Source organism: Triplophysa rosa, linkage group LG4, assembly GCF_024868665.1.
Source record: "Triplophysa rosa linkage group LG4, Trosa_1v2, whole genome shotgun sequence".
Lineage (NCBI taxonomy): Eukaryota > Metazoa > Chordata > Actinopteri > Cypriniformes > Nemacheilidae > Triplophysa > Triplophysa rosa.
Window position 1 is genome coordinate 10,912,135 of NC_079893.1, and position 288,358 is coordinate 11,200,492.

The 288,358-nt window shown below is 38.1% G+C and overlaps 11 protein-coding genes and 1 long non-coding RNA gene across 26 annotated transcripts in view; 3 read left to right on the top strand and 9 right to left on the bottom strand.

Annotated features, from left to right (window-relative positions):
- The window catches only part of rapgef2a (Rap guanine nucleotide exchange factor 2a), a 50,999-nt gene extending 39,782 nt beyond the window's left edge, over positions 1-11,217 (bottom strand). For 3 of the 5 annotated variants that reach the window (XM_057331071.1, XM_057331068.1, XM_057331070.1), the window contains exon 1: positions 10,554-11,216. In XM_057331071.1, the coding sequence (XP_057187054.1) occupies positions 10,554-10,640 (87 nt within the window). In that variant the 5' untranslated portion in view covers positions 10,641-11,216. Of the gene's footprint in view, positions 1-10,553 lie in introns of all 5 variants that reach the window. The other 2 variants (XM_057331069.1, XM_057331067.1) reach the window with 1 other exon arrangement.
- Positions 11,218-32,792: 21,575 nt separating this feature from the next.
- On the bottom strand, positions 32,793-54,120 carry npy1r (neuropeptide Y receptor Y1). Of its 2 annotated transcripts, none has more exons than XM_057330594.1 (3): positions 54,065-54,120; positions 49,145-49,968; positions 32,793-35,774 (listed from the first exon to the last, which is right to left on the bottom strand). In XM_057330594.1, the coding sequence occupies exons 2-3, from the start codon at positions 49,844-49,846 to the stop codon at positions 35,358-35,360; spliced, it is 1,119 nt and encodes a 372-aa protein (XP_057186577.1). In that variant the 5' UTR covers positions 49,847-49,968; positions 54,065-54,120; the 3' UTR covers positions 32,793-35,357. The 2 variants fall into 2 exon arrangements, with proteins under 2 accessions (XP_057186577.1, XP_057186578.1); XM_057330595.1 differs by lacking the exon at positions 54,065-54,120 and adding an exon at positions 50,350-50,660.
- Positions 54,121-61,122: 7,002 nt separating this feature from the next.
- med28 (mediator complex subunit 28) lies at positions 61,123-62,829 on the top strand. The gene is made up of 4 exons (XM_057331483.1): positions 61,123-61,310; positions 61,540-61,606; positions 61,836-61,948; positions 62,057-62,829. Exons 1-4 carry the CDS (start codon positions 61,149-61,151, stop codon positions 62,252-62,254), a joined length of 540 nt encoding a protein of 179 aa, XP_057187466.1. The 5' UTR covers positions 61,123-61,148; the 3' UTR covers positions 62,255-62,829.
- Positions 62,830-63,162: 333 nt separating this feature from the next.
- On the bottom strand, positions 63,163-67,366 carry tmem144a (transmembrane protein 144a). Its single transcript, XM_057331482.1, has 12 exons — positions 66,289-67,366; positions 66,017-66,175; positions 65,668-65,790; positions 65,390-65,489; positions 65,181-65,261; positions 65,009-65,087; positions 64,844-64,920; positions 64,564-64,682; positions 64,333-64,452; positions 64,119-64,216; positions 63,873-63,926; positions 63,163-63,763 (listed from the first exon to the last, which is right to left on the bottom strand). Exons 1-12 carry the CDS (start codon positions 66,365-66,367, stop codon positions 63,680-63,682), a joined length of 1,173 nt encoding a protein of 390 aa, XP_057187465.1. The 5' UTR covers positions 66,368-67,366; the 3' UTR covers positions 63,163-63,679.
- Positions 67,367-98,171: 30,805 nt separating this feature from the next.
- On the bottom strand, positions 98,172-130,618 carry gria2a (glutamate receptor, ionotropic, AMPA 2a). Of its 6 annotated transcripts, XM_057330814.1 has the most exons (17): positions 130,504-130,618; positions 130,291-130,403; positions 129,955-130,095; positions 116,618-116,857; positions 114,356-114,552; positions 114,137-114,190; positions 113,868-114,026; positions 113,520-113,687; positions 113,306-113,410; positions 108,285-108,392; positions 107,954-108,160; positions 107,478-107,845; positions 106,703-106,901; positions 106,047-106,294; positions 103,747-103,861; positions 102,064-102,198; positions 98,172-100,222 (listed from the first exon to the last, which is right to left on the bottom strand). In XM_057330814.1, exons 2-17 carry the CDS (start codon positions 130,361-130,363, stop codon positions 100,058-100,060), a joined length of 2,682 nt encoding a protein of 893 aa, XP_057186797.1. In that variant the 5' UTR covers positions 130,364-130,403; positions 130,504-130,618; the 3' UTR covers positions 98,172-100,057. The 6 variants fall into 6 exon arrangements, 5 of the variants coding, with proteins under 5 accessions (XP_057186797.1, XP_057186796.1, XP_057186801.1 ...); XM_057330813.1 differs by lacking the exon at positions 103,747-103,861 and adding an exon at positions 103,203-103,317 and having other exon boundaries at positions 130,291-130,614; XM_057330818.1 differs by having other exon boundaries at positions 98,172-100,216; positions 101,983-102,198; positions 130,291-130,611.
- A 2,293-nt stretch (positions 130,619-132,911) lies between these two features.
- glrba (glycine receptor, beta a) lies at positions 132,912-154,241 on the bottom strand. Its single transcript, XM_057332177.1, has 11 exons — positions 153,729-154,241; positions 152,092-152,217; positions 151,472-151,578; positions 146,832-146,899; positions 146,525-146,751; positions 144,874-144,956; positions 144,349-144,489; positions 139,317-139,469; positions 136,287-136,435; positions 134,380-134,535; positions 132,912-133,833 (listed from the first exon to the last, which is right to left on the bottom strand). The coding sequence occupies exons 2-11, from the start codon at positions 152,205-152,207 to the stop codon at positions 133,537-133,539; spliced, it is 1,497 nt and encodes a 498-aa protein (XP_057188160.1). The 5' UTR covers positions 152,208-152,217; positions 153,729-154,241; the 3' UTR covers positions 132,912-133,536.
- A 1,046-nt stretch (positions 154,242-155,287) lies between these two features.
- On the bottom strand, positions 155,288-175,867 carry wdr19 (WD repeat domain 19). 3 transcript variants are annotated; one of them, XM_057332367.1, is made up of 37 exons: positions 175,747-175,867; positions 175,322-175,413; positions 175,162-175,227; positions 174,858-174,983; positions 174,639-174,754; positions 174,411-174,526; positions 174,205-174,285; positions 173,821-173,933; positions 173,280-173,453; positions 172,510-172,580; positions 172,223-172,395; positions 172,000-172,114; positions 171,797-171,903; positions 171,578-171,700; positions 170,537-170,686; positions 170,273-170,420; positions 169,971-170,178; positions 169,495-169,651; positions 169,208-169,318; positions 169,008-169,117; positions 168,815-168,872; positions 168,566-168,712; positions 168,389-168,471; positions 168,186-168,269; positions 167,872-168,018; positions 166,357-166,481; positions 165,001-165,110; positions 164,705-164,773; positions 164,439-164,516; positions 163,414-163,510; positions 162,068-162,192; positions 161,638-161,719; positions 160,959-161,109; positions 157,367-157,490; positions 157,058-157,134; positions 156,753-156,899; positions 155,288-155,507 (listed from the first exon to the last, which is right to left on the bottom strand). In XM_057332367.1, the coding sequence occupies exons 1-36, from the start codon at positions 175,750-175,752 to the stop codon at positions 156,785-156,787; spliced, it is 4,035 nt and encodes a 1,344-aa protein (XP_057188350.1). In that variant the 5' UTR covers positions 175,753-175,867; the 3' UTR covers positions 155,288-155,507; positions 156,753-156,784. The 3 variants fall into 3 exon arrangements, with proteins under 3 accessions (XP_057188350.1, XP_057188351.1, XP_057188352.1); XM_057332368.1 differs by lacking the exons at positions 175,162-175,227; positions 175,322-175,413; positions 175,747-175,867 and having other exon boundaries at positions 174,850-174,965; XM_057332369.1 differs by lacking the exons at positions 175,162-175,227; positions 175,322-175,413; positions 175,747-175,867 and having other exon boundaries at positions 174,846-174,941.
- A 2,330-nt stretch (positions 175,868-178,197) lies between these two features.
- Positions 178,198-194,476, bottom strand: kdm4c (lysine (K)-specific demethylase 4C). Of its 2 annotated transcripts, XM_057332355.1 has the most exons (22): positions 194,347-194,476; positions 193,434-193,612; positions 192,632-192,807; positions 192,120-192,234; positions 191,737-191,930; positions 191,570-191,619; positions 190,529-190,632; positions 190,295-190,432; positions 190,024-190,217; positions 189,724-189,887; positions 185,718-187,417; positions 184,631-184,742; positions 184,006-184,187; positions 183,695-183,914; positions 181,617-181,693; positions 181,468-181,523; positions 181,197-181,305; positions 180,807-180,995; positions 179,890-180,060; positions 179,151-179,270; positions 178,961-179,053; positions 178,198-178,832 (listed from the first exon to the last, which is right to left on the bottom strand). In XM_057332355.1, exons 2-22 carry the CDS (start codon positions 193,575-193,577, stop codon positions 178,668-178,670), a joined length of 4,473 nt encoding a protein of 1,490 aa, XP_057188338.1. In that variant the 5' UTR covers positions 193,578-193,612; positions 194,347-194,476; the 3' UTR covers positions 178,198-178,667. The 2 variants fall into 2 exon arrangements, with proteins under 2 accessions (XP_057188338.1, XP_057188339.1); XM_057332356.1 differs by lacking the exon at positions 179,890-180,060.
- Positions 194,477-195,440: 964 nt separating this feature from the next.
- Positions 195,441-222,055, top strand: LOC130553469 (FERM and PDZ domain-containing protein 1). The gene is made up of 17 exons (XM_057332441.1): positions 195,441-195,583; positions 200,761-201,253; positions 206,098-206,202; positions 206,325-206,488; positions 208,529-208,631; positions 208,808-208,853; positions 208,987-209,091; positions 210,280-210,375; positions 214,534-214,659; positions 214,761-214,880; positions 215,040-215,176; positions 215,318-215,441; positions 215,689-215,781; positions 216,000-216,182; positions 216,280-216,424; positions 216,689-217,753; positions 217,895-222,055. The coding sequence occupies exons 3-17, from the start codon at positions 206,102-206,104 to the stop codon at positions 220,570-220,572; spliced, it is 5,286 nt and encodes a 1,761-aa protein (XP_057188424.1). The 5' UTR covers positions 195,441-195,583; positions 200,761-201,253; positions 206,098-206,101; the 3' UTR covers positions 220,573-222,055.
- On the bottom strand, positions 217,646-222,205 carry LOC130553470 (uncharacterized). Its single transcript, XR_008962862.1, has 3 exons — positions 222,066-222,205; positions 217,877-217,971; positions 217,646-217,738 (listed from the first exon to the last, which is right to left on the bottom strand). It is a non-coding gene; the product is annotated as an uncharacterized LOC130553470 (long non-coding RNA).
- Positions 222,206-222,537: 332 nt separating this feature from the next.
- On the top strand, positions 222,538-235,026 carry melk (maternal embryonic leucine zipper kinase). Its single transcript, XM_057332184.1, has 18 exons — positions 222,538-222,691; positions 225,018-225,099; positions 225,237-225,322; positions 225,414-225,530; positions 225,611-225,754; positions 225,849-225,917; positions 226,146-226,238; positions 226,337-226,435; positions 226,749-226,817; positions 226,898-226,996; positions 227,202-227,288; positions 231,102-231,230; positions 231,678-231,830; positions 232,531-232,798; positions 233,148-233,253; positions 234,020-234,179; positions 234,347-234,450; positions 234,551-235,026. Exons 2-18 carry the CDS (start codon positions 225,036-225,038, stop codon positions 234,732-234,734), a joined length of 2,031 nt encoding a protein of 676 aa, XP_057188167.1. The 5' UTR covers positions 222,538-222,691; positions 225,018-225,035; the 3' UTR covers positions 234,735-235,026.
- Positions 235,027-248,112: 13,086 nt separating this feature from the next.
- Positions 248,113-287,614, bottom strand: pax5 (paired box 5). 2 transcript variants are annotated; one of them, XM_057332662.1, is made up of 11 exons: positions 286,375-287,614; positions 282,523-282,688; positions 280,082-280,279; positions 278,917-278,981; positions 277,055-277,180; positions 270,373-270,473; positions 263,031-263,160; positions 258,936-259,037; positions 255,231-255,317; positions 254,592-254,678; positions 248,113-252,337 (listed from the first exon to the last, which is right to left on the bottom strand). In XM_057332662.1, exons 1-11 carry the CDS (start codon positions 286,415-286,417, stop codon positions 252,255-252,257), a joined length of 1,188 nt encoding a protein of 395 aa, XP_057188645.1. In that variant the 5' UTR covers positions 286,418-287,614; the 3' UTR covers positions 248,113-252,254. The 2 variants fall into 2 exon arrangements, with proteins under 2 accessions (XP_057188645.1, XP_057188644.1); XM_057332661.1 differs by having other exon boundaries at positions 270,298-270,473.
- Between the last annotated feature and the right edge of the window lie 744 nt (positions 287,615-288,358).

Consider the following 288,358-nt stretch of genomic DNA (forward strand, 5'->3'; position numbering starts at 1 on the left):
AATACTCTCTTTCAGCTTCACCATTGACCTATATGATGTCACCAAAGTTCTGGGAAAAGGTTAAATGGATCACAGCTGGGAGAGTTTGGCCCCGAGAACAAATACAAAACCACTCCAACATTTCTAGTAATGCTCCAAGTTTCTCCAGGGTGTCACTTAGAAGTGAGTATTTAAAAGATCTGAGCAAAAAACATAATACAATAATTTGCTCCGCTTGCTGTGGCAACTAACACATAGATTTTTATTCAATGCTTAGATCTGTATTGAGACATGAAACTTGTAAAATATGAAGACCTGTTCATGGTATTTGGAGCAAAACATTACTGTGAGATAGGGCTGCAGCTATCGATTATTTTAGTAATCGAGTTTTCTACTGATTTTCCATCGATTAATCGGGTATTCGGATAATAAGCACTTTTTCTTTATTAAAGAGCAATACTAAATATACAAGTGAAAATAAGACAGGTTTCTTAAAATGAACAACTTATTTGTTTCCTTTTTAGAAAAATTTACATATTTATTGCTGAAATTGCATACATTAAAGAGTAAGTAGCATATGATTTTTAAGGTCCTACTTTGGTTTATGGAGTGTCCAACAACAAGTTTATGTACATAAAAGGTGTAAAAACACTATTATATCGTAATAATAGGCAGTTATTCTTACCATACTTCTTGTCTGACTCTCAAATGATTCGTTCCGCGATTCATCCGTCTAGTCCCCTCCTATCCGCTAGCCTAGTGTCATGTGATTGGTCAGATGGTGTAGTCTGTTGTGATTGGTCAAACGCGTTCATCATGTGTCGCAAATGGAACGCCTACCATCATTACTGGATTACGGTTTACAGGTGGTTGGAGTCATAAAAATTATTTCATAAAACATTCTATTAGTAGTTCATAAACGTTGAAAGTATTTGGAAAATTAATTGATCCTTCTGCAGATGCCAGTAAGAAAAAGGACATTTACAATTCTCTTGTAACAGTATTATACTTGGACTAGTTGACACGGCATACAGTGTACGGTGTTCGTATCTTCAGATGTTATTACAATACAGATAGTACTCGACTCAGTTTTTGAAATAAATACTTTGAGAGTTAATAGATTGAACAATTAAATTAGCCTAGTTAATAGCAAGATAAACAAACTGTAATACCCCAGAAATAACGTACATGCTAATGATAGCGTTATATGCATTAGCTAAACACAGACATAAGGTAACAAATATTTCTTGAAGTTAAGACAAAAATAAATATTCACACTTACAGGTTGTGATTCGGTGGAGCTAACAGGTCCAAATAAGGTTGGTATTGCCCCCTCTTTCAAGGATAGTCGTTTCACATATCCTGCAGTGAACGCGCCAAGATTATTGAAGCAATCTTCGGTGAAATGACGCGCGCACAGTAAAACCCTGGGCTTATACTCCTTTGGTATCGTTTGAAAAATTAATTGTAACCATTGTTCCCTCAGAAGTTCTTCCTTTGGTAGTTGAAATAAGACGGACTTAGTTTCACAAGTAGAACACAGGTTCTAGACATGATACACACGCATCACGAACGAGCGACAGTGTTTTGGGGGAGGAGACTAGTGAAGTTTTCGCGGCAGTCCCAGCAAACGTAGGCGGGGACTATGTGTAGTGACGTAGATACGCGGCGGTTAGAGACTCGGACTAGCTCATGTCTTGTTTGCATGATTCAGAGTCGACTCCCATTTTTACAAGCCAATAACTTTGTTATTTATTCACCTTCGGACTTACAACTTGGCAGACAGCTTACTTTCAAACACGGTAACATAACACACTGCATGAAATGTAATTTTCATGATCTCATGCTACTTACTCTTTAATTCAATTCAAATCAATTCAATTATTATTTTATTTAACCGGCTTATAGCCGCCTTTTCACAATGTGCCTCCACCTTGGTTCCAAAAGCAGCCTTTACAGGACGCAACATAAGAAAACACCACAGACAAGGTACAACACCCAGGCACAGTCCCTGCATGGTGTTTTATAGACCAAGCCCAGATCCTCCCTCTTATACATACCAATAATATCTAACAAATAACATTCAAAATAAATGCAGTCTCTCTTCCGTGTGAGCAAGCCAACCACTGCCACTGGCTCTGCTGTGCGGACCAACCCCATTATGAGTTGAACCCAAACTCCAATGATGAAAATGAAAAACCTTGGGAGAACAGGCTCAGCGGAGAAACAGTCAGCAGAAACCCTCACCGGGAGAAACCAGGCTCAGCCGGGAGGGCCAGATCTCCTCTGACGTGTCATAGCTGCACTCAGTGACCCCGACCAAAGCCACCGAGCAACGTCCACGAAGAACAGGGAGAGCCCACGAGCCGCGACCCAGGAAGCCCCACCCGCCGAAACCGTGCAGGTCCAACCCGGTCCCATTCCGCGATCAACAACAGACAACAGAGGAACAACCAGGGAAAAGTAGTAATGGCATAATTAACTTTATTCCTCTGTTGTCCGACATCGACCACAAAACAAGACCAACCAGACCAGACCCACACAGTCCCAACAAATGAAACGCCCCGAACCACAACCAACAAGCCCCCCCACTCCCTACAACACCCACCCAGCTTAATATCTGTGAAAACTAAACCCATTTAGTACATTCCATTGCCATATTACATTCAAAATGCAATATAGGCCTAATACAAATGTATAAATAAGAAACATTAATAAAAATAGAAAGAATAATTTCAAAGGTAAACAACTAACTTCAGCTTATGCATTTAGTTTATCTAAATTAGTTTTAGTTTCTTTTTTTACTATTAAATAGTAATATATTTGTCCACCTAAAAATACAGAGTTAACCGGACTTTTATTTTGGAAACGTCATTGGAAGACGCTTATTTTTTAGTATGTTAGCTTCACTCAGTAAAATGTTCTGAAATAAACTCTCAGAGCAACTCTGGAGGTGAAGTTCATGTCCTCATTCAGCGCAGACGCAGACAAATGTATGAGCATCACGTGTGTAGCACATTAAACTGTGCAGTTCCTTCACGCAGACACGCAGAACAGACAGATGGCATGTGTAAATAACATGATTTGGCATCCACTAATCCGAATCTAGTTTTATGGACTCAATGCAGCTGGAAAACAAGTTTCACTCGCAAAATAGACAAAAACGAAGTAAAATAGCAGTTCACCATTTCAATAAGCTATCACTTATTTATCAGCATGAGAAATACGTGTGAGCGTGTGAACAGACTCAAATGCGTGTGTCTCACAGTGAATGCGTGAGACTTGAGAGCCCTGTCACATGTATAGAGTTTAGCGGGCTGTGCGTTAGTAATAACGATCCGTGGGGAAACACAGTGCTCCGCGTGTACTGTACTTAAATGGATTAAACGAGGCTTCGAGGCAACAAAAATTGCCTCGATGATTTTTTGTATTCGAATTACTCGAGTTACTCGAGGAATCGTTTGAGCCCTACTGTGAGATGTCAGTGTTTCCCACAGGATTTTGAGAGACTGTGGCGCTGATGACGTTACACACTAATTAGCATATTTGTGACATCATCACTTGCGTTTGGTCCAGTGTTGGCACTTGAAATGTTTCGCTTCTACTCTCTGATCTATCACATTATGTTGTATTTTAAAGCAACTGAATGCTATTTTCACCTATTATCTGTTCTGTTGTCAGATATAAAACAAGTATAAAATATTGACTGAACACAGCCCAATAACACCTCATGTTTCATCCAACCAACTGTTACTTTTACTGCTGCTAAAATCCTGATTTATAAACGCGACATCATCTGACAAAATCACCATACATTTACACTGAAGAGCGGATATATGAGGTGATTTTGGCTATATAACTTGTTTGTCGTTACAGCTGTTGCTCTTCTCATCAATGTGTTGTTGTGTTATGAGCGCTTTTTTATTGTGATCGCTTTATTGTATATCGCGTATAGCTTAGACAATTCGGCGCAAATTCAGAAATATGGGAGAATACACTGTTGCTGTTACACAGAGTTACAACTACAGAACCATAGTACAGAACATGTGCGTTCATCGCACCGAGAGCTCGCACACAGACCCACACCAAGCACATAGAGAAAGGGTGTGCGGGAAACTCTGCTAACCTTTCGTTTAGTCATATAAACTTCATCAGCACTCTTGTAAGCATGAGTCAATAACATCTGTGACTGTTGACGTTTAGACGGAAAGGCAAGTACACGGAAGAACGCATATTGAAAACACCGCCACATTTTGTTTTGTCTGCTATGATAAAACCAAGCATCATTGGGCTAATAAATATATTGACGTTGTTCTAAAGTCATAGGCCGCACAAACAAACTCAACACATTTTTCTGTTGTGTCATCTATTAGTGACAGTTGACTTGTGGTTAATGTCAGGGAAGTTTGGTCTGTACCCTTCAGATCTGAAGTAATGTTAGGCTGCTGTATAGCGATCCACCTACTGCTCTTTTACTGCATAGCCCGCTACCACCAACCATGCGCTTTAAAATAGTTTTATTTTAGTTTATTTCTTGTGCAATAGATGAACAACAGTTTATTTTTATTTTAAAACTAGAGGCTATTTTGTGGGAGTCCCGCCATTCTCCCGCAGCCCGCACACATGAGTGTCTTAAGCCAGAAATATACTTGACTTTCCACGTCCGTCTTGAGCACAAACCCGTCCGCACAGCTTCTTGAGCAGCATTCACTAGCTCTTAATTTATTTTATCATCATGGATTAAGCGCGGACGTCCGAGTTCGACACATGCGCAATACAAATGAGTATGTGTGCTCTACCAGACCATCAGAGGACAGCGCTCAGTCGCGTCATTCACAGACCCACTGCAAATTAATGATAGAGGAAGTCAGTCGCCATTGCAAACAATCCGAGCAAACAGCAAGACAACAAGAACAACAACCAAACAGTATGGAAAAGGATATGCTTCTCACCTAACTGTTCTTGGTTTCAGCATGTTGGTTTTGTATCATTCTTCTTCGCCAACGGCACACTGCACACTTTCTGTGTGTGTATTGACCCCTAGTGGACTAGTGCACTTTTCTTGTGCATGCGTTGTTGTACGCGTCACCTCTCAAAACATGCGCTGCACGCAGATGGGGTGTGGGGACGACCGCGGACCATCCTGATGAAGAAAATTACACCGTGCGGACGGCCGGACCATACTTGCAGCTTTACTGCCCACACCCTTCTAATCTTGTAGCAAAACATTCCCTAGCTCTTATTTTATTTATTAATTACATCATCGACTAGTCGACGCGACCTTTATCACATAATACAGGGTTTTTCCTGGCTCAAAATGAGGCGGAGGTGGTGCCACACACGCACACGTACACGCAGCATTTCTTGTGAAGACTCAACATAATTTTGGCGAGAGCCTGAGGCGGCACGACATTTGACAGAGGCAGCCGCCTCCAATTTCTCTATGCAGGAAAAACCCTGTAATAGTTGACTTAAAAAATCTGAGCTCGTTCAACCCCTATTTTGAAAGAATGTGAATCAGTCAATATTTACTTCCACAATGTTAACCACATTAAACACACTATGAACAATGTTTTCATGATAAAATAAATTTCTAATTGTTACTATAATCAATGCTGCTTCTGATGTTGCAAAGTATTTCAGATATGTGTGAAGCTAAATGTAAAGCTTGTAAAGTATGTAGGCATGAGGAACATGTTACATGAATGCTCCAATTCTCATAAAACTTGCTGCTATAATCTGTTCTCAAAACCTGCAGAGCCTTCTTAAAGAGGCTAAATCTCATAATGGAGAAAAGTGATTCAAACAGATGGTTCTTTTTTAGATGTGATGCATCTTTCCATACATGAGCTAGCTTAAAAGATTTACCAAACCCTAACGGAACAGAAGTCATCGTTTAGATGAAACATGGCACTTTTATGGCTAACAGAGGAAAAAAATGACAAGATCTGTGTGGGTGGCATAATGTCAGATTTGTGTGCATGGCACAATTTAGGTGAATGGAAGAAAAATTGCCAGTGCAGTATGCGGGGGTAACTTTACTTGCAATTTTAACGGAAAAGCTTACCCAAAAATGTCACTATTTACTTACTGAATGCTGCAAGTTATTTATTTCATGAAATAGAAAAGAAGATACTTAAAAGAATGCATGGGCTTTTCCTTTTCATACCATGATTTTCATATGACTTTAAATAAAAGACAAAAAAATATTTTAGGATTTGTGCCAACAAATCCCACAAATCTTAGTTTTCACAATTGGTTTTCACATGAGAACTAACACAAATTAGGGATGCACCGAAACGAAAATTCTTGGCCGAAGCCGAACATGATGTGAAACACTTAGCCGAAGGCCGAATAATACCGAACATGGTTTTTTGCATTTCTTCTATTTATTAAGCTATTTTTTTCACTATTGCACAAACTGAATAGTCAAAATGTGCTTTTTATAATTTGTCTTGCTTTTCAATAAAATACAATACAACTTAATATAAAATTGAGCAAAACAAAGTAAATTCAAACAAAAAATTGAGCCCTCTCCCTTCATGAATAGCCTATATTAATTAGGCCTATAACTGACTGCTAAAAGAATGTAATGCAAGTTACTCTGTACCCCTACAACAAAAAAGTTCATTAAAAAGTGTCATTCCACATTAGGCCTATGAGATAAAACTCTTGGATTATTATAGGCTACATTGCAAAATGATTTGAGAAAAAAAAAACATCCAATGCAAGCAATTCTGACTGATGCTGACTGACAACCATTTCAGTTCACGTCTCTCCTCCAAACTCCGCCCACAAAAGCTTACTGTTCTCTCAGAAGGTTCACAGAACATACTTTGACAAGTTGTTTAGTACAGGGAACTGTGTGCACATGACCACTGTATGATGTCAAAGGATGTCGCGAGCGGCGGGGCTACTGTCAGACAGCCCGCTTCCGTCTGAAGTAAAGTTACCGACCGGTAAAGACGCTTTCATTCGGAAATTACTTCCGTGCGGCAAGTCTCGTGCTGTGTCTTTCTCTGACACTTTAAAATGCTCCACACACATGCACGCACTGCCAAAATGTTTGGCAGTAATAAAGCTTCACGTTTCTTTACCCAAGTGTGTTGTTATCATTTTGTCACATGTACCTGGCTGCCCCTCTCTATATTTACTCATTATCTCCTCAAAGATTCTTTACACAAGTGACTGTGCTCATTACTTCTCATTAAAGCCTATTAATTCTCTCTCGCTCTCTCTCTCTTTTGGTTTTTGCTATATTCTGCCGAACATTTCCGGTGGCCGAACATTCGGTGCATCCCTCACACAAATGAAAAAATTCGGTTGGATTTTATTTCTCACACAAAGCACCCGTATGACTTGACCGTACTGACCTGTGCACAAGTCACATGGCCCAAGTCAAATTTGGTCATTAGTTATTATAGTAAAAAAAGAAAGTACATTCATTAAGATTTGTGTTCAACAAGATAAAACGCATCGGAAAATAAGGGCGAAATCTCTTCCTTAAAGGCTCTAAAGTGCTTTTCTAAATCTAGTACATGTTCAAAAATCACTATCACTATATAAAAAGAGTGTCTGATTTTAAAAACTAATTTAAAGGGATAATATAAATGGATACACAAAAATATACATTTTGTCATCGTTTATTCTCCCTCATATATCGCATAACATTTTGAGAAAGGTCTCAGGGGTGTCTATAAAATGGAAGTCAAAGGGGGCCATTGTTTTTTGGTTGCCAGTGTACTTAAAAATCTAATTTTGTGTTCCACAGAAGAAAGTCATTCAGGTTTGGAACGATATAAAGGTGAATAAAAGATGAAAGTATTTTAATTTATTGGTGAACTATCCCTTTAAGACTGAGGTTTGTTTGGCATTGAGACTTTTAACATCCAGTTGTTTTGCTTTTTTTTGTGTTGGTCATCTTTGTTCTGTTTTCTTCTTTCGTTCTTTTCCTACTCTTACCTCAGTACATCTCATTCCTCTGCTCTTTCCTGTTGCCCTCAGCAGCAACCACACCAAGGCGAGGGTTAAAACATTGGAATTAGCACCGTACACCTCTAAAGCCACTGTTGGCCGCACACTTGTTTCAGTTTATACGCACACACAGAGACTGAGGCCATACCAATCATAAATGACTTGGGGAAAAAAAGACAACTGTTTACATAACTGAGGAGAGAAGAGTCTCTATTGAGAGCAAAGCTTGCATATCCTGCAGTTTACACAAATGAATACTCTGCAAACAGCACCGAAACGCTTCCTTGTGCGGGCACGAGACTCATGAGAATGTTATGCACTGACACAAAACAGAAGGTTCGCTGTGGCTTTCTGGTGCTATTGTGGGCAGCTGGCAGATTAACCATGTATGTGTGTGAATTTATAAGTGTGCGAGACTGATAGATTGCAGGAAGAGAGAAAAAAACATGAGATAGAACAAGAAACTTGGTGATTGCGCGAACATATTTCTGCATGCCTGAAAATATACAAGATTGCAAAACCTTAATCTGCACCACAGTTTCACAAAGCCCCTAACCTTACCCGGATTACTTCGCCATCAGCAACTTTGCTTGTTCGCATGATGTCATCTGTGCTGATGATTAGGGCTGTGCAAAAATATCTTTTTTTTAAATCATGTCATATACATACGGCCAAAAGTAAGTGGATGCGAGCATGGTGAAAAATATAAGAACGCTTCGAGCTCTCAGAGCTGATGTGTGGGTGTGCTTTGGTTTTCAAAATAAGTAATGGAGTAATGAGTTATGAGTTATATAAAATAATGCTGTTTGTAGGCTTCGCAAGTCATGACACAAGTCACTTGGCTACTGCAGTGCATTAGACAAAAAGTTTATTAAGAAAAGTAACAATGACATTTATTGTGCTTTCACGGATGTGACACCGTTTTACACCATTTACAGCACGGATGAACCAGGGGTTTTATACTGCCCATGTTCATTGTTTTAACTGTAATGCACCACAACAGCCAAGTGACTTGCGTGACCCACCTTAGTCCCCTGTGCTACCCACTTGAGGGTCTCAAATCCACAGTTTGAGAACCCAAACCTCTGATCTAAAGGTCCATGCATCGCACATCATGGCCACTCTGCAGAGGTAAGGGATGTTTTTACACTTATCCTTACAGAAAACCCCCAGTGGTGCACAGCATGTTGTATTTCTAGCTTTACTTTTTACATTTTCTATTTAAAGTATTGCAATATATCGCAAATGTGTATGGTATCGTATCGAAATACATAGTAATATATTGTATCGTGACCCATCTATCGTGATATGTATCGTGATATGAGAACATCTGTGATGAGGTTAAGCAAGTTATTGGAGAATTTACATTTTGGGTGAACTATTCCTTAACCCCCAGTTTTCACAGAAACAGTGGCAAATAAATACACATAAAAAGGGTTTATGGTCCTGAGAGGATCTGGGGTACGTAATGAAGGGAAATTCTCTCACAAAAATGAAAAATACAGCTTCAATCTGTAAAGAAATTAAGCTTTGTAAACAAGACAACTTCCTTCATTTACTCCACCCTGTGCCAAAAACCACTGGCATACATTCAACCATTGTGTAGCAATCCCTCTCAAGTTTACATCTGTGCTGGCTTGTTCATAAGTGTCTCTAAACTCACTTTGGCCTGATCAAAATCCTAAACGTAATGAATCTTAGCTGTGTACCTGAACAAATCACAAAATATGAATCCTTTAAAGCCGTGCTTTAAATCTTCATGGCAGCACACACGGGCCCAGAACTGGAGGACATGTACCCTAAACAACATTCCTCACATTCTTTTGATTCATTAAATTCCCAGTCTCGAAATTCACAACCCCGCATTCCCACACATACATATACATAACCAACTCAAGCATAGTTTTACTGCGGCCACAAGTAGGAGGATTGTGAGCAGACATTTAAACTAGCGCATTGCTAATAATGAAGTTGTAGCATGAGTTTTAAAAAAATCTTTATTTCTGTTGGTTTAAATAAGAATGATCTAGTCTGGACTGAACATACAATAGGAAATACTCCCTTCCGATAGATGAGAAATACGTGCCTGTAATACCACAGAAACAAGGTCCGGCCAACTCCGATGAGTGTGTCTATATTAAGCAACAATTTAAAAACAACTTACACACAGTGCTTTGGAAAATACAGAGAGTGGATGTGGAACAAATCATTACACATTGTTGGCAAATACTGAGGACCACACCGCAATACCCCAAGAATGAGAATAACTAGAGCTTGTGGCGCCGTTAAACAAGCGGACTGATGAAACAATGTACCCCAACCCCTCAGCCCTTACTGGGACGAACGTCATTTCATTTAGATGCTGTAAATAATTCTGATTAAACGGTTGTACTATTTAATGGTTATACTAGACATGTTCATACAAACTATAAGCTAAGCTACCTCCCTTAACTGAGTATTTGCACGGTGGGACGTTTTAAATTGTCCCACCATTACCTAACCCAATTCATTATAGAACTGTTTAACAGCACACATTCTCAAACACATTGTATCTCATAATTTAGAGTATGTTATACCGCAACGGCAGCCTCTTAACTTACCTCCTGTTGCGTCCTGTCGGCAGGATTCTTCATGATCGCGTGCCGAAAACTATTGTCCACATAAGACGCCATTCTGTCGGCGTGCATTCACGTGTAACAAAATATCTCTTTTATTAAATCCCGTTCATTTCCCTTTAACGCTTCTGGCTCCTTCTTTCAGGCCGAGTCGTCATTTCCAAACTCCATGGTTCCCCAAAAACCGAAGTGACTCGATGTGGCCCACTTTTAGAGCCGCGGACTGGAGTTGTGCGCAATCTTGGGGTAACGGGAACGAACGTCCCAACGCCGTCAGATACTTAGCACGTTAAAAAAGTTTAACACTAGTAATAATCACTTTTTAGAACGAAAAGGAAGCCGATGGGGCAAGTGAATCGCGTAACATCAATAAAACAACCACGAACAAGTCCAGAAACGTCTATGCATTGTCCTGTGTCCGGATAGAGGTTCACGGATATGTAGGCGTAACGTTATACTCCGTTGTTGTTTCACGATCGCTGCTCATGGCCCGCGTCCGGCGGGTGTCTTTAACCGTTATTTTGATCAAATGCGACACTAAATGTACGATCTCCAAAGACGCATAGTTTAATAAAGTGACGTGCGTCCATAGCGACTGTACGACGGACGGGCGGGGTAAAAATGAACCGATGACAACGCCGTGATTCAAGAGTTTGTCAAGCAAGGGATTAAACGATTGGCCTCTAGCGCCCCATGTGGACATTAAATTCATCCAAACTTGAAATTAGATTAACTGTGTCCTTGAAAACGAGTAGATAGGCTCAATGGACAAACTGTAATGTCTTGATTGATCTGTAATTTTTGTAAGAGATTATGCAAGTCACCATTTTAAATATTAAAATATTTGATATACTGATATTGTTTTTAACATTAATTTCTTAAACAGTTTGTTTAACATCCCCGTACTTATATTTGGGTTGTTTTAGTTTCGATGGTTTATTCAGGATTATAAATTAAATTTCTAACAATAAACATCAATAATATTAAGCATTCAATTTAATGACATCATATGTAAACTTTAGGTTTTTTTTAAATAAAATCTTATTTTGGAAAGTGTTTAGGCCATTTGATGTTGATGTGCGTTTTTACGTAACTGCGTAAATTTGACCAATACCCAAAGTGACCGCCAGGTCGCGCTAGATTATTACATATTGAGTGATCTCTGTGTGGTGTTTGCGTGTTCTCCGGGTCAGCGTGGGTTTCCAGGTACTATTGTGGACCAGCCAGCTATCCCCACGAAGAAAAGTGATTAATAAACACACTAAATGATGTTTATTTGGAAAAAGTAAAAGTGCAGAAAGGTCTCTCTCAATTTCAATTTCAATTCAATTCAATTTAAGGGTGCTCTATTGGCATGGCAAAATGTACATTCGTATTGCCAAAGCATTTGCAGCAGGGCTGCGTACAAATAGTGCAAATATGTAACAAACGAAAAAAAAGATAATTATAGTAATAAAATAAAATAAAGTGTTTATGTATGTAGTGCAACTTAAAGTGGTTTATAATATATGTAAATATATAAAAACAGAAATAGAGTATAGTTTAAACAAAGATTTACAAAAGCAAAATATACATTTAAGTAGCAGAATAAAGGGATATAATAATATAATGTTATGAACATATATTGGAAACATCAGGTCAGGGCAGATTGATTGTTTTCTCTTGTGTTGTGACAGGCAGACACATATTGTGCAGCTAACACACAGCAGTCCTTGTGTTCTCCTAACAGATACGCCAGTTTCTCATCGTTTGACAGACTTTCAAACGTCTGGTGTACTTGATTTTTCCATAAAACTTTGTCCGTATGTCCGTGTATTTTGTGAATTCTGTTAGGAAGTGGAGTTCCGTCTCAATGTTGTTGAGATCACAGTGTGGACACAGTCTCTGGTCCTGTGGCAGCCATGTTTGTCTGTGTCTGCCCGTCTCTACAGTGAGTTTATGTCCACTGAATCTGTATCTTGTCAACGTGGCTCTTAGTTTTTTATCTGTCACTGTGTACAGATAGTCTGCAGTACTGTATTCTCTTTTAAGGGCCAAATAACATTGCATTTTACTTTGTTGTTTTGGGTTTCACTCATGAGTGATATAGTTTTGGGTTTCCCAATGAGTGATATAGTTTTGTTTCATTTGTGTTGTAATTTGGTTGAGTCTGATTTTGTCAGTATTGTTGTGGTTGAGAGCATCATTAGAAGCTCTGGACCAGCTGACAGAGAGGATTCATTTCTTTGCTCATCTCGTGGTGTTTCAGGGCTTTAGAATGATATGAGTGAGGGTCACTGTGTTTTACATGTTTCCAGAATTTGATTGCCCTTTTTTCTATCTTTATGATCAGTGGATATTTGCCTAATTCTGCCCTGCATGCATTGTTTGTTGTGTGCCGGTGCATTTGTAAGATATTTTTTACAGAATTCTGTATGCAGGCTCTCAATTGGATGTTTTTCCCATTTAGTAAAATCTTGATTTGGATTTGTCAGTGGACCCCACACTTCACTGCCATAGAGAGCAATTGGTTCAATTACTGATTTTAATATTTTCAGTCAAATTCTAATTGGGTTTTCTAGGACATTGACGTTTGATGGCATAGAAGGCACTGCGTGCTTTATCTCTCAGTTCATTCACTGCAGGATTAAAGTTTCCTGTGAATGTGATTTTTAAACCCAGGTAATTGTAGTGTGATGTGTGTGTTATGGGGTTTGTGCCTAATGTAAATGTGTGTTGTGATAGTTGGGATCTGGATCTTTTCTGAAAGGTGATCATTTTAATTTCACTGAGGTTAACTGTCAGGGCCCAGATCTGACAGTATTGTTCTAGCAGGTCCAGGTTCTGTTGTAAGCCGTGTTGAGTGGGAGACAACAGAACCAGATCATCTGCATACAGAAGACATTTGATTTGTGAGTCGTGTAGAGTGAGACCAGGGGCTTCTGATCGCTCTAGGATGGTTGCCAGTTCATATAATCTGTAAATATTAAACAATGTTGGGCTTAAACCACATCCCTGTCTCACTCCACGCTCCTGATAAAGATATCTAGTACGTTTTGTGCTGATTTTTATGCCGCATTTACTCTCGGTGTACATTGATTTAATAAGTGAAGTGAAAGTGACAATCCTATTAGTCAGATATGGTGACCCATACCCGAATTGTGACCTCTGCATTTAACCCATCCAGAGAGTAGTGAATACACGCACAAGCAAGTGGTGAACACACGTACACCTGGAGCAGTGGGCAGCTATCACTGCAGCGCAGTGTAGGGGTTGGTGCCTTGCTCAAGGGCACCTCAGTCGTTACCCTGGGAATCGAATCTGGGCCCTGGGAATCGAACCCTGGGATTCGAACTGGCAACCTTCTGGTCACAAGTCCGACTCTCTAACCATTAGGCCACGACTGCCCTCTAGGTTTTACCACCTATGCCACTTTCAATACGTTTGTAAAAAGTCCTTGGTGCCAAATTGAGTCAAAAGCTTTTTTAAAGTCTATAAAGCATGCATATATTTTACCTTTATCTTGGGTGATGTGTTTTTCAATTAGAGTATGTAGCGTGTAGATATGGTCGGTTGTGCGGTAGTTTGGTAAAAATCCTATCTGACTTCTGCTCAGGACATCATGTGTGGTGATGAATTCTAAGAGTCGAGCATTTATTAAACTACAGAATAGTTTTCCCTGGTTACTACTCACACAAATGCCTCTATAGTTGTTTGGGTCAAATTTATCTCCGTTTTTAAAGATAGTTGTTATCAAGCCTTGATTCCAGATGTCAGGGAAGTGATCTACACTACACCTGCCTTTTGGAATTGACTGTTTGTATGTTTTATCATTTCATTTAAAATCCCCTCAGGTCCAGATGCTTTTTTTGATTTAAGGTTTTTGATTTTGCCTTCAAGTTCTTTTTCAGTTATTGGGAAATCTAATGGGTTTTTCTTGATTGCTAATTCTAGTTTTTCTAATTGTTTGATTGTTTGATTTTGCTCACGGTTTGTGTCTGTCTGTACTTTATTAAACAATGTTTGGAAATGACTTTCCCATATTTCTCCATGTTGAATGGCCAATTCTTCATGATCAGTTTTTTTCAGATTGTTCCAATTATCCCAGAATTGATTTGTATTGACTGACTTCTCGATTATTGTCAGCTGTTTTTGGGTGTAAAGGGCTTTTTTGGTTCTGAGTGTATGTTTGTATTGTTTTAATGTTTCACAGTAAAGAAGTCGAATCTCTGCATTATTTGGATCTCTGTGTTTCTGGTTTGACAATGTTCTCAGTCTTTTGCGAAAGGTTTGACAGTCATGATTGAACCAGTTTTTGTCATTTTTGGATATCAGATTTTTCCCCGTTTTTGTTTTTAATTTTGATTGTTTTGCTGATTTTTCAAATATGAAATTTATATATTTTACAGCAAGATTGACACCCCCTTTAGTGTGATCATAGGTGTTATTTAGAAAGTTATCTAACAGCGTTTGTATTTTTTGACTGCTAAGTGCTTTCTGATATTCTTCTACGCTGTTTTCTCTCTCTCTCTCTCTCTCTCTCCTCTCTCTCTCTCTCTCTCTCTCTCTCTCTCTCTCTCTCTCTCTCTCTCTCTCTCTCTCTCTCTCTCTCTCTCTCTCTCTCTCTCTCTCTCGCTCTCTCTATCTCTCTCTCTCTGTGTGTGTGTGTGTGTGTGAGAAAGATGTTTTTCTTTTAAGCAATCATCATTCTATTGAATGCTCGGAATGATGATGAAGGATCCATACAACTGTTACTGTCAATATTTGCATAATTAGGAAAGGATGAAGGAAAGGATGAGGACTGATTCATTAAAAGGTTTAAAGAAAGGACAGATACATGTTGGCAGAGAGTTGATGGTAATCCCAATTTCATCCTGCTCAAACGCACATGTATAATGGACATACATTTCAACAAACAGCTGTGAACCTAAAACAATGTGTAACTTTTTGAGTGTTTTAATTTTAAAACACTTTATAGCCTATCAGTTTTCACAGAATTTTGCTTGAAATATCTATCTATCAAACCCACTTTGATTTCAATACGAATCCTTAGAGGTTTGGTAACACCCAACCTTCAGATCCACCCATACCATATCTTCGCAAGACACTACTAACACACACGCACGGACGCACGCATGCACTCACGCACACACACACATGCACGCACGCACACACACACACACACAAAACATATATGTGAACACCCAGACATCACACCCATGTGATTGTTAAACATGTCATTTCAAAACAAATAATCCGTCTGTCCTGCTAATATTTGTACATGTTGGAACATGGCTTTGGGAGTTATTGAAGTTTTTTCATACACAAGAGCATCAGTGAGGTCAGACTTTGTTGTCAGGTGATGGTTTCTGACTCACAGCTGATGTTTCAATTCAGAAGTGTTCAGTGTGGTTCACGGCTAGGCTTGGTACAGGCCTGTTCCACTCCTCAGTAAGCCATTCTTTATTTTTATTAAACCATTTTTACTTCTGCATTCCCTTTGCACGCAATAGTGTGAAGCTGGAACCAAAAGGGCTGTCTGCAATAAAGTCGGAAGCATGCAGTCTTTTGGAATATCATTATATTCTAACACAAGATTATGATTTGTGACTGGGGTTTGTCATTGATGCTGTCACATACGGGCCTATATTTAGATACTGCTGACAGGATCCTGACACCCCTGTCTTTGTCCTGTTTTTGTACAAAGACTATCGTCTGGCCAAGTGTTGTCCTGTCGGTTGGGTCTGTCTTGTCTCTGTGTAGAGAAAAACTAGATGAAAGACCCACGCTCTTCTGTCAGTGTCGCGTGACCTGTTTTTCTGTTTGAGCACTTTTGTTTTTTGTGTCATGTTATCGTCTGTCTGTTCTATCTTGTGTTTGAACCAGTAGCGGTCTTTGCTATATGTTGCACCCGTTTCACTTGAAACAGGCCTCACAACAGGAGGGGCTCCACTTGCGCTCGAAAAAGAGCCCCGCCCCTCCCATCACGTTGAGCGCACACACCAGGGTTGGAGGGGCTTGAGGGAAAAGTTTCATCAAAATCATATTAAAAGTCCTAAAAAGTCAGTTATTTTATGCAGCAACAAGTAATTACCTCTGTGTCGTTTTTTGCCTAATACATTTTCCACAAAAAGCCAGCAGCTGAACGGTTGCACGTCTTTGAGCAACAGATAGCACTGTTTCCTTATTGATTGAAACAAGTGGGTTGAATTCGTCTGTTTGAACGAATCGGATTCATTAATTGAAAAAAACCTGGCGACACCTACTGTCGGTTTTAGTGTCATACTTCTTTTCTATTAAAACAATAATGTATGCGTTATTTAAGGATCCAAAATTTACGAAGTGTTATTGTGGAAATGGGTCATCACAAAGATTCATTGATAGCTGCATGTTAACGAACCTCACGACAAGGAAAATAGTTCTGTATAAACAAATTTAATGAATGGTGGGTAGACTCCTTTTATAAACACATGTTAAGAGTTAAATCTTAAATAAAATATCATAAAATATTTTAAATAAATATATGAATATATCCAATTTAATTACATATGTCTTTCATCACAAGTGAGTGTTGGGGGGCCTCCAAACTGCAAAGGCCGCCTCTGGTTTGAACCCAGCCACCTCATTTGCTGATAATCTGTTAAAGTGATGAAAATTCTGTCATCATTTGCTCACCCTCATGTAATTTCATACCTGTATAAATTACTTTGTTTTGATGAACACAGAGAAAGATAATTGGAAGAATGTTAGCAATTTTCAATTCTGTGACATCATTGACTGCCATAGTAGGAAAAATTAAATGGTAGTAAAAGGTGCCCCAGAACTGTTTGTATTCCTAAATTCTTCAAAATATCTCAATTTGTGTTCAACAGAACAAAAAAATATACAATATTTTTTTAATGTAGTGGATGATGTCACAAAACTGAAAATTGCTAAAATTCTTACAAATATATTTCTTTGTGTTTAACAGAACAAAGAAATGTATATAGGTTTGAAACAACTGAGTAAATGATGACAGAATTTTCATTTTTGAGTGAACTGTCCCTTTAAGTTCCCCCATCTGTCTGCCCTCTTGATTTTTGCTTCTGTGCATCCCTGTGAGCCCGGTTTTGTGCCAGATAATCGTGATGTGTTTACCTTGTCGGTCTCGGTCCTGTGGATCTGAATTAGTTTGTCATGTGGACAGCAATGTTCCAATCTCCAGCCAAGCCAGCTTGTTATTCACCTGTTCAGGGACTTTTGACCATTTATGGACATCAGACCCATTATCTATGTTTTTTGCCGTAATAAACATTTAGGTTCATTGCAGTTGTCTTTTCCTCCTCCTCATTCTCTCTGTCTCTCTCTTTCTCTCTCTCTAATAAATATTAGGAGGTGTCCCCATATTTTGTAAAGTATTGTATTCTACATAAGTGTACATTCAAATTGTTTAAAAATATATACATTTACTCTTATATTTGTAAACCTGGCCTGCCCTCTGAATGATTCTAATCATTGTCTTTCAATCTCAAGAGCCGCTGAACTGGTTGTATATGGAAATAAGGAGCCGAGTCTGTAATTCAGGCAACACTTCAAAGGCGTGTGTGAAAAACACTCTCCTCATTTGTGTCTTCCTCAGAGAACCTTATTATTCATGCAACATGCTGCTGCTGGTTTCTGCTGCCTGTCTCCTTCAGACGTTTCATTGTAAACTATCACATTTGGCTTCTTAAAATAATATCTGTTTATAACCTTATTTTCCATCAAAGGGCAAACAGAGGTCTCATTTTTTTCTGAAGTTGTTCCAAAGATATAAAGAAGTCCATTTGTATCCACACAAAGGAGAATCAGCGGACCATATAAGGGTTGCCAGATGTTGATCTTCAGAAACAGGATCTTTTTTAATCTTGCAACACAGCCTCATCCATATGGCCTAGGTATATTATTTTGTCCATAATATATTTAAATAAAATGAACACATGACTAATTTGACTAAAATGTATTCAAATAAATTACACTGAATTGAGGAAAATAAGGTAAATTACTATACAATTTTATATCTTATACAATAATTTATAGATGATAATTTATAGTTATTGCCAGTTGATGCTTTACTATATTCCCTTCTGACAACAAAGGAACCATTTGTAATCATACGGGTAGTCGAAAAACACACAGGAGGGTTCGGTTCATATTTACAGTCTGTGAACGTACTCTAGCAGATATTTGTCTTGTTGTCAGCATTGGGTTTAAAACATGATTCATTTTTCAACCATTTAAGTCCATCTTTGTGCATGAGAATGACACATTTATAAGTCCAGGAATTTCGTTTATAGTTCCTTTAAGATAATGATGCCAGGAACAACACACTTTATCATATCCACTGACATCCAGTCCTCCTCCACACTAATACACCCACTCTCACACACACACCGACGCCATCTAGATGAGACATATCAATCTGGGAGACACTTCCTGTTCATGGCCCACAAGATGACGAATCAGATGCCCTTTCCAGATCAACTTATATAGCTACATGTAGTCAATAAACAAACATTTGATCTCTATATTTCTCTCACGCCGTCTGTTTTCTTAGTAATTGATATGAAATGTATTCTGTTTATTTATTTATTTACAAATAAGGTTTAAGAGTAAGTGGAGCGTAAATGCACACAGTAAAAATGCAGGGTTGTTTTCAATCCAGTGTTGGGTCAAAAGTGGACAAACCCAACAGTTGTGTTGTAAATGATGCTGGGTTGTTTAATATACATTTTTCTGGGGTTAATTTAACCCAACATTTGGTTTTTTTATTCCTTTTTTGACCCAACGATGAGTTGACAGTAACCCAATAGAGCAGCTGTAGCTGCACCACCAGAGAAATATGCTAAGGCTAAGGCTAATTTTTTTAAATTATATTTCCTTTTGACAAAATTGTATATAATTTAATACAAAATAATAAGAATGTGATTCCCCCTTTTTTAAAATTTATTCCAACGGGGGGTTTTAACGGGGCAGATCACTTTTCTGTCTTCATTTACTCACCCCCAAGTTATTCCAAATCTGTATAAATTTCTTTGGGTCACACTTCAGTATAGGGGCAATTCTCGCTGTTAACAAACCATTAACTACGACTTTTCCCCCAATAAACTCTTAATTTGGTGCTTATTAATAGTTAGTAAGGTAGTTGTTAGGTTTTGGTATTGGGTAGGATTAGGCAGGTAGAGTATGGTTATGCAGAATATGTGCTTTATAAGTACTAATAAACAGCCAATATGCCAATAATAGGCATGCTAATAACAACTAGTTAGTAGTGAGAATCGCCCCCTATACTGAAGTGTTACCTTTCTTTGTTCTAATTAACACAGAGAAAGATACTTAAATGCTTGCAACCAAATAGTTCTTGGCTGTACCATTGACTTCCATAGTAGGAAAATGGCTATACATTTCTTTGCTCTGTTGAACACAAAATAAGATATTTTGAAGAATGTAGGAACGCCAACTGGGGCACTTTTGACTACAATTTTAACATAATTGTTCCTACTATGGAAGTCAATAGCCAAGAACTGTTTGGTTACAAGCATTCATCCAAATATCTTTCTCTGCATTCATCCAAGCACAGTTATATAGATTTAGAACAACTCGAGGGTGAGTAAATGGTCAGAATGTTTATTTTTGGGTGAACTGTCCCTTTAAATCTATTGTTGAATATTTCTAGAAGTACATACGCTTTAATAAAGCATAACTAGTGACAAACATTTTGGTGTGGTTGGTCAGTGGATTGGTTAAAATGGGTGTAATAACTTATATGAGCACAATAAATACAATAAATCACACAATACATTATAAAATTATGTATGATTATATCTATAACTCTTACTAAATATCAACCCCCGGGAGATAAAAATGTTTGTCATTGAAGGAACATCCACATCTGCTTTAAGAAAGGAAGCGAGTCATTTAGAGATATCAGAATTCATCACAACACACAGAGTTCACTTGAAGTTCATTTTCTGATTTAAAACATTAAGCTGTTTTCCCTGTGGGTGCATTAGAGAAATCTCTGCCAATGACCAACATCAGTCCAACGTAATATATGCCGACATACCATCCGCGGCACATGTTATGACAATACAATCTCAATCTTCTTATGACCCCTTTTATTTCTAAGGAATGGAGGCTGTTTATTAGTGCTTTTTATGTGTTTGTGCATGTATGCAAACCTTCTCTGCATTTTATGCTGTTCCACAGTGTTTTCTGTTAAAAATAACATCATATGTCAAATCCTGTGGAAAGCTTTAATGATGAAACCCATTCTCTTCCACTATGAAAGATGTATGAATGAATGGCTATGGAGAGGAAAAGGAATCATTCTCTCATTCATTGCCAAACGCAGACAGAGGAACAGTATCGGAAACACCAGAGGATCATTAGAGCAAGTGCTTCGACGCAATGTAATTAGTGTGTCAGCGCTGCCATGAGTTCTCCGCTCTCCCCTTCCTTCTGACAGATCAATTGCTTTTGCCCTTTTGTACAATGAAAAACAATCTTTATCTCATCCGCATGTTTTTATCATGTTGTGTGGAGGATGAATAAAGGTTCTTGGGTACTGCTGGTCCTTTCAGCTATTAGCGAAAACCTTTTCTTATAACAAGGATTTGGATTTAAATGGGCTTCTTACATTATAATTCTGAGGGATAGATAGTGATTTTCTAAGACCAGGAACCTAATTTTTCCACTTGTTTTGAATTTGTAGTGGCCCAGAATTATTCAAGAAAGTGTTTGTGCTCATTACCTGTCAGTTCATGTCATTACCTGGCATAGGTCATTCCCACTATGGAGCACATTTTCATCAGAAATGTTTCTCTTTGGATAAGATATTAAGTTCACAGTTTTGAAACATGGAATACATGTAAGTTTTGTTTTGCATAATATCATATCTATTTTGAACTTTGAATTAAAAATATCATCAGTTTCTTTATTTTTGATCTTTCCTTCAAACAAAATGTTTACAACAAAACACACTTTATCTTATTTCCACCTTGTTTGTTTGCTTAGCATCTTCATTTCCTAGCTATTGTGTGAAATCTAATTAAAATAATAAACTGCACAAGTTTGATTTATCATATAAAAGAAAATACTTATTATATTAATAATATTAGAACACTTTTTATTTTTAATGTTACAAACTCTGCACGTAACAGGAATGTTCCATATACTGTACATGTCAGTTATTTATGGTGGACACCCACACAAATAAAGACACTGGTTTACTTTATACCATAGATATAAATAACTAGATGCCGCATTAGAATTTGTTTCTACGGGCCGCTATATTCGTAAGTCGTCCGTCATATTGGAAAGGTGCGAGCCGGTCTGTTTTGCCAAGTCTGCGGCTTTCCTGTGGAATTAGGTTACTTTGTAACTGTTGCTCCTGTTTGTTTTATCCACAGGTTAGGGGTGGAACGATTTTGTCAATCTTAAGATGATTTTATTTATTCATTTTAAGTTCTGTCAATTGGAGTAGGAATGTTAGGCTCATGATGAAAGATTTTGTTTCACAGATCTGGCAACCCTGCCAAGCCGGTGTTATAAAAAATTTGGCCCTGTGTGCAAGGCCGGACTTACCATTGGCCTTGACTGGGCACCAGCCCAGGGGCCCCGCTCTTCAGGGGGCCCGCCTGCTCTCGTTCATTTGATTTGTTTAGTTATATGCCAGTCGTTTTATTTTTCATTTAAACTTTGTGCATTGGCCTACCAAGGTTTATGTAAGGAATGATGTCGTTTAATTGGCTAAACATTCCGTCAGCCATGTTGGTGTTTCCTGGTTGGTTATTTGTGGATTCCATCATGTTCACCTCAGTTGAAACCTGTCTGCTCATTAAGACGCTGGTTCTAATGGCTGACAAGCGCAATCGCAGTGCCGCGCTTAAAGAAAACCAAAAACTGAGAGACAAGAACGCAAAAGAACAGCATTTAGAAAATAATGATTCTTTACACCTATGGCACCACACCTTGATCTTTAGGCAGAGAATCCAGAGCATACCTGTCAACACTCCCGTTTTTCACACCCATCTCCCGCCAGGCCGCCACCCTCCGGTTTTATTTCAGTTATTTCTCCTTTGAAACTCGCGGACCGACGGGAGCCGGAACGTGTTCACTGGGTGGCTCTGTGGCTTGAGCTGCTGCCCATTTGCCCTCACAGGCTGGCACCTGTTGGTAGACGAAGTAGAGTAGAGAGGATTCACATCCCCGCGAAAAACTTTCTCTACACCGCTATATGATTCCATTCCGCGTTATCCATTTGACGCTCGCTCCTCACAGTAGTGGTGGGCGATACTGTAAAATTTAGTATCGATTCGATACCAAGTAAATGCAGGGCCAGTATTGCCGATATCGATACCGATGCCAATACATTTTACTTTTAGAAGCATTCACTTGAACTTACATTTACTTTCCTGTGGATGAAATGTCATGATTTATCAGATAAATGCATCATTAATATGCTAAATCTGAATACATTTTCATGACCACTAAAATATTTTGTGAGTTGTGCTTTTAATGTGCCTGTAGGCTAATTAATCATGTAGATGTTAAAACACTGGACATAATTTAAACCAAATAAATATATGTATTTAGTTATTTATTCCTGTAATCTAATTTGCAAACATGAACTTTGCACCAAATTATTACTGGAAAATAGTAACAATATCAGATTAACAGAACAGAAAACCGATATAACAAAACTATTTATCGTTACCCCAGTACTACTTCTCTAGCTTTAAAAAAAAACAAAGTGCACAAAATTATTACTGAAGAACATAGATTTTAAAACTGCTTTTCCGTTTTTGTTCAGTGTTATGTTTAGACACAATAAAAGAACAAATTAACACGTTTCCCTTTCATTACACTTTTTTAAGTGAATTTATAAACAAAGTGCACACAATTGTTTGAGAAACAAAGTAAATAAAGTGCTTAAATAATAAAGTACTTTCAATCTTTGGCTTTTTACCACCAAAGGCCCACTGCCATACATCGCGGTTTGCAGTGTTTTTATTCACCAAGGTGATAAAACTCCACACGATGCTCTTCTTCTTTTCCCTGGCTGCAGCAGCGTCTGCGTGCTTGCGCTTAAAGCTGCTGAGTCACGTGATAGCGGACTACAAAACACAGCAGGACAGGGAGGAGCAACGTGTGCAAAACTAGGTGTAGGGGAAATAGTTTTTCTTCATTATACAATTATTAGCTAAATAAATAAAATCAGTAGTAAAACACATTAGTATCAACGTTTTTAAGTTAGGATCGATCCTTTTGGATACAACCTCAGCATCGAAAGTATCGATACTTCAGGATCGATCCGCCCACCCCTACCTCACAGTCTGTGTCCGCTCACTGAACACGACAGATCGGTTCATCGACAGGTGGATGCAGTAGAGTCTACTAGCTGTTGTTGTTGTTACACTTTCTATGCTTTTACAAAAAACGTGTTATGAAAAGTGTTGTGTTCTGCAGACATCTCTGAATAAAAACTGGTAATATAGAGTTTATTTCTAATATTTCCCGTTCTGTGACCATAAGCGGTTCTTGTAAATAATATGCAAACACTGTTAAATCCATCCATGTAAATAAAAAATGAAAACATTTTGCTAACTAATAAACAAAGTTAAAACAACCGAACTACGGGACGCGTGAAGGGACAAACTGCTCGTGCTTTTTCAAACTGCGTTTAGATATTTCATTTCTGACGTTGAGATATCTGGCAAAATGTAAATGCTAAATTGTGACTCTGGACAACAAAACCAGTCTTATGAGTCAATTTTTCGAAATTGAGATTTTTACATAATCTGATATCTGAATAATCAAGCTTTCTACTGATGTATGAGTTGTCAGGATCGGACAATATCTGGCTGAGATACAACGGTTTAAAACTGGAATCTGAGGATGCAAAAAAAATCTAAATATTGAGAATATTGCCTTTGAAGTTGTTAATCAGAGGCACTGTAACAGGCCATCCACTCAAGTGTCATTGTTGGTCATTGGAGAAAAAAACATTTACTAATGCTAACAAACATATGATTTTAAATAGTACGGGGGCCCCGAAAACAACTCATGCCCAGGGGCCCCCATCCTCCTAAATTCGGCCCTGCCTATGTGAATTGTGTCTGCTTAGGACCCAATTTAGTACATTTACATTTATTCATTTGGCAGAAGCTTTTATCCAAAGTAGGAGATAAACATTTTGTCAACATGCTAAACAGTACCGTTATTTTACAAGGCCATGCTACTAGGAGGATTAAAGCTGGAGTAAGCAAAGGAGAGAAAGAACAAAAAGGTTTTTTTTACAGATAGACATACAGAGTTATTGGTTAGTCAAATAAATGCGGAACAGACATTTGTAATGACTAATGCAATTACACATTACATTTTGCATGGCACCTATCTTTTTTTTGCAGCAGTTTATTTTTGCTACAGAAGAATTAATATTGCCATTTAAAGGGCATTGAAGGTACTTCTTGTGAATTTTGCCCTTATTTATTAATGTGAATACGAGTGCATTATCAGGTAGTTGACAATCGCTGGCTTTGACTTTTTAATTTTACCTAATATTATTTCATTTATCCGTTACATTGAAGAGACCTTTTTGAAGGATGTTGGCTTACTTATGAGCACTTGAGCTTAAATGAGACTTGGGTGTTTGTAATAGATGTAGGTTATGGTGTCGACCATGATTTGTTGCCATTTTGAGGTGTTCAGTCTTATTATGATTTAAGAAAATAAATGCGATTGCTCACCTCACATATCAACTGTTTCCTGTTTTTCACTGACATGTCTCTTAAGTGTTGAGGACTAGTGCTGCTTTGAGCCTACATTCAGTATGAGTAAAATACTCAAGTACTGTTAAAATCAGATACTCTAAGACTTTTACTGAAGTCGTTTTGGAATTGGTGACTTGTAACTTGTAATGGAGTAATTTTCGCTGCAAGGTAGCTGTACTTTTACTTAAGTATGGTTTTCAGGTGCTCTTTACACCTCTGGATGGAACAACCAGGCGTCGCTCATTTTCAGACCGAAGATGACGGGAGGGGATGTAGACCTGGAGCACTGAGTTAAGGTAGATGGGCGAATTTGCCATTATCGTTCTGAAGGTTAGTGTCAGAGATTTGAACTTGATGCGGGCGGCAACTGGCAGCCAGTGAAGTGATCAGAAATCAGAAGGGGTGTTAAATGGGTTCTTGGGTAAGCTGATTGAAAACTAGATGTGCAGCTGCATTCTCGATCATTTGCATGGGCTTGACTGCATTGGTTGGAAGGCCGGCCAGTAGAGAATTGCAGCAGTCCAGTCTTGATATGACCAGAGCTTGGACAAGCAGCTGAGAGGCATGCTCCGACAGGAACAGCCTGATTTTCCTGATGTTGTAGAGCACATACCTGCAAGTTCAAGAGGTTGCTGCCATGTGGGAGGTGAATTTCAGCTGGTCGTCGAACATCACCCCCAGGTTTCTCGCAGACTTGGTGGGTGTTATAGTTGAGGATCCGAACTGAACAGTAAGGTGGTGTTCAATCGATGGCTGTGCCGGTATAACCAGGAGTACTGTCTTGGAGAGGTTGAGTTGTAGGTGATGCTCTTTCATCCAAGAAGAGATGTCCAGAAGGCAGGCAGAGACACGGGCAAAGATGGGGGGGGTCATCTGGCTGAAAAGAGAAATAAAGCTGCGTGTCATCTGCATAAAAATGGTATGAATTATTGCCTTAATTATTGGATCCAGGGAGGTGGTGTATATAGAAAAGAGGAGAGGAGCAAGAACTGATCCCTGTGGAACTCCAATTGTCAGCTGGTGAGATCTGGATGTCTTGCCTCTCCAGGATACCTTAAAGGATCTGCCTGTGAGATAAGAGTCAAACCAGTTGAGTGCAGTTCCAGAGATGCCCAGTTTGGAGAGAGTGGACAGCAGGATCTGGTGGTTCACAGTGTCAAATGCAGCAGAGACATCAAGCAGAATATGGACAGATTACAAGGATTTAGCCCTTGCCTGCCGTAGGTTTTCAACGACAGACTGGAGAGCGGTCTCCGTAGAATGTCCTTTCTTGAAGCCAGATTGCTGACTGTCTAGAAGGTCATGCTGTGAGAGATAGGCAGAGAGTTGGTTAAATACTACCCTTTCGAGGGCCTTAGAAAGGAAAGGCAGGAGTGAGACTGGTCTGTAGTTGCTGATCACTGAGGGGTCGAGTGTTGGTTTCTTGAGTAAAGGTGTTACCAGGGCTTATTTAAATGAGGTGGGGACAGTACCAGTGGTGATGGAGGTGTTTATGATGTGTGCGAGTTGAGGCAGTAGAGACGGAAAGATAGCCTGTACGAGGTGGCAAGGGATCGGGTCGAGGGGACATGTAGTAGGCCGGGTAGAAAGGAGAATTTTGAAGACATCAGTCACCGAGAGGGGAGAGAAAGAAGGGAGTTGAGAATAGCAAGGGGTAAGAGAGAGATCAGGGATGCATTGAGTAGAGAATTGCCTGCTGACGGTCTCCACTTTATCAGTGAAGAAGTTGGCAAAGTCATCAGCAGTCAATGAGGTATTGGTGGGAGGTGGAGGGGGACAGAGAAGAGAGGAGAAAGTTGAGAAAAGTTGACGTGGGTTAGATGCAGTTTGGATTTTGTTTTAAAAGTACTTGGTTTTGGCTGTGGATATGTCAGTAGCGAAGGAGTTAAGAAGATGTTGACACTTTGAGAGATCAGCAGGGTCTTTAGACTTGCGCCACTTCCTCTCGGCATCCCTTAGCTTGGTCCAATGGTTGCGAAGAGTCTCAGAAAGCCAGGGGAAAGAGGGTGTAGCACGTGGAGGCCTAGAGGTAAGAGGGCGGACACTGTCAAGACAGGATGTTAAAGTTGTACAGAGCTTATCAGTAGCTTCCTCAGCGTTGAGAGATGAGTAAAGGGTTGTGGTGGGTAGAGAGGAAGACACCATGGACGAAAAGCAGGTGGGAGAGAGGGAACGAAGATTACGACGGAAAGAAACAGGGTTGGGGGGAGTGAGATTACAGGGAGTGTTACAGTGAACTTTATAAAGAAATGGTCAGAGACAAGCAGGGGAGTAACTAGAATATTATGTGTTCCCTGTGAAGGTCAAATGAGGAGAGGAGAGCTAAGAAGTCGGCTGCTTGTGGTTTGTCTAGGTGGATGTTGAATTGATGAGCATTACCAGTGGAGTGCCGTCTTCAGGGATAGAGGACAGCAGCGTGTCAAGCTCTTCTAAGAAGTTTCCCAGTTGACCTGGAGGGCGATAGATGACAACACAATGGATAATTTTTGATGGATAAGTGATGGTGATTGCACGGTATTCAAATGAGGAGTTGCTGCAAGGAAAAGAAAGAGGAGTGAATTTCCAGGTGTTGGAAACAAGCAAACCTGTTCCCCTCCTCGCCCAGATGGACGAGGAGTGTGGGTGAAGTTGAAGTTGAAGTTGTTGGAGAGGGCCGATGGAGTAGCAGTGTTCTCTATACAGATCCATGTTTCAGTCAATGCCAGAACATTGAGATTGGACTGACTGGCGAAGGCCGGGATGAAGTCTGCCTTGTTGACTGATGACTGGCAGTTCCAGAGCCCTACAGCCAGACAAGCAGACTGTGGAGGGCTAGTGCAGAGTGACCGCAGATGGTGCTGAGGTCTCCGCTGTGTACGTTTGTGAGTGCGTTTACGGTGGACAGTCTGAATGTTCTGGAAACACATGTGAGTAGCAAAACAATAGAAAGCAGGAAAGTAAGGGAACGAAAAATGAAATTAAAGCTTAACGTGGGGTGCCCTGCCGGTGTCTTTGCTCGGTGGAGTCGCGCAGGTAGAGTCGCAGGTCTTTACCTCGTCTGTCTTCACATGAGGAGGGCTTAAAAGCAGTGCAGGAAGTTCAATAGTCCTTTGTTAACAAACAGCTACTAGTCCAGTTCAAGCATATACAGCAAGTTCACTACAGCTACAGCTAGCTAGGCAGACAAAATGCTTCTAGGTAGTTGTAATGCCTGATCACAAAGTTGTTATCTCAATATGTTGTTGTATGGCTAACCGAAGCTGCGTTAGCTTCAAGCGAGCTAAATACGCTGGGTAAAATAAAAGCATTAAAATGGCATGTCAAAATTTAAGATTACGAAAAACATATGAGCATACAGTATAAGCTTGATGTAACATACACGCCAGTATTTCTGGGTCAACATCTGCTTAACAAACAAAAAACATCACTTTTGATATGGTTGTATTATAGTAAATAACTAACACAGTAAGGACGAGATTTGTTTGATTTCACTACCCATAGCCTCATTTATGTACTATTATATGAAGCATTTAGTGAAAAAGACAATAAGGGTCATTTTAACAAAGTAGCGACACAAATCGTAATGTAATTTTTAAAGAATTGCAATCAGGCACCAAAAAGAGTACCCATTAGAGGTCTCTCTTAGGCAACAGAATCACACGGGGTGCTAAAGGGGACCGATTTTGAGAGAGGATTGGATTTGTCATGACATAGGTTCGTTAACACGCAAAAAGAGCAAGCTGACTGTGTTGTTGTGTAAACTCAAACATTATTTTGCTATAGAGAATGTGAAGCTGACGTCACGCCCTATGTTGCATGTTGCAGTGGCACCGCCATCTTGGGAGGGTAATACTCCACTGCTATTATTGTTTTGATTTGTACCGATACTTGTTTTGTTTGTTATATGGTGAAATCGACAAGACCGACCTACCATATTTATAATTTCCTAATCAAACAAGAAAAACAAAACACTGCATTGAACGCACTAGCAGCCATCCTCCCAAGATGGCGCAACATTCAACGCGGCGTGACGTTGATTAACAAGCTCTAACACATGGCAACAACGAAAGGGTATCCAATTTTTCGGGAATTAAAATTCACAGCCATGGCTGCGCAGTTGTGGCATTCTAACAAACTGTAATTGACTTCAGTGCACCATTCCAAGATGGCAGACGCGTCTACGTGCCTGCAGCGCTTGAATGGGGTATCTAGTTATTTATATCTATGCTTTATACCCTCTCATTGCAACTAGCAGCACAGGCATGAGGGCAGTTTTTCAGATGTAATGGAAATAAATGGAAGTAAATGTATTTAATAAATATATTAGGTAATGTAATTGCCTGAAAGATAATAATAAGGTATCAGTTAATATTTTGGATGGGAATTACAAACTATGTATCCACCAGTAAGTCAGTTTTATCTGTCCAATAACTGTTAGAGAACAGAAAAGAGAGTGAGAAAGAGAGGAAGTAAAAGTGTGTGTCTAATGTCATCTAAGTTTGTTTTGACAAGGTTAATACAAGCTGCCATCAGAATATTAACAGTTCCCTAAACCACATAATGTATTTGACATGCAATACGTTTACACACACACTTTTTGCCAAAATCTTACTTTTCATCACTTAATCATTAGACAAACACAAACATTTATTGGCATAAGCAGTGTCTACCATAACAAATGTGTGAAATTATTTTTAGATTCTTTCTCATGACGAAACTCATCTGTTGTATGTTTTCTTGCAGGCCCCTGTTGCTAAGCTACACATTTTACTCATGCTCCACTTTTTTATGAGCGTTTTAAAACTCATTGGAATTGTGACTCTGTAAACTGTCGTATCTTGTCAAGTTTGGCATTAGAATGCAAAGCCCGCTTTATGACATCTTCTGTGTCTATTGATTTCCACAGACTGTTGTCACTGCTCTTTGTTGTTAGTGTAGCTCATGGCGGCTGTCAGGAGAGTTTAGCTGCATGATGAGTCGGGAGGTGACCGTCATCCCTCTGGTCAAAGACTTCATCCATCACAATCACATTCATCACACGTTGTCCTTATCCTTCACGCTTTCTGCCATACAGTTCTGTTCAATTTATATAGATAACTAATGACAAATAATTACATGTTCACATTTTAGTCTGATACTTTAGTTCCAACATTGGTTTTGTATCTTGGTCACAAAAATCTATAAAACTTTTTGTGTGATTTTGGAGAAATACAGTTCGGTACTGCGTAGGAAAGCACGACGAAGGAGTATAATCCAAAATACAACGTTTCATAAAGACTCCAGAGGTAGCCTAAGCACTACACACACAACGTTAACACAAGAAGAATACCAGACAGAGAACAGACGAGAACACAGGGTTTAAATACACACGGTAAACAAAGGGAACTAATGAGCTAATCGGGTCGACAGGTGAACACAATGATCAATGAACGATACTCTAGGTCAAACTGAAACAGAACTCAAAACACAATGAATACACAGACAGAAATGTTACAACAGTCTGTTTCATGTCAGATTTAAATGTGACAACTTGCCCCATATATTCAATTCAAATGTATCTCTGGTGCTTTTTATACTTTTGCAAGCAGCTTTACAGCAAATATACTTTAATACCGTAAGCAGGGATTGTAAATTATGAAATATATAGTATTGGTATTATTGCATTTTTTTTCCTGTGAAAATAATTGTCTGTAATATCAGTTTCTAAATACAAAAATGACTGAATTCATGATAAACTATCAAAGCTCGGATATTCACAATAATGTTCACAATAAGGTTGAATGTGTTAACATTACTTAACACATTAGCTAACATAAACTAACAAATGTTTATTCTATATTTTTTGTAGCCAAGACTTTTAGGTATGTCGTGCACATTTTTACAGTGAATTCTGCAATTATTTTTACTCTTATTAACATGGATATTGTTCCGTAAATAAAGAACGGTTATCAATCACTCAGGCTTTTAACGGTGTGTTTGTGTTAAACAGCCCTCAAGTGCTGTGTATTTGCATTCTCTTCTCTCCAATGAAACAGCTTAGAGAATCTGATAACCTGGCAAAGTTGATGTAAATACAACAGCTATTTTTAACATTACATCTTTTACAAAGAAAGGTTGTGTCATCAGAGGTCAGGCCATAACAATCGCAGAGTAAGAGAGAATACAAGATTGCACTAAAGGAAACTGATGGTTTGAAGGTCTTTATTAGACTTGTATCTTCGAACATAACAAAAAGACACAATGTCAAAAGATGAACAATCGCTATAGATATCACAGATAGGAACAATATTTACATTAGACCATATCACTAGGATGTCCAAACTGACAGTAAAATGTACCATTAACGTAGAAAAGCATATATAAACATATATAATTTCTTTCCAAACATTCAACCATTACAAGTACATGGATAAAAGGCTGTTTGAATATTCAGAATGAGAACAGCTCGTTCTGAAAAGACATATTTTATTACTTTTCTTCTGTGTTTTCCCAGCACACTATTCCCTCTTGAATTTCATCTCTGTTCACAAGAGTCAACATTCATGCACTTCCAAATAAATACATATATCTTTTGCATGTCTTTACGGTGTTGTTTTTGTTACCACATTTTTGTCTCTTATCGGGAGCTCTCACTCTTAAAGTCAACATGTTGTCATTTTGTTCGTATTGAACTCTAGAAACAAAACGGTTTAGCAGTTTGCAATGTCAAAAAAATCATGCAAAATAACAAAAATATTCTGGAAAATAAAATTAAACATATTAAGCACACACAGTTATGTACATCACTCACTGTACACAATTCCTAGGCACATTAGATGCTTCTAACTGTTTATTTATATCTTATGCTTAAATGTATAGTATGAAAGTTCAATAGATTTCCAAACATTCTTTGCTGTAATATGTGCTGTAATGATCAAATCAAATTAATTTATGAAGGGATCCTACAAAACACAGGCAAAAAGCATCTATTCATGCCATTGTTTAAAAAAAAACAGCATTTTTTTCAAGAAATCCTGATTCATTTTCACAGTACTGTGGTTTGTTCCATGTTTGGAAATGTTGTTTGAGTCATAAAGATGTTCTTTAAACAAAACATGAAGTGGTCTCGCTCTACCACACATTGCTTCGAAATCTGGGTCTGTTTCATACTGCATTGTATCAAACTTATAGCTTTCTTTTATTAGAGTAGGTGTAAATTGATGTTAGCAAAATCCTAACAATAACACATTGCAATCTTCAGAGCAAACAGACCTGTTTACACTTGGTGTACCATCAATGAAACATTATTTAAACAAATTCCATTTTTTCTTATGAGACCTACTGTATGTCGTGCAAACTATTACAACATGAAATTAACCTTGAAAAAATTTAGCTTGTCTTAACACATAAAAATATCTGTACCCCACCCTAAACTCTTTTGACCTTTGCACATACTGTAATTAAAATCAAACAGTATCATTGTGAATAATTGGAATAAAAATAAATAATTTACATCCATTGTTTTCGGACAAACCTGTTACCACATGATTTTCAAATAACATTACATTCTTTAAAACGGTGACACCCCGAGTAACATCAATTAACCCTTTTTTAATTAAGACTTCAGTTCTTCAGAATGGTGAGAGGACAAGTAAAAATCATAATTCCATTTTCTTTCACAAATGGTACTGTTGACTGTTCTTATCAAACTCAACTGGTTAATCCTGATACGGAAGTAAATGATCAAACAACTAACATTTAACAACTAACATAGCTCTGGCTCTAATATTATTTCTAGAAATAATCCAAGTAAAACTGTTTAGAAATTTTGGTATCAAAATCTTTTGGTTTTAATAATGTGTTAAATTCCACAGTAGAATATGTCACGGACGTTGAGTGCAAGGACAGAGGACCCAAGTGCAGACAGCGGGTAAGGGGTTAACAGAAGGCTTTAATACAAACACAAAACATGAAACAAAAACCCACAAGGGGGTAAAACAACAAAACAGCAAGGGTAGGAACCAGAAGGGACCACAGGAACATAAACTAACTACACTAAACTAGACAAGACAAGACAATTACCACACTAGACATGACTAAAATAACTAAACTAGACTTACATGGTAATACAGGACAAGGCACAAGACCAGTGTAACAACACAGATGATCCAGCACAAGACAGAGGACACAAGGGCATTAAGTAGGAGAACAAATCAAGAGGGAACAGGTGAAGGGCATGAAACAATAAACGAGCAATAACGAGGAGATGAGAGGGCGGGAACAGAGACAAGACCGGAGAGGGTGTATGGCAGGCCATAAGGGCCAAAATTACCCCTCTCCACATGAAACATGGGGTTCTGTCATGATCCTGCCACTAGACCACGAGAAACATAACATGATGTGGCAGAATCATGACAAGAATAGGTCAGATCTTTATAATATTGTAAAAAGTTAATCAATAAACAAACAAACAATTTGTTCTCAATAAAACATTCTCAATTCTCTGGCTGCACCATTGATTTAAATCAGAATCCTCCCATTTTTGTGTTGAGACAAAATAAAGTGCTACTACAGTTTCATTTCAGTCTAAGACTTCAGTGACCACAGTGACCATAAAACAAACCGTAAAGGCAGTACACTACATCAGCAAAACCATTGTTAAAACCATGAATGAAAAAATAAAAAATACATTGATAGTTTGTCAATAAGCAATAGTACCTTACAGCTGTCTTTATAACAAACTATATTCAAGTTCAGACTAATGGGCATGTCAAATTAGCAACACCAATGCATTCGTTGTTTTGGTTACTTACATTCTTTATACATTAGTAATTCAGACATGAGTAAAACTATTCACACATTCTACTTGTTGTCTGTGTCTAATATGGAGTGGGTGACATGTATTCAAACGCACAAAAGCTGCCTTATGATCATTTGTCCTCATTCTGATGTGTCTGTATACATCTTCAATTGTGTTATGAAGGAGAGCAGTGTCACATCAAACAGTCGCCCAGGGTCATAAAACATCAAACCTTTCCTATCTAAGCTTGCCACGACTCCTGAGCTAGCTTCTTGTTCTCTGTGGATCACAACCCTTTTCTGAACTTTCCCTGTTCTTCACTGGTGGAGTGATCTTTCACCTGAAATGAAGGATTCCTTGCTATTTCAAATAAACATCCAAGCGCATCTCCTGTGCATATTTCTGTGATATTACGAAGAAAATAACTTCTGTCCTCACTTTCATATAGCTCAGCCTTACTCTGAGTAGTTTTTATGCAGCAATTCAATATTCATTTGTGAATTGCTTTTTATAAAAGTGTCTTCTAAATAAATGAAACTGTAAACTCAGGTGCAGCACAGAACTGTGTTACAAACCACAAAACCTCAACAAAAATGAAATCCTAAAATAAATGCTTTCAAAATAAAACAAGCTTCAATTTTCTCAAATTCAAGATCTCATTCATTCATTCCATTTTTTCCAAGTGTAAAAAAAATCAATTCAGTTTGGTTTCAACAACTCAACACAAAAAAACAAATCCAATTCAGAACATGAAAATGGTCTGGCTTAGATTCTCTCCTACTGAAAAACACATCTGATGCTTGTATTTAAATCCATGTTTGAATTTGTGAACTTTTGGGCTTTGAATTTACCTCCTTCATTTCTTTACTTTTTACTCATCATCAAATTGAACTAACAGTGAATACAGCTGTGCTCAAAACTCAAGCATCCCTCACTGACGTATGACGTTGGATGTTTGCAAGAAATGTACTCCGCATTCTCTCCTGACCTTCTATGTACAATTTTATGATACAGTACTGTAATAAAAAACTAGCCATTTCTTGGTGGTTGCACATAATTTACTCAACTTGTGTCCATGACCTTGGTGAACACACGTCGTAAAAAAGGACTTGAACAATGGTGACAGCGATTGTTATGTTTGGAATGCAGCCAAGAAACAAACAATCATTCTTACTGTAAACGCACACTTCTCTTTATGAAATAAATCTGAAAAATTTCCCAAGCGCATTTCCCAGAACCACTGTGTCAGTTTTAAACCTACTAGAACTCCAGGCTACTCATTTTCAGTGACATCCTGGACACATCCGTATGTATAGTGGACATGGCAACCATGTCATATTCGTTCTCCTGTGCTGACCCCATCTTGCAGATTCGGAAGGCCCGTAGATCACGCTGGAAGTTGCGGTTCAGGAAGCCGTAGAACACCGGGTTTATGCAGACCGAGCACATTGCGGTCAAGTGACACAGCGAGAACATCAGATTGTGCGTGCAGTTCATAGCAATTTCATGGTTCCAGTCAATAATGGCATTGAAGACATACAACGGGAGCCAGCAAACAGCAAATACCACGACGATGGAAAATAGCATGATGTTTATCCGCTTATTCTCGATGCTGCGGTATTTGTTTTCACGCATTCTGTCCATCATGTTATTCCGCCGCTGCAGGCGACTGTAGATCTGTGAGAGCAATACAAGATAGAAACAGATAAACAAAGAAACATTTTTCATTATTATTCTTATTATTAGGGAGGTCACAGTGACTACGTTTACATGCACCCTCATAATGCGATTACAATAGGATTTTGGCAATACTGCGATACACTTTACCTCATGTTAACGTATTCATTCGATCTAAATAATGTGATTAAGCTCATAATCGCAGTAAGCATAATCGAAGTAAGATATGTGGTGTATGCCGGTTTTAATCGCAATATGAAATGAATGTAAACACCTTAATCGCATTTGTGATGCTCTGACCAAGGTGCGCATGCGCTTCCGTCACACATCTTAAGCGCAAATTGATTAAACATGACAGTCTGAAGTTTTACCGTCAACATAACTCGCTGTCAGCACTCTCTGATCCTTTTATTCGTTCAGAAACAGCGCAAACGCGATGACAATTTCCATCATATTTCTATATTCATCATGGCGCTGAATAACAATTTACTTTTACATTTAGCCATTTAGCAGATAACTATAAAAAAGTAACCATAAAATACGCCCACATAGTGGTGTTTTGCATTTGCCACTAATCAGTGTTGTAATGTAACGAAGTACAAATACTTCGTTACTGTACTTAAGTAGAATTTTCACATATCTGTACTTTTCTTCTTTATTTATATTTCTGACAACTTTCATTTTTACTCCACTACATTTCCTAAATAAAATGTGTAGTTTTACTCCGATACATTTCTCCTAACCATCTTCATTACTCGTTACTACAAATTAAAGAATTTTCAGAAGAAATTTGAGTTGGTGACGTAATGACTGTTTGTTGTCATGTCAACCGCCAAGCATGAAGAAGAAGAAGTCCTGCTTGTCCGGGCATGTCACATTATTGATGCCATCATGGAAGCACCTGCTGCAGGCTCTGCTGCTAACGTTACCACTCCGGTAGCAGATGATGAGCATCTCGACTTGGCGAACTTGGTGAACTCCGTGATGGTGATGAAGATAACGTTACACACCCGTGGCTGTATTTGCAAGAAATATTTTCGTACATTGGAGTGAAAAATTCTTCCTACCGGATTAAATGCGGGTTTCCATCACTCTGATTTTATTCGCATGGAAAACGCCAAATTTCGAATTAAAAACCCTTAATTTGCAAAAAGGTTTTTACGCTCGCTTGAGGTGGTTTTTCATTTTTGCGAAAAAGGGTTAATGCGAATAATGGGAGATGGAAATGCATTTGCTGAATAAATTCCCCCAAAAAGTGACGTAATTGCACTATGAGACGGCCGGTGTAACCTGACTAACCAGAGTATACTGATCTTGTGACACAGCATCAGAAATGTTGTGATGGTCATTCTTAAACGCTTGAGCAAAGTCATCAAGTATTTCTGTAATTGCCTCTTAGAACTGTCACAACTGTGTTTCCCGAACAGCAGGCATCCACAAAAGCACCGCATTTATTGAGTTTCCTAATCGTCTGCTTGCGCAAGTATTATTATATATGAAAACTAGTATATTCAGTGGCTTCTCTTACTGATATTTAGTGCCAGTTTATTAGGTTGACTAGTTGGATGGAAATGGTGCTTATTCTCAAATGTTTTATGCGATATTCCAATTTTGTGCATAATCTAAATTCGCAATTTTGGATGGAAACCAGGTTTTCCTACCGAGAGTCACTGAAATATTGGCATTAAAAAACTCCCCGTCCAACCTGAAGAAGCACATCGAGGTAGGTTAAATTATGGCTTCATTGAATGAAAATTAATGTCAACATTATTTAACATGAATTAGTTATCATAAGCCTGTTCAGATATCTGGCTAACGTGATGGCCAGGCTAACGTGTGCTAGTTAACTTTTCTGATTAGCCAATGTGCAGATATTTAACAACACCAATTATCTTCCCTCCGAATAAATTCAACACATAATACTGAAATGGTTAATAATGGTTTCTGGTATAGCCTAAGTGGCGGCCAAATATTTCCTAGGTAAATTAGCGTTACACCGGTGGAGGGATTTTTTTTAGACCACATTAGGCTAATTAATGGCAGGTTACAGAGGAGCGTTCAGGATTACCCACGCCTTCAAAAGCACCATGCATTTTGTTGAATTTGAGATTTGCTTTGATTTAATTACCTCAAAATTCTAACCGTTCACTTTTTTTAAACTACCTTTACTTTTACTTTTAATACTTAAGTACATTTTATAGCAGACAATTACTTTTGATACTTGTAGTTTAGCTCATCCATTCAGACGAACGTCCTCAGCCCTTGTGTCATGCACTTTTAAGACCATTAATAGTCCAGTGTACTGTATATACAGCCATTGGCAACATATCTTATAAAAAACCAATAGAAAATGAGTCAAGAGCTTCTTTGCGACAGATTAGTTGATTATTGATTAAGGCAACTTGACGATTTTTAAAATACAATTTTGCTCACAAATTAGACCTACGATTTTTATTATATAATTAAATTAGATCTGTAGTCTACAATCCACCCACTCAACCAACAACGAATAAATAAACAACCCTGTGACACACTCTCCGGAGCTCAGAAATTATAACTGACCTGAGGGCAAACCTGTCACGCCTGGCGTGAAAGAACCCAAGTGCAGGCAGCAGGATTAAAGGGGTTAACGGAGAACATATTTATTGACAAAAACAAAAAACAAAAACCCACGATGGGGAAAAAGACTGGAACGTATTAAAATATAAACATGAAACAAAAGACTTCCCGCGATGGAACAAAACAAGAAAAGAAAATAACTAGACTATTAAATCAAAAGATAAAGACAAGACTAAACTATGACATGACATCCAAACAAGGCACAACTTCAACACGGTAAATAACTATAACAAGACAGGGTAGCATGAAAACCGGACACGTACTTGAATGTGGTGATAGCTATAAAACACACACACCAGAGACAACGAACGAGCACAGGACAATGAAACATGAGGGCATTTATAGGGGAGACAAACAAAGGATAACGACACAGGGCATGTGAGGGTAATCAGACACGGCCGGGAAACAATACGGGAAACGAGAGGGGCGGGGCCAATGACGAGACACTGGAGAGAACGCATATTATTGTCAAAAGGACAACAATATGTTTCTCTCCACACATAACCAAAGACTTTGTCATGGCTCTGCCTCAGGACCAGGAAATCCAAGACTAAAAGAAGCAGAACCATGACAAAACCATCATTAAAAACACACTGGAAGAAAGGTTCCCTGACATTTCACATGATCTGTGTGTGCGTATGTTTGCAGGGTCTGTGTCTTTTTCATCATGAGTCAACACAAACTGACAAACTGAACACAAATGGCAGCATCTTTTAAGAGCCACAAACACAGCGCTGCGTGATTTATGCACAATACAGACTGGTGTTTGTTACAATATCACAACGGTCATGGAATGTTAATGTGCTTCAATATGCATATTAAGCATGCATGTTCGAGAGTCTAAAAATCAAAGCAAAGAAAATGGTTCTTGATTTCTTTGATGAGACTCTTAAAGCAACCAGAAGAGATGGAAAAGCACAATGATGGAAAGTTATGCTATTGATTTTGTTTTTGAACAAAAACAGATACTACTTACAAATATAAGGCATCTTTTAAACTTAAGTTGAATTTTTACGGTGTAGAAATTCCTTTTAAAAAGTCGACCATCCCTGCAAGTTTTATTATAGTTTTTATTATTCACCACCTTCCAACTAATAGAGGGACATTTTATGTCAAGTTTTATATCATATCACTTTGACGTAGTCTATTTACATCTAACAGAATATAGTATTGTTGTTGTAAACCCTATTTTAAAAGTTAAATGTTTAAAAATGTTATAGAAACTTATGAAACATTGTCTTAAATAAATGCATGAAGACTTTTAACAAACTAATAAAAGAATAATACAACACAATACATTATTAAACCATAATAAATCAAACAGATGTAAAAATGACCAGCAGTACTGTATAATAGTCTTATCAATCAGTCTGTTATCAAATAACTGAAGTTAACATTAAAGAATTGAGAAGAATACAGTCATGTAAATAAATAAATAGACCAATTAACTGTTTATAAAGTCTTAATGTTTGATGAAAATAATATGGTATTGCATAATATATAATTAAATAAAGCCAATAAATGTTCAAAAGCCCCACAAAATGAATCGTGCAGAGCCCTGTTCAAATTCAAATTTTTTCTCTACAAGTCAATTTTTTAATATTTGAATTCTTCTAGATGTTTTCTAGAATACTGTTGTATATAGTATAATGTTGTTCTTATACTATACTATACCCTCACTATGACAATAAACTAATAGTAACTTATACAGATTATGCTACAAGTGTACTACTGTGCTTTTTTATGTGTGGGTCATAATTTGTTCAAATTAACCAGACTTTTATTTTGGCGGGCCGCTGCAAAGACCTTTGAGTTTCAGTGCAAGTAGCTTTTCTCAAAGGAAACAGTGAAATGCGTGTGAAATAAACTCTGAGAGCAGCTTGGAGATGTTCATGTGTTTACGTCTTTATAGTTAGAATGTGGATTTCATTAAAATCTCATGTATGCAATTCATGTATTAAAATTATTTACAAAACAGGTGGCTTTATAGTATAACTGTTGGATTTTGTGAGGCCCCTGGGCAGTGGGGGCCCCTAGAATTGTTACCACCTTTCACCCCACTAGCTACGGCCCTGACCGTATGTATATTCTCAGTGCAACCTCCGCCCACCACATCTGAAGCTTAACAAGATAAATGAATTCATCATTCATATCAGTATTTTGCAAACAAACTCTCTCCAGACTTTTCTCTGCCCCCTTTTCTCTCCTCAATTTTTGATCTTTTCTCATAATTTGCTCTCTTCTCCTAATTTCTGCTTTCCTCTCCTTATCTTTGCTTTCTCCTTTTATTTGATGAATGGCATGAGATGGCACACAGTCCTATGACCTGAAATAACTGCATGACACAAAACTCACAGGCAGAAAGACAAAGAGAGAGAGAGAGAGAGAGAGAGAGAGAGAGAGAGAGAGAGAGAGAGAGAGAGAGAGAGAGAGAGAGAGAGAGAGAGAGAGAGACTAAGATGTACGTGTTTGTCTGTTGATCATTATTTACTTCAGCTCACACTTGAAAGCCGGTCTCACCCAAAATCCAATAATGAAAACATGGTACGGTTTGTGATTTGTGTGTATCTAAATTGTTTTCTTCAAAGCTTGTCTTTGGAAACATGGTTTGTTTAATTTGTTGATTAAATGTGATTCTGGTCCGATTTTGCAAATAGTGGAGCATACAAAAGTTATTATGACACATAAAGAGAGAGATTGATCTAATGCATTCTGACAGCTTCTGCCCTGACTGGACATTCAGAATCTCTGTTGACGTCATATTCTGTATCGGACCGAGGGATGGCTGGATGACAGCAGCATCTAAAGATCTGACTAAATAGGCTCAGAGATGACGTATTTTTGTATGCAAAACCCGGAAGCAAGTTAGTATTTTAGGACTTAAGGTTCCATCGCTCCAATGTCTATGGGTTTCTTGAATGGGTTTTTGGTAAATCGCCCGAAATATGGTCTGTGGTAAACAAAACCTCTAAATATTTTCAAGTTTTATTCTATGACATAAAACACCAATTATAACCCACTTGGGATTTTTGAAAGCCTTATTGTGTCTTAAAAACAGCAGCTGCTAACAAGTTGCTAAAAGTGACTACTTCCTTTGGCAGGGACGTTAGACGTCATCACGCACATAAAGCATATATCTTGATAGACAAAAAATGTGAACATCATAAACCTTTGCTAATCACAGAGCTTATTTTTGCAATCTTCCAAAAGTCTATGGGAAAAATGCATTTACTCCTGGATTAGCCTACAAAAATACGTCATCTCTGAACCACTCATGCTTTTTGGCAGTGCTACAATGACCTGAAATGGAAGGCTAAAAGAGGTAAAATCCCAATCATTTTCTCCATTGATTTTTATTTAGTGATGGTGTAGATGACAAATTATGAGCTTTGTAGAAGCTCAAGGTCATTACTTTAAGTACATATTTATTAGTCACATTTCTGGTAAAGAACTGTGCTGCTCATGAACCCACCAATCTGAGAGCTTCCTGTTACTCTGAATATGGAAATAGCAACAGGGGTCAAAAGCAACTGCCGACCTCAATGAAGTATTGTGAGTGATGTAATTGAGTTGGACTCCATCAAGGAGGTCTATAATGCCTGAAGAAACCTATTAGCATTCCCATTCGTCTTAATCGCAGTTGCTCCCCTGCAAGTACACAATCTGAAATCTGCCGTCTTTACTCATGGGCACTCAGTTGGGTTTTTAAAATCCCATCATTTGAACCATAAATACCAAAATCTGGGTTATTTTCAAACAAGAGTTGTGTCAAAAAGTGACAAACCCAGCCATTGGGTTAAAATAACTCAGAAAATGGTTTATATTTGACCCAACAATGGGTTAAAACAACCCAGCATTGTCATGTATTATATCACTTTGAAGTCTGGAAATGTGATAGAAAATTCTGACTGGCCGATGGCACCACAAGAACACACACAATTCCCAAACTTTTCACTAGCTACAATCCTGAGCTCTGACATCTCACAGCCAAACCCTGAACTTTTGGTCTCCATTGGCGGTGTTGCAATATACAAGAATTGTCAAGTATTGATAATGAACAATTCCCTACACTTGTATTTTATATAGCATATAGCATGATTCATTGGCCAAAAATAGAAAATAAATGAATTTAACTGATATTTATAATTTTTTTATTTCAATAGATACTGCAATTCTATCTTTATTGTGAATTCTATTTGGCATGATAACAATGTAGTACAATTCTGATATTTTGACAGCCCCAGTGTCCATACAGTCTTAAACTAACTGCATGTAGTTTGCAACAACAGGGATTCCGTAATCAACTCATTTTTTGGGATACTAATATGGAATAAGTATGGAAAAATACTAAGCATATAATTCAATACATTAGATAATACATTTACATATGTTGAAAACAAGTGCCTATATTTTTCAACATATAAAAAGCAGCAATTCTTTATGCTTATTTAATATTTGGTATTATTGCAATATATTAACAGAATGCGTTATTCTGTATATATCAAATATATAGGAAATTATTTTATATATTGACCTTAGGGAAATATATTTTCTTTGTGTCAGGGATGCTTCAAATGAAAGTTTCATATGTTTGTCACGGATGTTGCAGGAAGAACCCAAGCGCAGGCAGGCGGTGAAGGGGTTAACACAAGACTTTATTTTACTAACAAAAAACAGAACCAAAAACACCCACAATGGGGAAAAACTAAACTAAGAAAATATATATANAAAGGCATCTTGCTGAGCCAATTTATATAACGTCCAATTGTGTCTTTGTTTGTCCTGTTGATTATGGTCACAGCGTGAGGTCATCACCGCGCCCACTGTCAGGATGTGGCAGGAAGAACCCAAGCGCAGGCAGGCGGTGAAGGGGTTAACACAAGACTTTATTTTACTAACAAAAAACAGAACCAAAAACACTCACAATGGGGAAAAACTAAACTAAGAAAATATATATAGATAAAACAAAAACTTCCCACGAGGGGGCACGACAAAACAAGGTCAAAAATGATAAGAATAACATAATAACAAAATACAAACACTAGACGGGGAACAGGATCAGGAACAAGACACGAGACTGGGTAAGCAACATACGTACGAGGCACAAGGCATACATGGAACGAACACAGTACAATCCACGAACACAAGACACAGAAACAAGAGGGTATTTAAAGGGAAGACAAACGAGGGATAACGACACGGGGCAGGTGTGGGTAATCAAACACTTAGGGAAGGATAACGAGGAAACGAGATGGCGGGAACAGAGACGAGACACTGGAAAAACACATGAGAGGTAAAAACATAAACATCTCATGGCCTTCCCACATAAAACCCAAGAACTCTGCCCCGATCCCACCACACGACTAGAATTTCATAAACAAGACGGTGGGACCGTGACAATGTTGTCATAAATTTAAGCTGTTAGTTGTGGTTCATGATTCATAACTCTTAGCTGAAGAATGCCTCTGAGGAAAAATGTTTTTGGAACCAAGGCTGCTGATAAAGTGCATGAAGGGGTGAAAACCATGACGGGTGAAGGAGGGAAGTGAGATGTATATGGATCTGTGTGTGGGTGATGTTCCAGTTTGTGACTGATCGTGGTTAATTACGTGTAAAAGTGACAAGCATCCTCGACAGAACTCGGTCATTTCACTTGAAAGCGCTCCGCAGCACTTGCCAACAATGAGCTATCGTCACAGTGACGACAGAATGCTCATTCTGTCACCCCACAGGCTCATTTCAATTTTTACAGCTCTATTAGCATAATAATCTCCATATTACATCCATTAATGTGAAGCTTGAGCTTGTCACATGAATCTTCCTCTTCACTTAAACCTTTCTTTTTCTTCTTCCAATCCTTTGTGTCGTTGCCTTTTTCTTTGTTTCTTTATTACTACTGCTACTAGTACCCTTTGCAGAGTATGACTCATTCACCTAATATTCGAGGCCTTTGAATGTTTAAATCTCATTTGCTATAGTTATGGGAGCGATACCATCGGGTAACATGTTATTCAAAGATAGAAAACACTCTCCACTTAGATTTGCTTCTTTTCCTGAGCCAACAGAAACTTTAATAGGTAAAATATGCTTTTCTGAAAAAAAGGTTAAAAATGATAAATCAGATCCCTTTTTCTTGAAAAAAATTATATCTGCATCTCCTGTAGTTTATTACTGGAGTAATTTATTTAAAACCTTAAATTGGAAAAATATTTGGTCGTTACAACAAAAATATTTTCTCACTAACAAAGTAAAGCAAGTGTCATTAAGCTAACTAACAAATTTTACCATGTTAAACATTTCATGAAAAAAATGATATAGATACAAGATGCTCATTTTGTAAATTTGGAACAGAAACTGTCTTTCCTTTATTTTGGTCCTGTCATTACACAGAACAATTTTGAAAAGATATTAACACATTTATCAGTGAGAATATTCAGAAAGGTGTATCCATATCTTTTAAGGAGATTATTTTAGGTTATTATAATTCGGATTACTATGGACAATGTTTGTTTTATTGTAAATTTAAAAAAATATTTGTAAATTTTACATACATAAATTGTTTTCCAACAATAAACCAATGTTTCTGGTCTTCCTAAATGATTTAAAGATATATATGGATACCCTCAATAAATAAGATAACAACTAAAACTATTTCAGCTTGTAATCACTTTATTTTGTGTACTGTAACTAATGTATAACTTAATTTCTTACCCTCATGTTTGTATTTTTCCTTTTCTTTTTTCTCTTTTTATTTTAATATTATTATATCCATTTCCTATATTTGGTATTTAGATTTTTGATGATATTGAAATTGTTGACACTTTACGCATTATATGTAAACATATCATGCTAATTTACACATTTTATGTCAACATATTATCTTTGTATTTTGCTATTGACATTCAAATAAAAAAAGAATGTTTAAATCTCTCTCTGCTGGTCATGTTCAGTCAGAACGCACAGAGTTATGTCCAAACCTACTGGGTTCTAGGCAATAAAAACACAGCAGTAATCCGTGACAATACAGAAGCCCGAAAGAGACATTCCTGAATGTATATGAATGCACATGGATGTATATGTGGGTAATGTAGTGCACATTGTGGGGAATGTGGAATGCAATCTGAGACTAATGAGTGTGTGTGCCCTTCACACACACATGCATACGCACGCACGTATTTTAAGAGAGAAAAGCTACATATTCGTTGAATGCGTGAATGTTTTTTATTTAATTTTACGAATTTGGGTTCAAACATTGTTGAAAACATCTGGGATAGTATAAGTTCAAAAAGTTAACAAAATATGTAACACTGTGCTAGCATATTTTGAATATTTTAAGGCAAAAATTTTACATATTGTGCTTTTAGGGACCTGTTCACATACCAAGAGCAATTAATTCAACCATAAAGTGAAAAAAATTGAATAGTGCAAACAGTCAAACTTGTATAAGTTATTAATAGAAAAGATAGATATTAATATGAAGAACATAAAACACGACTTGGAAAAAGACACGATATTTGTGATGGTTGTTTGAAAAATGTATGTGAATGCTCTTACAATAAACTGAATGTTATTGCCTATTGGTTATGAACACTAATATAGCTGTAATAGCAGAGTATAATAGATATTGTTCTTGGTGTGAAGGGGCTCTAAGTGCCTTGTTACTAGAAACGATAACACTTTAGTGGCAGACCGCAAGGGAATTTTCCTGGAATGAAAGAGCTGCCTATATGCAGATGCCAGATTGAACAAATCAAAATGCAGAGATGAAACTGAAGAACAATTTAGACATTTATGTATCCTAGCAAGTACCTTGGAAAATCTTGATTACATGTAAGTATACCTCGATTATGTAAATATAAGGAAAATTATAAGAAAATTATATAAATAACATTTATAAATAAGTCCCACTACAGATTTGCCTGACTAAATGTCAACCTGCAAAGCTTTACATGAAATCTCATTCGCCTCTAACCTTTTTGATTAGACATGAACTACCCAAGGACAGAAAAGGGCATGTAAATCGAGATGAATATAGTATTCTTTCACAAGGAAGGAATATCAGATTGTGATGCACCAGGCAGGATTCTGTGGGAGGGATAATTTCTGTTCAGACAACCCTATGAATATGGAAAAATGTGGGTTCTCTCCAGCCCACAGGGTGTTTTTATCTACAATCCTCATTTTGAGTTATTGCCATATATACTGTATATACAGTATATATATATATTGTGAAAAACACTTTCACGCATAGAGGTTACTAAACTGGACCTGGGCTTTCAAAAAGCCATTATTGCGTATGCATGAGTTTTAATGGCATAGTTGAAAATCAACCACCATAAGGGGCACTAGTGCATAATCCACTCAAGTGGAGAATAAAAAGTGACAAATATGTATAAAAAGTTCAAATCTTGCTTTTCAAGTTCGAAGAGCAATAGAAACACGTGTGCTGTGTCCCAATTTGTATACTGTACATACTATGCTCTAAAAGTATGTACTGTTTTTGTTATGGAAAAGTATGTGCATTTGTGTGACAAACTAACGCGAAACGGAATTGGTCGTTGTTGCCTATAGATGACATTAAAAGTCACACCTGAGTCTGCTCAGGTTATCATAATTAATGCATAAAAGGGTTAAGTGTAGAGATACACAGATACAACTTTTCTCCACCGATTTCGATAGCTGATTATTCAGACAGTTCTGATGTTATATTAACTAGCATTAACTAAATTCTGAAGATTAAATTGATATTTCTTAACATTCTGAATGTTATTAATATAATAACTATTAATATTGAACATCAAACTTGTGATGTTTCTTAACATTTTCTATACACAGAGCACATTGTCATCAGTGTTGGGTGTAACTAGTTAGTAAGTAATTAAATACTGTAATTTAATTACTTTTCCTTAGAAAAAGTAAAGTAGGGGATTACTCTTATTTTTTCTGTAATTTAATTACAGTTACTTCTGATGTAATTGAACTAAATGTGTAATGTCATGGCTCTGCTTCATTTAGTCATGTTTTTCTTGGTCCTGTAGCAGAGTCATGACAAAGCCTTTGGTTATGTGTGGAGAGAAACATATTATTGTCCTTTTGACAATAATATACGTTCTCTCCAGTGTCTGTCATTGGCCCCGCCCCTCTTGTTTCCTTGTTATCTTTCCCTGAGTGTTTTATTACCCACACCTGCCCTGTGTTAATTATCCCTCGTTTGTCTTGCCTATATATACCCTCTTGTTTCTTTGTCCTGTGCTTGTGGATTGTATCGAGTATGTGCTACATTTGTTGTTCTTACCTGTTATGGTGTCTTCGATTTCGTGCTCTATGTTCGCTGTGTTCCTGTTTTGCTGTGTATCCCTTGTCCTGTAGTAAGTGTTCAGTCAAGTTTGTTTCTAGTGTTGTTTATTTTTGTAGTTTAGTTTCAGTTAGTCTTCGTCCTGTTGGTTATCCAGTTTTGTACTGTTTTGCCCCACCGTGGGTTTTTGTTTTGTGGTTTTGATTATATTATATTATTAAACGTATTCTGTTAACCCCTTCACTGCTTGCCTGCATCTGGGTTCTTCCACTCCTGCCACATCCCTGACAGTGTAAATATATCCAATAGTGGAAATGACATGAAAATTATAAGTCTAAATTTTAAATGTATGCCTTAATGTATCCTTCTCACATTTGTATACTTTATTCTTATTAACTGACCAATTTATGAAGTTATTTTTTAGTTATTTGAATTAATTAAATAAACTGTTTCATGTCTATCCCTGAATCAATTCTAATCAAGGTTGATGTAGGATATAGAAAGTAATTAGTAATAAGTTATTAAATACTTTTTGGAGAGAGTAATTTGTAAAGTACTCTAATTACACTATTAAATATGTAATTAGTAACTAGTAATTAATTACTTTTTCAGAGTAATTTACCCAACACTGATTGTCATTGCATTTTCCTGTCCTCTTTTGATTGACAAGAATAGCGTATATAGACCCTGATCATCAGCTGTTTTTAAACTATCAGACGATAGCCGATAGTGTAAAAAATTGTCTTTACTGACCGATACCGATTATTGGTGCATCTCTAGTTAAGTTATCATAAATGTTTAAAAAACATACTGTAGGTGTAAATTTGAACAGAAATGTAATAGCAAAAACCTGTTAGCTGGTTAATTGTAAAAACCTTTGACAAATACAGAGAAATATTGTAATAGATTAGACATTTCATGTCATTTCATTGTAACATAATGTAACATGCACTTTATTTTTATTTTAAAAAAGTTACAAGTTATGAATTTCATTGTAAATATTTTACAGTGAAAACTTACATATATTTTAACAGCATTTTTAATGTTTTTGTTGCAAGTTAAAGATGTTTAGGTCTATACCATTTTTAACATTTGCACAATTTTAGTGGCATATTATGCTCTGACGGTCTTTATTTGAATTGAATTGTATTTGAATAGTAAATAATATACACAATTTTGCCATAACGCACACAGAAATATTCTGTCAACCACAGCTGTGTATAATGTATATGCATGCACCTACAATCATTTGCACAAATTGTGAGGCGTAATCACTTTTATACCGCATGCTTGAGCTTCCCAACAGACTAACATTAGCTTAACCACTGCATTTGGGGCAGTTTTATCTGTTTGCCCAGGTAAACTGGGAAAGTGTTTGTGAAACTTGTCTGAAAAAGTCATACTGTAATTTTTGCAATTACAAACCACCACTGTCAAACAATCACTCTCCTCTTACCTTCAAGTAACAGATGAAGATGAATGTGAGAGGAGTGATGTACTGCAGAACCAGCATGGCTGTGGTGTATGTGAGTTGAAATTCTCTAGATGGCCACTCCTCCACACACAGTACCTTTCCCCTGTACTGCTCCTGAAACACTGGCGGCAGCTGCTTCAATGGATCATCTGTCGCCTTGGTGAACATCAAAAAGGGCGTGGCAGTGAGCATGGCCAGGCCCCACGTGAGGCCGATGCCCAGGCAGGCGTGGTTCAGGCTGGGTCTCCATCCACGAGGGTGCAGAATGAGCTGGTGTCTCTCAATGGCGATCAGAACCAAAGTAAAGATGGACACTGAGATGGAGCAGCACTGGACCAGATTGTTAAGTTTACACATGACTGCCCCAAACACCCAGTGGTCCATGAAGGTGTAAATGAAGGTGAACGGTAGACACACCAGGGACATCAGCAGGTCCGAAACGGAGAGGTTTGCGATAAGGACGTTTGTTACATTGTGTAGTTCGCATCGCCGTGCGATGACAAGGATGAGAGCCAAGTTGCCCACAATGCCTAACAGTACCACAGCGCTGTAGGCAATCGCCATGACAACGAACAAAGAGTAGCTGTAGCATTCGTCGGCAGGGAGGGAGCAATTTGATTGGCCTGAAGTACAGTTTAAAGATGGGATTGGTGGAAGTGGCGGTTGCAGGGTGGAGTCTGACATTGTTTTACCTCCTCTCCTCTGGGATTGGTTGGTCTTGGTAGGGGGTGATGTAACTTCAGGTGATCACTGACTCCTTCCTGTCGATCTTTTCAGGATCATGTTGTCTTAAATTTGACAACACACTGTGGGCACATACAACAAATGTTAAATCAATTAAAAACATCAATACATTTCTTTCATAAATTAACCATTTTTACCAAAGTATAAACATAAGACGTAATTAAATAAATGCCATTTAATTCAAACAAAGTAAGACCTTTTCTATTGACCTCAGTTTTGTCGCATGGCTTTCATTTCGAAGACACAGTGTCATGAAACACTAGGGAAGAACCCAATTGCAGGCAGCGAGGGATGAAGGGGTTAACACAAGAGTTTATTTAAATGATAAAACACAAAACAAGAACCCACGTGGGGGTAAAACAGTAACAATGGATAAACAGAGACAAAGACTAACTAAACACTAGACTAACCAACAATTGACAAGAACTAAACTCAACACTTACTAAGATGACGAAACAGCAACAGCAGGAACAGGCAATAACAGCAACATTGGAGGCACACAAGGACAGAGGAACACTGAACACAAGCACAGAGCACAGGACAATGAAACATGAGGATTATTTAAAGGGGAACAAATCAAGAGGGAACAGGTGCGTTCAGGACATGAACTAATTAACAAGCAATAACGAGACGAAAGGGCGGGAACAGAGACGCGACACCGGAGAGAGGGAGTATATGGAAGGCCAAAACTGCTTCTCTCCACATAAAACAGGAGATCCTGCCGTGATTCTGCCACAAGATCAAGAAAACATGACAAGATGAGGCAGAATCACGACACATAGAGGACCTATTTGAAGGCAAGTCTCTCTAATACACAATTAATGATGCAATAATTATGCATCATCAAATGCGTTCATCAGGCAATCAAATTATAATTCAAATAAATAATGTTTTTCATCACTAAAGCTCTTTAATTAAGCCTGGGTATGTGCTTGTGCATCATGTGCATGGGATTGAGAAGTTAATTACGATTTTGGCAGTCTATTCATTTTATTTGCATATTCATAATGATGCCATCAAAATTCAGGCTGAGCTGCTGGCTAATAATATGAATAAAGCCATGGGTTGTAGGCTCACACACCAAATTGTTTTTCTAGTGGTAACTTTCCATTGACTTCTATTGTTTTGTTCTGTTTTTTCTTTATATATCCCTCAAAAGTAAGAAACTTTTTACATTTTAGGATTTTCTTTAACACTAGTGTTAGACCTGACCCACATATTCTCATGTACTATATTACATGTAAACACTATGGGGCAGTTTCCCAGATATGGGGCCGGTTGCATAAACTGCTAAGACTAGTCTTACGAGTTAGTCATCTAATTTTTTTCTTTAAGACTGGTCATAACTTCTTTAAGTCGGTTACATAAAAAGATAGATTGGGCTAACTGAAATATGAAAAGTAAGACTGATTAGTCCTAACTAATTGCCAGTCTGTGAGAATAGTTGTTAAGATGCAGTCTTAACTTAGTGGCTATGTTTATGCAACTGGCTCCAGGGCTTAAGCCATAGTCCCAGACTAACTTAAATGTTAGAGGTGTCTTAATCGAAAACAACTTGCACTGACACATCTTAAAATATATCAGTGTAATTGTTTTCTCTCAAGATGCCCACCAGTAATGTTTTTTTGGAAAGTATGTTTTTAAAAACGACTTAAATATCCTAATTTAACCAAGCCTAGTCCTGTTTTAAGATAACCCCTGTCCAGGAAACCACCCAGATATAGGAAATAATACTGAACTACAAAATACCTAAATCAACTGAATGACTTGAGCTGTGCTCTATATGTCAGGGTCTGAAGCAGGTTGTCAAGGTAACAGGGGTGAAAAAGCCTGTTTTTTTAGCTCTCTGATTCTAACATCTCTCTCTCATCCTCTTTCTCTTTCCCAGTAATCCCAGTAGACTGATGCTAAATGGCAGGCGTTTCGCCATCTCCGTTCAGAATATTCCCCTGATCTGTTCTTACAAAGTGACCTTAAGAGTAGTGGGCTACAAAGGGAATACGCAAGCTTTTGAGCCAGCTCCTTAAATGTCAAGATGGAGTAGGGGTCATTCATTTGTCTTTACATGCCTGACAAAGGGATGAAAATATATTCTGTCTAAATATACACAGACAGGATAAACAGAAATTTGTGTATGTCTACGTATCAGTGTGTCAAGGGCGTTAACAATAATTTTAAGGGTATGCTTAGGTAATTATTATTGATATACTGGTGGGCAACATATGGCAAATGCTACGACAAATATTGAGCTAAATACACCCTGCTGTTGAATGTTCCAGTGGTGCCTTGTATTAATTAATAAACTGAGTGAATAATAGTCTCTTATCTTATAATAAACAGTGCATATCTATCTTATGTTTAAATCTTTATTACTTTTGCTTCAATAGAAGAGAGCATTCACTGAATGGGAAGGATAAACTAAGTAGCCTGTTTGTTTTAGTAAATAATCTGTTAACAGTCTGCGGTTAACATAAAATGAACCAGGTCTTAATTGTGAAAATTAATAAATAAGTAGCACCAATAACAAACACCTTCTTTTAGGATTTCTATATTCAACTATACTTGCATCCATTGGTTTTTGTCCACATCCTGTTGGAAACTTAGTGACAGTCCAAACTGCATCAAACTTGATTGTACGGTAAGCTGTTTAATTAAAATATTGAATATTGTTGTTTTGCTTCTTAAAATACCCTGTTTCAAGGATCAATAATTGATAAACGTTTATAAAAAAACACCAAGACATTTCTTTAAAAAATGATCATGTTTTTTTTAACTGCAATAAAGCTATAAATAAATGACATCTATACAACCTTCCACAAAGAAAACCTAAGGATTTTACAGGCCTAAATGAGTCTGTAAAATCTGATAATGTGACACACTCTCTTATCACATCCTGTGGCTTACAGACAGACATGACCTGTCAAAATGATAAAATTGTCTTCAAATAGCAGAAAAGAATCATGGGAGCCATGGGAACCAAATTACAGCGAAAGGGAGAGAGGCAAAGTACAGAAAGAGAACCACTAAGATGAAGAAAGGGATGCAGAACATGTTTGACATATCAACTGAGAGAGAGATAGTGAGAGAAAATACAGAGGCTGGAAAAAATCTTACATAATATCTGAGCATGTCATTTCAGTTGTCATTGTAACATAGATAGTGAAACAGGGGCTTTTACTGATGTTAGCTTTGAGAAAGATGCAAATAAATACCTCAAATGGTGCAAATTTAGCAGGAAATGTGTTGCTTATATGTGGCTTATCCAAAATAACACAAGGCATAGACGTCTCCAGTCTGTAAATGCATTCTTCTATTGTGATCAGCTAAATCATTCTTTAAACATGAAAAGATGTGTTGCTCATCTTTGTTTCGCATGACAACAGACATCACTCTGAATGATGACATCATGAACTTTGATATTTTCTGCATCAGGGAATTTTTATGGAGCACCATAAAAGCCAAATTCTCAGTCACATAAGTCACAATAATATTTATATAGGGATGAAATACAATCTTGATAAGGCACAAAGAGATTGGTTCTCATCTAAATATCTCAATGTCCCCTTGCAACACCAACTTAAGTCTTGAACAGAATGAAACATCCAAGGATAAACGCTAAAGCCATTTGTGTATTCTTCCAATGAAAGCAATGCATTAAGTACATTTATTGTACTTTATGAACATTACAAAGTTGTTCATAAAACAGGTCAAAGTTCGACAGGTACTCCACCCTTTTCTTCTTTCCCTTGGCATTATTGCGAGATTGATTGCGTCTTTTATATAGGCTAATGCATGAAATTGTGATCCCCTTCATATGAAAGTTAACTATATGGTTTATCTATAGTAATTATTTTTGGTTTTATTCGTAGTAAAACCAGTAACCCCTAACCATTACCATTATATTTGGGAGTAAAAATATAGTTAAATCTAAATCATAGTTAATTTCCCAAAGGGACTATTTACAGTAGCACACCGCGCGTGCATTTTCACCCAATGCCAAAACGTTTGATTATGTTGAATGAAGAAGAATACCTTACTGTCTGCCTGTTCAATAAAACACTGAGTTTTAGTAGTATGGCAGGTAAATAATAGAAAATTATGAGTTACTGGAGAAACTTGACTTGTCTAAAATACAAAAAAATGTCAAAATTGTCTTACCTTAAGCGCGGACCGAGCCGAAGGCGCACGCGTCTCCATCAAGACTGAATGGGTGGATGTGTGTGCGCGAGCGCAAGTTTGCGTATGTGTGGTCAGCTTACGCGTTCTCTTGCACTCACACGTCTCCATCATTCTGAATGAGTGATGTAGACCACTACCACAGTGTGACACTTTTCTATTCACGCTCATCTGATAGCTGGCTCAACTGTGCATTTGCTCAAACGTTATACGCACGAGCTCATGGCTCTCCAAACATGAAAGATTTACATCATGACGCCGTGGGAAATTTATAAAATGACGCTTTACTAAATCTGTTGCAAACGGGTCACTTACAATCCATACATGTTCAGGAAACTCGACACTTAATTCACCTTTAAAGTGTTTTCGGTTAAAAGACGTTTTTACTGTTGTCTTTTTATGAAATGTAATCATTTCAGATTGGTAATGTGTTAAATTCTGGCCATTGGTTTAGTTGGTGTAGTTGACTTTTTTTGGAATCAGAAAACGAGTAAAAAAGCCTGTAGGGGGCAAATTCTGAAATCTGTAATATCAGTGCAGTAGCGCCACCTTGTGGAGTACTTTAGTAGTGCTACCTTTTGGGGAGAATGTGCCCATAAAGGTTGGGAAGTTATTTTAAGATACAAGTTCAAACAGTAAAATAACTACAAAAAGCCAATTACGAACCAGTTAACGTACAAAAATAACAAACCACTGTATTACAATTATTAACATGTCTTGCCAACAAAAAAATCACTATTAATAAAATATTGGCACATGACAACCCAATCAAATGTGAAAGTTTCCTTAATTTTTATGTTTTTTATGTTTTCATGACAAAATACGAAACAGAAGTTGTAAGTTACAAAATAATGGTGGTGTCCCGAACAGAGTCTATGAACAGTTTTTGGACACTCAATGGCAACAAGAGACATACTGGATAAATTTTTCTGTCAATTATGTATATTTTCAGTATTACTGGAGGGAGTTCTTGCTCTTTTAAATGTCACTGAACAATAACTGACAGTATGGTATTGTGTGTAATATTTTTATTTAAATTTTTTAAATGGTCTGCATTACTTCTGAATTATCTTTTCACAGTGTCTGATTATCTGACTACGTATGTTTTTTGATGCTATATTATCTGTTAAAGTTGAGTCATAAGCTTGATATATTAATAAATGGATAAAACAATTTATTTACTTTTACAGTAACTATTTCTTCAGCTTTTGAATTCAGTCAATGTGTGTCTACTGTGTGTAAAGCAAATAATAGCCTCTCTCAGCAAGATGTTATCTTTATCAGGGCAAAGACTGAGTATGAAGATATGTTAGATAAGTTGCTTGTAAACCATGCAACATTTTAAAAAACTATTCCATTCAAAAGTTAGGGTACTTCAAACATTTCAGTCAACATCTGAACTATATCACTGATACACAAACAGATCAGCTTTTTGAAGAGAGGGAACTATGAGATGTGCTGTTTTGACTCAACAAAAATAAACAAAAAGAGGAATTTGACGCGTATACAGCTTTACTAGCCTGATGTTGTTCCTACATCATGTGATTTACCAGTAAGAGAGAGAACCGCAGGACAAGAGCAGAAATAACAAAATATTCAACTGCGCACTGTGAGCAGAACATTACAAAAGCAGTAAGGAATCAGAGTACTATGAGTTTTTATCAAGCAGAACGTTGTTTTTATGTATTAAAACTCAGTGTTAGCCAGTGTGCCTAATGTATGTGAAATAAATTAGTTAAAAATGGTTGAAAAGTGAGATTTTCGACAGAGTTACAGTTTTACTGACATACAGGTAAAAGCTGTTCTTCTTTCAATATACATAAATGTCACATTTGTAGTGCATTGTTGCAGCTGTCTGGACTAGATTTAGTCTAAACTAAACCGCATTTCCCGACCTTTGGATATTTTAAGACTCCATGTTGTAAACACACAATTAGTGAAACTGTTTTTTTTTAGATTATCAGATAAAATGGAATGGAATTATTCAGCTCTGTTCAGAAGAAATTTTAAGTATATTAGGAGAGAAAACATTGGCTCTGAAGTGTCTGATTTTACTTTTACACAAATGTAAAACAGAGCTTATTGCTGCTGTATTGGTGGTCTTTTGCGAAAATATATTATCCTAGATATTTAATGTAACTATATTTAATTATTTTATAAATTGTTGAAAATATACAGAATAGTAAATTAGTAATATTACACTAACACAACATCTTGACTAATACAAAAGGAATTGCTGCTTGTCATATTTTGAAAAATATAAGGTTTTATATGGAAATGTATTATTTAATATATTGCATTATATATTTCAGCAATTTCCCATATTTTATTTTTTTGTTTTGTTTTGTGAGGGTGTAAATGATTCGATTGTAGGGATATAACAATACCAAAATCTCACTGTATGATAAGACCTCGGTATAAAGCCCACTGTCAGGAACGGTGAGGGAACAAGGACAGAGGACCCAAGTGCAGACAGCGGGTAAGGGGTAAACAAAAAGACTTTAATTACAAAAATACAAACATGAAACAAAAACCCACGAGGGGGCAAACCAACAAAACAGCGAGGGTAATGACAAGAGGTAAACAGGGACATAGACTAATCTACACTAAACTAGACAATTACAAAATACAAGACATGAACTACAACTAACTAGACTAGAAAACACAGAAATACAGACCGGGAGGGCGATGACGGACAGACAAGGCCAAATGAACCTACACAAGACAAGAAGACACAAGGGCATTAAATAAGGGAACAAATCAAGAGGGAACAGCTGACGGGCATGAAACAATAACGAGCAATAATGAGGAGACGAGAGGGCGGGAACAGCGACGAGACCGGAGAGGGTGTATGGAAGGCCTTAAGGGCCAAAATAATGAAACATGGGGTTCTGTCATGATCCTGCCACTAGACCACGAAAAACATGTCATGATGCGGCAGAATCATGACAGCCCACAGTACGATATTGCAATTTTTTATGCCAAATGATGACTTGAAATGTGCCATAAGCACCTTCTTTTCTTTATCCTCTAATCATAACTGTTGAGGAGTTATAGTATGAGATGGGTCAAATGACCTAAAAATCACTTTTATAAAATAAAATAATTGCATCAGATGGACCTTGACAACCGTAACATCTATTATTTATTCAAATTTTCTTTATGTTAGGCCCGGAAGACCAATTGTTTAATACAGTCATGTGACCATGACAATATTGAGACAATTTTGCGATTGTGATAACACGATATCAATAATATTGTTACATCCCTATTAGATTGAATTAAAAAATAGGTAGAAAATGCTCTTTTTTGTGCAGGTCATTCCCATTGTGGAGACTAACTGACATAAAACAGAGGGAGATCTGAGAGAGATATTCAATTATAAGATTATGTAAACTTTATCAGTGGATCAGCATCTGCTTTTACATGATAGCATTTAACATTACAAAACAATAAATTAATACTGTGTTATTTTTTAATGTTTAGTCAGTTGGTCTTACTTGATCACAACAATGTGTCTCTGACGAGATACTGACCAATGGATTTTTCACATCACTGCACAGAAGACATTTCTTAGATATTATGAGTGTGACACTAAATATGTGCTGGTAATTATCTGTCTGCAGTTTCAGACTCTTTTCTGCCCCACCTTTTATTTATCAAAAAATGTAACATTTGAATATGGACTTGTAAATGTTACTAAAAGGGAGGCAGAGGTTCTGAATGTTTGCTGTTGGGTTTTAGTCTGTGTCAGAAAGAATCTCCTGAACAGCTGTGTGTCCATGAAGAGTGACCAGTCAGTGCCTCTTCCAGATAATTTCATTGTAGGAGAATCTGCTGCTGATGTGAGGAACTGTGTAGGTTTATGAGAACTATCTTTATTTACTATTACTATTTATTATATGTATTAATACATCAGTATATTTAAAATAAATGTTCTTGTTGAATTGCAGTCAAAAATGAGATGGATCAGAATCATATAATGGAAAAAAGCTGGAATCCATTTTTAAGGTATGTGTGTAATATGACCTCGAACTCACAGTCATCTGTTTGAGCAGTATTGAGAAATTGAGTATAAACCTGTAAAACTGCTGCATCAGTAGTACATTTTTTGGAATATTTATTGTAGACGCTGCTCATGTTGTTCATATAATCATTTTTAGGCTGGGTATTATCTACAAATAAATTGTCTTTAATTTGTGTATTGATCATTTCATTCACTGTCTCTGTAATTGAATGGAGCTTTAGTTGAATATTTACTTTGATTTCAGGAAGCTGAACAAAAAATCATCTCTGTAATGAAGAATGAGTTAAACAGTTTTAAGAGACTGTTGATTCCAAATCTCCCTGAGACCGAGGAGGAGGATGATAAGAGTTACAGCAAAGTCAGAAAGCCAGTTCTGAAGATCACACTGCATATCCTGAAGATGAACCTGACAGACCTCGCAGGCACATTACAGAGCAATAAGACCCCTGGATCATGACATCATTAAACATATTGTAGTGAGCCTCACATTAGTCTCAGCCTCAGACGTCACGCCCACAGAGCGTTGGCTGAACATCTGATGCATTTGGCACACTTTTCTGAAAACACTTCAGCACGTTCGAAGTCTTCATCTGATTGGTTGAATTCTACAGGATTTCCGTGAGTCTTGCATGTCGTGTTCTTTAACGGTCCGCCTGGAAACAACATAAGGCCATCTGATCGATGTAGTAAGCTGTTGTGTTTACATCGGTTGCAATAAGAATTCATCACGATCGACTAAACGCTTCATTCTTAAAAGTATGCGAGGTTCATGGCATAAACTCATAAACGTTGTTGCTGTTAACTAGGGATGTGCACATCGATGCTGCAGTATCGATAAATCGATACTCAAAAGCTGCTATTTAGGTATCGATATTTTCTGAAAAGTATCGATTATCTTGTTAATTACATTAATAGTTTCAGCATAACTAAATGTTGTTAGCTCTGCGCATGCCGATCAATGACGCTATGTTATGAAAGTAGCTCTCGCGGCAGTTTGACGTCACACACGGATCGGTCTCCGGCTGCGCAGCGCGAGCGACGTGGTCACGTGATATTCAGGCACGTACACATACACAACACGCATGCATTACACACTTACGCATCAATTCCGAATTCTTAATCAGCAATTGAAGTGAAACACAAGTGAAAGTATGCACAGTTTATGTTGTTTGTAATTTTGTTAATTGTATTAAGATTTTTGTTAGTTAATCAATATATATATATTTTTAAACACTGTATGTAATAGTACAAAAAGAATGATAAAGCCTAAGAAAAATGGCCTGTTTAAAAATAAGAAGACAGTGAAAATATGCACATTTTTTGTTCATTTTATTAATATTTATGTTATTTAATCAATATTTTTGTAAGAAGGTTGTTTAAACATTTTATTTATTTGTTTAAATTAAACTTTTGTAATAAATTTGTTATTAGTAGCCAGTACAAGTATGTAATTTGTTTTTTTAATTGAAATTAGATTTTTATTTTTAAAAAGCATCAGTATCGGTAACATTTCAAGAAAAAGTATCGGTATCGTATCGAATAAAAAAAATGTGGTATCGCCCATCCCTACTGTTAACTTCTGACCCGTTCGTGATTGTACTGTACATCGATCTGTCACTGTGAAGACATTTTTTCCACGCCTCTAAACATGATGTGGTACAAATCGAAACGTGATTGGTTGCTTTACCTGTCAGTCATATGGCCTCTTGGGCAGGCCTTGCTCAAAGAAAGAGGCCAAAGTTCCCAGATCTTCAGTGTGAAGGTCTGGCTACGCAACACTAGCCTTACATGGGCCACCAATTAAAGGGATAGTTCCCCCAAATTAAATTTGCTGTTTATTTACCCAGTATGTTTTGTGCACAGTATGTTTAAACAAAGAGGGCTGCTGTTACACAGTGTCATCTATAAACGCTTATCAGTGGCGTTGCTAGGCCCTTTTAAGGTGGGCTTTAGCCACCCTAAATTTCAAGCTTAGCACCCCTATATTTTTTTGATTAATTATGTAATTTGTACAGGAAATCGAGATCGCTTTAGTCCTCTTTAAAACTCTTATTTGAAAATGACAACACGCTGCGTTATTTAGCATGTTCTTCAGTCCACAGCTGTGGCACAGAGTGACATTATAAATGCAGTTTACATACGTAATATGATGCAGGAGCCATACAAGACACTTTTCCATCTGCTGCCAAAAGTTTTGTCTGCATTCACCCCTCGTCACACTGTTATCTAGTTGGTTACCTACAGCAAAATGAAAGCACTTCACACCAACAACGGCATACTCCAGAAAACGATCATAATGATATTTTAGCGCACAGAAATGTGTAATATATATGGGTTCAAAGCAGGGCGTGACAAAAAAGTTTGATGATTCAAACCAAGAGACAAAGAAATCAAAAGCCAAGATACAGGGAACCCTTCACTACATTTAAACACAATACCAGACAGGAGTTCTTGCTCTTTTCAATGTCACTTAAAGGTCCAGTGTGTAATTTTTGGGATGATCTATTGATAGAAATGCAATATAATATACATAGTATGTCTTTAGAGGTGTATAGAGCTTACACAGGGAAGCGTTATGTTTTTATTACCTTAGAATGAGCTATTTCTATCTACATACACCGTGGGTCCCCTTGCATGTAATTCGCCATGTTCTGTCAGCCGTCGTAGTGTTTCGAAAGGGAGGGGTGGAGTGAGCGGTTGGTTGCAATTCGCAACCTTGCCGCTAGATTTCACTGACTGGACCTTTAACATTCAATCCTGTTCATATGAACCGTCACTTCTTATTAGGCAGGAAATATTTGTATTAATACATATGGATGTATTTGATCAACCACCTCATACGCTGGCTGCCAGCTGACGTTGAAAACCAAGAAGAAGAAGACTTATTTTATATTTTATCAACGGACTATTGGGGAAACGTAATTTGTGTATGTGAATTACAATACACAACTCATGCAGCAGGTGGCGGCACTTTGCATTTTTTGCAAAACTGTGTTTTGACGCATGCGCAGAATTGAAGTTGTTGTTGCGCGTGGAGAAATGGCGTCGTCCATGGGAGGAATGTTCCCTGGCCAGCAACCTCCTGGATCTCATCCACCTACTGTTCCTGGTGGTCCAGGTCAGCCAGGACTTCTCACAGGTCCTCCTGGAAACAGAGGAGCAAATAGCACGTTGGTAGATGAACTGGAAGCTTCGTTCGAGGTAGGAACATCAGACCGGTGCTGCTCACCCGCCAGAGAAACGTAACAAATTCTGCACTCATTGTGCAGTCTTCCATATTTATTTTACAGCATTTATTAACCACATTTTAATGCATGCTTTGTTTGCTTAGACGAGGGTTTCAGTGAGATTGTCAGTGTCTTTGTATCTGTCAGTCTGAATTACATTTCTGCAGCCTTTGAATTCTTTTTGATATTTTTAATTCTCCCAGGCGTGTTTTGCATCGCTTGTAAGTCAAGACTATGTGAATGGAACAGACCAGGAGGAAATTCGGACTGGTGAGGCTTGTATTTAATATCTTAATTTATATTAAAAGTATTATTGCTTTGTTCTATGGTAACGTTACTGTAGTGACATGAAACGGAACGATGAGCATATTCGTGTATGATGTTTATAAGGTATTTCATTTGTATATTATGGTATTTTTCTATTTACAAAGTTTGTTAATGCGATCATCTAAATCATACATTTATTTTAAGTGATTTGTATATGATTTGTATCTTTCAGGGGTCGATCAGTGCATACAAAAGTTTTTAGATGTGGCCAGACAGACTGAATGCTTCTTCCTTCAAAAGAGACTGCAGCTGTCTGTACAGAAACCAGAACAGGTGGAAAAAGAGGTAAAACCTTTCATATATAATATACTCTTGACTGGTTTAGTCACCTTGTTACGTCTAAAACATATACTCTCATATAAGCCATATGTGGGTTTTTTTTGTCTCTTTCAGGATGCATCAGAACTGAAGAATGAACTCCAAAGGAAAGAGATGCTGATTCAGAAACATCTAGCCAAAATCCACCATTGGCAGCAGGTGTTGGAGGATATAAATGTCCAGCACAAAAAACCCACAGAACTGCCTCAGGGACCCCTGGCCTTCCTGGAGCAGGCTTCAGCAAACCTCCCTGCTCCTATGAAACCAAACTGATTCCTGTGCAGAGATCTATCTTTCAATGCCCACATCATAAACTCTGCATGACAATTTGTACCATAAGCCCTTGTTGAATATTCTGTCAGTGATGCTTTCATTATGTTTTGTTTATGAGTGAAGTGATCTATTTTTCACTGGCCATGACTCCAGCAGAAAGCCCATAATGCATTAAGTTACAGTTTTGATCATACCAAGAATGTTAGACCTCTGATGTATAGAATGGAGTTGTTAAAAAAATTGATAACATGTTAATCTTAAATGGGCAGCAGCCAGCAGGAATGAGCTTGGTGTTTTGTATTTAGAGAATTAGTGGAGTAGTGGAATTGTTTACTTGGTGGAAGGAGGGGATTTTTTTAATGTTTATATTTCATAAACAACTTTTGTACAGTTAGGTTAGAATAAACACATTGTGATAATTATCAAAGTTTGTTCTCCAATTCTGTTGTTTCTTCCAGTATTTCTGCATCTCTTTCAGGTCTTTGGTGTAACTTGCACATATCATTAACACTTCTTCATTATATATTTTCAGAAAATAAACATCAAAACTATTACACATTTTTAACTATTTCTTAAAAAAATGAAATGAAAGGACTTTTTTTTTTCAATGATGATAAAAAACAACTCCATTAATAAACCTCTGAAGAACATGTCAGAGTCACGTTTAATTGAAAAAAACAAACAAAGAATATTTTAAAAGAAAAGGAACTACTTTACGACCATAAGATAGAAACCAACAGAACTGAAAAGGTATAAATAGCTAAATACTTAAAAAAATCGTATTAGAAATAAAATGAAAAATGAAATGAGAAAAAAAATGTATTATAAGTAAATGGCAATCAGAGAACAATGTAAGTGAAAGGAAAAAGTTCTTGCAGATGTTTTCATATGAATCACCCAAATCAGAGTTCAGTTTGAACATTTTACTTGAATCAAAAACATTCTTTGTGTTCACAGAATTGAAACAGAGGTATCTCTAGAAAAAGTTCTTGCTTAATAAAGTCCAAACACCCGTGATCTTTTTTATCCTTTGCCTTTAAATCCATCATTTATTAAAAACCCCAAATCAATATACAGTACAGTATGTGCAAAGAGTCAAATGAGGTCCATTATAGTGTAAACATGACAAAAGGTTGTCTATGAGTATATATTCATTCACAACATAAAAACTGATAGTATTGCACTTGAAACATTTCCCTGATACAAACAGTTAAGGCTTCTCAATTAATGTTTAAGTAATTGGTGTTACACAACCTACATTAAAGTGCTTACTAAAACTGCTACAACTCTGATGCACAGTATAAAAACTATTTAAGACAATAAAAGTGATTTTAAATGTACAAATAAGATGTAAAAAACTCCTGTTAAAAAATATTAGCCATAAATGCGTTGAGCATTCCATGTACTTCTGTTTAACGGACTTCATTAAACCTTTGAAAACGCAGTCAATAAAGCCCCAGATAAAACAAGACAAAATGCTAAGATGAGGACAATGTAATTTCGCAAACCCTAAGACAGAAAGAGAAAGACAGTTAGATTTGAGTAGCTAAAGGTAGACACAAGAAACACAATACAAGGAATATAAATTCACTGACACTTTATTCACAAGTGTGTTTACCTTAACTTCCCTGAAAACCACAACACCCCAGAGAGCAGCAATCACTCCAGGAACCTGTGATACACCAAACAAACACATTATTTAAAAATGTAACGAAAATGAACTCAACCCATGTTACTACTGAGGTCTTTGGATTTCAGATATATAGATATAATTCTGCTTTCAGCGTGTCGGGAACATAACAGTCCATAATAGTAAAGTTTCTTCAGAACAATGTTGTGATTGGTGGAAAGATCTGTCACTTACTGTGGTGATAATAGGGAAGCTCACTACAGGACTGAGATAGTGATTGGCCAGGAACCAGCAGCATGTGGCCACTCCCCACATCAAGCCTGACACAAACCCTGCAGGGAAAAAAATCATTTTAAACAAACCTTCAGGTATGAAGAAGTGTTGCAGAAATAACAGGAATTTGTAGTGCAAATTAAACTAAACTCTAGTGTTTTATTTAATGTCTTACCTGGCAGTACAGCTTTAGGAAACACTTGCGGTTTATTCTTTTTGATGGCACAGTAGAGGATGAAATACACAGTACTAGTGAGAAAGATCCCACTATACTGTGCAAAGACATAATCCAGATCTATACACACAAACACAATATAAACAAACAAAATAGGCTTAGGCCCCTTTATCACAAGGCCCGGGGTACCTCAGTTGTCAACGGTCTGTATTTTGATAAAAATGGAATTACCAAACTGGCTAGCTCCTCTGTATTGGCTGTCTGGATCAGCTGCATGATATTTAACATACAGAACTGGAATAAATGATGACCCGTACAGCAGTCCAGCTACGACAGCAAGCAGCGACCCACTGCAACACAACATTCTTGCATCAGGGCCATGCCTAAACCCAAGCCAATGAAAAATACCAAGTAACAGGAGTAGAGTGTTTTGCCAAAAAGTGGTCTGATTATTCTTTTGCAAATATAAACAATTTATAAAGACATTAGAATCTTCAATAGATAAACATACACAAGACGTTTGGTGCGTGGCCTTAATGCATCCACCCAGGATTCATCAGTCACGGCCACAGCTTCTGAGTTCACAGTCTTTAGGTCACATTGATAAAATTAGTTAATTTGATTTATAGATTTAATTTCAAGAATTTCACAATAATATTAATATTTGTCAACGTACGTGATCTATTAATAATGACGTTTCTTCAGATGTTGGTGATCGTTGAACATCACTCTTCACAAAAAAAAACACAATGGCACTGTAAAGACACACAAGGGTGTTTCAAGTAAAACAAGACTTAAAACATTTGAAATGTGTGGCTTACAAAAGTGAATATAAATGAGCATTTCACCTCATTAAACAAAGACCCGCCCCACAGTAGTTAAGTACTGGTTTGGAAACACTCTCAGCTTCAATACCAAACCAGCCAAACCTAAAATCATCATTAACAACAGTCAGCGTGTGGATGCACATTACTATAAACCTTAGTTTATGAATATGGATGCAATTTTTGAATACGGCTATTATTATTAAATCTTGATCTTTAGTGGACTCTCTTACCGTGAACTGGCCCAGCCCATAAGCAGATTAACAGAAGCCCATATAAGAAGGCCAAGACCAAGCCCGATAGTCTTTACAATAGGAACTACAGTTATATTACCTGGAGGTAAAGCACATTCACACAGATATGACACGACTTCACTTTTGTAAAGTACAGTAGCAAATGTCGGAATAAGTATTTTTGTTTAGTAGACACAAATTATTAACACCCAGGATTCAGAAATGGTTGTCAATATCAGATGCGAAATTATATTAGCATAACAGGTCATCAAACTTACCAGTAGCCCAGATGGCTCCTCCCAGCATAACAATAGGCCAAAATTTTGGACTGTTCAGAATGATGTTTACCACTAGGGATACGGTCCATATAGCAGCACATAGAATCCACTGGAAAAACATACCTGCATATACACATGAAAAAAGGGGTAAAAAAGGCATGAAAACATTGAGCCACCAACTAAAATTATACACGTTTTACCTATAAATTCTAATGTCTTTGGTCTCAGAAATATAATTTAATTGCCAGCAATTACTGCTGATGGCTGAATAAAGTTTGATCTAATTGAGAGTTGAGCCAACACAAGGGCAAATAGAAAATAAAATAGACATCATAAATTATTGACTAACCATCACCAGTGTCTATCTTTTTCACTGGCACGAAGTTGCTCCCGTAGAAGAGAGCGGACACTCCACAGGATACGAATCCATAGATCAGATCAGACGAGTTCGTGCTATTGGAAACTTGTAGGAGCTGCACAGACTCGTGAACACCATCTGCCAGCCACTCTGCAGTACCACAGGAACAAAACTGCACTTATTACAGCGATCTTACACATCACAGGTTATCTGAATCATTAAGTTATCAGTGTGTTTCATTTAACAGTGTGTATATCCATTACCTGTGTCCAGGTGCTGGGCTGCACCGGTGGAGAGCGCGCACAAAAGCGCAGCGATGAGCGCAGCCACGCGAGGATTCATTTTAAGGCAAAACGCAAGAGCATTCAAGCAATTAACTGTTTAAAACAGATTTTCAATATGAGAGGGATGGAATAAACTACTGCAAGCGAAAATCACTCAATGTTTAAGTGCGTGACTTCCGTGTCAGCTGACTGTGATCACATGATGATTGTAAAAGGGAAACTGGGGCACGTTCAAGCTCAAACCAGTGCACCAACGGGCTCTCACAAATCCTTGATGTTTTGAGTCAAATCTGTGGGCGTGGCTTGTTGGTTTTGACAAAATTTTAGCTTTTTTCGAGTCTTATGAAACCCTAACCATTTCTTAAACTTGCCAAAAAACATGGTTGCGTGATGACGTCAGACTCGAAACACATAATGGATTTAGTGAGAGCCTGCGCAACGTTTTGCTACGGTTTCCAGGTTGAACGACATGTTTCTTGGAAACGGTGTGTGCAACGGTTTGATAGGTTTTGACCATAGACGTATATAACCTAGACGCCTCATTGTCCGCTGGATCGTACGTCAACGCCACCGCCATATTGGTGAGGGTAAAAGCCGACTACAAAGACATACGAGTGAATGGTGGAGCTGCAGTTTTCTGGAGTTTTCGTTTTAATTTCTCAACTAATTTCAATACTTTTCTATTAACGTGGAGTAAATAAACGTTTTGGCGCCAGTTAAAGATGGTTATAGACATGTAAATGCATTTATTGTCATACGGAACTGTTAAAACTTGGGCTTTTCAAGCAATCATTTAGGCTTAATAATTTTGTACACATTGCTAATGGGACACAATCGTCTTTACTATATGACTAGATACTGCTATTTCATACTTATAATGCACGGCAGTGTTATTTGTTTTACTATATCACATACATCCTGTTTTACGGTTGTACGGTTTTACCGGGTTAATAAAAGAACATAATTTATCTTTAAAATGTCTAAAATTACTAGAGAAAAAGCCATTTCTACAGTGAAAAACATTAGTTTTATATACTACGCAAATTACACTATATTACTTTGGGTGTTTTGTTCGATGATTCAAATAAAACTCAGAAACAATCTACATGTCTGTGTTTTATTCTCGACTATGGCAACGTGGTTATTTATTCTGTTGCTTGTCTTTTCTATAACATATAACTGAACATGGTGCCATCTAGTGGATTCTCACGAATAACAGGCACAAATAATGGATTTCACATTTCCTTATGACAAGCATTAATTTTAAAGTGGGCTATAATCGAGACATGATGCAACTAGAGACATGATAAGGTTGTACTCTACGTGTATCGTAAACCATTGAAATATGTTAAGAAATGTAAACGTGATTGTGCTTTTAATGTCGAAAAAGCGCATCTCTCCCATTGGGTTCAGTGGGCTTTTAGTGCACTGTTGCCCTGACTAATATGGCGGCGCCGTTGACGTATCGCAGCAGCGGAGCAAAGCGGCCAGTGCGGCGTCTAGTTATTTATTATGTCTATGGGTTTTGACTAGAAGGGATACAGCTACCTCCACTGGGCATGCGCACTTCAATACCGCATCATTTTTGTCATGCTGAAAACAGTTGATTCATATTTTTGTATTATTGTAAGGTTAGGTTTAGGGTCGGGGTAGGTGTAGGCATTAGCTAATGTAATTTATTGTAATTATATGACGAGATTTTGCACCACTTCCGGCCGTAGATTTATCACTTCTAGCAACAACCGGTTTGATACGAGAGCGGTCTCTCGACATTGTGTAGGCACGCTATGTGATAATCCCTGGTTCGCTACCTTTCCTGAAGCCTTATTGAATCACGCCATGCCATTCAACTCGCACTGGCCAATGCTGCTCAAGATGGCAAAAAGGGGTGGGCCCTGCCGCCACTATATAATGCGCCATCATAGCGGCATTGCCAGAATCTTCTCCTTCACGAATCTAAACATATTTTGCGGAAGGCATGAAGTTTTGGAGGGTGATTGGCATACTAGACAAATAACAGTTTGATTATGCATTGCTAGTGTTCATAGGTAGGCCTTTGTTCATTGTTGTTTATCCATGATTTCAAATAAGAATCCTCCATTGGCTTTTTAGTGCCAACCATTGGCCCAAGTTACGCAAAGTAACTAACTGAGTTGAAATCATCTGCTGACAGCTTGGTCCCCCCAGTTAAAAAATCCCATCTGCACCCCTGGTCTACGAGGACATTATGGCCATGTTCTGGGTGTTTTTCTCCACTAAACTTGGTGTAGATCACGCCACAGTGTGCACACGTACATGAGCAGCCCCCAGTGCAGCGGCCTGCTATGTAACAAAGCATATTTCAGCCGCTTCTCACTCATTTGGCCTTTTCACACTTAAAATCGTTAACCCTGGGTTATTCTTAACCCCAGGTAAACAGAATCCTGGGTTATCTGTTTCACATTTCACACTGCTTATCATTTACCAGGGGTTAATAACCCTGGGTATTCATAACCTGATGTTTCACACTGTACATCACTACACCCTGGGTTAACATTCTTATTTGCATATTTGCGGTGTCAACGGTCATGATTGGATAAATACTTGCAGCATCAAACTGGCTGAATAAAAATAGTGCGTGGTCCCTTTAAATAACCGAATACCTCATTGTTCCGCATCCGGGGGAAAATGACGTTTTAAGCTGTTTTAAGCCAAAGCCGATGTTACTTACTCAAATAAATAAAAAAACTAAAAGGATTGTTTACACAGCGTAAAGAGTTTCTTTGACTGTGCACAACTTGTGAAATGAGGTAAGTGCTGTTCAGTTTTTGATTGGGTGTCCGTTGCTGAGCGTCTTGTCATATCATTCTACCCCCGCTTCATTTCACACTGCACACGTTGGCACCGCAATGCGGGGTTAACACTGCAAAAGCGGTGCTAACCCTGCTTCGGAGCAGGATTTCATAACCCCGGGTAAAATGCGGGGCATTTTTAACGTACCCTCCCCAGATATAGCCAGCTCCCAAACAGCCATGCTCATCAAAGGCATTCAGAGAACCCAACCCGCCCACCCAGAGGCAAGGCAATCCATAACTCTAGACATGTTGTCAAAATGCATTTCTACTCTCCGCAAAGGCTATCACTCTAAGCACATGGCACGCACACTTGACGCCATGTTCATCCTGGTGTTCTTCGGCTTTCTCAGATGCTCAGAAATCTCCACCACGTCCAATTTCAATCCCTCAGTTCACCCCACCATTTGTCAGTGATGGATTCGGAAACAATTTTAAATTTCATTAACTAAAGCAAGATGGATCAGGCCAGGAGAGGCCACTTCATCTACATCTTCAATCTCCAGTCCCCAATCCAACCCTACCAAACCCTCCTAGCCTACCTCTGTTTCAGAAGACCACAGGCCAAATCTTCTTCTGAACCCCTGTTCGTCGACGAACTGCCCTGCCACACACTTCTGGTTCCAAAAGCATCTCAAATCTGTTTTGTTGCAATCTGGTATATCCGCAGATCACATTTCCATCCATTCATTCCGCATTGGTGCAGGAACCAATGCTGCTCAAAAGGGCCTCTCACAGCCTCAGATCCAAGCACTCGGCCGCTGGTCATCAAAAGCTTTCAAAAATTACATAAGGTCAGACTGCTCCCTCATCAGAGAAGCCCACCGGATCCTAATCACTCAAATCATCTAGCATCAACCTTTCAACCACTGACCGGACTTCCCCTGTCCTCCATCAGCCAGGATGGCCACAATGACCGCCCCTGCAGGGGCCAGTGCCTCCTTCTCACGCTCTGCCGCAGCAGTCATCACTCCTCCAGAAGCCAGTTTCGCCACAGCGACCACCCCCACAGGGGCCTGTGCTTCCAACTCGTGCTCTGCCGCAGCAGACTCCACTTCTACAGAAGCCAGTATCACCACAGTACGAATGGCTACGACCTGGAGCTCTGTCCCGTGTCAGACATTCTAGCCCTTATGACTGTGGTAGCGGGAGTGCTACAGCATACTGTCTTTACTATGGCTGTTGCCGTGGGTATTGCTGCTTTTTATGCATGAACGTTCAGTAGGAAGCGCAATCTAGTATTCAGATCCGTGAGAGTAACAGAACGTCTGGGAACCTTCGCCCTCTGTCCTCTGCTCCGGCCTGAGATTTTATTTTGAGACTACTGGCTCTCCCCCGGTCGATCTGCTGCATGCGATCTGTTTGAGGATGCTTCTGTGTAAATACCTAGCTTTCTGTTTTGCGCATAGGGGATTTACAACGCTCTCCATGTATGATGTTGAGTGTGGGCTCGGTGATAGTATGCATACGTAGAACGCATGGTTATGTGCCCATCACTCTAAATGCCACTTCGTGCACAAATGGTATGCTCTCTGCATTTCACTCGAGCCCATGGCCTCGTCGGGTGCTGTGGCTCGGCATGCACGTATATATTTTGGGCTTGTGGGTTTGCGTGACTGCTCCACGCAACACCGACTATTTAGCTGCTTGCTTGTGTGACTTGCAGGCAGCACTTTGGGCGGCTTGTGCAGTGCTCTGCAGCAGCGTCTAGCTGTTTGATTATGCAGTGTGTTTCAGCTGGGTCGTCTAGGCAGTCAAGGGGGCAGTCCTCACCCCAACTATCACTTGCACAAGCCTGTGCTTTTTATGACTGCATGTTCGCTGTCACTGTTGCCGATCAGGTTATGACTCGCCTGTGCCTTATACAGTATGTGACAGTGTCCTTCGCCGTCACTGTCTTTACTGCTTGGGGATGCGAAAATGCTAGGATGGGCCTGTTTCCGAACGTGCAGTTGATTGGTCTGTCTTCGCCTATCAGCTGTGGGCTCTCTTAGCGGCTTCACTATTGGTTGGAATTGTATGCATTTTACCCATGCTTGGTGTGGTTTCTAGCACAGGTGCTGCGGGCTGATCTAGCCGCTCTCACAGCGGGATTGTGTACAGTCCCCATAGAATTACTACGCAATGTTGAGAGACCGCTCTCAAAAGGGAATGTCTCTGGTTACTGCAGTTACCTCGGTTCCCTGAGAGGCAGGAACGAGACATTGCGTAAGATGGCGTGTTCACTGCTCAGATCAGCTAGACTGTGCAGTCGCAATGACGCTATGATGGCGCATTATATAGAGACGGCAGGGCCCGCCCCATTTGCCATCTTGAGCAGCATTGCTAGTGTGAGTTGAATGGCACTGGCATGATTCAGTAAGGCTTCAGGAAAGGTAGAAATGGAGGGATTACCCCATAGCGTCGCTACTCAATGTCTCGTTCCCGCCTCTCATCTACTATGGATGGAGGTTTTTTTCTAAATAACATTCTTTAGCACAACATGCGGACAGGATTTGTGATTTTCAAAAGTGCTTTTAATAAAGAAAAAATATCTGAGAACCTAATGAATTACATATTCCTTTTACAGAACAACTCACAGATATCAAACATCAGTCAGTTTTAGACATTTTTGGAAATATTCACTGTAACTGTCACGGTTGTGGAGAGAGAAGAACATAAGCGCAGGCAGCAGCAGTGAAGGGGTTAACAAGAAACACTTTAATAATAAAAATATTAACAAACCAAAAACCCACGATGGGGAAAACGAGACGCGATAACAAAGGAAATAATATAACAAGCAAACAGGAACAAAAACTGACTACACTAAACTGACAAGACTAAATACAACACTTGACCAGACGACAATAAACTAACACAAAACTAGACTTACTTTGACTTTGGCAAATGTCCAAGGTAAGACACACCGTCAAGGAACATAAGTACAACGATCGAGCACAGGGCAAGGAAACATGAGGACTATTTAAAGGAGATGAAATCAAACAGGGACAGGTGCGGGGCATGAACTAATTAACAATCAATAACGAGGGATACAAGCGGGCGGGGACAAAGACGAGACCTGGAGAGAGCATGTGGAAGGCCAAGTGGGTCAAAATGCTTCTCTCCACATTAAACGGGATCCTGCCGTGATTCTGCCACAAGATCAAGAAAGACATGACAAGATGAGGCAGAATCATGACAGAAACAGTTCAAGGACAGATAATGTACGTTTCTTCAAATTAGAAGATATTGGAGCAATTGAAGATATTAGAAGACATGTTTTATAGTAAAATTATAGCATATCAATATGATGATGTAGTTGTTTATATTTTAAGCTTAATTGCAAGGCAAGTTTATTTATATACCAAATTTCATACACATTGATAATTAAGTGCTTTATTCTGGACGGCAAGAGCAGTGACTGTAACATCAAGATTTTCTTCATGTTTTGCCCCCTCGTGGGAAGTGTTTTGTTTTGAGTCTTTTATTATTTGCTGTTTGCCCCCATCGTGGGTTTTTGTTTAATAAAGCCCTTTTGTTCCCACTGCTGTCCTGCATATGGGTTCTCTGTCCAAATCCATGACACAATGGTTCAATCCCAGGGATTGCACATACTCAATGTAAGTCGCTTTGGATAAAAGTGTCTGCCATGCATAAATGTTGGTTTCTTTTCTCAAAGATGTCCATTGTCCATGTCCGCCATTACCCATAACCCAACCTTAAAACTACCCCAGTTATGTTTAAGTGCTGTTTCTCTTTTAAATAAAGAATGCAATAATACATTTATTCGTCAACTTTCCAAGTCTCAGAGCTCAATCACTCCAAGGGGAAATTTTTTTCTCCAATGGAGAAAGGTGTGGTTACTAATCTATTACTCTGCTCATTGGAATGCTTGATTCTGATTGGCTAGTCGCATTTTGCAGGTTCGTTATTCCCAGATAACAACCGCTCAAACCTAAATAACACACAGTAACCCAGATGCTGCAAATCATTTTGACAAGTACAGTAATATTTAATATTACACAAAAAAGAAATATAAATATGCCTTTTAGGAACATATATGACATTATATTTACAAATGATTGGACCAAATTGCCTGTTCGTGACATTGCCTTAAATAAGAATCTATCCTTGCAATGAATTTTGGCCAGGTACATTGATATAGCCGATACATGCACTTTTTGTAATAGTGAGAATGAAACCATTTGTCACTTACTTTTTCATGTAATGTGTTTTCAGTTTTCTGTAATGATCTGAGTTTACTGTTCTTCTAAAATTAACATTACATGTTGCATATGTATTAAAGATGTTATTTGTTATTTTGAAAACCAAAACAAGTCATTTGAATCTGTGGTAAACATGTATTTATTTAAATAACTTAAAAACAATAATACTAAAAAAGTACATGTTTTGCACTTTGTTTGAATGGGCTTGTTAAACTGTACAAAATTAGAAATGTTTTGTATGTTCAAGTTACTCAACAGATGTCATGTTGTGCATTGTTGTTATAATACAAAAGTAAAAAACAAACAAACAAAAAAGGTTTCTTTTTTTTGACTGCCCCTCAGTACATGCATGTGTATGCCCCTGTGAATGAGACAAGGTTCCGAAAGAAATGACTGATTCAGTCAGTGTGGAAAAACTTGACTAGTCTGCATAAAGCTAAGACCTGAACCCAGCTGATCACATTTGGTGTGATTTTAAAAGCAAATTTTGAGCAAAGAAGTTAAGAACTCATCACCAAACAACAATGACTACATGAGTAGTTTTAGATTGCATTTCTACAAATGGCATTGTAAGGAATTTTGTTTCTATCTCTGTTGCAGCAGTTTTGGAAGCACCTTTTTTCTGTTCCAAATTGCATTTAAAGTCACACCAAATGTGTGTTCAGGACTTTGCTTTATGCAGACCAGTCAAGTTCTTCCACACTGACTGACTGAATCAATCATTTCTTTCTGAACCATTTCTTTCATACACGGGGGCATTGTCATGGTGAAATAGATAATACCCCTTCCCAAACTATTGCTATTAAATTAGAAGCACACATTTCTGTAGAATATCATGATATGCTGCACATTAAGATTTTGTCCTCATGGAAATGGAAGACTAAAGTCTTCAAACCTGTTCATTAGATGGGGGGGTCCGAATACTTTTGGCAATATAGGGCCGGTTTCCCAGACAGGGATTATTTTAAACCAGGACTAGGCCTTTGTTAGATTAAGACATTTAAATTGTTTTTAAAGACATACTTTACAAAAAAATATTCCTGGTGTGCATCTTGAGACAAAACAATCGCACTGATATATTTTAAGATAGGCTATGTTAGTACAAATCGTTTTCGATCAAGACGCTTCTTACATTTAATTTAGTCTGGGACTAAATTTAAGCCCGGTCCGGGAAACCACCCCATAGTGTAGGCTATATGTGTAGCGGGATGTGGGGTTTTAACGGTATGTCGCGCTAGGTGGTGTGAATGGTCTGTCCTAGGTCGAGCCTACGTGACCGGCTGGTTGCCTATGATCGTGATTAGCGTGGCGTTAAGAGCACAACATATGCGCCAGTTTGAACGCATAGCTGTCCCGAGTCACTCTGGTCGTGAATGCTTGCTTGCATCCGTGGGAATTGTGTAGTGTGGGTCTTTGCTGTCGTGTTTCCAACTACCCAGGTACGAGTTCATTATTTGCTGTGGTGGGCCGTGTGCGTTAGTTATTTGTGACTCTTGTATTATGATTGTTTGCAGGGGGAGTGCAGAGTGGGATGTTCATATGAAACTGCTGTCTCCGAGTCCGTATGTTGGCTGAATGCGGTTGGAGAGACACAGCTATGGAGTTTAAATGCACCCAAAACTCACGCGCATGGAATCCGCGCGCGCACACGCTATGCAAACGCGCATAATGATAACCACGCGCGGAAAGCTGCTCCGCGAGGGCGCATTTAAACTCCGCGAGCGAGCAGAACAGTATCCGCAAGCGGAAAAGAATCCTCGCGCGGGCGCATTTCTGCTCCGCGAGCAAAAACTCAGTCCGCGAGCAGAGGCTTTGACGAGCGCGCGCGCGATTCTCTCTATGCTCTCGCAACTGCTCAACACTTGCTCGCTCCTTGAGTTGACTTCTGAGACTTTGGAGGCGGGACAATGGATGTTAAAAGTTACCAATCAAATGAGGTCTCCGCGCATTTGATTGGTAACTTTTAACATGCACTCACCTACATGCAGTCACCTACAGATTACATGTCTTACTACCGAATGATTAGTGTATTACCTTGCCTTAGCTATGTGTTAGTGTTTTAACAAGTGACATTTTGATTTCTTACATCTGTCAACAAAAATTATGCTATATAATATAGCAGTTAAACTTACATGCATGTATGACCTATTTAAAACATACTATAATAATATAATTAAATGTCTCCTGTAGTCATTAAATTTGAGTTATCTAATATCTGTTTACTGGCATAGCCCGTTTTAATATTTTCAAAACAAATAAAGCAAAACAAATAAATTATTTAAATTAAATTTTAGAGAGTACATCATATTGTAATTTATAATAACTTGTGCTTTGAGTTATACTGTTGTAGCCATTTATTAATTCTCATTTTATAACAATTTCATGAAAATTATTAACAATACAAAAGCAATTATGAATACACATACCAAACTATTTATTTCTAACTTCCTGTCAAGATGCCAAATATGTAAATCCAAAGCCAAGGGCATACATAACACTGTAACCCAAGTTTAAAAACGGAAAAAAGTATCCTGTTATGCCAAATTAAGACGTCTGTACAACGGGTAAGATACATGTCGGAGACTGTAGGTGATGCATGTTAAAAGTGACCAATCAAAGGATCGGAGAAGTCTGCCATTGTCCCGCCTCCAAAGTCTCAGAAGTCAACTCAACGAGCGAGCAAGTGTTGAGCAGTTGCGAGAGCATAGAGAGAATCGCGCGCGCGCTCGTCAAAGCCTCTGCTCCGGACTGAGTTTTTGCTCGCGGAGCAGAAATGCGCCCGCGCGAGGATTCTTTTCCGCTTGCGGATACTGTTCTGCTCGCTCGCGGAGTTTAAATGCGCCCTCGCGGAGCAGCTTTCCGCGCGTGGTTATCATTATGCGCGTTTGCATGCGCGTGCGCGCGCGGATTCCATGCGCGTGAGTTTGGGTCCATTTATTCCATACAAGCCTTTTAGAAACTCCCTATGGAGTTATACTGCGGACTATATTAAAAAGGAATTGCAAACTGCATTTGCAAATGCGTTTTCTATTTGTCGTGTCAAAATTGTGACATAATTCAAACGCAATTGCAAACCGTTTGCATTTGCATTTACCGAACGTACAATGTCTGCCAAATTTCAAAAGGAAAAGCAAAGTCTATTTGCAAATGAATTACCGTGTCTTACGAGTTACGACCCTGCCAAATTTAAATCGCAATAGCAATTCCCCATATGCATTTCACTTCCTCTGGCGTCGCGTATTAAGCCTGCCAAAACTCAAATGAAATCGCAAATCCCTTTGCATTTGCGTTTCCTCCGACTTGTACAGAAACCTGTCAATCAATGGCGGGGGTGGGCTTATTCAATGGGGCGTGTTTGTATCGGGAAGTGACATCCTTCACCGTCGACTGGAACTTAAGTAGATACATACATGTGATACAGCTAAACACATGAGGAGTGAAGTTACAACAGTGCAGTTTTCAGGTTTTTTGTTTGTAAATAACTCGCGCTGGAAGTCTGGGCTCAGAGCGGCATCACTTAGCATGTGAAACTTCAGTGCAGGATGGATAATCATCACCTTCTGCAACATTCCTCTACACATGTTTGTTTATGATATTCGTTTTCACAGTACTCCGAGGACATGACATTTCTTGACAACACTGTGACCGTATTTTGCATCATGATTAATACGTGTTGTAAACCATAACAAAACATGTTCACTTTGTATGAATAAACAGCATCCTGCATATCATTGTTGTTCATTATGCATACAGTATAACAAGTTAATAATAAATTACAAAAGTACGTGAACTCTACATCTCTTTATTTGTGTATCATAACATAGTGAGACAAAGACAAACTTGTGCTCCAGTGTTTTAGTGAGTTTGCTGGACACAGAAGTAGCTGTCATCTACAAATTACTGGATGGAGTTGTTGCTGTATTTAAAATTTAATTTCCGAACAGCCTTTTCAACAACGTGCAGTAAATGAGCCCATCAGCTGATGCACCAACCTGAGAAATTCATGTAATTATGATGAATCCACACGGCTTCAATATGACTTTTATTGGTAGCTCATTGAGATCACCAGACCACTGTTTGTGTTCATCTGTTTGTCGAGCCCGTTGAACTTCTTTAAATTATACTTGTTAAGTACCGCAATTGTGATTCATTGTAAAGATTTTCTCTATATGAAACTTTGCATCTGATCCTCATTTGTTCCATTATTGTTATTTTGGCTTTTAGCTGTAGCTGAAACCCTTTTAGCCACAACCAGTGTCACCTTAGCGTTGGACTGACTGACACCACTGCGACGGTGAATGACGTCACTTCCCGATACAAACACGCCCCATTGAATAAGCCCACCCCCGCCATTGATTGACAGGTTTCTGTACAAGTCGGAGGAAACGCAAATGCAAAGGGATTTGCGATTTCATTTGAGTTTTGGCAGGCTTAATACGCGACACCAGAGGAAGTGAAATTGCATATGGGGAATTGCTATTGCGATTTAAATTTGGCAGGGTCGTAACTCGTAAGACACGGGTAATTCATTTGCAAATAGACTTTGCTTTTCCTTTTGAAATTTGGCAGACATTGTACGTTCGTGTAAATGCAAATGTAAACGGTTTGCATTTGCGTTTGAATTATGTCACAATTTTGACACGACAAATAGAAAACGCATTTGCAAATGCAGTTTGCAATTCCTTTTTAATATAGTCCGCAATATAACTCCATATCCCACAGTGGTCTTTTTGGTGGCACGGACAGATCCGTACTATGCTGCTGTTTTGTCTTACGCATTTTGTTTACTTTGATTTAGTTTATTTTGTCTTGTTTTATTTTCGTTTTGTTGTTTAATTTTGTTTTGAAGTAACTGCACTGGCGCAAATATGTGCTTCGTGTATCTATCATTCGGCCTGAGTGGAGGACGTTCGAACAGGTGTTGTGCCTATTTTCGACCCCCGGGCTGGAGACTACCCCCCTTCGCGTGCACGCGGAGACTAACGTCGTGTCTCCTGTAGATGGCAGTCAAAAACCTTCACTCGGACGAAAACTTGCGCAATTTCCTGTAGATGGCAGTAAGAAATCATAAATGCGATTCCTGGTTCTCGAACCAAATCGTAAATGAGACTAGCAATGTTCGTGGCTTCTGTTTAGGTGACGCGTGTTAGGCTTTACTATGGCAAGCCGAATTAGCTTTTGCTCAACAACAATAGCTTTAAACAGGAATAGCTTTAGTATTTTGTAATTGAAAAATACTAAAGGGTTTATTTTTACCCACACGCCTGGATTCTACCCCCGTTTCTTCTGTGTGAATACACAAAGAGTCGCTCACATGGATCTGATGAACCTACACAAGTAATGCTGTATGTAAAATGTGACTTATTATTCTAGAAACATGGACAGCTTTAGTATTTTGGGGGGGTTATTATTTGAGCAGGTTCATTTTTACCCACACGCCTGGATTCTACCCCCCTGTTTCTTCTGTGTGAATGCACAAAGAGTCGCTCACATGGATCTGATGAACCTACACAAGTAATTCAGTATGTAAAATGTGAAACATTATTCAAGAAACATGGACAGCTTTAGCTAGCTTGTCAGACCCAAGCACACCCACCTCCATCATACTGTGTAACATTCTTATACTTTCTGTGAGCGGCCTCTACGGTAATATCAGTTTGTTTTGTTTTTCATGTGCCATCCTCGAGTTCCCAAGGACACCAGAGGTCATCAGTCCAAGCTCCGGTTCAGACCTGATGCTCTTCCCAGTTCACTGAGATGCTTGTGATGATGGGCAATCCACCTGCTGATAACTACAGCCACAACCTACAGTCATTCAGAACCAGACTAAAATTGGACAGTTTTTTTCTATTCCCACAACTTTTCACTTATCAGTTACTTATCAGCTACTTATATCCGTATAATCTTACAGTTTCCTGTAATAATTCTCTCTGTAATTGCAGCAGTGCTATTTTAATATGCCAGAGGAAAATTGGCTCTCCCGATTGAGTCTGGCCTCTCCCAAGATTTTTTCTCCATTCTTATACAGTACATATATACATTTAAAGTGGAGTTTTGGTTCCTTGCCACTGTCGCCGCTGACTTATTCACAGAGAGAATGCCGATTTTGCTTAATCTATAAATATAAACGACTTACATAAATGTTAACATGCTTTGACATATAAATTGTGTGTATATATATATATATAATTTAAAGTTATAATATATAATTTACAATAGCACACACACACATCGTCACACACACACATCCAGTTTTTATATCAGGTTCATGATTCACATTATGTCATTGCCTAAAACATAACCCTCACACAGAACATGATTAATAAAGATTACAAAATATGATTTATACTGTATTTACAGGTGCTGGTCATATAATTAGAATATCATCAAAAAGTTGATTTATTTCACTAATTCCATTCAAAAAGTGAAACTTGTATATTATATTCATTCATTACACACAGACTGATATATTTCAAATGTTTATTTCTTTTATTTTGATGATTATAACTGACAACTAATGAAAACCCCAAATTCAGTATCTCAGAAAATTAGAATATTGTGAAAAGGTTCAATATTGAAACACCTGGTCCACACTCTAATAGCTAATTAACTCAAAACACCTGCAAAGGCCTTTAAATGGTCTCTCGTCTAGTTCTGTAGGCTACACAATCATGGGGAAGACTGCTGACTTGACAGTTGTCCAAAAGACGACCATTGACACCTTGCACAAGGAGGGCAAGACACAAAAGGTCATTGCAAAAGAGGCTGGCTGTTCACAGAGCTCTGTGTCCAAGCACATTAATAGAGAGGCGAAGGGAAGGAAAAGATGTGGTAGAAAAAAGTGTACAAGCAATAGGGATAACCGCACCCTGGAGAGGATTGTGAAACAAAACCCATTCAAAAATGTGGGGAGATTCACAAAGATGGACTGCAGCTGGAGTCAGTGCTTCAAGAACCACTACGCACAGACGTATGCAAGACATGGGTTTCAGCTGTCGCATTCCTTGTGTCAAGCCATTCTTGAACAACAGACAGCGTCAGAAGCGTCTCGCCTGGGCTAAAGACAAAAGGACTGGACTGCTGCTGAGTGGTCCAAAGTTATGTTCTCTGATGAAAGTAAATTTTGCATTTCCTTTGGAAATCAGGGTCCCAGAGTCTGGAGGAAGAGAGGAGAGGCACAGAATCCACGTTGCTTGAGGTCCAGTGTAAAGTTTCCACAGTCAGTGATGGTTTGGGGTGCCATGTCATCTGCTGGTGTTGGTCCACTGTGTTTTCTGAGGTCCAAGGTCAACGCAGCCGTATACCAGGAAGTTTTAGAGCACTTCATGCTTCCTGCTGCTGACCAACTTTATGGAGATGCAGATTTCATTTTCCAACAGGACTTGGCACCTGCACACAGTGCCAAAGCTACCAGTACCTGGTTTAAGGACCATGGTATCCCTGTTCTTAATTGGCCAGCAAACTCGCCTGACCTTAACCCCATAGAAAATCTATGGGGTATTGTGAAGAGGAAGATGCGATATGCCAGACCCAACAATGCAGAAGAGCTGAAGGCCACTATCAGAGCAACCTGGCCTCTCATAACACCTGAGCAGTGCCACAGACTGATCGACTCCATGCCACGCCGCATTGCTGCAGTAATTCAGGCAAAAGGAGCCCCAACTAAGTATTGAGTGCTGTACATGCTCATACTTTTCATGTTCATACTTTTCAGTTGGCCAAGATTTCTAAAAATCCTTTCTTTGTATTGGTCTTAAGTAATATTCTAATTTTCTGAGATACTGAATTTGGGATTTTCATTAGTTGTCAGTTATAATCATCAAATTAAAAGAAATAAACATTTGAAATATATCAGTCTGTGTGTAATGAATGAATATAATATACAAGTTTCACATTTTGAATGGAATTAGTGAAATAAATCAACTTTTTGAAGATATTCTAATTATATGACCAGCACCTGTATATCTGCTCTGCCCAACATGACCTCAGACATCATTTGATTAAGCTTCAATCTTTCCGCAGGAGAACTGATAGTGTCTGAAAACCCAGCCACTCTTCCACTATGTAAGCAAAACTGCCACAGTTGACCCAAAGTTCTCCTTGGGGACACAATACAACTTAAACTTTACTTACCACCCAAATTTGTGTTCTCATACGATATACCTCATGTTCAAACCCACACATAAACACAGGTAGTCATTAGATTAGATTAGATTCAACTTTATTGTCATTACACATGTACTTTGTACAAGGCAACGAAATGTAGTTTTGGCTAACCAGAAGTGCAGGATATACAGCGGTTGCATAAGTGCAGGAAAAATCTGCATTATGTAAGTAGTTTACAGATGGGTATATGTACAATGAACATAATATACAGATGGCTATTACTATAGACAGAAATTTACAGATGGGTATATACAATAAGTTATAGTAGTAGTGCAACTATAGAGTAGTGCAAATAAATTATGGACAGAAGCTATCCAAGTAACAGTGCAATGGAAGAAGTTATTGCATATTTAGTTGAAGTACCGCAGTGCAAAGATGTATGTGTAAACAACTGTCGGCAGTGCAAATGAAGTGCAGATAACAAATCTTCTATTCACCTTTTTCTTTGTCTCCAAGGAGGGCACCATTACCACAAGTGACTTCCTGTTGGATGCGCTGCACTTCCGTTTAGTATTTGTTATTAGTTAGAGAACATTACTGTTAATAGTTAATAGTGACATTTCTTTTTGCTGTTAAAGGCTGTGCCAACAGCCACAGACTCAGAAAATGTTCAAAACTGTTGATGGTTGTGGCAAATAATTTGTCCAATGTTAACGTTGCGTAACTGTAAAGCTCTTAACTGTTGTACTTTCATGAGACAAAACAATATCAACATACTGTATGTGACTGCTGGCCAGCGTCCATGTCATCATACCTGTAAATGTTACTTTCCAACTTTGTAGGGTGAAGAACATAAAGTAGTTTTTTATTAATTATGCTGTTTAAAGTGAAACAAAAGTATTATATTGTCCGTTTAAGAGCTTTCAAGTAATGCCTGAACTTGAGTTCAAGCAGCGAACTGGAGGCATCATCCCCCTCGACACTGTAGACGGTTTCAAAGCAACAACATAAACATTACTGTGCATGTGCGCTTTTTTGTGGCCCAAACTTAACTTTAGGTAGACATCCACAAAGAATAGTCCCTGCAGATTATTTATGATAAGAAAATGAGATAAGTAAATTACATTAACTAGCAAGTTAAAAGTATGTCTACCGGAAGTTAAGTTTGGGCTACAAAAGCGTGCAACGTTTGTTTATTTTGTTGCTTTGAAATCATTTATAGATCAGTGATCCCTATACGCACACGCAAGGCATAAAGGGTCATTTCTGGCATTGTAAAAAAGGTGGATAGACAGAGATTCAGGTTTGCCAAGCCATGTGTTTTCACCTACATTTAATTGGCAGCCTCAAAACCAGAAGAAAAAAGCAAAGAGCAGATAGTGGGAGTTAAATTGTTTATTTAAATAATTATAAATGCGTATTATTACATTACAATATAGCATTGAGGGGGAACATACATCAATCAGTGTACATCACATTACAATAACATTATTAGGTTGAATTTCAGGGTGAAAATGTTCAATTGTGTGGTCTAAACAGCCAATAAAGTTTTTATGTGGGTCTGGAATTTCATCAAGGAAGAGCTGAAAAGTACACTGTTTTAAATATTCATCCAAGATTTCATTTAAAAATGTGCTGGATGCATTCTTTACAATTTGATCCCACCAATCTAAAAAAATCTCTTCAACATTCTTAAAAAAAGACTGTTGAACATAAGAATTTACATGAATATCGAACGCAGTTGCTAGCTTGTCCCTAAAATTTGCAATTTTTTTCCAACCTTTATCAATAAATTGATCAAAAGTTGCTGGAAATGTAAAATATTGAAACAATTCTTTTAGTTCTTGTAAAACCATATCTTTAAACATCTCTGGGATTTCTTGTATAAGATTTGAGTATTTAGACTTATATTCTTTATCACACAAATCCTTTTTTATTTCAAATTTTCTATCTTTTACTTCCATGATATGTTTATTAGATATGTCAAAAAACTCTTTGTGAAAATCCTTTAACATGTCAACCCTTTTTTGGTTTATAGTTTGGTTTATGTTTTTTTTTTTATTGGGAAATTATTTTGTTTAATAGGATTGTGTGGTAAAAGTTTCATAAAAGTGCCAGATATACCATAAAACCTAGAAAACCCAACATATGTTTTTATATTATAAGACTCCAATTTCACCCTTATAGCATACAAATTTATCATACAGGGGTTATGATCCTTTAATTCCCTGTTGTTTTTACATAAACATGGGCAATTTGTAGAATAAATCCAACACTCTGTATAATCTGAAGCATTAAATTGTTTGTTGAGTAGTATTTCAAGAATATAATCTTCACTATGTTTTTTAGGTCCTCCAGGAAAGGGTCCATATTGCTTAAAAGTTCCATCTTTATGCCTTAACCACATGAAAGCCTGTTGCTTTTTTGATTTTCCGCCTGCTATGGTTAAAAGTTCTAAAAATGTTTTATTATTTTCATATGAAAAATAGTAATTATGTTGGTTAACATTTTTTAAAATTACTTTACGTAAAATAACATTAATTTCCTCTATTCTATTATATTTATCTCTGTAGTAAATTCGTCCATTCACCATTCATCTTCACATCTGACTTGCATTTTGTAAGATATCTTTAAAAAGGAAAACAAATACTGTTAAGACTGAATTGGACTGAGTTGTAGTCCTTTCATTGATGTCCATCATAAATGTAAAATTAAGATTGAATGACTTCAATTTCACTATAAGTAAATCAATTCATATACTTTCAAATAGTTAACTCACCCGTTTTTTAAAACTACTTCATACACATTACATAGCTGCTTTTCAGGGCTCTTAGTATCAGTTTTATTCTGATTCTGTAGAAAAGGTTCAGATCTGTAATGATAAATGATATTATTATTTCCATTTGGTGTATATATACAGCCAAATATAAGAGAGAAACATACGTAACTGTCGATGTGCGTTACTGTTAAATGTCTAAATCTCTACCTACAGTGTATATAAAGTATACTTTGAAAAAGTTTGTGTATTTATTTATTTTAACAAACAAAATATAAATATAAAAGAATAAAACTGTCTAAGCAGGTGAGACAAGCGAGGGATACCTTAAGGGACTGTGCATCATGCATCATGGGGTCATTGCAAGTTTGTTTTTATTTACACAACAATTAGATTATGTCAATTAGATTTATGTTTTTACTTTGTAAGCGGATACATAAAAAATTTAAACCAGTTGAAAAATGGTTTTCATTATTTTTTTCATGTTCGTAATGAAAAGTCATTATTTGAGTCAACAAACAACTGAAAACATGAACTATTTAATGCAACAGTAATGTTGTTGTCCCATGGTTTCAAGACTGTAAAGTTATTTAATGTAACTTATGAACTGATAGTCTGTTTCATCGTGTTTCTAGTTTTGTGGCTACATGATGATACAGTGTTCATATTTACCACTAAGAAAAGCTTTTGCACAACCATATATTTTATATACCGAATATTTCAAGATATTCGTTTGAGTTACAAATAAAGGAAAAAACTATGAAGGTATTTCAGTAGCAAAACTTGAGAGCATGTAGATTTTAGTTTGGGATCTTGTAAAGTTAGTATTTGTATACCTGTACACTAAAATGTACAGCCCCAATGTGAAAACTTGTCAAATAAAAAACTGAAGTTGAATGTTGAGATTTGCACTCGTTTACAAAACTCACAAATCTGTCTAAAATAGTTGCAAAACTAACTTGTGCACTTGAATGCTCAGAGGCAAGAAAGAGCAGCGTTTGATGACGTCATGCGGCTGAGCCACACCGCCCCCTATTGGCGGGAAAAATCACTATGAAAGGATCTAGCAAATAATCTTTAAATGTTTGTTTATAGTTAAAGAAGTCTCTCTTCTGCTTTTCCTTAACCTGTTTTATGTAGGTGTGTAAATACATAATGAAATTGTTGTTTGCAAGAGACAGACTAAATTAATAAAACATTCTAAAGGTTTAATTGTGTCACCTTATGAATGTGTTTTGTTTGTGCGTTTAAAAAACATAAATGTCATTTGAATGTATTGGTACTGTTTTATGAGGTGTACTTTCTGTGAATGTAAAGAAAGGGGTATAATACTGTACATTCACCATGAGTTTAAAAAGAAAGATAGAGTACTTGACTTATAAGTGGACTTAATTATTTAAAAGGAGACTGTATGCAAGAGCGACTTCGTCACCCCTCCGGTACATTTATGTAACCGAGATAATAAAATCGCTAAAAGTTTTAATCTCTGTACAGTAACTATGCAGCAATGTTTTCATTTAGCACATTAATTTCTCACAACCCAATAATCTGTAACATGTCTTTATTGGATGTTATAATGCAAGTTGTTAGTTCCTTTTGAAGAAAATAATCTTACAGTCCATAAAATAATACCTGACAGAAAGTATAAAGTACACAATGAACGAGCTAAGTAAAGACAGAATTGCTACTGTACAGGAATACAACTTTTAGCGATTTTCTTTATTATCTGAATTACATTCATTTACCTGAGGGTGAGTAGGACGATGATGAGGAGGAGGACGCTTGGATCCACACCGCGCATGATTTACCAACTTCAAATACCAATTACTAATATACTAACTAAATAAGAAAGTAGTTTTAAGTAAAAACAATAAAGATAACAGCATGCAGATCGTTCTCTAAGATTCGTTGCACTGTACTGCACTGTACTGTCTTCAGTATCGACTTCCTCAGGGAGCTGTCAATCAAAAACTCACTAGCCAATCAGCGTAAAGCGGCCATAAGTCCTGCCTACACGTGAGATTTGTGCCAGAAAGGCGAACGAAAAATTGAGAAGCGTAAACGAAAACTCGGGAAGCGCAAATGAAAAATCTAGCAGGGAATTCAAAACTATTATTTGCAAAAACGAAACTTAGAAAATTGTTATGAAAAAATCAGTTTATTTGAAAATCATGTCACTTTCTTGCAATTGAGTTTATTGTTTTCATTATCAAAGTGTTTATTTTCTTTCTCATTGTATATTTTTGTTCATTTTTTAAAAGTTTGCGTTCGTTCTTATTGGCACAAAAGGAATCCCATACCGAGCGGGGCGGCATTTTTTCATGTAACACGGGGGGAGGCACGAGCAGTTAAAAAAAAGTGGTTTTCTATTATCTATCATTTCACTGTGTGGGGAATTGGCAAATTGGCACCCCTGCTTGCTGAGAAGGTGCCGTGCACAGAAGCTATGTGAAATGGCTAATAAAAATAGATAATACAAAACGATTATGTGGTCACGTGGATGTGGATGGTCAGGTGGATGTAGACACACACACATTCATGGGTAAAGAATCACTGTAACACAGTTAAGAGGCACGCTGTTTTATTAAGGTGATTTAGTTAAAAAGGACCAGACTGTCAGCGTGTGTATGTGTGTGATTAAATTGTGATTTTTTTTAAATAAAAAACTGCCAACAGTTTTCTATGAGGATAAGGTTTAGGGGTAGGACTTGATTGGTGAACAAAATAAGTACGTCGGAATGAGAAATATAGGAAATCGGGTCGTCAGTCCCGTCAGAGTTTCCATCACTCTGGTTTACGCTCGCTTGAGGTGGTTTTTCATTTTTGCGAAAAAGGGTTAATGCGAATAATGGGAGATGGAAATGCATTTGCCGAATAAATTCCTCCAAAAAGTCACGTAATTACACTATGAGACGGCGTAACCTGCCTAACCAGAGTATACTGATCTTGTGACACAGCATCAGAAATGTTGTTATGGTCATTCTTAAATGCCTGAGCAAGTCATCAAGTATTTCTGTAATTGCCTCTTAGAACTGTCACGACTGTGTTTCCCGAACAGCAGACATCCAAGCACCGCATCTATTGTGTTTCGTAATCGTCTGCTTGCGCAAGTATTATTCTATATGAAAATCTTTATATTCAGTGGCTTTTCTTACTTATATTTAGTGGCAGTTTATTAGGAAGTGACGGTTGACTAGTTGGATGGAAACGGTGCTTATTCGCAATTATTTTATGCGATATTCCCATTTTGCAGATGGAAACCCGGCTACTTTCAATGCCTCCAATAGTGATGGGTCGTTCTTGAACGATTCGTTCATTTTGAACGAATCTTTAATGTGACTCGGGAAGAACGAGTCACCTCGGGGAGTGATTTGTCCAGTCGCGCATGCGCATTGCGCAACATTTTATGGGTCCTGTGACAAAAGAACAAACGATTCAAACCCGAAGACTCGGGAGGTGAACTAATCAATTCTCTTACCCGCTCAGATTGCATTGGTAAAGCGTAGGGGGCTGTCACGTGATGAACGAACGACTCAAACCCGAAGACTCGGGAGATGAACTAATCAATTCTCTTTCCGGCTCTGACTGCATTGGTTTAGCTTACGAAGCTGTCACGTCATGAACGAACGAGTCAAACCCGAGGACTTGTCAGATAAGAGGTGTGGTCAGCTAATCATAGACTAAAGACCCAGGTAAACAATGAATTAATCTTTTCTGTTTCTTATAGCGTTATAGTTTTGTATTGATTGTGATGTGATCAACGTTTGCATAAGTAGTAGATGTGTTAGGAAAGTAACATGTAACATTTTAATTATATTTCGCTGAAATGAACGAAATGAACGATATGACTCGAAAAAAGATTTGTTCATTTTGCTTAACGAGACTCAAAGGTCCGAGTCAGTAAAATGATCCGAACTTCCCATCACTAGCCTCCAACCTGGCCGATTTCCGGATTGATGACACGTCGTGAAAACACTATTGGTTTAGTCTGGTTGTGTTGGGGGGATGGGAAATCTGTTGATTGTCGAGTGCCAAATAAACACAGAGATGGACAGGAAAAGGTCAAAGCCATCAGGTGCCCAATTTAGATAAAAAAGAAAAGAAGAAGAGGAGAAACGAGCAAAAGATAAAGGTATGCAACTAGTTCTCTGTGTATAATTATTATGGTATCCATGTCATGAATGAAGGGCTAATGTTAATTGGTGGGTATCACTCTTAAGTTTGTTAGCCTTTTTGCTATGATGCTTGCTATGCTTATACAACAATAATTCGTTTTTCAGAAAATTCAGAATTTTGTGTTTTGTATTTTTTTTAGGGGGGGGTTAGTGCTTTGTATTTTTTTTAGGGGGGGGGGGGCGCTCGAAGGGGGTCTCGCCCAGGGTGTAATTCAATGTAGAACTGCCACTGATCATTATCATCAGTGAACTTGCTTCAGCTAAGTTAGATTGTTAATTAGGTTGCTAATTTATACACCACCCTTATCAGATTCAAGATCTTTATTGTCATATGAACCTGAAATTCTATTTTGCAGATGGGGTAATAAAAGCAATAAAATATATAATAAAGGACAAACTAAGAACAAAGATAAAATAGAAAAGTTAATTTATAGTAAAAAAAGTTGCAGTAAGTAGTATTTGTAATATATAATATATGTAAAGGAAAATGTATTTATCAATTTAGAGTTTCACCTTAAATTAAATACTGTAAAAAAACTTTTTGTCCTGCCATTAGGGGGCGGTGTGGCTCAGCCGCGTGACGTCATCAAATTCCGCTCTTTCTCTCGCCTCTGAGCTTTCAAGTGCACAAGTTAGTTTTGCAACAGGTTTATCACGAAAGTAGTAGCAAAAGTCAAGGCGGGAAGATTTGAAACTGCAGTGACAGATTTGAGAGGTTGTTGACGCCTATTTGTGGTTGCAATTCAAATCTGAATCTATTAAAGCGTGTAGGCTAAATATGTGCTATACATTTGTATCTGCAAATGTATTTTGTAAATGCCAGTTTACACATTTGTGACTATTTTTCTGCAACTCCAAATTCAGAAGACAGATTTGTGAGTTTTGTAAACGAGTGCAAATCTCAACATTCTCATTATTTTACAAGTTTTCACATTGGGGCTGTGAGTGTATATTTTAGTGTACAGGTACAAATACTTACACTGTAAAAAATTATTCTATGTCGTAGTATATTTCATGAAATTAATTGAGTAAACTTTACTTAATACAATTGTGTTCTTGTTTTTTTAACCAAAATGTAATTTAAAATTATAGAAAAAATCTCGGAATTCTAAATGCAGAAATTATTGAGTGAATTCAACTTAATTTTATCATGTTAAACCCACTAAAACTTGTATGAAGGATCTTAACTTAATTATTTTGAGGTGGGACTACATGAATTGAGCACTGCAGTGAATTTAGAGTTCCCAGCATGCTACAGCAGGAAAATAATTTATGTGAAAAAGTGCTATTTTATGTGCTTTACAATAAAATGAAAGACTTAGTGTTTGTTGTTCATTTGTCTTTAAGATTTAGGATTGATTCTGTTTGTATTTTTGAGTTTCGTTGTTACCATCATTCAGAAGAGTGGTGCTTGTGCTTAGTTTATGGGAGAGCTCATGATATGCTTTTTTCACTCAGTGAACAGTAATGGTGCTTACTTGCACATCATATATGTCGTAAACAATAATTCAAAAATGCTCACCTGAAGTTAAAATAATCAAGAAGTTAACTCCAATGCTCAAATTAGTATTTCTTCTTGATTTTTTTAAGTTTATCATGTGACATGTTCTTAAATAATTTAGGAAATTTAACTTGATTTATTCATGGGATGTTGTGTTAAAAATATGCTTTAAAGTACTTAAAAATATTTTGTGTAATATTGTTACCTTAATTTTTTTAAGTAAATAGCATTGTCATTTTTTACAGTGTACTTCACAAGTTCCCAAATTAAAATCTACATGCTCTCAAGTTTTGCTAATGAAATACCTTCATAAAAACTGCCATAGCAATATACTGAATGTCGATCATCTATACTCACGGTAGTGGACCTCTGGGTGGTAGACCACTCTTCATGTCAGACTAAAATAAAAAAACAGTCTCTAATATACGTTTTAAACCTCAAGTGAAACAAACAAACAAAAATGTATTGGAAAAAAACTCACCATCTCAACAGGCCCTGCCGTGACCCGGAGGGCTGCTGTCCGACACAAGGTCCTTAATATGGTATAGCAATTGCAGGTAGAGTCTTTAATTGAGGATGACACTACAGAACAGCAGCCCTCCAGGTGATGTATGAATCCAAGTTCTTCTAATATAGAGTTATGATTCGGTACACAACAGTTCATTGAACACGCAGAAAAGCAATGGGGAATTAAAGCTCTTGGAAAAACTCTTAGCCTTTTATTAGTGCACTTCAGCTTTCTGGACCGCCTTAGACACGGGGTGTTGCTCAGATAAGGAATAATACAGTGTTATTAAAATAGGAGGAGTAACAAAGAAAGTTGTCAGAAAGTCTGACATTTCCTGCTTCAGGATGAGTCACCAACAGCTGTTTTTAAAAGTATGATCATTGAATTTAACAGGTTTTTGTCAAGTTTAACCTGTCTTTAACCATTGAGCACACACACAGAAACTCACATGTTCTGCATACTTCTTCAAATAGTTGCATCAGTTAAGAGTGTTTTGCTCTGGTATTGTGCAATAAAGTAATACTTTATCAATACAGACAATGATAATATATAACAGCCCCTTTGGCGATTTACACGTTTTAAAGAATAACATGCATGAAAAAAACTGTAAAAATTATTTTTAAAAAGCTTTGTTTAGTGTTTATACACCAAAACCTATTTAGGACTGCCAGCCTCCATTAATATACTGCACAGTAAAAAAATCAAATCCAGCACTTTTCAAATTCACCTGAAAGACCCATATAACCCTAACAAGTCATTGAAAGTCATTTCAAATGTTCATTTTATTTGTAGGAATTTTCCTTTGATTTTCATTGCTGAAACAAAGCAAATGTGTGTTTAAAACAGTGTGAGTCACAACATTTTTACTTTTTTTTATGTTTACATAAAATGTATTCTACATTTGCACTCATGCCATATTCATAAAAAGCTCACTTGCTTTTGTGATATTGAAATCAGATGGTATAATATGTAAAGCAGCATATCACTTTTTAAAATCATATCCTGAATTTGTTGAAACTTATAAAACATTTTCATTTATTTGTATTTATTTTGGCTTTGAGATAAAATCCCTAGTCTTTCTCAGTCCCCCAATCACCAAGACAAGACCAATCACAAATGGGGTCGAGACTAGAACAAGGACAAGACCTTGAAATATGGTCTCAAGGTCACAAAGTCACTGGAGAGAACTGTTATGCCATAGTTTTGTTTTCCCAAAAAGTGTAAACAACTGCATGAAAATTCTTTCATTTTGAACAACCATATCACCTTTACGGTTTAGACACCTATAAGTTTCAGTTTAGTTTAGGCATTTGCTTTCAATTTTTGAAAATAGGTGGAGTGGTTTTTAGCAATGCGAGTTCATACCTTAACTTTTGTACTGGGTAAGAAATTAAAAATCGATGCAATAATGTGATTCAATAATATAATAATTCAATAACAATTTTCAACAAGTAGATAAAATTATCTGGATGTGGGTACATTTGATTAAAAATGTTTGAGTTCATGTTAAGATCTATAATAATATTGAATTTGAATTGCAGACTTGATAAATCTGACCTCCATTTGTGACATTGTTGAGATTTCTTTTGACTCTGAAACTCTGAAACCTGTTTTTAAAACTTAAGTTACCCATGTAGCAAGTTATAGTTTTTACTCACATTGCTAAAAAAGGCTCCACCTTTTTGAGAAATTGAAACAAAGTATGCTCAAACTAAACTGAAACTTACCCAAGTACATTTGTGTGTTTTCTGAGATGCAGGAGATAAAACGTTAAATATATTCAAGTGCAAAAATATGTAAAATAGAATTCAATTTGATCCCTGTGAGCTTGAGAAGATGTGCATGCTGTGCGCAGACATTCTAAAAAAGCGCACAAAAAGTAGTCCTATGCGCTGATTGAGTCAGATACATTTTTATCCGACAAGATGTACGCAATTAAATACGATAGAAACACATTTACCGAATAAATTCCTCTTTGCGCATCCCCAAAATAATGTGCCTTTCCTCAATTGACGGCATAACTGGACTAACCAATGGTCCAGTCACGAGTAATGTTGTTCTAAAGTGCTTTAGCCAAAGTCTGACATGAAAGTGGTTCGGTAAACCTCCCATAACAGTCTCATACAGCGTTCCTAAAGAGCAGGCATTCACCTCCAAAAGCCGCGCGTTTATTGTGTTCCATCATTGAGCAGCAAATAATTCATAATATTTTGCCTATTTTTAAAATAAGACAACTTACAGTTTCAAGTTTGTTTTATTTCTAAAGCACATTTAAAAACAGCAACCAGGCTGACCAAAGTGCTGAACAGTATGGACAATAATATAAAAATAAATATATATATATGAAACCCTAAAACCATGGCATTCAAACGCAACAACTCATCACAATAAAACAAAACAGACAATGAATACAAGAGCAAACTTCATACTAAATCAAATGCCAAGTCGATATAGTACGCCTTTGAAGAAGATTTAAAAGCGTGGACAGACTGTGCTGATCTGATATCAGAGCCGGGGGCCAGCAATAGCAAATGCTCTTTCCCCCCTTTGCTTAAGCCGTGCTCTAGGGGTGGATAGAAGACCCTGAGCCCCAGACCTCAGGGATTGTGTTGGAATATAGGGATGGAGAAGCTCGGACAAATAACTCGGTGCCAGGTTGTGTAGTGATTTAAAAACATAAAGTAAAATTTTAAACTCAATCCTAAAATGGATAGGCAGCCAATGCAGTGATCTTAAGGTTGGAGTCACATGGTCTGACTTTCGTTTCCCTGCAATAGATTTTGCAGCTGCATTTTGCACCAATTGAAGGCGATGGATAGAAGATTTGGATGCCCCAAGGTAAAGGGAGTTACAATAATCCAGTCGGGATGTAATCAGTGCATAAACGGCAGTCTCAAGAGATTTAGTAGATAGAATAGGTTTAATCTTAGAAAGAAGACGCAATTGAAAAAAGCAAGAGCTGATCACTAATTTGCCTGTCAAGGTTAAGGCTATGATCCCAAAAAACACCTAAGTTCTTGATGCATGGTAGAGAAAACGGAGCTAAATAGTCCAGATCAATATTGTTGCCTCCACGATTTCCGAGCGGACCAAACCTCAGTTTTGGATTCATTTAAAAATAAAAAAAATTGGGACAATCAAACAATCAATCAAAAAGGGAGTTCCGTGTATCAGGATCATTGCGTTTTATGGGTAGATAAATTTGCGTATCATCCACATAACAATGAAATGATACGCCATGTTTTCTAAAAATGGAACCCAGGGGGAGTAAGTAAAGGGTGAAGAGAATGGGAGAAAGAATCGAACCCTGGGGCACTACACACGAGAGCTCGGCAGAAGGGGAAGAAAATTTTCCCAATTTTACTGAATAACTTCTATTTGAACGTCATGTGGAGAGTAAGACGGTTTCATGTGTTCTATGATTTCCCTGATTAAAGAAACAGTGTTGAAGACAGTCCAAGGTACCAAAAAACAACATACTTCAGATGGTGCGTTCAAACACTGTTTGCAGCTGCGATCTCAGGGTAACAATCTTTTCACAGAAAAACTTTGAAAAATCTTCACATAATGACTCTAAAGGATTCAAAATCACATTAACAGGAGGATTTAAGACAGAGTTAATAACAGAAAATAAGACTACAGTTAACTTATTCCTTTGCAGAAACCTAAATTTTCCTTAGTGATTTTGGGCGCCAGATTATAAAGAAGGATTGTTTTTGTTCTCTTTGACTCACTGGACGGAAACGGTGCTTAATAGCAAATGTCATATCAACGTAGGCCTATATGTAATTCTGTATGTGCGAATTCATGTTAAAAAAGTTTAGTCCTTGTGGATAATGTTACCAGCCTGACTGAAAATGTTAACCAAAAATGTTTTAATATTCATCTCTATTAAAGACAATGCAACCCGGTCTCACGAATTGCGTATAAATAACACGCTGTTGCATTATCGTGAAATACGGAGCCAAAGTTCGATTTTGCGTGCATATGATACGCCAATGTTTGCGTGCACCTCGCTGCGCAAACATTGGCGTATCATATGCACGCAGAATCGAACTTTTTGAAACGTAGGCTACATGAAGAGGAAACACTGAAATAATTAAAATAATACTGTTAGGTTTAGGGTTTGGGTTAGGGTAGAGGTTATAATATGCCCGCACGCTAACATTAGGTTTAGGGTTTGGGTTAGGGGACAGGTTAATAAGACAAATTGCCGGTTAATATGCACGCGCGTGGCGTATCATATGCACGCAGAAATAGGCGTATTTATGCACGCAAAATCGAACTTTGGCGTACGTATTTCACGATAATGCAACGCGCGTTATTTATACGCAACTAACGCGCAGTTTCCGCGTTACTAAACAGATTAATGTATCTTGCAGTCCAGGTTATTTCCATTAACGAAGATTTTGAACAAATATCATATGTAATATTTGTTAAACAATGTGAATGGCGCTCTGGCGAGACGGGTCGCAGCAGAGCGCTGCACAGAATCCACTGCGCTTGAGTGCGCGGACAATTTCTGTATAGAATAAGCAATGGCGTCATAACGTGATGACATACTGTAATTCCAAAGGTTGTGAAAAAGTGGCCCTGCTTTAACAAATGTAAACAGTTCAAAACAAAAGGCACATGTAACAGTACGCTGGATCCGTGTATTAGCTCTTAAGGTAGGATTAATGTATATTTAATTTAAAGTCGAGTTAATGCAGTGTTATTTTACATTTGATTATTTTATTCAATTTCTTTATGAAAACTGTTTCTAACAATTTCGTATACCATTAAAACGTAAAAAAAATATAAATTAACCACTCTAAGGGGCGATTCACATTTCGCGTCTTTTGCTCGGGCATATTCTTTAAGCGCTCTCAAATAGGGGCGACGCTCCCATTTTTCTAGGCGCGTCGGCGCCGCATCGAGATTAAAATATTTCAACTTTTCAGAATAAAACAAAAATAAAAATAGTAGCAGACTTATTGCAAGGTATTTTCAGTGCATTTAATCCATATATGATTTTTTTTATACCTTATTGTCTCAACGGCAATCGTGGCCCATGGTTGCTTAGCGACGCCAGACTCATACTCCTTGGTGCTTTGGAAAAAAAGGAGAAAGCAGTGCGGCTTGCGTTTTCCGCACGGTTTTAGACACGAAATGTGAATCGCCCCTAATACGCGATTCTGTGAATGGTTTGAAATTGAAAATTGATTGTAACAAAAAAGATAAACCTTAAAAGTTAAGTATAGCAAAAAATAATGCTTTAAAGTTTGAAAGTATTTTCTCATTATATCCAACAAGTAGCCCTCTGGATGATTTTATCTCTTCAGGTAGCCCTTGCTTAGAAAAAGGTTGGAGACCCCTGGTCTAAAGAGTAGGCCTACTCAAAGTTCTGGTGGGGAAAAGTCCTCCGCTTTCAGACAGCTATCAGAGCCGCTGTAGCTATTGGTCTCAGTAAGGAAATAACAATTATTTTAATGTCAATCTCCTGTTTATGCAACCCCCTCCCTCTTTCCACATCGTATCACAGTTGACCAAGCTTACTTTTGGAACCGTTTTCAAATTTTGAGGTGTGAGAAATCGCTGCTGAAGCAAAGGGGTTTCATGACACTTTAAAATAATTTTATACCATGCCTCATCATCATCACCCACTATCACACCCATTTCACATTATAATTCACAATGGTTCTCATATGAAACATTTTGACAATGTAAATTACAAAATTACACAGAACACAAGATAACAGTTCTAAAAAATAAACAAATAGTCCCTTGTGTTTTACTCTCCCCATTGTTGCAAAGTACAGGCCTACACTGTGACATTTTCTATGTAAGTCAAATACTCCATCTAATGGCTAAGGTGATTCATTACATCCACCAAAAACAATCCAGACAAATCTAAATGTTTGCTCTTAGCGCTCCACAGTTTGATCCCTTTTTTTGAGATGGTGATACTGCCTGTGAACGACTGATGAAAACAAATTGCATCCCCTCAACAGTAAAAAAGTGTACAATGTGAAATACTTTAAAATTGATGAACAGAAGTCTTTAGATATTTAACAAGCATCTGGTTCTGCAGGCCACAGACCATGGACCATGGTATTATTTCTGATGGTCAGAGGGAAACAGTCCAGAACTGAGGACTTTTTTGCAGTTGAACACAAAATAGGTATCTATCAGCTGAAATACAACAGACATGAATAGACACTAGTTGTTAATCCAAAAATATGTAGCATATGCTTTCTATGACTTGTGTTCTATATGCCATATTCATACAAATAATTAAAAAATAAATAATTTGGGAAGAGAAGAAAAATATAAAAAATTATGTCAAATTTAACCAGGCAACACTCTTAAAACACATGTAAATAAACATGCAAAAGAACCAACTGAAATACCTTGCTTTGAAGTGCTTTGTTCCATGCACTGCTCTAATTTCCTCAGGAAATGAAGGCGGGACATATTACAGCAACACTATAGAACCTTTGTTCACAGCTCCCCAATGTGGTTGATAAGGGCAATTGTCTGTTACCAGTGTCGTAAATAACGTCGCTGTATAAGCTTCCCCATGGGCAGCGCAATACACGTGAATTTGTTTACAAAGCTGATGGAACCAGCAAATGCAGAAATGTCATTTGGAAACCTTGTCACACTCTTCTGCAGGCAGGGGATGGGCGGGGCTGTGTGTACCGACCCGAACACAGAACTTAACGAGTGTGGTTGTAGCCGCTGAGGCTGCTCAGTTAGCAGCAATAGAAATCGACGGTTAAGAGTTGTTCTATCACTGAAATAATTTTAGAGACATTATTTTAAGGTTGAAAAACTACAAAGTGTTTCTTTAAGTGGCTCCTGCCCTTTAATAGCCAATTTAATAGAGGGGAGGCACACTAGTTTTTGATCAGTCAGAAAAAAATTGAGGAGAAGCTAAAGTGCAGAATGATATCATAAAATGTGTTAATCCATTTTGCTTATCTACATGTGAATTTTGTCAATATGTTGGATCACATTGGATCATTTATTCATTGTTTGTAAATACTGTTTAACAACAAACTAATAACATTTTTCACTAAGGTGCCAAAACGCATGTTAAATGTGTAACAATGAATGCCATCATTATTACAGCTGATAACTGAATGTTTTTTGCTAATTGATCTGATGCTGAGTGATAATTGGCTGAGTGATAAAGAGGACACTGCTATGTTTGGCTAGAGAAAAACACCAGAATTCCTATTGGATGAGGACGATGCTTATGAGGAACTAGGCACAGCAAGTGACAATTCAACTGCTGAGCAGCAGCTGCTGCATCAGTCTGTTTGCCTGGGAACTTTGCCTTAAAGATTTGCTTTTTGTCTCTACTGTGTCCTAAATTGAAGGCGTAGCATCACCTGAACATTGCAACACACATACACCCTCCTACCCCACTCCACCCAAAAAAATCACCCGTGCATCAGACAAATAGACACATAGTAAATGTACAGTAGCTTAGTTATGAGTATTTGAAAGCACAATGCTTGTGTTTCTAGTACAGAATGAACAGGGCAGTATCTGTTTGTCTTTGAGAGCTGTTTGAAGCACACAAACTCTTTTTATCATGAAGTTTAATCATAGCCCAGCCCAATATTAAAACAATAAATGGTTCTCCTGTAGCATTGCTGCAAAGATCCACTTAAACTGTAAAACCTTTCAAGATGAAGTTACAGCTGCAGCTCATGTGTATGAAAGTTGTGAGTTTGTATGTGCATATGCCATGAAAGAGAAAAACAATATTAGAGGATTCTCAGTCTCTATTTATTTCAAAAATTTCCAAAAAATAAAGCAATCGGTTCACATTCCATTTAGAAAAATGTCCTTCACCTCATCCCACGGCAGACTTTCCAACTGTACTGATGCTTGCGATGAGTCCGTTTATGCGAGAGTCAGCTTGGTAATACGCTCAAGTTTTGCACTGAAAACTTGAATATGTTCCCAAATGTACAATGTGAGGAATCCTCTTGTGTGCGTCTCTGTGTACTGGTGTTTCATCCAAGATTTAAGGTATACACATGAATGGATCCTATTTACATGTAGAATACATATACATATAAAACTAATGAACAATATTTCAGCTACACAGCATGGCATAGAAAAGGGTGATCGGCATATACTTTATCAATATATCTATCTGTAATAATCGTCTCCGTTTCTTAGTCTTTAGGTCATAACTGGACTACGTAAATAAAAGTCCTAGTTAACTAATATTAGTGATATACTCATCGCTTTTATAAAAACAAAGATAACTAAAGGTTGACATGCGTTTCACGGTTAAAACTGCATATTGTAGTGCACCTCATTTAAAGTACAATGTGTTTGATATTAAAAGAAAAAAAGAAGCAAAACAAATGAGATAAATAACAAACCCTTAAATATAGGGAGCTGTTATTCAGTCTTTACACTTCCCCATACAGACCCACAATATAAACAAACGCATCTAAAATGCCTCGACATATTTTGGCAGATATCAATATTTGGCATTTTCTGGTATTATACTGTATATATAATCATGTAAAGTCCATCTCAATCAATATTACACTTTCAATATACCATCTAAATTGTAAAATGCAGAAAGTTAAATATCTTTAACTTTTTTAAAATAAAGGATAGAATTATAAAACTACTACTTGCATTGTCCATTGGCAAGAAGAAAACAGGATCAAAACACAGTGATCCAAAAGAAGACCCAAACATCACATTTCAACAGACCAAACCAGTGAAAACAAAACAAAGCTACTTAAATCATTTCTTTTTTTCTTTTGATCAAGCATTTTAATAGTAACGTTAACATCAAATTAACGAAAGTATAATTATATACATCATTTATATTACATAGCTCATATAACAAGAAATAATTCTAGTCCAACATTTTTTTTATATATCGTCATGTTGAGTAAACAAAATCACATTTGATGCGGATGTTTCAAGTGTGCTTGAGTTCTTTAGAATCAGAGATTCCAAAAACACGTTGTTATGGTGTGGAGGTCCTCCCACAGGAATTATTTTCAATGTGTAACGTTGATCCTCTGTGCAGCATTGCGATCATCACTTACAATGTGAAGTCGGTGAAAACTGAAGCAATGAGTGTGTCTGCTTGTTTGTTATTGAGTGAAATTGGGTAATATTATGTGTTTGTATTACGTTGTAGTGTGCATGTCCCTTCAAAACCAGAACATAAAAATGCAAAAAAAAAAGTTTTAAAAAAGTAGGGGTAAAACATATACAACAAGAAACATGGAATGTGGATATCTGCGTCTGCATATGTACACACAGCGATGTGCCTGTGTACCTTTTTATATGTGTGCTCCTATCAGCATGTTAACGTGTATGCAAATGTTTGTTCTACGCATGAAAGTTGGTCAAAATATGAATGCACTGTGTCAATGCATAAATATTTCAACTGCACGTATAGATCTGTCATCCTGTGTGTAGATGGTATGTCAATGAGATACACTGTATATGAAGTATCATTATGTATATTTATATATACTGTATTGTGTATTGTGTCTGTGTGTGTAGATGTGTAAGAATATGTACACGTGTGGATGTGTATGAAAGTGGAGGTATAGCATGCTTGCTGTGTGTGTGTGTGTGTGTGTGTGTGTGTGTGTGTGTAAGGCACTCAGGACAGCTTGCTCACACTCAGAGGCATTGCCATGCCAGGTCTCAGGTACGGCACAGCGTGGACGGCTTTAGAGAAGTCTGGAGTCAGCACTCGTCCGTTCTCCCCTGTACTGCCCGTTATAGACAACCTGGCCTTACTGCGCATGGCATCTGTGAACTTCATCTGTTCCCAAACACACGCCCACACAAACAGAATATATAAAAAGACATTGATCCAAGTCCAGATGCACACATACACACAGGGAAAAAGAAAACACAGACACATTCATTAATGTTACACAGAGTGTCTTACCTGAAATACAGATGTATGTCTACTACATATAACACCTACTGTATATAAACTGTACGTTTCATGAACAGCAGATGGGGAGGAGAATGAGAATGCTAATGGGTGTCTCATCGAGTAAGATGGCGGCTCTTTATGTCAAAAGCAAGCGGTGAAGCCAATTCACAAACAAACACAAGCATCAACGATGTTAAGCAAACGGAAAATGCAGACGAGAGAATGATATCACTTCATCTGAATGAAATGAGGTAAAACAATTTTATTCTTCTAGGAACCATCCACCTTTTCTGTTTATTTTAGTTTCTGCCTATTTTTCATCCGTACATTGTACCTTCATCTTTTGTTCATTCTTTTGTCTTGTTGCTAATCTTCGATCCTGATAACACCAGGTATGTATATATGCAGTTTACCAAAACTGTGATGTCACAAACTGCTCAGTATTTTAAAGGTGTCATATCATAAAAGTATAAATTTCCTTAATCTTTTGAAATAAGTGTAATAGTGTAAATAATTTACTTACGTACAATAAGAACTAGGCCTGTGACGATATATATCGCGATTCACACTAATTATACCTGTCTATGTCGATTCTGAAATCGCAAAGGCTTCGATTCTGTTTTATGCACTGCTCTTCCGTGAACTACGGCTCTTTGATCAGTAGGAAGTACTGCTCGATCTAAAATCACTACAGCTGCGTTCGAAATGGCATACTTCCTTGCTATATAGTAGGCAAAAAGTAGTAGGTGAACGAATAGTATGTCAGATCCTTCAGTATTCATAAAACAGTAGGCGAGAAATATCCAGGTGGTGGAGAATTTCTTGTGAGATTCGGACGCAACATTAGTATACGCACGTCCGAATCTCACGAGAAATTCTCCACCACCCGGACGCCTACTCGAGAGCGCCCTCTGGCTTTCGGATGTGGCGTTGTTTAACCGTAATCCATTGAGAAACTGAACATAAAAATTACACGATATATCATCCCAACCCTAATAAGAACTCAAAAACAATTTTTTTTGCCCTAGTCCAGAAATACTATAACCTGAAACTAAACAGTGTTTTATAATTTTCCATCTGACATTATTTAAATGTTGCTCCTATTATTTTTTCACATAAACGATGTTTAGCAACTTGGTACAGAAGAAGAGAAAATCTACAATTTTAATATACTATATATCGACACATAGTATCTACTAAATTAAATTATGTAAATGTATAGCCGCGGGAAAAAATTAAGAGATCGTACATCTAGAAATGCTGATTTGAAATGAAAATTTTCCGCAGCAGTAGATATATACGTATAAACGTAGACCAGACAACTCCAAAACAGAATGAGATGGAACAGCACCAACTACAGTATATTGAACCAGACATCTGATGTTAGCAAATCATGGTTGATAAATTTTAACGAGAACAAAAAACTGTCAGAGAAAGGGTGGAAACATTCTGAAATGATATAATTATGGTCATCATAAAAAATATGCTATGACCCCTTTAAAATCAAATGCATGTCAGCATGAGGCCTAAGGAATCGTGGAGTGGCGATGATGCGTTTGGCTCACAATTAAAAAATGACAAAAACAAACATCTCTGCCATTCCTACCCCACTAGATCTTAACACTCTCCAGCCCATATACGTTGTACCCTTCCTTATAAGTAGCAAAATTCTGAGAATTCTGCGAGGAAGAGGAGGGATTTAGAGCCTGAGTCTTGGCAACCTTCATGCGCTTGGCCTCTGCGCGAGACTTGTAGCAGAACTCCACCAGAGCGACCAGCATGGCCAGCCCGAGACCGCCCACCAGTATGTAGAAGACCCCCGCAACATTACTCAGGCTGAGGGCGCTAGTCTTCTCCTGCAGGGGGTTGAAGGTAGAAGGTCAAAGGTAAGAGAGAAAGGGATGACAGAACTTCAAACTTCACATTATTATGTTTATTAGATAAATTACAAGTTTAAATGTAACTCTAATAATTGCAAATATCTAAAAAACATCACAAACAGTACTGAAAAGAGTAAAGCTAGATATGTGTGTACATGTAACTGTGTATCAGTAAATCACACACAATACACAGAGGGCTAAACAGATGCAACAGTTAGGACAGAGGTAAAATGCAGTGCAACATGTGCACGTAACAAAGAAAAAAAGACGCCACCTACAGAACTGTAATAAATGACAGCTTAAGAAAAAGTCAAATATACAAACAACATTTACAGCATTGGTGAGGGAGAAGGACAGACCGCATGGGAAAGAGAGGGAGAGAAAGCAGAAATAAGGGAGAGAGAAAGAGAGCATAAACGATTGGAAAATGAAATAAAAGGACAGGACAAGTTGTCAATAAGCACAAATACATATAGAAAGGGAGCACAAGGATATTCTAAGCCTACACAGGTAAGTGTATGTATGTTTGAGTATGAATGAACTGTGGATCAAATAAGCACTTGTGTGTGTACTGTATATACAGTATTATTATTATTTATTATGTTTGCTATATATGTCTTGCATGCATTACTGATATCACATTACTGCATACTATAGGCATCACTGATTGTATAAACAGGTCAGGTTCTGAATCATGCGAGGTTTATCTGTGTAGGGGACTTGCTTTCACACACGCACATGTCACCATGTGCTAAATTAATTTTTTCGCACACCCTCTCCCTTTCTCTCACAAACGTATTTCTCATTCACTCCCAGTCTGCTGATGCTTGGGTTTGGACCGCACGGGTTTCACACACACACACACGCACGCACGCACACACACGCACACGCACACACACACAAGCACATTCTATCCCTGTCAGTGTTTGGATCAGACACGCGCACACACATCCATGCAAACACTCCCTGCAGTGACTGACCTTACTTCCAGAGTCCTTGGCTCCACATTCTCCCTTATCGTACCACCATTTGTTTTTCAGCTTGTCTAAGATGCCTTGCTCACTGAGTTTCAATACTGCAAGGTTTACTGGCGTTCTTCGCGTATGGGAAATAACATAAATAACATTACCAATGTTATTTTATGTTATTGTCAGTAACATTTGCACTCGCAAGCAGCGCTGGTAATGTTTCAGCCCTGAGCGTGGTGGCGATCGGAGGTCTGCGCTCCATTTGGCAGACAGCAAACGCGGCTTTGCCGTGCCAGATGTGCACAGACTCATCGCCGCGAGCGGGAAGCAAACGCAGCGCGTGCCTACAAGCCTCGCACCTCTGGAAATGTTTTGTATGTGGTTTGGATAAATATCGGCAGAAGAAAGCTCTTGCAGTGCATTGTAAAAATGTTTTCTAATTGTCTATTTCGTTCATAGGTTATGTAGCTTTCGGCTGGGACGAATGCAAGTGCTTCCCACTCGTTCACATTTCTCATTTCATTTTTAACCCATAAGTCCCGAGCACGGGTCTGACCTTTGACTCCCCGCCTCCGCTGCCGCACTCTCCTTTGTCGTACCACCATTTGTTTTTCAATTTATCCAGAAGCCCCTGCTCGTTCAGTTTTAGCACTGCAAGGTTTACCGCGTTTCTTAAACAAACGATAAAACATATTTGTCAGACAGCATGGAGGGGCGGGGCTGCAATGGGCCACGCCCCCCACAAGTCGCATAGAATAAATGGAACATTGGAGAGACACAATCCATCAATCAATCAACCAATCAAAATAACAACCCGCTAAACTACGAGGTGGCCGAGCTTTAAGAGTTCTTTTTTAAACAAACTCTTGAGGCAGGAGGCTAGAACAGAGGAAGATCAGCAATAATATCAATGATTACACAATCGCAAGTACAGGTCTTCATATCAATTTAAGCATTGAAGCGGACATATCTGGTTAGAAGGTTCAAGAAAGACAGCATGCATTGTTCAAACAGTGCATCGTCTGCATTCATTGTCAAGTTACAAGGTTGTCAGCCTTGGAAACATTTGCTTCAACATTCTGTAATGCATATGGTGATCATTCAAACTCCAAGTGCCCAATCGCATGCATTGAGTAATTACTTATTATCATTAAACAGCTTTTTCATTACAACACAGTCTGGTTGCAAGAAAGCATCGCTTCAGTCATTTAAAACAGACATGCATTCAATAAAACAAATACTGATGGCAAACATGACAAATTTGTATATATGAGCTGTTTTATGAAAAGTGTAAAGTGCTCTTCGTTTTGCACTGCTACATTAAGCATTGTTTTAGATAGAAAAGCAAACAGATCTATTCACGAAGTAACAAAATTTAATGGTTTGCCATTATATGCCTTATTGAACACATGGCAGGTGACTATCAGCACATCAAACATGTGAAAAAAAGGCTTCAGATTCTCGAACTTGAATTAGAATTTTAGAAAAAGCCCATCTGAAACCTTCTCTTCAATTATTTACTGAGCTCAGTAAATAGAACAGCTAATTCCCGAAGAAGAAAAAACACATAAACTGACTCTTTCTATGATCTCAATTCTCTCATGTTAAGAATCTTTAAGAATGGTGGTCACTAGAGCTGGGTTATATCTAAAATATACCATATGTTTACAATGATGGCAAACAAAATTACAACTTAGCATCTTGGTTATTGCTTAGTTTTACAGTTTACAGACTAGTTCCTTGCACATTCACAGTCCCCGTGAACCAGTTGCGATCGTTTTTACTTCTGTATTCTGACGCATTTCCGAGCGAAACAGAATTTCAACTGAGAAAAATAGTGGGCGTGGCTTGCTTTTTATACAGAGAATTGATTGGATGTATAAAAACAGCCGTTGCATTTTGAAATATTACTGGTAGTAGACTGACGGTTGGAGGGGAGGAGTTAACGGATGCTCCGCCCAAGCCGTCTAACTTACGTCATTCGAGATGGATAGTCACTAGATGCATTTTCAGATTTTAACGGAAGATTATGAGGGCACATGGATTTTAAAAAGACAATCACCCTTACTGATAAGCTATTTACAATAAACGCTGCAGTATTTCAAGAAAAAATAGGAATTGTAATTTTTTATTTCACTGGGACTTTAAATGTTCTGTCATTTAATTTTTAATAGCATAAATGTCTTTAGAGTCATTTATAGTCATCCATAGACATTTTATTTGGTAAAAAGTGTATTAATATGCATTATGCTGCGTATTAATGATAATAAATAAATATCACTTGTGTTCATAGTGAAAAACTGCAAACCACTGACAAATCTAAAATCAAAAATCAAAAAACAGTTTTTTGGTGTATTTTTATCTTGCAGTAAACATTTTGAATGTACTTGGCTATAGTTTGGTTTAAAATATGATTACTGGTAAAAAAATAACTGGTTTTGCATCTTCACTCTTCAGAGCAAAAAATATATAGTTACAAGATTGAGAATTTAAAGATTTTGCTATATAGCCCAGCTCTAGTAGTAACTGACTTTCAGTTAAAGTCTTACTGGTATTTAAAGAATTTTGCAAACCAACTACATCTTCTATGCCATCTTTTTCACAGAGCATGGTTGCTAGGCAACCTGCTTGTCAGCTGTCAGCTAGGATTTCTAAAGACCTCACCATCTCTGCAGTTTCCTTGGTAACACCCTACACTGTTTTTTTTTGCCTGCGTTGCGTAGGTTACCGTTGTTCCCTACACTCGCTGCTGCTTTTACCTAGTTTACCTCATTTTAAAGAGGGACCCCCGGCCTACATCAGGGTAGGTGGGATACTATAACAACATGGGCCATATTGTTATACTACTCCACCCACCTTAAAGCAGATCCCTTGGGTGTAGCGATGCCGTAGCCTTTAGAGTCAAGGTTCCCTCCAACCTTCATGGTGTCACATGGCTTGCGCTGCTCGATGTACTCGTTCATGGTGGACTCCAGAAGGTAAGCGTATTTGCCTTTGGACTTTCGGACACGCAGGACGCCTTCCACCGTGTTTTTGACAAATACAGAAGGCTCCGCACTCTTCATGTACTGCCACATCTTGTCAAAGAGAGCAATCTTAGATCTCTGAGCGAAATGAAGACAGAGATAAAATTGGTTATAAAAACCCAGACTACAGCCCTTTTTTGTAATACAGTTCACAAAATTTAGACACAGACACAATTAGTGTGATTTATCATAATATCTTTATATCTTAGATATCTCTATTGTCAGGTTATAGGGGCATTTCCTGCTTTCTTTTTTTTGTTTCTTTTAAATGCTTACAGCACCTGTAACAAAAATGACACACTTCACTTTTGAAGCCCTTCAAGACACTAACACATTGTCCCAAACAAGTTTGTGGTACCACGTTTCCAGGAAATTTGTGGTGAATTAATTTATAAGTGTTTTCATGTTTCAAGCAATTTGTCTGTTAATGCAGAAAGCACAAATGCTGTGTGTCCATCTTTAGCCAAAATATTTTTAGTGACTTACCCTAAAGAACTCTTTGGTGGAGCCTGCATCCAGTGTCCCGTAAGCAATCTCAGTCTGTTTGGCCAGATCTTCCGCACTCTCAATAGGTGAAACCATCCTCTCCACAGTGAGGAAGGCAGCCAGGTTAGCCGTGTAAGAAGAGATGATGATGAGGGTGAAAAACCACCAAACACCACCAACTATACGGCCAGATAGAGACCTACACACAGCAGACACGTTCAACAACACACTCACTCCACTAACAAAACCAGTATCTTATGCTTAAAGAAAGGGAGAGAGAGAGAGAGAGAGAGAGAGGGAGAGAGAGAGAGAGGAAGAGCGGGAGAGAGAGAGACGCAGAGAGGAGAGAGAGAGAGAGAGAGAGAGAGAGAGAGAGAGAGAGAGAGAGCGAGGAAAGACCCCATTGGTGATGTATTAGAACCTTAAATTGGGGAATATGCAGCCGAAACACGGTACCACTCCAAGAGGGCAGAAAACGGCGACCTTGTGCACCTTACTGTTCCCAACCAGGTGAATACATGTTCACATAAGAAATGTTCAACTGAAGTTTAAATCACAACTTCCATCAAACATTCCTAACCCAGTGTTAGGCTCTCTCTTCTTTCCCACTGGACACAAAATACTGGGGAAAACTACATGGAAGTAGTCGAAGCAAGAACTGCAGGATTGTGAACATACAAACACCGGTAACGGTGGGAAAACTGTCAATGCACAAAGCCGAAAACACAACCCACACGCTAGCCAGCTAGCATTAGCATCCACCACGCGCACCAACCTTGGCGAAATATCGCATCCCTGCTGCATAAAAGCGCCCAGAGAAAACCACAGACTATTAAAGATGCCAAATTCGTTTGTTGATTCGCTAGGGCCCAGCTGCCCATCCTCAAACTCCTCAGTGTGCCACTCGTAAGGGCTGAAGCGGCTAACAAGGAAAAGCACAACGCTAACTCCAATGTAGGCGAATACAATGCACATCCAGATCTCGTAGGCCAACGGGTCCAGGAAAGAGAAGACGCCTGGTTTGGATTTCTGCGGTTTCTTGATCATAATGGATATGCCCAGACTCATGAAAGGTTTGGAGAAGTCGATCACCTCCTCTCGGACCAAAGTGATGGTTAAAGGAGCAACAGCGATGTCTGCTTTCTGTCAACAGTGAAAATTGAAATTAATAAATAACACACACACAACTTATATAATATTAGTAAGTGTGAGGGTTAGTCCTTTACAAATCCCTGCGAGAGTGTGTCTCACCCCATACACCAGCTCCCCAACCATGCCATTCCAGATCTTGGTCTCTGCATCACGTGCACCATATTTCCCATCTGCCACAATCCTCAGCTGGTACTTAAACCCACAATGCTTTGCAATCTCAGCGGCCAGGTCCACACAGTATCCCTCATAACGTTCATTGTCGGTGAATAACTCTGAATTTTTTTTCAACATTACGTACGGTGCCTCCTACAATAAGCAAGCATGCATAGTGCATGGAAATATATCCACATACAGTATTCACAAAAGTAAAATTACACAAAAGTTTTATCTTGATCTCGAATAGCACACATGATGATATAAAAAGTCTTACCAAGATTGTTGTCACAACAACAGTTTTATTCTCCATTCCCATGGTGTCGTTGGGGAAAAGGTCAGATTTTGTGACTGCCATTTTGTCCACCTCATTCCAGTAACCAATCTAGGAAAATGTCCACACTCGTGACATAGAAAATGTACTTTTGTAGAGTGGCATTGCATGCAAATGTCAAGTTTTTACCAAAGGTTTTCACCATACTCATAGGTCAGATGTCAACATTTGGTGGTTTAAATACACATGTAAAGTCTCTCTTACAGTTTTTTAAGAACATTTTTTGTGTTTTTAAAGCAGTTTTCCACAGTCAGGTAAGTGAATTGGCACATCCATAACCGTCATAAATGGGCACATGAAAATGTTCTATAAAGACCCATCTTTTCTCCAGTTGGTGGGTATTAGGGGTGTCTTCGACTAAGGATTTACATAGTCGAATCAGAATTGTCACGTCTTGCCTATAGTGGACTTCAGTGGTGGACAGTAACGAAGTAAATTTACCTGAGTACTGTACTTAAGTACACTTTTTTAATATCTGAACTTTACTTGAGTATTATTTTTTTCGGAGTACTTGTACTTTAACTTCACTACATTTGAAAGACAAATATCATACTTTTTACTCCACTACATTTATAAAAAGGTCCAAAAGTAGAAAATGGTTTCTAAGCAGCGGGGTTTCCTGCGTGCGCAATTTATCTGGCTTGCGAACTGCCACGACCTTTTACTGTTGCCAAGTATTTCAGTTTTCCTATGCTCGCGGTTTTCCGGCAAGCTTTGAATGGCCATTTGGCAGATTTTTTTTAACGCAAATCTGGCAACTCTGGGATCTTTCCCGCTAAACTAATGTAAACGACGGCGCAGCTACACCATTGATAGCGCTCTAAAAAGGCAAATAGAGGCACATGTTAAAGTGTGGCGTAATCATCTGTGGGTTACGATCAGTCAAAGATCGTAGAAACATTGTCATGAAAATGATCGGCATAACGGCTAAACGGTAAATAAGCATCACATACACCTTCAGCTACGCATGCGTGTTAACTTCTGATCTGCTGCTATATCATTTAAAGCGATTTGGAAAATGAATGATGTTTTACTAAAGTAACTATAGTTGAAGTATTCCTGTTGAAATAAAAACAATGGAACCCTGCCCAAAATGCAACATAAAATGTAGTGGATTTAATGGGAATTGTACTATGGATACTTGTTGTCTACTTGTATGTGATGGATTCTATTGATGGGATGGTAAATCCTATTGGAATAAAACCCCAAACACACTACAAAGAGGAATTTAATTTAAAAAATCTAATTCAAATTCAATTATTCATTGTTTTTTTCAGCAGGGATGGTATTTGCAGTAAAACCACAGTATCCACAAATTTACCATTTTCTATATATAGTAACCATACTCCAATTAATAATCTTTAGTAAAACCACAGCAACTAAAAATACCATAGTTTCATTATATTCATTATTATACTAGCTATAGTTTATGTTTGTAGTTAAATTATGGTAATAAATCCAACAAACACATGGCTTCTACACTTAACTATTTACAAGAATCTTACTACTTACTGGTAAGTTGCTGCTAAAACTGGTAAAGGGAATATACAAAATAAAAGAACACTGCTCATAAATACATATAGGCCTAGGGGGCTAATGAGGATAATTAGGCTAAATGATCATACAGGATTATATCTGTGCTAAACATATAAAGCTCTTAAAGGAGTCGCTCACTGCAAAATTTGCCCCCATTGACTTTCCATAGTAGGAATAAAAACGACTATGGAAAGTCAATGGGGGCAAATTTTGAAGTGAACTACTCCTTTAATACAACTGATACTGTGAGCTACTCTGTGTATTCAGTAGGTTGCTTCAGAGGCATAAGGTATACGACAATAAAACAATGCACAACTGACATAAAGGAAATTTACTTTTAATACTTGAGTACTTTTAAAAGCACGTACTTCTGTACTTTTACTTAAGTAAGAATCTGTCTTTACAACTTTTACTTGTAGTGGAGTAATATTTGACCAGTAGTATCCGTACTTTCACTCAAGTAAGGAAGTTGTGTACTTCGTCCACCTCTGGTGGACTTATAGTCGAATCACACGCTGCACGTGGGGACGACACCAGGTGGTTATACAGCGCAAAGTGCAGCGCAACACTGATGCACAAAGAAACAATCAAACATTCATTTACAGAATTTGTTTAGAACAGAATATACCTTCATAATAAATAAAAATAAAAAACGAAATAAGCCGGATTCAAGTCGCAATGTGCAAAATAAATGTGTTTAGGTAAAATGTCTGAAAATGCAGGGGAAGATATATTCAAAACACAAGCCACAAAAAGTAAAATTAATCGACATTTTCCTTAAACATCACGTAACAATGCTGTGTCATACTAGACCAGATCTCGCCTCAAAACAATTTTTAAAACTACTTGATAATAATGAATTATTTTTTACAAACTGGAATACAGCACGATCATTACCAATGAACTACCAATAAAGTTACTGAATGTAAGGTAGGAATGCAATAAAGCATCTTACCATTTAAACAGTCAAAAAGTCCCTTTCACCTTTTTTCCTGCGCACTCTTTCTCCGGCCTCCTGACACGCACACTTGCTTTCAGTGCAGAGAATGACAAGTTCAAAAAGTCTGTGCCGTGCTTCCTATCAGGGGCGTGTTTACCATTTTGGGGGCCCTAAGCAAAGTCAAGACCTGAGGCCCCCCACACATGCATACTAACATTTTTTCTTTGAATTGCACAACAGTAATATTGAGTATATGTCATTAGTGAGACATAAATAATCTGGATTTATTTTACTTTGAACCGCATAACAGCACACAAAATTATTTACAGTTTGGTAGAAGAATAAACATTCTTTGTTTTGGAATCTAATATTTGATATGCGCAGTTCAAATTTTGATAATTTCAAATGTAATATAATTTGAGTTATCAATAATAATTTAAACTAAATAGCATGAACACAAATCAAGTAAATATTATAGAAATTAATTTGATTAAAGAACCCTCAAGATTTCAGTGCTTGCTTTCTAGACTATGGTGAACTCACATTCCACTTATAAAAATTAAATTGCTGAAAATATTTAAGACTTTTTAAGACATATTTAAGTGTATCAAATATATTTTCCTCCATAAAAAACATAAGATAGATGCTGTGATCTAACTTACTAAAGACTGACTTAAACTAGGCAATTACAACAGTTTCATATAATCTCAACCAAAACACAAATCTACAAGTTATTGATGTGCTTTAGAAATGGGCAAATGTAAACAGATTCATTGCTAGATGGTATTTGAACTGATCATACAAGCAACCTGTCTGTTTCCAGGGAAACCAGAGTTCAAGGCATTGGTCTCAAATCATCTTTTTGTCTGTCATGATTCATTTGTCAATGAAACATATACCATGCAGTTTGCTTTTAACACTATATGGAGCCAGCATCTCATTATCATATAATTTTCGCAGATGCATCTAATAACAGCTAAATTTAATTCACAATATCAGTCAGCAGTGATTGTAAGATGCTTTAAAAATCACATGTTGACATTCCGCTGTGTCACTTTACTCCATTGCAGCCTAAACTTTTCTCCAGCATGACTTACTTACATTCACCAGCATGACTTACTTAATTCGCAGATGCATCTAATAACAGCTAAATTTAATTCACAATATCAGTCAGCAGTGATTGTAAGATGCTTTAAAAATCACATGTTGACATTCCGCTGTGTCACTTTACTCCATTGCAGCCTAAACTTTTCTCCAGCATGACTTACTTTATTTGAAGGACTTCACATAAAGAATGTTGTTTCGGACGATTGCACCTCTGGCTGAGCGTCAAAGCGTGGGTTACCCACGCCCTAGCTTTAAAAGTTTTGATTGGTTTATCAACCGAGACAGACCTGTCTGTTATTAGGTGCGTCCGGTCGCACACTTGCCGATCGCAATCATCAAATGACTTATCCGCTTGTGGCGACTAGGGGGCCCCCAAGCATGCGGGGCCCTACGCATTTGCCTGGTTTGCGTAGTGGTTAACACCGCTACTGCTTGCTATATGTGGTGATTTTGGGTATATTACTTCATTATTTTTTCATGCAGCGCAAAGTTCAGTCTAAGTAACGAACTATATGCATTTACAGACAAAGTGTTAATTCATATTTATTTCCCCAAACATTCAGTAAGTGACAAATGTTTGGAAACGGTGTATACATTCATTTGCGAGTCATCTGTGGGTGCGTGTGGAACGAGCTGCTTCTCTTTACCGGTCTCACAGCACAGAAGACACAGACAGACGCGATCCTGCGCTGGGTCATATAGCCAGACCTCGGGCTCATATGCGCCGGGGGTTTCGGTACCCATGTCCCATGAAGAAGAGGCATTTAAGTATGTAAAAATGTCCCATTTCTTTACATCATACATCATATTTTTAGCAGCGCAGTGTATGCCCGTCTGGTACGCCACTGCCCATATAACCAAAACTGCATGATCCCCATTGCATAACACCTCTGCGAAGATTCAACTATGAGATTGGTAGTCGAATCAGGCTCCTCCTATCGAAGCATCGAATCTTTGACTATTCACCCCTGTTGGGTATTAATGCTTCTAGTTTGTATAATTTAATTCAAAGAAATCGTACAAAGTATGTTGTCTCCCAAAAATGTGTGTCTTTTTTGTCATATCCATAACGCATACATTTTTCTCTCTTTTAAAACAGAAAACCTGCGCATAGACTGGCATTTTTCTGTTGTCTAGACTCTATCATCAGGGGTTTAGTCAAATATAAACAGGTGATTCAATATATTGGTGATAAATAGATTCTCTGAGAACTTATATTTTAAGTTTTGACTGAAAATGTCACATCCATAACGCTGGAATTGCCCAGAGAGACACATTGATGGAAAGTTCACTTAAACATGGTTGTTACTATAGGATTAAGAAACCAAAAGCATCATAAAGCAATTAATTTGATCAACTGGTCTGATCGTAAGTGTGTTACCTTCACAGGGCCACTATGTTTCAGCTCCATGACATTGACTGTGTAATTCACCCTCCTGCCGTACTGATCGAACTGAATATTTCCTGTCAATCCATCCACACGCACCTAAACAGATACAAGCGCACACATGCAACATGCCGAGACACAAATGTGAAATGCTTCAAAGTTATCACACATAGACAAAAGGTATTAATAACGTGTTGCCAGAGCAGACCTGTTTGAGAGCACGCTCTATCTCCACCCCCTGTGCCCACGGTACCGCAGGATTGGCCAGACAGTCTCCGTTGTTGCCACGGCGACTGATGTCAATTCTTTGTTTATGCAGAAAGCGGAAGGCCTCTGTCATTACTTGCACAGCATCATATGTGAGAGCGGAAGTGTACTGCAAGGTAAAAAAATATTAATGTACTTTATATTTCTTACGTAAGAATAAAGAGAAGAACAATTTTATTCTTATATAAACTGCTTTATATAATTATATATACTGTATGCATACATTGATATGTATGCATACTAGGCATATATAGCTGCATTTCTGTTGAAGATATTTGCTCTTTCTCACCCTGATTCTGTTGTCAGCTCCAGGATACTCCTTCTCCTCAAGCGCCTCCCAGCGCTGGTCAAATTTAGCAACAAGCGGGTCATCAAAATCCACAATTTGAAATCCAGATACATTCGCACCCCCGTACTGAATCTTGGACAAATCCCCATCCACAAAGCCCTGACATACACAAAAAAGCAGGTTAACATCTAACAAAATTAATTTTAATAATTGCCTAATGGCATAGGAAGCTGGTAAGTAGAAAATGACACAATTATTAAACAACTTACGAAATTGGCAATGATGTAATGATATCCTTTCACGTGTCGACCAATCGTAATGACCTAGGGCGACAGCGGGTAAAAAATGTGTTTCATTAAACCAATTTAATTAAAGTGGCACGTAATAAATGTCAAGGGTATACGCAGTGCGTAATTCTTTTAATACAATCCTGACCTCACAAGTGTGCCTACATATGTGTGCATGTGTCATTTCAGCATGCCATTTACCTGTTCCATAATGTCCTTGACTTTGTCCTGTTCACAGTCTAAAATCACTCTCCTCTCTTTCTTGTTCTCGAGGTCTTGAAAAAGGGAGCGATATGCCTCGTCTTTCCACTCATCTTTCAAGTTCCCAACATTTATGGCTGTTACCTGCCATTTCCTCTCTGCTGCTGTATCCAGAACTGCCTGCAGGGTAGAGAGACCTACAAAGAGAGAGAGTGAGGGAGAGAGGGCGAGAGAGAGAGAGAGAGAGAGAGAGAGAGAGAGAGAGAGAGAGAGAGAGAGAGAGAGAGAGAGAGAGAGAGAGAGAGAGAGAGAGAGAGAGCGAGACAGAGAGAGAGAGAGAGAGAGAGAGAGAGAGAGAGAGAGAGAGAGAGAGAGAGAGAGAGAGAGAGAGGATTTCATCACTCTCACCAGGATTTGAAAGTGTAAGCAATTTTCGCTTCTGTATGTGGTGTACTTTTTTATCAAAAAGTTGCCATGTGTCCTTATTTAAAAGTTTACACTAAAATGTAACATAGCTATTTGTTTTAGTTTTCTTTAGTCACAACATAATTCTCATCAACATTTATAGACTTGCTCATAATGTAGAATTTCTAAGCATACCTAGTTCAGTAAAATCTGTCAAATACTAGAGACGTGCTTAACTTTCCAAAAATTAATCACTTACAGAATCTTCAATGACAGCTCCAAAATGTAATTGTTACGCCATGTCAGCTTGCTTCACTGTGTCTTTTTAAATTAGATTCGGTCTCCATTACAGCTGCTTCTCTGTTTTAATGATTGCTCTACTTTAATCAACCACCTCTTCGAATTACACTCCGAGACCTTGATCTCCAGAGTTTTTATTGTACCAGAAAGACCCTTGGGGCACTTTTTCTCCTTCATTTATCATTTCTCTGTCTCTCTCTTCATTTCTGCATTCTCCTGGTCATTTGCTCTTTCATACTCTACTTCTCTTAAGCTCCCCACTCACATTCTCTCCCTCTCTCGGTTGATTTCATATCTAGGTCTTGGGGGAGAGATCTCTTTCTTTGCCTCAAACCATAGATGCACATGGTGCTAGACCCTCAATGGTGAAAGCGTTTGGTCAGTGTAGTCACAGAAATACAGCGAATGATAAAAGTATGGGTTAAGAATAGTTTGATAGACAATTCCTGTACAATGTCTCTGTCACCATGTTTTTGGACAGTTGACGTGATTGTGTTATCACCCAAAAATGAAAATTCTGTTCAGTTCCTACTATGGTAGTCAAAAGTGGCCACGCTTGGTTACAAGCAGTCTTCCAAATATCTTTCTCTGTGTTCATCAGAACAAAGACATTTATACAGATTTGGAACAACTCAAGGGTGAGTAAATTGATGTTTATTTTTGGGGTGACCTGTCCCTTTAATACGACAAAAAGGATATTAAGTATATCTGAAATGTCCCTTTAAAGAATGTGTTCGACTTTATAAATTATCAACTTTTTCTATACAGTATGTTCAATTAAATGCAATTCTGAGTGATATATGGAATATAGCATTTAATGTATGTCCCCAATGCTGAACTGCAAATAAGAGTGTCAATGAATAAATCAATATTTTGTAAAAAACTAATTAACGGCATGCCTTAAATATGAATTATAGACATAATATTGTAGCTTTTTTAAACTGTATCCTCCTAAGCTGTTTCCTCGAGCAAACGGTCAACAGAGTCTAATTTATAGACAGGCAATTTTTCAAACACCCCAACTAAATCTGTTTTGGGACACAGGCCAAGACATCCATGACAACCCTGAACATTATCTGTAATAATCTACAGTATGTATGTGCCTGTTATACTAATGTATTTCGAAGAAATCATAACTTGTTTAGCACTCAGTATAGCTTACTGTTAAGGTTATTTGACATAACATTGTTTAACACTAAATAGACAAAACACTATATTAAGCAAGGGGTGTTACACAGCAGAACCACTGAGGAGGTTAATACCATTGCCCATTTCTCCATGGCAAGTCAACGTTTAACAGGTATAAATAAAACATGCAGAGAGACAGAGAGAGATAGAGAGAGAGAGAGAGGTGACTGTGAATGTGCTTATCTACAAACACTCCCAACCCACATGCTTTTCCTCCAAAAGGCTTTTCACCACAAAGTAATAGGATTATTGATTGAATTCTCTAGTGTACAGTATGTGTGTAAGTGTGTGTCTGTGAGAGACGCCTTGCCTCAGAAAAAGAAGATAAAGAATGCGTACATTTATCAGAGAGAGAGAACGCGTGTTTACCTCTGTCGCTGTCGTACAGATAGGCAAACTTCTCCCACTTGTAATACTCCACAAGGCTGATGAGAGGACCTTTGATATCAGGTCTCATCTGGAGAACAAACTGGTTGAGCCCATCGGCTGGAAAACTGGGCGTGATGAAGGACACGTGCAGCGTCTCGCAGAATGACGTGATGGTGTTCACTGACTTCTTGTCGTAGAAGCCGAAAATAGCATACACTCCTCTGGAAAACTGGGAGCAAACTGAAAGAAAGACAAACTGAGATTAGTATTATTGGTAACACTTTACAATAAGGTTATATTTGCTAACTATAATAAATGCATTAACTAACAAGTTCTAACAGTGAGCTTTTTTCAGCATTCATTAATCCTTGTTAAGGTTATTTAATGTCAATACAATTATTCATGTTAGTTCATGGTACATTAAATGTAATTTTGACCTAATGAGTGGAGTATCTTAGGATCTAACATTTTTAGTGTAGTCAGTGGATCTAAGATTTTTGGCGTAGTCGGCAGGATGATTCCTGAGGAACTAACATAAGAAGAAATACACCTTGGATAGTTTCAGAAAAGTGTTTCGGTTTTAAACCTTGTTAGCCTATGATCAATTTAAATGGTTCCCACTACTCTTCCCAACTCAATTCAAAAGCGGTTTTACAATATTGTGCATGTGGTTCTAAATCAGTTTTAGAAAGAATATGACCTTAAAAAGCCGAGATGTTGAGTAGATGTGAAAGAAACCTTGGGAAACTCAGCTGGGAAAGCTTACCACCTCGGGCTGCCACATCATGTACGTACAGTACATAATAAGCTAATTTTGCTCAATGTAATACAGTCCAGTTGTGTTAATAAATATAAGACCCGACGCAGTCCTGTTCTCCACAGAAGGAAAGAAGATAATCCTAATGGGGCTTACAGTGCCATGGGAAGAGGGGTACGAGGAGGCATTTGAAAGAAATAAAGCTATACAGCTATATTGAACGCTATAAAGATCTGGTGCGGGACTGCAGGGACAAAGGCAGGCAGACATGGTTGTATCCAGTCGGTGTGGGATGCAGGGGTTCCAATCAGCCTGGAAGCTGATGACAGATATTGGACTGAGGGGGACTGAGAGAAAGAAGGCAGTGCGAAGACTGGGGAGGCAGCAAAGAGAGCTTCTTGCTGGATTTGGAGCAGGAGGGAGGGGTTGAGCTGGCAGCAAGGAGGAAGTGAGTAGTGGCTGGCCACCACTGCTGACCTGCCAACAGGAGAGTGTTATGGTTAGTGGTCAAAACACTTCAGGATCGTTGGTAACCATCTGATAACACAACCTCCTGGCTAAAGGCTCAAGTCATTGCAAAATGACAGAAGAAGAGGCATTTAAGTATGTATAATGTCACTATTAATCAAAATGTTGTGGTTTGCACTATGCTATTCACTTAGCAAAGGTGTATACTTTACAGTATTCAGGATGAAAGTATAGGATTTACATAAAATACAAGTCACCTAGGGTTGGGTCGATAGACGATGCCATCGTCTGACAGACATCACGATGTTGAGCCAGCATCATGATTCCAACAATTGTTTCACTTTTGTCATGTGACTCTCGCTGATGTGTTGAAAATCGCGTTGTAAACAAATATGAACAAGGCTAAAGGGGCATATAAGCTTGCGCTGTACAGATTAGGCGCGTCTGGCTTTATAACTGCGCAGCTCGCATTGTAAAAAGAAGACGTGCCTGAGTTTATGCCTGCAAAGCTCACGCTGTACAGATGACACAAGTCTGAATTTATAACTGCCCAGCTCACGCTGTATGAAGAAGACGTGTCTCTGCACAGCTTGTGCCTACACGCACCTCACTTCATAACGCCGCAGCTCGTTTAAAGAACAAAATGATGTCATCGTCCATCACAATGTTTCACTGTAGACATCGGCCGATGCCAATTTGGTCGTCCAACGACATCGCCCAACCCTAAAGTCAACCTATTCCATAAAGGTCCACTTATTTTAAGATTTCTGACCTCACCCTCCTTGACTGATACCATACTACAGAAAGTCTTTAACTCAATAAAAATATTACTATTACAATAAATGCAAATATAATTTAAGAGCTGTACATGATCGGCAAATGACAAAATGAAAGTGAAGTGAAAGTGACCTAATTGTCAGGTATGGTGACTCATACCCGAAATGTGACCTCTGCATTTAACCCATCCAGAGAGTAGTGAACACACGCACAGCAAGTCGTGAACACACGTACACCCGGAGCAGTGGGCAGCTATCACTGCAGCGCCCGGGGAGCAAGTAGTGGTAAGGTGCCTTGATCAAGGGCACCTCAGTCGCTACCCGCCGGCCCTGAGAATCCAACCGGCAACCTTCTGGTCACGAGTCCGACTCTCTAACCATTAGGCCACGACTGCCCCCTAGGTTTGATTTGATTGGTTCCAAAAAATTTGATTGGTTCCAAAGACTTTAGTATAAGCTTTGAACCACGCAAGCGTAAAGGTGTATGGACTATTTCCCACAACATATCCCCTTTTGTGTGCCACAAATTAGTAGCATGATATTAGCGAAAGGGCATGCTAACAAATATTAGCATAAACAACATGAGGGTTATTAAATCATGAAAACTTTTATTTTTAGGTGCACTCTTTCTTTTTGTTGCATGATATGGGCTTCACTATCAAAAGTGTTAAGATGGTCCCTTTCAATGGTATTATGACAGAAATTACATACAATTTAAATCTTCCTAGGTATGAAAAAGAACAGGGATAAAAAGTCTATATCTGTAGTTCTGTTGCATGACAGATGGTGCTGAGTTTAATCTGATCTGAGCAATTAAGAGAAAGAAATGCATTAAACACCAACACCACCCACTTCCGAATCCAGCCTGCCTTTTAAAGCACAATAAATCTATGCAAACTTGATATGCATACTTAAACCCTTGGTAACAGCCTACACAGTCTTCAGCTTATAAACAATCTACTATTTTGCCACTTACTGTAAATCATCCATAGTTCTTCCAATAAAACAGGAATCATTTGGAGAATTTAGTGATGCTGGGAGACATTTATAAGTAGACCTAAATCAACATTAAACCCTACAAGTTTTTATTTTGGATACAGTAAGCAAGATAAATTGATGTCTGCTCTCAAATAAATGTTTTTACAAAGCTTGCTAAAAAAAATAAACACAATAACAAGGGCCTTCTTGTTGATGATCCAGTTCAGACCTAGTCTGCATCAGTTAGATCAAACATGGCACATCCTGTCTTCGCGTCCTACAGTATATCTGACATGAATGAGATTTGAGATCTCAGTGTGGAGGAAGGTTTTTGTAGCTGTTTCTCTCACTAGTCTATAAACATTGTCTTATGTTTTTTCATTTTATGAGAAGATATTTCCATGCATACGTGATCACTGAAGTATGAAACATATTCAAAAAACCGTGTGGCCTCTATTCACACCTAGTGATCTTCAGAAAGTGTTCATGCAACCAGAATGTAAGGCCTGGATTAGCATTCACAGGCTGAACAGAAGAGAGCTCTTGCCCCTGTCTCTGAGCTGGCATCACCACACATCAGGGCTTATGGGACATGCCTGTGTGTGAAAGGGGCCGCACATGTGTGTGCTGGGGAATCATTTGTGTGTCAATTGCTCTAGCTGTCTAAATGAGCTGTCAGTTCAGTGGGGAATTTCGGTATGGGGATTTGAACGCCATATTTAAGCTGTGAATCGTGACAAGAAACAATGTTCTGATGGAAATTCTTCCAGTGTAATGAAAGGGATGATAAAATGTTTTTTCTAAAAGATACCTAATCTCAACAAATGTATACAAAACGAATATTTTCAAAGACTCAATATCTGTTCTATGGCGTTTGTTCAAATGTAAAAATGGACACGGAGAACAATTTTGCTAGTCCTATGGATTTCCCCATCAATGAGAAGCGGGTAAACTAGGGTTTACAGTAGAGGGGTAACCGATTCAATCTTTCAAGTCATATTGACATAAACATTAAAGTTAATTGACAAGACAGCCAATCCACCAATCAGTGTTAATCAGAAATGATGGGTGTTGACGCATTTGACCTTGAATGAGACAGCTACGCACCTACATTTGCATGTGGATTGCATTGGGTTCACGGCATTAGCATACAGTAACACTCTGCTTTTGTCATTTATCATTTGAAAATGCAGATGTTACTGAAAATTTGTTATGACTTGGGCAGGAAAATGTAATTGCACTAGATCGTCAAAGTGTCTCATAAATTTAGAACTACAGAGTGAATATTTCATGAAAACTCATTTATGCATATATATTGTGCAGTGGAGTCTAAAAGTCTGGAACCACTAAATAAGATGTAAAATCAAATCTAAAGCAAAATAGGACACTTTTCAGGAATTTGAGAAATGTAAAACAAAGTAATGTTAGGACAAATAAATAATGTATGTATTAAAAAAATTGTAGAAAAATATAAGAGACCATTTTAAAATTATTTTCAGTTTTTCTGAACTAACTACTTATACAGTAGGTATGTGTTTAGGTAAACGATCATTTTGTTTAATTCTGTGAACCACTAACAATACTATTTCAAATAAAAATCCTGTTTCTTTTTGCATTTATTTGCAGAAAATGAAAACTGGAGAAACAGTTCAAATTACGGAGACCGGGAGGGGACATGCTCGTTTCACTTAGTTTTGTCTTGGGAATGAGATATTACCTCGTGGTAACGTGATAATATGTTGTGGCCTCGAGATGTTACCTCGCGGGAACGCGATATTATGTTGTGGCAACGAAATCAGCTTGTTGAGGTAACGACATCCTTATCTTGTGGCCACGACTTAGTATGTTGAGGGAAGGACATCCTTATCTTGTGGCCACGACTTAAATGCGTGCGCGTATTAGCGTCTGGAACTATCAGAAATAGATAGGACTATAATAATATTTATTTTTAATTAAGATATAGCGCTGAACTAATTAAAAAACACATTCGTTTCCTTTTAGTCGTTTTTATTTTTTCCTGTGATAAATTAATAGGTTTAATTGCGATATGGCTGGGCTGCACGATTATGTCAAAAGCATATTTTTTACATTATTCCCCTTGATATTGTAATTGTAATTATTAATGATGTTTTTACATTTTATAATGATTTCAAGGCTCCAATTTCGGCGCGGAATTGCACATAATTTAAATCGCCTTAATAATGCGAGAAGTTCCGGCACAAGTGTTGGCCTATTTGCTTAATCTCGGATCAAATAATGAAATAAACATACTGACGTGAACGAAATGAAATAAACACGTTAAACAGTCTGTCTTTATTCTAGAATATAATTACACAATCACCGTACCAGCCTTCTCTGTCTTTAGGTCAAACTGGCCCATATTGCTTAAGAAGTACTGCGCTTCTGGAGCACTCCATCTTGTCCGAAAAGCAAAGTCTGAAGATATAAGCCTATTTCATACAGAGATCTCGGAAAATTCATGCATAATGTGTCCCAGGATTTGTCTCGGGATGTCATATTATCACGCAAAATGTGTTGCAGGATCGTTCGATTTTGGTTCACACTGCCAGTGATTTTCTGTAATGTGTGCGTGCGTTCACATTTATAATAGGCAATTGGTTGTGACACTTGCACTAGAGGGTTCGGATCACAAGTCACTTGGCTGTTGTTGTGCACTATTATTCCAATAATGACACTTGCTTGTTGGTTGACGCGTTTATTCTGGACAGTCTATGGTTGGTTCATAGTACTTTCCATAGGCGTAATTTGAGGGTGAGACAGGTGGGATATATCCCCACCACATTTTGTCGATTGTGTCCCTGTCATGGTTCTGCCCCATGCTCTGTTTTGTATTTATATTTTATTAAATGTCTTGTTAACCCCTTATCCGCTGTCTGCGTCTGGGTCCTCTGTACTGTGTCCTTGTTCCCTCACCATTCGTGACAGAATGAACCAGCCAACGACGGACCCAGCAGACAGAGGGATCTCAGCGGGAGGGGTCGATGCCGCCGGGCTCCCCTCCAGGGTCGAAGCCGCCGGACTCCCTTCCAGGGTTGAGGCCGCCAGACTCCCTTCCAGAGTCCGGACCGCCGGACTCCCTTCCGGGGTCGAGATTGCCGGAACCCCGTCCAGGATCGAGAACGTCGGGCTCCCTTCCAGGGTTGAGGTTGACGGGTTTCCCTCCAGGGTCGAGACCGCCGGTGTCCTGTTCCCATCACAGATCCCTGCCGGCGTCCCAGCTGTTACCAGGCCTGTTAAGTCAACTCCTTGTCTTGTTTGTTGTGTCTGTCGTTGTTTGCTGCCCAGCTGCCAGAGAGCGCTGCCCAGCTGTCGGAGATCGCTGCCCAGCTGCCAGAGAGCGCTGCCCAGCCTCCGATTCCCCCCCCCCCTGTCTCGTCGACATCCAGGCCTGCCCAGCCGGTGATAGCCGGCCTCCCAGCCGGTATTCCAGCCGGCGCCATGTCCAGTCCAGCCGGCCTTCCAGCCGGCACCATGTACTGTCCAGCCGGCCATCCAGTTGGTGCCATGTATTGTCCAGCCGGCCTTCCAGCTGGTGCCATGTACTGTCCAGCCGGCCTACCAGCCGGCGCCATGTGCTGTCCAGCCGGCCTTCGTGCCGGCACCATGTCTTTGTTTGGATTTTTTTTTTTCTATGTATCACGTGTTTGGTCGTGTTTTGTATAATGTTTTTTGTCACAGTCTGTCTAGTCTTGTTTGTTCCTTAAGGAGGGGCTTCTGTCATGGTTCTGCCCCACCTTGTCTTGCTTTTCTTGACCTAGTGGCAGAACCATGATAGAACCTCTTGTTTTATGTGGAGAGAGACAGTTTTGGCATTCCATATACTCCCTCTCTCCGGTGTGGAGTCTCTGTTCCCGCCCTTTCATCTCGTTATTGCTTGTTAATTAGTTCATGTCCCGCACCTGTGCCCTTCTTGATTTAGTCCCCTTTATATAGTCCTCTTGTTTCAATGTCCTGTGATGGTTCATTGTCGTTTGTCTGGTGAGTGCCTGTTCTGTGTCAATCTAGTCTAGTTTAGTCATTTGTAGTTATGTTCATGTTTATGTAATCTTAGTCTTGTTAGGTGTATCTAGTCTTAGTCCTGTCCTGTTGTGGATTCCCCTGTTTTGTTTTGTTGCCCCCACGTGGGACTTTGTTTTGTATTTATATTTTATTAAATGTCTTGTTAACCCCTTATCCGCTGTCTGCGTCTGGGTCCTCTGTACTGTGTCCTTGTTCCCTCACCATTCGTGACAGTCCCGACCACTTATTGGAAGAAATAAAAAATAAACATGTGGAAGGTGTTTATAGGGCCATTAACATTTAAAAACGCGCCGTCTGTCTTTGCATACCATCAGACCACCAATGCCGCTTTCAGTGCGTTTGACGCGCGTCTACATTTATAATAAAAAATCTGAGCACACAAAAGGCTCGAGTCACACGACATAATACAAACGGCCAGTAAAGAAAAAAGAAAGGCATAACAATCTTAATTCTTTAAAATATAACTTATACATGTAACAAACAACAGTGCTTAACTGCACCCTATTGATATAGGGTGTATATTATTATATATATAATAAAACAAACAAAAATGTCATGGACAAAAATGATGAGACTCCAAACCTAATATTTTGTTGCACAACCTTTAGAGTCAATCACTGCAAGCAAATGTTTTCTGTTGCTCTCAATGAGACTTCTGCACCTGTTAACAGGTAGTTTGGCCCACTCTTCCTGAGCAAACTGCTCCAGCTGTCTCAGGTTTGATGGGTGCCTTCTCCAGACTGCGAGATTCAGTTCTTTCCATAGATGTTCCATAGGATTCAGATCAGGACTCATAGAAGGCCACTTCAGAATAGTCCAATGTTTTGTTCTAATCCATTCTTGGGTGATTTTAGCTGTGTGTTTTGGGTCATTATCCTGTTGGAGGACCCATGACCTGCGACTGAGACAGCGCTTTCTGACACTGTGGGCAGTACGTTTCGCTCCAGAATGTCTTGATAGTCTTGAGATTTCATTGTGCCCTGCACAGATTCAAGGCACCCTGTGCCAGATGCAGCAAAGCAGCCCCAAAACATAACCCAGCCTCCTCCATGTTTCACTGTAGGTATGGTGTTCACTACTTTGAAAGCTTGATTTTTTCATCTGTGAACATAGAGCTGATGTGACTTGCCAAAAAGCTCCAGTTTTGACTCGTCTGTCCAAAGGACATTCTCCCAGAAGGATTGTGGCTTGTCAATATGAATTTTAGCAAATTCCAGCCTGGCCTTTTTATGTTTTTCTTGTTCAAAAAGTGACTGATGGTGGGATCAGAAACTGACGTACCTTCACCTTGGAGTTCAGCTTGTATCTCTTTGGGAGTTATCCTTGGTTCTTTTTCTACCATTCGCAATATCCTTCTATTCAATCGGTGGTCGATTTTCCTCTTGAGGCCACACCAGGTTGGCTACAATTCCATGGACCTTAAACTTCTTAATAATATTTGCAACTGTTGTCACAGGAACATCGAGCTGCTTGGAGATGGTCTTGTAGCCTTTACCTTCACCATGCTTGTCTATTATTTTCTTTCTGAGCTCCTCAGACAACTCTATCCTTTGCTTTCTCTGGTCCATGTTCAGTGTAGTGCACACAGTGGGCCTCGTTCATGAAACACGCGGATAACGATTTTTTGTGTAAATCGTTCGTAAAGTCTTTCTGACGTAAATTTTCGGATTCATGAAAATGTTCGTATTTTCAAAATGTTAGTTGGTACGAAAGAAATGTACACCTGCTCCCTATCACGTGTAAATGGTGCGTATAAAACAAACGTTCTGTATTCTTTTAGATAAAGTGATGACGCTGCATTTTGATGCACTATGCATCATAATGATATTTCACGAGTTTCTTTACCCTTTCTTGTTTCATTTTTTACTCTTTAACTTAGGGTAAAATGCAGAGCTCGTCACTGTCCATTTTTACACAGCCGTCCAATCACAGTAGAGGAGAGGCGGGACAAACACTACATTGACCAACCATCATACTTGTACAACTCAACAATGGAAAGTTAATATTATTGGTTACTGCATTTTTACATGCAGTGATATTCTTCAAAACAAGATACTAGTAATATGTAACTGCCGTGGATATTCCAAATCACAGCAACCAACGCGTCTATGGAAAAACGCGCAGTGCCTCCAAAGCGTTCTCAAGCGCCACCAGCTGGTCATTTTCAAAAGAGCACCAGGTATTATTTCAACTAGCTAAAAAAACGCTTTGGTAGACACAGTTTAATGTATTAATTTGTTGTTAGGCATATAGCCTATTAGTCTCTTATGCATTTATGCAATATAATAGCCAAACCTGAAAATGGAGTCCAGAGGATTCTACAGCATTCATAGATACGTAATTTGCGTAGCAATTCATACGCGGGGATTATGCTTATTGTGAATGACCGTGCACGAGCGCCCTTTTTACGAGTGATTGGAATTCATTTACATACACACGTTTTACTATCAAATCTGACGTTTACGAATTTGTTAATCTGGAGGAAAGTTTTCGGGAAGGTCCGTTTTACGCGCAAATTACTCATATATTTACTAATATTTCATGAATGAGGCCCAATGATACCAAACAGTAGTACCAAACAGCACTTTTCTACGTTTAAATAGGCTGAATGACTGATTACAAGATTGGATACATGTGTGATACTAATTAAAGAAATTAATCAGTTTGAAATATCACTATAATCCAATTATGTATTATCTTTTCTAAGGGGTATACCAACAAATGTCCAGCCATTTTAGAATATCTTTGTAGAATAAGCAATAATTCATCTCTTTCCACAGCTTCTTTGCTTTATTCTATGACATACCAAAGGCATGCAAGTATACATGATACAATAGCTTTTAATTTCATCACTCTTCAGGAGGAATGAAGCATTATTTCAATGAGCTGTAAGGGTACCAACAAATTTGAGCCCGTCTATATATATTAATTTTGTGTATTTTTGTCAATTCTAAAACCAAACGTATTGCTGACTCATGTTGACAACATCGACGTTTGTCCAGTGAAATTCTCTCTATGGACCATTTTGCAAGATGTACTGTAAAAAATAAACAATTCCAAGGAGCACTTTCTGTTTTTCTATTTGCATGTATAACTAAAGCTTTAAGATGTTCATTTAACATACAGTTTATGTAATCTTTGTTATATTTTGTTTTGAAATTTGTGTAGTGTTAAAAACCTGAAACAAGAAGTGCTTCTGGGCTAGAGTTGTTTATTTCTTGCAAAATCGTTTATAATTTCACTCCACCTAAAACCCCCTGCAATTGACTAACAAGTAGAAAATCTTGGGTTGCAGTGTGACTTAACTAAAGCCCTCCGGATATTAAAAAAAACCTCACTAAGGTTCGCTAAACATTCTGTTCTCATGGCAAATACGGATTGAAAATAGCGCTAGTCAATCAATTTTAAGGTTCTTTGAAGATGGGTAAGTAAAGGACCCAGGTGCACGTACAATGCATCAGGTCTTCTCACCCTCGCTGTGCTCAGCGCTCCTCTCACTTTTGACTGATTGATGGCTTCATTCATCTTCTGACAACATACAATCATCTTTAACCTTCAAAAATGTGCTTCTTGTGTAATGATGTGCTTATCCTCGAAGGCACACATACCTAATAAAGACTTTAAAACCAGTCTATTCCCACACATTCTTCATTCACATGAATGTGTTCTCCTGATTAACTAACTTGCTTGCCTTGACCTCTCTCTTTTTCAGTCTTTCTCTTTTCCTCAAGGTGAGTGCAGATTGTCGGGATTAAAGAAGTGTCAGTAAAGAAAAAAAGTGCTCAGTCACACGTTTTTCAATCTGTCTTCAGCACTAAATTCTCTGCATCCCATTCTGGACACGCTGGTGTGAATATCTTTATGCAAACATATGACACATACACACAACAAAGACACCATCACCACTCAACATGCTGGTGTTTGAGCAAGTGTTGTTTGATTATTTTACAAATGCTGATCACATATGGCTGTGCAGAACGGCCATTTTCATGTGTCACATGCAACACATGAAGAAGCAGCTTGAACTGCAAATTTTCTTCATTGAGAATACCAATTCACTCATTACTGTCATTTAAATGATTCAAATGAAGGGTCATTAAGAAAATTTTGCATCTCTAACTGACAGGCTGGATGAAACATATTCAGATCTTTAATAATTCATCAATAAAGTGCTCCACAACAGTCGAAGAGAAATACAGTATTTTAGCAAGTGGAGAATTACAAAAAGTAAAAATATTTTTGTTGCTGGCTTAAGTAAAGGATAATGCACAGTTAGCCGATCATTAAGATCCATTATAGCTGTCCATTATGTTGTAAGATTTTATTTCTGATATAAATTAAACTTTAAATAAATTCAGTGAAAACAAGTCTTAATGTCTTTTGCAGATTTTAAAGGATTTTAGATAGTTTTACTGTAAAACAATTAATTAAAAATAAATCAAGAATTTCTTTTGTGACTCCATAACTGACATGTCTTGAAAGAGATTTTGGTCATCATCGCAAAATAAACACTTACAATGCGGTCAGGCTCGTATCAACCTAAAGAGATCCATTTTTAAACAAAATGCATAAATGTGAAAATAGAGGGAATTAAAAAAACTGAATGATCTGATTGACCAATCCAAATGAAGTATTCCAGAGAAACATATCTGTATGTACAGCAGGTTACAATGGGGGTTTGCTTTGGGGTGACAGCATCTCACATCTGATTAATGTGTCATTTAACATTAATGTGTCACATCAATGTGTCATTTAATCTAATCAACTGTGGCATCAAGGAATATCCTCAAGCAAATACCGTCCCGAGTAAATGTTTATAATGTGTCACTGAAAATGTTTGAACTTAGAGCAAAACGCATACAACATATTAGAGGCTTACAGTACAATACTAAACCCTTCAAACATCTGAAGCAAATATTTAATGTTTAAAACATATTTGAACAAGAAAGGAATAAACTACATTTGTACAAACATACCTTTAGCTTAGGTACACTCGTCTTAAACAGTTGCAGTGAACACCGTTCCACACAACCTCTAACACTCAAATGCCTAAGAAATGTTCAAGACGTGAAGTCCTACGTATAGCCAAATGTATCATTGAGACTTTCCGAGCTGTAGTACGTGTGTGGGGAGGGGACGTGGGCGCGCGCGCAGGCCATTCGCATGAATCAGCCGCGGTTCAGGCCTCTGTGACACGGTCTGTCGCAGTGAAACTCGCTCGCGGAGCACCGGTGTTTAACATCCAAAAGAGCCGTGCCCACCAGTTGACAACTCATTCAGTTTATTGGATTGGGTGGGACGTACACTAAAGATGTCACGCCAAGTGTCCATTCACATATGCGTGCTTTTTACAGGCCGCGTTTTTGCGTTGCCATTTTCACTTGGGTTGGCATTTTCATGCTTTTGTATAGAACACATTCAGAATCGTAAAACTCAGTTTTATCTATTTATTTATGTTTGATCTATCTGTGTATAATCATTCACCAAAAGCCCTCTATTATTCAAAAGCAGCACTGATGTCCGGATGCGCTTAAATGCGAACAATATTGACGAATGCTGCCATCATCATTTATATTCTCATAAAGTCATACGAACTAAACACCAGTCGCGTTTTTGAAACCCAGCGTTTCATCATCGAACTGCTTTGACATGCCTCAGATGTAAGATGCGTGGGGGAGGGCCGCGCGCAAGGTCCATTTTTTACGCCCACATCCCTTGCCATCGTCGGTCATAAAAATTTAAATAGTAGGCCTACATTGCAAATGAAATATATATTGGTCAAGTATCGAAGAGTCAAACTGCCGTTTGTTATTTTTATCGCTTTGTGCAGACGCTGGTAAAACGGGGCCATCTCCTCTCCGCCGTTACTGTGGAAACCAACATCATGCTGCTACCGCGAATGCCAATCATCACAGTCCCAAAATAATGGTTTATATAACGACCATCCTCTCAACGCATTGCTGACACCCAGAGAGCATAAACCAAAACGTACACAACTCAGTCTCAGAATCAAGATGACTCCATGAACGTGATGAGTCCATATACGATTGTTTGGCAACATCCAGAACTGTGACCCCTTCATTGGCAGCGTTAAAGAATGGATGGATGACTCACCAGCACGGTTAATATAACACTTATAAGAAGGTAGGCGGTTAATAAGGAATAACACAAAAAGTATTGCTTAGTGTCCTGTAGTATTGCCACTGTAGAATTAATACAAATAGGAGGGGGAAAATATTCGAGTCACACATGTGCATGTCATCCTGTTTTTTTAAATGTGGGAAATGAAATAGTAGTGAAAATCCATGTTGACTTACAGCAATTCGTTATGGCGAAGCTGTTGGCCACATCTAGGTTATCAATGTGAGGAGTGAGGCGGAATTCGGCCGTGCTGAACTGATCCATTCCAATCCGAAACGCGCTGTATTCTTGATCTGCTCCTCTGGGGAACAAGCCACCTGGGGAAAAATCCATCAAAATATTATTTAATCATAAACTAATTATGATTATTCCAAACCTTGTATAACAAATATGGCATTTTCTTTTATCTCATTGTCAAAATCTCACATGGTATCAATGGGGACCTTTGGTGTCGTCAACGGCATTAAACACATATTGATGACAGTGATCTAAGGCTAAGACAGTGCTCTCACCGATTTGGACGCCTGGAGATCCGCCGAGCGCCAGTCCCCATAACGCGGGGAAGAGGAAACCCGACAAAATCATCGTTTTCACCTTATCCACGACCACATCCACCAAACGGGCACTGTTCACAAAACACCCGACAGCATATACAATCGACACATGTTAAAATAAACGACTTAAAAAAAAACGCAGATGCTCTCGTTAAAAATCAGCTCCGGTACCGCGGTAGTGGTGATGGAGAGATGATGCGGGAGTCTTGCCCTCCTCCTTTGCGGCTCCGTCCCCGAGAATCGTTTCAACTCAGCGAACACGTTAAGAATACTGATGAAGACGGAAAGAGCCGAGCGGAGCCGAAGCGGTTCTTATTTTAAACGCGCAGAGAGCTCTCACACAGGACATGGGACATTGATCAGACGATTTGGGAAATCTGATAGCGATTAAGATTTCTATTTAACTCGAGAATCATGTCATCTGATATGCTGCAGAATAAAACAATAGGCTGGGCTACATTTCTTACAAGTGTGTGTTAACACGAGACAGTGTTGTGACAGATTTGCCTCTGCAATCCAATGGGCCAATTTGTCACAATATGGAAACAGTTCTGACATTTTAACATGAGTAACAAATATTAAGTTTACAGTTATTTAAGAACCTTAACAACCCCAAAGACCTCACTGTAAACATTTTACACATTTTTTTAAGTAGCCTACAATTTTCAGTTTAATAATTTAATTTTGACCAGACGTGACTTGCTGTAACTTATAAAAAGTTGAAATTGCTTACCTTGATGAGTTGAATGTAAAACATCTAAAAAATAGCAAATATATACACTGTAGTAAATAAAATAGATAAAATTACTTACACATCCAATTTGATTGCACTTAACAATTCGGGACAGCACTTTTTAGAGTGCTATATTGTTTCTGACACAACTACAATACGGATCAAGATTTTTGAAAGAAACAATCCAGGGTGCGCATGTTGCTCCTTGTAGATATCCCAAACAATTTGCAAATTAACACAATGATGTACGAAATGAAATAAAAGTTTAAACCAAAAAATACATTCCTTAAATTAATTGTTTTTAATGAGACAATTTTGAGTGAACACAGATAAAAAATAATAAGCAAAAAATGGTTTATAGGAATGGCTCTATTGTTTGAGAATTGTGACCACAATTGCTGTATTCTAGCATTACATTTTGATTACGGGATCAATTAATAAAAAAACTAGATGTCATGACTTATGTAAGCTTAGAAAATACCTAAATGTAACATCTTAGAGTTTAATAAGCTTAATAAGGTCAGCTCGTGAGCTTGTTGTGTAGCCTAGTTTTCACCCATATTTCATTAAAAGTATGTATAATTTATTTAATTTATAAAACATTTAAATTTTGCTGCGCTGGATCTCTAAGGGTTAATCATGCAGTTCTCAGCAATTTTCCAGTTCTACCTTTTCACAATTCAACAGTGAGTAATGTAATTTCCAGCATGCCCAGCAGAGAGCAGTGTGGTGCAATGGAAGCTTGGCCCTACACATGCAAAAATGCTCATTAGCATATGGAATCTTTTAATTTCTAATTTATATACTGTATAAGCAACATAAGTTACGTATTATATGAAAGTAACGTATGTAGCTTACTTTTAAACATTTTTACACATTTATTTCCTTGAAGGGACAGTTCACACAAAAATGTAAAGTCTTGTCATCATTTACTCACTCTCGAGTTGTTCCAAATCTGTATAAATGTCTTTGTTCTGATGGACACAATGAAAGATATTTGGAAGAATGTTTAGTAGGTCAAATTACAATGCATGGTAGTCAAAAAGTGCCCCAGAACAGTGTGCTTTCCTACATTCTTCAAAATATCTTCTTTTGTGTTCAACAAAACAAAGGCATTTTTCCTACTATGGTAGTCAATAGTGGCCAAGAACCGATTGGTTACAAGCATTCTTCCAGATTTGGAACAATGTGAGGGTGAATAAATGAAGACAGCATTGTTATTTTTGGTTGAACTGTTCCTTTCATTATTCTAACCAAATCTCAAAATGTACATGCTGTATATCTGGATTTGAGTTTGATTGGTAAATTCAGTCTATCACATCACTTGCTAGCTGTGACTTGAGCCTTTGTTATGTTAATGTCTAGAGTGCTGTACGGTTTTCCAAATGTCCAACTTTTGTGTTTTTAAATACATTTTTATCTAAACATTTATGTAGTCCTTCGGTTTTTACCAAATAGTTTACCTATGACATACTTTATAGCCTGGGGGAAATAATGCTGTTATTAATGTAACTAAGGAATAGTTCACCCAAAAACGACAATTCTGTCATTGTTTACTCACCCTCAAGTTGTTTCAAACCTGTATACATTTCTTTGTTCTGATTAATATTGAACACAAAAGAAGATATTTTAAAGAATGTAGGAAACTACACAGTTCAAAAGCAGTTTTATGTGTTAGGCAGAACAACAACATTTATACAGGTTTGAAACAACTTGAGGATGAGTAAACGACAACAGAATATTCATTATTCATTATAGTCCCTTAAAGTGAGTATACACCTAGATCGTTTCTCTTCAATTCGTTTACGAATATGATTAAGTCATCATCAACATCAATTTGATAGTGAAAGATTTTATACATGTATACAGTATATACGTATATGGGCTGTTGTCAGAATGAATATCAATATCAATTAATAATATCAATCCAGTTCTACTGTATCTTAAAAGACCTGTCATGAAAACATCTGACGTCAACATTTTGCTTCTGGAGGATCTTTATTATATGACTCTATTATAGCTGTAACATCCTCTTCTCATTACAGAGAAACAAAACTATTCTGAATTCTAAATACACACCAGACTGTGTCCAGATCTGATACAGTATTTAATTCCATAAGCACACAACACATTTTTTGCCTGAGTTTATAAACAATTCACATTTAGGCATGTGTTGGCATGGGGCATCATGGGATGGATATGTGTCTACCATGGCTGAACACATGCCATCTGTAAAGTCATGCTGTCATATTAAAGCTACACACTTCAAAAAGCTACTTATAAGGAATTGAAATACAAATAAGCGTAGCAAAGGACAGGGACTATTTAACTGGTCCAAACAAGACACCAGAGAATGTGAAAGATGAGGATTCTACACCTTGTTCATGCTTGATCATTATACGTTCCCTCATTAACATACAAGCACACAGACGCACACACAGACACACATTTATACACTTTGTGATTCGTGTTCACAGGTAAACAGACCAGTAAATAACATTGAAGAAGAGGAAAGTGAAAGGGAACAGAGCTCGTGCATAAAGGTCAATACATTTAGCCGCTGAAGGTATCACGGGTTTTGGAGGTGATGGCTTCTTGTTGTTCTTGTTTAGCGATTTGCCAGCAGCGTTCGTGACTACAATGGGTTTGCCGTAACAGTCGAAGTTGGAGAGTTCGAAATCGCGTGGGAGAGAACCGACAATGCTGAAATCGTTCGAGCGCAGGTCAGACTTAGAAGTGCACACCTTCTTACAGCGGTTTTCTACAACCTAGACAAACATAAACATATGTACAAGTAGTAAAAATCTTGTATATACTGTATATATATATATATATATGTACTAATTAAAAACTGTAAATAAGGTTGCTGTATTACTGTAGTATTCACTGTATCATTCTCATAAGACATTTCTCTCAAATATTGTTTGAAATATGACCTCTACCCCTTACACATACGCACACACGCTTATGAACCCCCGTGCTGCTCTTTTATAGCTTCTGGCCTCAATGCTGTAGGGTCACATTATTTCAGTCCCCCAGAATCCTCTGCTCTTCTCTGCACCCATGTCCCACTGAGCACGCTCAGAGCAGTAGACTCAATTACAGCCATTTCATCTCCCCATGCACCCATTACCACATACATTCATCTTACATAAAGAGAAGAGAAACATACCCTATACATGTAAGAAATCCGCACACACACGTACTAGATAAAGAGAACACACAGGCATGCACACACCGTTTTCCTTCATGAATGCACACATTTAGACTACTTAAAGAGAATACACATGTCGAGAGAATATACATGCACTGACCTGTAGCGTGCTGACATGTATCGGGGTCCCTCCAGTTCCAGTTCCATTGACACTGTTTGTTTTGGATGGTGTCTTATTCTCTTTTTCTCTTGCTTTTTCTTTCTCTGCCATTTTTATTTTCTCTTCTTCAATTCGCCTAGGGCTGTTCAACATCACCTGAGACACAAACAGATCAAATTCACATCATAAGGACCCCTTAAACCAAATCATATATTTGATACGTTTAGTATAATTATGTTGTATAATGCAATTAAATATAAAATGTAGCTTCAGAATCCAAATAACAAATACTGTATTTCACCAATAATACTCTTCCCAAAAATATAAATTCTTTCATTATTTACTCAACCTCATGTCATTCAAACCTGTATGACTTTCTTTCTTCTGCAGAAGAAAATAAAACTCTGAAGAACGCTGGTAACCAAACAACATAGGTCCCTATTGACCTTTATTATATGAATACAAAACCACTGATACATTTCTCAAAATATCTTCTTTTGTGTTCCAGAGACATATTGTCACGAAACGTAATGACAGAACCCAATCGCAGATGAGAGATACAACAGAAAGGTATTTATTTAAACAAACAAAACACGTGAAACAAAATCCCACAAGGGGGAAAACAGGTAAAGATACAAAAAACACAAAATAAACACTTCCCACTTGGGGGAATAAACAGGAGGGAACGAGTGACACCAGACTAGGATAAGACTTACTATAAACAAGGACACGATGACGCGTAGACAACGTGTTTGACAACAAACCGGCAACAGACAGAGAACAAAGGGGCATTATATAAGGGAAAACTAACGAAGGATAATCACAAAGGGGACGTGACGGGCAGGTGACAAAGATCAAACACAAAGGGCATAATTACGGGAGTCAGGAGGGCGGGCTGAACGACATGACAGGAGAACACGCAGCACAAAGTGAACAACAATGGCCAAGTGTCTTCCACACATAACAAAACAAGCACAAAAGACATGGCACCGTCACAACTCTGTCCACAGACCAGAAACCTCATGATAGGAAGGACAGAGTTGTGACACATATACAGGTTTCAAATGACACGAAGGTGAATAAATTACGACACACATTTGTGCATTTCAGCAGAATACCAGTGTAATCCTGCACCCCTGTAATGTCTAATGTGTCCCCAGGTATAAATCTGGAGATCGTCTATAAACATTGTGACCAGTGACATATCTTTTTCATAGCCAAGGATTTTATTTCTCTGTAAGACGTTGTTGTATTTTCAAGCTTTGAAGGCTGTTCTATTTCCTGCTACCGGAAAGAGTGTGTATCCGTGTCAGCAGTTTTCTCTTACATATTTAAGAAACAGCTATTTTTGGGAATTCTTGGTAATAAGGTACTGTATGTAGTTTGTCACTGTCAATGTCATGTACACAGGGATACTAATACACTATTGCAAATATGTTGGAAACACAGATGCGTTTATATGTGCTTTATAGATGTGCTGTGACAGCACATCTATACATGTCTTGACTTTGTTGAAAAGAAACCATTTTTCGAAACCAAATTTATAGTTTTTATAAAATAGCGAATAAATGCACACCTGTGTTGGCACTTTCTAAATGAATGCGGCAAGTTGATGGAATGCTTTGCACCTTTAAATGTCCCTAGCTAGTGTAATAAACTATATTACTTGGTAGAAGAAAAGTTTATTATGATGATTATTGTAAATACGTTTTTGTATTGAAACATTGTATTTGGTTTTGAAACAGATCAGGGGCTTTATTGTACAACATATTGTATAGTCTAAATATAATGAACAGACGCTGTCCATGGTACTGACAGAGACATTTCATATATTGTTTGCTGATACAAGGATTTATACATACAATACCCCAAACTATTTAACACATATGTACAATCCATATAAGTACCTGGACCACAGCATACTCCACAAGTGAGGCAAAACCATAGAGCAAACAGGCAATCATCCAGATATCAATAGCCTTCACGTAGGAAACCTTAGGAAGCTCAGATGCTAAAGACATACTCTCAGATGAGAGTGACAGAACAGATAAAATACCTACAGACAGAGAGAGAAACACACCCATAAGAAGGAAATATCATAAATGAGATCGCAATTGTTTCTCCAAGACAATGAGCTCAAAAAGAGAGCACATGGAAACGTTTGCTTAAGTCTCCTGTGTCTCAGATATTTCTCCTGAGGAAAAAGACAACTCAAAGTTTCAAACAGATCTCAAGTCTGCCAAGTCTGCAGTCAAAAGGCAAATGGTTTTATTGAAGATTTCAAAATGAACAATTCTCATCAAATTGACACAAATCTAGTTTATTTTACATCTACAGTCTACATTCATCATTCTTAATGTATTGAAACGATTATCTAATGTGTTTCTGTTTTTAATTCTTGTAAGCCATTTCAGGAGAAACATCGATAAAACACAGCTTCATCAAATCTCCTGAGCTATGAATGAGCAACCTCTTAGGAATATTTTTTCTGGGAAAACATAAAAGGTTGTGGTGGTAAATGGGAAGGGAAAAGATGGATATATAAATGTATATATACAGTAAATATATATTTATTTATGCAACTTAAGAATTGTTTTCATATTAAAACTAACCTGAAAGTGATAGCCATCCCTGTAATGGACAGATGAAGGAATGAGAAAAAGGAATGAAGGAAAGGTGAAGCCTATGAGAAGAGGGATATGAAAAATGAGGACAAATGGGTTGAATTTCAGGTGAACATGAAAGCGACAGATGGAAGTTGCTTGTGTTACATAGCAAGTTTGCCTTTTTTGAATATTTTTCCTTCATTTTTGCTGTTTACGTTCTTCAGTGTTCAGTGTGTCTGGATGCAACTTGTTCCGTATACTTCATGTTTACATTTAATGATTTTACATTCATAACATTAAATAAGTGATTTATCTTTAAAATTACATATATTACATAGATGCTTAATAAACAAGTCAAATATGGATATGAAATTAAGTGTTTATTTGCAAAAACTCTGGGGGGGACTGATAACCCAACTGCAGTTGATTGATTTTCTTGGAATTCACAATTAAAAATTCAATACATTTTTCACATGAACTCTTCAAGTAGTTTTATTATTTGTTAATAAATAGATCACACAGAGCGGAGAAGATTGCTAGGTACATCAAATAGTCAAATATTCACTCTTAAAAAAAGAGTGTTTCATTTTTAGCTGAATGGTTCCATAAAGAACCTTTAACATCTAAACACCTTCAGTTTCACAATAGCTTCTTTGTTTTAGAAAAAAACGTTCTTTCAATTCTAAAAACTAAGAAAGAAATTGAGTAAATGAAAGAAATTGACCAAAATAGTTCCTCTGTGGCAACACTGTGTAGAACCTTTTGCAGCTTTTTTATTTGTTTTAGTTTGGTGGTCATTTAACAAAAATATTTCACTGCAGAATGCAACGACATATCAGAACTGACCAATCAGAATTAAGTATTCCAGAGCACCTTATATGTTAAAGATCGGGTAACACGCAATCTCATATTAATCCTGAGTACCTATTCAGTAGTATTGCATATGTCGTATCTTCGAAGAGTATTTAGTTTGATCAAATTTATAAAAGAGAGATACAGCTGCAGGGGGAGTCGGGGGACGGAACTACAGCACGAGCACACAATACATCATTGCATTAATCCCTTTGTGTTGTTTACATTATGCACGTACACGCCGATTGCCAACAAAACACAGATGTATGACTTAGTTTGACTTACCGCGTGCAGTTCATGTCCGGCATCTTTTAGCACTGGGACCGCGCCATCTATCAGTTTCAAACGATCTCCAAATCCAGCATTATATCCACCGTTTATATAACATCCATCACTGAAATGCCGTGGACAAACAAACACACAACTTCTCTCACTATCGCAAGAGTAACGAGCTGCAGAGGCCCACAGTGCAGCCAATCTTGACGCAGCGCAGACAATCTTGATAAGCTGGTCTTCCTACCGTGGTTGGTTGGTGCGTGGGCGGGCTATTTCTTTCGCCTTGCCGTGGGCATGCTCTTCCGAATTGTCCAACAAAAGGAACAGACTTATAAAAAAATAATGTGGGAGTGTATCAAGCACAGAAATACTACGTCATACGTCCAACTCGTTTTTTAACAAGTTGACCATGTTAAGCATGAGAAGCCAGCACGTTTAACAGTGTGAAGAAGTCACTATGCATGAAATAGCATGTTACCCGATCTTTAAGGCTTTGGTATAAGGAAGAAGATTATGGGTCAATTAAAGAGACTGAATTAGAAAAAAATATGGGTTCTGTGATTTTCTGTAATTTTGCTGTTTTGCCAATTAAAAGTTATTGACCGTTAGAGTACCTTAAAGAATCTGTAAGCGATTTTTTTTAAATGCCATGCATAAAATGTCCCTACTGCTTGACAGATATTTTTGAGATGTGTGTCCTGAGAAATCACACCTCTCTCTTGACAGCCCTAGGCTCTAGAAACTGAAAAGAATGTGCAGCCTACACAGTGCAAACTAATTCACAGGCAGACAGCGTTTCTGATTTGAACAGTGATCTTTTGAGGGCAGGTTTTGGAGAGAAGGTATGTTGGTAAAGTTAGTTAAAATCTATTAAAACACATTACCAAGAAATTAATTGCTTACTTTAAATACACTGCCCATTTTATTTATTTTTTTCATGTTAAATTTGTCAGCTGTTTGAATCTGGAGGCTCTCACTATTCCCAAAGGCTGTAGAGTTGATAAACTACTCCTAAGCCCTTGGTCACATAAAAGGCCTTGCGAAAGCATTAAATGGGTAATTGAAGCAAGACTGAGCCCTACCGTCTCCGAGACGGGTCATAAAACACAACACTGGAATTTCAATCCTATCTACTGTGTGTGGCGTGTTTTGTTTGACCGTCAGCTCTACGTCTTCTCTGTCTGATGGAGAACGCTGACTGACCTAAGGGCACGCGGGCCGCGCTGGCATCAGGGTTGATCCAAAAGGACAGCCATGACAGGACGACAAGGAGTAGTGTGGGAGCGTAGACACCCATCATGTAAAAGCCCACCTGTCTCCTGAGAGTAAAGATGACCTCGACACATGTGTAATAACCTGTAGAAAGAGAACAGAAGAGAATGAACTAAATGTATTCAAAAATGTTCAATTTGGGTTTTTTAAATAGATTAATATACATAAAATAGTAGTTATGAAATTAGTCTAAGCTGACAGGAATGTATAAAATGTCATTTCATCCACAGTATGTTACAGTACAAACACAAAATAAAAATTCAAGATGTGGAGGAGATAACATTTGCTCAGAAAAATGGCGCACATGTTGCATAGAAATCCACTTTTAAACATTGTTGACAAATAAAATAAACTAGTGAGGATATGAATTTTTTATTATTTCCGTTTTTTATTATTCTCTGTATTATAGTCCACAAGAACCCATAGTTTAAGAAACTCCACTCTATCTGTATTACAGAAAAGATCTTTCTTATCGGATAAGATTTACACATCTGAGCAGAATGAATTTATATTCAGTGCTTACATGCCTGTATGCGTGTGTACATTTGCAGATTCCCTAAGCAATCTATAGGGTCACTTTGAAATCTGAGTTTAACATCTGCCAGAAAAAAAACGTAATAAACTACAGTTAAAACAAAATAGTTTAAAAAACATATGCTAAATTTATCATATGAGGTAGAGTGAAAATAACATATTCAGGCCCAGATTGTGTAAATTACCTTTACATTCTTTCATATGAATGTACTGGGTGTGTTTTTAAAAACATTTTAATGCATGGTAACTCCAGTGAGTGGTGGCCGTATGTATCGCCATATAGAATCCTATGCAATGTACGAGATAATAAGGGGTTTTGTTTAATGGTCAATAAAACGTCCAGGTGCATTTCTGTGTAACCCCTCAAAAATGACAGCAACACGCCGCATTATCCAGCAAGCTGTCAAAAGCTGTTCCTAAAGTAATCTAGTTGCACATAAAAAATATTCACAGATGGAAAAAGAGTGGGAGAGACCATGGCTAGTCCTGGCAAATTTATGACACATGCCATAAATTGACATGATTTATTAGCATTAATGAAATACATTTTAACCATTTATTACATATACAGTACCATCATTTACAAAACAAAAAACGGAACAATGCATATAAAAAATAACATTAGTGTTTTATACAGCCAGGACTTACACATCATCAAAATATCATATCCTCAGTTTTTGTCATGTAGCATCTCATGCCGTGAGCTCTGTATGACTGTATTAACATAAAACAGTTTAAGAGACTATTAAGGCCAGGCTCCAAATGATCTTGTTATTGTCTGTTGTTGGTGTGATTGTTTCTCTGATCATTTATGGTAAATTAGTGTGTATGTGTGTTATTATTTACTGTTTGTGAAGGTATTGCTGTCTATGTTTGTGTGATTTCGGTGAGTAAGATTTGCACTGTTCTGTTTTCTAACATAAGAAGTGATTATTGCATTATGTAAGAGATTCCAAGATCCAAGGATACTGTATATGTTACATTCAAGGTACTGTACAAATGTGAATATATGTTATATATGAAGAGGGTAACCTAAAAAAGGGATAAGCCAGCCGGTCATCATGGCAAAATATTTTTTGCATTGTACAAGATAAATAAATAAAAAAGGATGGAAAATTTTGATTTCAGTAAACACAGTTTTATTATGTGACAAGACTGGGACCGTATATGAGAGACAAAAAACTTGCACATCTATGTATGACATCTGTTGCTTGAGACAACAGTCAGTTATACAATTGAAGGTAGTGAGTATTTTAGGATGCCATGTGTCAAGGTTTAATTTGCCTGCAGGTTCCTTCTCCATGACACGACACAACAAAGCTAAAGGCCCCTTGGGTAAAAGGGGTAAAAACAACACAGCAGTTTTCTTAAAGTGGCCCTAACACACGCGGTTTCTGCCAATCTCATATTAATCTTGAGTACCTACAGTGTAGTATTGCATACGTATCTTCGAAGAGTATTTAGTTTGATCACATTTATAAAAGATAGATACAGCTGTACGATTATTTCCGAAAGCATACTGCGTGTGCGGGGGGTAGGGGTAGGCTGAACTAAAGCACGTGCGCCAAGAAAACACAGACATCAGTTTCACTCACCGCATGCGGTTCATGTCCGGCATCTTTTAGCGCTGGGACGGCTCCATATATCAGTTTCAAACGATCTCCAAATCCAGCGTTATGTCCGCCGTTTATATAACATTCATCACAGAAATGCGGTGAACAAATAAACACCTGAACTTCGCGAACGTATGCTCTCTCTCTCTCTCCTGCACACAAGTGAAAGTGACGTCTGCGCATGCTCCTTCTCCTGCTCTCCTTGCTGCCGCGTGGGCGTGCCACGTGCTTTTCTGGGAGAACTGTCCAATAAGGAACTAAGAAAAATGGTTAAGAAACAGTTTTATATGTTCGAAAAAAACTTTCCGAAACCTGTACGATCGCTGGGGGAGTGTATCGAGCACAGAAATACTACGTAATACGCCCAACTCCTTTTTTGACAAGTTGACCATGTTAAGCATGAGAAGACAGCACGTTTAACATTGTAAAGAAGTCAGAATGCATGACACACCGTTGCACCACCCCTTTAACAGCTGTTTTTAGCCTTGCGTGGTGAAATTGCCCTGGATCAGGACTGCTAAACCCAACTGAATAGGTCATTTGAATGAACATTTAATACTTGAAACTAAACATGTATGACGCTTATGACAATCTGTGAAACACCAGGGTTGCCAGATATGCGTAACAAAGCCAGCCCAATGGCCAATCAACACTAGCCCAAAACTAGCCCAACAGCCCCAGCCGAAATACTAAAACTCAAATATGCCACTCATACTGTATACATAAAATACATATTTACAGTCTCTGTTGCATTACACTGTTATGCATTACACAATACATTTCCTCTTGAATATAACGGTATAGTAATAATCATAAAAACACCCTGTTTACATAAATAACTTTATATTACCTTAAAGGGGTCATACGGCCCATGCATGTATTAGACACGTAAAATTGCAAAAATTAAAGTGTAGGACTAAAAGATGCATTCTATCTAAAAGCGAATGCTCACCCAGACCTGCCTGAAACATCTCGTGTAACCACACCCCCACAAATCCACGTCAGTTTGTGGTATGAGTTGACTAAGACCACCCAAATGTATACGCAAGTCAGACTGTCAGTACAAATGCTTTGGAACCTGATGGTAAGAGGCGTTAAATTTCCATCACACGCTTGCAGTATTCGACCAATCACTACGCACTGGTTAACTGGCCAATCATAGCACACCTCGCTTTTCAGAGCAATGACCTTTGTAAAAAATCCACGTGTTTCAGAGAGGCGGGGCAAAGAGGAAATACAAACATGCACGGTATGTGGAAAATACAGCGTTTTTGAACCTTAAATCGTGTAGACACATTGCATTACATATTAAACAAACGATAATATTTGTTTTAGCCGTGTCATATGACCCCTTTAAGAATTACAGCTGATGAATAAAATCCTTCCACTTTTAACCCGCATAATAAAAAAAAGTAATTTGAAAGTAGCCCAATCCGCTGAAAAAACTTGGAATTGGCAACCGTGGCAATTGCATATATTTTGAGCCTTAAGATATTTAGGTGATTTTCAGTTTTGTTCAAGTTTATTCAGTTAATCAATTTTTTCAGTAACTCTTACATAAGTAAAAAATATATATATTTAGTGACAAATAATGTTGAATATTCTCCATAAGCCACCAAAACACTGTTAGGATAGCAAAGGAGAAAAATACAGAATATCTGTAGCGCAAGCAACTGTTTTCTATAAGTGGGAATAGATCTGTTGTGAAGGATACAGGCCCACACTGACTGCTCCAGTCACAACAGGGATTCATTTGAGAGACATTGTGTACCCCACTACGCAAAATGACACAACAGGCATTGCAACTTACTGCAGACGCTTCCTGTTTTTTTCCATTTCAGTCTTAGGCGTGGAAGATTAATGATAGCATTTATTAGAACTTCATCAAAAAAGAAACAGTTTAAAGCAAATACCTATTTATAATGCCTATTTACACTGCTGAAATGACACATTTACTAACATAACTACACACATCACATGGGAAACATGCTGCTCATCATTATCACTATCATATCAACATTATCATCATCAACATCCCTAACACCGTGCCCCAGGCTCAGACTGTAGCAGAATCATAGTTGGCTGTATGCTGCATACTCTCTATTATTTATAGAAATAGTATGCAAACAGTATGCAAGATTGCGCAAATTGCATGTTTAATCCTAATCCAAGTCTAAAACAAATTTTAAACAAAGTTTAAAATTTCTAAACCAAGGTTAAAATGTGGTTGATTTCACTACTGGAAATAAAAATTACATTGGGGGATACAGTATGACGTACAGTTTGCGGTTGCATAAGAAACTTGTTTGGCAAATGTAGCCCACAAAATATAAATACTGCAGACTGCAAATAGTGCAAAAGTAAAATTAATAGTATGTACGTTTGCTACAGTATTTCAAACACAGCCGGCATATGGGACCATAAAGTGAAGTGAATGGGAACAGAGGAATGGATCAGGTGTGCAGAGCTTGATGAAACAGGATGAGATGCTCAGTCATGCAACACTTAAAAAAGCACTTCATAAGTCCAACAATCATTTAAAATGTATTTCATTCGGCCGATCCAAATGTTCAATGCCAGGATTCTGGCTCTGATGATGAGTCTGTTCTACCAAGCTACCCATCTCACAGAAGTATTGATTCATCCAAGTCTGAAGTAGGAACGTAACAGAGGTGTGAGGTCAGCATTTTCTTATATGTGTATGTGCTTCTCTCATACCGGTGGCTTGCTGAACACTATGTTCCCTTTCGATTTTCTCTTGCTTTAATAAACAGCGAAATATGAGCCTACATTAATAGATGTATGTCAATCTATACCTGTTCCCGGGTAGAACTTTGTGCAGTTTCCGTACTCAATGTCCTCCTGCTTCACATCAAACTGTGGCAACGCAATTTCATCCATCTGAACGGGATCCCCAGACTGCCACATAAACACCAGGTCCTTTGTGGTGTAGCCAACTGCGCACACACATAAAAACACATAACGTTATGATGACTGTTTTTACCTTTGTCTTTACAAACCTGTCTTGAAATAAAATCGTTTTAATTCATTTAATTGCAGGAGCAGCTGTGTGTGTGTGTGTGTGTGTGTGTGTACTAGTATTCATCACAAAGATAGTAATACCAGTAGATTTTGACCTTGTGGGGACATTTTTAGAACTCCCTTGAGGTAAATCATCTTATAAATCATACAGAATTATATTTATTGAAAAATGCGTGTTGGGGTAGGGGATAGAATATATCATAAGCCTGATATAAAATCAATGGGAGTCTATGGAATGTCCCCAAAACACAGTGTGTGTGTGTGTGTGTGTGTGTGTGTGTGTAACTGTGTTCACTTACAGCTCTCTAACTGCATCTTGCACAGTTGGGTGTCCATAGGAAAGAGTGTTAAATCCAGAGGACAAGACAAGGTGACAGACAATCTGAAAAGGGAATAGAGATTAATTACTACATTAAACATACACGTCACAATTTTTTGATGATTTTTGAACATCGCTGGCAATAAAATTAGTGACAATTGCTAAAATTTCTTATAGTTATACAGCATTATTTCACTCATGTACCTTTTACATATTGCAATGTATATTTTATTTTTTTGTTCCTTACTTTTTTGAAAATCGTCTTTACTCAACTGCAATATGGAGCAATAGACTTATTAGAAATTATTAGATGTATTAAATTATTAGAATTAATTCTTTATAATTTGTTTTTAAAAATCACATAAATGTATTCATTAGAAGAATATAGAGTATACTATTTCAAGTTTAAAATTGTTATAAAAGATACAATATGTACAAATATGGAAAACATAATACTATAGCAGTTTGTCTTTATGGCATTTAAAAGTGCATGAAAGCATCTGTCACCACATGCAGTATTTTCAGAGTTTAGAACAGACAGATTGTGTGTGAGAGAGTTTGTAAAGAGAGGACAGACACACACGCACACACACACACACACACACACACGCACACGCACACACACACTCTCTGCAAGGTTCATTAGTCCTGGTTGCATGTGGAGCATCAGTAGCAGATGAGAGGGGGGTGTAGTGTGGGGGTCTCACCCTAAGGCTCACACACACACACACTACAAACCAAAGAACTAGAATATTCTCTCATCTGCCACAAAGAGCCTTTTAGTTTGAGCAAATACCCACGCTGCCATGCTGCAGTTAAAAGACTACAGCAGAACAACAGCCACAGCAAAGATAGACAATATAATGTATCTTATATCCATGAATATATCTTTTAGCAAAACACGGTTAACAAATACCGTGGTCAAAAGTTCAATACGCAACTCACATCTGTGAAAGAAACTCCAGGGTCAGAAATAAACAAATATTATTATTTTATATGAATAAAATAAAACTACACACACTTTATCAAAAATGTTTCTGTTATTATATGAGAATTATGAATTTTTACAGTATCGACTGTAAATATAAATAAAAAAATACTGTTTAAAGAGAGAGTTTACCCCCCTAAAAAATCTGTCATCATTCACTGACCCTTGAGTTGTTCCAAAACTGTATAAATTTCTTAGATGTTCTGATACGTACTTAGCAACAAATGTATATAGTATAATGCAATGTAAGTCGCTTTGGATAAATGCATAAATGTCAAATGTAAATGAACACAGAGAAGGATATTTGGAAGAATGCTTGAAACCAAATAGTTCTGGATCACCACTGACTACCATAGTAGGAAAAATTACATTAGTAGTCAAAAGTGCCCCAGAACTGTTTGCTGTCCTACATTCTTCAAAATATCTTCTTTTGTGTTCAACAGAACAACGTTTTTCCTACTATATAAATATATTCAGTGCTACTTTTCCATTTTAATAATATTTATTGCATGTCAACATATCAGCATTTGAGCTGGTGGTGCTGGTTTAACAAAACTGGTAAACTGGCATTTCTGATATTCAGAACTGAATTTGAAAAAATCTAACCCTTCACAAACCTGTTAAATGTTTGACTGTGGCTTACCTCATGCTGATGAGGACGTCTCCATTACGGAAGATGAAGAGCAGTATGTTTTCCTGGGTAACGTCGTGAAAATTGGCATTTTTTTCATTGGCGAAAAACAGATCCGGCTTCCAAAGGCACTGGAACATTTTCGGATCAACAGTCAATGCATCAGACTTAAAATCTGCTGGTAACCGCAGTCGAGGGTCATTCCAGCGCTGACGCAGGAATATATTCACACGGTAATCCTACAGATACACAATCACATACACAACTATTACTATAGGGTAGCATACAATGGGCATATAGGTATACTGTCTGTTCTAACCATTGTGGTCTCCTGGATTGAGCCAAAGCTGTTGATGAAGATGTTCACCTTATCTTCCACCGGGATACCTACAAACACATGATAGCACCCCTTGAGAGAGATATAATTATGGACATCAACCATGTGCGTGGGATAAAAGTTATGCGCTATTTTCAGATTCCCCGCAGTGGAAAACAGATGTGTGTTAATGTGATGCTTTGTGAATGTTCTCAGATGTAAGAATATCTCATGCTCGGCTGGATGCAAGAACCACGGACTTTGGAAGGAGCTCATTGATCTAATAGTTTCCTTCTGACACATTCTTATCCCAGTGGGTTCAGCATGACACATTATGGATCCACGGGTCCTGAGATCCTTTCCAATTACGCTGTACAATACACACTCTGTGTGCTGTGCTCCGACGCCGTGACTACATTATCATTTTAACGAGGTCATCTATTATGATCTTTGTGACTTTTCTCAAAAAACTAATAGGATCTAATATTATTGTTGCTCTGTCATCGTGTTTGAGGTCTGAGAGGTTTGACTGTAACAGAGCAAACACGAAAATGGTTCACCTACCATACACGTGCTATTATAACTAGATTTGTGCTTCCTGAAGGAAACTGAAGTTTAAGGCTTTGATTCTGTTATGATTAAATACTGCATCAGACTGACTTCGCTGTTGTCATGACAGCACATATTTTGCTTTCTGTCTCCTGCACACAAGAATCAACACATAGTCGCTGTGTAAAAGTGGATATAAAGGGTTGCACACAGTATATCCAGGAAAAGACCATTCAGTACGCTAACAGATGTAGGAAATACGTGTTTTTCTGTGTCTTTGGTGTGCTATAAGTTGCCCATGCATGTATTAGACACGTAATATTGCTAAAATTAAAGTGTCGGAACAAAAGATGCATTCTATCTAAAAGCGAATGCGAACCCAGACCTGCCTGAAACGCCTCGTGTAACCACACCCCGACGAATGTACGTTACTTCGTAACATGATTTGACTTAAGACCGCCCCAATCTAAATGCAAGTGAGGTGGGCGTACTTGTAAATCTCATTGTATCGTCACCGCCGCTGCCATGTCGCGGAGACGCTGTGTGTTTCGTTGCGAAAAGAAAGACTCTTTGTTTGCCATGCCAAAAGATGAGACAACTAAAAACGAATGGTTACATTTTATTTACAACACTGTTCCAGAAAAGTACAATCCGAATGTTCAAGTTTGTGCAGCGCATTTCACCGAAGATTGCTATACAAACCTGGGAGAGAGATTAAGACCGGCTGTGCACGAAAGCTTTGGTTAAAAAGTGGGGCCATTCCAACCATTAAAACTTGCTGGTTCAGATTCGCAACCTGTAAGTATATTTTTATTGTAAAAGACTTGTTACGGACTAACGCGAGTTGAGTTTGTCGTGTGTTTGTGATCTGCAAATGCAGACACGCGCGCAACGTGAAAAAAGACAACATAAGTCCTAATAATCAGTATAATGTTCCCACTAGAGGCAACAAATGTCGTGTTTATAATGTCTTTTTATTTTAGTATTTATTTTGGGTTTATTGTCTTTGTTGAGTCGCGACGAGACGTGGCGTAACATTGGTTGATCAAGAAGGGCCAAAGCGCTCGCGTTATTTATACCATTCCCTGCTGTAATGCGAGCTTGTTTCTATCTCACACAAACTCTGTATGATGTATATGGTTGTTTGTTTATAGTCTTTATAACGTCGTATATAAAAGGTAAAACAGTAGCTATAGTTTTTAACTATTTAACATCATATTTTTTTAATAAAACCTTACCAATCCTTTACATCCTGCTCATGTCACGGTCTTGGAAGGAAGAACCCAAGTGCAGGCAGCATCAGTGAAGGGGTTAACAGATTTATTAAATATAAATGGGAACAAAACAAAAGCCCATGATGGGGGTTAACCAAGACAAGACTAATAAGTAATAAAACAACAAGAAACAAAACACTTCCCACGGGGGGGGAATAAATACTAACAAAATAACACTCGACACAACGTCTAATAAACAGGCAAGGTACAAGCACAAGAGAACTCTAGACAAGGCACGGGAAATACTCACATTTAGAGGTACAGAGCACGAGCGGACACGCATACAAGCACAACGCACCAGCACAGGACAATAAACACAAGGGCATTATGTAGGGTAACTAACAAAGGAAGATAACAAGGGGCAGGTGAGGAACATGAGACACGGCAGGAAGGCTATACAGGGAACGAGAGGGGCGGGGCCAATGACAAGACCGGAGAGGATGCATATTATGTCAATAATGACGATAATCTGTTCCTCTCCACACAAAACCAAAGGCTTTGTCATGACTCTGCCACCAGACCAAGAAAACCATGACAAGATAAGGCAGAGTCATGACAGAAGCCCCCCCTTTAATGAGCACCTCCAGGTGCTCACCAAGGGGTAGACTGACGTAACAAGACAGACTGGGTGACAGACAAGGTCCAAACACACATTGAAAACATAACTAAGGGCAAACATGACACAATGACCACAGGATTGGGGTGAGACAATAAAAATAACAAACATGGGAGGGGGGGTGGGACAAGACAAGGGTTCATAGGGGGCAGTCAATAGTGGGTTGGGACTCGGGGGAACAGTCTTAATCGGGGCGGCGCTTTGGGAGCACGAAGTCCCGGGGGGCTTAGTAGGGGCTGGGGCAGGCTTGGCTGCCGGCCGGACACGGCTAGGTGCCGGCGGAGTCACCGGCTGGAAGGCCGGCTGAGTCACCGGCTGGAAGGCCGGTTGAGTCACCGGCTGGAAGGCCGGCTCAAAGGCCAGTTGCACCGGACTGGATCCCGGCTGCACCGGGCTGGGCACCATACTGGATACTGGACTGGATACCGGACTGGACACTGAACTGGACCCCGGCTGCACCGGGCTGGATCCCGGCTGCACCGGGCTGGGCACACGACAGGACACTAAACTGACCATCGGACTGGACACTGGACTGGACGCTGGACTGACGCCGGACTGGACACCGGACTGGACACCGGACTGGATGCCGGCTGGGACACCAGCTGCGGCACCGGCTGGGACGTCGGCTGCACCAGACTGGATACCGGCTGCACCGGACTGGAAGCCGGCTGGATCACCGGCTGGGGTGGAGCCCGCGCTGCCCGCCGCTGCCTCTTTTTCTTCAGCCGAGCCACCTGCCTGGAAGTCGGCTGAAGAAAGGATGTGAACGGTACGGCTGGCTCTGGCTGGGACTCCTCGGAGGTGGACCCCCAGGATGCTCGCCTCCCCTGCTTGCCAACGAGGCTGGTGGACGGTGGAGAGGCTGCAGAGGGTGAGGAGGATGGCGTGGCAGGGCCCACAACCCCAATCTGCAGGGAACCACCCTCAGGGATGGTGACCAGCGGAGATGGGTAGCTGGTATGTGCTGAGGCCGTGAACTCTGATCGCTCCTCGGCGGACAGCCACACGGCGTCGAAGTCCAGCGGCCTCAACGCTCTCATCTCCACCCGCGAAAGTGGGTCCCTGAGACCGGAGTTAAACAGCACCGCGAGTTCCTTCTCCCCAAAGACGCCATTCTCGGCGACGTCCAGGAACCTTTCCACTTACTCGTCGACACTCTCGCTCCCCTGGCGAAGTCCGCAGAGGAGGCGAGCTAGGTGGGGTCGTCCAGCGTTCATGCTGCCTACTGGGTTCGGTTTGGCTGGTGCGTTCTGTCACGGTCTTGGAAGGAAGAACCCAAGTGCAGGCAGCATCAGTGAAGGGGTTAACAGATTTATTAAATATAAATGGGAACAAAACAAAAGCCCATGATGGGGGTTAACCAAGACAAGACTAATAAGTAATAAAACAACAAGAAACAAAACACTTCCCACGGGGGGGGAATAAATACTAACAAAATAACACTCGACACAACGTCTAATAAACAGGCAAGGTACAAGCACAAGAGAACTCTAGACAAGGCACGGGAAATACTCACATTTAGAGGTACAGAGCACGAGCGGACACGCAAACAAGCACAACGCACCAGCACAGGACAATAAACACAAGGGCATTATGTAGGGTAACTAACAAAGGAAGATAACAAGGGGCAGGTGAGGAACATGAGACACGGCAGGAAGGCTATACAGGGAACGAGAGGGGCGGGGCCAATGACAAGACCGGAGAGGATGCATATTATGTCAATAATGACGATAATCTGTTCCTCTCCACACAAAACCAAAGGCTTTGTCATGACTCTGCCACCAGACCAAGAAAACCATGACAAGATAAGGCAGAGTCATGACAGCTCAAGGCTTGATCATCTTCATTTTCCATATCAGATTCGGGTTCGAATTGATATAAGGAAGTACCGATGACATTTTATCACCTGTCAGTACAATTGCGCGGGAACATGATGTTCCGAATATGGTAAGAGGCGTTACTTTTCCGTGAAACGCTTGCAGTATTCAACCAATCACTACGCACTGGTTAACTGGCCAATCATAGCACACCTCGCTTTTCAGAGAGATGAGCTTTGTAAAAAATCAGCGTGTTTCAGAGAGGCGGGGCAAAGAGGAAATACAAACATGCACAGTTTTTATTGGCATTTTTGGCATTTATAGAAAAAAATGAAACAACAAGTAGAATTAAGTTGGGTATATAACGGTAAATGTTCTGACGTCTACCTTTAAAGTTTGGTCGTATTCGTGAATCATAAGTCACCAGAAGGCGGTTCAGAATGTTGCTGGTGGAGTTGGCCGGGACTCTGTCAAGATCTTCTGCTGATAACTGACTGGAAATGATGAAACAGACACGCATTATACTGGCAGTACAGCGCTTAGCAAGGTCATGTTTAAATATATCTTTCCCTGGCAAGAGTCAAACCTTTAAAAAAACATTAACCCAAAGTTAAGAACATTTATGTCTTAGATTCCAAGGTAAATCTTCATGTGCTAACTAAGAACTGTGAACAGTCGTGCGAGTTCAGCTGAAGGAGGGAACACTCGTGCTTAGTCATACAGAGATACGCCATGAGCTGTTAATGACAAAAAATCCTGTCTACTGTCCTAGGTTCAGTTTATCTTGCTTTGCAAGCATGTGATGAAAAGAATGCGGCTGATCCCACATCAGTGCTAACAGATGCGTGCATTCTCTTTATTTATCACCCGACTTTCACTCTACTTAACAGCACTGTAATTCTCCTTGACTGACAACACTCACGTCCTTGGCAACCGTAAAGCATTATGGGATATGCACACATGTGTGCGCGTTTATGTAAGTGTGTGTTATGGCCTGGATGACTTACGAGGGACAGATGACTTGTTTGCCCTTTTTCCCTTTTTTGGGTTTGCCTCCTGTAGCAGCGCTCTCTGAAGAGAACTGTACCAACAGCATCAACAAGATCAGCCCCTTATGAACCATAACTGCACACCTGCATCACACAAACAGACGGTACACATTAGTCAGCAAAAAACAGACTTACACTGTTGAATGTACAGTAGCTACGTATGTTCAACATTGATGCTATACCAAAATGATAAGATCATCAAAGTTTATACCTTTTATTTTTTCCTTCATATATCCCAGCCTCAGTCCCAAAGTACCAAATTGCCCAAAATATCAGTATTATAGTTTTTTTCTAGTTACTAACATTAACCTTACAGCGCTACATTTATTTGAACCTTGTCAGCATAGGATGTGAAACTCATATTTATCATTTAAATAATCTGGTAAATTATGATATCACTGTTTTAGTGCAACTTTAGTGCAACCAATACACAGAACATTTTCTGTTATTTTCTGTCAATTCTGTGATCATTTACTCGTCCTCTTGTTATTTCAAACCTGTATAACCTTCTTTCTTCTGCAGAACAACGGCGGTACCCATTCACTTATATTTTCAGAAGCAAAACCAATGCAAGTCACTGGGTACCACCGTTATTTGGTTACTATCATTCTTCAAAATACCTTCATTTGTGTTTGGCTGCTTTGGCAGAAGAAATGAAAGTTATACAGGTGTAAAATGACAAGGGTGAATGAGTAAATGATTCTTCCATTCTTACAAACATTCTTCCAAATATCTTTCTCCGTGTTCAGCATAGCTCTAAAATTTATACACGTTTGAAACAACCTGAGGGCGAGTAAATGATGACAAAATTTCATTTTTGGAATTGAACAACACCACATATTTTGTGGTCAATTTTGTCAATACTGTACCAGAAACAATATTTTTCTGTAAAAAAACATCATTTATTTCATACCAGAGATGTATTATGTATTTTTTATATATGAACAACCACATGAAATACTAATAAAGTATGTGTCAAAGAAACGTCAGTTCCAACCATAATTTGCAAAACATATCACTTCTTTACAGTAATTGTGATGCCAAAAATATTAAGGCATTTTTGTGTAGCCTAACTACAGCGTTAGACAGCAAGGGACAAACTGTCATTTTCTAAAAAAAAAAATCCACAAGACTTTTAGGAAAATGCAAATAAAACTACACAACTATACGTACATGCGTACTGTACAGGCCTTATGTATACAGTATAGAAAAATTCAACAGCTCAATGTTCAATGAGAAATATCCTTTAAGGTTTTCATTGCTTTAACTGGTGCAGATATAAAAACCACTGAAACACATCCTCACATCTTGTAGATCACATCTCGATCAGGACCTTGAGAATAATGTGCGGATTAATTATGGGTAACGTTAATAAACGCTTTCGCCTCAGCGACTGCATGTGTAAAACACTCGGGACTGGATCCGCAGTGAGAACACGAGAACACACTCAACACACAACGCAAAACACTGTTACAGACTACCAAATACACACAAGACGAATAATAAGTCACTTTGTGAACTTGCAAAATCACGCTGGACATAAGAAACGCTCGCCGATGACAGCGTTTAAAAAATGACACCGTGCGGAACCTTACCTCGTGAGGAAAGCTGGATGATTATTTCAGTTTTCTCCGCTCACACGCGCGTGTATCATTGTATGTACATCCATTCACTCCGTGCTCAGCTAGGGCATGTGTGCGGGTGATGGAGTCTGCGTGCATGCACCTGTCCCGCTGCAGTGAAGCTGCCGTGCTCTCGCGCGATGAGACGATGTCCCGCGCCGGCGTCACTTTCCCCGGCTGGAGTCGAAGTTACGAAAGCAAATGATGGTCTGAGCCGTAACGCGAAGGCGTTTGAACGTGTAAGTGGCTCGTATCTTGTCAGACCAAGAATGGCGAAAATGTTAGACTATTAAGCACACGCATAAGCAGCAAATCTGATTATAGATAAAGTGCGAGGAGTCAAGAAAGCCAACGGAATGGATCTTTTGGTGTAGGTTTTGTGGACTGCTCTGCCTCACCTCGACTTGTCCTTTGAGTCACATTAGATGACAGCTTCTCTCGAACACATTTACGCTAAATTAAATGAGGGCAGGCTGGGCTGTGTGTGCCTGTCTGTGTGCCAGAGAGAGAGAGAGAGAGAGAGAGAGAGAGAGAGAGAGAGAGAGAGGCAGAAAAGATTAATGATCCCATGTAGGTAAAGGAATGAGAAATGTGTTCACACATAAACTAAAGAGGGATGAGAACTGGATGAATCGTACTATCCTCAGTAGTTATATGCATGCATACTGTAGGTGTGTGCGTCAGAGATGAAGGTAATTCATTTACATTTGGAGTAAAAAGGAAATACAGGCAGACTGGGAAATAAAACGCTACAAGAGTGTTTTAGAATTTGTGAAGTCATTCTGCTCGCAGCGTGGCGTTATGCCAGCATACTGCAGAGGAGAGGCACATAAACTCTCTCTCTCTCACGCGCGCGCGCACACTCTCTCTCTCTCTCACCCTTATAAAGCGATCATTACACAACATGTCATCTGCTCTGATAGCACAAAACTAGACAGATGCAATGCCAAATATGGGACACGCTTCCATGCCTTCTATATGCTAACACACACCATCTGTCCAGGGTTCACTGTAAAAATGTATCTTCAACTTAGTCCAATTTGGCCACAATCCCTAAACTTATATAGAGTGGCTGCAATGTCTAAAGAAAGATATGCCACATTTTAATATGTATTTAAAATTATTATAAGGACAACACAGAAACCCAAATATTCCTACTGTACAAATGCTTAACTTTCAGTAAAAAGTACATTCCAGCAACAAATGCTGTGTTCCTTGGTTCCTGCTAAGACCTAAGAATTACTATTCAAAAGAAAAAAACTTTACTACATTAAAACTTGTTACTAAACATTTTATGTCAGCAAGCAGCTGTACTGAGCTGAGTTATAGCTCAAAATAAATGGCAACACTTTGGTGGTTAGATCAATCTCAAATACATTACGGAGACCTCTCACGTGTAAAAATGACATTTCTGCACTACTACACACTTTACCCTTAAGACAAGACAACTCTGTTTAACAACTGTTGTTCAGAGTAACTAGAGATACATAACACTTAGAACCCAAAAACGACTCAAAACAGACTTGTACCTTTTTACTTTTTATTTTGTATTCTAAGATAAATAGACCATAAATGTATACAGCTGATAACAAACTGATACAATATAGATGTATATAAAATATATTTACATTTTTATTTAAAGAATATCAGCTCTGGCTTGAATTGTTGACCCACTTCTCAAAGTTCTGAAATCAGTCGCCATCACACGTCTTGAGATTTAATCACATCTGAAAAAACCAAACCTTTGAGAATCTGAAAATAAAAGACAAAAAACAACATGTGTTCCCTTTTAGCTTTGTGTAGTATTGAGGAGACCCATAGCTAAAAGGTGTTGTAAGGCGCAATTGTTACAGATGAAATAAGGTTTTAATGAAAACATGTGTCCTGATCTATTTAATTAAAGGGATACTTCACCCAAAAATGAAAATTCTGTTACCATTTACTCACCTTCGAGTTGTTCCAAATCTGTATAAATTTCTTTGTTTTGATGAACACAGAGAGAGATATTTGGAAGAATGCTTATAACCAGACAGATCTTGCCCCCCATTGACTCCCATAGTAGGGAAAATTACTTTATTCTTTTTTTGTTCCGTTGAACACAAAATAAGATATTTTGAAGAATGTAGGACAGCAAACAGTTCTGGGGCACTTTTGACCAGAGCATGTGAGCGAAGCGGAGCGGTGTGTCGCTCCGCTCAATATTTCGCTCTATGACCGTGCGCTTCGCTCAGTCGCTCACGGACCAAGCAAACGCTCCGCTCACATTACGCTCACGCTCACTGGTAAACCAAATCTCACTCAGATCCCGCCCCGACATAAAATGTGTCCAGTAAGCCTAATTGTTTTCAGTTTATAATAAACTTCTTGAATAAATGTCTCAGTTTAAGTAGTAGGCTGATAAAGACCAGTTAAGTTTCAGTCCGACATTCTGTGACATTACAGCCTATATTTTTAGTCATTTTTTATTTAAAGAGTGCCTAAAATAACTGTATAATAACTGATAAAGTATATTTGATTTTCGTTACTTTATTTCCGTGAACATATACAGTAGCTGCCATAGTTAGAACACATAGAACACATTTCTGTGTTCATCAGAACAAAGAAATTGATATAGATTTGGAACAACGCCAAGGTGAGTAAATAGTGACAGAATTTTCATTTTGGGTGAAGTATCCCTTTAAAGCCATAGTTCACCCAAAATTGATAATTATGTAATAATTTACTTACCCTCGGTATGATCACAAAATATTTTTTGCCTAAATGCTTAAATGTAATATTTTCTACGGTATATAATATGTAATAAGTAGAGCACAAAAACATTTTTAGGTAACTATCCTTTTAAGCGAAAGTAGATATAGTCCTTAACATGTGAACAATATCAGAAATAAAATCAAACTATATTGTGTATTAACAATGATACTGGAACAGTATTGACCAATCAGGATTCAAGACTTTTTCTATAATAATAATTCATTTAGTATCTTTTACTGCCATTACCATTTCCTTTCTCCATTGTTGCTCTCTCTGTCTCAGCGCTCCAGCTGGTCCAGTTGTAGATATCTAGAGCAGTCTGATACCTTCTTCAGATCACTGACATTTAAACACTCGGAGCACATGGGGCATGCTGACTCGGTCTCCAAAAGCCTAAAAAACACATTAAGATGCAGATCCTCAATGGGTGAATGTAAGGATGAGAGAATAAATGCTTCGGTGAATGGACGGATGGATTGCTAGTAAAGAAAGCATGGATCTATAGCAATGGTGAACTGCCCATATGCCAGTGATGGATAGATGAGACTTACTGGGTGAACTGCGAGTAGAGAGCAGGAAATTCACAGTGTGGGCAGACACACCAGTCCTCCTTGTCCAAGTGACGACCCTAAGATGGAAGATACACACACACATCAATCAGACCTGCCCGTTAATTGTGCACTTCTAAGAGGTCAAGTCAAGTTTACTGTCATTACTCTCATAACAGACAAGAGAAAGTCATGAATGAATTATTGCACATGTAGTTTCATAAATCATGAACATGGTGATGTTTACACCAAGAAACCAAATCTGCTAGAACAGTGCAGCGATGCAGAGGATTAAAGTATGTTTGTACTCACTGTTGCGATACAGTAGGGCAGATTGTTTTTACAGCCGGGACAGAGCAGCTCACAGTCCGGCAGGCTGAAGCCACAGTAGGGACAGTGTGAACTTTCTTCCTCCACCTCAGAGGTGTCTGGACGACTGTTTGAAGAAATAAAAAGAGCTGTGGGGGTCATTGGAGAAAGTGCTTTATAAACCTTCCTCAAAGGATCTCGGAGATCCAAATATTTCTTATTAAAAAATAGGACAGTTTAAAGTTTCATATTCATGGTTTGGGTAACACTTTACAATAAGGTGCTATTTGTTAAAAGTAGTAAATGCATTAGCTAACATTAGCTAACAATGAACAATTTAGTTTTTCATCATATATTCATTTTAATTAATCCCATTCCAGTTATTCATGTTAGTTCATGGGGCATTAACTAATGTTAAAGAGTACATAACATGAGATCATGAAAATTACATTTCATGGAGTGTGTAATGTTGCCGTGTTTGAAAGTAAGCAGTCTGCCAAGTTGTAAATCCGAAGGTGAATGAATAACAAAGTTATTGTCTTGGAAAAAAAGGGAGTCGACTCTGAATCATGCAAACGTGTCGTCCTTAGTCCGATTTGCTAACAGCCACGGATTTATGTAGCTAGAAAATTCTGGGCCCCCTGAAAAAATATTGATGTGGGCCCCCACCGCCTTCCAACTAATAGAGGGACATTTTATGTCAAGTTTTATATCATATCACTTTGACGTAGTCTATTTACATCTAACAGAATATAGTACTGTTGTTGTAAACCCTATTTTAAAAGTTAAATGTTTAAAAATGTTATAGGAACTTATGAAACATTGTCTTAAATAAATGCATCAAGACTTTTAACAAACTATAAAGAATAATAAAACACAATACATTATTAAATCATAATAAATAAAACAGATGTAAAAATGACCAGCAGTACTGTATAATAGTCTTATCAATCAGTCTGTTATCAAATAACTGAAGTTAACATTAAAGAATTGGGAAGAATACAGTCATGTAAATAAATAAATAGACCACTTAAATGTTTATAAAGTCTTAATGTTTGATGAAAATAATATGGTATTGCATAATATACAATTAAATAAAGCCAATAAATGTATCTACATACACAAAAGCCCCACAAAATGAATCGTGCAGAGCCCTGTTTAAATTCATTTTTTTTCTCTTCAAGTCTATTTTTTTCTATTTGAATTCTTCTAGATGTTTTCTAGAATACTGTTGTATATAGTATAATGTTGTTCTTATACTATACTATACCCTCACTATGACAATAAACTAATAGTAATTTATACAGATTATGCTACAAGTGTACTACTGTGCTTTTTTATGTGTGGGTCATAATTTGTTCAAATTAACCGGACTTTTATTTTGGCGGGCCGCTGCAAAGACCTTTGAGTTTAAGTGCGAGTAGCTTTTCTCAAAGGAAACGCGAAGTGAAATGCGTGTGAAGTAAACTCTGAGAGCAGCTCGGAGATGTTCATGTGTTTACGTCTTTATATAGTTAGAATGTGGATTTCATTAAAATCTCATTGTGATGAGGGAGGCGTGACGAGAGCCGTGGGAGGAGGAAGCGAGGCCGGGACGGGACTGATAATGAGTATCAGCTGTGCGTCATTCCGGCCTCGTATCTCTCACGGAGGAGATCGGAAGCATAAAAGGACAAACGGCAGGAGAATACGGCGAGAGAGGACCGGGCCGGACATACGTTAAGTTTTGTTTATGTTTGTGTTGCCGGCAGTCGTCCGCGAGGGGCTGCCGGCTTGTTACTTTTGTATTTTTGGTGTATTTATTTTTGATTAAATGTTTTGAATGTTCGCCGGTTCCCGCCTCCTTCCTTCTGTTTTATTGAGCTTTATTACAGTGGTGCCGAAACCCGGGAGGAAGGAGGGACATGCTCTCAAAGAGTCCTCGCCGCTGAGGGGGATCGTGGTGCCGAAGAGTTCGGGCAGCGCGGACGAGGGATGTCTGCAAGCGGCTGCCTGAGGAGGTGGTGCTGGAGCGTGTGCCCGGGTGGGGCGAAGACCTCGCGCCGTGTCCTGGGTCGAGGTGGGGTGGCTGCCGTCCGCGAGGGAGCGGAGAGGTCAGCCCCGCTTGCCGTGGGCCGGAGCCTGCTTCCGTCTGCCGTACAGGGGAGGAGCAGGAAGCGGGGGACTTCCTGCCGCCCTCAGCCGGAGGAGCCATCGCCGGCTGCCAGGGGGCTGAGGAGGAGCGATGGAGCGTCCAGTACCACCGCATGGCACCGCGAGGAAGAGCCTCTCGGCTGGCTGAGGACCAAGCGACAGCGTGTCGGGGAACCAGACCAAATTTTTTTCTGTTTCCTCTCTCCCCGCTCTCGCCCCTGTCGTTCCTGGTGCTTCCGTCTCCGTTCTCTTGTCTCGTCTGTCCATACCCCCAGGCGCTGGGGCCGTTGAGACTGGCCCCCCGGGGGGGGGAGTAAGCACAGTCTCGTGGGTACCCCCCGGCCTGTGAGGGGCGATGGGGGTATGTGACGAGGGAGGCGTGACGAGTGCCGTGGGAGGAGGAAGCGAGGCCGGGATGCGATTGATAATGAGTGTCAGGCCTAGTATCTCTCACGGAGGAGATCGGAAGCATAAAAGGACGAACGGCAGGAGAATACGGCGAGAGAGGACCGGGCCCGGACATTAGTTAAGTTTTGTTTATGTTTGTGTTGCCGGCAGTCGTCCGCGAGTGGCTGCCGGCTTGTTACTTTTGTAGTTTTGGTGTATTTATTTTATATTAAATGTTTTGAATGTTCGCCGGTTCCCGCCTCCTTCCTTCCCGTTTGTTGAGTTTATTACACTCATGTATGCAATTCATGTATTAAAATTATTTACAAAACAGGTGGCTTTATAGTGTAACTGTTGGATTTTGTGGGGGCCCCTAGAATTGTCACCACCTTTCACCTCACTAGCTACGGCCCTGCATATAGTCCCCGCCTACGTTTTGCTAGGACTGCCGAAAACTTCACTCTTCTCCCCCAAACACTGTAGCTCGTGAGCATCATTCGTGGTAGACCAATCACAGCAGACTAGACCATCTGACCAATCACATTAGACTAGGCTAGTGGAAAGGAGAGGATTAGACAGATGAATCGCGGAACGAATCATTTGAGAGACAGTCAAGAAGTAAGGTAAGAATAACTGCCTATTATTATGAAATAATAGTGTTTTTACACCTTCTATGTACAGACAAACTTGTTGTTGGACACTCCATAAACCAAAGTAGGACCTTAAAAATCCCTAGTTATGTACTCTTTAACAGACACAACATTTGATTTTTAAAATGTTTTAGTAAGTGCTGAAATTAACATGAACTTACATTAATAAATGCTGTAGACGTATTGTTCACTGTTAGTTCATGTTTAGCTAATGCATTAACTAATGGTTAACCAATAGTACCTTATTGTAAAGTGTTACCAAAATAATATTCACATTCAAGATATCAAAACAGAAATATTTCCTACGTGTACAGTACAAAGATAAACAAATGTATAGTTATAATGTAAAAGAAATGAAACGAAATGAATGAAATAGACAGGTTTGAAAATGGACAACAACAATTAAAACTAAAAGTGCGTCTTACCGGACCATTGCTTCAATCTTCTTTTTGTATTTAACATCAATTTTGTTACGATATTCTGGTCTCATCAGCATAGAGGCAAAACTAAAGGCGGAGTTTCTCAGTCCAGCGCGATGACATTCAATAACAGCAGATGTGAGGATGGGAACGATGTCTGTAGGCCATACACATACACACAAACAGAGATATGCTACATTAAAGGTGCATCCACAGTCCCTCTCTCATGAAATTAACAGCTGGATTTATTTTACAGTGCGTGCAAAATATTGTTAACCACATGTACTTAATATGGGTTATGGTTAGGTTTAGGTTAGGTTAATCTAGTAATTATACAAAGTACACAGTTCAACAGGACTGTAAAATAAAGTGTTAAAGACTCAAAAAGCTGTAAAACGACAAATAAGAGATTGTTCTGTGTAAACCAAAGTCAATAGAGGGAATGCATGGGTAAAAATGAACTGTCTAGCTGTTGATTTAAGCTATAAATCTATATCAACCAGTTTTCTATGAAATATTGAGTTTGGACTGAGTTCTATGTGCAGTTTAATATGACAACAGCCACAACACTACACTGTAGCTGTTTAATAATAGCAACGGGTACAGGAGGGTTTGTGTGTGTGTGTGTGTGTGTGTGTGTGTGTGTGTGTGCGTGTGTGTGTGTGTGTATAAAATAGAGCCTCACGAGATGGGAATTTGCTGATGTTGTTGGATACACGAATAAGCATCCGTGCCCCCTTTAAATGATCTCCTCTTTTAACATGAATCTGAAAAGCAAATCAAGAAATCAACATGTTAAACGTTTCAGAAACTCTCCAGATTAACATTGAGAGAATCCGGTGGTTTGTTTATTTAGTTCTGCTTATTAAAAAATTATATGACACCAAGATATAAAGTATCTGGGCACATTAGGACACTTCAAGTCACACTTAAATGCATTTTCCATTTTAGATAGCTTTTTTTTTTTGCCAAATCAAGGAAAACTTTTTCCAGAACAGACATCCTATAGACAGAAAAGGTTTAAAAATGTTCAATCTGCCATCATCCTGCAAAATTCTGCATGATCTGTATATGTCATTTTCTGACATGTATGCATGTGTTAATGCATTTCTCACCTTCACCAATATGTAGCTGTGCAGGATCATGAGGTTTGTGGCCATCTCTGCTGGGATTTTAATCTGCTGTGTTTGAAGCTCAGAGTACATGCTGAACAAAACATCATGGGCATTCCTGTAGTTTCCTTCAGTAAGAAAGCAACACATAAGTGTACTTATGGGAGGATTTCTTTAAGAAAGAACTGCATACTGCCCACAGTGTTTAAGATGCACTATAGGAATTAGGTTAATTTGATAGCAGTGCAAACATGCCTCAAAAATTAAAGTTGAATATATTTGCAAGGCACAGCTCTTCAGCTTGTAGGCTGTTTTCAAGAAGACTACTGTGACCAGACGTATTTTATTGGGACTGTATGTCATTGCTGTGACACCCGAATTAGCTTAAAGGCAGTGGTAAATTTAGCAGCATCTAGTGGTGAGGTTGCGAATCGCAACCAACGGCTCACCCCACCCCTCCCTTTCGAAGCACTACCTCACAGGGATAAGATGTCGTCACGTTTTCGCTTCTTTGCAGAAGGATATAACGTATTTACAAAACGCACTCTGTAGAGCAGTTTGTCCGTTTAGGGCAGTAGTTCTCAAACTGGGGGCCGTGGCCCCTGGAGGGGCCCTGAGATGGATCCAGGGGGCCACAGATTTTGTGGCATTTTATGAAATATAGAAATTGATCATAGATTTTATGCAATCAAACATCAGAAAAATAAGTCCACCAGACAAAAGAATTGATGTTTCAGCATTGTATAACCAAATATGTTTTTGTTTAAATAAAAATGTTAAATTTAAGATTATAAGTCTTCATTTGGGGGGCCGCAAAGCGATGCACTCTACACAAAGGGGGCCTTGCAACGAAAACGTTTGAGAACCACTGGTTTAGGGCTACAGTAGAAACAACATGGTGAATTCCATGCAAGGGGACTCGCGGTGTATGTATATAGAAATAGCTCATTCTAAGGTAATAAAAACATAACGCTCATGTAAGGTCTTTATACACCTCTGAAGACATAGTTATGTATACTGTATTATATTGCATTTCCTTCAAGAGATCCTCCAAAATATTACACATCGGACCTTTAAAATGAGCCTAAAATGTGAAAGTATGTGCATCTGGATATTTGACTGGTTATTCTAGGCTAGGCTATTCTCCATCATTTGATGAATTACAAAATATACAAAAGAAAAGAAAGACAATGTTTGTATTTGATAATTAGATAGACCCATTACTTACTCCATTGCATGTGGTTATGAATATGTTGCATGGTTTTGTGAAAACTATTAAATGAATTTGTCCTATAAATCTAAAGTAAATGGAGAACCAAACAAACAGGACTGAAAGGTAAAGCGGAGACCTGCAGATTGCTCCTCTCTGGCAATTATAATAGCAGTTCTCGCTGCTTCTCTGTATTGTTTGAGAGCCATGTACAACCGGAACAGATATTTTGCATCCTGAAAGAGAAGAGTAGATTTCTTAGCTGAAGTGTCATCAAATAATTTAGACCAGCAAAGAAACAAATGATTATTTGTTCTTTTAATCAAAACATTTCCAAACATAATTCAAGTAACTAACACAAAACACACAATCAGAATATACTATATAAGGCAGAAAAACAGAGGAACTAGGGCTGTCAATTGATAAACAAATGTAATTGCATTAATACATGACATGGGATATATTATAGCAAATAATCACATATATAATCACTGCATTTAGTGCATGTTCTTTTTTTATTCACCGTCCTTATTAACATGTTAATACATTACACACACAAAGCACAGGTTGCTTCTGCCGGGTCACCACATGGGGTAGTAAAGTACAAACAGATGCAATGAGCTACTCACGGCGAAAGACTACACACATGCAGTGAACCGCAAGTGAGAGAGATTAAGAGAGGATGAGTAAGAGATGATGAGCGTACAGCAATTGGGAACAAATAATAGAAATAGTTTTAATGATTTGATGGCTACACTTTCAATAAGGGACAATCCTTTACAAAAGACATGATGGTATCTGATAAAGTGCAAGGTTGCCTGAAGGCGGTAGATATTCCTCAAGTAATTTAATATAGCAGCCTTAAAGAGGTCACATCGCTAAACAGATGCAGATGACGGCACGCCTTGTTTCATAACATCAACAGCTGGAGATGTTACTTAATAGCCAGGAACAGCTCAATGTTTGGAGGACTTCCCTTATAATATACTCTTATTGTTACCGACTGTAATGCAAGAATAATTTTTGTTCTTCTGGAGTTTAGACTTTAGTCTATATTACTTTATTGTGACTTGGTCATTGACTAGACATTACTGATGTCTAATAATGTATACCAAAATGTGTCATCACAAAAAGAAAACTAGTTTCAATAAATGGTCTTTGTACCTTCGGCATCCCATCACTTTCACCCATTAGGTAATCAATAAGCTGATTGGTCAGCGCTTCGTCCTTTGCCTGCCCTACCTGTTAAATAGACAATCATCATTATTATCATAAAACTCATTCCAGCGATCATTGTTTTAATAGACAAATCACCACACGTCATTTCATATTAATGAATTGATATAAAAATCATGGCCGCATGCATCAGTTTCATTTAAAAAGAATGATGCCAGCTCAGATTGAATTAGTTGCTCCTCAGCCGTACTTACTGTCTCAATGGCCATCTCTATGGCCAAACTGTCATCAGAGCTAGGGCATTTCAAAAAGTGCTTCAGGGCCTGTATGTGGAGAGAGAGAGAGAGAGAGAGAGAGAGAGAGAGAGAGCATCAATTAATAGGCTTTAATGACAAGTAATGAGCACAGTCACTTGTGTAAAGAATCCTTGAGGAGATAATGAGTAAATATAGAGATGGGCAGCCAGGTACATGTGACAAAATGATAACAACACACTTGGGTAAAGAAAAGTAGTGAACACAGAGCACACACACACACACACGTGTCGTACCCTGCTGTACTGCCCACACTTCTGAAAGAACTTCCCAGCCTGAAGATGGTTCTTCTCTCCCTCAAAATACAGCGCTATGCTCTGATAGTCTTCCATTGTTGCCTCAGAACCTGAAGGATGAAAAGAACGTATAGAACTATACGTATAGAGCTATACGTACTGTATAGAGCTCAAGATATACATTTTATCAGTTCAGTTCTCATGCAATGCTATATCACTTGAACAACAGTAAGAAAGAAATGAACTTATACTTTTTAACTTACACTTATATTCACTTAATATTTCTTGACCATCTTTTGAAATTTTTGGTATTAGGAGACAAATATATTTTCATAAAATCCATTGCGGATACCTGCTGAGCTGATACCTATGTGAGCTGTTGTTTTCCCACAAAAACTGTTGTCACTTCACTGTTTTTAAAAGTTTTGTTAATGATATTATGGTTTTTCCAAATCTGTATAAATTTCTTTGTTCTGATGAACACAGAGAAAGTTCTTTGGAAGAATGCTTATAAACAGACGGATTTTTCCCACCATTGACTACCACATAGTAGGGAAAAATACAATGGTAGTCAAAAGTGTCCCAGAACTGTTTACTGTCCTACATTCTTCAAAATATCTTCTTTTGTGTTCAACAGAACAAAGAAATTAGTCAATGGGGGGCAAAATCTGTTTGGTTATAAGCGTTCTTCCAAATATCTTTCTCTGTGTTCATCAGAACAAAGAAATTTGGAACAACTCGAAGGTGAGTAAATGATGACAGAATTTTCATTTTTGGGTGAAGTATCCCTTTAATGAGTACATTGGAAAACTCCTAGGAATGTTTTGCTTTTAACATTTCTCTATTTTTCCCATTTAAGCAGCATCTACATGGCAAAGGGATAAAATAGTAACTTCAGCTCAACTCACAGTAGTGAAGCTATGAAAAAGGCACCCTTGTGTGGTGAACGGGTCTGTGGGACCCAATGTTTACAGAAATATTATGTGAATAATTGCTTTTTACATTAGACATTTATATTTAGAGAAAAGTGACAAATATGAACCATATACTGTATAATGTAAACATCTGTAAAGTATTTTACATACATTTTATGGCTGTATTGATTTAAAAACACAAGAGTTATGCCCGAGTAACAAAAAATGAACACCATACAAGGGTTAATTGTGACATTGTTATAATCAAAAACAAATTGTGGATGTATTTCTGTCACTATTGAACACAAATTCCCTGTGTGTGTGTAAAGCACACTTGGCAATAAAGCTCTTCCTGGTTCTGATTATTTTATCCAAAATACCAACACACAACTTCAGAACATGAAAATGTAGCAGCAATGACCCAAGCTTGAGGAGATCTTACCAATAATGTCAGCGTAGATCTCCATCTGACTGTGCTGCTGAGCGAGCTGAAACGCTTCATCATTGCAGCGTGACAAAACCAGAAACTGGATTGCTGAGCCATAATCACTTAAACGCAGGAAGAATCTGTAATCACACAACACAGGGGGTCACAAGACAGAATGTCCAGAAGAGCAAATCGATAAAAATCACTGCTCTTTATAGACACCTGTAGTGTGCTGAGTGTGTGTGTGGCATTAGGCCAACATGAAATAGAACATAAAATAATCGTACAAGGAATATTATATAAAACTGAAATGGGTCATGGTGTCCTTAATGAGTTGGATATTTTGAAGTGAAGGGTAGTGCATAAAAAGGGTTTGGTCAGTGTTTAGAGAGTATGCATTGACGTCACTTTCCCACGTGAGCATGTCGGACTCAGGACACAACCTGGGACAAGCTCCCCCGGGTGGCAAAACACCCAGCAAAACGGCTGAGGAGAATAGGCGAAACAAAGAAACCGGGACTAAACACGCAACTATTTGATGAAAATACAAGCAGCTGGACTCGACGGTGATCCTTACGACTTCCCTACGACTTACAAAGGAATCAGGTGTTCCTGGACACTGATATGTTGCATGGAATTGCGTTTCCTGATATTGCGTTTCCATGCTCACGTGGTGTTCACGTGGTAAAGTGATGACACGTCCATACGCTCTATAGGGCAGGGGCAGGGCCTACAGGTGGGTTCTCTTAAAGGTGGGGTGGTTGATTTGGAAAGGTGCTAACTTTAGCCTGCTAGCACTGAAATTATAATCCCACCCTCTATGCGATTCGCCGTCCAAAGTCACGCCACCTCCAAACACATGAATGTACTTCGTAAATCCACGTAACCCATTACAAACTCAATCCATTAAATTCTTCTCGAAGCATGTACATACCTGTCCAAAAGAAAGAGAGCAACCATGGTATCGTCTTTCGGACCCTTTGCCTGCCGCAGCTGTCTCCATCGTGTAAAAGCTGAACCGATGTTAATTCGAGTTTTTCCTCTTTCATGATCCGGACGTTTTTTCGTCACTGCTTTTTCAAAAACTGACTTTTACTTGTTGTCGGTTCCGCAGGAAAGTTTGATTGTAGCGGATTGTCCGCCATTCTCCCTACATTGACACAGCGGACGTGAGCGTACTGATGACGTATGATGTCTTCGTGAACAGGGTGCGCAGTGGTATGCAAAATACGTCGGCTGAAAATGTACACATGACCAGTCACAGCGTTCGGCCAGAACGTTTTGATTGGGCGAACGTTTTTTGGTCCTACGTCTTTCACAGACGATATATAATTATACAAATATTATTTGACCACTATAATTCTTGATTGCTATCAGGATGTAAAGAGATTTCCAACCAACATGACAAGAAATGTTTCACCCACCCTGCCTTTAATCAACGTTTAATAGCTCACAATTGACGATTCCCTACCTCACTTCCACAGTCACACATTTTATAAAAAACAGATTTGGAGTTTCTCTCTCACTCACCTGGCCACCATCTTGGCTCCCTCAATAGACTGAGATTCCCTTACAATGCGTACAGCTTCCTCTGGGTTGTTGAGATGCTCAAGTAAGATCCGAATGACATTGTCCCAGTCTCGTGCACTTTCATATGCCATAACTGCCTCTTTGTATCTACAGATATAAAAAGTTTGCGGTGTGCCAAAGGCTTGACTGACAGCATTTTATCATCAATTCTTACATTCCCTGTGAATGAATCCTATGACATTGCTAACACCCTAATCCACCAGTTGAACAGCAGGAGATTATCTTGAAATATTTGCATTATATAGGATACATACTTTCCATCAGCCTCCTTTGCCTTAGCGTACTGTAGGTGAATCTTCGGGGAGGTCACGTGAGGGAGGAGCTCGCCCACCTTTGCCCTGAGATTAGGAGGTCAGAGGTTAATGTTCAGTTACAAATCACAGGTTCCTATAGCACATTCCTCAAGTCCAAATCAGTGATGCATGATTTTGTTTACTGTTAAGATGTGAAATATTACCAGTTTTTGCAGCGTATGTACACAGAGGCAGCTTTGTCATAGTACTGGCCTTTCTCATACAGCTGAGCAGCTTCTGAATATTGCTGCATATATAAATCAACAGCCGATAAGTGTACTACATTCTAACAACAGGAAGAGAGATTTGGATGTTATGAACAAAGAGACACAAAAAGACACCTTCATGCTCTCCAGAATGGCTCCACAGTCTTTCTTCAGAGATCTGCTGGGGTGTTTGATGGCCTGGTTGGCACCTCTGCGAATGTCACCCATACGAATGGACATGCGAGCCACTCCTGCCAAACAGCTCTCATCGTGATCCTGGAACTAAACACACACATACACACTTTCAAAAGAAACACAATATACAGCCGAACATAACTCTTTTCTTTTCACGTCAGTCATCATAAAAACGAAAGAAAAGCTCACCTTGTTGTTTCCTGTTATGCCTTTCTCATAGTGAGCCAGTGCATTCACATAATCTCCACTAGAGGGTGACACAACAGCATATTACATTACCATCAACACCTGTATTCAAGAAGCCTGTCCATGTCACATTTAGTCAAATACTGTAAGAAAATGTACACGAGTATGTATGTGATGTGTTGCAGAACAGACTCACACAAACTCCAGCTGTATGGCATATTCTCTAGAAATGAATGGGATCTCCTCAGGGTTCAGTCTTTTAGCCAGCTGTAATGCACTGTCCCAATGCTGCAGGTCTCTTCTCATCTACACACATACACGACAACACAACTTTTAGAGTTGTCGCAGCTTTGACGTGTGAAGTCTAAAACATGTTAACATTTGTGGCTATTATACCTCCAAGGCTGCCATTGGATAAGATGACGTGAGATATAAGTCTTGGGCTCTGTTGTAGTCATTGCAGAACATAGCCAAATGACCAGCCAACAAATTCTGATCCTCTATTCCCTACAAACAAAAGAAAACACTTTAGTATGGGAGAGTTCAAAAACGTCTCTAGAAGGCCAATGATGCTCTTAATAGTAGTTTAACCCTCCTATCTAAAAAAAAAACAAAAGCAATCCAGTGACACGCCTCGCCCAAATATTGGGGATCCAATCTGTAAGTGTAATAGTAGTTACCACCTTTACGTCATCAAGGGACATGACCATGCCGACGTTTCCCATCATGCGGTACACCCTGATGGCCAGTTCTATATCCATGTGGTGCAGACATGCCCTTCCCAGCTCACCCCATGCTTCAGCGTTCAGAGTTTTACATATATCCCAGGCATCAGAGAACCTAAACTTACAAACACAACATCTGACACGGATCTGAAGATCAACAGTGTTTTTAATAGTGCATTTAGGTTTGTATAGATGCTGGTTTTCTGGTTTGCCCACCGGCTTTCTGAACTAGCTTTTCCAAAAGTTTGGACCATGCAGATTGTTCTGTATGTTGGATGGCAATTGCGTGGTGATGATAATCCACCAGCCAGATCACCACTATACCAGCATGGAAAATCATGGTGGTCTAAGCTGGTCTTTTCATCAAGGTTACATGGCTAGATGCACATTTAGAAATAAAACGAACCTAGCATGAAGTGACATTATGGAAATACCTTTTAAGCATGATGGACTGTTGCAGTAAAGACTGAAGTTTTTCTTTGCTGGTATCACTGAGAGGGTTGTTAAGGAAGGCATGTGAGTTCAAAACTACACCGTTTATTTTTCCACTCTGGGTTTGACAGGTCAGCTCCCCATTGTACAACAGCAAGGGCTTATGGGAAAATGGCAACTTGGTGGCACCGACCAGAATCACTTTGGAGCCTTATGAAAGAAACAAAATATTTTTTCAATTTATTAGACTTTATTAGATTCCGATTCCTATTGATGACAAAACATCTTGCCAATTTAGTTCTACCCTGTATGGTGTCTTTGTGGAAGGCATACGTGTAGACTTTGTCCTCCTCATAAGCCACAAACACACTCTTACTGTTCATCCAGTTTTCCCACAACACCCCTTTAATAGCAGGTGAGAAGTCTGGGATCTCAAAGAGCGAATCATTTACCTACAGGAAGAACAGACTTTGCTTAGTTTACACTGCTAACATGAGCACCTTACAGAGGCTAATATCAAAATTTAAACAAAGTATATTTTCATCATTAGGAGTTTGTTTGTGTGTACCGGGCAATATAAGAAGCCGTCACTCTTTTCATCAATAAACACGAGATGTGTTCCGTTGGGGTCAGGAAAGACTTTGCGAACACCCACTGTGTGCCGATACTCATTCACAGTCTGCCAGTCCTCTAAATAGAAACACTGAATCAAACCAGTCTAAAGGAGAGAGAGAGAACGAGAGAGCAAGAGAAAGATGAGCTATCAGAACATGACCGAGACATAGAATGATATTTAGAGGTGTATAAGAATGTGCTATATTGCAAATATAATTACAGGCCCTGAAACCCTTAGCCATGACTACTGTACAATATAGTTGTTATAATATATTGTTTTCACACTTAATACAGGATAAAAATATTAATGATATATGTTTTCATTAGAACACAACTGCTATATGCAAATTCACTGACAAAGCTCCATGCAGCCAATGCATTCTTACATAACAGAACCAAAGTAGAACTGACTGAACTGAGAAAGCCTCTTTGAATAGAACTCCTTTGAAGGTAACGAATAGAATTGTAAAGATGAAAACGCATTTAAAATGAAATAACAAATATATTACAAATACAAACTGAACTTCAAAATTCCAACTAAGGATGAATTCTTAAAGGGATAGTTTGCCCGAAAATGAAAATGCTTGCATCATTTACTCATCCTCATGTCTTTTCAAACCTGTATGACTTGCTTTCTTCTGCAGAGCACACAAGAAGATATTCTGAAGAACGTTGGTAACCAAACAACATTGACGTCCATCAAATTTCTCCAAAAAAAATTATTTTGTGTTCCACTAAAAACAGAATGGTATAATGTTTTCAACACAAGCGTAAATAAATCATGACAATACTTTTATTTTTGGGCAAACTATCCCTTTAACCCTGAACACAGTGAACTCTCTATGGGTTCTGCATAGTTTAGATACACAATAGTTAGGTGAACAGGTGTTTGCGACACAATGACTACATTGTAAAGTTTAGCACAACAGGAAACATGCATCAGCATCATTTTATAAAATGAAAAAATGGTAAAAAGAACATTTGAATGACTCACATCAGTCCCATAATAGAGAAACTCGGTAGTGAGCGCATGACTCAGGATGCGGTATTTCTGATCGGGTTCTGGAAAAAGTTTCGTCTGTCTGTCCTCCTGAACAACCTGCTCATCTCCATCGATCTTTCATATATACACATACACACAGCTATTAGAAAAGGTAAATCAATAAAAAAATGCTGACAACTATACGTTAAAAACTTATAATCATCCTCTTACCACATGCAACTGGACCTTCCCCTCAAACAGGGCTGTGGCATAGTCACAGTTCAGACACATACTGGCAACTGTCCCTAAATACTCTGTGTCCTTTACACGCTCAACTCCTAAAACCCACAGACACATGCAAACAAAGCGCTTTGCTTCAATAAGTCATTGCACTTCTGTTTCCTTTGACGTTACACAGTCTCAACCTCACTCACCATTGTCTCCTAATGCATAAAACCAAGCTCTGTTATTCATGCCAACAGCAACGTGATACGGTCCCGCAGCGATGAAACTAGGTTCCACCTCCACTGCCATGGCAACAGGAGACTCCTAAAATAAAAGAGGGAAATCATTTAAACTAGATTGTTACATTTCATTCATCACATTAATATTAATATTAATAACAATTAATATTCAAGTAAGCTTTTTAATCCTCACCCCTTCCACCTGGTTAGCGACTGTAACCTCCAGCAGCGATGTGAGATAGGCGATTCTGGTGCCACTGCTGTCTCCCAATATAGGCAACTTGGTGAGGAAAACGTGCAAAGTGCCCTGCTGGGAGGACACAGCTAATAGCTGCCCATCATCAGTCCAACACATCTGATCAAGACCTGAGTGAGACACACACTGGGTGTTATCAAATATGCACACTTCATTGAGAACAAATGCTTCCTTATGGATACACAGTGCATCGATTTACACATCATAAATGTTAAATCTGATACCTTTGGTCTCCTCATCCAGACTGACTATAGCGTACATCTCCTTCAGATCAGTCAGGTCGTGGATCTTTATACTGGCAGAGAAATATAATAGTGTTACCTATTTTTTCATATATAGACATTGCTGTAGATATACAGTAATATGTTGCACTTCACTTACACTATCAGGGATGGATTCCAAAAACCACCACATGACAAAGTGGATAATCCTCTAACATATACATTTTCAGTCACAAGTGTTTACTAATACAAACATGCCTGCTGTAGTTTAAATATATTGATTCTTACAGTATTTGTATTGGATATGTCCTATACAGAGGTTTTTTACAGTACATCGCAAAAGCAGTAATATTAAAATAAACAAAGAACACAATTATCATTTTATTACTTTACTGTTTTTATTGGGCTTTTAGCAGGAGTGGGATGTGGGACTCTACCATCAAAGAGTGAAACACAGGCAGATTACCCACAAAGTTACTCACAAGGACACATTTCGTTTTCAATAAGAGTGGTGGGTGGTAACTATTTTAGTTAGGACCCTAAAGGTTAACTGTACCGCCTATGACAGAATCTGCCAACTTTGGCTTAAATGGGGTAACCTGAGGATGTCTCAACATGTCATAACATTGTATATTTAAACTGGTTTGACAATTGGCCCACAGGTCAACCCGTCCATCAGAAACAGCCCCAGTACTCCCTATAGCCAGTCCATCCCTGAACTACCATAATATCACTGCTTTTCTGATACAGATACAAGCGTTCATAAAACTTACCAATTGTCCCCGCAGGACGCGGCTTTGTTCAGCGACTGTGAGATGGCAATGCTGGTCAGACTGTCCTTGTGATTATGGGCCTGAAACAGCTCTTGGCCAATCTCACGAATGTGTGTGGAAATGACCACTAAGTAACCGTGTGAAAATCCAATCATTATGTAGCCATCCCCATACCTAGAGAAAGAATATGCTTAGTATATAAAACATTAAACGGATAGTTCACCCAAAAATGAAAATTCTGTCATCATTCAAACTTGTAAGACTTTCTTTCTTCCGCAGAACACAAAAGAAAATATTTTGAAGAAAGTTGGTAACCGAACAGCGCTGGCACCCATTCACTTCTATTGTTTGAACATAAAACCAATGCAAGTGAATGGGTGCCAGTTAACAACATTCTTCAAAATATCTTCTTTTGTGTTCTGCGGAAGAAAGAAAGTCATATGAGGGTGAGTAAATGATGACAGAATTTTTATTTTTGGTGAACCATCACTTTAAATCTGTCATATTTAGGTTCATCCGTGAATGTGTGCATATATAGTACCATCGGTAGGACACTATGTTGCCATAACGTTGCTGGAAGGCCAGTTCTATTGGGTTATCAGGATCATTCAGGTTGAACAGAAACAAGGTCTTTTTCCCCAAAGCCACACTCACCTGCAAAATAAAAGTTAAAGTGATAGTATAAAGATATTTTGAAGAATATTGGTAACCGAACAGTATTGGCCCCCATACACTTCAACTGTGTGGACATAAAACCAATGCAAGTGAATAGGGGCCAAGTATTGGACATCAAAGAACAACATGCTGAACACAAATGAATCCCAGAAATTAAACATTTCAAGGGGGAAATTATATTGTGATACATGATTGTCATATGAATGCAATATGTACCATCATAAACTAAGGTAAGTGAGGGTTAACATACAGTGCTTTCTCCTGGAGAAGATCTCTCGTCTGTTTTCATTACTGAGAACCGAACATCTGCAGGATCTGATCTCACCGAGGTCTGAAAAAGATAGATTGGTTTTAAACTGTTATTGATGTTTTTAGAATTTGCAACAAAGCATATAATAAATAAGGTTTGATAATACAGGGTCTCTTACTCTGACTTCATCTCAAAAGTAGGCCTACCTGTCGAATAGTGTCACCCTCATGGTTGCTGACTGTTATGCTGCGGTCTTCACTGCCCAAAGCCAAGAGGTTCTGAGAGCTCCAACAGCCACATGTGATTTTCTTAGTGTGCTTACCTATACATACAAATGCAAAATGCGCTTTACTTAACAAATTTACATTCAATTTAATTTGTATAACTTTTCACATTATGTTTTCTGCAACAATACATGAGTTGCATGGCTTTACCAAGAATAGGAATCTTTCGTGAAGTTTGCTGGTTGTAGATGAGCAGGTTTCCTTTAGATGTGCCAACAGCCAATAGCGGCCCAGTTTTGGACCACAGCAAAAACGTCATCTGATCTCTGTGAGAACCACAAATACAGCGGGCAAAAAGGTATGTTATCTTAACCACAAGCTATATCCAACTGTTACTTTATACTCAATAACACATACACACTCTCTCACTTCATGCCACTGTCCAGCTGTGAGGTTTTGTTGACATTGGCATCCCACAAGTAAATGGAACTGGACTTTTCAGCAATCACAGCCAGGATATCACCATCTTTATCCCAGTCAAGAGATACACAACTCCTGCATACACAAAAAAACACAATATGGGAATAAAACACAAAGAGAACATCTGTACCTAAAATAATGATGGTATGTAATCATGTAGATACAATATATGCAAATCAAGCTTCAAGCTACGTCTCGAATAGACGTCCCTCCAGTTTTCCCAGACATTACAAACTTGCTGCAAATGTCTTACCCTGGGAGATTTAACTCGTTCACCTTCTGTCCATGCCGATCAAAGATTTTCACCATATTGTCTGGGCTGTAAATAAGACATGTAAGTTGGTCATGCATAAGTGTTCACAGTCGTGGGCTAATACGATTTAAACATGGCTAATAAACCAATAAATGCTTACCCAGCAACTGCGAGGTAATTGCCTACTGTCTTCTGCCATTTGTATAGCAAACATGAGCCCGACCATGATTTTTCTGACAGCGTGAAAACACGCTGAAAAAAAATCAACGGTTTATTGATAAATCACAATAAGAATATATAAGAATAAAAAGGCACTACACCGTGTCGACAAAAGGTAACCAATAATAACCACATTATGCCGTAATTCAACATCTATACTTTTACGTTTTCTTTTTTCACTTTTATTTACATGCCTTTATTTCCACATATTGAGCTAACTAGCCAACGTGCTAACGCGATGTGCGATGCTCCTGTAAAACCAGCTGACGATTATCATTCGCGAATGCACATTATGCATATTCTTTAGATAGCATTATTCATTTAAAGTGAAATGTAACGACCGGTAGTTTTATTGAAAAAACTTGCCTTCATTTTTGCTTGTGGAAAGCTCCAAAGCGCTAGACTTCCCAGAATGCTTCACTCCGACGCATCTTGATCTCCCTTGGCAACATCTTGCCAGCAGCCAATCGCCATTCAAGCAAAGGGGCTGCCCTTGTAGATACGCAGACGTGTATGCCATCTTGGAACGGTCCGCTAACGTCACTTACAGTTTGCTCAAAGAGTATAGATACCAAGAGGCGAAACTCTGGTGCTTTTTGGGAAACAGCGCGACAGCAAAAAGCCGAGTAGCTTTCGCCCCAAAATGGCGGAAATCGCAGGGCGCTGGTGTTGCTATGGAACGTTCCAATGAGTTTCGACTCTTGGTATCTATACTCTTTGGTTTGCTAGAAAGCCCCTACACTGCGTAGCCATGGCTGTGAAAACCACGGGGATTTAATTTCCCGAACAATGGGATAACCTTTCGTTGTTGCCATGTGTTAGTGTAGCAGGTATAATGTTTGAGTTTACATATCAATAAATATGTTTCCATAATACACAGTCAGCTTTCTCTTGAGTGTTAACGGACCGGCTCGAACCTTTCCAATATGGCGGACGATACGGCCTATAGAAACAGATGCTAATACGGCATCTAGTTATTTATAACTCTGTGCTTGACAACCGCTGTTTTCAGGGACTGGGGTATTTACTATTTAGAAGAGATCTGCTTCTAAACAGAGTGTGTCAACGCTGCAAGTTGACGCTTTTGTACTGTTTCATCGAAGGTTTTGTGATCATTTGTCTGAAAATCAAAGAAAGTTACTAATTTCTGAGGTTGTTGTTTTGAGGTCTGACTAGGGTTGCCAACTTTGTTACTTTGAAATAGGGACAAAATTTGTTTCAACAAAAAACAATTTTGTTTGAACCTCCGTTTCAATAAGGAGGTTCAACCAACACCGAGTTAAAATGTGAACTCTGAGTTGATTTACACCGAGATGCGAAACTTTGAGTTTTTGGTTTCAGAACAGCTAATTTGAGTTAGTTCTATCAACTCTGGGTAAGCTTACATTGAGTTAAGCGCTTGCAACACAACTATGACAAGCCATGATCGATGGAGCTCCGATATGACGATTCACCATGGCAACGTCACCAAAAATTGTATGCATTTATGTCTGTATTTATTAATTTCTTATTCGTGCACTTTATTTATACACTTTATTAAGTCCCTCGCATTCTGAAACAGAAAACCCAGAGTTTCCCTCATTTAAGGGTTAATACTCAGAGTTGTCACTAAACCTCCTTTCTGAAACGGGCCCCAGGAGAGTAGGACGTGAGTGCAAATTTTGTCATTTCCTTGTGCATTTTCATTAAAACTGTACCATTTTTCTTTACAGTGAATGAGATATATCAAAACATATCATCCATCCTTACAGCAATAACATGAGTCATCGTGGCCGTGCGTTATATCAGTGCATATTCTTTCCCTTACATGTACTCAAAAATGGTAGTTTTCTATGGGGGATGAGAAATGACTTAATAAAGTGTATAAATAAAGTGCACAAATAAATAAATGAATAAATACAGAAATGAAGCGATAAAGGTAATAAACAATTAATTTAGACGTGCAGCCATTACTTCCCAAATTTGCTTTTTTTAACATGAGAGTCTGACATCCTAACAAGTGTCCTATACACCTGACGTCTCATACTCATCACTAGAGCACTGATGTGGAGTGAGAACATACTATTTTTTTTTAGTATTTCTATTTTATTTCTGTTGTTTCATTCATTTACTGGTTCATTTATTTGTTTATTGGTACATTTATCTATATATTAATTTAAACTTAAGTCATTTTCAGCACATTAGTAAATCCACTGTATGCAGAGCGGAAAGTGTGCCTCGCTCTCAAGCACATTCTGCTGCCATGATGGTTTTTTTGGTGACGTTGCCATGGTGAATCGTCTTATCGGAGCTCCATTGATCATGGCTTGTCATAGTTGTGTTGCAAGCGCTTAACTCAATTCAAGCCTACCCAGAGTTGATAGAACTAACTCAAATCAGTTGTTCTGAAACCAAAAACTCAAAATTTCGGTGTAAATCAACTCATGAGTTCACATTTTAATGCTCACCCCAGCTCCGGACCGGCCTGATGATCTCCTTGGATCTCCTCGGTCTGATGCCCGTTCTGTATTTTTATTTCAATTGGCAATGCTAATCCATATTATACTGTTTACATTTTATAGTATTATTGAAAAATCTTGACAAATTATTATTTTGTCATGTATCATGCTAAGTGACTGAATATCTCATAGGCTCAGTTCATAGCATTTACAAGACGGTTTTAACTGCAACAACATAAACAAACGATATGTGGCCCAAACTTATTACAAACAAAATCATAACTACAATATATATATACTGTATGTATAATTTCTTTTTTAAATTGTGAATCCATTTGAAGAGTGTGATGTGTTTATTCAACTGAGGTCAACTAACAGATCACAAAGCAAACATAAATCTCTTTTAATCTTTTCAACAGCTTTAAGCACCACTTGGAAAAGAAAGAATAAAACCCCAAATAAATAGAAAATAAAGGTTTAAAGTAAAAGGTGACATGTGCTTCTTCACATGGACTTCAGTAGCAACTTTTTTGATTTGACATTTATACTGATTTAAGCTCAACGTTAATAGTGTTAGTGACTCATAATGGTGCGTGGCACAAGACAAATAAATTACAAAACATGCATGCAGGAGAAATTAGTCTCAACAGTGTTGGGGGAATTATGAGATTACAATGCAGAGTACCATGAGAGGCTAGAAAAACCTCTTAAATATAACAGGAAAAACTTCTAATTTAGAAAAACATTCTTGTCCCTGACATATAAGACCACGGTATTTCTGCAACGTTTAAAAATCACGGTCTCGCTGATCTTTAATCACCTAATTGATTTCAAAAACAGTCCCTCTTGTCAGTTGAATTTGCTACTGTGCATTTCCAAGGCCCTTGCGAAGGTTCGAGGACTAATGTGGGCGATGTAATCTGTCTGAAACCGAGAATTTGGGGTGCGTCGTCTTTTTCTTTCAGCTTGGGTGGTGAAGAACGCATCCTCGAAACGCATGCTAGAGGCTGTGGACTGAAAAGTGCACGTTCCTATGAACTAATCCATTCACCAACCACAAATTCACTTTCAACAAAATGTACAAAGTGTATTTAAATGAAAAAAAGTACATGAAATGAAAAGTACATTCTTTGAAAACTCACCAAACGACCCTTGACCTTTTTGGGCAGGTCTTCATCCAGAGTGTAAATGTCCTCTCTTTTCGCTAATACTTGTGATCCATCTTCAAATTCCACCTTGTACATACAAAAACATAGAACATGCTGTATGAGAAATAGGGTGACATTCATTTGGGTTTTACAGAGAGGATATACGTGCTTGTGTACTGTGTACCTGATACATATATGTAGTGTTGGAGCCAAGATACTTTGCTCCATAAAAAAGTCCATCGGGCCATTTGACCTGGACAGCCTCCCCCACCTCAGGAGCCCCAAACTGGGCACAGTCTCTGCTCTGTGGGTAGGGGATGAGAATGAAATCAGTTTAGCTTGGTAATACTGGGACCTAATAAGATATATACTAGCATATACCAGTGCATGAGAAAATGTATAGGCAGTTGACTTCAAGCATGTACATAATCAACTAACTATATGTAGTATAAGCATTTTTATAGTATGATATAGGGAAGACAAGTTTGCTTAGATCACATGCTGTACAAGACATATAAGAATAATATTTGAAGAGTTTGGTTCCAAAATGTGATAACTCTGTTTAAATTTCTTTCAAAAATCATGTTTTTTATTATGTTATTTTTTTATTGTCTTAGTTAGCTGTATTTTTTTGTTATTATGGCTTAAGTCAAAACAAACCAACTGCAGTTTGATTGATAGTAATTGGAATGCACAATAAAAAAAAACATGATTTAATTGAGTAAATGAGTCATCTCATTTTGGAACCAAAATCTTCATTTATTATTCTATATAACAGTACAATACAGTCCATAATCAATGTTAATTTAAATTGCTTTATAAAAGAAAAAATTATATTATAAAAGAAAAAAAAATCAAGACATTGTGTGTCGTTGTAGTTTAACATACAGTACATTATCCCAAGTAGTAATAGATGCATTCACCACAATGTCTTCAGGGAATGTATCATTGCTGAATGAGCCATCGTCGAACATGACCTCATAGAATGTTTGGGCGGTTACTTGAGTAATACGAGAGCTATAGTAACGTAGGTTCTTGTGCTTGCTGATCACTGTCTGGCCCACAACCAATTCACTTTTGCTTACTTTCATTCTCTGAGGGGAGAAAAAAATATTGATTTTACTGTGTCAATGGCATGATGTTTATGTTCTGTGTTTCGTTTCTAAATAGTTTGCCCCCAAAATAAAATTTTGTTATAATTAACTCAACTCAACCCATGTGAAAAATGTGAAAAAAAATGTATTAGTAAATAACAATTAGAATATAGCAAGCTTTTAATCTCTGAATTAAAATAATTCGGAGACATTTTAGGTAAAAAAAAGTCAAGGTTATGGTCCCAGAAAAAACTAGTAGTTGAACAATATTTTAAATCAGAAAATAATTTTACGGAGAGACTTCTGAAGACAGTATCTTAAAAATATCAAATAACTGATCCTGTCTTTGATAACCCAGCTATTATATTTTTTTTGTGATTTACTGTTTTCTAAATAAAATCATCCTACATAAGAACATTCTGTGAAATTATAACCTTGATATCTTTAATACTGAGTAAGGCCATGTCAAACTTTGAAATCGTAGTGAAATGAATGGTTGAAGTCAAACTTTGATGCACATTATCTCATAATTAGATTAGACCGTGTTCTCAGAGGCAGGGTTACAATTTGGGTTATTATGAAACCAAGTTAAATACCCCTTGAAAACAGAAAGCAGACAGCACATTGATAAAAATGAAGCTAAAGTTCAACTGGTCTTAAAGCAAAAATAGCTGCATGGTTTCCGTTCAATATGGTGTGCATGTGGTTTCATGATGTATTGATCGCTTTTTGCGGTCTATACTCACAGCACTTGAGCTCCGTGATTGATGTCTGTGACAGGTGATAAAAACCACATATGGCCAATCATCCGGCTCCATGGGCACTCCAGCAGCGTGAGCACATGTGACATGAAAAGAGGTGGGGCAACGTCCACAGGAGCACTGGATACACGCCCCAGACAGGCTTTTTATTCTGTTACGGCAATATATACACTTCTACGGGCAAATGGAGAAAGAGGGACATTTGAATATATATGAGCAAAGTGAAAAACTGTTCTTTAGTCTTTGCGTGCAAAGACTTTTTTTTCGCTGAGCTATTATTTCAATTGTTTGTGCAGTTTGTGCAAACTATTACAATTCTATGTAAATATATAAATACAATACATATACACTATACACTATGTGTTTATTACTCACTAGTTTATATCTCTGTACAGGTATGGCACTGATGTCAATTGGAGCTCTCTTCACCACGTCAAGAAACTTGACCTCAGGGAGACCCACAGCACACATAACATGGGCCCATCTAAGAGTATATAATTCATGAGCCATTTGCTACCTAAAACACATCTTAAAACACTGGACTGGCACAAAAACTGCTTAATAAACACCATGTAAAAAGCACTTTTTTTATATGACACAACAACACTATATTTGTTTAGTAAGGGCTGAAAATAAATGGGATTACCTGTCATCTACGGTTCTTTTTAATGCACCTCCTCTTAGGTTACACAAACAGCATCCCTGTTATTAAACATATATACAAACAGTTATACAGACACAAATGTGGTCTGTAACAAGTGCTTTTATTACTGAAATAGAAAACCGATTACATACAGCTGCCAGGTCTCCGGCTACACACCGGTCACATGTCCACACTGTGCCGACGTCATGAGCAGCAACACCGTAGCAACCTGTGAACAAATCAAACTTTGTAAACGGTGTATACGTTCTCTCAAATTTACATAAATTATGGCTTTTGACTAATACCAATGCCAAAATAGTTACCCACCGCATAGACTTCAATGGTTATTCAAACACTAAAATAAGATTGCTACTGTAGGCGGTTGCTCACTGGGGAAATCAAAATACCCCATCTTAAAGTCCCAATGATTTTCTATCAATTAAAAAAAATTAGGGCTGTCAATCGATTAAAATATTTAATCGCGATTAATTGCATGGTTGTAATGAGTTAACTCGTGATTAATCGCAACTTAATCGCACATTTTTATCCGTTATAAATGTACCTTAAATGAATACTTTTCAAGTTTTTAATACTCTAATCAACATGGGCATGGACAAATATTGATGCTTTGTGCAAATGTATATTGTTTATTATTAGTGAAACCATACTCAACATAGAGCATGAAGACTAGACATGTTTCAAAGGTCATAGATGTTTTTCAAAGAACTTGTACATGTCTATTAAACACATGGAAAAAAAAACAGGAAAAACACAGGTTCCCATAACTTCTTTCTATGCACTGAGCTATTTACTTACACAAGCATGTTTACATTTTCGCAACTGTGATAGCTCGGTGGAGGCTGTGTGCAATGCAAGGCATATGCTCGAACGGAAGCTGCCTGGCCGCGGCAATCATGTTGTGTGCACTATTGGTGGTCAGTGGGCTAATTTTGAATTCAATATTCCACTGTCTGGCTACCTGCAGAAAGTGCTCAGCGCAAACGTCAGCATAGTGCCTCTTGTCTGTCTTCATGACGGTCAAAGTGCACGACTGTAGTTTCCAGTGTGCGTCAAAATAATGAGCCGTGACCCCCAGGTAGCTATGGTTACTGAGGGAAGTCCAGTAATCTCTGGTGAGCGCAACCGTGTTTGTCTGTCTTATCGCCCCCTCGACTTTCGCTTTCTCCTCTTCGTAAGAGTCGTGAATCTTGCTTGTAACAGTGGCTCTCGAAGGTAGTTCATATGTGTAATCGTTAGATGCGATGCGAATAATTTCAAGTAGACCCTCGTCCTCCACTACATTAACTGGCCTACATGCTGTAGCCACCCATTTAGCTATCGATGTGGTGAGTCTGTTGCTTGTGGAGTTGTCCATCCGTCTCTGCTGAAAACAATCTAGTGTGGTCTGCCGCGAGGAGGAGAGCTCTCTGCGTCAGTTGTATGCTTCGCCATCAAGTGATATTTTAAACTCGACGTGCTGCTGTGATAGCTTAATTCACATCGACAATAAATGCAGATCACTTTAGTCTTGTCGACAGAACCATCAGACATCGTTTATATATGAATTTTACGTCAGAAGACCTATTTCTTTCTCCATTTCTGTTTGCTGCTGCATCTTTTACTTTCTCAAACTACGGGCAAGGCCAAGGGTCAAACAGAAAATGCGCGCTGCGTTAATCGCACGTTAATAAAATTAGTGCCGTTAAAAGGAATTTGCGTTAACGCGTTATTAACGCGTTAATTTTGACAGCCCTAAAAAAAATACATTAAAAATAAATGGTAACTGATAGTCATTAATATAAAAGCAAGCTTTCATGAGATGTTCAATGAGATGCTTGGCAGAATGTTGTGGACTTAGGTAGTTGACAAACAAACCGCGAATGTGTCTTATGGTGTGACAGCAAAAAATGTAGAAAAAATAACAATGAAGTTCAATTTCTCTTATTCTATTTTATATTACACATAAATATTAATAATATAAAATAATAGATCATTAACTATTTGTTTTTGACATTTTTGCTATGTCACACCATAGGACACATGTATGGTATATTTATACAGAGTGAGTCACCATTAATGTTTATTGTAAAAACGCAGCATCAATTCTTCTCTTCCAGTGTTACACTAAAGAAAGATTTTTTTTAAAACAACATATTTGGGAGAAAATGATGACAAAGCTTAATTTTTTGGGTATCACTAAATTAGTATGTTATGTATCTCTTAGACATACTGGCATGAACTTGAACACAACAATTGTTGCAGGCCACTAGAGGACTGGATCCATCCTCCTCCAAAAGCGTGTTCAAAGGGCAGGGACCCTCCTCATATGCGAAACAGATTTCAGGGATAAGGGGTCGTGATCTTGAGCCCGCCTCCAGTAAAAAGGAGCCCTGTGTCTCAGTTGTAGCACTCATCGAGACTTCATGCCTTCGTTCTTCCAAATTTTCAGTCTGTCAGATAGCAAAAACAAAAACTTAGCACATATACTGTACGCAAATCAGAATCCAAACTAGTTTTGCAGCATTTGTCTCCGTAAGTTACCTGGCAGTAAGGCATGAAAAGGGTGCAGACAGCACAGTGTGGAGCAGTTTGAGCCGCAGTCATGTTGAACTCTCTTTCATATTGGAAATGAGCTTTCCTATGCTGCCACAAATTTACCAAAGGTTTCGCCCATTCCTCAGTCTCTGGTTCCTCTTCTTTAGATTCACACTCCTCTATGGTCTCTGAGATACGCATATAGAAATCAGTTAAGTTTAAGTTAAGTAGAGCTGGAAATTGAAAACATAAACCAATGAGACGAGCACTGTTCCACCCATGTAGTAAGAAAGTCAAAGTAAAGACACTGCAGTGTGGTGATGCTGATTCTAAAGTGGCATGAAAAATATTGTTTTCGCTCGATTATTTGGCTTAGCTGTAGTTTGTATTTGTAGTAACTGGATGGCAAGACAAAAAGAATGAGCACAGACGATAAAAAAGCAAAACGGTTGTTTATTTAATCACTGAACCTCACAGATTTCAGTCCGGACTTAATGTCTTTTCCGGACTTTTGTTTCCTCTTCTATCCTACAGTATATGATTTCTTGTAATATCTCTATATTTGTACTGTCTAATAAGCTATAAATGCAAACATAAATAAATAAATAAATGAAAATAGTAAAACATTTACCATCATCACTGGCAGCCTGCTGTTTCACAGCACTGGGTACTGCTCTCGCTGTGGGTTTTCTCAGGGGGTGACGCCAACTCTTGGTGGTCTTCTTAACAGGTTGAACTTTATACTGTGTGTGAGAGACAGTAGTAAGGTTAATGGGAGACACAGAATGCTTTGCAAAAACATAAAATACTCTTGCTACCTTTATTGTGCATGCAGGTGTAGGTACTGTACGTGGACATTCAATAAACCGTTGGCACTTTACACCCTTGTTTATCATGCCAGTAAAGCTTGAGAAAATGAGAAATCAACTATTTAACTATTAATGGGAAAATGAAAATTCTGCCATGATTTACTCACCCTCAAGTCAGCAACGTAACTGACATTCAAAGCGTAGAATGTCAGTTACGTTGCCGTCTATGGGTGGGTGTCAGCTCCCAGACCTCTTCAAAACCATCTTAATTTGTGTTCCGAAGATGAACGGATGTGCTAGGGTTGTCGAATGACTTGAGGGTGAGTAATTCATGGCAGAATTTTCATTTTTCGGCAGAGTTTTCCTTGAAGTGTTCTTAAAGTCACCTGTGGTGAAAATATGTTTACATGTCTACGTGGTGTTTTTAATATGCTTTATGACAAACTAAGTGCAAACTCATCAGTCTACAACATTTCTGAGGATTTTCTCCCAAAATACGGTCTCAAAAACGCCGTTTAAAACCTCTGTTCTCTACCGCAGAAACATACTGCAACCAATCACGTCACACAGTTGACCAAATGGATCAGGTAGTCCAACATCGTGACAGAGTGAAGGCGGAGTCTAATTTGCATATTCATTAGTCCATGTATGATATACTAAATAAACCAAGAGTGGAGAATTGCATTGCAGAAGCTCAGATCAATTTAAAAAAAGAGAAGTTATCACTTTAATTAATCAACTTTTTCATAAAATAATTTCCAATATAAGTGATTTCTTCTGAAAGCATACCAAAGTGCTATACACCAGAATAACCGATAAACATTCAAATACACAAGCAAGAATAAAATAAAATTGTTGTATTATTACATCTGGTTAAGAAAAGATGCATAACTTTGCAACAGAACTTACTGTGCACACTTCCCCCGGCTCCAGACCTGCTTCGCCACACTCAGGGTCGCTCAAAGCATTCTCATCACTGGATTCACTGCTGCTGTCAACTCCTCTTACTCTCGATTCACAGGAATCCGAGTCGCTTACGGACCCATCGGGTTCTGACTTCACACCTTCATAATACTCTTGACTTTTGATCTCCACTGCCTGAGGTTGCTGAGAGTCTGTCTGCTCACCAAGAACACAAGCTTCACCTTCTTCCACCTCCACTTTTTGAAGGCTTGGGGTTATCTCTGACCCAGAGCCCGGTATGGAACCGGGTCCCAAGTTGCCCCAAGCCTGCGTACAAGGTGAAGAGTTTGGAGAATCGGTGGACTTTTCTTGCTGGCAGTTTGATTCAGACCACATGCTGTAGGAAAGTGAATCATGGGTGTAGTCTGTGAGACTGCCTACACCTTGAGCAAGACCCACAACCAGCTCAGGCTGCAAACTTTCAATGAGCACTGCAGGACTCTGGGAGTTGAGGTTTTTCCAAATGGTGGATGTGAAGGGTTTGGAATCTACGAAGGGATTTAAAGATGCAGCGAGAAAGCTGGGATGCTCTTCATTACACAGAGGAGTTTGTTTGTTATCTCTGTCGGAACATGAACTTTCGGTCATTTCAGAATTTTGAGCATCTATAAAATTCATTTCTGCTACTGTGGAAGGTTGCAAAAGACAGTTTGTGGCGATCTGAAGTTGTTCGGACAGAGGAAGAATGGAAGTGTGTGTGTCTGCTGATGGGAGTGTGTGTTCGTGTCCTTCCTGTTTAGACTTTTTTTCCGGGGGTTCCCATTGTGTGATTGAGCAAGGGGATACTGGATCTGCTATGCAAGCGTCTGAGGTTGAGTTTTGTGGTTGGCCGAAACATTTTTGAGGTGCAGTGTACAACCAATCGGTACGGGCGCTTTCAGAGCAAGTCGGCATGTCATCTGTAATAACAGGAGGTAAGTGTGATTTTTCCTGATTGAGAACAGGTGCTTCAGTAGTGTTTGGAATGTCAAGCAGGAGTTTCATGGAGTCCGTCTGGATAGCCAGGGTCAGTGAGGGCATCTCAGGCACAAGAGATGAATGATTCAATCTCTCTCCTGTGACCTCGGGCGTCAGAAGAGGCATTTCGGAAAACGAAGCCACATGATGGATTCCAGAGTTTGTTCTGTCTTCTTGGGAGTCGGAGTCTAGACAGATTGAGTTTTGCTCCTTGTAAAGTGCTGATGTGCCACAGTCGATACTGCTCTGGGTCGAGATATCGGCGGTCGTCTCATCTGTTTCAATTTTAGCTTGTTGGGATTCACTTTCCGAAAATAGAATCACGGAACTGTTAGACCTGAGGGGTGGTGAGGAGGTCAGTGAAATAGAAGGTGCACTTGTTTCTGAGGCAGATTCATAGTTTGGGATTAAAGTTTGATTTGAACTTTCAGCAGTTTTTTGTGAATTAAGAGTCACGTCCATAGTCATCTGTGTGCTAGGATTTGTGGATACCTGACCTTCATCTGACATTACAGACATCTGGGAGTCGGCATGCTCAGGATCTCCCTGGCACGATGTGGCAGTGAGCGGAGGGGTCGAGGGTCTCTCAAGGGAAGAATCTCGGAGTTGTCGAGTGGACTGAGCCAGCAAATCGCTTTCTACTCTTGTCACCTTGACTACACACATTTGTCGACATGGACCAGTGAAACCTAAAAAAGACCAATGTAGAAGCCCCTGATCAGTTTATATGCACACACTGCCTGGATTGCTTTAGCACTAAAATAATTATGGAAATCAGGTGACAGCGCAAACACATCCTTAATATAATATGATACATTTGATAATATTAATATTATAAATATATCATTATTTACTGCGGCCTTCCTCAAAAGGTACATGTGACTTTAAGGACCAGTCAGTGAAATTTCTCGGCATCTATTCTAGCGGTGAGGTTGTGAATTGTAACCAACGGCTCACTCCATCCCTCCCCTTCCCGTTCGAAGCACTACGGAGGCTGACACAGGACTACGTTGTCGTCACGTTTTCGCTTCTTTGCCAAAGAAGATAACATATTTACGAAACTAGCTTTGTAGCGAATTCCATGCAAGGTGACCTGCGGTATGTGTAGATGTTTGTACATCTGCAAATGTATCGTATTTTAAAAAGGAACTGAGAAATTGCGGTTAAAAACTCACTCCAGGGAAACAGTTAAGACATTTTAAATGCATAGAAACATTAATATGTTCATTTAGAGATGACAAGCATATGTAAATTTGTACCGCTTTGTTAGATTTATGGTTCTTGGTTTCTTTAGCAACAGCTGCTCCATTCCGTGCGTCATACGACCTTACGTCTGTACGACCCAGCGTTGTCTTTGCACATGCGCACAACTTCCTACTTCAGTTTTTAATCTGATCAAGTGTTTACATTTCCTATCCAGCGGATTACAAACGGCATAAACCACCCCTTACAATACGACTGAAATTTCAATCGGCTTGGGCATTTTTTATCTGATTGATGTGTTTATATGGAGCATTTTCATTCGGATTGGATTTTTAATCGGATTACATTGGTCCATGTAAACGCAGCTATAGTTATGTATATTATATTGCATTTTTGTCAATAGATCCACCAAAAAATTACACACTGGACCTTTAAAGCTAAATTTTGTAAAAATTTGCCTGGGTAAACTGCAGAGGTGGGTAGTAACGCGCTACATTTACTTCGTTACATTTACTTGAGTAACATTTTGGAAAATATGTACTTTTTAAGTAAAATTAAAAGTGTGTACTTTTACTCTTACTTGAGTAAATTTCTAATAGAAAATCTGTACTTTTACTTCGTTACATAACTTACATTGCTTGACGTTCCTTCGTTCCTTCATTTTAAAATATGCTTTTTAAAACGCGTTTATTTCAAGGTTGTCGTCTCTTTTTATGGGCATTCCCGAGTGATCGATTCTTTTGAGTCGATTCTTTTGAAAGCATTAATTGAACAATGGGCAAAACCATTTGAATGGACTAATGAATCAGTTCAAATGATTTGTTCAGTTCGCAGCACGATCTGAATCATCTGAAGCAGGATTACTCACTCCTCGTAGCGCGAAATTTAAGAACACGCAGAACACAAAGAGCGTTGGATGAAGTGGATATTAATCTATATCTATACAATCAAAACTGCAAATGTGTCATTGTTTGCCAGCAATGATAAATGCCCTCCATATGCTCGCACCCGCGCGACCTGTTCGTCAGACACAGCAACATGCGCGTTACCTGTCAGACACAGAGACGTGGGCTTGCAGAAATATACATTTGAAGAACAGAAGGAAGAAAACTTGTTGATGGGCGTGTGGTTCACTGTTTACTGTTTGTTTACAAGTAAGAGCGTTTCAAAACACACACGTGACACAACACGAGAAAACATGAGCTTTGTTCAAAAATGTGTATTTCATTTAAGAGAGCACTGCATATGCTCTAGAGTCTAGATCATCTTAGGAAATGCTCTGAGTTTAGTTAATGCTTTAGTTTGACATGGTCTATTATTCTAAATAAGTTGTTTAAACTACATTGACATCAGGACTAGATGAAATTTACAGAAATGCTTGTCTCTTCTGTGTTTGTCTATTCTTTAGTCTCTCTAGTATATTGCAAAGATATCTGCTTATGATAATTAAAAATATTGATTAAAATGTCATATTAAAATATTGCCATTAATATTGATTTTATGTAGTAGGTCTATATAATCAGATACAAAGTAACTAAGTAACTAGCTACTTGAGTAGTTTTTTCATTGCATACTTATTTACTTTTACTCAAGTAAATTTTAAAATAGTGACTTTTACTTTTACTTGAGTAACAATTTTTCTAGTTACTTGTACTTTTACTTGAGTAAAGATTTTGGCTACTCTACCCACCTCTGGTAAACTGTAATGCAAATGCACATAAATTCTGCATTTGCAAAATAGAGAAAAAGGAAACACTATACTAAAATTAGAGTTTAAAAAAATAATACTTGCCTTTTAAATCAGAGTACTGCAGTTCTTTCTCATGTTTCACTGGCTCTTCCTCTTCTTCTTTTTTTGATGTTAAAGCTGCACCTCTACTCCTTCGAGCACCACCTTTCACTGGCATGGTGTCTACTGTCTTTAATTGTTTGGAGCACGCACGTGGGTAATGGAGACTGTTAATGGACAAAAAGATAAATGACTGCCATCTGACCCATTGCAATGACGCATTAAATCATGCTTGCATTCATGATCAGATGTTTATGCCTTATACCTCTAAGCTCACCATTTACATCATCAACTGCTTCATACCTTTTTGTGGCAGGTGTCTTCCTGCAACGTCTCTGAATCCAGCTCTGCAGTTCGGGTGTGGTGCTGGGCGTGGCCAGAGTGTGATCCAGTGTGCATGCGTCTTTGCCTTGTGTCCAAGCCTGGTAGCGGTCTGGCTGGAATCGTCTGACAAACGGATCCATTGAGATCTTCACCATGTCCTTACTGCATGTACACTGCAAGATACATGAAAATAGATTTTGACAGACTCACAACATGTCAGCAGCGGTTGTTATTAGTTGTCTTCATGTACCTGTGTAGCAACTTTGCCGTAATCGATCCACCGGATACTGGCAAAGTTGGTGGATTCGGCACAGTTGAAGCCGTGGTTGAATCCAGCGTGGTAACCATAGGGAAACGTGATCATAAACTCCCCGGCCTCCTGTGTTATCTGTAAAAAAATAAAGAGTATTGAGAATAAATAAGAGAAGTAGCATAACAGACATTTTTAAATGTTTAGAGTTGATGGTAAAAGACTGTGGATTGCCTTATCAAATGGTATGCTGTATTTCTTGAGTACAGAAGGGGATATCAGAGTCATCTTGTGTCTCAGGAACGCCTCACAGCTTTTAAAGCTGTTCGGAAAGAAACCTAAAGACAAAGACACATGTATCACACTAGCTACCAAAGAAAATACTTGCATTTCAGGGCTAAACAAAAAAAATTGTAATTTTAATAATTTAAATGTAGCCTTATTTTTAAAGTACTTTCTGCATTAATTGAACCACAGTAATGCAAACAGCAAAGTAAATAAACTTTAAAACTTTTAACCTATACACAGTTATGTCCATAAATATTTGGACAGAGGCATATTTTTAGCTATTTTAGCTGTGTACCAAAATGTATTTAAGTTACAGTTATATAATGGATATTGTGCACACTCTCAGCTTTATTTAGAGTGTATCCACATCCAGATTAGTTGAAGGGTTTAGGAATTACAGCTCTTTAATATGTAGCTCCCCCCTTTCCAATATCCATTATATAACTGTAATTTAATTACATTTTGGTACACAGTTAAAATAACAAAAAATGTGCCTCTGTCCAAATATTTATGGACTTAACTGTATATATGAATTTATACTGTTTTCTGAAAATGTTGTTTTATAGAGGGACCCTAGACCAGGTGTTCTCAACCTTTTTGACTCCAAGGCCCCTCATTGTATTCAACAATATTCAAAGGCCCCCCTCCCACTCACGAAACCTCAAAATTTCTACCCAATTTTTTTAGAGCTTAACTTTAACTGGTAAAACTTTTATAACTTATAAAAATGGTCAAATAATAGGAAATATAATTTTTTATCATTTTAAAAAATTGGTCATCTTGAGGCCCCTTGGAAGTCAGCTGGGGCCCCAGATCTAACCAAATCCTTATTTTTGAGACCTGAATGCAGATTAACTACATATATAATGAAAGGCACAAATGCAAAAAATATTAGGATTCAATTTAATACTGTCTTGTACTGTCTGTAATAGTTTTGTAAAACAATCTATTTATTAGTTTTACTAATTGCACAATAGTTTTTTTTACCTATCGCAAGACGCTCTAACCTCTTCCCGTGTTCTGGAGGGATGGCATACCTGCAGAATAAGGATGAGTATTTAGTCTTTTAACAATTGTTACTGGTTTAATTGTAAACCTCCTTTAGATAAAGAAGGGCTTGTCATTTTAAATGTTCAAATACATAACTGTCCTACCAGGATTTGGGTTCGCCAAAGTGCAGGTAGTTGATACTGTAGAGGTCCATGTCCTCTGTGTGCCAGGAGAAGCTGGTCTTCCACATGCCAAAGTAAAGATAGGGTGTGTTTACCCCCTGAATGGACACGCCGCAGTCTTCTTCTATCACATCCAAGATGGAGTTCAAGTGCCCAATGTTCCACTCTTCAATGCCCTGATGTAAAGAAGACGTACAATTTCAAAACTATCACCTGCTTACCAGTTAACAAAATTAACAGTATCATGATAGTGGTTTTCCGGACATATCACAATATTTCACCATTTGTATTGTAGTATCATCCAGAGCCATTGTATAGAGACAATTATTACATTTTGGAGAGCGGTGCTGTGTTTGCATCCTCACCTCATCGTATAGTGTGCCGCTCACATCAGCACCATAGATGGGTGACACAAACGTCAGATTCTTCCAGTACTTCCTCTCCAGGTCTTCATAGTTCAGGTATCGAGGTGTGCAGTACCTGAGTAGGTAAATCACACATATCCATAATTCCAGAATTCACCATTTAAAGACAACAAAACAGAGAACAAACAAAATCCAGCACAAGACAATGCATAAAACAGCTCAGCAAAGAAAACAAATCATAGGTGTGTAAGCACCATTTTTTGTATAACACTGTAATACTAAGTATGTGATCAACCACCAACTTGCTAAATCCCTAAATGTCCCTAAAGAATTAACAAAAGCTATGCAAATGCATTAAATTACCAGCTTTTAGGTTGTGGTTTAAGCCTGGATAAAAGGAACCAAATGTACAACTACAACTATTATGCACAGAATGTGTACTGGATATGCATAATTTCTTAGTTAGAATTGAATGATGGTTACTTCCAATCCAGTATCAGCGCATCACTTACATGTCACTGTTGGCCAGTCTGCGGAACTCCTGCACAGTGAGAGGCTTCTTCTGGATGTTGTACTGGGTGAAGAGACCTGATTGGCCAGCCACCATCTGCTGAATAGGGGCTTGGATGACAAAATCGTCAATATCTTCGTAATTCTGACGTGGCTTCCAACCCTTGGGTGGGATAACCTGCGTAAATAATTCAGATCTACAGTGAAAATTATGAAGGGGATTTATTTGGTAGCAAAGGCAGTGCTGGAACTGAGTGGGGTCAATTAAAGGACAGTCATTAAGTAAAAGTAAATTGTAATGAATTTTAAATTAGGAATAATTAAATAAATAAAAAAACAATTGAACATGGGGACCACATTATGTCTTAGTGAATTCTGACATTTAATTTACATTTCTGACTAATTAATTTGAGTAAGACACAATGATTTGGTAATTCATAATTGTTCATATTTAAGTTACTACTGTACTGTATATATTTATCTCTGTGTTTTACTGTTGTGACAAATATGACATGGTTTATTTATTTATGTTATTTTATTGTTTTATTGCCCGGTTTCACAAACAAGGTTTAAGCCTAGTCCCAGACTAAAATGCAAATTTGAGCTGTCTTTACTTAAAATAACTTGCAATGACAGATCCTAAAAAATGCCAGTGTAATTGTTTTGTCTCAAGATTCACACTAGCATATATACACTGCACAATTAGATTTACACGATAAAAAGCATATGACATTGATACAAAAGTCAAAAACCGCAGCTATGACTATGACACAAATATACAAGCATGCACCACAAACACCCAACCTTGGCTAGACCAGCACGATGTGCTCCCTGAGACTCCATATACACCAGGTACTGGTTGAAGTCTTTAAACTCCTCCATGGTAGGTCTGAAGGTCATGATCTTACAGGCAGCGTTAGCAGGGGCGTTCGCCCCAACACCTGCCATGCTGACCCGTCCTTCCTGCCTCCCAGAGGCTTTACCTGCAAAGCACAGTGTGCACTGTAATTCCCCTCCACAATTCTGATCATATATTAAAAGTTGCACAAACATCAAGATAAACATGACTTAATTTTTTTTATAAATTATTAGAACAGTTATAAAAACATCTTTATGATTTTCAAACAATTATTTAATCCCCTTAAGCATACTTATTTGAACTTTTCAGACCTGACTAGGCTTTCATCACTGTTTACTAATGCGATCACTGACTGTCAAACCGAGAACGACACCAAGCAGTGTTTTTATGCCTACTATTTAACAGTGAGGAAATTATATGTCATATGTGACATAGTATATCAGCCCTACGTGTCGTTTGACTCGGTATTAAAGCACAATGCACCAAGCGTACATTCTGTATTTACGCTATAAGTTACGTCTTTGAGTTTTTAATGTCCGGGCCCACCCCCATAATCTTCTAATAAAACAAACGTATACAATCAATGTTGATATGGGTGAAATGCGTGCATATAGAATTACCGCATTGGTGTAATCTCCTGCATTACAGTATTTATCGTTCAGATTATGATTTTGGTTCTACTCGGATTAGGGTTCTTTACAGTTAACTGTTAGCTTATTAGCTGCCAGTGACCATATTAAATGTCTAGTAATACAGTTTCGCCATTTAAATTCTCGCTTGAGCCCATGTTATCGAGATTAGGAGGCGCCTGTGCTCGCACTACATTCGCGACCCGTCACGCGTTTTGAATAGAAATACCTCAGTAAAGTGTGATCGTGGGCTCGTACTTCAGTCCCTTTAAACGTCCCAGCTGTTCTACTTCATGACAGCTCTCTGTTCTCACACGATTCCAGCCCTGCTTCTCTTCATCTCCCTCTGAGTTTAAAAGAGAACAGGGCCATCTAGTGGCCTGTATGTCATGTCATGACACCGCCCCGTATTGTATACGCAAAATCGTTCAATTCCCAAAGTAAAAATGTTATGAAATATAAAATAGCTAAAAATAAATATTTTGGTTAATTGATATTTCCTTCTTTGTAAACACGACCCAGAAAAGTAATGTTGAATCAATGTTATATTAAAATGGATTCCACATTAAATCAGTTGTTTTTGCTAGTCTGGGAAGTTCATGAGTATTGATTTTCAGTCATTTAAATACGTTTTGGCTAAACAATCACTTAGATTATTTTGTAACTTTGTGCCAAGCATACGGTATATACTAGTTTTTTTAATACTGTAAATAAAGGGAGACCACTAGCGAAAATGCTTCTATATTTCATTGTTTAAATGTAATGCTGTTAAATATCAACATAACAATCTTGTGTGCTTAAATAAAAGTAAGAAATTCTCTGGCGGTCAAGGTCACAGTATGTTTGCATTACATAGAGAAACTTTAAATGTTTGTTGTTCATTTTGAGCCATAATTTATTTGTGTTACAAACTTTTTTTTAGTGTATCCTGGTTTAAACTGAAAATATTAAAAACATAATCAGTCTTTCATTTAGATTTTAATGTATGTGTTTTTAATATGTTGGTCTGTTTAACAAAATAAATACATAAATAACCCAAATAAATAAAATATAAAATAAAAGTACATTATGCAATTCATATTTCATGTGTATAAACCCTCTAAGCCTCTATATACTTATTATTTTGATTATTAGATCGATGCAAAACAAAGAAAAATAAAGCAAATAAAGCAAATTGTTGTGTATTCAGGTAGCTAATTGAACATATCTTTTGGTACACCAATAAAGCTCATTGAATATAAATCTGAGTGAGAGAGAGAAAGAGAGAAAGAGAGAGAGAGAGAGAGAGAGAGAGAGAGAGAGAGAGAGAGAGAGCCTGATCAAGCACCGAAAGCAGATTAAGTTGAAGTGCATCTCTCCTCTCGTGCTAAACTCCCATTGGACTAACTCGCCTTTACTTCGTTTATTTACCGGAGTGTTCTGTCAAAGCGCTGGATACTCCATGAAAGTGACCATCTTTCTACGAGGTAAGAGTTTTCTAACATAGAAATGTTGTTAGTAAGCGGTGTGGGGTGAAGATGAAGGCGCGTCTCGGACGGGACGAGATGAATGTGACAGATTAAAGGGAATTAAGCGGATAGCACTTTCATGCGTCGCCTCTAAAACGCACCGAGAGCGTTTGAGAAATTGTTGTCTTGAAAATTATTCAACGATAGAAAGTAGGCCTAAGTCTTTTACATTGACACATGAACACAAGTATTTTTTGGTTTTAATTCAAAAGCTGTTCTGTAGGCGTTTACTTCATTGTCCATTTCAATAACAAGACCAAAACAAACATTGGTAGGCTACTGTGGAATACTACTGCTATTTCTGTAAGAGCCTTCTTGTCTTTCACTGGCTGTTGTCCTATACAGCGAGATTTCCCTATAGCCCATATTATTACATTATCTTCTTATCTTGCATTTTAGGGAATGCCAGATAACATCGATTTTTGAGTGAGAGCTAAATCTAGGGCTTCATCACAAAAGATGTATATGTACAGTAGGCTATATTCAAATCCTTTACAGCAAGCAATAGGCCTAACATTTCATTTAGTGTTGCCTATAAGACTTACAGTAAATAGGCATTTGTGAAAAGCATATGCACAATACACTAAGTATTTTTTCCCATTCACATCAATTTAACTGATGTCCTTGATGGAGGACATTGGACATTACATGACAGAATTGTAATAAGAATCATGATATGTGGTGAGAGTAGAGTAGAAACCAGGAAGGAGATCCGACAAGCTTCAGAAAGGACCATGATTCATTTATAATGTTTTTTTTAGATTCACAGCGGAATACTGTGAATTCTTGATGCATTGTAATTGTAAACTTACCGAAGCATGCCACATGTTTCAAACCTGACAAACTAATAAAGATTTGCTCATTAAGACACATTTACAATAATGCTTTACAACTGTGAAGCAAAATGTGCAACTGTGATCTTGCATGCACCACTTAAACATATATTTTTTCAAATCTCTCTTTCGAGCATGGATCCGCGCTTTACAAGCTGCTAACAGCTGCAATGGGCAATTTGTGTCAATATTCACTTAACTGGCTCTTGGAGAGGAAGATAGTGGTTTGAACAGGAACTGATCCGATTACGCTTTCCATATGAGTGACTGAAGACCTTTTGGCAAATGTCTGCTGCATGTGAAAAGCAATGCAGGGCACAGTGATAGCAATAACAGTCAGGAGTTTGATTCCCAAAGAACACACAAAATGAATGAACTGTAAGTTGTTATGGATAAGTGTCTATCAAATGCATCAGTTATATTATTTTTGTATAGAACAGAAGATTTACAATAAATGAGGATTAGAAATTCAAAAAAGTAAATTCAAAAGTAAAAGAAATTGAAAACCTGCCAATGCATTGTTATTAGTCATTCTCACTACTTAACTAACTAAAAACGGGCAGACCTTTTGTGTAATATGTTTTGATTTACTGTATATTTTGTTGTAATAATAATGTAATTTTTACAGCTTTAGTAAGTATAATCAGACAAATTACACGTGATTATCATACTACAGACGCAACTCTGGTTTCCAAATCTGGTTCATTGAGCTCTTACTCAAGATGTTCACTGAATTTCTTAACAGATTTTCTTCAGTGTTTTAGTGTTTTTATATGTTAAAGCTTGCAGACTCTAAAATTCTAACATGCTGGAGGTTTTTGCGTTACTACATCTGGTAGATTTTTTTATCCAAATCGTTATACATTGCATTCTAAGCACACATTTTTGCTAAAACAATGCTCTAGTTGAGCTATAAAGAAACATATGCGTATATTTTAATGCATTTACTGTACAGGCTCACTGCACACAGTACAATCACATTGATAATATAAACAAACACAACTAGTTTTTTTATGAAAACTAGTAAATCTAATTTCCATATAGCCAACAACATTTGGCTCCTCATCAGGCAATAATTCCAGTAATAATTTATACACATAAATGATATTCTAATTGTATCAACAATTCATTTATTATATTGTAAATTATTCTAAATAATTTATTTAATAGTCTTATCCCATGACCACAGATGGGCTTATGTCATGAAACCAAGAGTCCACAATTCAAAGAACAGCTGGCCTATAAGGTGAATTACACAAACATAAACATAACCTTATTATTACCACAACCTCTCTCTTTTTACCTTCTGTTTCATTACTTAGCATTTTTTATTTAACCTGACCTTCACAAGCTTTTCAATTTCTTTAAAATCTCCCCTTTCCCAAACTATTTCTCATTTTCTCATCCTTCTTTCATTCACCCTTATTCATGACCCCCCACTCTGTGATCACCACTCAGAGACATACACTATCTTTCTGTTGTGTTGTGCTTGTGTGTGTTTGTGGTGAGGCAGTTTTATTTTGATGCATTATTAATGTCTGTGCACTCTGTGGTCTTTTCTCTCTCTCTCTCTCTCTCTCTCTCTCTCTCTCTCTCTCTCTCTCTCTCTTTCTCTCTATACGTCTCTATAAGTTTAAGGGCAATAATGGGATTACCAAAGCGTTTAAAGAGAGGATAAAGGATACACACACTCATACGTGTGCTTTCACATTGCTGGGAACCTCATAAACATACCTGCACATATAACATAGGCCTATAGTACATACAGCAAACCGATTTCGACTAATCCGATTTCATTTCTAAACCCATGTTCATTTAGAAAAATTTAAGATTCAAGATTTTATTCATGTAATCTTTTTTGTTTATTTAGTATCTTGTTTTTGTTCACGTACTATTTACTATTTCTGTTTTGCATGTGTCCAGGTTAAAGATTTTATGTGAATCAGTGAGAAAGTAAAGTAAAATGAAATAGAGACACTAGAGATTTGGCTGTGGTTATGGGGAAAAGCACGCAGAGAAGAGGATAAACTAAAGAAATAAGAGAACAAGCGAGTGAGAGAACTAAAGAGAGCTATGTTCTCTGTTTTTGCACTGAATGCATTAATTATTCAACAGAGGCTGAAAATGTTCAGAGGGGACTCCGACAAGCCTGACTCTTCTGTCTCTCGCCTCTCTTTTTTCCATTGTCTGTAGTCATAAATGTGGTGACCTTGTCATCAAAATAGGAGGTCTTTTCTTTATTCCATCATTTTTTTCTGCTTTTCATATGTTTTTTTTCTTCCCTCTCATGAGTTCAGAGTACCCTACTGCATCTGTCTATCACCATCTTCCTTTCAGACTCAGAGCCCACAAGCCTTAATGCACAATTCCTTTGCATATTATTATTATTTTGTATTAAAATACAACAGTGATCACCTGGATAGGACCCTGTGAAGGGCCTCAAGATGAGAGACTGAGTTCTGGTGACAAGAAATTTGAAATAAATGAGAAGGCATAAATGAAGGAATAAATCATGAAAGAAGTATTTAAAAAAATCAATTACTTTAATTAAGTAGAGGTGAAGAAGAGGTGTTTGCGCTGCTGCAAGCTGTTAGTAAAATCTGGCCCTATATTTCTGTAATTTGACATTTCTTTGCATTTCAAAAATATGTGAATTCTGTAAACTAAAACACTAAAATTCAGTAAAACTAGTGTTTTTTTCTGTGAAAAAAGACTAAACATAAGACTAAATGTTTATGGATGGAGACAAGTTCAGGACTTGTGGACCAAAGTTCCCTTTGTATGCAAGATATGGATGGACCTCACACCCAGAGGCAGCTTTATGAATCTAATATTCTCAACCAAATCTCTATAGGGTATATTTGTTTATTGTCATAGACTGTTCTGCAGGCTTTTTCTATCCGTTCCTGCACTGCAGAGTTAAAGCTGCCTGGGGATTTTAGGGCTTTACGGATGTGTGCTATATGAAGGTTATGGTTAGTTCCTTATTTGAAAATGCATTTCGTTCCTTTGTTGTGTTTCAGTATCAACATAAATTCTGGAACATTTTGCTTCTAATTCTGGCCAAGAACAATCCATTTAGACAGGAATTGTAATTGATGATACCACAATAACAGGCTGACCCAGGAACAGAGATCTGGGCAGGAACAAAAGGCAACTTCCAAAGGTTAAGAACAAGACCAACAACAGCATTCTGGAGTTTTAGGGATGTGACAGGTCTATGGCATATATCCATAGGGGCGGAGTTTGATGTCTAGCCATCACATGACTAGCAACTGGATGAGCAGTGATTAGGGAATGGTCTTATCAGACAAGGACAGAAAGCCTTTATTAGAATCACTTTGGATTAGCATATTAGTTGATCACAGTATTGCCCAAACATTGTACTTATGTAAAACAATTATTGTAAATTGTATTACAAAGAGGAAGATATTTTGATGAAGTTGGTAAACAAAAAACTGTGGCACCCATTGACTTCTCAATGGTTTTGTGTCCATTTGTGTGATGTACAAGTAACACAATGTTCTCTTTATAACATTTATGTACAATATCACACTATGGTGCAAGATGCAGATGCTTTGTAACAATGAACGAGTGTTGAGAAATACAAATGAGTACATGATTCCGTCTGAAGAATAGCCTATAATAATCAAATCTAGATAGTCCTGCAGAAAGCACAGGACATTCACCACAGAGACAACTGATCCGGTGATAGATCTGGAAGTAAATCTCTCAGTTTTAAGACTGAAATGTATAATTAGTGAATAGCTGTGTACGTTTTTTAGAGGGGGTAAATGCAGAAACACATTCAGACATGGTGGGCTAATGCATCCACACTCATGTGATGATGTGTCGCTGTCCGGTGCTGAAACGGCTTCATTTGCAAAAACCCCAGAGAAACGACAACTGATGTCATAGCCATTAAGCTCAAAATTAAGCCACACCCTGAAGGAAGCTACTGTCCTCTTTAAAAAGGGGGAGAGAGCGACAGGATGACTCAATGCCACATTAGGGGATGCTAGATTTTACATAAACTGGTTGTATAGCTACTTGAGAAGAGGAGGCTGTTAAGAAAGAGTTTGCATTTTTTAGACCACAGTGCTGAAGATTTGTATATATTACAGACAGTTAAACACTCTCATTTTCAAGCTTCAGGTTCAGTTAGAGATGGTTAGATGGTGATTGGGTCTTATAGGAGTTGATACAAGGGAAAATGATAGGATTGGTGCTTCTCTGGTTGGTTAGGCCACAATGTAAAATGCCAAACAGAGAATATCAGATAACATTTTGTCTTTTTGACAGAGCCAAGGTCCCTTGGACCGCCCATCATGAAAACAAACAAGAATCCATGTTTGATGCAGACGTTGAGGACCATCAGAACACGAAGACAGCAAAGCACCTGCACACAATGGAATTACTCACTGGTGGAACAAGATCTTTGAATCTTTCTGTTTGCAGACATCAAGTGACCTTGGAAGATTTAACCCGAAGTCTTTGAATGCAGATGAAGAGCTAAAAACTTAAATACACCTATGCGATGTAATGGATAGGAAAAACTTCCATATAACTTGCATTGCATGTCGCCGCTTGGGATGAGCGTTACAGTAAACAAGTTTATGTAATGTTAATCTACTGAACTGCTTAAGGCTCTTACAATGGTCTACAGACTGAAGCATGGGAAGACCTTTAAAATCATGAGTGGACTGAGGGATCAAATGATCAAAAATAAAGCTTTGAGGAATTGGTGATGTGGCACAAGGATAAGTTCCTCTCCAACGTATCATCGCAATTTAGGGTGAGTGTGCATTTGTTTTTTGCTGATTAGTTTGTCAATAGTATGTGTGTCTGCAGTATGCCTTGGTGATCGGCTCAGACTGTGTGATGCAGTTGTCCTGAGTCGCAGCCTTCACAAACCCAATCCAATTAGAAAACTTATTAACAACCTCTGGGTTGTCTGTCTATACTGTATGTGTGTGTTTTGCACAAAAGCATGGAGGTACATACGCTCCACACAGCCTGTGAAAGTGTTACATGTTTGACACTTATGAGTGTCTATATAGTCTAGTAAAAGGATCACGTAACTGTCTGGGTAGTCTGTTTCAAAAATATCTGGCATTAGACATTGGTACTAAGGTAACATGGTAAGTATCATCTGGCCGTAATCCTCAAATGTGTGTGTGAATGAACTCTTACCTTCAGTAGTTCGACCTATAGCCATTAGAAGGAGCTGGCCATGTTAATGATGGAGCACAACCATTATCTCTCAGAGAGAACCTGAGCATACCTTTTTTTTAAAGGGAACATGGGAGTGAGGGGAAATTAAACCTCACTTTTGTGGCCTCTAATCTAATTGTGACGATGGAGAGAGAAAGAGAGAGAGTACTTTGAAATGAGAGTTTCATTGTGAAGGTCTTTGAATATGGTCCCCATTTCCATGCAACAACCCGTATTTAATACCTAGATCAAATTTAGAGATCTAGCCGATTATAGATGAAAGGAAATGCATATAATTCAATCATGCTGTCTATAGTTTTAACATACAGAATATATGTCTTTCACTGGCTCCAGATTTGGCTGTGAACGGAAGCCAAAAGTATACAGTATACCTATAGCTATTGATCAAAGGAGTCTGCAGCATATGCCATTTAAAACTTTATTAATAATGCTAAGACGGCATAAGAGAGTCATAGTAGATTTGTGTAGGGAAACCTGTTAGGTTGTAACGCTGAAAGAAGCAGAGGGAGAAGTGGCTTGTACCTTTAAGTAACAATTTTAAAGACAAAATTAATAGAAAGGCACTGTGGCTAAACACCACACATCTGTTTTATTTAAAAAAAAAAGTTTTTATTTTATTCAGTGAAAAGGATTAGGTTCCACAGAATAGCTTTATGTTAATATCATTCATTATTGATATTATTAATATTTAATCAGACGAAAACAGTAAGAAAGAACACAACAGGTAATTCATAGCCATGGAAACTGATTTGCAAAGTAGAAAAGGGGCAGGTGCACCATGCTAAAGGGTCACACTGCACACAATGCAAACAACGCCTGGGGTAGGAAATTTTGTTTGTTGGAAAGTTGTTTTTTTCCATTTATGTCCCTACCTTTTGCATCCGTTTGAAAATACAGATCAATTTCTTTTTATAGTCCCATAATCACCATTAAATACATTTTATGATAAGTCAGTATGAGTGTGTTGACAAGACACTAGACACACCCATGTCAGTGGGTGTTTTCTTGGCCTTTTTTAAAATCCCAAAGACCCCATTGGGCACTTTAAAATCCATTTTATAAAAAAGGATTTAAATTCTTATTCTTCCTTATTTACCATGACAGAAGTGAAGCCTGTGTTCCAGAGTCTCTGAAGGACTGTGCTTGTTTTTCTTCTTCATTTAAAGATTCATTTAGTTTCAATCTTGCTGTCTCACTAAAACCAACAGGGACTGTAGAGCTGAACACTGCTGCCTAGTCTTGTATGCAAAGCAATAGCACAGTTAAAATTGCTAGGCGAGACGCAGTAAAATGACTCTTGTGATATGTGTGCTACAGACAATACTGTAGATGGTGAAAATCAATGGAAATCCTGTGAAAACTGAGAACATAATTCGACCATGAGTCATGATCTCCTGGGATTTCTCTCTCTTTCTCGTCTCAGCGTCTTGTTTGTCTCTTTGTCTTTGTTGTTACTTCTCTCACGTTGATTATGAGGCTCCAAACTGTCCATTGCATTCCCTAATGAGAAGAAGCCTATTTGTTATAGACGCACCATGAACATAACCCCCCTTGGGAAGCATCATAACAATATATGAAGGTTACAATATAAAGAAAATGTTTTAGGAAGATAGGCTTGACCGCATATTATTAAAACGTTATCCGTACTGCTGTATGCATTGTTTTGATTGCCACAGATATACCCATTATGAGCCTTTCAGAGGAAACATAACAGACAGTCAGTCAGTCAGGAAATGCATATGCATAACTTATTTATAGATCATTGCTGAAATTGTGTATTTGAATTTATAGACCGTCAATGTCAGCAATTTTTATATGGATTTTTTTTTTATAAATGGATTAAAGTCTGTTCAAGGCTATTTTAAAGGTGAAATGAACTGGCCTTTTTTATTGTTTTATACTGTTGTATGAGGTCTACTTCTGACGTTCGCGTGATTTTTTCATTCAAAAACATCAAAATCAACAAGTAATAGGCTATTTTCTACCGGGGTTTTGAGGCCGTCTCATCAAACGCTCTGTTTAAATGGGAGTTCCGCCATGAAGGCTTGGAAGTAAATGCCCACTGCTATGATTGGATAGCAGTTTGCGTAGTAAACTTGGTTGGAGCCTTCCGTGAATTTGGTTAGACACGTAATATTAGGTTACACATTAGCCCTATTATTATCTGGGGACCTTGTGTGATTTAGAAATTACCTCCCCACATCTGTATTTCATGTGGCGCATTTGCACGGGATAAGTGAAGCCTGTGATTTTACTCAAATTTCCTGGATTTATTTCCCGGATGTGATGGCAAGGCTTTGTGTATAGTTTGTATAGCCTATAGTTGTACGGTGTTTAATGATATATGACCGTACCGTCAGCATTTGAGACCTGTGATCGCGAACCGGAGTTTCCATGACAAATAAACAAATGGGAGACTCCCTGCCAAAACGACAGTGTTGGATATGACCCAGCACCCGAAATAATATAAAAACAGTCAAAAAAATATGTTTTACTCACATAAGACTGCTGCGCCATTCCTATCGGATCCAATATTGACGGCACAGCACTTCTTTTTAATTTTAGTCTCTCTGCAAATCCAGCGTCGACCTGTGCCTTGTTCACAAAGGAATCCGCGGTGAAATGAAGCGAACAAACACTCAGTGTTTTACCCACGTGAGCTGGAACGTCTTTAAAAATAAACTTCAACCACGCATTACTAATGTCGGAATCTGAAGGAAGGTTCTGCAGCGACTGTGTTCTTCCACAACCAGGCACTGACTGCACAATATTTTGCGATCTTTAACGGCATGTTTATTGCTCGCTCTATCTAGTTACTTCAGTACTGTCATGCGCGAACCAGTGGGTGGGGCTAGAGAAGTAGTCGTTGATATTCTCCTGTGGAGGCGGTGTTCAACCTATCAATGTCGTCATAGATAGGTGCATTCCAGAACCTGGTGTTCACTGGGCCTGGTGTCAATAAAAGTTGTAATTTCAGTAACAAGGGAGTTTTCAGTTCTGACACTTACAGGATGTTCACTTGAATACGATTCCCTCTTATATAACAAAAGCTCTGGTGAAAATTGATGTCTTAATTCATGCCACCTTTACTTTTAGTGAAGGTAATTAAAGGGCTACTCCACCCAAAAATGACAATTCTGTCATGAATTATTCCCTCCCCCAAGTTGTTCCAAATCTGTATAAATTTCTTTGTTCTTTTGAACACAAAGATAGATATTTGGAAAAATGTTGGCAACTGACATTTCTGGGACATCATTGACTACAGTAGGAAACATTGAAATGGTAGTGAAATGTGCCTTAGAACTCTGATTTCCTAAATTCTTCAAAATATCTGTCACGAATGGTGGTGAAAGAACCCAAATGCAGGCAGGCAGTGAAGGGGTTAACAAATGACTTTATTAGACAAACACAAAACAAAAACCCACGAGGGGGTATGAATCAAGAACTAAACTAAGGAACTATCAGAAAACAAAGACTTCCCACGAGGGGGCAAAAAGAAAACAAGAACAGCAAAACTAAGCTTAAACGACTCAACCAAACATCTACAAACAATACCGGGTAGAACAAACAAACTCACACTCGATGAACAGATGACAGGACAAGGCAAGACGATGACACGAAGCAGCACATAACATACGTAACGTAAACATACGCACAGGACGCAATGACAGAGCACAGGAAAATGAAACATGAGGATATTTAAAGGGAAGACAAACGAGGGATAACGACATGGGGCAGGTGTGGGACATTAAACACTCAGGGAAAGATAACGAGGAAACGAGAGGAATGGGGCCAATGACAAGACACTGGAGAGAACGTATATTATTGTCAAACGGACAATAATATGTTTCTCTCCACACATAACCAAAGACTTTGCCATGGCTCTGCTACAGGACCAAGAAAATCATGACTAAGGAAGCAGAGCCATGACAATATCTTTATAATTATAAACAATATTTTTTCCTACTTCAACGATGTCCCAGAAATGTCAGTTGCTAACATTCTTCCAAATATATTTCTTTGTGTTCAACAGAACAAAGAAATTTATACAGGTTTGGAACAACTTGAGGGTGAGTAAATGATGAATTTTAATTTTTTTGGGTGGAGTATCCCTTACAATATAGATACCACACCTCTGTGAAATAGTAACCAAATATCAGTTTGGACAACACTTAGCAACAAGAAATGAAGCTAAATGTCACTTGTAATTTATATGATCTAATCAGACTATTGATATATTTCTGACGAAAAATCTGCATTATTGTCAAATGTTTTGTTATGGGATGAATGTTGTGGCACCCTTTATAATTTTTGTTGATATTGTCAATCTGTGAAATGGTTGATCTCAGTTTTGATATTTATACTATAATAAGTGCCTTAACAGTGATTTTTCACCTTGCTTAGATAAATGGAGGAGCGGGACCGCAGTCGCTCACCGTCTCGCAGAACCAGCAGAGTAGAACAGGTGGTGGGACGCTGGCTTCGCCGCTCCAGGGAGTCTACCAGCCGGTACCACTCTTTTGATCATACATTGTTTATGTGTATGCAAAGGTTGAGTGTATCTTTGTTTCAATTTGCATTGAATTTTTTTTAACTTGCTTCGACTTCCCTCTTTCTCCCTCTCTTTACAGAGAGCGTGTGTTAGAGGAAGGGCAAGCTGCCGAAAATGGCTCTCAGGAGCAGAGGAGCTGTCCGATTAGAGTCACCATGAAGATCCCACTTGACCCCACCCTGAACTCCCACGGCTTTACAGTGTCTACACACACTCCACATCAGGTGCTGGATGTAACAGAAGGTACTTCCACACACACATTGGGTTTACATGTTTTGTAGGGACTTTCTATAAACATAATTACTTTTATACTGTAAAAACTGTACATTCTATCGCCTCACCCGACCCCTAAACCAACCATAACAGAAACATTTCTTTATTTTTACATTAAAAAAAAACACCATTTACTTTAATTTAAAAGCTTTTCCTCATGGGGACCAAAATCTTCATCTGCTCTAAAATTAACATTTTGTCATGATCTGCCCACCCTCATTTTACTTCAGACATGTTTGACCTTTTGCTTGTGAAACAAAAAAAGTTGCTCTTTTCCATCCAATGCAAATGTATTCTGATCACTGGCTCATATATTCAGTTAAACATTAAAGTGTTTTATATATACTGTATATATATATATATATATATACATATTATATATTATATTATGTCATAATTTGAAACAGATTCTTACATCATAAAACTGATTTTCTTACAGCATAATACTGTAGTGCTAAATTAACTAAATGTCTTACATTTATGTAAATAGTTACTAAGCAGTTCAATTCAATTCAATTTTATTTATAGCGCTTTTCACAATGTGCATTGTTCCAAAGCAGCTTTACAGGAGAAAATAAGAAAAACAGAAAAGGTAAAACACAGTACAGTGCATGGTGTTTGTAGAACAAGTAAGATCTGACTTACTCTGACTAAGCAGGGATTTTTGATGACTATTTCTTGTTTCTTTTCTTCTTTTGGCTATGTCTTGTCTAAAGCCCAAAGTTAGTCAGCCTTCCACTGGTGTCTTTGGAAAAAACAGGAGCACGAACCCCCTTGTCTTCTACAATTAATTATTTACCTTCTTAAATTGATTCAGCTTATAATAGTGCTTGTAATAGTTTTTTAAAACGCCTCTCGTGACCTCTTTACAATTATTATGCCCTAATGACTTTCAATAAACAACAAATACATTAGGTAGCAAGTGTCCATGGATCGCCCACAGTTTGGCTGGTGTGAAGGTAGTCAAGATCATTTTTGAGCTTTAAAACCCTATACTGCCTTGAGCACTATTGGGACCGGACTTGATTTGGGAATAATTAACATGATTTTAGGATGTCTTCACAATAATATCAGGCTACACCTGTGGAGATATATATTACGAATATTGAAAATACATTATGAATATACAGCACACAAGCCCTTAATGAAAATCAATAGAACAGTGCAGTGCATTAGCTACAAAATAAGGTTGAAAAAAGATAATTATAATATTCATTGTTTGTCCAAATAAAATAAATTCTTACATTTATGACAAATGAGATGTATATGTTGTTAAAGATCATATAACCAAGTTTTAAGACAATATTATATTCTCGTTATTAAAGTGGTAGTTCACCCAAAAATGAAAATTCTGTCATCATTTACTCACCTCACCCTCTTGTCATTTTAAACCTTTTTGACTTTCTTTCTTTTGTAGAACACCAAAGAAGATATTTGAAAGAAAGTTGGTAAACGAACAGCACTGGACCCCATTCACTTCTTTTGTAAGGACACAAAACCAATGCAAGTGAATGGGGTCTAGTTACCATTTATCAAAATATCTTCTTTTGTGTTCTGCTTAAGAAAGAAAGTCATACAGGTTTGAAATGACAAAAGGGTAAATGTAAACGATGACAGAATTTTTATTTTGGGGTAAACTATCCCTTTAAAGTGCTTTCTGGTCAATGGTGTAAAATGAATCTCATTTGGTATATGGGTTAAAATTCTTTGTGGGTTAAAATATGGTGACTCAGAAGCTATTTGCATCTACCGTCTGCCTGTTGAGCAGCATGTTGGCTGACTGGGTTGGCAAATGGAGCCATGTCTACAGGACTCCCTTACTCTTGGAGTGGCTGAAGCCATCTGGTTCCCCTAAAGCCAAATACATAGTCAATAACTAGAGCAACACAGATACTCCAATAACCTCAAAGATAAAAAATGTGAGATTGCAGTTCTTGTAAAAAGTCAGTCAAATGAATTAGAATATTGTTATTGATGTGTAAATCCTGTACACCCGATGTATGTTTTTAGGAGGTCCTGCGGATGGAAAGCTTGTTCCTGGTGACCAGCTTATTAGAATAAATAATGTTGCTGTTGATGATCTATCCACAGAGCAGGCTGCTGACATCATCAGGTATGTGGCATGACAGTGTATTTGGCTAGGGGGCAGATGTCCAGTTTTTCTCAAAACAATACTTGATTTTGACTTTAAAGTTTAAAGCTTTAAAACAAATATTAGTAACCAGAAAATTGGTTATCTGGTAATGTATACTATATTTGTACCACTAATTCTTTTATCTTTATTTACAGGGAATGTCGGGACACAGTACTATTGACTGTCATGAGATATACTGTGGTAAGACTTTATGTATGCATGCATGTCACAGTCAACGTGAAGGAATTTGTGAATGCCAAAGCTATTACACAAAAAATGTTTCTCAGTGAAATATACTAAAGGTCAAACATGTCCGTTCTTGGCTGTATCATAGGGGCCAAAGTCATCCTTCATAACCCCAGAGAAGAGAGCCAAGCTGAAGACAAACCCAGTCAAAGTGAGGTTTGCAGAAGAAGTGGTGGTCAATGGTCAATCACAGGTTGGATACATTCTATTTTTTCATACTGTGTGTAATTTAGCATGCCTGCGAACTCCATTAGTAACACAGAAGTGAGTGACAGAGACAGGAGGTTCAAGTTTCTGACGGAAGGGGCGTTAGTCCATTACTGGGTGTTTTTTTACCGGGATAGGTGTTTTTCAACCGTCCAATCAAAAAAGGGCGGGAGCCCATATCGCATTTATTGGGCATTCCCAAATGAGATGGTCGTTTTCAACCGTCCAATAGGAGAAAGGAACTAGGAAACGCCTACATGATTTTTGCAAATCAAATAAAAATATTTTTAAAAAGCCTATTCTGAGAAATTACCCTTTTTGTTCTGCAAAGACCACGTCTCAGAGAGACGTACAAAAAGATCCAGAGGAATAAGGGACAGAAACAGTGGTTTAGGCAGTTAACCCCAGTGAAATATCATTAATTTATCAGTACACTGTAAAAATGTAATTATAACATTTTTAGTTCAATTCATAAATGTATTATTTTAAGCAGATTCAATTATTCTAAAATATCAAGTACAAACATTAGAAGCTTATTTAATGAAATTGAAATGTAAACAACCAAATCTGAACTCTAAGATCAAATTCAATTTATGATTCATTTAGAGTTGTCTTTGTCAATAGTTGTGCTGATGTGATACACAATATAGTAATTGTTTTATATAAGGAAGCACTTAGTGGAGTTCAGTGCTGTGTTCATTTCCCTCAGCCCTGGATGCTTTTAATTAACATCCAATTAAACCAACCCATTATCAAGCATACCACATTAATAAGACTGTGATAAAATCATTTATCTTTGATTTCTTGCACTTTTTGTAAAATAATGTGACAGTTAGAGCTTTCATTATAAGATTTTCACTACACGATTAGCACGACCAAAATAATTTATGATAACAATGTTATTGTGCTATACATTTAATTATTCTGAGTTTTCTCTTTTTTGGCCAATAAATTATGCTCAAAACCTATTGTAGGGAGGCAGAGAGAGAAAGAGAGAGAGAGTTTAGAATATTAGTGGTAACAATATTAATCAATAATAATTAGTTTAACAGTTCAAATTTGTTGTTGCTGTATATAGAGAATGAGAATACATTATTTATTTATATTGTTTTTAACATATGGTATTATGTAATATCTATTGACCTGAGATCATATGTTGACCTCTAACCTCCAGGGTAACTCTTTGCTGTTCCTGCCCAATGTTCTGAAGGTCTACCTGGAGAATGGCCAGACAAAGGCTTTTAAATTTGAACCTAAAACCACCGTTAAGGTACTGTTGAGATATTCACTGATGTAATGAAACACATGAAAGTGAATAATTGTAGTACCATCTATTCTAACCTGTACCATTACAACACACCATTTTAGATAGTTTCCAAGGTAATCTTTGAGGTACACTGTTGCACATCCATTTAAACAAAAATATGTACTTTGTAAATACATAGTATGTTAATATGTTGCACTATCTCACAGAAGTGAGTACACCCCTCACATTTTTGTAAATATTTTATTATATCTTTGCATGTGACAACACTGAAGAAATTAAACTTTGCTTAATGTAAAGTAGTGAGTGTACAGCTTGTATAACAGTGTACATTTGCTGTCCCCTCAAAATAACTCAACACAGCCATTAATGTCTAAACCGCTGGCAACAAAAGTGAGTACACCCCAACTGTCCAAATTGGGCCCAATTAGCCATTTTCCCTCCTCAGTGTCATGTGATTCTTTAGTGTTACAAGGTCTCAGATGTGAATGGGGAGCAGGTGTGTTAAATTTGGTATCATCTCTCTCATACTGGTCACTGGAAGTTCAACATGGCACCTCATGGCAAAGAACTCTCCGAGGATCTGAAAAAAAAGAATTGTTGCTCTACATAAAGATGGCCTATACAAAGATTGCCAAGTCTCTGAAACTGGTTATACAATTTTATAATCGACAATAGATTTGTATTAAAGGCAGTTTAACAAAGGGTAACTAATTGCTTCATTTTTTTTGCTTTTACTTTTGTTCTCTATGTTCATTTGTATGCAAACAATAACTATTTTACTACTAGCACAAAATTGCATACAAGATATTTGTTCTCAAAATACACCAGACTTTACCTTAAAATGTACATATATATTTTTTTACAATCATATGGTTTGTGCGATGTTTTAAAAACGCTTAAGAGATGTTCTCAATAACATTGCTTTAAATGTATGTATTTGTACGTACAGGACATGTTTCTATGTGTTGTGCACACTGTGCCCCCTTAAAAAAAATAGGTGCATGATGCCCCTGTTCAAGACTATCGCCTACCGTCATTAAATATGTACATTTTGGGGTATTATTTTGCAATAATAGCAAAAGTTTTTTATTTCATTTCAAAATGTCGTGATAACTGTATTTACATTACACATACACAGATATGCAGGCCTTTTGAGCAAGTAACACAACACATTTATTTATTAAATAACAGAAAACGCATGATACAAATACAAATCAGTTAAAATGTTTAAAACGTACAAATATTCCAAGTGTATCGAGGTGAAACAATTGATTTATATGAGGAACAGATGTGAAAGCAATCACCATCTGCTGTCTTCGGTTTCTGCTGCGTTTCCAGATTTTCAAATCTGGCGCCGTTACGTCAGCCTTAATAGTCAAATATCATTGGCTTTCGTCTGTCTCATGACAGACAGCGTCATTGCGTCAGCGTTGAGTGTGAAATGCTATTGTCTCTTGTTACCGATTACGTCATTCTAATGTTCCGGCTTGTTTACAGACGTGTTAATGTCCATAAAATCATAATAATAAAAAAATATGCGTTGATGTCCGTTCCTGGAGTTCCTCGAACTAAGTTATCGGATTCGTATGGCGCCAGTTCAGAAGGTTTGCAAAGCGACTCGTTTGTAATACGTTCCCAGCTAACACAGTTAAGTTGTGACAACAACTTGGACCGGACCATATTCGTTGCCACGACCTACCATAATAACGTTCCAGCGACGTAACTTTGTGATTCCCATATTCGTCGTGACGACGTAACATTGGACGTTGTTGGGACATGGTGATTACCTCCTGAAGACATACCTGGGACGTACCATATTCGTCGCAGCGACGTACCAAAAAACGTTTCTGGGACGTGATAAGCACGTCCTAACGACCAAACGGTCACGTTGTTAAAATCATTTTTTATTTATTTAATTTAAACAATTATCATCCCTCACATGGAGGATTAAATTAAAGATAAAAGTTAAAGATTCAATTTTATGCACAATTGGAGTAATTCTCTATTCAAATATGTATAAAGCACAGTATAACGATTATAAAACTCAACACAGCACTGTACATCACAATCAGATATTTTATTTCTACTGTAGTACATGACATAAATAATCAAAGACTTCAACACAATATAGAGGATTTAAAGCAGATATTTACTGAAAGAGATGAATAAACATTATGTTTAAGCTTAACATTATATTCTTGTCTTACCACATACGTTAAGCAGGGTGTCCGTTTTTTTATAAACGACAATCAAAAGCTTCTTTAGTCACATTCACAAACATCAGGGTCCATTCATTTAAAAGCGCCAAATCGATCGAAAATCACTAAAATATGTGTTTACTCTCACATCTGTAAGGTATAAAGTAAAGAAAGAATATTAATAAACCTCTAAAGGAATATCAGGCAGTGACAAAAAAAGAAATGACCGTTAACGTTTAAATGATGAGAGCGCGCGGCTCTTTGCAGAACAGAAAAGGCGCGTGCGCGCACATTTCAGACGCGTGCACTAAATAAATAGAAACGCAGTTTTAATTGTGGTATCGAATTAAACTCCTGTTTAATAGCTGTCAGAAGTCGGATTTATAGTATTCATCTTGACATTATAACAGATTTTACTCTGATCATAAATTTTCCACACAATAACATAATAAATAGAAATGAACAGATTCATTAATCAAATAATCAGTGTCCCTGTTATCTGAGGACCAGTACATCACGTCGCTACAACGTTCTGCATGGGATTAATTTACGACGTTATTTGACGACGTGGCTAGGACGTTTCTGGAACGTTAGCAAAAATGACCAGATTCATTTGGGGCGCCAAAACTGATCTCGCATACACCTACAAAAATGTGCAGTTGCGCCCCTGATGCTCAACGTCATATCCAGAGGTTGTCTTTGGGAAATAGACGTATGAGTGCTGCCAGCATTGCTGCAGAGGTTGAAGGGGTGGGGGGTCAGCCTGTCAGTGCTCAGACCATACGCCGCACACTGCATCAAATCAGTCTGCATGGCTGACGTCCCAGAAGGAAGCCTCTTCTAAAGATGATGAACAAGAAAGCCCGCAAACAGTTTGCTGAAGACAAGCAGACTAAGGATATGGATTACCTTGTCTTGTCTGCCGCTGATTTTATTTTCTCTGTTCTGCCTTGTCTTGTCTGTCACCCAGTCTGCCTTGTCTCGTCTGTCTACCCCTTGGTGAGCACCTGGAGGTGCTCATTAAAGGGGGGGCTTCTGTCATGGCTCTGCTTCCTTTAGTCATGTTTTTCTTGGTCCTGTAGCAGAGCCATGGCAAAGCCTTTGGTTATGTGTGGAGGGAAACATATTATTGTCTTTTTGACAATAATGTGCGTTCTCTCCAGTGTCTCGTCATTGGCCCCGCCCCTCTCGTTTCTTGTATTGTTTTCCCCTCGTGTCTTATGTTCCACACCTGCCCTCGCTCGTTATCCCTCGTTTGTCTTCCCTTTAAATACCCTCTTGTTTCTTTGTCTTGTGTTCGTGGATTATGTGTGTATGCTGGTGTTTTGTTTGCCTTCCCTGTCGTGTGCCTTTGACCATGTTTGCTATGTTGCCTGTGTCCCTTGTAAGTGTTTATACGTAGTGTCTCGTTTTTGATTTAGTTCAGTTTTTGCCCTCTCATGGGAAGTGTTTTGTTTTGAGTTCTTGTTCGGTTTCCGTGTCCTAGTTATTGTTCTGTTTTTGCACCCCATCGTGGGTTTTTGTTTTGTCTTTTGTATTTATTATTAAAGTCTTGTTTTGTTAATCCCGTCACTGCCTTCCTGCGCTTGGGTTCTTCTCCACGCTCATATCGTGACATGTACAAGCTGTACATTCACTACTTTACATTGTAGCAAAGTGTCATTTCTTCAGTGTTGTCACATGTAAAGATATAATAAAATATTTACCAAAATGTGAGGGGTGTACTCACTTTTGTGAGATACTGCACCATAGTGTATATCAAAGATCCATGGTTTTACCATCTGATCCATCAATGTACCATGATACCTTTAATTGTACGAAGTATGTCCATGAAACATCTAATAGACATTGGTACTCAACTTTAGCCTGTGTTTTCGAAAACAGATTATGTAGAGATTTCCTCTATACAGTACAGTATAATATAAAGCGCTTTATGTAACGTTTTCTCTACCCGTTTCACTAGGACATAGTGATGACCCTGAAAGAGAAACTCTCAATCACACATATCGGACACTTCTCTCTCGTGCTGGAACAACAATATAGCACCTGTAAGTTATATCTACTGCACGATGAGGAGACCATTCAACAGGTACACACACAAACATAACAAACCTTCCAAAAATTATATCAAATTGTACTAATAAGCATGTATAATACATGTGTCTAATAGTGTTTTTGTTTGGGAGACAGGTGGCTGAGAAGAAGGAGACTCATGACTATAGGTGTCTGTTCCGTGTTTGTTTTCTGCCCAAAGACTTTGAGAACATGCTCAAGGACGACCCCATAGCTTTTGAGTATCTATACCTACAGGTGTGTGTTTGTCTGAGGTCAAATAATCTGTTAAAAAAGTCTGAAAAATCTGTGAGGTCAAATAATCTAAGACCACAAAAATGAAATTGCTTGCACCCCACAATATTTGCAACAATACTGCTACAGATCAGCGATACAGTACATTGTGTGTGTGTGTAGAGCGTGAGTGATGTATTGCAGGAAAGGTTTGCAGTGGAGATGAAATGTAACACCGCTCTCAGACTGGCTGCGTTACATGTACAGGAGAGACTAGCCAGCAGTACACAATCTCTTAAAACACCACTAAAAGCCGTCATGTGAGTCGTCACACATACACACTAACAATGCACTGTACGTTTACTCAAGTTCAGTTAAATCTGCAGTGTTTTCGCTAACAGTATATAAGAAAGCTATGACAGGTGTGTCACAGCTAAACCATGTGGCATTTCTGTGTGAAGGAAGGAGTGGGGCATTGAAAGCTTTGTATCCCACACCTTACTGCGAAACATGAGAGAAAAAGACTTGAAGAAAGCCATCAGTCTCCACATGAAAAAACTTCTCTCTCAGGAGCCTAAGCAGAAGGTGTGTGAAGTTTGTGTGTGTCTGTGCAAATGTTTGTGTTATGCATTAAGCTTTTTGTAGCATTTATATAATGCATAACCCTTAATAAAAAGTACTGTGGCAGTACCATGGTACAGTGGTGCTATCAGATGGTACTTTCTTAAAAATAATACCAGTAAATATCCAAAAACAACAGTATTTTCACATCTCTTGTGGTACCTGTAGTTGCACATTTACTTTGCTTTACATGTTTCGGGTGTTTTCACAGGTGATCTCAGTAAACCAAGCTAGACTGAACTTCTTGAATGAGATATCTCAACTGAAAACATATGGAGGAAAGGCTTTCAGTGCCACTATGATGGTAAGACTACATTGTTAGTCTTGAAATAACTTCTCAAACAAAGATCTAAGATATACTCAGTGGAACCATTTGATTACTTTCCATATATTCCTTAATGGACTTGTGTACAAACAACATCATTGTCTAAGCAAAACAATTAATGATGAAGAAACATATTCAGAATGACCATTTTAGGATCGGTTTGTTAAATGCTCAGTGTTCTTTTTTTATGTAACCAGTTGCAGGACAGAGAGTCAATGGTGAGTTTGTTGGTGGGAGCTCGATACGGGATGAGCCAGGTGATCAATCACAAACTAAGCATCATGACCACACTAACTGAATTCAACTGCATTACCAGAGTGGAACTATTACCTGAATCTGAAAGAGTTAGCCTGGTCAAGATCTACCTGCAAGATATAAAGGTATACATATGCGCTTAAGCATGTAAAGATCGACACATGTGTACACTCAGTATAGTTCTCTTACATTTTGTTATTCTATCTTTCTCATACTTTTCAGCCAATTACCTTGTTGCTGGAATCAGCAGCAGCTAAAGATCTGTTGTGTTTAGTGGCTGGATACTGCAAACTTCTTGTGGACCCCCTGATCTGTGTTTTTCCCTGGCCAACTAATTCAAAGAGCCACCGGATATCAGCAGAGGAGGGTAGGCAACCTTTTTGTTATACTGAACAGTTTCTTCACTCAGAATCCAAAATAACCCTAACGAAACAGATGAATAAAACCAACAGTTGACAGCTGACAAGCTTTGAAGTTCTACTGTAGCTGGCTGACCAGAAAAAAGCTACATAGCAACTTGGCCAGATTGACAGGGAAATTTAAGTCAGATCTTAAACTGTGGGAACTATAAACAGTTGCTGGTATGAGACTGTTTTGCAATCAAAGTTTGTGTTTCTGTCTGTTTATATAGGTTATGTGTCACACTGCGGCAGTGACTCTGAAGACTCAGACACAGACATGGATGCTCTTTTGGCTCATGTTGCTAGTACTACCAAAAACAACCAAACAGCAGTTAACCCCAGTGATAATCTACTCAGAGAAACCGAAAAAGAAAGTCAGATGGAAAAAGAAGAGGAGGAGGGGGATAAAGAGAAAGAAGAGGAGGAGATGGAGAAGAACAGTGAAAGGGAGGACAAAGACACCATCTGTGAGGTGATAAATTCTAACAATGGAGAGATGTCGAATAATATGAATGATGAAAAAGGGGAAACTGAAAAAGAAGACAAAAAACAAGAGAACAAACTTGAAGAACCACAGTTTGTCATTATTGTGGATGATCCTTCATCTGAAGCATCCGATTCATGCCAGACGGATTCACGTTTCATGACTAGCATGTCTAGTGACTCGATGGATGCCCTAGAGGAGGACGACCTCTTGACTTACTTCTCTGCCAGACGCCCATGCCACTTACCAGTGACAGAGTCTTACTGCAATGAAGACACACTATCACTATCTCCAGGGCAACTGCACAGCAAAGATGTTTATTCCCTTAGTGAAATGTGCTCTACTGATTCAAATTGTGAGTCTGATGTAGACCAATTCTACTGTTTTGCTGCACTATCAAATATCGCTGAATGTCTTCCCAGTCCACCTGAAGCAAGTGACGAAGAGGAATGTGAGGAACTAGGAGTAGAGAAAATAAAGCACAAAAAGGGGTCACCTGCAAAACTTCCTGGAAGCGCCCTTCCTCCTCCTGGAGACTATGTGTTTTCATTTGAACAAGGCGACACAAGACACTACTACAATATTTGCTCCAGTGTCACCCCTGACAGTGCCCGCAGCCTTCCACGACCTCTTTCTTCTCCAGGTTCTAGGAAAAGACAGATGGATCAGGAAAGCGGGAAAGCTAATGACATGGAAACAGTGCCGATTTATCATCCCCCACCAGGGTTTGGAGACAGCAGTTCAGATGATGAGTTCTTTGACGCTCAGGAAAGATTCACATTGCTTGAAGAACTCGCTGCGAAAGCAAAAGGTATGACACAGGCAAAATAGTTTATAAAACATTCTCAAATTATTTCTAACAAATGTTGTATTACAGATAATATTGGTAATGCTTTTTACAGAACTGGGATAAAGATCACCTAATTTCATTTACCTGTATTTCTCTTTTCAGCAAATTCTACACAGCCAAGCACCAAGATACGCACAAATAAGACTGGAATCTGTCACAGTGAACAAGGTACAGAAGACCTAGAAAATAATGGAAAGGAGGAAGAAGTGCAGAAAAAGAAGGAATGGTCAAGGTTTCAAAAAAGATCCAAAAAGCGCCGCTCATTCATGGAAACAAATTATACATCCCTAGTATCTTTCCCAGAAGAGGACCAGTCAGGTAACAGCTATGGAAACAGCATCTCAAACTTGGGTTCTATATCGATCAACCATGGCACTGGACGAATTGCATGTTTTGATGGTGGCTGCTCAGATCAAGGTCCATGTCTAACTGTCCTATCCCTAACCAATTCTGAAGGAGAACCAGCACAATTGGAATCCAAACCCATACAACCATCAAAACCCAATGGTTCACCACTCTATAGTCCTACAGATACAAAAGCTGGGTCACATTCAAACAAGGCATATCAACGGAAACAGCAACTTATAGAGATGGAATCGGAGTCCATGGAGTGCAAATCAGTCACAGAACTAATGTCTTCTGTATCACCAACTATAGTAGTGGTACGTTCCCATGTGGGGCTACAGGACAAAGGGAACACCAGCAACAATGACAGAGATAATCAGGAGAGGGATGCAGTAGGAGGTTTGGCTGAGAGATTGCTTGGAGGTCATTTGTTGCTTGACCCATCTAGAGAAACACGTGACAATAGTGCATCATCTGAAGATCAGGCATCCAAACAAAAGGAATGTTTATTCCAGGGCATATCAGTGAGCCAAAAGTGCAGCTCACTGCCAAGACTAGGCCAGATAACCCAATCATGTGTGCCCTGCTTTCAAGTCCCACGTATATCATATACTACAAGCCCAAATATACGTGGTGACATAAACAATGGTACTCTAAGTCTAGATTTTGGGCGGGGAAAAGACTCAATGGCGCCAACAGAGAGGATGAGGAGTCACAGTCTATCTTCTGGAAATGATGGACCACACTGTTTGCCAAGGTCCTTATTTTCCCAGAGAGAACCAGAATCTGATGAAAGTGACAGTACCTGTGACCCATTCATGCAAGAACTGTCTTCTGGCATTTCAGTTGTTAAACCAGCCCAAAACTTCCTTCTCACGCCCTGTTCATCTGGCATCCTTGGGCGACTCTCTGCCTCAACATTACGGGGAAAGATTCAAAACCTCCCCCTCTACCTATCACGCTCTCAGGAAATGCTAAATGCTAATTCTACCACAAGTGGTAAAGTTAAGCCTGTGAGAAGGCTTTCAGAATCGCAACTAAGAACAAATGAAGTTGAGGTAGCAAAAGAGGCAACTGAGGATATAACTTCGAATGAAGGCATTTCTGACGTAACCGAAGTTAAAGTGGTTACTATTGTATCTGAGGAGGTCACTGAGTTTATTGAGGAGGTAAGAGAGGTAAGCCACATAAATCCTCAACTGTGTGGAAAGCAGAAAAACAAAACTAATCCCAAAGAGTTTCCTGCAATAGCCACATCACCCGTGGGTCCAGGGGCACAGCTTTCTCCCTCAGACTCTCTCCAAGTAAGCCCTTCAACCGTAGTGGTTACCACACAAAATCTAAACGTACCCTGGGGGGTGGCATCATCCAGAGAAATTAGTGGATTACAAGAATGTACCTGCTCTCCTTCAAACACAACCCCCCATCACTTTATCTCCAGCTGTGGGGTTTTCACAAACTGCCGGTTGAAACCTACCATAGCCCAGCCACTGTCCTTGCCCAGACCCTATCAGCAACAAAAACCTGACCTTAGCTGTAGCTCAGTATTGGCTGTGGGGTGTGAGAAAGTAATGGAAAGTGCTCAGACACCACTCGAGGCTTGCCAAACGGTATACACAAACTGTTTCAGTGGAGTCCTAGACAGCGCTACCTTTGACGATGAACTAACAGTCTATGAGTTTTCCCACAGAATGAACCAAGCGGAAACAGAGAATGCCCTGCTGATGTCTGTCCCTCCTTCCTCTCTCTCTGCATCTCCTGCATCTTTCTCACCATCCTCTCCATTGCCGTCATTTCCTCATGTCCTGCCACCTTCTTCTTCTGCTGAGCTCAGTCTCCTTCTATCCCCCCTGGATACCAGTGACTGTTTTCTGTCGGACCCTCACGAAGATGCTATCACTGCCCTGCTGACACGTCGGTATCCTCTACCACCAACAGGATTCCTTTCTTTGCAAAGGGATGTGGACACACTTTTAAATATCCTTGTAGGTGCTATGAAGAACCAAGACGGGGTCCAGGAGCACTCCAGGGAAACCTGTGTGGATCATTTTTCAAAAAATAAAAGACGATTGCATGTGGAAGCTCGGGGGCTGTTGGCTGGATGTCAGCGCGTGGTGAGGGTCGGACAGACACCTGAGGAGACACTTCAATCACTGTCTGAAAGCTTCCGCTCACTGGTACAGATGACCAGCGTGTGTTTATGCTTCTCCAGCTGCCAGCGGTGCAGGGAGCGCCATGCCCAAGCACTTACAGGACTAGCAGACTTGGCAAAAACGTTTCAGGACTTTGCTCGAGCGGCAGAACTACTTGGAAGTTCAACTGAAAGAAACACTTGCCATGAACTCAGTATTAAACTCCTTGCTCGCCAATGCACTTCACTAACAACCTCAGTTTTCTGCCTCACCCAGCTTTTTCGCACTCTCACTGCCCTTTGACCTTTGAAATAGTTCATTTGGAGCAGTTCGTAAAGCAAAAACTACAGACAATCTGACAGAATAAGCATTCTGTACCAATCGTAAGCATGCACTAATACATAGGCCTACACTACAAACGCACACGTACAAACACAAAAACATAAAACCTGCCTTTTAATTGTCTTTGAATGCATTATCCTAAAATGACATCTAGAATGAGAAGACAACTGTGTATTAAGCAGCTTGTTTTACAGTATTTGTATGCTGGGTATGAGAATTTAAAATAGATTTTAACCATGATTGTCTTTGTACTATGGTCTGACATTTATTCTGCTTCGTGAGGAAAGAGTAGATGGATTTTGAATAATCTTTCATTGAATACTTTCTGCTCTCTCTCTCTCTCTTGATTGTTTTCTCACTATCATTGTCACCAATGTAATGCATATATTTACTCTCCTCCTATTTCCATACCTGGTTGCAAGAAAATTTTGTGAAAGGGTCTTTCTGCTGTATAAACAATCACCTGGGTTATAACTAATTACTTTTGTGATCAGTAAATATGCTAGATGTCTTAAAAAGACTATACCAAAGCTTTCAGTGAATTCAAATGCTTAACACTGACTACTTATACTTTACAGTGACTTCAGGAAGATGGGTTTGCTTCACTTAATTTTGCTTAATAATTAATTTAACAGAAAAACATGATCATTCTGTCCACTGACAATTTATTTATTATTAAGTTGTTATTTTTAGCCCACTTTAATAATCAATTCTTTCACAAAACACTGCTCACATAACCATGCAACGATGACATTTTTGTAAATGTAGAAAACGTTTAAAAAGTGCATACAGTAGCAGTGTGAAAATACATCAAAAGGTATTAAATGCAATCTTAAATGTAGTCCTCCCTACAGTACCAAAGAGAAGCCATGCACTCTGTTCTTATAACTTAAGGCATGCTGTAAGCCATTCTTATATTGTATACCTTGGAAATAGTGGGATGCATGCTGACAGACATGAATGCATGATTGAGATAATTACCGGTGTGAGTGAATGAATGGTTGTAGTGATACAAAATGGCTTTGTAATGCAGTATTCACCCTATAAAAATTAACTTTAAATGACTGGAGAGGTTTGTTTTATTAATATTTACACTTGATCGTATTTAAAGTTACATCTGTCCATATCAGTGCCAACATCTGTTGTTGTTGCCCTGTAAATAATTTAGTGCAAAAACTGACTATGCACTATTAGACACCAGGAAACACACATATACAAAATATACATAAATAAAAAAGACAACAAGGTATGTTAAAGCCTCCACTAACAAGCTAGACTGAAAAAAATATGGATAAACTTTGGACAGTGGCATGAGTAATAAGCTAAATGTAGCTAGCTACCTACCTGTTGTTTTTGAAGCTAAGCATTGAGCATAAAATTGGCTCTTTGCTAAATGAACATCGTAATGGTTGGAATAAAATAAATAAATAACCTTATTTCTGATATTTTCTTACCTGTATGTTTTATTTGCAGAACTCACATGCTCCATAATAAAGCTGCATGCAGTAGGCCTACTCTTTTTTCACGTATTTTCATGACGTAGTCAGGGGTTTAGGGCTAAAAATAACAAATACAAATTCCCTGATATTTTCAGGTTTCCCCACTTTGTAATGTGCTACCTTCTGTTACGCAAAGAAAAAATGACAAAAAAATAGTAAGAATAATTTATGCAAATATTACAATTGACAAATAAAATCATATGTAAATAAAATATATCAAATACAAAAATGTAGCGTATAATGTATATAAGCATTACAGGTTTTTTCTATTTCTATTTTCTATTCATTTGCTAATAATTCCTCGCGTTCCTACTTTAAAAAATCACCCCTACTCGTTTGTGTAAAGAGACTTTTACTTTAACAGGAAACCGGAAGTTCGACGTAGCAACTGGGAAATTCAAATTTCAAAACATGTCTGAATGGAGGTTGTTTCGACAGCTTTAATTTAATGCGGGTTTGCAGACATAGAAACAGAAAACTTGAACGAATTCAGTTTTATTTTAGTATATCCAATATTTTTATCGCGTTTGTATTTAGTTTTTTCCATTGTTTTAAAGTTAATAAACGCCGGAGAACTGCTGGTGAGTAACGTTATGTTGTTTATTTAACGTTACCATCTTAGTTACAACATGTCTTTTCCCCAATGGCTTTCATTGTCTACGACTGTATTTTACAGCTTTTAGTTAAGGATGATTATAAAGGGTACAGTAGTCCATGAATATTAGAGTAGCGATGTGTAAGTCTTTTCACCATACCAGGTTTAAATTAGGGGTGGGCGATATAGCTTCAAAACTATATCATATTTCAAGAACATTTGCGGTAATGATATTAATGGCAATATAGAAAAAAATGGAACAATGTTTTGGTGATTGCAGCTGGCATGCAGCAGTATTTATTAGTGTTCCAGGTATATTAAGGTTATTAAAATATTACTATTTAACGGTTCAGCGAGCGTAAAAACTTTTTGCGAATTAAGGGTTTTTAATTCGAAATTTGGCGTTTCCATCACTCGTTTCTGATGCGAAACTTCAAAATGCGAACTAAACCAGAGTGATGGAACCCGCTTACTGACTAGACATATGTGATACAGTCTGGGAAAACCCGTCGGATGTCGCGCTGGGACACCAAACAAAGTAAACCACATAACATGAAGAATGAAGGAGTATCAATGCACATTTCCCGCCAGTCCTGTGTAAACTACGGCATGCAAAGTTTTTTCATGTTTTCGTGAGATGAAAGAGCTCCCCGTCTGTAGCACCGGGAGTTATCCGATCGCAAAACATACAAGGGATGATCAAAAGTCCAGACACTATGCACATGATAAACAACGTAAAACTTGCTTCACTGCTTATTGGTTGTTGTCCGTAATGTTTGCTATAGTTTCCTTGTGTAGTGATAACGGCAGAGCTCTCATTCTTTAAGTGTGCCCTGCACCATTTTAATTACTTTCGTTGTATTCAAACGGTTTTGTACAGTATTTTTATAGACTCAAGCACCGCAAGTACAGCGTGATGACGTCACCAACATACTAATTACCACGTAAAGCCACCTTGCACCATAGTGACGGGTAATAATAGATTATGACGGATTTTTTACGAACCTGTCAGTCAAAATGACGCACAATAAAAAAAGTCTAGCGCAACCTCTGGTGTGTACGTGTGAAAATGCGTGTGCTGCAGTCAGACAGAGGTGAGTAGCCTATAGGCCCGTCAGTTAAACAGAGTGGATGTAGCCGCGGATGATGAGAGAAGATGAAAAGAACGGTTGACAACTTTTTTGTGAATAATGTTAAGTTAAGGCCTGATCCGTCCGAAAATCATAAGCAATGCTCTGACACGGAGCCATCAACCTCCCAGGTTATGTCAAGCCCTGGTCCATTTATCTTGAGATGTTTTAATTTTAAATTTCAGTTCAGTGAAGCACTTTAAGCACCAACACTTTTTCAGTAAGTTACCTTTCTTGTAGAATTGTGCTTCAAATAAAGAACTTTATGTTGATCAGATTGTTAGTTAATCATTTATAAGTCAATTTTGCCTATATGGACAGCGATTTAAAAAAAAAGTGAACTGGTAAAACTGCGGCGTTAAATATGATGCGGTCAAACATTTGGGTGCACCTAACTTTTGTGCTGGTGCACCTAAGAAAAAACGTTAGTAGCACCAGTGCAACCAGTGCAAAAAGTTAGTCTAGAGCCCTGTAAATATTAATATAAAATTCCCTAAGACTGAAACAAAAGACAAAAAGTGGACAACTGCTTTTATTTGAAAACATTAACTGCAGAAAAAAAAGTAACCATTAGTTCTCTTTGTCATGCACCAAGCCTACTTTACACTAGTTAACGATTCTTTAACCTTCAAACTTTTCTGGTATAGTTTTTATTTAATAAACTAATAATAGATGTTCTTCTAGAGCAACCCAGAGAAATATTCTTAATAGCCACATGTCTAACAGGTCTCAAGACAGAAAGCATTCAGACAGCAGTCTGATTCAAACAATATGCTTTTCTTCCTATAATTTACACATTCATAAATACTGTAGATACAGAAAGACAGTACTGTACTGTATTTTAACTGTGAGCAGCGTGCAGCTGAAGAAGTTCAACCAGTGGAAATTATTTATGATTTATCGGCTATAATATATCGGCCTAAAAAACACTAAAAATGACCATTTATCGGCCGATACCGCCGATAATTTATCGTGCATCCCTAGTTTAAATAATACGTGACGTTATAATGATATCCTGAATAAAGATTAAACTTACCAACTATATTTGGCAATTTAATCTTAAACTCTACACTCTGTTTTGATGATTTCTTCAATGTTGCAAACATGTGACACAGGCTTCTTGATCGTTGGTCTTAAACAAATAATAAATATATCTGATATATTATGCTGTTTCGGTGACAGGCGCCAGTGGCCATCGGTATGCCTGCAGATAATACCTCTGAACTTCTCAAGCACTATGAGGTTTACGAAACCATTGGTTCAGGTATTGTCTCATGCTTATGTTTTGTGATTGATTGCTGCCTATATTGTGTGTATAAGAGAAATTTGGAAGATGTCTTCATATTTTTCAAGACTAAATGTTTAGTCTGTTTATGTGAAGTTTTTTTTTCTCACCCACAGGTGGGTTTGCCAAGGTCAAACTTGGCAGACACTTACTGACAGGAGAGAAAGTGGCCATCAAAATCATGGAAAAGAAAGATCTAGGGGTAAGACGTTCGCTTTATCGTAATAAAAGCAACATCTTTGCATGAATACATAGACTGATGTTTGATTTGTAAGTGTGTGATCTATGTCTAGGATGACCTGCCACGAGTTAAGATAGAAATTGAAGCAATGAAGAACCTCAGTCATCAACAAGTGTGTCGTCTCTATCATATCATTGAGACTTCAACCAAGATCTATATGGTGCTTGAGGTATGTTTTACCCTGGCTGTGACTCTAGAGTTTAAAGTGGATTGCTCTTCACATGTATCTCGCTTTCTTTACTCTCTTAGTACTGTCCTGGTGGAGAACTGTTTGATTACATTATTGCCAAAGATCGATTATCAGAGGAGGAGACCCGGGTCTTTTTCCGTCAGATCATCTCTGCGTTGGCCTACGTTCATAGCCAAGGCTATGCTCACAGGGACCTCAAGCCAGTTAGTCAAACAGAACATTTGATTATGAATAGCTTATGAGTTCTCACATTTAGTTGGGTTTGGTGATATAAAAAAAGTTTTGATCTGATCTTAGGAAAACCTACTGATTGATGAAGATCATAACCTAAAACTCATAGACTTCGGGCTCTGTGCCAAACCCAAGGTGTGTATGTGTCTGCTTTGACTACTACTTGCATTTACATTAAATATACGTGTTCATAATAAATCATCAAATTCATTATATTGGCATTGCTATTACCATGCTTTATTACATTTTGTTACCTAAAAGTAATATAGAAGTCATGTAAATATGTTTCCCTTAGTATTAACATTTTAAAGAAATCTGTTGGTTTGTGTGGCATTGTTAATGTTCATGTTGCTTTGGTTTTAGGGTGGCTTGGGCTATGAACTGATGACCTGCTGCGGCAGTCCAGCATACGCAGCACCAGAGCTCATTCAGGGCAAGGCGTACATTGGCTCTGAGGTCAGTGTGCACCGCGTGTTTCTACGGTTATGTTTCAGTAGCTCATTTTAACGGAATTACACATTAAGCCCTGTATTTCTTGTTTGTTTGTGCTGTAGGCTGATGTGTGGAGTATGGGTGTGTTGCTCTACGCTTTGCTGTGTGGTTATCTGCCATTTGATGATGACAATTGTATGGTTCTCTACAGAAAAATCACAGTAAGTTGCATCATGTGAAGACTCACCGCTTCGTGTTGATAAAAGCTTTTTGCTGTAATGGGCATTTATGACATATTTGTAATGTTTTGTTGATGTTTATTGAGCAACTTTGCATGTTCCAAAATGTCTTTTTTCTATCATTTACTAGATTAGTTATAAATGCAGTTTAATCTAAATCAGCATCCATATTTACCATTCATTTTTACAAGCCTGTTTGTCCAATAGTTAATGAATTCGGTGCCCATTTGTCTGGAAACAGGTAATAACGTTTTGTTTTATGTGAGCTCAGCATCATATGCTTGTATGTTGACAGAGAGGAAAATACAGTCACCCGAACTGGCTTTCACCTGGAAGCATTCTACTTCTGAACCAGATGATGCAGGTACTGTGCATGATCTGTGTGTTCGAATGTGTTTTTAAAGACAATGCAATTTCACTGCGGTTCATTCTCTTCACCTGCAGGTGGACCCAAAGAGGCGTTTGTCAGTGAAACAGTTGCTTGATCACCCCTGGGTTATGAAGGGCTACGGCACACCAGTGGAGTGGCACAGTAAACATCCAGTAAGATAAGCCCTGTTATTATCTTTGTAACATTTTTACACCTTCCGAGTTATGTGTACCTGATGAATGAAGTAGATACTGCTTGTTTATTGATAGCTTATTGAAATTGAATAATGTTTATTTCTGGCTGTTCTTCTTGATTACCTGACATTAGCCCTTTAACTTTCTAAACGCCTGTATAATTTCCTTTTGTTGTTGTATACAGTTAGGTCACATCGATGATGACTGCATCACTGAAATGGCAGTGGCTTTCAAACAGTCCAGACAACGCACAATCCAAATCGTGTCAGAGGTAGAGAAACCAGATTTTGCTGGTATTGTTTCATCATGTAAAAAGACAATTAAAGGGGTCATATGGCGCGAACACGTGTTTTTCTGTGTCTTTGTGTGTTATAAGTTGCCCATGCATGCATTAGACATGTAAAATTGCAAAAATGAAAGTGTCGGAACAAAAGATGCATTCTATCTAAAAGCGAATGGTCACCCAGACCTGCCTGAAACGCCTCGTGTAACCACACCCCCACAAATCTACGTCAGTTCGTGGTATGAGTTGACTAAGACCGCCCAAATGTATACGCAAATAAGGTGGGCGTACCTGTCGGCACAATTGCTTTGGAATCTGATGTTTCAAATAGGGTAAGAGGCGTTACATTTCCGTCACACGCTTCCAGTATTCGACAAATCATTACGCACTGGTTAACTGGCCAATCATGAGATTTGAGATGAGCTTTGTTAAAAATCTGGGCGTTTCAGAGAGGCGGGGCAAAGAGGAGATACAAACATGCACGGTATGTGGAAAAAACAGCGTTTTTAACCTTAAATCATGTATACACATTGCATTACATCTAAAACAATAGATAATATTCGTTTTTAGCCCTGTCATATGACTCCTTTAATATATAACCTTTATTTATAATACTGGGTGGTTATATTATTTTGATTCTTTTATCAATTGCTTCCATTGTTATCCCTAATACGCATGTCGCTTTACATTTAGTCATTTAGCAGACACTTTTATCCAAGCAACTTACAAATGAGGTAAACCATAGAAGTGCAGTAAAAACTTGTCTCATATAGCCCACCAACGTATACAAAGCTACGTTTTTTTTAAGGATAGAAAGTGTAGAAAAGAAATAGAAGTCAGTACTAATCGGTCAGGTGCTGACAGAAGAGATATGTTTTCAGACGATTCTTAAAGATGGCTATAGATTCTGCTGATCTTGTAGCAGCGGGCAGATCATTCCACAAATCCAGAGAAGATACGGGAGAGTGATTTTTTTCCCTTTATTGTTCGTTTGCAGAGCACAGGGATCTCGCGGGTATGTAATTGGCTGTATTAGCGAGTGAAGATAATGGGGGTGGCGCAGAGGTGTAAAGAGTACCTGAAAACCATACTTAAGTAAAAGTACAGATACCTTGCAGTGAAAATTACTCCATTACAAGTTACAAGTCACCAATTCCAAAACGACTTGAGTAAAAGTCTTCGAGTATCTGATTTTAACAGTACTTGAGTATTTTACTCATACTGAATGTAGGCTCAAAGCAGCACTAGTCCTCAACACTTAAGAGACACATCAGTGAAAAACTAGAAACAGTTGATTTGTGAGGTGAGCAATCGCATTTATTTTCTTAAATCATAATAAGACTGAACACCTCAAAATTGCAACAAATCATGGTCGACACCATAACCTACGTCATTACAAACACCCTAAGTCTCATTTAAGCTCAAGTGCTCATAAGTAAACCAAAGTCCTTCAAAAAGGTCTCTTCAATATAACAGATAAATAAAATAATGTTAAGTAGAATTAAAAAGTCAAAGCCTTTTTGCACTGGACATGCTGGTTTGGGCCTCATCGCCAGCTGCAGTCATGTCCTCATTTCACATACACTGTTAGCCCTTACCTGCCATTTCTACAGTAATATATTGGCAACACTGTTGCCTGCTAGTTACTGTAGGTGTTTTACAGTAAACTACTGCAATGGCTGTTTGAAGATACATTATTAAAGAATCTATTAACGCACTTAAGTCACACAGTCTTAGATGAACAAGTGTAAATAACAGATGAACACAATAAATCTGTCAAGATTTCACCAGAGGAGAATTAAACACAAACATCAATAACATCTTCACATATTACAGACACCACTTTCACTTTATTTCTGTCATCTGTGTAAGATCTTATTGAGATTTAACTCTAGTTCATAGTGGTTCAATTATGTTTTAAGTCACCATTATGGCGATCAGTGTTTGCTTTGGTTGGACTCTTTGACTTTCTTGTAGCTTTAAAATGTACACTTATACAATAACACTGAAAGGGACTTTACAGGAACCGCAACTTTATGTTTGCTTAGTAACTGAAGATACATCTGAAAGAATTCAATCATTAAATAATAATAATATAGCATTTAAGATTTATTAAGATATGTTTGGTAAAGTGATTACATGTTATAATGGAAAGATCTCTGTCAGAAAATCTTTCTTTGCAATTGAGACACAGTTAGACACTTGACATACAAACCTCATCAATGGTGACAAACAATCATGAATGAGTTTTGTACTATGTACCCAGCATGCATTGCAGCATGAAGCTGTTCAGTTGATTGTCACCATTGTTGAGATTCATATGTGGATTGTTCATTTCTCTGTGTCCGACTCATTCTATAGGTTAATATTTTGTCTATATAGTGTGAGAGCACTTTTGAAAATTGAAATACTATACATTCTTTTTACTGGTTTACATCACTTCATGGCAATAGTCCCACCACATGGTCAAATTTTGAGCAAACATGTTTAGAGCACATTTAGGAAGAGTTAGTTTTAAAAATAAGAGCTTTTGTAGATGTGTGACCTACAGCAACTAGCTGGCAACAGTGTTGCCAATATATTACTGTAGAAATAGCGGGTAAGGGCTAACCGTGTATAAACCGCCAGCGATTGACATCTACCTGATACTGCACTCATATTCATATAAAGAAGACATGTTGACAAGTTTTTGTAAATTAGGGCAAAATCCACAAGATTGTAGTACCTTCATTACCCTGTAATTGGCAATATTAATTATAAGATAGGTGTCATGCAAAATGTAATGTGTAATTGCATTAGTCATTACAAATGTAGTGGAGTAAAGAGTACATATACTTGTTCAAAAATGTAGTTAAGTAGAGAGTAAAAGTTGCTAATATCTTTAATACTCAGTACAACTACAAAGTAGCCAAAAAGATACTTAAGTAAAGTAACTAAGTACATTTACTCCAATACTTTACACCACTGGGGTGGCGAACCAGTGGTGGTCATGTAGGCCAAGAGCAGAGCTTTGAATTTGATGCGAGCTACTATAGGGAGCCAATGCAAACTAATGAAGAGAGGAGTGACGTGCGCTCTCTTCGGTTCATTGAAGACCACTCTTGCCGCTGCATTCTGGATCATCTGTAGAGGTTTGGTTGCGCAAGCTGGGAGTCCAGCCAGTAGCGCTTTGAAATAGTCCAGTCTGGACAGGACAAGAGCCTGGACTAGGACTTGCGTAGCAAGCTTGGACAGGAAAGGTCTAATTTTCCTAATGTAGAGGAGGAATCTACAGGACCGGGTGGTGCTGGCAACACGATCCATGATTAAGCTGATCATCGATTACCACGCCCAGGTTTCTGGTGTAAGGTGTAATGGTTGATGAGCCCAGTTGAATGGAGAGGTTGTGATGAATCTTTGGGTCGGCCGGGATTACACGAAGTTCTGTTCTTGCAAGGTTCAGCTGCAGGTGATGGTCATTCATCCAGAGTGAAATGTCACTCAGGCATGCTGAGATGCGTGCAGAAACAGTCAGAATACAAGTGTCTGCTAAATGTCAACGTAAATATGCAGATAAAAATTTAAGAGTTTTTTATGAATTACATTTTAGTACTGGAATTGTAATAATTGGCTAAGTAACAGCATTAAGTAGCTGTTTTGAAATCGATTAATAGTTATGGCCACTAGGTGTCAGTAGATGCCAGTCCATCGGCCATAGCCACTTACCTTTATACACTGAGATGTGACTTAGTACAATTCTCTATTATAAGACTTTATTTTAAATGTCTCACAGATAAATGTTTATTTTGTGTGTTTCTTTAGTGGAAGTATGACCACATGACAGCAACCTATCTTTTACTGCTGACTAAAAAGCGTCAAGGTCGTCCTGTGCGTCTGAGAGCAGAGTGCCCTGTTCTTGACCCCACCTATTCACCTTTACAGGACATACAAGTGAGTGTACTTGTGTTTTACACAACTGTTTTCCTAGTTTGTTTTTGTCAGAAAAAAACAGTGTTCTTTGACCTTTTGAAAAAGTATTTTTTTCACACATTTGCAGTAAATGGTGGTAATCTGCCATTTTCAAAAAAGTGAAAACGTCAACTACAAATATTGACTGTTATTGTGAGAATATGGACATGTGCTATGAAATATTTCCAAAATGTCTTTATGTATTTTTGGTCCCCCACACATACTCATAGGTACTTGCACAATGTCCAACGCAAGTTTTAAAAATCTCATGGTTCCTCTATATTCTAAGTCATATGCTAATGAAGCTTGTGCTGTTTTTTTATTATTATCACTGTCGTCACCATCTGGTTTTGATGTTTTAAAGGAATGTTGTGTAGTTTACAGGAGAATCACCGTGTGTGTGTGTGCGTGTGTGTTTGTGTGTCTCAGCTGAAGAAGTGTCTACGCTTCAATGAGGATGATGATGGCGTTCACCCAATGGTGCTGGGCTCTATGGTCTTCCCCCCTGATTGCTATGCTGACGAGAACTCCTGGACCCCTCTCACACCCAGGAACACACACACCACAAACACTCCACGCATGGTTAGCCACCCTGTTCTCTTTATTTGTCTGCTTTTTCTATCTGTCCAGTGCTGCTTTTAAGCTCGAAATCGCTCTCCTTTTTAAATCCAAAGTGACATACACGGCACCAATTGAAGAAATAGTCACCCTGGGGTTAAAGTAATAGTTCACCCAAAAATAAGAATTCTTTCATCGTTTACACACCCTCTTGTCATTTCCAACCTGTATGACTTTCTTTCTTCCACAGAACACAAAAGAAGATATTTTGAAGAATGTTGTTGATTGGCCCCCATTTATTTGCATTGGTTTTGTGTCCATACAATAGAAATGAATAGGGGCCAGTGCTGTTCAGTTACCAACTTTCTTCAAAATATCTACTTTTGTGTTCCGCAGAAATGTTTTGGGTGAACTATCACTTTAAGTGTCTTAGGGGTGCAATATTTATAAAGCTGGATTGTGGTAATGGAAAACCTGAAAATATCAGAAAATGCTTAAGTAAATATTCCAAGATTAACGAATGGTTCTAAAGGAGTGGTAATCTGTATCAAGTATTTTTTTCATCATTCTTAATCTTATCCAGTGATAATGAAAGACTTAAAGATAAAATTCTGTTATCATTTATTCACACTCATGCCATTCCAAACCTGTGTGTGCATTTTCAGTTCAGTGCCTTCTGTTTAGCATTTAGTTTTATACTAAATTATATAAAACTCTTATTTAGATTCTCACCTCTGTCACATCTGAGAAGAGGCGGAATGAAACTGGTCACTCCCCCTACATGGACCAAGGAAGGCCCCGCCCACAGAAGCCGGAGAAACGTGAGAGGACCAAAGAAAATAAAGAAAATCTTGCTGTCACTAGTGCAGACGGAGATATTTTTGCTCTGCCTGCTCCTCGAACTCCAGTGTCTGGTAGAAAGGCCGCCCGAGTCAACAGAACCTTAGCAACAACACCCAATAACAACATTACAAACAATGACACAAACAGAGGTGAGCTGAATCAATTAAACACAGAGTACCATTAGTGCAATTAGTGCTTTTTTTGGTGTGCCGTAGAGTATCTATACAGTAGTTTGATTCACTTTGAGCAAAATGAGTGTGTGTTTGTGTGCCTTGGGAAAAGTATTCATGTCCCAACATACACTGCGGTCACCTCGTTACTGTCACACAGCACCTCGTGCACTGGAACGGACAGCAGCACACAAGGGACGGAGCGTGTGTGTGCGTGTTTAAGATGACTCCCGAAGCGCGTACTGACAGGTGTACGTGTCACTGTTCCCTGTGCTGCCGGCAGCGTTTACCATGTAGTGACATGTGTTTGTGTTCTGTGTGTGTGCAGGAGCGGCCAGCGCCTCTAAAGATGCGTCCCGCAGGAGAGAGATGGACCAACAGCAAAGCAGCCATCAGGGAGAGCTGGAGATCCTGGCCTTTAGCCCTGAGAGGAGGTAGAGACAGTTAGTGTGTGTTGAAAATGAATTATGGGATTTTAAAACGAAGTGTATAAGTTCAAACAAATTTACTTGTTTTAGTCTACCTTCCCTGGCTTACGTTTATTTTTCTGTTCATGAATCTGGGTGCAGAAGTATTTTAACATTGGAAAAAGACACATTTCGGCTTCAAATCCTTTTTATTTCATAGCCCTGAAAGGGACAGTTTACCCAAAAATGAAAATTCTGTCATCATTTACTCACCCACCCTCAAGTTGTTCCAAATCAGAATACATTTCTGTTCTGATAAACAGAGAGATGGATATTTGGAAGAATGCTTGTAACCAAACAGTTCTTGGACCCCATTGACTACAATAGTGGGGGAAATGACAATGGTAGTCAAATGTGTCCCAGAACTGTTTGCTTTCCTACATTCTTCAAAATATCTTCACAGAACAAAGAAATGTATAAAGCAAATTTTCATATGGTAGTCAATGGTGGCCGAAAACTGTTTGGTTACAAGCATTCTTCCAAATATTTTCTCTGTGTTCATCAGAACAAAGAAATGTATACAGATTTGGAACAACTTGAGGGTGAGTAAATGAAGAGAGAATTTTCATTTTTGGATGAACTGTTCCTTTTAGTGTTCAATCAGAAATAAATAATAAGTCATTTTTAAAGTTATAGAAGCACATCAGTACTGCAACAAAAATAAGTTATTCAGGGATGCTATTGATGCCATTGATTCACTGGTGCCATTCTGAACTGTACTTCACGCTTCCAGGTCTCGATCACTGGACCTGGCAGGCTGTCAGATGGACAGTGGGCAGAAGCGGAAGGGTGGGAAAGTGTTTGGCAGTCTGGAAAGAGGCTTAGATAAAGTCATCACAATGCTCACCCCCAGCAAGAAGAGAGGACCACGAGACGGGCCACGCAAAATTAAGGTTTCAGCCGTGTTACTTTCACATCTGCATTTTGATTCTATTCTTTGTCCTTTTTGCTCTGCAGGAAGTGTCTTGATGATACGCCTTTATATGGCTGTCGTTGGTACTTTGAAGACTCTTCCTACTTGGATACATCTAATTTTATAACTTGAAATCACGTTTTTCAGGCTCAATACAACGTGACACTCACCAGTCACACCGATGCTGATCAAGTGCTCAATCAGATTCTCACCATCTTACCGGAGAAAAACGTAGACTTCATTCAGAAAGGGTAAGTTCAGTTATATATACACATTTGGCAACCCCTATACATATTAATCAGAACAGAAAGTTATTTCTGAGGTATTGCGATGTCTGATTTTTGTTGGTAGCTATACTCTGAAGTGCCACACACAGTCGGACTTTGGGAAGATGACCATGCAGTTTGAGTTGGAGGTGTGTATGCTGCAGAAGCCAGAGGTAGTCGGTATCCGTCGGCAACGGCTCAAAGGCGACGCCTGGGTGTACAAACACCTGGTAGAGCACATCCTGTCCACCTCCAGCATCTCATGTTAAATTGATCGGTGACGTCTGTCCAGTTGACCTTCATTTCACTACTTATGATCATGTTCATCATTTTACCACTTCTCACCCAGTATTATTTGTCTTGCAAAAATGTTTTGGTCAGTTGAAACTAAACTCAGATGATGGAATATGATAGAATTGTGCATTAATTAATACTTGTTACCTCCGTTTTTGTTTTAGTGTCTGTCATGTTTTATTTGTTTTAGCTTGTAAAAAGATCTTAATCTGTTACTGTGTTCAAGGTGTCTGTCATTTTTGTTCATGTTTACTTCTGTAATATTGATGCCTGTTTGAATTTTAGAAAAATAAATCTTTTTTATAGCTTTTGTGAGTGTATCAGTTACAGATGTCATGTTTGATAAACATCAATAATACATTAAATTAAACTAAAACTTTCCTTTATTTAGCTTTACTAACAGATCTAATTATCCAATTTAACTGCTCAAATTAAGATGAACACAGAGTTTTTTTGCATTTAAAAAAAAAATACAGTCCACAAATAGGACCCAACATGTTGACGTCATGCCAATGACCACTTAAGCAAAACGATATTTATGAGAGAAAACAATTCATATTTCGAGCTCATTTAGCTACATTGGAACCAAACAAACACATTTTGCTAAAATCAAATATGGCCGCACATCAAATCTTTTTGGTTCTTGTATGCTCCATGAGCAGTTGTTTTTGATAAAACACGTTGATGGCTAATTGTGTAAATGTGCTTTATAGAGCTTAAACGTATGTGTAGATAACATGTTTATTCAATGTAGGTATAAAAGTGACCGATATTTATTCAGCTGTGAAAAAGAAGTCATACAGAATGGAACGAGGATGAGTAAATAATGAGAGAATTTTCAATTTTGGGTGAACTAGTCCTTTACTTGGTTCAAATCCATATTCCATAATATGAAAACTTTGCAATCATTGAGACTATATATTGAGAGTTTACATGCCATAGGCTACATTAATTTATTGTAACAGAAAAGGTGACGTAAAAGGAGAACTGTAACAGAACCTAAAATATACACTTTACCGTTTACATTTATGTACATACTAACCTAAACGCTTGACAATCAACAGTATACAATTATTTGGAAAAACTAAAATGATGATTTTGAAAATAAAATGATCTCTTAGGTTAAACTTGAAAGTAAAATGGTTGAAATTCCTCTATTGTAAACCCCTCCCATCATTTTATGGTATGTGTAGGTCTGTGAAATCAATATGTCACATGCTGGTAAGATCATGTATTATCTTGCTTTAACTGTTCTATTATGATTGAAGTGGGATCAACCTGTGTGTCAGTCCTACTGTGCCTATCAGCATAACAATAGCTATTAGTGTGACAGATATGAGTGCTTACATAGTTAACATCAGGTGAAGTGTGTGTGTGCTGGTTGGATGTTAATGGGAAGGTAATATGGGTGTGAACTCACCCCCCACCACTGATAATGACTCCTGCTGTGTGTTTTAGAGAGGGGGGGCAAGGGCCAGCTGCAGGAACAGACGCTAGCTGTCATCCCTCTCACGTCTCCTTAAACCGTCTCTTCTACTCTGTGTTTTTCCACACGCCCTTTATGTCTGTCTGTCTTTATTTTGTTTTATTAACTTCTGCCCCCTTCCAGCACTATAGACGTTTCAGCGGCAACAACATAAATAAACGTTTAATACAATAAATATACAATGAAACATTAATATAAGTTAATATTAATATAAAGTAAACATAAAATAAATTGTAAACTTCGGGCCAGGTGTGTGCATCTGATGAAACCGCATATGTACTTTCAATGGTTTTCCATCAATTTCATATTAAAGCCGCAATGTGTAACTTTAGCCTCTGTCATCACCTCTGTTTGAAACATAAAACTGCATGTTACTTTACATACTTCTCTATTTTTCCATCTGTAAAAATGTACTGACGTAACTGACATTTCCCGCCAACAGTTTACGTACTTGTTCATGTACTTGCTGATTTTTGTTTATTTTTACCCCAAAAAAGTTATGGATTGCAGCTTTGAGCATCTCTATCTATTTTCACATTCCAAATGTTGGATTATTTGATGGTTAGTTGACTTAAAGTCCCCATGAAATCAAAATGGCACCTGATTAATTTTAAGTAAACATTACTAGTTTTGTGGTAAACCGTTAATCTGTAATCTTCAATTTTGGTCTAAAAATGTACTTCCGCTTTGGAATGGTGATACTTCTCTAATGGCATTATTTCGATTTTCCGTTTCACTTAGAAATATGTTATAATACTGAAGTCGATAACAACTTTTGGTTCACCCTGACTTTAACGCTAGCTCTGCTGTAAAAGACTGATTAAACTTGCATAAGGTGGTTTGTTATTCTTAGCTTCTCTAAAAAATTGCTTTGGCTAATTCGTATGAATTCTTACAATGTGAATCATACAAACGTTTAGTAGAAAAAGCTATACAGAAGCCCCACCCCCTGAATTTAAAGTGATACTCCACCCAAAAATAAAAATTCTGTCATGCATTACTCCCCCTGCAAGTTGTTCCAAACCTGTATAAATTTCTTTGTTCGGTTAAACACAAAGAAAGATATTTGGAAAAATGTTAGCAACTGACATTTCTGGGACGTCATCGACGACCATAGTAGGAAAAATGAAAATGGTAGTCAAAGGTGTCCAAGAACTGTTTGCTTTACTAAATTCTTCAAAATATTTCAACAGAACAAAAGAAATGATAGGCTACAATCATTTTTCCTGGTAGTCAGTGATGTCCCAGAAATGTCAGTTGCTAACATTTTTCCAAATATCTTTCTTTGTGCAAATGCAAATCGCATTCAAATGTACGAATGATATCAGATTAATTAGCTACCTCATAAATAGTCGGTGCCTCATTCAAAGTGCACTTGCTGTAATTTTTAGAATTTTGGAAATTTTAATGTGAACAAATTCCAATTTTAAAATGGCATAGAATAGTAGGCCTACATATATTTGGGACGCACATCTAAAGATATTGGTGGCCAGACAAGACCATGAAAACCTATGGAAGCCCACAGTTTATTTCTGCCAATTATGTTTTCTAAATATTTCTACACCGTTCTTTTTGAATTTGTCACACTATGCAGTGTCTTGTAGTTTAAATTGAACATAAATAATTCCTTACACTTCAAAAATTATTTCAGAGCTTGTCTCACATCACCCCAAGTTTTTTGCAGCATTGAACTCAGTTAAACGGTCCCAAAGAGCTAAACGTAATGAGCTGCACATGTGTTTACTCTCTTGTATTTGTGTCTTCTTGGGTCAAAGGCGGCGGCAATGTTTCTCTTCATTTTGAAACCGACAGATATAGAGGCTGCCTGGACTTTGACGGCTCACTTTCCAATTACACCCTCCAGCTTTAACAAAATGTTCAGCTTTCCGTTGATGCTGCTTGAAGTCAGAGAACCTGTTCATTAGGGGACTTCATAATCCAGATATGTGGGTTTCTATCACAGACCCAGAGCTCTAATAGGCATGTACAGTAGATGGCAGAATGTGATGTCTCCAGTGGGAAAAAATTATGCGCTGTGTTGTTTTGTTAACGGACGAACAGTTCCAGTGGTTGAGGAACAAATGAAGAGTTTGATTCTCGTGCCGAAATGTCTTTTCAGCCTGAGAGAACTATCGGCAAATATGCCAGCAGTGGAGAACAATGACATGTAAATCTAAAAACATCTGTTAGGCCAGGGTTTAAGATAAAAGACTCAGAGACAGGTTGTCAGACATCTTTATTTCCATGTTCGTCCAAGGGAAATCAAACCTTTCTGGGACAACACAACACAATTAGGCACAATAGAAATGCACCTGACCACAAGAATGCATTGACTATACAGTAACAGGTGTCTACAAGTTCAAGTGTTTAAAAGCATTAAATGGACAAGTAACAGGACACTTCTGTTGTGAATCCCCGAGCCAATGTAAACCGAATAAAGGCAAACAGGTTCAGAAAACACCTACACTGTAAAAAATGATTTGTTGTTTTTTGTTGTTTCAACTTAAAAAAATAAGTTACCTGGTTGCCTTAAAATTTTAAGTTAGTGCAACTTAAAAATATTAGTCAACACAAGTTTGCAACAAATTCATTAAGTGAACTAATATTTTTAAGTTGAACTAACTTAACAAGGCAACCAGGTAACTTATTTTTTAAGTTGAAACAACAAAAAACAACAAATCATTTTTTACAGTGTACTTGTACTAGATTTAAAGGAACTTTTCTTGATCTTTTGAGATGTGTTCAGTAAAAACACTGACCATAAAACGTTCTTCACAGCCCAAAACATAATCTGCAAACCAGGTCCAGACATACTTCCTGTTTCAGTTTTTTTATTTCATTATTATTATTTTTTAATTTCACATAATTAAAGGAGCAATGTGGAGATTTTAGTGACATCTAGCAGTGAGGTTGCGAATTGCAACCAACAGCTCATTCAAGCTTTCCAGAACTATCTGACATAAGCTAAGTTAACAAATCGTCATATAACTGCCCACATTCTCGACTTCTGTTATGTGCTCAAAAACTTGACCCGTCCATTCAGAGCGAGGTAATAAATAAGACGCACACTAAATTATACTGAACTCAGCAGATGTGCTGCTACTTTTTCTATTCAAAAAAGTTTCAATAGTTCTACTGGCTCTCTTACAAAAATGGGTCCAGTTTCATTTTGTGAATCCTTGACGAACATTAAAAGTGTATTATCAGAAATATAAAATGTATGTAATCCTAATGTTTGATGCCCACTTGAAAGAGCTCTAATTAGTTATTTTTCTTATAGGCACAGAATATTTGTGAAGTTTTGAACAAATGTGTGGAAGGTGCCATTAAGAGTGTATATGTGTGTGTGTGTGTGTGTGTGTGTGTGTGTGTGTGTGTGTGTGTCAGTGTATCATAAAGATTTATTACATTGAAACTGCTCATTATCATGTAGACTGGACTTACTCAGTCAAGCAGAGAATTAAAATCCCTAATTGTGCTGTCATCCCTTCTTCAGTCTTCTCTCTCTCTCTCTCTCTCTCTCTTTCTCCTTGTATCTGAGCCCCTCCAACTCTCTTTCTTACCCTCTCTTCTCTGTTCATTTCTTCTGTCTCTGATTACTTTTTCTCTCATAAACACTTTTTCTCTCTGTCTTTCCGGGAGTCTATGGGCAAGGTATAAAAGGCATGACCATGGGCAAAAGATGAAAAAGAAAACATTGAATTACTTAGTAGTTCTTTAAATAAGTTTAAGATGGAATTTGTGTATATTGAAAAGAACACAGCTAGTCTTAGCTACCAGTTTTGTTAAAAAGTGTATAAAAGCGAAATATGCTTTTGTATGCAAACATTCAGAGCAACGGAGGATATGTTGACAGAATTTTCAGTTTTATTCATATGCGCAATTTACGACACTTGTGGAATGAAAGTTTGAATGCACTAGAATGTACAATTTTTGCTGTATCTTTTTTTTTATTCTAAATTTACATTTCTAAAGGTGGGTTTTTTCATTTCAAAATTATCCATTGACTGGCATTGGTTTTGTGCCCATTTAATAGAAGTGAATGGGTATTGCTGTGGTTCGGTCACCACCATTCCTCAAAATATCTTCTTTCGTGTCCTGCAGAAGAAGAAAGTTATACAGGATTGAAATGACGAGGGTGAGTAAATGATGACAGAATGCTTATTTTTGGGTGAACTATCCCTTTAACATTTCCACATTTGTCTTATATATTTCTCTTCGGTTTTTTGGTCCTCCCGTGTTTCTTTATCAGTCTTCACCCTCTCTATACAGTATCTGTTTCTCTATGTTGAATGAATGTCGGTTCAACTTTTCCATCTTTCATTATCTGTCTGGCCTGATCCCTAATCTTCACTTTTCTCCATCTGTTGTTCCTGTATAGTATCCAAGTCTTGATCTCACTCTGACTTAGTGTATTTGTTCGGTGTTTGCTTGGTTCAGAAAGGCTCTCGCACAATTCATCCTTGTTTCCCTGTATCTCTCTCTCTCTCACACACACACACACACACACACACACGCACACACACACACACACTCTTTCTCACACACACACTTCTCTCCTTGTCAGTAATATTACAGCTTAAACCGACAAGGTTAAAGTCCAAAGACCTCTTTCAGGGCTGTGTAAACGTGTGTGTGTGTCGGTGTGTATTTGTGTGTGTGCCTTTGAGCTACAGAACACTAATACTCACACACTCACACAGAATTCACTTGTAAGGAGGAAACAAACACACAAAAACAACAAAAGCCCAGAGGAAATTGAGAAGCATCAAGAAAAAAATCCTCTATTCACTGTTGTACAAAATGCTCCCGCTGCTATTTCGGGGGGTGTCAGGTCTTTGTGTGTGCGGGTTTATTTAGCTGTACTTTAGGGACAATTGCCTGTAGAAGTAAGCTAAATCTGACAAAACCTCCTTTTGGGGATGTCTGACATTATTAAATGATTCATAAATAATGTTTTTTATTGTAATTCAGCAAACACATTTGCTTTTAGGGGAAGGGTTGTGGTTAATCCATAGAATCCACACTGAACTCCACAAGACTCAACATTCAACCCTCAGTTCTCCACAGAATCCTCACCCTGCACATTGCTTGCATGTTTGTTTATAAAATATTTTGGCTTATTGGTTATGCTTACAGATACCAATAAGTGCCAGCACTTGTAGTTAATTTATTAATTTATTACAGGTTAATTTAAACCGTAAATTTGACAGATTTTATGTTTCACACAGATTTTAAATATACAGTAAATTATACAGAATAGACAGAAATATAGACAGATGAGCCTAATCTGTAGTAATTTGAATAGTTTTATATAAAACAACATGGTACATCTTTAAAAAGTAATTCAATTCAATTCTGTTGTATTTATGTAGCGCTTTTAAGTTACCTTGGATTTGTCAACCCACTTGAAATAGTCATCACGGTTAATAATATTATTACTGATGCTAGGCTATTTACAAAATTATATGATGTTTGAAGTATGCACTATAATTAATAAAATGCAATTATTGTCATTACTGGAAACTTAAAATTACAAAAATTTGCCATAATATCAACATGCAAATATAATTAAAGTTAAACTAATAATTAAAGTTAAAGGAGCAATGGGTAGATGTTAGTGGCATCTAGTGGTGAGGTTGCGAATTGCAACCAATAGCTCACTCCACCCTTTTCGAAACACTATGGCGGCTCACATAGGACAGAGATGTTAACTCCTTTTTGCTTCTTTCCCGAACTAGATAACATATTTACGAAACACGCTCTGTAGAGCAGTTTGTCCATTTAGGGCTAACATGGTGAATTCCCTGTAAGGGGACCCGCGGTGTATGTAGCTAGAAATAGCTAATTTTAAGGCAATAAAAACATAACGCTTCATTATGTAAGGTCTTTATACACCTCTGAAGACAGAGTTATGCATATTATATTGCATTTCTGTCAATAGATCCTCCAAAAATTACACATTTTTTAACACATTTAAAATTGTACATTTTTCCACAAGTCCAATTACTAAAGAAGTTTACATAAGAAATCTTATTTTATTACCATTTCAAACCACAGTTACCACAAACAAAAACATTATCACAAAACTATAACTGCAGTTTGCAATAAAATTTTGTCTGAAACTGTAGTTACCTTGTGTATTGAAATGAATCCAGACCATCATATAGAGAAAACTTGCCTATAAATTAAGTAAAGACAAAACTTATGCAGGTCTTTCCGGTGTTTTGGATTCTTCGGCTCTCTCTCCCTGTCACTCTCTCTTACTCTCGCCCATTCTCCCCCGACCCTCTCTATTTCTCTCTGTGTCTCTAATTGGATGAGTTTCTTTCGACAGGTCCATTCATCATGGACGAGACCAGAAGGACAAACCCTCTGGGAGAGATGCAGAGAGAGAGCGAGGAGGGGGATCAGACAGCTGGATGAGAGGGTCTTTTGCCTGTCAGCTCACTTCTGTACTCTTTTTTCCCCTGTCTTTTTTTCTGTCTCGTCACGAGTGTCAGCCGGTACAGGGAGAGGAAAAGACGAGGAAATTGTACAAGTCGCTGGATCATTAGTTAGCATTAGTATCAACATTTGTTTCAACCCTTTCACACACACGAATATGTGCAAATACTTGCACATATTCCGAACACACTTGCCGAATATGTGCAAAACTTTACACCGGTATTCATTTCACTCAAGATTAAGATGCTGTTTGTGAGTGTGTATACAGGTTTGAGTATACTTGTTGTCACAAATATAGTGTAACGTCAAAATCAACTAACAACAAAATCTGAAATACATTTATAAATATAATAATCAATCTGATAATATCAACAGGTTTGTGTGACATATGATATAAAATGAAATAAAATATGAAATAATATACATTGTGTGGACCAAATGTGAAGTAACACATTATAAATCTAAAACTAAATAATGTTTATAATTATTAATAATATCTAAAATTGCATGACGATTTCTATAAGGGTTAATTGGGAAGTATGGTCATCTGACAGTAAATATCATTAACTCACTATAAAAACAACAGGTAAATGATTTCCTGTAATAGAAAGTCTCTACCAATAAAAAAACTAATGTGTGTGTGAAGTGCATACTCAAGGGCCACTCAAGTGAGTAATGTATTAAACCGCAGTACAAAGGGAATGGCAAGACAATTCATGTCCACTGATAACTTATCAGCAAATGAGGCATAACAGAGCTGTTATAATGACTGGAAACAAACCGAATTGTTCAGGTATTACACATAATCTGAAAAGGTTTGACTGTTGCTGATTTTTTATGAAATTGTAAATGTAGATTCAATAGGAGCCTGATCATTCAGTTATGTCAATCTTTATCTAATTTAGGGAAAAAAGCACGCATTTCCTTTACAATGATTTCTTTGGAATTACTTCTTCTATGGGATTACTTTTGTGTCAATAAAAATGAACGTAAACTTTAAAATAAAACAAATAAAAATATACAATGAGAAAGACAATAAACAAGAATGTGACATGATTTTCAAATAAACTGCTATTTTTCTTAACTATTTTCTAAGTTTCGTTTTTGCAAATAATAGTTTTGAATTCGCTGCTAGATTTTTCATTTGCGCTTCTAAAGTTTTCATTCACCCTCTCTGGCACAAATCTCACGTGTAGGCAAGAGGCAGACTAAATTAATAAAACATTCGAAAGGCCTCTAATTGTGTCACCTTATGAATTTGTTTTGTTGTAGTGTTTTAAAAAATGTAATTTGAATGTATTGGTACTGTTTTATGAGGTGTACTTTCTGTGAATGTAAAGAAAGGGGTATAATACTGTACATTCACCATGAGTTTAATAAGAAATATTAGTAAAGACAGAATTGCTACTGTACAGGGATAAAACCTTTAGCGATTTTCTTTATTATCTGAATTACATTCATTTACCTGAGGGTGAGGAGGACGACGATGAGGAAGACGCTTGGATCCACACCACACATGACTTACCAACTTCAAATACCAATTACTAATATACTAACTTAATAAGAAAGTAGTTTTAAGTACAAACAATAAAGATAACAGCATGTAGATCGTTCTCTAAAATTCGTTGCACTGTACTGTCTTCAGTATCGACTTCCTTGTCAGGGAGCTATCAATCAAAAACTCACTAGCCAATCAGGATAAAGCGGCCATAAGTCCCGCCTACACGTGAGATTGGTGCCAGAGAGGTGAACGAAAACTTGAGAAGCGTAAATGAAAACTCGAAAAGCACAAATGAAAAATCTAGCAGCGAATTCAAAACTGTTATTTTCAAAAACGAAATTTAGAAAATTGTTAATTCTATAATTAATAGTTATTGTTTTCATTAACAAAGTGTTTTTTTTCTTTCTCATTGTATATTTTTATTCGTTTTTTTTAAGTTTGCATTCATTTTTATTGACACAAAAGTAATCCCATATTCTTCACCCTGATTCATCCCATGATCAAATTCACTCAATTTATTCTATTGCATAGTCCAGTGGAATGGTCTCAGGGCCGAGCTCCTCCTTCTAAGACTTCTTTAGACAACCATAATCTGAGTTATGGTAATAAATAATATGCTGGCTCTTAAAAAAAAAGACATTTTATGGAATATTACTGTTTTATTTAAGAGAATTTTATTATTTTAGAGAATATTTTTGAAAATGTCAGGTAAAAAAAAGAAAAAGAAGAAATAGACTGCAAATTTAAAAGTTTGGTGTAAAATAACATGAAAAACATGTTACTTTACATTATCCAAAAATGTAAGTTTTTTTCTTCAATATTACCATTTTTAAAGGTATTTGCACAGTGTAGCTTTATAATGACACCGAATAGGGTCCAAGGAATTGTGAAGCTCCAAAAGTGCATCCATTCATCATAAACAATGTGCAGTAACTTTGAAATCATACAATCTTTGGAATAACATGAGGGTAGACAGTGACAGAATTCTATTTTTTGTGAACTGTCCCTTTAAAGGGGTAGTTTACCCCAAAACAAAAATGATTTGATCATTTATTCATTCTCTTGACATTTTAAAACCTGTATAACTTTCTTTCTTCTGCAAAACACAAAATAAGATATTTTGAAGAATGTTCGTAACCAAAAACCGTTGGTCCCGTTGACTTCTATTGTATGGACACAAAACCAATGCAAGTCAATGGGGACCAACGGTTTTCTTCAAAACATCTTCTTTTGTGTTCTGCACAAGAAAGAAAGTCATACAGATTTGAAATGACAAGAAGGTAAGTAAATCATGACATAATTTTCACTTTTAGGTGAGCTTTACCTTTAAGAGTACCATATTTCTCCTTACAAGTAATTTGTAATTCTTGAATTTATCCTTCAATTCATAATGTGCAAAAACTTTTAATATATCTACGTCAGTCAAACTCTGTATAAAAAGTTTTAAAACAAAGTACTTATCTAAACTAATTACTGTAAGTAGTTCTCTTTCCTCTAAAACACAGTTCACCTTTAATCCCCCCACTCCCACCCACAGGCACACATCAGAGCTGCGTAGAATGTGAACCAAAAAACGACACTGCAACTCTTAATCAAGAGCCACCACTTCTCCGAGCATGCATGCGTGTGTATGTGCATGAGTGGAAAAGAACAAACACATCTTGTAAAAGTGCGCCCGCGAGTGTCTCCGACTACACATGAGCTTTATTCACTTCTGTCTTAATAAGACTCCTGCAATTACCTCACCACTTCCACCGAGCACCCTCGATTTCCACTCGCACACACGCACAAGTAGCTGCTTGGTGAGTGACGTTAATTTGCATGGCTTCTTGGCCCTTTAATGGCTCTCTCGCCCACTCTCTCTCTCCTCTCACAAAGCAAGAGCAAATAAAATAGACAGGAAAAATAAAAATGTCATGATTATTTATTTAATCAGGCTTGAAGGAGCCGATCTAATAAAGGGAGTGAAAATTTGTCCAACACAGATGATTTAGCGTGCAGACGGAAGTTCGGTTCTGAATTATATTGATGTGTGGTCTCAATTATTACTTCACGTGCTTTATTGTATTTATTGTGTTCTGTGTATGTTAAACTCTAAACATACCAAACTCTAAAACATACCAAACACTTTAAATGCACCTGTCATTTGAGTAACTATGATTTGAGTTTTACTTTCTTGAAGAAATCGCTTTATTGACTTAGAACAAGTTTATTTGCCTTCTGAGAGGACTAGCTTACACTGTTAAAAAAATGTTCTGACATTTTCTGGCAGCTGGGGTGCCAGAAATAAACTGTAAAATATTTCCCCCCTGTATTTCCTGTAAATAGCGTTTTCCCTGTTTTTCTTGTAAATTTGCGGTCTTCTACTGTAACTTTACTTTTTTTAACGTATTTAAAAAAAAAAAAAGAAAAACTCTGTAAAATATATTTTTTACAGTGTATATCAGCATGAAATGTAGGAAGGTAAAATTACTAGGCAGAAAAATAAATAGAGAGCGAATCGAATCTTTTGCTTAAAGTGATAATTCACCCCAAAATAAAAGTTTTATCATCGTTTACTCACCCAATGTCATTTTAAACCTGTATGACTTTCTTTCATCTGCAGAACACAAAATAAGATATTTTGAAGAACGTTGTTATCCAAACAACACTGCCCCCATAGACTTCCATTGTATGGACACAAAACTACTTTTTACTCTTTTGTCTTACACAGATTAAAGATTCATATACAGCTTTTGAATGACACAAGGGTGAAAAATATGACAGAACTTTAATTTTGGGGGAACTGTCCCTTTAAGCATTAAAGGCCTAATAAACTACATAAGGTTCTATTTACACTCCGAGCAAGTTTTTGCATTCCATTTGACTATGTAGATAAACCATTTATGTTTTCTAAAAAAAAGCACCAAAATGTACACAACACACACAAAAAACACATATTGTAAATAAGTTGTCACGGAATAAGAATATGTGAATAACTTAATTTGACAAAAATGTAGAATAGAACCCATCGAATTCCAAGGCAACAATATGCATGTGATCATATCATGTGTTTTTCACCAAGGGTGAAAGGGTATTTATCTCTATTACATTTCAAGCATTCCCTGAGTGAACATCTGTAAGAAAGTCAGAAAAGGTTTGTTGTACTGTATTGTCAAAAACAGTTTAACCCCATGCTGGGCAGTTGTCATGCTTTTATGGGACACGTGTGCACATTTAGATAACTAATACCTGAATGGTATTTCTTTGACGGGCTTTAGAAAAACAAGAGTGATACACTGTGTCCAGAGTGTGAAGGAACAAATGCAAACACCTGAGGAACTCTCTTCACTTTGAAGTGCTCATTCATCATGTTATCTGGCCGAGGCCCAAGGTCTGGAGCAATCACAGTTTGCCATTGTGCTTCTGGGCATGCGCCCAAACCCGCAATATCACCCGTGCCAACCTGGCCAACTAGGTATTTGGGCAGTGACCCAAAACTGTGTTACAGAATGTGTGTGCGTGACGTGGTAAAATGGCATGCAACCAAATCCCAGCTGGTGCAGAGCGCGCATCCAGCTGGACCGAAGCTGTTTTTAGTGTGTTGTCGGTGTATTGCTGCTTGTGGTCCATTATCACCCCCTGTTAAGACCTCCTGTGGACTAGGCCAACAGCCAAAAGGGCAGCTCGGGTAAGCTCCATTCTCACAGTGTGGGGAGATTGTGGTGGATAACACAGCTATGGAGCGCAATTTAGATTAATACTATCTCTTGTTGAAATGAAATGTTGCAGTTTTATTTTTTTCTAAACAACTTGTGTATTAAGATAGAACATGTAAATAGAACCTACCCATGTAGAAGTCAGTCCTCTTTAAACAGGACAAACACAACCTGTGAACTTAAAAAATTACTTTTATTCTCATGAACCAATAAAATTATGGCCAATATTTACAAATAATTACTTCTTAGTTTCACATTACAACATACGTAAATTGATAATTCACAAACAACATTCACTCATATGCACATACACAGAGTAATTTATCACCCTGTATCAGGGTTCAATGGACGAATGCCAGACAATAGAACATTTCACTTAAAACAACCCTGAACAACAGTAAACAAACAAATAAACAAAAATAGGAATAATTATAATAATATTAACAATATAATTCCATTAGAAAATCAATTTCAAATCACATTTATTTTCAGCTTGTGAGCAGATTTTAATAAAATGAAGAACCAAAAAAAGATTAAAATCAAGTGGGATGACATCTTTGGCAAATTTTGTTCCGCAGTAAATACATTCAAATATTAAGACAACACACGACACGCAGAGAAAAACACCAAGATATTTTTACTACTAGAAAATTCAATAAAAAACATACATAGTTCTTAAAGAAGCAGTTCATTCATTTACTCCTCGCAAATCATTTTACTACAGCTTTCTACGATGTTGGTTATTTCATCATTTGAATGTTTTTGCTCACCAGAGAATACTTTCAAAACACTACAGATTTGATATTGGTCAAAATATTTGTGTTTCTTTTCTTCTTTTGAATCGAACTGATTGCCGTGTTATCAAATTCGTCAAAACCTTCTCAAAATCTTCAAAAACGTAGTAAAAAATACTTATGAACCCCTTGGGAAAGAAACGATTACAGAAGGAGCTTCCGATTGTACACAGAAGGCCACAATAAGGTGATAACCAAGTCCTCTGTCATTTAAAGTCTGCTTTTTTAAACTGGGAAATGTTTCGTGATGACGTGCTTGTAAGATCCCGATTTAAGAACGAAAGAGTGAATTCTAGATTAGAATTATGAACCAAATTTTGCTTTCGAATTTGGAAAAGTCCTCTTTTCATCTAATATTTTAACAAATTTATTTCTGACTGATCATAACTGATTTTTTTACCATTCAGAGTGTTAACTATGTTTAGGGTTTATTACATTTTGAGTATTTAATTTGCCACATTTTTGAAAACAAGAGTTTGAATGAGTATACCAAAGATCAAAAACTGGCATTTAGATTCTGAAGTTAAAATGCATATAATGCAAATAAAACGCACAAAACAGAAACATGTATATGCAATAGATGACTAAATTAATCAATTTAATTAATCGCTCAATATGGTGACATGGGTGCTTTAAACAGACATTTATCAAATTCCTTTCAAGAAATCTCCTTTCCACAAAACGGAATTATTTTTAATTACAAAACCATAATCTTCCTTGAAATTGGAAGATTTTCAGAACGAAGGTGATCAACAGCCAACTTGTAGAGTTCCTAATCCTGATGGCATTGGGAAGGAGGTTGGGCAGATCTGATGAGATTAAAGGTGCACCAGCGAGACAAAGAGAGTAAAATGGAGTGGGGGCTGGAAATCAGAAATTGAAATAAGAGGAGATGAGAAAAGAGAAAGGGCCGTTCGATTCTGATGGCACAGCAGGTTTTGATCATGCCGATGGGGAGGTGTGGCATATTCCTGACCTGACAAAGGACAAAAGGGGACTGAGCGTGTGCGTTTTGTGTGTGTATTTTAAGCCGACAGGAATTCTGTATTGGAGCAAACATGGTCAGATTCACATGTAGACTAATGCTGCATTTATGGAAGTATTAAACCAAAAAAATGACATTAATGTTGCCATGAACGACTTTATTGTACCGTTTAATTTCATTATAAAATTACAGTGTAGAAAAAAGCACATAATATATTTTTCTGCAAATCAGTTTAGATTAAATTACTTGCTGGCTACTTTTAAGTGGGGTATGGGGAATACAATATAATACTGTATTTCACAGAACATAATTTTTTATCTAATGTTGAATATTAAAAAAATGTCTGATCATGTGTATCATCGTCACCTTTTCTAGGGTGTTCAGACAGCCACAAGAAAACAGTTACCAGGGTTTTAACGCATGTATAAACAACACCGTAAAAAAGTTGTGATCACTGTTTTCTGATTGGTTGGTCAAGTTCGGATCTCATCACATCACGCAGACAGTTTCGTAATTTAGAGACGCGCTGGTCATTCTGAATGACTTGGTAGAAAAATAAAGGCACTGTCCTTGACTTCAGCTGGTGTACTTCAGGTTCATAATGCCTCTGACTAAAAGTTTAAAAGGTCAAAGTTCACCAGTAGTCATTAGTGGTGAACGGCATCAAGGGTTTCTTTAGAGTTGCATAACGTGCAACTTAAGGTCTACAAAACAAACGTAATCCTATTACTACATTACAGTCCAGAACAACATAAAACCATAAAAACTATCAACGTCTCTCTATATATGTATATATATATTCATATGTTTGTCATTTTTTTCTTATTCACATCAAGTTTTGGTGCTTGTGACTACTGAAACTACATTGTTTTCCTTTTCAGAAAGCTACTTAGCAATGCACAGTGTATTGAAAACAAAAACAAAACTCAAGAACTGGGAACACTCGTCACAACAGACAATAGCTAAATAAAGAACACTTTTTTGTCTTTTCTCATCCACTAGAATCTAGATATCAATATAGCAGTCAATAGTGATATCAAAAAGCTCTTGTCCTTGTAAGTTATATACGCACGGGCTATTTCAGACAGACATACAGGAAGGCTGTACAGCACGATGTTGCTACATACAGAGTTTGGTAAGGCCTCCACCACGGTCTCATGCATTGTCTTGGCGCAGTATGGATGAAGGGAACGCATAAATTAACTGCACTCGGAGAGAGATATCGTGAAGGGAAATCTTTGTGCTTTTAAGAGCTTCTGCTTGCACTAGTGAAAAACATCTTTGGGGAGGCTAGGCTAGGGTGATGATTAGCGACAGACAGTATGACATAATTTCCTTCTACGCAAAAAGAAACAACTTTACAAAAGTTTGTCTGTGACGCTTCCAAGTGAGATTTGCGAACTTGAAAATCCAAGAGGAGTGTTTAAAAATATAACCGGCTACGTCTTTCACAGCAACATCTTTAGCTAGCATCGTAGCATTTGTTGGCAGTAAACTTTGACACACATTTATATATATATTACTCTCCATCATAAATAGCTATAAATTTTACTAATGTACAGTTGAATATTCTGTACATACGTAAATAGTATTTATCCACACAGAGCAAGGAGAGGAATCTTTAAAATGCTGATGCTCTCATTCGTAACAGTGCTACAACTTTGAAATCATGCTGCTGTTTTCCAACATAATCACTCGGAATGAGTGAAACACAAAAGGTTACATTTGAGTCTCCCGTTTTTTAGCCAAAGCTGAATGAGACATTACAGTCACATTGCAGCTAATGCTAAACTTTCTCTTATTCTGTCATATAAGATACAGAGAAGCAAAACAAAGCAAAACTCCATTATGAATTGAGTTATATAAAGTTGTGCTTCAGCGACTTTCTGTAACATCTTTCCTTTCCAAAACTACATTAGAATTTCAAGTCCCATGATCAATGGTGAACACAACTGGCTCTGTCTTTCACACTGGATACTTTTAATGTAAATATGCTATTAGTCCTACCTGAGTTATCTGTCCAAATCTTTTGAATCTCTGTTGATTTGCTGTTTGAGGGATAAAATGTTTCTCTCCAAAAAACAATTCCTTGCTGTAGGTCTGACCAGTAAAACAGAAAATGTTGTGGATTGTGACGCCACATTTATACATCATAACACAACTCATTCAACTTAAATCATGCAGGTCATCTCAAGCTGCCACAAGTAGATTGTCTGGTACCAACTCCCAACACCTGATCATCTCTATATGAACAGAATGCATAGAGATGCAAGGACGAGAAAGGCTTTTATGACAGTAGATAAATCAAACCAACAGATTTAGGGTGAGCTGAGACCAGCAGGTGAACTGAAATCAGGGCGTATGGGTGTAACTTTGCACTAATGTACAGAAATTCGACACACGTAAGCTGAAGCTATTGATTTGAACATTGATTGTAATTGGCAGGAAAACATTGTCACCTCTTCATTTCATTTTCCCTTCCTGCTAGGTCTTTAGGCAGTCTTTTGTGGGTAAATCCATTCACATTGCTCTCTTTGCATTTCTCCCACTCGTTCATTGTTTTCTTGATTTCTTGCCTGGCTGGTCAGTGGCGATCGTAGGCAGTGGCAGTTGCTGCGCCAGTCGTTCCCGTCCCTCGTGTTGCTGCACTATAGTAGTACGGAGAACCTAAAGGGTATGACAAGACAAACTTTTCAAATTTTGAAAGTCATCAAATGCAAAACACCTAAAGGTAAACTATATAATTTCAGAATTCATGCAAACATTATGTCTGCTGTCAAAGAAGTTTCCAAAAACTTCTCTTATCTATCGGCTAGACAAACACACCCTTACAAAAGATGAAGTTTATTCAAGTGTGCTATTATTCATACTAAAAATAAGAAGTATATTTTCAGTTTACTGTTTACGTAGTTCTCCGAAATATAATTAAGATTATACTGTAAGTGTATAAGTGTACTTGACTTATACAGAAAAGTTAAAGTATATTTGGTCTATACTTATATTTAAAAGTATAAAAGTCATGTTTCTAAGTATGCTTGTAGTTTCTATTTTTGATTGAGACATAATATAAAAAACGTATGTTTAATTTTATATAGTAACAATACAATATATACATATGAATACATAAACTGTAAACTATTAAGTACAGTGTTCACTTTAAAACATACACATAAACTTGCAGAATTAGTTGAAAACTAGTTGCTTACTAAGCGAATACTTCAAATTGTACTTTCATCAACTATTAGTTAACCTATACGTTTACTTGTAATATAGTACAGTATACTAGTGGTGCACTCCCTTTTAAATTATTTTTAAAGATTAATTTTTTGGCATTTTTGCCTTTATTTGTACATTTCAGTGAGAGAGAGGCTAGGAAACGAAGTGGGAGAGAGAAGGGGTGGGATTGGGAAAGGACCGAACCCAGGTCGCCTGATGCGCACTGCCCACGAGGCTAAGTGTACAACCTACACTCTAAAAAAAGTGTTTCTTTGTTCGTAATCATAGGGGAACCACTTTTAGTGCTATATAGCACCACGTCTTGGTGCTTCAGTAGTTCTTCAGAGGTTCTTTAGAGGTTCTTTGGGGTGACCAAGGTGCTATATAGCACCGTTTCCGTATAAGGAACCTGTTAAGCTCCTGTATGGTTCTTCAGTGGTTCTATTTAGCACCTCAGTCATACCAAAGAACCACTGCACCACAGTAGTAGTAGGCCTACTGAAATACAGTAGTACAGGTACAAGTATACTAAAACATTGATTTACTAAAATCAAGTATAGTAAAACATTGAATAATTTAATTAACACATAGTATAGAATAAATAGACCTAAACTTTACTTAAGTATAATTAATAAAAATAAGCCATAATTGCCATTCAATGTTAAGTTCCCCAGAGAACCATTTACTGAAAGGTAAATTCTTCAGATGTTAAAGGTTCTTTATGGAACCATACAGCTAAAAATAGTTCTTCCATGGCATTGTGAAGCACCTTTAACATTGTGCACCTTTAAATATCTTCAAGTAAATTTAAAAAGTATAAATAAGTAATGCACTCAATGAACACACATAGAGGAGGATAAATGAATCGACCAGTTCACTTCAGATTGATCAGTCTGCCACAATCATGTTACCCTTCCTCTTATTTGAAATGACACCATCATTATCAGTTCAGTTTCTGGTGGGAAAAGACCATTTCTGGTCTATAAGACAGATCTATCTTGATCAGTCTGAGTTAAGTGCTGATGGACCCTTCAAAGGAGGGTTTTGGCAAGAATGATTGGTCTTCATTACACACAGACAGGAGGCATGAGTGGGGGAAACAGAAGGGAATGACGGAGCGCGGGATAAAAATTAAAGGTACAGCCGCTGCTTAGTCTTAGTTGTCGAAAGTAAAGAGCTTGAAATTGTGAGAAATGAAGTGGATGGGTGTGTTTGTCTAAACTGGACAGGAAGATTATGTGAGGTATAATATTATAGACACTAATCATTGTCTTTAGTCTTAAAGGTTGCTAAATGGATCTTTGGGAAACCAGAAATGGTTCTTTCATGGCATAGTTGCCAAAACTCCACTTTGGCACTTTCCAATTGTTGATGCACTTCACGAACACACACTCGCACATCTGTCAAATCACAGGCTCTTTTCTGACACACAGAGCAAAACATCATGAAATCTCTAAGGAAAGACTTCTCCATTGGGAGAGGTTAAGGTCAGTGGTTTTCTTCTACACACATAAAACCGTTTTTAAGCCAATGGTCCTTCACCTTGTTCTTGACTGCCATGTCAATCTGGGGTTTAGTCGATATGGGCAGGTTTTTCTTTAAATCATTACATTCAGTTGCTTACATCTGAAATACAGTGCTAGCCTGACAACATTTCAAATATCAAACCACACACACCATCAAACTACAGTCAGTGTTTTGGTACCTGTGGGTTGGGTTGTTTGGCCAGGGAATAGGCCCGATGAAGCTGCTCTCTCAGAACCCAGTAAAGAACCATATTCCGGCTGGAACACTGAGAAAAGCACACAAGAAAAGTTGTGATATCTTTTTTTACATATTTACATTTGTACAAGCCAGATTTCCAGATAAATCATATGTAAGCACGTCAAGCACTTTTTTATACTCCAAGCACATTTGCTTCACTTAAAAATGAAAAATTATTTGTTATCATATTCATTCTCATCTCATTCCAAATCAGTTTGCTGTTATTTTTACTTTCTTTCTTCTGCAAAACATAAAAGATGTTTTGAAAATGTTGGTAACCAAACAACGGTGGTACCTAGTCACTTCTATTGTATGGGCACAAAACCAGTGCTAGTCTATGGGTATCGCCATTGTTCAGTTACCAACATTTTTCAAAATATCTTTTGAGTTCTGCGCAAGAAAAAAGTCATACAGGTTTGAAATGACCAGAGGCTGAGTAAATGATGACTGAATTATCATTTTGGGGGGGGGTGAACTATCCCTTTAAGCACATTAAAGTTACAACAACATTTATTTGTTATAATTTGACTTTTACTACATGATTTTTGCAGATATTTGTGTCATCAGCTCAAGGTTTTACCTAGTAGGCTGGGGTTTGCGAATCTCCAAGACTCATTGTATGTAGAATACTGGGGATGAGAATAAGGGCTACCGGAAAAGTCTCCTCCTGAAATACAAAAAAAGACAATTGAACAGTTAGATATGCATCTAAAATTGTCCAAACCCTTACGCAGAATGGATTTTAACGTCGTAGTTTGCGGGTCTAAAAGGTCCAATTGGCTATATGGAAGTGTCGATTTGTGACAGTTTTTCTCCTCCATTGCCTCAGTGTAGTTTTCCCTTATCTCTCCCTTTCTATCTCTCCTTTTTTCCCCATCTTCCTCGTTCTCCCTTTCCCTGGGGAACTCTTTCCCTTTTCTGGCTGTCACAAACTCAGAGGCCCCAGCTCTTTCTCTCTCTCCCCCTCTCTCCATCTCGTGCTCTGTCGGTTCTGCCTGGCTGGTTTTGTGGCCCCCCTCCCCTGTGTGTCAGCCCCCTGCTGAAAGAGAGCGAAAGCAACAGAACGTAAGAGAAGGAGATGAGAGATGAGCGAGACTCTGTGGGATAAGGTGAAGGTAGAGGATCCAGGGGAGGAAGAAAAGCACCACTAATCAATTTTTCACAAAATAACATTGAAATGTATAAATCCATTATATCTCAGAGCTGTAAGTAACATTTTAGGCTCTCAAGCTCAGCTTTTGTATTATGGTTACTTCGGTAAGTTGAACCAACCACTTTTAATTTTACAATATGTACAATGAAAAACACACTGATTAAACTGCTAAATTCTAGAAAATTAGCATTACTCCAACTGTTTCACGGGATCAACAATCTCACAGGAATTCGAAACTACAAGTTGGCCAATTCGTATCAATATGTACGATCTCATTTGTAAGTTTTAATAGGATTTGCTTTTGCACCAGTGATGTTAGGTTTAGGGGTGGGGTTTAGTGGAGGGGCTTCAGTATGGCGTTTTTCTAATACATGTACGTTTTTGAACAATTCAGATCGTACATATTTTGTCACCTTGTGAATTAGTTACGAATTCCTGCGAGATCAGGCTGAAGTTGAGGTATTTTTTAGGGTTATTTTTAACGAAATACAGTTAGTTCGAAGACACTGAATTGTTAGCTTAAGAAGTGGGTTGTGCAAATTTGCATATGAGGAATGAAGAAATGCAAAACTCGTTGCATCTTTCGGGTGGAACGTCCCCTAGAGGCGCATGTTTTTTCTCCATTCTGATGTGGGTTTATTAAAAGTTACGAAGCAGACATGTGCACAAAATAAAAAACAATTCAAGCACCAAACCCCACTCCTATCCTAAACCTAAACCTACCCACTTCCCAACCAAATAAAACACGTATCAAGCAAATACAAGTCAGCCACGGGTGTTAATTGCAAATACTGACCAAAACAGTATAAAAGCATAACAAACAGGTCGCGCTGCATTCCGAGTCTTCAAAAACCATACGATACCGCTGTGTGAGCACAGTAGGTTTTAATCACTGATGATCGCGATTCAGGAATGCACGCAGTCGCATTTCATTCAAAAGTATAAACTCAATGTCAGCGTGTGATGCAGTCGGAGTGGGACAGCCAATGTTATTGCATAACGTAAGCTAACATAATGCAACCAGTCACAGGACACACGAGAGCCAATACCATTTCACCGTCGAAGCTGACGTTCCGGCGGCAATCTTTTTATTCTGTCACTGTGAGCAGCCAGTCCGGATCAGAGTTTTATGGTGGACGGAGAAGGGGATTGATTGGTCTGTCCATTGGCCTCGGAACGTTTCGAATTATTGCACTTTTTTTAATAAATAGCATTTGTACTAAATACAAATGTACTGTATGTTGATCGTTTATTCATTTATTGCTGCTATGCTTAATTAAACAATAAATCCTCACAGTATGATATCAGAACTGAGAAAAAACAAGCTCCTCTAGTGGACATTCCACCCTTAAGATGCAGCGATTTGTACCTGGAGCTATGTATTTCAGATAATGCTGAAATGTAGGCAGAGGTACATATGCAATATGTGTGTGTTGGAAATTGAAGTTCAACAGTTGGAGGTGATTACTTGTAAAATGCATTTCTGAAGCAGAAGATGTTCCTACCCGTAACCCTTACTTCTTAGACAGGATCATTGGTATAGTTACCTCGCCTCTGTCAGCCCTGTGCTCGGTGACTACCGCGTGTCAGGTTATTTAGTGAGGATGCTCATGAAAGCAAGGGGGTTGACTTATAAATGGAGAGGAAGTGAGGAATGGGGTGTCCCCAGCGAGAGAGAGATGGGTTGCAAGGTCATAAATGCTTGTCAGAAGTGGGGGAAACATGGGGTAGTCAGTTGCAGCGAAATACGAGACAAGGTTACGGATCTCGCTCTGAAGAGAGGGGCCAAAACAAGACCCTACGAGTCACTGTGGCAACAGGGAGCGCATAGATGGAGACACGGGTCTGACAGACTGAAGACACGACAGCAGACATGTTGTTGTTGTTGTTTTGGCTTGAGCTTGTTTTGCTGTGTTCAGGGAGTTGATATGGGACCTGGCGAACTGTCTTTTATCCCAGAGTTCTTGTATTTTTATTCCCGTCGTGAGTGCTATATTCTTGTAGTTCAGCCGAAAGTTAAGCAAGCAGATACAGCTCTGGCAGGAAATTATGAGACCCCTCCAAATTTGTTTTTAATGAGCTCTTCTACATATTCTTAAATTAATGAATGAAACATGTTCTAGGTCTTTTTGTTATTTTGTCCAGTTTTCATTCTCTACAAATAAATGCATATAGAAAATACATATTTTTATTTGGAAGTTGGAAAATTGTTGAAAGTGGTTCACAGAATGAAACAAGTATGATGGACTACTTAAATAATAAAACAAACACCGAATTTTGCTTATTTACAAGTCTGGTGTTAAATAACATGAAAATGTCATTTTACTTAACACATTTTTTTATACATTTTTCTGGCACCCCAGCTGCCAGAATATTACAGTTTTTTTTCTGTGTGTTTGTACGGCCACAGCAGTAGTCAACATGCAGAGGCCTCGACATGCCTTTTTGTAAATATGAATATGCCGGGTAAAGAATCCATGTGTATTTCTCATGGATTAAAAAAATTGCTAAAAGAAAGGAGGCTGAGGGAGACTGCAGGAGAATGAATGAATTAGTCAAGGGTCAGCGATGATTCTCATTAAAAACAAATTACTGATGTTGAGAAGGGACAGCTGTGTGACTGGGGTCTAATAGTCCAGCCAGTAGCTGAAGACTCGAAGCCAGCCCACCCGCCCTACACTCTGCCAACCACCCAACAAACCTCCCCACCCTCCTCCATCCCACAACCCCCTGGGAGTGCTGTCAGCCTGGCAGATGGGGGGAGACAGGAAGTGGCAAAGACAAGACCCCCTCCCACTGGGACCTCAACTGAAATAAAGCAAAGGTGAAGAGAGGGGGTTTGGGAGAGCGGCTATAACAGGGAGGCAGAGAAAGAGTGAAGGTGTCACACGTATGAGAATGAGCCATTTTGTAAACTTGGTGTCCTGTTAATGTCAAGTTTTGTTAATAGGTCCATTTTAATAAGTATGGAAAAGAAAGTGTACAGTGTTTTGCAGTATTGAACCAGCAAAACTTGAACTCAAGCCACTATGATGGAAACTTTGATAAAATGACATCTGGTTGGCACAGGAGCTGACCCATCGATGTCTCCCAAGATCAAGTACGGTAGTTTTGCATGCAGGTGAAACTCACCAGGTACCATTCCTGTAAGGGATGGTGTGGAGTAACTCCCCTGTCCAGTCGGAGGAACATGAGGGGGGTAACCAGGAAGCGTGGTGCTGGCCAGGTCACGACCTGTAACAAAAAAAGACCATTTCCAGCATGATTAGAATGAACTCTTCAGGGAACAGTTTATTGATCGGACTTCTCAGTGACTTGTTTCAGTCACCACAACCCCTTATAAAGCAATTTCATCTATAATTATACAGCTAAATTGTCTTTTACTCTTTTACACTGTGCTGTAATAATGTCAACCGAGAGTTGACACAGTTTTTTCCCTCTGTACATACAAACCTTAAATATTTCAGCATATCTAAAAATTATAGATTGTAGCTATGACCCTGATTTATTTTTTGAACTTTAACCATTTAATAAACCTGTAACGTACAATAAACATGTAATAAGCATGTTATTAACATGTAATAAGGCAACAACGGGTATTTACAAGTGCAGCTTTGGAGAACACTGAAAATTTTTAAAGAATCATAAGTGATAAGAGTACATAAAATACTTTACAGTTTGACTGCTAATAGAGAGATCACATAGCAAAACAAATGAAGCACCAATCTATGCTAATGCTTATTAAATCATAGAGGAGACACCTTATGAGCTTAGTAGTAACTAGTAACACCCTGTTTAGCCCTCCCAATTAATGCAGTCATCCCATGTCATTTCACCACAGCTCTGCATTTGCCCCAGTAATAGTGCTGCTGGAATGACAGAATCTGTACTGTTAGTGTCCAGCTTACATGTATACTGTTGCACTCCTGGAGCACAAGCCACAAGCTTGGATAGATAAAGAATAGGAATATTTTAGGAGGAACAAATGTTTCTGTAAAAAATAAAAATAAATGTTAATACAGTAGTAATTGATCATTGATCAGAAAATATGAATATCAGAAAAGGATTTTGATTGATACATTCATGGACGATGGCCTCTGTGGGCCCGGTCGAGGGCGGCCCCCTGGAGATCATTAGTGTTTATTAATAAGCAGATATAAATATGAAAATATTAATAACACATATAACTTGTTGTCTATTTCTCTATAGAATCACTGAGGAGTTTCTAAATTAAGTACTCTCTCACTTTATCTTTCTTCCCCTCTCTCTCTCTCTCTCTCTCTCTGTTGTGTGGATGTATAACTGTATTAGACTACATGACATGGCTGTCAGTGTGAATCATCTCTCAGTCTACAAATGCCGCTGATCTGTAGTGTGCAGCCCATTCATCATCATAAACAGCATCACACTCAGTTCATCCATCCCCTTCAACACAGCCAGCGATTAAAGCTCCATAGGGCCCATAGATGGGGGGGAGCTCAGCATTTTATCACAGATTAAATAAGTGTGCTGGTTATAATGAAGATGGAAGAAGGAATGTGTTAGAGAGGCAAAATGGATGGTTGCTTTCTTCAAAATAATGTACAAGTACAGCAGTGGTTGGTTTTTAGTCAAAGTAACAGATTTTAACTTTTTCTGAAAAGAAAATTATGTTAAGACTATTATGATAACTTTGATTTTATTTTTTGATACTTATTAAATGTTTTTTATAAATAGATTTTATACCGTAGTTTTGTTGCTGATATAGATGTTTAATCTTTAAATATCAACATCATACAATCCATGTAATATGTATTACCATATCAAAATAATCCAAGATACTGTATATTAGCCAATATAGATAAATAGCCATTTTCTATAATTTACTTAAATTTATAGAGTATATACTCTGGTTATTATGAATAGTAATAGTCAGATATTCCTCCTGATTTTTTTTTGAGGAACAAACATGTCAGATTGTTAATTTAAAATGTCAGTTCCATCAGAAGGGGCTATCAAACACAATACAAAATTGGAGATTGGTGAAAATTACATTGCGGTGGAAAATGTGTATGATTCTTCAGAAGAAGGACAAAAATGACAGAATTGTCCATGTATAGGCCTACTGAATCTACAGTTTAACATTGTTATTAACAAATCTGAATGTGAAACGTGTTTTAAAGGAATTTAATCTCAAAAGCTTTCCTAGCCTGACGCTAGCAACAGCATGGTCAGGGGGTCGATTCTGAGCAAATGCAGATATCCAATTGCATATCAAAGCTCAAACTTAATGTAAAAGTCTATAGAACCAAAAGCAAGTTGCAGATACACCGATATAGAAGATGAAGGACGGGGGTTAAAAACAGAGGTAGAGAAAGTCAGCATGTACAAAAAACACTCTCTGTCTCTCTCTCTTACTATTTTGCTGGGTTGCCATGTTGAAGAGTCGTCCGTGTAAGGAGACAGAAAGACATTAGTAAAGACTGGATACTAATCCACCCTGGGTCAGTGGACAGGGCAACAGCGAGAAAGACAGAGAGGGACAGACAGAGAGATGGACTCTTCAGACGAAGAGCAGACAAGGACTGGTCCTCTGAGAGACATTGTCAGCAGACTAAAGAATGAAGGAGACAGAAAAAGGTTTTCTTGCCTGTGGTACCCAAAAGAGATCAAATCATTGGCACAATCTGCCATACTGTATGTATTGGATGCCTCCCGGGTATACCGAACATGCTCTGAAGCATTGCGCCGTGGTTGTTCTCATCCTGTCAACACTGGTTTGAGTCTGGCGTAAGGTATTTCTAGATTTACACCTCCCATTATTTACAGTGCTCTCTATTTACAAAAGGCACACAAACTAAGATGTATGCAGGAGAGTAACTCTTCTTGATATTAACATACATTTCCTGCATGTTGGATCAGCCTAAATAAAAAAGACATAAAACAGAAAAACAACATAGAAATTGTTCTTTCTGTTTTTAAAGTTTATAGTTTATTAAAGTCTAAATGTGTTTGTATACACAGTATGTACTGTGCAACTGAGAATGGAGACTGTTCCTTTGTGATTTACCAATAGGGGGCGACACTATGCAAACATGAGTAACCCACTCTTTAGTCTTTTCACATGGTCTATTGTGAAACATAATTCATTCTCCTGCTTTTCCCCAACACACACCATGTGGATGTACAGGTTTCGCTCTACCTTGTCAGATGGTGCCCAAATCCCAATCCCATGATTCCCTCGTTAGGGCTCCTGTCCAAGCAGCTCTTAATTAGCACTCCCTTACTCCCCAATGCAGCGAGAGAGCGAGGGAGAGGAGGAGACATGTATATAGTAATTACAGCTCTCCATTCACTTCCAATGTCCCTCAGGATATAGAGTGGGAATCTAAATCACTGAGCACTATTTAACAGGTCTGATAACACTCCCACCTCACCACTGAGCAACCTGCAGCAAGCTGATCCACAATCAGCTGGTTCAACTTAATTTTTAACACAGTCGGGGCGGGGCAGTAGTCAATTCAAGCCACCTATGTGCAGTCAGCTCTGGGCCCACATATTGGTGACCCCCAAAGGGACCTTTTTAGGGCCCCTAGAATTGTCCAAACCTCTCAAAGGGCGAACTGATCTCAGATCAGCACTTCAATGGTAATTTTCTACTGATCTACATGGGTGGGCGGTATGACTAAAACATGATATTACAGTATGTACATTTATATGATATATGTCACAGAATACAGTATATTACAATATACATACATAATTTTTTTAATAAATTTTACAAATATATTTATTTATTTATATTTTAATAAATACGAAAATAAAATACAAATAAAATATTATAAATAAAGAGACAAATATTTATAACCATGTGGTATTTTTTCCTAATTATATAGTTTTCTATAGTTTTTAGAGTAAAGTTTCAGATTTTTAAGTTCAGGATTTTTATATAGAAACCAAATCCACAGTCGCACCCCTTGTTAGGACGCTTTACGTTTTTCTTCATCTTGAGCTATTTGGGACATGCCCCAATCTGTGTTATAAATAATGTAAAACAGTCAAGCCCAATACCCATATGAAATTAAATATATTAAATAGAACCATTTTAACGTCAATTATTTAACCAATCACTTACTAACTTCGAAAGTCAAATACACAGGAAAATGTAGTTTTAGACTTTTAGTTGAAAATAAAAATGCATCCATTACTCTAAGAGATATATGGCAATCTACTGCGTAGTTTGCTTACCAGACACTAGTGGATATGATTGAGGTCCTGCAAGGGTTGAACCCAACTCTACTCCCGTCTGATTGGCCAAGCTGTTTTTCATCTCTTCCAATCCGCCAGCCAGAGATGCCATGGCTGAGTAATCAGGCGTCTACAGAGAAAGATTTCATTAGATGGCTACAACGGGAGAAAATCCACACCATGACATCACATTATACATTAATTCACATCTTTGTCTTTTCTGCACAGGTATTGGAAACATGCTTCACAGTTTGTGAACTGTTCGGTGTGGTATGGATGTGGTCAGGGTTAAATGACTAATGGTGGTGTAGATCCAGGTGAAGTATGTGGCTGACCCCAGACTGACCCTGCTTGCATGCTTTCATGACCAATTACTTACAATGATACCCCCACACACGCACATATCCAGGGTGATTCATCTCCATTGGTGGTAATGGGTTTTGTCACTCAGGTGTGGATGTGGTTTGATGGCAGAATTTAGGAAGTGGATGTCACTTCTGTTTTAGTCCTGAATGAGGTTATTAATAACCCTGATTAGAACTGGATTAAACCCCAGCAAAATCCTGACCGTCACACCTGCCCTTTCCTATCATTACAGACTGTTACTATCTACTTTAAACATCATGTCAAGCTGCAGAGGGTAAACTTGTGCTCTTAATACTTAATACTTTGGGGAAATATATGCCATCTCTTTATGCTTTTGAATAGAAGTGAATAGGACAATAAAATTAACCCACAGGAGTTTTAACGTTTTGGGTCAAAATAATTTCCATTCTAAGGACATAGGAAGAAGACATATTTTTATAAAAAATATTATAAATTAGACTGAAGAAAATGTGAGGGGTGCTTGCAGTGGCAAAACTCGGACGCTAACATGATGTTTGTGCACATGTGTATGTAATAGATGCCTCATTCAAACTCTCCAGACATGTTGACGTATCTGCCATCTTGGAATGGCCCACTAACATCACTCTTAGTTGCTGGAATGCCACAACACTATGCTGCCATGGCTGTGAAAACCACTGGAATTTAAATTCCCAAGAATGGGATACCCTTTAATTGTTGTCATGTGTTAGTTTAGCAAATATAATGTTTGAGTTTACACAACGGCAAATAAGTTTTCATAATCATACATGTGTATAACTATAGTTTCAAACGCAGAGTCAGCTTGCTCTTGAGTGTTAACGGACCGGCCTGAAAGGGTTGCCAGATATGTGAAACAAAATCATCACAAGCCTAATGTCCCTAGTCCAAATAACAGACCTTAACATTCATAAATAAAATCATATTAAGATTGACAGCTAAATAACAAAATCCCTACACTACTAACCCGCAGTTAATTTTAAAAAGTAACCCAATTCCACGGGAAAACACACATGACTTGGCAACTCAGTCTGGCTTGCACCGTTCCAATATGGCGGATGACCTATGTATAGCGGCCCATAGAAACAGCTGCTAATGGGGCATCTGGTTATTTGTATCTATGGATGTTGGCATATTTAGCATGATGCCAGCATGATGCTAACACGCAAATGGTCAATTTGACACCGCATTCATGGGTCCATGCCAAACGATGCAGGACTAGTTAGGCGCCAAAGTTTTATCCTGAAAAAAAAAAACAATAAGAAAATATATGGCGAATAACAATAGTGATGCTTTAAATTCGCAAGCACTACTAATAAAAGAATGATTCTTTTTTGGGTGAACCTTGTATGTAAATGTGTTTATGCCAGGATATATGTTAATATTCCACTGTTCGGCGGAACCTCATATCTCCATTTTAATGATTTATTATATTTTTTTCATAAATCATTGCTGCTTTGTCTGTGGGTTTGGCAAATATTTAACCAATAAAAAGTATTTAAAAGAGCTTGTCAAATTCTTTGACAATACAGTGTTTAATTATTGAAAATGCAGTGTTTGTTTTTCCATTGCCTGTAAAGTTTTGGAGATACAAGGTTTCAGCCCGCCAGTGACGATTTTTAAAGTAAGAAGCGCAACTTCAATTAAGAAATATTCAAATATGTAACAAAAACATAGTATTGTTTTTGTTAGCGGTTCTTTCTCAAAAGTATTGAAATAATCATTAATAGTATTGTTCAGGAACCAGAATTGTTTAGTTGAATCAGAACCTGAACCTGAACTGTTAAATTTCTTATGATTCTCATCCTTATCTAATACTCACTGTAAGCAGGGCGTTTGTTTGTTTATGTGTGTATTGCAGTGACCTCTTAAACACCTCTGTGCTCATCACCAAAGCGAGGGCAGTAGACTGTGACCTTACCAATCACAGCTCATGCCATCCACTCTCTCTCTCTCTCTCTCTCTCTCTCTCTCTCTCTCCCTCTTCATCATTGACTTCTTCCCACTGCTGTCCATTTCTCTGTATTTCAGTCATTCAGTCTCAGACAGGCATTTCCTCTATATTTATGCGGCTCGCACCCGCCCCCTCATCATGTGTGTATGTAGATGGGGAGGTTAGCTGTAGTAATTGGGGATTATGAAGTTTGGCCCTGCCTCTGACAGCAGCCTAGTGAAGATGGATGATTCTCATTTTAGCCTGTAAATGTTGTCAATTCCAAAGCTACGCAACCCATCAGCATCCATGATGCACACAGACACATTTCACATGTAGACGCACATGGCACACACCACAGCTGGGGCAAAGATTGGAGGAAGGCCAGACGTTGAGAGAGAGCAAGCAAAACAGGGAGATAGATAGACAGAGAGAAAGAACCCATTTTGGGTGTGAAGGAATGAGGTTTGTAGAAAAGACTTAAAGAATTGACAACAAAGAAGTAGAAAAAAGGTTAGTAGTTTGAGCTTTTGATTTTGACTTATTAACAATGCACTTTATCCAAAACGTACTGGTATTCCGTTTCTTATTTCTATCTCTCTAGCTCTCCCTCTCTGGGGTCACCGTTTTCTTGGGGGCCGTCTTTGACACGGCCCCTCTGTAATGGCTCTCCTGTCTGTGCACATCAATAACAGATGAGGCCCCTAATCGCACGACACCAAAATAATTTCACCCCAACCCGCAGCTGCATTTACATAATAGTATTTCCTCTCAGCGGCTCTTTCTCTCTCCAATTCCATCTATCTCTCTTTCTCTCTTTTTCCCTCTGCTTGTATGCATTGTCTTCTGAAAGAGCATGTAAACTGCACCGTGTGTCTGTGTGGTAGAAAGAGAGAGAGGGTGATGGGGGATATTTAGCAGTGCATGCAGTATTAAATGAGTCTGACTGGCAGGGAGGCATTTATTGGCGTGCTCCTCTGGAGCAGATAACCGTGGCTCTCTGCCCGCATGCCGCACACACAGTAAACATTCAGTTTTATATTTAAGAAAGCCAAACTCATGTATCTTGTATACGAACCAAAGCTCGATGTCTTGCAAACCAGTATGCCCTGGCTCATTCCCTATAGTTTTTTTAGTCTGTATCTCTTGGTGTGGTTGGGTAATTAGTTCAGCGTAAGGGTTGTTGGGCTGTTGATGTATCTCAGGCGTAGTGTAAGGAGATGGAAAGAGGAAATTCAAATGAAATGACTCTCACGAGCGAGCGCTGTTTTATATGCTCCCCCTTGAAGTGCAGGACACTAATTAATAGATCTGCCAGTGCCTAATGGTCCTTCCAGCACCACAAACTGAGAGATGGAGGGAGCAAATGAGAACAGAAGTGGAAAGACGGATAATATGGCTAGAAATGTAAAAGAGATGGGGAGAGTATGACGAAAGGTAAAAAGAATTTCACCATAGATATGTGATAGGTATACCATGACCGTACATTTATGAGTGTGGAATCAATAAAATACATTTACATTCCACGTTTAATGTTCTTGACAGATGTTTTCTTATCACAGCATCCCTCATGAAAGTTTAAAGTACAGTGTATGACATAAGCAGGTACAAAGGGGAGAAACCTCATGTTCTAGCCATACTCATACAAACTGTAAATAAACAAGTGTAGCTGCAGCACTAAAAATAGGAAAAATATTTAAGATGAGTGTATTAGCATATCTGAATTAAAAGGGGTAAAATCAATAAAATTAAATTTATTAAATATTAAAAGTTGGACTCATAATGTAGTTCTTTATAACCATTCTCCACTATTAAAGCTTCTGTAAACCAATGAAGTCTGTAGTTACCTTTATATCTCAATGGCAGTTGCTAATGCTAACAGTAAAATATAAACACTAAAAATACATTATTTACGACAATTCTGCCATCTTTGCTTTGCTTTGGTGCCAATTTGAGGCTAAAAATTTGAGCCAATAATCTAAACCATAAATGCAGTTTTGCTAATGAATGTTTCTGTGGTTCAGTTTGCACAGAACTGAGATAAAAGTTCAACGGTCTTGGGTTTAATTCCCAGGGAGCACACATATTTATGATAACTGTAAGTTGCTTTGGAAAAAAAGCATGTGCCAAAAGCAAAAATGTAATTATTGTGGAGATAATGACATGCTGACGATGCTGTTGACATTAGAGTTCGCATTCCCACGTTTTCGACAATTTTTTAGCAGCACTTGATGTAGTTTCAATATCTAGAAGGAGTTGACCCTGCTAACCAGCCAAATCAATTCATACATTCTACTTAACTCTTGTTATGTCACTATGACTTAAAGTAGCACGTTTTTGGAAACTAAATATGTCATTAGCATAAATTTTGGGTGTGAAGATTTGTGTTCGAGTTGTGAAGTTTGTAACAATCCGGTTTTGAAACTAAGTTTTGGGAGATATTTTAAGTAAGACAGGACTACTACATACCTCATTTTTCTGAAAAATAATATTGGAGACAGGATCATTTAACTTGTAAGACTGTAACAAAAAGATTTAATAGTAATGATAGGAAGTCCAATTTACTGGTTCTTTCAGACAGCTCTTTCCGTGACCCAGTTCATTTATGTCATCATGTATTAACGTCAGTTTTACAACAGTAACACTACGCTACATGCACAGCCATATTTGTTGGAGAATTATTCGGTCATCTAATGTAAAGAATCATTTATCAATGTTTCTTTTATGGACTATAGGATGACATTTTTTATGTATTAAACCTATTCAAGTTAGTTCACCCAAAAAAGAAAATCGGTCATCATTTATTTACCCTCATGCTGTTCAAAACCTGTCAATGAATTTTTCTTCTGTGGAACACAAAAGAAGATATTTTGAGAAATGTCAGAAGTGGCTTTGCGTCTATACAATAGAAGTCAGTGGGGGCCAGTGTTGTTTGGTTACTAACAGTCTTCAAAATGTCATACAGCTTTGGAATGGCATGAGGGTGATTAAATGATAAAATGATTTTCATATTTGGGTGAACTATACCTTTAATTTAGAATATAATTGCAAAGTGCAGAGCAAAATCAAGTCCCGAGTTCATTTCCTACCCATAAACACACTCAAACACACTCAACTGCTCCATCAGTAGCATTCACGGGTTAACCTGTCAGTGCAGGGAAAACAACCTGTCAGTCAACTACACAAGACGGGTTAGCATATCCCTAGTTTCTAACAAAGAAAAAGAGAGATCCAGATTGTCAATTTGTCTGATCGCTTGTGCCACAGCAGACCTGGCTCACACACACACACACACACACACATACCCATGGGGAGGTGGATTGACCCTTAGGTTAATGCCCTGCTCAGTAGCCTTTGACCTTGCCAGCCTCAGGGCTCAGTGCTGAAATGGACAGAGGATTTATGGGGTCTTTCAAACAAGTCTATAGCACTTTGACGCTGGCCTTGTTTGTGTGAGTGAATGAATGAATGCGAGGGTGATTGCATTTGACTTTTGACTGACAACTTTGACTTTCTATTCATCTGATCAGTTATGGGGCATGTGATCACCTGTTTGTGTGTATAGCTATAGTTTTATGCTGTTTGTTTAAGTAAAATCAAGTAAAAGCATCAAGAGTAATACTGTAAAAATGCAAAGCCACACAACACAACTATTCAAAGTAAACTGTCCAGTGTTAAAGGAAAAGTTCATCTCGAAATCAAAATTGTGTTATTTTTTACTCACCCACATGACGTTCAGCATGTTTTAAGACCTCCCGGCTTCTTCGGAACACAAATAAAGATATTTTAGGTGACATCCGAGAGATTTCCAGGCCTCCTCATAGACATCATGGTTATAGTTGTTATCAAGGTTAAATTGGTCCATCCGCTTGTAGTGGCTCAATTGAATTTTTTTGAAGAGACGACAATAGTTTATGTGCGAAAAACAAACCAAATTAACGAGTTTAATCAATATATTCTCCTCTGTCTTGTCAGTCTACGGTGCGCGTTCACGAGAGCACTTCGACGCATGCACATTCGGTGGGGGCAGACGCCGGCATTCTGACTGACAACCCGGAAGTGCAACTCTGTGTTTACAAGCAGACGCACGCTGTATATAAGCTGATCTTCGCAAAATGTCTGATGATTTCGATATCGAGACTTGCACCTTTTTGCCCTACCGTACAAATCGAATACGCTCTCGTGAACGCGCACCATAGACTGACAAGACAGAGGAGAATATCGATTAAACTCGTTATTTTGCTTTGTTTTTAGCACATAAAGTATTGTCGTCGCTTCAATAAAATTCAATTGAGCCACTATGAGCGGATGAACCAATTTAACGATGTCTTTAATACTTTTCTGGACCTTGACAATAAGTAACCATGATGTCTAGAGGAGTGTCACTAAAATATCTTTATTTGGGTTCCGAAGACGCCGGGGGGTCTTAAAACATGTTGAACGTCATGTGGGTGAGTAAAAAATAACACAATTTTGATTTTGAGATGAACTTTTCCTTTAACAATAAAAACACTAAATGCTGACTAGGATTGTAGCAGATTGCAGAATATTAACTAAAAAGTATGTTTTATGCATTTATAAACATTAATGAAACGTCCCCTTATGTTGCATTAAATATGTTTTTATAAACAACAATAATGTATCTGCTGCACCCACCTATGGGTTGGTAACTTTTGCAAAGTAATGAACAAGTGCTTACTTACTTAACCCTAAACCTCTACGAAGTCCTGGGACTTAACCTCAGCCAAAAAGCTCTATAGAGGACACGTCGGCACCAGTGGGGTCAAGGCCCCAGCATAAGCTCAGAGAGGTGAAAGGTCAGCGTTAGGTTCAGTGAGGGTATGCAGGTCAACAGCAGAGCTGGGACAAGGTCAAGCAAAACTAGCAGCCAGGCGAGGGCAAGCATGAGCATTCTTAGGAGGTGCACACCACCACCCTGGTAGGTACACACTCCCACCCCCCAGCCCTTACCTGGGCGGGCTTGTTGCTGATGTTGTCAGTGTGAATTTCAGGATAGGGCTGTCGATCAAAGACATGGTCCAATACCTCGAGCTGTTGTGGCGTGAAGAGGTCTCCCCGCATCTGCTTGCGCAAGAAGTCCCGCCCCGAGTGGCCGTGGCCATTGGCCAAGGGAGAGTCGTGGAGAGCTGGAAAGATGGATGTTTAAAGGTATTACAAGACAGAGTAAAACAATAGTTCACACATGAATGAAATTTTTGTAATTATTTACTCATCCTCAAGTTGTTGTGATGCCGTGTTACGTTTTCGCTATAGAAAATAAAATACGTTTTCATAGACTTTCAATAAACGGGCACAAAGAATACACGGGCACCATAAACACAAAAAAACGATTCACCTCTTCGCCTCCTGTAACTATTTGTTCACAAAACTGATCTCATAGACACAGCACTGTAAAATAACTGTAATTTTATTATGTTACTGTTTTTTTAAATAATTTACAAAAAAAGACTACAAATCTAACATGAAAAACATGTACATTTCAATATATGTACATTTTATTTTATGGTCTTTCTATTACTATTCAATTACCGTTTTTTAAACTGTTTTTAACAGTGAAGACTTTCAGTGAAAAAGTCAAACATAATCTGACATGATTTTGTACGTATTTTACGAGGTGGCTAATTCGTATGATCTTAATCGTTCGTTTTAGTACGATTTGCTTTCGCGCCAGTGACGGTTAGGTTTGGGGGTGGGGGTTAGGGGAGGGGCTTCAGTATTCCTTTTTTCTAATAATGGTACGTTTTGGTATTATTCACATTGTACGAATTCATACGAATTAGCCACCTCGTAAAATAAGTACGGCTCAGGTAAAAATGTCTTAAATGTTGTGTTTCTGTAGTTTAATTGGTGACGAATGGCACTGGCAATGTCAACATTAGTGGTTTGATTTCTCAATCGAGGAGATGCATATGTTGTACTTTGAGATGCTTTGGATAAAACGGGCACTTAAACTACCAGTAAAATTCTTCAAAATCCTCCTTTTGTCACCAACAGAAGAAAGGCATACAGGTTCAAAACCATATAAGAGTGAATAATAGTGACCTTTATTTCTATATTTCCTTATTTCTTATCTTCTTAGGTATTCCTCGAGATATACCATTCTCATATAGCAGTTTATAGTTTCAGGAATACCCTGCATACTAACAATAAATAATATTCTTAATGAAATGTCTGAAATGACAAGTCAAACATATAAAAATATTTTACAACATGATCCTGATCGCGTGATTTGAGAAGTTGACTTTTATACAACGTAATACACAGAGATACAACCACACAACACACAAACACAGATTCCCAGACTCGCGTCCTCTCTGAGCGAGTGTTAAGGCAGCGCGCGAGTCAGTTATTACTGGGCTGTTGAGTTTCTGAAGAGACAATTATAAGAGCTGAGAAAGCTACAGCCCTCAAATGATTACAGGGAGAGTAAAAGAAAGAGAGAGGGAGAGAGAGAGAGAGAGGGATGTAAAAGAAGAATAGAAACCAAAATCCCTGATATAGAGCCAATTCATTTCTTCAAAATGCCTCTGAGAGGTTATTCTTGGGAGTTTGAGTCAGAGGGCAGAGCAATCCCCTCAAAACGAAAGAGAGATATATATAGAGCGAGAGATGGACAGGTAAAAGGATAAAATGACAGGCCGACAAAGAAGCTATCCAAACATTCCCTTTCCTCCTTCATTTGAACACAGAAATCGATCTATTTGAATGTGAATTTAGATCCAGTTTATCGCAGTCCGTGGTTATTTTAAAGAACGATCAGCTAGTCGCCGACTGGGTGATAGAGTGCGGGTCCCATGTGTCTTTAATACACCTCAACGCCAAGACTTACCTCAACAAAGCTTAAATGGTCACACTCACACACAGACAGAACACATGGAGAGTGAGTGTATGATCTCCAGTGTTTTGACCCTCTTAATCCCAGCGGTCAGTGTGTCTGATAGAATTCAATTGATCAATCATGTCTGTGAGATGGCACCATTTCAGCAGGTTTATTGCTTTCCACTCTTCTCAAAGACCGTCAACTGACTATACACACACACACACACACACTCACGCACACACATACACGCAAAGTGTCCTCTTGCACACATATCTTGGTAGAAAGTGTAGTTTTCAAGCTGACACTCTCTGGAGTGTATTGTGTGCTTATATTCGTGTGTTCCGATTTGAATCCAAAAGTGGAAAGACTTATTTTGCAAACCAATTTCATTATCAAAATAATGTTTTTTATAATGTTATATTTTAGATAGTGTTTTTCCATCATGATGTTCCAAAGAAAATCTTATGTGGTTTAATGGATTCAAATGAATATGATCTTAACTTGCATGCTCAGCGTCACTATTTGTCTAAATCTGAAATATTTCAGTCTAAATAAATTTTTTCTTCTTTTTTAGTGCTGTCAAACGATTAATCGTGATTAATCGCATCCAGAATAAAAGTTTGCGTTTACATAATATGTGTCTGTGTACTGTGCATATTCATTTTGCATTTATGAACACAAAAACATACACATACATGCATATATATTTAGGAAATATTAAGATGTATTTAATTATATTTACAAATAATTAAAATGATAAACGTTTATTAATTTTTATATTTTATATTTTTTTCAAATATATGCATGTATGTTTTTATAAATACAATAAAACTGTACACAGACATATACTATGTATACACAAACGTTTGTTCTTGATGCGATTGATCGTTTAACAACCATATTCTTTTTGACATCATAACTTTTCCTCAAAATTTTTAATCTCAAATTAAAAATTCTGCGATTTTCAATGTGGTCTTTTGGACCCCACTATTACATCTGGAGAGATGAGCATTCGCATCTTTCTGAAAAAAAAACTTATGAGCACTGATTCATATCATAACAGCATGAGTGTGTGTACATGTGTTTGTCGATGCACTATGTACATCTTTGAAAACAGCGACAAAGTGTCAAAATAATTTTCTGGATTTCTGTGGTTATTATTACACAGATGTGTGTATATCTGTGAGTAGTTGTGTGTGTGATGCGTGTAAATGACAGTGTTTCACAGCCTCAGCCTCCGTGTGTGAAATGCGATTTTTGACAGATCTGAAAGCCCACTCAGCCATATCAGAGCAAAAGAGAGAGAACGCGAGCAGTCACCAATAAAGCTATTTTTCACCAGATTTAAACAAACACTCCATACCGGCATTATGGGTAACCAACCTTCCTCGCATTAGGTTTCGGACCTCACAAACACATAACCACCCAATGGTCAAAGGTATTCAGATGTTGGCCCGTGTTTCCATGCCCTTTGTCTTTCCGCCTCTGAACCTACTATAGGAAAGCACTCTCTGTAACAGACACAATACAACCCAGCTGCATTCTGGGTTAACCCCACCATTCACCCAGGCACAAACACAGAGAAAAAATGGGAGGAAAGGCATCTTCTCTTCCTCGCTTCAAAGGCAGAGACAATAGCAACAATGAGATCACCGTTGTGCCCTCCTCTCTCTCTCTCTCTCTCTCTCTCTCTCTCTCTCTCTCTCTCTCTCACTATAACACACTCTCTCTCTGAAGGTTTTTGGGGGCAGAAAAAATGACCTGGTAGATTCCTATTGGACTTCATACACACGGTGTGTGTGTGTGTCAACCTTGACAGATCAAAGTATGTGATTCTAAAAAGAAACAACCTTTAACAAATCCCACTGTTATCATCTATTCCCTATCGCCCCCTTCCCACCCCTCACAATCCCCTCAATTTATAAAAATTGTCCTCTCCCCCAGTTGCATTATTCCACCAAATGAACAGAGATAAAACTGACCGAAGTGAAACTTGAACAAGAAGTGAAAATATTAAACAGCAGAGGACGTCATATATTATAGGAAACATCCCGTCTAAATCTTGTCATACCTGAAAAACTGTCTGATTTGAGATCTGTGTTTCGCTTATTCTGTTAAATTCAACAAAATAGCTTTGCATTGTTTTGCAAGGTATCTTTAGATCACATAAGCCAGCGGTTCTCAAACTGGGAGCCCCAAGATGGATCCAGGGGGACCACAGATTTTGTGGCATTATATGAAATATAGAAATTAGAAATGTATCATAGATTATGCAACCAAACATCAGAAAAATAAGACCAGAAAAGAATTGATGTTCCAGCATTGTATAACTGAATACGTTTTTGGTTTAGTAAAAATTCTAAGTTTAAGATTATAAGGCTTTATTTTGTGGCCGCAAAGCTCTACACAACACACTATTTTATTTATTTGCCTTTTCAGCGTCTGTTAGATTCAAATCAAGTTTTCTTTATTCCTTTATGAGCCAAGGAAACATATTCCCAAACCCTCTTCCCCATACCACAGGCCTTCTGTCTTTCTTTATCCCGTTCTTCCTTTCCTCATCCATTCAGAGAGAATGGGCAGACACAAGGCTTCTGTTCTGGAGGCCCCACAAGTCAAGTTCTCCCTTTCAGATCACTTCCCCTCGGTCAAAGGTCATCATTGGGCTTTCCCAAAACACATATATACACCAGACGCACACACTAATCCATCCAAGCCCCCTGTTAGCTTCTTTCCCGCTTGCGTGCAGCTGCGAGTCGTAGTGTCCTGCTTCACTAACCACACATTTTCTTTCCCCCTCTCTTTTTTCCATTCAACCCGGAAATTTTATAGTATTACATAGACACAGCTTAGTGAAGCTCATGAAAACCTCTTTATTTAATTTCTCTATTTGAATTCCTCTTACTGCCGTGCTCCTTACTGTATGCATGCTACATTTACAAGCAGCACGCTAGCTGCCAAACTATCCGTCATGTTACTTTATGCATTTAGCAAACCCGTGAGGACGCCTCTCGCCGTGAGCTCTGCGAAACATCGTAGCGCTGACCACCCGCAGTTTCACCATGTCAATTAAACACACAAATTCATTTAGCGACACCCTCCCTCTCTGCTGGATGTGATGTGTTGCATTAATTAAAGTGGCAGACGTCCTCCTAATTGGTGCTTGGATGAACGGTGATGTTTGCGTGTGTGCGTGTGTGCGTGCGTGCGTAGGGATAAATATATTTTGAGACAAATATGTACCCAGTGAGCAAAACCTGACATATCTGAGTAAAACCTTCTTTTTTGGGAAGTCCTCATTTGTAAAAAGTCATAGCAAATATAGTATTTTTACAATAGGAAAATATAAGGAAATATGCAGAAGTTGCAGATATGCAAGTCAAGTTGCACCAGTTTCATTTCAAGGTTATACTTTTTTTTTTATTTTGTCTTGCATATTTTTATAAAGCAGTGTAGAACATCCAAAAGTGCATCAATCATCAAAATATTTATTCTTCATATAGAACATGTTGCAAGACATAAACACTGGCCCAGAAGCACTTCCAGTTTCATTTTTATTTTATTTTACATTAATTAAGTCTTCAAGATGTTCATTTAGCGTTTAAATTCAGTTGGAAAATTGACTGTTGGTTCTATTTGTTCTAAGACTTGTTTAGTGCTAAAAAACTAATACAGAAAGTGCATCTGGACCAGACTTGTTTATGTCTTGGTAGCACTAGAGTATATACAACTCTATAGACGGTTTCAGCGGTTAACTTCCGGTCTATGTTTGGTAACAATATAACAATTTATATGAATATTTTGTTGTATATTAATTGCATTAAATGGAGCTTTTTCACAAGACTGTGATGATGCGTTCAACGGTCATCAGCATCGTAAGTTTTTTATATTTGACTTTTTTAGAAAATTGTATGTAAGTCTATAACACTACACTTTGTATTATATTCCCTTTGCATCAAATTACAAAAATATAGTTTTTTTGATTATATGAGTAAATTTGACGACATTCTCTCTTTTGACTGCTGTTATCAGACTCTCTCTATTTTTGTCATTTTGTATAGTGAAAACACTATTGTTGAGTTTTTCTTTTGCTATTCAAATTTTTTTTTTAATTATAAAATTTACTTGTGATAGTCTCCCATTCACCGCTTTCCACTGCTGAGAAACCCGGAAACGTGAAAAAGTTCCATTACATTGAAACTACTCATCAGTTATTGATTCTTTGCTGGGTCTACCGGAAGTTAAGTTTGGGCAACATAATGTTTGTTTATATTGTAGCTGTTGAAACCATCTACTGTAAATAGAATTTCTATACTGTAGCAAAACTGAGGTGTCGACACCAACCAGACAGGAACCTCCTCTTGTTATAGTCTGGCATTTTTTGAACTCTTACTGTCGGTGTGTGTGTGTAAGCATACTGTGTGTCTAAGACATCTGGAGTTCCCTCGTGTACTGCAGGGGTCTGCCAAGCAATGGCTTTTTAATAGACACGTGTGCAAACACACACGCGTGCACATTCACATGCACACGCTGTGCCTCCCCTGGATAGAGATGTTTATCTAAGATGTGCCAGTGGTTTCCAATCCCCCTCCTACTCTGATGCATCTGTCAATGTGCAGCAACTTCCATCTGCGCGCATGTGTGCATGTGAATGCGTGTGTGTGTTGATGCTGGGATATGCATAGGAATGAAAGAAAGAATATGTTGTATTTTGAGATGCAAGTGATTTTTTGTTCTGTTTTGTTGCTGGTTGTCTCATTAGAGCATTATACCTTAACTTAACTAATCTTATCTAAACTGTAGCATATTAGTAATACTTTAGAATAAACAAGGTGAACATATAATCGAAACCTAGTCTTTTCAATGGATAAAAAGAAGCAGACTTACTTTCGTCTCTTTTCCGTTTGCTTGCATCGGCAGGTGAGCTAATTCCAAGAATTCCACTAATGGAGTAGGAGGAACCTGCGGCGTCGCTGGTTACGGCAGACACTTGGGTCACTGCCACCGTAGAGGCTAAAATTTACAGATATGTTATAAATTAGGACATATCAGTGCGAACAATGCAAAGGTTATGCATTTGATGCTCAATAGTTATAAGCATTTGCCAAATGTGTAAAATATAAATATATAAATACTGTATATGTATTTTGATCTGGACAGTATTCGACTTTATGCGACACCAAGTCCTGACTAGCTAAAGATCTCAACTCAACACATTAACAGTTTGTTAAGTATGTAAAGTGTGTTCTTGTGCGACAGTTTTCTTTTCTTGGTTCTTGGCCCGGCATTTTCCTGCCAAAGGCCTTTCACCAAACCAGCTGCTTCTCAATTTTGGCAACGTGCTACCGCCCAAGGATAAGACGCTAACAAGCTAACAGCTTTTCGACATGTCTGGCTGTCTACGAGGTCTTCGCGGTAGGGGACGAGGGCACGAAGCCTTCTCTCTGTCAACCCTTCATTCCCTCTCGGCCCTCTTTATCTCATTTCCTGTCAGCTGATGTACAGCCTGAGTGACAGTACAGTGGCCCCTAGGGGACAGTAAGGTGTAGAGATGAGGCTAATCCCACATCCCAACAGACTGTGCTAAAATGGAGAAGGTGGAGAAAAAAGAAAAACAAATCGCTCCAAGAACAGATAAACGCCTTCGCTCGCCCGTCGCTCTCGTTCGCTAACCAGGTGGAAAATGTAATGAATGCATATCCCTCCATTTTTTTACTCTTGATTTATCATTTCAATTATCTGATTCTCTTATTCTTTCCCGCTTTTTTCACCTCGCGACAAGGAATGGAAACCCGAATCGGACGCTTTATATTCAAAATCCGTAAATTTCAATTTTCCGCCTGAGTATGAGAGTATTTATCATCGTAATCTGAGGGAGACGGAGAACTGGCGAGCGTTGTGCGTGCAAAATTAATTTAGATTAAGCAGTGGTGTGCGATTATGAAGATTACTGACAGAGACACAAACCCAATCCACTACTTTATTAACCATGGACGAGAGTTTTCCTCCTAAACTGATCTCACAGTTTAGACCCATGGGGAAAAAAATACACAACTGGCATTTCTAGACGACAATGAAATGGATACCAAATGGGAAATTTTGCTTAAGTGTTATGTTAAGATTATTAGAGAACATCTCAAGGTAACACTTTACAATAAGGTTATATTTGTTAACAGTAGTAAATGCATTAAAGGCGGGGTAACCGATTTCCGAATTACACTTTAGACAACTGAGTCGGGTCGAGTAGCAATTCAACCTTGTAGCCAATCAGCAGTAAGGTGCACAGTGCACAGGACGGACATTAGCCGAGCCGAGCGCTGACGAAAGTGACAGAGAGGGGTAGGGGTGTGTTTGTTTAGGTGATCTGAACATCAACAATGGCTAAGAGAAATCGGACACCCCGCCTTTAACTAACATTAGCTAACAATGAACAATTTAGTTTTTCAGCCGTTATTAATCCTTGTTAATGTTAGTTCATGGTGCATTAACTATTGTTAACAGACACAATTTTGATTTTAAAAATGTATTAGTAAATTAACATGAACAAATGATGTAGAAGTATTGTTCACTGTTAGTTCATGTTAGCTAAATGCTATCAAATAGAACCTTATTGTAAAGTGTTAGCGCTTTACTCAGTATAGACAATTGTCCCAACTCTTTGTAGACTCTAATAAGACTTGTTGATGAGAAGCCTCAATGTAAAACAATGAGAGCGGGTGACAGTTTACCAAAATAAACATCACTCTTACCTAAGTTATGGGCGGACACAGCTCCTGATTGGCCAGGCGGTTGCTGGACTTTAGTGCGAATGATCCTGTAGCAAACAAGAAATGGCCATTAGACATTACTGTATGTGTGGACATACCACCAAAATTTACAAAAAAAAATGTGTACAAAAAATTAGGTGCGAGTACTGTAAGCTTTAATATAAGTATGCAAACGTGTGAAGTGTGTTTTATACATCTTGGGATCAAATTTCATCAATGTGGGGATAAGCCAGCAAACCTACGTTTGAAATTGATTATTAAATACACTATGGCCCGGTTTCACAGACAAGGCTTAAGACTAGTCCCAGATTAAAATGAATGTCTTAAAATAAACCAGTGCCATTGTTTTGTCTCAAGATGCACACCAGTAATGTATTTTTCGAAGGCATTTTTATAAAAGCCACATAAATATCTTAATTCAACTAAGGCTTAGTCCTGTCTTAAACTAAGCTGTGTCTGTGAAACCGGCCATAAATGATGTTTATTTGAAAATGTAAAATTGCTGAAAGGTTTTTGTTGGTTTGGTTTGCGTTTAGGGTGAGGGTTAAGGGATATAATATACAGATACAGTATAAAAAGCACTATGTCTATGGAAAGTCCTCAAAAAACATGGAAACCCAACATGTGTGTGTGTGCGTGAAGTGGCTCATGCAGCCTGACATGGCAGCAGAGTCTCAAACTTCCTGCATGGGCGCTCAAGCAAAGCACCTTTCCCTTCTCTCTCTCTCTCTCTCTCTCTCTCTCTCTCTCTCTCTCTCTCTCTTCTCTCTCTCTCTCTCTCTCTCTCTCTCTCTCTCTCTCTCTCTCTCTCTCTCTCTCTCTCTCTCTCTCTCTCTCTCTCTCTCTCTCTCTCCCTAAGAGGGGTTGTCATTGTACACATGCTGTTGAACTGGACACTTCTCATGAATATGTGTTTCTTTTTACCCCACTGACTCTTGTTCCCTCTCTCTCGCCGTCTTTCTCCATATCTCTCCCTTACACATTGCTCTGCTGATCTGTTTTGCAATGTACTGATCAACTTGTTATCTAAACCATAATGGTTCGCACACACGTATGCACCTATACTCAGGTATGCATGTGAAAGTGACACAATGGCATGCATGTGTACACATATTGAAGATGTAAACACACTAACGGAAACACACACCTGTTGATTGAGCTGACGCTAGGAACGCTGTCATTGTCACACACTCTTTCTGCCAGCAGTCTGTCGCGGATCTCCCAGGCAAACATGGTGGGGTTTTGGCGTTTGTAATCGGCGATTTTGTCAACGACTTTGGGTGTAGCAACCTTTGGTTTGGAGCCTCCGATCACCCCTGGTCTAATGCTGCCCGTCTCGTAGTACCTGTGGAGCATGTTGGATATCATATAATAAGATTAGACCAAACAGCCAGATCATATTCAAAATTTCTTGAACCAGAAAAGTGTCTTGTGTGTAGTGTCTTGCAGTCAATACAGAATAACAAACATCATAAGGAATAACCTTTTCAAACCTGCCTTAAATGTAATAACAAAAACATATGTTCAGTCTGTATTGCAATCGACCACAAAGTTGAATTTCAATAGATTGTAGAATTAAAAAGTATAAAAATGTGTATATAGAATTTGTAAAAAATATTCATTCTGATTGGTTGATGACGATGAACACCAGGTTCTACCAAGTTCCCACAAGTGACAATATTGCTGCTCTTTTTTAAAGACAATGTGCAACATAAAGCACGAGATTTCACCCCAAAATAAAAATTCTGTCATCATTCACTCACCCTCTTGTCATTTCATACCTGTATGACTTTCTTCGGCAGATCACAAAAGGAGATATTTTGAGGAATGTTGGTAACCTAACAACGCCTGTACCCATTCACTTGCATTGGTTTTGTGTCCATACAATAGAAGTGAATGGGTATCGCCGTTGTTCAGTCACCAACATTTTCAAAATATCTTCGTTTGTGTACTGCAGATGAAAGTATATCATGAAATGACAAAAGGGTGAGTCAATGATGACAGAATTTTCATTTTTGGGTGAACAATCCCTTTAAGGTCACGCACAAGGTCACCAAAATGATTGTATCTTCACATTGTGCAGATTACCCTTTACACGTGGTAAAGTCACTGTGACACACTGCCTCTGGTGGTTTACTTCTTTAGTAAAAAGGCCCAAACACATTCAGACCGAAAGCAACCCCCCAAGTCCCCACAGAATAGCAATAAAAAGAAACTGGAAAAGAGCAAAGAGGAAATTCCCTCATTAAGAAGACAGCAGAGTTAGTCATACGCCTTATTTACTCAAACCTCACTCGCAGCCCACATATTAGTGTGTTTTCTGCCCGAGCAGTGAGAGGGTAGAGCAGATATTACCACACACACACACAGAGCGCCGCAGTAACGGTTGAGTGAGTTGGACCGGGGCTGGGGGAAGAGGGTTGAGGGAGAAGAGAACAATGGGAAACACATTTTTTGATATAGCTAAAGGCTCTAGCACTAATCCACACCTTTATCCATTCAAATTCTGTCCTCCCCCTTAACCCTTCCTGCCTCTCTCTGCTTCTCTCTCTCTTTCTCTGTCCCTCCAACCATCCCTCCCTCCTCAGGAGACGTATGGTGCCGGTGTCATTTTGATGCAAATGTAAAATGTGATGAATCTTTTCTTTTTTTGTAACAGAAAGAAAAGGCCGCGCTTTGACTTTGGCCTCAGTGCGAGATTTCAGAATTTTTGAATTTTTAGCACGTTATCTGTGAAAGGAAATGCTGAGTCAGCCTCGAAACGAACCAATGGCGGATGGAATATCGGTCTAACGGCCAAGATTTATCAGTGTATGTATGTTTGAGAATTTTAGAAACTGATACGCATCATGCGATTTAAAAAACAATTTATGTCTCGATGACAGAAATAAAGAGGGTTGACAGGCAGGACTCCACAAACAGGCCCCACTGTTTCAATGCATTAGAAGACATTAAGCTGGTTTCCCAGGCAAAGATTAAGCCTAGTTCTGGATAAAATAGGACGGGCAAAAGAGATTCGCCATTCAAATCTTTTTCTTGCGGAAACTAAGAAACTATGTGTGTGGGAACCTAATCCATGGTATTTGAAAGCACTGACTATAAACGCATTTGGCTAGTATTACTAAACAGTACATTGTTATATTAAATAAAATAACGCAATATATTTTATATATCCCACGCAATAGATTTCTCTTGTTTGCGTAGTTTCAGGACCCATTTACATTATGATATACAGGTCAAATGCTACTGAATATGACCAACTTGATGAAATGAGAATCATGAAGTGAGCAAGAGTCTTCCAGATTTCCAAAAATGTTATACTTTCTTTTAAAAGATATACCATTGTCTTCAGACAAAACGCCCTGACATGAAATGTATCCTCATAGAAAAGAACAGTACCACATTGTGGCATGGTACTAAATGATGACCATGCACCTATCACAGTGTTTACAAGATATTCCAAAAAATACATCCCTACACCAAACATTCCATAGTACTTGTTGTTATGCTTTTGTTAGCCAGTTGATTCAAAGTCTTCTCTGTCAACAGGCTTCTGCTTCACCTTTCTTCATGATAAGCAGAACTCACCTGCCAAGTATCTTGCTGACGCAGCCGTGGCTGACCCGGAGCTGGCGGGAGATGTCACAGGGGCGTACGCCCTGATGGGCCAACTCCACTATCCTCTGCCTCACCACGTCAGGCAAAGGCCGCCCATTTACAAACACCCCACCCAGCTGATTCACCCCTCCATGCCCTGTGGACACAGACAGCAATGTGAGGAATATAGCAAATCTTACATGTCTACCTTAAATGCAGTAGATTTTTGTACATGGCAGTAAAATTGTGTTGCTGTCTCACCAAGGCTCTGTCTGTGTGTCTGTCCGTGTTTGACTTGAAGGTAGTTTCTTTTTTAACATATTTGTCCTTAGTGGTCATTTAGAGAACTACATGTCCTGCTCTCTCAAGTTCTTATTTTTTGTATACGTCTCGTATATGTTTTCTGTGCATTTTTTTGGACTTCAGTTTCTGGATACCAAATAACTGTTACATGTATATAATCATTGGAATTCAGCGTGACGCATCTTTATATCATATTCTTCATTTGTTACATCAGAGAGAGTGTGTTTGTGTCTGTATTCTGTGCAAAAGTAATCCAGTCAATCTGTCATATTAACATACTGATAGCTTTAGACTGGAACACACAAACACACACACAAAAGAACTGGGGGATATCTGTTAATCCCAGCTACAGGGTAATGGATCTTAAATACAGCCGAACAGGCAATATCAAACTGACTAACTAGCCCTGTGTCCCCATGACTAATACATAAGTTCAGCTAACCAAAAATAAAAAACAGCTATTTGTCACTTTTATTTTCTCAAGACTTCAAAGCAAATTAGTTATTTTGCATATGAAGATCCATTGCTTAGTGTTTTGACCCGCAAGGCTTCAAAGAAGTCTTTTATTTTTTAAATAGATTTCTTTTTGAGTTGTCTTGTATTTAACTTCATGTCTTTTGCCTTTAACTTTATCATGGGTTAAGTTTATACAATTTTTATGATTAATTAAATCATTTAATAATTGCTCAGAATAAATGTCTTAAAATCAACGTATCTAAAATATCTAATAGTTGCAGATATACACAGTTATGCAAAGTACAGTTACAAACCATAGAAATTATTCATGCATATAGAGCAAGCAAAGTGTGTGTGTATGTATTATATCCCGGTGGGGACCTAAACCTGAATGCACACCAACACATGGGGACTTCTGTCACTATGGGGACCAAAATTGAGGTCCCCATGGGCAAAATTTTTTATAAATCGTACAGAACATTTTTTTAAACCTAAGAATGCAAAATGTTTTCTAGGATCTTTAGGTTTAGGGGTAGGGGACAAAATATACAGTTTGTACAGTATAAAAGACATTATGCCTATGGCCATGGAGATGTGTGTGTGTGTGTGTGTGTGTGTGTGTGTGTGTGTGTGTGCGTGCGTGCGTGCGTGCGTGCGTGTGTGTGTGTGTGTGTGTGTGTGAGAGAGAGAGAGAGAGAGAGAGAGAATGCGTTAAAACATGAGTGTCAAAGAGTGAGAGAGAAAAAGGTTGCGGTGAGGATTATACGGAACAAGCTATTCAGATGTGATCCGACCCATACTTTCCCCCGTTTCTTCTGCAAATACGGTTGGCTTATAAATCGAAGTGTTCCTAGAGCTTTGATTGATTTCGAGGCCGGTTCCGTTTAGAAATAGCGAGAGCGGCTGAAAGACATTCATGCTCCCCCATCCAGAAAATAAACCCGATTAGAGACGCTGCTCCATTACGATCCGCTATCGGCCGCAGTGGACGGCTCCGATTAAACTGCTCTAAACAGAGCGAACCAAACCACAAACAAAACTGCTGTGACATCAGGCATGCTCTAACAAACAGACCAAAAGAAAACAAGCAAGGAAGTGTTTGAGAATTAAGGCAAGCGAACGTAAGAGTTTTCTAAGCAGGCGCCAACAATAGTTATTAAAACTTAAAAAGATGAAAAGAAAAAAGATGAAAAGCTTTTATTCGTCTATGCACAATACAATAATGTAAATAAAGTACGGTATGTGAAATTATGAATTTAGGTTTGATCATTTTTTTTTTAATTATTTTAATGATTCATGTGTATTTATAAAGTATAAACAGGTATAGAAAACGTATTTAATTATTTATTGAATTTTGATTTTTAGAATTTATTCACGTATCATGACGTATGAGTAGATAAAATACCTAATTAATCTAAATAATAATAAATAATATTTGTTGGTTTATTATAGGTTTACAAATTTTTTTATAATATTATTATTATTATTTATAAAAATATATATTGTTATGTTACCCCTCTACCATAAGCGACTCACAAAACATAACACAGAGCAGTGTTACTTTTCAGAAATGCCATTTCTATTTTTATCTTAAACGTCAACGCTTCACTTCTACAAAAGAATGAATTGGTTAATTTTCGATCTCTGATAGACAGTAAACTAATGAAACATTGATGTGAAAGCTCTCGCAAAATTACTAAAATATTTATAGATTCATAATACATAACAGTTATTAAAATTCACTTTAACCAAATCAAAGTATAAAGCAAATTGGTCCTATAATAACAATCATCTTAAATCGGAGTAACTTTAATTGCAGTATTTGTGATATTTATGATCTTCACTTTGTTAGCCCGCTTAGGCTCATCAATATTCATGGTAAAGTGAGTTTATAACATTGTAACTCTGAAGTGGATCTCCCTTGCACTCACAAAGTTTTTTTTCCTAAAACAGTTCAGTGTAAGAGTCAATTCCCAAGGCCTGCACCGTTTGACATATTAGGTGTAATCGTTTTACCCCGCGGATTGTGTTGAGATATTGTGGAGAAGAGGAAACGTGATTCGTTCTAGTTTCTGAAATGTGTATACATCTAATCCACCGTTTCATTCACCGTGCCAATAGATGTCATTTCACATAGACATGCGTGCGTGCGTGTGGCTGGGGGCTGGGTGGTGCGCGCATATTTGAGTTTTGCGGTGGCGGTGAGGTTTTATTCTTTTATCGAAACAGATGAGTGCGAGAAAGAAGGGGAAAAAAGGGACAGAGAGGAGATCACGAATTCATTTTCAGGTTGCATTAAATGTAATTGTCAGCTCTTCGTTTTAATGACAAATCCTTACAAGCTGGTTGACTGTCTCACACTATTTAAATTATTATTTATAATTAATTATACGAATAACATATTAAATAACACATTATAATAACACATTACAAATATATAACTGCTTCAGGAATGTGCATTGTTCGTGTATTGCAATTAAATGAGTTGCAGACTGTTGAAATATCTATCTATGAGGAATAAAGAGAGGGAAAGAGAAAGGGGGCCCTTGACGCCAGTATCTTGGGGGAGCACAAGTGTCGGCCATGTCACGAATGAGTGACCACACATCTCTCCGCCACAGTGAGCAACTTTAGCTTTCGTTTTAACCTCATAAGTGGTTGTTTACAGCCACCCTCAAGCAACGTGTTTAAATGTTACAGAGCGTGTTTGCAATTTTCTCAGCTGCGGTTCAAGTTCAGTTAACGTCCGCTGCTTGCTGGCCTTGGCCACGATTTCTTTCCCCTCTCTTTCCCCCAGGGATTGTCAAACAGAAGGCTAAAGCTCTAACAAAGCAACCTGACTCAAAAAGGAATATACGAAAATCTTAAATTAACCAACAAAACAGCAAAAAACTATTCCATAAAAACTGCCTTTTGCTACTTTTTAAAGTTTTCATTGTAAAGAAATAAAATCGCTTTATTTTCATCGTTAATGTTTTTGTAATTTTGCTTGTACACAGAATAAAACATTCTGAGCAACAATGAATAAAATCAACCATGCATTTGACAAGAGTGAACCAGAAGTAAAGTCTGTCGTAAACTTACTGTGCATCGCGGCGAACGGGTCGTGTTTGCAGTGGATTTCCATCGGTTAGTGGAACAGACCTTCCCGTTGAAAAAAAACACACCAAACAACCTGTAATGTCCCGTTCTCGCTCTTTTAAAGGTTTTTGAGAGTGCAGTCAGTCCGTTCTGTTCGAAATAGTTTATTTTAAACTCGTTTTAAACGTTTAGAAGTGAAAAGAAACTTTGGTTTTAAAAACAACTATTTAACCTGAAGTAGTAGTAAATTACCTTAGTAGCTTATGTGAAATAGAAAACGATAATTCATAAATAATAATTGATCTCATCCATCATTAATATGTCAAAACAGAATGAAAATATGTGGGCAGGACACAACCCTGCAGGGTCAGGACACTGCTTCTGCGGCCCAACATCCAGAGTAAACTCACAGCAGTGGGCGAGAAGATCCTTTTAGGGGGGGGGCTGGGGTCGAGAGTAACTGTATTTTTAATAAAAGCCCTGATAAACTGAACTGCTTTTAGTATTAGTCCGAACAGTGTCCTTATAGTTCGAAATAAAAATGTAGAAGTCTTGTTTCTAAGCAGATCTATCTTGACATCCTCGCTCCACTGACCGTGACCCGTGAACTGTGACCGAGGTTCGTGCTGTCAGAGCGCCGTTAACAGTCTCTACTGGCGATTTGTAAAAATCCTGGTTCGGTTTACAACAAGCCAAAACATCTACTTAATTTTCAACGCAACTTCACATGAATGTGATTTCCTCGCATCCTGATCATCTAATAGCTCAGAACTCCCTCAGACTCTCGTTTTCGAATAATACTCCTGCAGTAAGAGGGTCTCCCAACAATAGACATACGACCGTGGATGTATGAAATTAAAAAGTGCATCGTCTGAAGCCCGAATTCTTGTAAAATGTCCAAAAAAAAACTCGTGAAGAAAAACAGGCTTTATCAACTTTTATAAAAATCCACGGGAAGTCTCAGATGGCTCAAACGGTGTTTCTCTGGGTCACTGCAGGAGGGTCGCAAACGACGATGTTGTCCGCCGAACAATGTTTTTCCAGTGTGAATGCCCCGGCGGTGAGAAGCGTTGAATGTGCAGCGAGCCTCCGTCCTTATCGCGCAACCACTGAACGAGCGCACGGCGCGTTTCAGAACCTGCTCTCTTGTGGACAGCGCCAAAGCCACAGCGCTCTGAAGCTACTACAGTGCCTAGGAGAGACTGTCAATCAAGATAAGTCTACCTATCCGTGCACTGCACCTCTGCCGTCACAATCGCCCGGAGTCGCGCTCAGGCAGAGTCTACACCGATTGGCTAACACTGACCCTGTATGAAGGTGACGTGCCGTCCCAATTGTGCACAGACAAATAGGGAGTTTTGAATCGTATTCGGCTCTCTGGCGTCGCTGATCCCATGTTTAATTTCAATTAAGAGAGGAATATTTTTAATATCCGTTTGTTCTCACTTCAGTCATCCAAGTAATAAATAGTTAATATATTGCATCAAAAACGTCTTTTGATATTATGAATGTAGAAACTACTGCAGAATCATTGTAAGAGAGTGCTTTGTAAAACTACTGATACTTTGCTGTTTTTACTAATTACGTTTCATGAGTAAATGAGATGAAATAAATTATTTTTTTACTTTGTGTTGTGTTTGCAGGTTATTGAAATCATAAATTGTTTTTTTAATTACTGAAATACGAGTGCAATGTCGGATATACTGATTGATTGTTGAAGCCTTGTCGAAATAAGTATTATTATTTAAAAACGGATTCAACATTTTTAAATCCCTTTAATAAGTTTCATGTATTCCTTAATAAAAATCTAAATGATTACCTTTTAATAATAAGTGTACTATATACAGGTTTTCGAATGAAATTTTATATTTTATAATGAATACTGTAGGCCTACTACAACGAACGGAAAAGTTTAGCCATTTCCTTTTCAGCCACATATACGGATTATTTAGCATGTGATAAAAAGTCATGTAAAGTTATGTCGACC

Coding starts and splice junctions, on each gene's coding strand:
- gria2a (XM_057330818.1), bottom strand. CDS start 130,363: ATGATTTTGTCGGGTTTCCTCTTCCCCGCGTTATGGGGACTGGCGCTC. Junction 103,862..106,046: donor CCCAAGGGATCTGCTTTAAG/GTGGGTGGAGTA, acceptor CGTTTGTTTAAG/AAACGCGGTAAACCTTGCAG. Junction 102,199..103,746: donor GCGGAGGCGGGGAGTCAAAG/GTCAGACCCGTG, acceptor AACCCCCTGCAG/GAGAAGACTAGCGCCCTCAG.
- pax5 (XM_057332661.1), bottom strand. CDS start 286,417: ATGGAAATCCACTGCAAACACGACCCGTTCGCCGCGATGCACA. Junction 270,474..277,054: donor CAAACGGAAAAGAGACGAAA/GTAAGTCTGCTT, acceptor CCATCTTTCCAG/CTCTCCACGACTCTCCCTTG. Junction 263,161..270,297: donor TCAGCAACAAGCCCGCCCAG/GTAAGGGCTGGG, acceptor CTTTCTCTGTAG/ACGCCTGATTACTCAGCCAT.
- LOC130553469 (XM_057332441.1), top strand. CDS start 206,102: ATGGAGGAGCGGGACCGCAGTCGCTCACCGTCTCGCAGAACCAGCAGA. Junction 210,376..214,533: donor AACCTAAAACCACCGTTAAG/GTACTGTTGAGA, acceptor CCGTTTCACTAG/GACATAGTGATGACCCTGAA. Junction 215,177..215,317: donor ACACCACTAAAAGCCGTCAT/GTGAGTCGTCAC, acceptor TTCTGTGTGAAG/GAAGGAGTGGGGCATTGAAA.
- wdr19 (XM_057332367.1), bottom strand. Junction 161,110..161,637: donor CATCAGCAAATTCCCATCTC/GTGAGGCTCTAT, acceptor TATGGCCTACAG/ACATCGTTCCCATCCTCACA. Junction 157,135..157,366: donor TGCCCTACTGTATCGCAACA/GTGAGTACAAAC, acceptor CTTCCATCTTAG/GGTCGTCACTTGGACAAGGA.
- tmem144a (XM_057331482.1), bottom strand. CDS start 66,367: ATGAATCCTCGCGTGGCTGCGCTCATCGCTGCGCTTTTGTGCGCGCTC. Junction 65,490..65,667: donor AGGAGCCATCTGGGCTACTG/GTAAGTTTGATG, acceptor CTTTACCTCCAG/GTAATATAACTGTAGTTCCT. Junction 64,217..64,332: donor TCCTAAAGCTGTACTGCCAG/GTAAGACATTAA, acceptor TTTTCCCTGCAG/GGTTTGTGTCAGGCTTGATG.
- med28 (XM_057331483.1), top strand. CDS start 61,149: ATGGCGTCGTCCATGGGAGGAATGTTCCCTGGCCAGCAACCTCCTGGA. Junction 61,311..61,539: donor AACTGGAAGCTTCGTTCGAG/GTAGGAACATCA, acceptor TAATTCTCCCAG/GCGTGTTTTGCATCGCTTGT. Junction 61,607..61,835: donor CCAGGAGGAAATTCGGACTG/GTGAGGCTTGTA, acceptor TGTATCTTTCAG/GGGTCGATCAGTGCATACAA.
- melk (XM_057332184.1), top strand. CDS start 225,036: ATGCCTGCAGATAATACCTCTGAACTTCTCAAGCACTATGAGGTTTAC. Junction 234,180..234,346: donor ACGGGCCACGCAAAATTAAG/GTTTCAGCCGTG, acceptor CACGTTTTTCAG/GCTCAATACAACGTGACACT. Junction 234,451..234,550: donor GTAGACTTCATTCAGAAAGG/GTAAGTTCAGTT, acceptor TTTTGTTGGTAG/CTATACTCTGAAGTGCCACA.
- glrba (XM_057332177.1), bottom strand. CDS start 152,207: ATGGTTCATAAGGGGCTGATCTTGTTGATGCTGTTGGTACAGTTCTCT. Junction 146,900..151,471: donor AATACGACCAAACTTTAAAG/GTAGACGTCAGA, acceptor ATGTGTTTGTAG/GTATCCCGGTGGAAGATAAG. Junction 136,436..139,316: donor CGCGGCCCGCGTGCCCTTAG/GTCAGTCAGCGT, acceptor CTCTGTCTGTAG/GTATTTTATCTGTTCTGTCA.
- kdm4c (XM_057332355.1), bottom strand. CDS start 193,577: ATGGCAGGTGTTGGGGCGAACGCCCCTGCTAACGCTGCCTGTAAGATC. Junction 180,061..180,806: donor AATCACGGAGCTCAAGTGCT/GTGAGTATAGAC, acceptor TTCTCCCCTCAG/AGAATGAAAGTAAGCAAAAG. Junction 179,054..179,150: donor ACACTACATATATGTATCAG/GTACACAGTACA, acceptor TGTATGTACAAG/GTGGAATTTGAAGATGGATC.
- npy1r (XM_057330594.1), bottom strand. CDS start 49,846: ATGTCAGACTCCACCCTGCAACCGCCACTTCCACCAATCCCATCTTTA. Junction 35,775..49,144: donor TCTTCATCTGTTACTTGAAG/GTAAGAGGAGAG, acceptor TTGCTCTCACAG/ATCTACAGTCGCCTGCAGCG.